Source organism: Panthera pardus, unplaced genomic scaffold (assembly GCF_024362965.1).
Source record: "Panthera pardus isolate Hobbes unplaced genomic scaffold, ASM2436296v1 HiC_scaffold_17, whole genome shotgun sequence".
NCBI lineage: Eukaryota > Metazoa > Chordata > Mammalia > Carnivora > Felidae > Panthera > Panthera pardus.
In genome coordinates, this window is record NW_026526732.1 from 98,257,567 (window position 1) to 98,498,699 (window position 241,133).

Genomic DNA, 241,133 nt, shown 5'->3' on the forward strand with positions numbered 1-241,133 from the left:
TTCTTTGATACTAGTTGAAGATCTTAGCTGGAAAATACTGATTTGTATCTGTTTTCCATCATTATCAATTGAATTAATAAATTCATACTGTTCAAAGAGCATTAAGAGTTCCTTTTCTTTGTTTAATAAATGCCCGCTATTCATAAAATGTATCACAAAATTTACTCTTTCATTTGGGCTACAATATATACACGTAAAAATAGATAATAGAGTTCTCAGCCTTCGCGCCATCTTCTTGCAAACCCCAACACTGTGAAAGCCAAAGGGAGGAAGAAGCTAATGTGTAGGCTGAAGCTAAAAAGATGGATGAGGCAGACGTCCATGTAAACCACCACATCGAAGCTTATGCTCACATGGAAGCCATAGGAGCAGAAATACGGAAAGCTGGAGGCCAGGGATGCTGTTAGGAATCGGACTGCATTCCATGGACCTAGGACATCTATCGCCATCCAATTGCAAGGACCACCTTTGAGACACCCACTTTGCTCATACCAAAATAGTTCCTTTTGGTCTTTTGCCCTGGACCTATGACTTTTGGGACTAACTCCATTTTCATTTGTGTCTGAGTGTAACGTGTACAATACACCATACTTTCTGTTGTCTTAGCTGAAAAAAAAAAAAAAAAAGATCATAGAAACCACTGCAAAAATCAAAAAGCTTCCGTTTAATAACCTCACAGCCATACCAGTAGGTGTGTTATTTCACAAGTGCAAACTTGTAACTAACTATAATCAGTTTGAATCATTGAAAGAATTGTAAACTAACAACAAGTGACTTTTATATCTGATGTAAAAAATGGTTAAGTTGCCATTTGCCTGCAAAAGAGAGTTGTATTTTAAGATACAAATACAAAGCTAGAGTTGATCTTCCATAAGATTTAGGAAAGCCTGGAGTTCAAGTACTAGTGCACTTCCATAAATGGATGTGTTTTTGATGGACTTTCAGGTGTGCTCTTGTGGGCTGTAGAAATAAGTCTGTTGTTGACTGTCTGACATTCAAATTGACTAGAGTGAGGCACTGGCTGATTGGCCATTGTCTAGATGGGTCACTGATTAAGCTGCTGACCTTCAAATGCTTGGGGCTGTTATGCATTTGCTAACTTTCTAAAATGAAACTGTTGACTGGCTGATTTCTGAGCACGTATACAGATTAGACGTTATCTCTACTTATTGGTGATTACTAGTCACAACTTAGAACTCTGGCCCAAATAGTGTTTTTCTTTCCTTTCTGTGAGTATAGGAAAATAAGTACTTTTAATTCTCAGTCCTCCCTGTTCATTTTCCCTTAGTCAAACCTGCAGGAGAAACCATAAGGGATTACTCAGATCTTTATTAGTGAAGGTATGGCCTCACCTACTGTTTAAGTACCAGTTAGTATGGCAGAAAAATAGGTCTGGTGTGTTTTTGTAGTTTTTTGACAAAAGCTAAATAAAGGACACTTAAAGTATGTTATCAAAGTTAGTAGAGGACACAGAACAAAATCATGAAATACAGGACATGTTCTGTGCATAGAGGACACTTGGAAACCATAATTTTAGTAGATAACAGACCCTGGGGTTTTGTTTTGTTTTGGGATGGTATTTGTTGTTTTTAGCCCTTTATTTGAACATATCCAGGGATGAGGACCTTACATGTCCTGAATTTGTACAGTTTAGTTGACCATGCTCTCATTGTGGGAAACCTGCCCTTCAGTACACCCCACCTTTATCTGCATCCACTGATCCAAATCCTAATCTTTGTAATCATGCAAAACCAGTCTAATCCTTCTTCCTCAATGGCTTTCCTCAGACATTTTCCTGTAGTTATCATGCCCCTTTCTGAATTGTGCCTTATGGAGGTGAAGTACCCAGACCTTAACTCCATTTCTCTGTCTTACAAGGTTAAGTCTGTTAAAAAAAGTTGTGTTTAGTTTAAAATGATTTATTTTTCTAAGTTTTACTGGCCATTATGATTAACATTTCTATTTTCTGTACTTACAGACTGTTCCATCTATAATTTTAGCTAGCATCTCACCCAGAATTAATATTTAAGCTCTTTATTTTGAAAATAATTACTTCATTTTACCATTGTCATTGGTAGTTCCTTTATGTCATTTCTCACAGATAATGGAGTAAGTGCAGGGAGGTTTTTGTTTGTTTGTTTGTTTGTTCATTTTTAATTTCCATAGACTCCAGACATGTAATTTTCTGGGCCATGAGTCCTGAGCTCTTACAACTTCTTCCTTTTACAACTTCTTAATATGTCTTATATTTCAATTCCCTCTTAACAACTTCTGTATCCTTTTCAATCGCAGCTTTGAAAATCTGGGATTAATTCGTACATAAGTACTGTTTTGTTATGGAAGAAACCATGTCTTCATAGATAGAAAGAGGCTATAAATCATATTTAAAGATTTAATATGCATTTAGTAGTCTTGTGATGAAAGGAAAAGTCTCATAGAGGCAGTGTATTTTGAACTTTATAAAATAGAAGTATGTATAATTACAATTTTTTTAGAATTTATTAAAGTATTATTAACTTTATTGACATGGTGTTTGTAATTAAAGCCAAAAGTCACAATATTTTATGTTAGGTTCCAAAGAAGATCTTACTTTATTCATAACATCTAAAAGCTGCAACTTGACCTTGAAATAAAACTCAAATGCAATGTGGAAAAAGTAAATGATACCCATATTTTCTTGCTGATCAAGAATCATTGAATTTTACACATAACATTTTACTTTTTATATATAACATGTTATTTTAATATATTTTTCATTCAGTTGATAGTATATAATTTAAATATTTTTCCATGTTTATAATCCAACAACTGGCTTTAGTTACAAGTTATATGTATTTTAGTATTTGTCATTGATTTTCAATATCTAAGTAGTAAATAGAATTGCCACAGCTGTTTTAAATGTCAAATGCTTAACTTGGCAGATAGTAATTTAAAATTCAGCACTTAGTGACAAATTCATGAACTAATGGTTAATAACTGATTTGAAAGACAAAAATTTAAGTATAGATATAATTTAAATACATAGTGAAATGTATTTGAGATTTTACAATTCAAATCTGTGAAGTTCCTAAACTTCCACTGTGTTTTTTTTCATACTTTTGATAAAGACAATTTGTGTTATATCTGAGTTTTCTGAGCTTATAACTAAATAAAAATTGCACATAAATTCTCAATATGTATTCTAGTTACTGTTGCTGTGTAACGAACCACCTCAAACTTGGAGTTATAAGTGACAACCATTTTATTACACTCACTGACTCTGTGGATCCAGAATTAGAAAACAGCACAGAGGACAAATATTTCCTGTTCCACCATGTCTGGAGCCTTAGCTGGGAAGACATGGCAATGGCTGTGGCCTTGAATAACTGGAACTGAGGAATTTGCTTCCAAGATGGTTTTTTGTTTTTTTTCTTTTCTGGCATCTGAGCTGGGTCTTTTGACTGGAACACCTACACAGGCCCTCTCCATGTGGTAAAGACTTCTCAGTGCATGGTGGCTGGGTTCTGAAAGGATGTGTCCCAAGAGAGGCCTCTAAAGAGTGATAGAAACGGATGCTGCAAGGCCATTTCTGACCTAGTCTCAAAAGTCACAACATATCACTTCCATTGGGTTCTATTGGCAAAAAAATAGTCAACTAAGGTTGGCTCTGAGTCAAGGAGAGAGGACATAAAGACCATCTCTGAGGGTAGGGGTATCAAAGAACTTATGGACATATCTTAAAACCAGTGTACTGTATGAGTCATATGTGATCACACATCAGCATGTTCATTTTTTTTTTTTACATTTTGAAATATCGAATATTATCTTTGTCACAGACAAATCCTAAGTTGACAGCCAATGATTCTTACCTCCAGGGGTTTACATCTTTGTGTAAATACCCCTTTTGTGAGTATGGGCAGAATTTGTGAACTTGCATTTAACTGATAAAATAATGTGATAGACTGTCATTCCTGCAATTATATCATATTACATAAGGTGCTATCTTAGCCGACTGGAGCTAGAGAGTCTCCTGTGGGCTCAGTGAAGGATGTAGCCATGTTGGAGAAGTGCCCACATGGCACTGAATTATGGGTGGTCACTAGGACCTGACAGCAGCCTCCAGCCTCCAGCCAGCAAATGTGAGGACTTAGAATCATATAGCCACAGAAAAATGGATTCCACTAACAACTCAAATGAACTGGGGAGGGAATTCTTCCCCTGCTGAGCTTTTTGTTGGGAATATAGTCCATTTACTTTGATTGCAGCCTTGTAAGACCCTGAGGAGAGGACCCTGTTAAGTTATGCCCAGATTTCTTCACATAGAGCTGTGAGATGATAAATGTGTGTTACCTTAAGCTGCTTGGTTACACAGTGACAAAATACCAATACAACATTTTTTTTAAGTTTATGTGTTTATTTTGAGAGAGAGAGCATGAGCAGGGGAAGGGCAGATAGAGAGGGAGACAGAGGGAATCCCAAGCAGGATCTGCACTGTCAGCATGGAGCCCTATGTGGGGCTTGAACTCATGAACTGTGAGATCATAACTTGAGCTGAAACCAGTTGAGACACCCAGGGGCACCCAATACAGTCTTATGTGCTGTGGTTTTAATCATATAGAGTGATCACATCATTTTATTGTCTAAATTGACTCTTTTGAATTTCAAAAAATGTACCAAAGTAATTGAAATTGTGTATTTTGAAATACTTATTTTTGGAAAATATATTGGTGAACCTATAAAATAGTTCTTTTAAAACAATATTTTTAATTTTCTTAAAAAATTAAAAAAAATACGCACATATAAAAAGAAAATAGATATTATTGTAGCAATTACCTGAACATTAAAAAAAAATCTTAGCACTACATTTATGAGCTTAGTCTATTTGTTAGTCATGTCTTTAATAGTTCATCACTTTTAACTATTAACTATCAGACTTAATATCAAAAATTTCCATATATCTACATTCTTTCCTAAAGTTATGTATTTTATTCAATAAAATTGAAATTTTACCACTGTATTGAACTCTTTCCTATGAAAAATAATAGTTTTTAATTGAGAAAATATTTTTATACAGTAGCTGAGTTTCCTGGTACCCTCAGAAAAAAAATCTTCTAAATAGAGGGTATCTCAATTTCTATATTTTATTCCAATATTTTAGTCCAAGTAACTATACTATTTTTTTAAGTTTATTTATTTATTTTGAGAGAGAGAGAGAGAGAGCAGAAAAAGAGAGAGAGAAAAATCCCACTGACAATGCAGAGCTCAAGATGGGGTTCAATCTCCTGAACCATGAGATTATGACCTGAGCTGAGATCAAGAGTTGGACACTTAACCAGCTGAGCAACCCAGGCATCCCTATACTGTCTTTTAAACTGCATTTATAATATTTTTGCTTTGACAAAATCATTTGTAAGATAAAATTCATCAAGCAAACTCTCCATGAATATTTGTTATTCTATTCAATTCAATATTTCTCTTTTAATGTAAATATCAATATCCTATTTAATATTTACTTTGTTGAATATTTTCCAAATAAGGTGTTGTGAAAGAATCAACCTTCTTACTTCATTTCATTACCATACAGAATATGAATCTATCCAAGAACACATAAGATTTTTATCAAAAGGTTCTTCCCCAAATTCAAGATAACACACAACTCAATTATACAATTTCAGACTTAAATCTTATATATCATTTAACTTTTACCAGTTAGCTTAAAGTAGTAAAGATAAATATTAGCAACTTCTCTTTGCAAACTGTGTTTTCTTTAAGTACAATTTCCTAAAATTTTCAAAATTTGAAGTCTTGGGCACTCTATTAATTGATCATATGTATTAAAGATCTCCAACTCGTTTTGAAAATGTCATAACAATTCAGAGGAATCTTTTACAAAAACAAAAACAAAACATTTAGTATATATTAGAAACTGAGATTGATTTGCAAAGTTGTTCACAAGGGCCCTAATAGTCTAAAATCAGATCAAAGATAAGCAGTGAAGAAGAAATCTCATGGGTTGCCTGGGTGGCTCAGTCTGTTAAACATCCAACTCTTGATTTCAGCTCAGGTCATGATCTCAGGGTCATGGAATTGAGCCTCACATTGGGCTCGACATGCTGAGTGTGAAGCCTGCCTGGGATTCTTTCTCTGTCTCTCTCTCTCTCTGCTCCCCTCACCTCTCCAAATAAGTAAGTAAACATTTAAAAAAGGAATGTTATATATGCTTTTATGCTATAGTATTTTTTTCAACATCAGTTCATCTCAAAAGATTGTGATTCAATGATATATTTCCTGATATGTGTAAATTTTGACATCCATATTTTCCGTTTGATTAGTAGAATATTTCCCTAGTTTAGCAACATTCATGAGTTATTTGTGTGTCACAACCAATCTCAGCTACATTTTTTCTTCATAGGCTTTTTAGTAGGAACACACTTTTGTTATACTGCTGCGTTACACAAAAGACCTTATTTGTAATATCGCAATAACAACAAAAATTATCTTCAATGTTAAACTTTTAACTGAACTTATAATAGCATTCACAGTCAAGTCAGATCTTTCCCTTGAATATATTTCAACAGCTTGATTTTATTCCATGAATCAGATGAGAAACCATATCAAACTTTTGTAGTAATTAACTAAGCTGCTTTTCTATTGAAATCTCTGAACAATGTAATAAAAAAGGTATTACTTACAAGTTCTCTTTCTCATGGAGCCAGTGTATTAACAGCCCTATTTTTGCTATTCACCTGTGCACATGCATGCACACACACACAAACACACAAATACACACACACAGTGTCTTAGAATATAAATAGGAATATTAAGTTAGAATAATAACTAAACCAAAGGTCATGCTTTATAGATTGATAGATATTCCACCTCTGCCTGTACATGTTGTCTTTCGGTATAGTCTTCTTAAAATGCTGGTCCTTCTGTTGTAGATTTGTCTTTTGATTTTAATGTGATCGGTACAACTCCCAGGGTGGATGGTAAATACTGAAATACATTTTGTTTAAATTACAAGTGCCTCATAACTTTCTTGAGAAATGGAAATTCAGAACTTAGTACTTTAAATGCACATTTGTTTTCTCCTGAGATTGCTATCCAAATATTTTATTCCAAAATGAAAAGTGTGAGCATAAGTAAAAATCCAATGAACAGTTGTAGATTTACATTGTATAGTAAAGTCTTCAAAAACCTCACAATATCCAGTGTCCACTACTCTCCATACTCCATCGCAAGACTGCTCAGCCTCTATTTCTTTACATGATTCATGCATGTTTAGCTTATGATTTTCAATATTTCCTTCTATTCAGAGCATTGGTATTTTGTCAGCTTCAGACATTTCACAGGACTAAGAAGGGGTCATGGAACAACTAACCAGCTAGTAAGACCAAGGGATCAGCAGGAATTGATGGATAGATTTCTTTTCTGACCATCATCACCCAAGACCACATGGAATTAGCTGTCCCTAGCTGTTTCTCACAAAGCCCATTTTATTTGATCAGCTGGCACCCTGCATGCTGTCCTTGAAAAGGAGATAGTAGTTACATGTTGCATCTGGAAAAGATCAAATAAAGAAAGAGGCTTGCTGCTGGTCCTCTTACAGATTTAACCACGTGTTAAAGTGAGAACTCCATTCTCAGAACAAATGTCTCACACTCTGCAAGATGAGATTATGGCAGAAGCTGAAGGTTGACTTAGCCCATCCTGGCTTATTTTCATATAATTATTAAATAAAATTCTTTGCTAAAAACGAGAAATTCATGAAATTCTGTATAGTATAGGATAGCGAGACAAGTAGAATCTGGGACTAACCCAAGCACATGGAAAACTTGGTCTCACTGAGATATGGAGGATTCAGATAGTCAAACTAACGAGAAGGGAAGAAAGTAAATTGTCTAAGTAACAATTTAGAATCATTGGATTCAAAACCATCTTTATCGTTATTAATTCATTTCTTCATAAGATAAAATTCTTACCCTCTCCTGCCAAGAATTTTTTATGGATGGCACAATTTGTAAGAAGCTGAGTACATTGTTCCTACTGTGTCAGTGTAAGATACACTTTCTAATTTAATTTATCTATTAAAATGATGACTAGTATAATATGTGGTGATAATTCCCCCACTGTAGGAAGGAAGTATACATAAGTGACTCCAGTATAGCTTTGGCGCCAAATGGCTTGGGTTTATAAACCAACTAACTCATTTCTTAGCAATGTGACTTTGGTCAAATTATTTAATCTCTCTATGGTTCCAATTTTTTGCTTCCAAAAGGTGGATATTAAAAATACCTATGTAAAAGAGTTGTTCTGAGGGCTAAATGAATTAATATATGAAGAACTGCTAATATAGTGTGTGGCACATAGAAATCAGTCAATCAATTCAAGCCAGCTATAGGTTGCTATCATTTCAATCAACTCTCCTAGAAGCTTGGAAGGAGATAGTACGCACCATGCATTTAATATGATATAAATTAACTGTTCTTGATCGGATAAAATGTTGATTGTTAGACTATATTCCTTTTAACATTTTATAGTCAGCGTGAAACAAAGTAGAGCAAGGTTTTAGATCAAGAGAGAAGTCATAATTTTTGAAGACACAATACTTACAAAGGCAAAATCTTTATAAATTATGCTGTATGATAGTGTGTATTTTCTGCAAAATATCACTTCTGCCACACAGAGTTAAGATAGAGTAGTGGCAACAAACGTCCATCGACTGATGAATGGATAAAGAATATGTGGTATATACAATGGAATATTACTCAGGTATCAAAAGGAATGAAATCTTGTCATTTGCAACAATGTGGATGAAACTAGAGTGCATTATGCTAAGGGAAATAAATCATTCAGAGAAAGATAAATATCATATGTCTTCACTCATATGTGGAATTTAAGATACAAAACAGAAGAACATAAGGTAAGGGAAACAAAAATAAGATAAAACAGAGAGGGAGACAAACCATAAGAGACTATTAAATACAGAGAACAAACTGAGGGTTGCTGGAGGGGTGGTAGGTGGGGGGATGGGCTAAGTGGGTGATGGGCATTAAGAAGGGCACCTGTTGGGATGAGCACTGGGTATTATATGTAAGTGATGAATCACTAAATTCTATTCCTGAAATCATTACTGTGCTATGTGTAAACTAACTTGGATGTAAATTAAAAAAAAAAAAAGTTAAACAAAAAAGAGGGGTGGCAAGAGAAATCTAAGCTTTGCTGGCTATCATTTGTAAGAAGGTAATATTTGAATGCTAAGAGTTAAAGGATTTATAAACTAATTTTAATGAGTTTGTTTTGAACTAATGATAATAAAAATATATTGATCCTCTTTATATTTGAATGATTATAAAGTGAGATAACATGTAATCAATTTTATGATATTTATGGGTCTCATACTCATAACTATGGTTTTGTCAGGATATGATCCCAGGAATATAATTTTTGAGCTGAACTTTAAATCTCTGCCTGGGAAATCTGGTCTTTGATGGGATTTCAACAACTCAATGAGCAAGACAAAGGGAATAAGGGAACTACTTACTGGAAGAGGTTTTACATTTGTAGGAAGTCTATTTTCCATAGGTTAAACATTTGAAATTATGGGAAAAGAAAAAAAAAAAGCAAATCTAAAATGATCCATATTTCTGATGGATTTCATTCTTGCTTAGTGTGATTTCAGCAAAAGTAGCTATAGCCTGATGATAAAAAAAAAAATGTAGGCTCTGTAGTCAGACCACTTGGGTTTGAACTCAGCTGTCTTGCTAACTAGCCATGTCATGTTATGCGACTTAGTTAACTTCTCTGTGCTCAAACTGTCTCAATTGTGAGGTAAGAATCAGAGAACCTTTCTCATTAATTAGATAATGTGCATAGCAGAGTACTTACCATAGTTCCTGTCACAGGTAAGGTCACTGCCATCATCATCTAGCATACCAGTCATGTTCAATCAGTGGTGGTTATTGCCTCCCAGGGGGCATTTGGTAGTGCCTGGGGATAATTTTGGTTGTCATGAGTTAGGGGAGGCTACTGGCATCTGCTGAGTTAGAGGCCAGAATTCTGCTAAAATTATTAAAATTCAAAGGACAGCCCCCACGCAAAGAATTAGCAGGCCCAAAATATCAATACTGTTGAGGTTGAGAAATACTGATTTTAAGTTATTCTGTTAAGATGATTTTGTTGGTTTCTTTTTCTTTTTTTACAGGTTTTTTTTTTTTTTTAATGCTCATTTGTTTTGAGGAAGAGAGAGAGAGCAAGAGTATGCGTGTGAGCTGGAGGAGGAAAGAAAGAGAGGAAGAGAGAGAATCTCTTCACCTTCAGGCTCAACCCTGACAGTACAGAAACTGATGAGGGGCTTGATCTCAGGAACCATGAGACCATGATCTGAGCCAAGATCAAGAGTTGGATGCTTACCTGAATGAGCTTCCAAGCTCCCTTGAAAATGAAGTTTAAAGGTCAAAAAACATTTTCACAGTGTTGCAAATAATGCTGATTAATCCTAACATTAAGTCTATACCTTTAAGCTTTTGTTAAGCAAGCTATGAGTTACCAAGAATCAGAAATCTCTATGAATAATATATAACTATGAGAAAAGGAAATGTTTCTGAGGGCATAATAAAATAAACTAACAAGTATGTTTGTACAATATAGAGTGAGAAAGTGAAATAGAAGATACTGGAAAAAAATAATGAGAGCAGGGACTGAGTGGGAAGAAGGGAATCTCCAGAACCTGTTTCCTTGCTCTCCTGCTCACCCCTACCTATCTAGTGGGTTTATAATTTTTTAGCTGATGTCAAACTTTAAATGAGTGAGTGAAAACTTATCCAAACATCGTGTATGAGTTTTGAAAGTTGTCAAAATTAATATTGCATTACACAACAGCTATAGATCATTGCCTTGAAAATTCATATGATTCCATATTGATGCATTTCCATTTGTGAATTTAGAGGAGATTTGAGGCTGGTAAAATGCAGAGCATTGAGTAATGCCACTTATTAATGCACTCTTATGACTTTCTGCCCTTACAATTTTTAACTAAAATATTCTCAGAGTGATGGCATTCCAGTTTGAAAGGGACTCCATTATCCAATCAGTTGTTTTGAATTCTTTAGAGAATTGTACTTCCAAGAGAACACTAGGAAGCTGTTGCCATGGCAACTACTTTTTCCATGATGGAAAAACTTCTGTAAGTGGTAGAGTAGAACTTCATTAGGTCAGGAAAAAAAAATGTGATATGTGGAGAAATATACTAATGAGTATCCCAGGTGACAGAGAAAGAAAAAATGAAAAGTAAAAAATCATTGGAAATTCACAACTCATAATTCCTATTAGATATTTTGATAAGCTTATAGCATGGGCGTGAACTCATGGCTCGAATTACTTACAGAAAGAGTAATATCACCACCACCACTACACATTGTTATCAAGATGACCTCCTCTCTACAAATTTTCTTTGAGGACCTAGACCTTAGTCTTAAACCCTCAGTAAGACAGAGCATATATAAATGCTGAAGTTATAAAGAGAATTCTTTAATCTTATGTTGTTCCCATGGACAGTACTTTAAATGTAATCAAGCCTGAAAAGGCTGAAAGTCTTTGTCATCAAGCCTGAAAGTCTTTGAATTTCAGACTTAGGACAAGATTTGTTCCTCCCTACATTGTGGAAATCTCACGGAATGAAGAATCAGAAGACTGAGGTCTAGAATAAACATTTTAACCTTTGCGAACAAAGGTTTCCTTTTCTAGAAAGTATTATAAGGAACAAATGGCTGTATGTGTGTGAATAATGCCTGTTTATCATTTATTCTTGAAAAACATGAGATAAAAAAAAGGTAGAGCAAAGTCTTTGAGATACACAAATTTGAACCCACTAACACTTCCTGTTGGTTTTGGTGTAGTTGTCCAAGGTCTCTGAGCCTCAGTTTCTTCAGCTATTAAATGGAGATGATAATTCAGTCACATAGTTAAAACCTCCAGTGGAGTGCTTCATAGGTCTTGTCACTTAATAAATCCAATCTTTCCTCCCCAGCTTATAAGAACAGGTATGACACACTTTAAAGAAAATCTAAGGCTGTATATAAAAGTCTGACTTGCAAAGTAAATACTTTAAAATTAGCCTCGTTTTAGCACCTCCCGTGGATTTATGTGTTTATGTTCATCTGTGGCAAAACTGAAAAGGATCATTGTACTTGTAATTTCCACCGTGAAATAATCACGAACATAAAAATATCATTAGATCAGGTACTTTTATGAACACTTTTATTTGAAATTATTTCCATGTCTTGATAGTTCTTGGTGGTAATGTAGCCTGTTATCAATTGTTCTTTCTCTTCCTTTCCCTGCTGTTCCCCTTCACGTGATGGGCTTGGTTTGTCCAATCTTCTCAAATATGCCCTCCTTCTGGTGCCTTCTCTTATGTCCCTAACTCAAAATGGAGTGTGCTCTGCCCCTGTGGTTTTCATGTTATCACTTGGCACTCATCAACATCCTGCTTTGTTGTAGATATTTGAGTGGCATGTTTCACTACTAAATTAGAAGTGTTTTTGTGTGAAAGGCTGCTTGTTCATTATTACTCCTCACAGGGTGGTATAGTGCCCTATACTTATTACGCATTTAAATATTCAATACACATTTAAGGAACATGCAAATTATGCTATAAATAATGTTTTTTAAATCTAGATTCTATATTTTAGGATTTAGTGTTTTATAGTCATCTGACTAAAATGCATCTGCTACTATATATATATATATATATATATATATATATATTAGTATTTATTTATTAGTATATATATTTAAATTTAAATTTTAGTTATCTTTGGATGTCACCACTACAATGTGAGACCTTTAAAGTCAAGAAGGTATGTCTTACATATCTGTTCATATTTATTTTCCCATTAACTATTGAACATCAAAAAAATTTCTTTAGTGAATTAAACTAATGTTCTATAGACGTCATTAAATTTGGGCTTTATAAAGTCTCTCCAACTGGGGCAATGCCATATATATATATATATATATATATATATATATATATATATATATATATATTCTTAACAGTGAACTGATTTGATTTGAAAGAGGAGAAGGGATAGAAAGCTAAGATGTATTATTGAGCGCTTGCTATGTGCAAAGCAAAATACCAAGTTCTTTGTATTTGTAATTGATATTGACTTGTTTTCTGATTTAATAGTGATTTATACAGATTCAAAGAATGATCCTGTCCATGGGTAAGAGTGACTATAGTTTACCTGTTAAGGTCACATTTACTGTAAACCATCAAAATATATTAACTTATTGATAAAACATTTGCCAAATAGAGTCTGAGTTTGTAGGTAATGGAATGGAAAGATGCTTTTAGATGTGTTGCCAAAAATTATGTGCACTGCAGCCATCTAATGAGCTAAAAATAGTTAGTGAACGGTCAATGTTTGTATCTTTTATTTTATAACACTGCTGGCAAATCTAATGTTTTCGGATCCTTCTGAATTAGTGAAAGAAGAAATGGACTCCTACATCTGGAGCAGTGTGGTTTGCAGCTTTGTTCTGATTTCTGTTTCCAGTGCCAGGTATCCATCACCTGGGTGGGGTGTTATTTTGGTAAAATAGATCTCATTACTTACTCTCAAAAGAATGCTCTATTTCAGAACAATGCTATTGTTAATGGAACTTTACTTTTAGGGACCAAATGCCAAGAATGTTTTTAAACATTCTGTTATCCTTCCCATCAATTTAGATCAGCCAGACATAACATATGTGAGAAGTTATCTAAATTTTTCAGTAATAAAACTGAGATGATGAAAGCTTTGCTTCCCCTTAGGTATCATGCAGTATTGGTAACCAAGTTGTTTTCATTCTTTCTTTTTTATTGTTTAAGGCTGGTGCACATTAGTCTTGTGATACTTGTCAAAGTTCTATAGCATCATTGTTTGAGACTCACCATATGTGTCTTTGATCCCTGCCCAGTAGGTACCTTGGCTACATGCCAGTTTGGCACTTATTACTATTACTATTTTGATTTTTTCACTTGCTTCTGATTTTATCCATTCTGTCATCATACAAACCCTTAAAAAGCCATCTTTGGGACGAAAGGGACTCACGAAATGACCTGTTTTAACTGGACCCTTCTCCCCCAAGAACTTGGCACTTGAGAGGATTGATATGGTCAGTCCACGAAGTTTTGGGTCAACTGGTCTCTGGAATACAAACCCCTCCTCATTATGTATTTGAGAGCCTTTGTTTAGGATATAGATAATGCCCAACTATGTAATTTATTGTTGTCATTTTATATGGAGAAGAAGTAGGAAGAAGGATGGGAGGGGTTATAGAGAATATGTGACTTCAGTCTAGTTTTCTTTCTTGTGGATTCATCAAAATATTAGAACTCTACTGTAAGTTTCTCAGTTTCTCCTACTTAAACTTAATATTCTTAGTTCACTTCACCATCTCTTGGATTCTTCCTTTACTTTCCTAGAGGTGATAGGAACCCCAGAATGCATTGAAAAGTATGTGCAAACACAGGAATTATATAAAAAAAATTCAAGTTAGAATTCTGATAAACATAGACAACTAAGCTGATTTAAAAAAAAATAAATGTTTATTTTTATTTTTTTGAGAGAGAGAGAGAGAGAGACAGAGACAGACAGAGTGTGAACAGGGGAGGGGCAGAGAGAGAGGGAGGCACAGAATCCAAAGCAGACTCCAGGCTCTGAGCTGTCAGCACAGAGCCCAATGCAGGACTCGAACTCATGAGCCATGAGATCATAACCTTAGCCGAAGTTGGAGGCTGAACCTACTGAGCCACCCAGGCGCCCCATGCTGATTTGAAAGATGCATTTCCTTCCCCTCAAACACTGATATCAAGGACACACCCAGGTACTAAATATTGCCAAAAAGCCCACAAGAGAGTAAAAGTCTGTATAGCCAGAGACTGGTGTTTTTATCACATGGGAATGGGATATCCAATAGCCATCTGAGAAAGGGAGCTAATTGAGCCAACATCATAAACCATTAGGTCTCCAGAGGCAGTTTCGTGTGTACAAGATGGTGAAGGTTCATCTGTGAGTGTGTGAGTGAGAGATGAAATCCCTGCAAGAAAACTGAAGCCAAATTCCATTGTGCATGGTTTTAAAGATTCATAATATCCTTATGGTACCTCAAGCTAAGATGTTAACGACAACAAAAATAAATCCTAGCGCTGTTAAACCAAACTCATTGGAAATTCCAGCCAAGCCAAAGTGAAGTCATTCTTTAGGGATGTACCAATAACCCATAGAAGATTCCCATGGGGGAGAAACAAAAACAAAAAACAAAAACAAAAACAAAAACCTTTCACCAAGGATAAAACTTATATTAGTAAATTATGAACCATATGAGAAAATACTGTATATATGAAAACAAACTTTGTTATAAATAGAAACAGAAATTGACAGAAACACAACTATCATGGAAGATGTTGTGTTTTGGAGATTAATTAGACAATAATTTATAGAAACATTCACATGATCATATTCTAGCTACCCATCTCCCGTTCAAAAATAAGTAAAAGGCTGTACTTTATTTTTTAAATTTTTTTTTAAATTTTTTTTAACGTTTATTTATTTTTGAGACAGAGAGAGACAGAGCATGAATGGGGGAGGGTCAGAGAGAGAGGGAGACACAGAATCCGAAGCAGGCTCCAGGCTCTGAGCCATCAGCCCAGAGCCCAATGCGGGGCTTGAACTCACAGAATGCAAGATCGTGACCTGAGTTGAAGTCGGACGCTTAACCGACTGAGCCACCCAGGCGCCCCAAGGCTGTACTTTAGAAATTATTGAAAAATGCTTTTGATTATAAATGTGTATATGAATATTGCATAGCCATTGTCATCATAGTTTGAAAGAATTTAATTCAATGTTAAATGAAATGGTCAGAATGAAAAGCATAGATGGAAAATATCAATTTATTTTCTAAGATATATTAAAATATTTCTAGCTTTAGAATGTTAGGTGATTTCATTGATATCTTCATGCATCTTTTGTATTTCCCAAAATGTCTACAATATGGAAAAAATATTCAAATGATATTACAGCATAGGAGAGCCCTATAACTTTGAGAATTGCACAAACTTTGATATTTCTGGAGTTAAGAATAAGTTTAGAAAATGGGCAGGAGATGAGACTGTAAAGATAATTCAGAATCTCAAGAAAAATTGAGTGAAGTTTTAATAAACTTCTTTGAGATTTCTATGAGAAATCTCTAAGAATTCTAAGCTTAGAAATACTGATCAGGTATGTACTTTCAAAAACTTCTCAGGCTGTACACTGTAGCTTTTTTAAGGTAAAATAAACCAGAAAACCAGGCTACAGTAATAGTTAAATTTTATTGGGTGCCTACTATGTGCCAGAGACCATGTGTTGATGACTTTATATAGTCTAGCCCATATCATCTTTGCAACAGCTCTCTCAGGTGAGAAACTTTATCATCACCCATCTACATGTAATGAAACAGAGGCTAAAGAACTTGCTGAAGATCACTCAGTTCCTAAGTGGTGGAATCAGTCTCCCATCTCAGATACTCTAAAACCAGTTCTTGGGCTCTCCCTCACTATGCTATAGGTGGTGCCTTTCAAAGAGAAATGTGGCAGAGAGAAGGCAACAGAACAAAAAGAGACAATGGATGGGTCCAAGATATTAATTAACATCTCTGCTTGAGAGATTGGATTTTGAGTAGGAGCTTAAGGAGGGAAGGGAGTTAAGAACAATCCAGGAAAGACAGGTAATTGAAAGTTATATACATGATTTAAAAGTTACTTATATTCTGTAGAGAAAACAGGAAATTCATTTTTTAAATTTGCAATGAATTTTTGTGTCTTCTCATTATTTGAATGTTGAAATGCAATGAAGCAGAAATAGTTTAGTTCTGATGCATAATGAGAGTAGTATAGAGTGCAGATCATGTATGCCACACACTTTGTGATTTTTTTAATGTTTATTTATTTATTTTTTTATTTTGAGAGAGAGAGAGAGAATGAATGTGTGCACAAGTGCAAGGATGCATGATCAGAGGAGGGGCAGAGAGAGAGAGAGAGGAAGAGAGAGAATCCCAAGCAGGCTCTGTGCTCTGAGGGAGAGCCCAGCTCTGGGGTCGATCCCAGGAACCATGAAATCATGACCTGAGCTGAAATCAAGAGTTGGATGCTTAACCAACTGAGCCATCCAGGTGTCCCACTTTGTGATATTGAACAAATATTTCTTTTACTGCCCTGATGGAACCCACGTTTCTTTACCTGCATATGGGGAGAAAGAGCTACATTGCCTACCACAGTGATTAGCTGTTATCTATTCTCATTTCGTCTAGAGCTTTTTAGATTTGTAATAATAGGGGTACATATTGAGAATTTCATTCTAATAGTAAAAAAGAAAGATGTACAATAAGGTAACTGTTCAAATTTATAAATTTTCCTCATTCATAATTAGCTTTAACGTCAAACTGTACCTTCCAGCAAAAGCCCATCTATTTTCACTCCCTTTCACTTGTGAGATTATACATTCTTAAGATATTTGGTCCTTATTATTGCTAATGATTTTGGTATTTATAGTTTAAATTTTTGATATAGCATTTCCCATATGAAATGCATGATGTTAATCTGTGCCAACAAATATTTTCATATTTATAAGGCTTTTCTGTAAACAAAACAAAAGCTATATTACTCTCGTGAACTCATTGGGAAATGACATTTTCTGAAGACCTATCCTATTTAGAAAACTAGTAAGCACTAAAATTTACTTCTTGGTGTTCTTAGTACCAAGGGACATACAATATTTGGCTTATCTCAGAAGTCATATTTTCCAAAAGCTTAGGCTTCACTAATAATTATCAAAACTGTTTCAAGTTTTGAAGGACTGACTCCATTATGAAGGTTACCTTGCTATATTACTATTGTTCAAATTGGTCCTTTAAAAAATTTTCAAATCTTATGTTCCCTGTTATAGTATGACAACAGTGAGAAAAAAATGGTAATAGGCATTGTTGCAACCTAAATGCATTTCAGTTGTGTGGAAAATAATTAACAGTTGAGCTCTGCTAAAAATGACATAGTATCGATTTAGCACTATGAATATATGCCTATAAAATAGTCACTATCCGGTAAATAACAATTGGAATTTTTTTGTGCTTTAGAGAATTAAAGGCATCCAATAATTGCATGAGTTCAGTTTGGCTGCTCAGAGCATGTTCTCCAAGTTAATCTCCTTGGTCAAAGCCGTGGGGTCTAAGATCCCCTCATCCTCTGCCTTTTCCAAGGCTGTTCCAGTAAGGATCTACGTGATACCTCTCCATTCTATGCCTTTTTTGGTCTTTAGTGTTTTATTTCTATTACCAATGGAAATTTTACCATTCTCACAAGTCATAATGATTATGTCCTTATTCTGGGTGTTAAATTCCTTCTAAGTGTGTTTATGCTGTTTCACAAGATAATCTTTGTATCCTTTCATCTGGTAGTGCAACATCAGCCAGCTTCTGATTTCTATTTGCTACAGCAACCAGTCCAGCTGACTGGTGTGCCTGGCCATGCACGCTTGGCTGCACAAGACTGTTCTTGATGAATGTCTAGTCACTCTCAAGCTGCTGAACCCACTCTGAAAAGATTTAGAGTGGGTCCAGGTGATGTAAGTGTGCTTGTGAAAGGAGAGGAGGTAGAGAAATGGTCTGTTCCAGGACCATCTTCCCAATCCCCTCCACACCAAAGAGTACTCCTATTCAATGTCTCAAGGTATTGTCCCAAGGTATTTGTATAGCATAGTCGGTTCGAACGAATTTAGCCTTTAGGGCTTGAATAATTTTGAGCCATGTATCTCTTACTCAATTCTATCTCAGTGCTTAACTTGTAGTGCCAATTTACTGACAGTGTGGTGACCTACCAAGTTATCTGTGATATTTCCCCCAATTTTGTACTTTGTATATTCTCTTCTTTATTACACGGTGTTTTTACTTTGCAGATGCCCTCAAAATATTTTAAAATCGAGCTTACTATCATCAAATAGAAACTCAAATGAGTTCAAGGCTGGAGAAACCCACATTAAGCACGAAAGTCTGCAGCTGGGACTGAGCAAACTCACCGGCACAAAAACGCATGCGCCCTTCCTTTTATTTACACCCTTTCTTTCTCTTAGGATCTGAACCAGGTGAGAAGCCGGTAAGTGGGGCGTGTGCAGATAGCCCCGCAAGCTGAGCGCAGTAAGGAAAACGCGCCACACTTGAGGAGCCGTGGGTACAGTTCCTTTTCTTCTCCGGTTGCGAGTGCTGGGGGCGTCCGCCGCAGGTGCCTCCCGAGCTCCCTGCCCCGGGCGCAGCCGCCGCTGCCGTCCGCTCCCCACCCTCTCGGCGCCGCCGCAGTGCGCGGAGCAGGGCTGGTGCTCTCCGCCCGTGGCTCGGAGGGGCGCGCTCGGGGCCAGCGCCGCTCGCTCCGCATCCCTCTCCTCCAGGCTCCTGGAGCACTCCCATCGCCGTCTGCAGTCCCAGGCCCCGCCATGGGGAATGTGCCATCAGCGGTGAAGCACTGCCTCAGCTACCAGCAGCTTCTCCGGGAGCATCTGTGGATCGGGGATTCAGTGGCTGGGGCACTTGACCCTGCGCAGGTACTACCTCGCGGCCCAGGGTGTCCCCACCCTTTTGCACACTGCCAGCTGGTCTCTGTCCCTGTTATGTAGCCACCGCACCCTAGGGCCCTTCCAACAGCGGTTCCGTTTTGTTAGGCCTCACCTCTTAAAAGATTCCCCTTCATCTCTGTGCTGCGAACATGTAGACCCGCCTCTATAGCTCAGATCCAGCAAGATCCCTACCTGTGGCCTTCTCCTGGTCCCCCAAAAGAAACTGTTTCTTTTCTGTTTTTTCCCTTGGAGGGGACCCATTATATAATCTTATCTGCAGGCATTCCTCCAGGGACAGTGCCTTTGTTTTCACTTCCTTTCCTGTACTGTGGAACAAAGAGGACACATTTGTCAAAATTGTGGCAGAAAAAGGAATGAAGCCAACATATAAGGCTAGGATAAAATGGTAGAATGAAATTATCTGTCGTACCAGTAATTATCCCTAATGTGGTACCAGTAGTTATCCCCCAATTTATGCTGGAACACACTTGAATAAGCTTGAAAAAAACATTGTAAATAACAGCAATTTCAAACCAAAATTTATTTCTATGTGATTCCTGAATACCCATTTTGAGACAACAGGCAACTTAATAGTATCCACATGTTTGCAGCCTAATGCATTCTCAAATGGCAGGTAAAAAAGAAATATATATTTGCTTTTCCTTTAAAAGAGTCAAAATGTAAAATTTTGCAAGCAGTGACATTGATCATTGTTTATATGAACGTTAAACCATGGACGAAGGAATAGTATAAAGGTTTAGCTCTTTTTTGTTTTGCTGAATGCAAAATGTTTATTCTTGTAAACAAAATAATAACTTGTGTTAATTATTTTAGTAGGTAAACATTTTACTATGTGGCTTTAAATCAACTATTCTAATACTGGGTATCCCTTTTCCTGTAGTTTTACATTTAGTGTATTCTCCATTTAGTGTATCCTTATGTGAAATTGTAATCTTGTTTCTACAAATCAGAATTCAGCATTTGTGGATTCCTTCAAAATCAATCAGAAGATACATTGCTTCTGATTACTTAAAAGATGGCCATGGTCATCTGGTTCAAAGCCTGTTGCTGAGAATTCACAAAAGAGAAAGTTATTCTTGTATGTTTACATGTCTATTTAATTTTTTTGCATTCTAATTCGATTTTTATTGTAACTGTTAACTTTCATATTCAGTCTGTTATATAATAAGGAATCCTTAATTTTTATTCCCTAACTCTGAGATTTTACATGACTTTTGTTGCTGTGTTAACATTGTATTTCTCTCCCTTATGTTCTAATTCTGTGGGGGCAATGATGGAGGCTAGGCTGCTACCTGCGCATGTCTACTTTGCCCTGTTAATATGTGGAAGCAGGTAATTGAAAATGACTAGCAGTATGAGAAACAGCTATATGTTCTCTAAATACTGCCCTTTTATCCCCTGACTGCTTTGCCTGGGAAACTCCTATTCATTTTTCAAACACAGCTTAAATGTCACTTCCTTTGACCAACTCTTTGCCCTGTCTACAGTTGAAGCCCCATTTCTGTGCTCTCATGGCACTTTATGTATAATTATGTTTTAGTCCCAATCTTGTTGAATTGTAATTTTTAAATCTTATTTGAACTCACAGCACCATTGACACCTGGTACCTGACACCTGACACTTCACTCATTGCAATTGATCTCCTCCCTTGGCATCTGTTTAACAACACCTGTAACTGCTTTAAGGCCTACCTCTGTGGTTCCTAAATCTGGAACCAGCCTGACTTAGTGGCCTCTACCAGTCTGGGAAATCATCAGTTCCTCATGACTTCTTACCACACTCACAGTTTCAGTTACTATTTATATTGTGTGTGTGTGTGTGTGTGTGTGTGTGTGTGTGTGTGTATACAGTGTATTTATTTATCCAGATTTATTTTCCCATCTCCCTCTTAGACTCCAGTCCTCACGTTCAACTGCTCATTTGACATCATCATTTTCAAATTGGAAAAGCAATTCAGACTCAGCATTTCCAAAACTAGATTTGTGTTCTCCCTCCATAATCTCCAGAACTTCTCCAGTATTTCCTAAGAACCCCATCACAGTTCATTCCTTTCTATAAACCACAAACCAAGAGCTCTTTATTTTCATTTCCTACATCCAAAGTATCACTAAGTCCTGCAATTTTACATCTTGACTTTCTCTCAAATCCATCTATATTTTTCCAACTTTACTGCTGCTACCAATTTTAAAATGGCATTATCTCTCGTGGACTATTAACGAGTGAGGTTTCTTCAATCCACTGTTTGTATGGCTAGTTGGGAGACTTTCTCTACTTCAAATAGAATCCTGCTGTTCCCCAATTTTACAGCCTTCTATGAATGTCCATTACTATTAGGAATGAATACCACAACTTTTAAAGTGTCTCTGAAGCTTCAAATGGTATTTTCTTTGCATCTCTCTGCAACACCATCTAGAGGTATCCTTTTGTTCTTGCCACAGTGGCCTTCTGTGAATTCTTAATAATGTTTCTTCTGGAACCACGATCTTTGATCATTCTCTCTTCTGCTGGGAAGATTCTTTTCAGCGAATTAACTTCTCTTCACCCTTCAGATCTTCACTCAAATATTGTGTTCCCATGAAATCTTGCCAAGACCCTTAAGATAGGCAACCCTTGCTATCCTATATTGCTTAGTGCACAATTCATCATATATAATATGAATTATATATTTATTTCTGTGATTATTTTATGTTTAGTTCCCTACCAGATTCAAAGCATCATAAAAGTAAGGGAAACATATACCATTCTCAGCAAGTAACAGAATGTCTGGTTAGTTTTTAATGGCCAGTAAATACTTCTTGAATGAACAAATGAATGGATGTTTTTCTTATGCTTATGCGGACCATGAAATACTTGTTAGCACTTGCCAGATCAATGATGGATACATCACAGTTCAATGATAAATATTAGTTAAATGAATGCTAATGTTAGGAGAATGAATACTTGGTGTCAATACAGTTTGGTCTTAGTGATAGAAGATGGATATTACTCTGTTTGGGTCTTACCTCTTCATCTCGTAGAGGCTACTCAGGTTTGATGGGGAGGAGATTTGAAAATGGATTCTGGGGTTTGTGCAGAGACAGCAGAATGCTTAATCATTTGTTCACCATAAAATCTGGCAGAGAGAATGATGAGCAGGTCCCCTGTGATTTGAAACAATTTGGTAACAGTTGGGACACACAGAATGTTGTATTTTGAAAGAATCCTGCGCTAGGCAATCAATAGAAGATTGGAAACCTAGATCTTTTTCTGCTACCAAGTCATTCTGTGATTTTGTGTAGGCGATATCCTGGCTAGATCTTAAAATTTCCATTTACACATGAGTGGTAATAATGTATCCCTGATAAATTATTAGGATTAAAAATAAATATTGAGTGTGTGTATGTGTAAGTATACATACATTGGAAGTTTCACAATTTATTATCAAATGCAAAATGGGTCATTGTAAATGAAAGGCTTACTGTACCACAGCTCCACTAATTAAATTCTTTGAGTTTCTAATATTTTGCTAATGGCGCTGGTTTTACAGAAGACTCTGTCAATAGACGAGGCTGTTAAAATAGATCATTCTATGGTTCAAGGTATCTCTTAAGGCCTTTTTGATTTCCTATGTGTGTCTCTTAAAATGGGTATGAAGCAACTGGCTTAATTGGTATGTTTCAAGGTTTTGATTCAATGTGATCAAATCAAATGTAACCTGGGAAAGCAATTCCTTTTTGGTTTCCAAGTGCTACATAAGCAGTATCTAAATTTCTTCTTATATTATTTTTTTTGAAAGTTTATTTATTTTGAGAGAGAGAGAGAGAGAGAGTCAGAGAGTCGGGCGTGGTGGGGCAGAGAGAGAGGGAGGGAGAGAGAATCCCAAGAAGCTCTGCAATGTCAGTGCAGAGCCCGATGCAGGGCTCGAACTCCCAAAGGGTGAGATCATGACCTGCGCTGAAGTCAGACCCTTAACACTGAGCCACCCAGGTGCCTCAGTTTCTTCATATGTTAATAACCCATGTGACAATAAAATTCTGAACAATCTAAATTCTAATTCAAATGATTTTAAATGTATTAGATGCATAAAAGCAAAATTGTAGATTATGTGACATTAACTTTATAGTTATTGTACATCATATCCTGATTCCTTTAAGTTACATTGGCTCTCTGCAAAAATTGTGATTCAAAGAAAGGATTTGGTGTTCAAATTTCTCTAGAATTTTAAACTGAATATATTTCTGCTTAAATTTAATCAGAGGATAATGTGACTGCATGCTTTTTAGTTTGCATCTATGCAGTTGGTAGCACATTTACTAAATATCTTAGGACTAGGGAGGAATTTTCAGAAGAGAAAAAAATACCATTTCAATTTTTTTTCTTTTATTTGTCTCAAGTGTTTTTTCCCTCTTTTTTCCCTTCCATTTTGACTCCTTCCCCCTTTTTCTCCTCTTATAGCTTCTTTTGAAATGACCTATTATTATTAATTTTCCCCCTCCAATAGCTTGTTAATTATATACTGTTTTTACTATACTCTTAGCTGCTATCTATAAGATACCAACACACATCCTGGGATTATTAAATTTTTTTTTATGTTTATTTTTGAGAGAGAGGGAGAGACAGAGCGTGAGCAGGGGAGGGGCAGAGAGAGAGAGGGAGACACAGAGTCCGAAGCAGGCTCCAGGCTCTGAGCTGTCAGCACAGAGCCCAATGTGGGGCTTGAACCCACAAACGGTGAGATCATGACCTGAGCTAAGGTCGTATGCTCAGCCGACTGAGCCACCCAGGTGCCCCAATACAGTATTATTAACTATAGTTGCTATGCTTACATTAGATTCACAGAACTTACTTATAGATGGATATTTGTATAGAGTAACAACTTAAAGTTCAAAAAGAAAAAAAAAAGGAATAAAAAGATGATTGGATGCTTCAGGAAAAAATCATACTTTATGGAAAAATAGACTATTCCAATGGTTTTCACTATAAATAAAAATTATGAAAGATTTTATTTTTGAAACAGAGACAGCATGAACGGGGGAGGGTCAGAGAGAGAGGGAGACACAGAATCTGAAGCAGGCTCCAGGCTCTGTGCTGTCAGCACAGAGCCTGACATGGGGCTCGAACTCACAGACCGTGAGATCATGACCTGAGCTGAAGTCGGCCACTTAACCGACTGAGCCACCCAGGCGCCCCTGAAAGATTTTAAAAGAAGAAAATTATGCTCAACTTAAGTATCTGGCTTTAGAGAAACAATATACTACTTACTTATGTGTGACATAGTTCAGTAAAATTTTTGAATAAATCAATGAATGATTATATGGATAATCCCTTTATAATATTTTGTCTCTATTGATATGTTTATCTCAAATCTTTGATTTTATGGGCGTGAGGTTTGTAAACATATTTTTGTTATGAACCTTTTCTTTTTAATCCTTTGCATTGCATTATTTCTGTTTCATTCTTTTTGTCAATTCTTAAGCCTTTCTGGAAATCCATGTATTTTATTAGTTCATTTGAAAAGTATTTTGTAGGTTTGTTGATCCTCTTGTGTACATGTATATGTTTGTATCTTTGTGCATATGTATGATGTGCCAAAAACTAATTTCTATTTCTTGAAAAAAAAGTCTACTTCTGTGTTTTTGAATTAACATTTTCATTTTCCTTATTTGAATGTTTAGCTCATGTAATGTTAGTCTTTTTCAAAACATGTGAAGTGTCTTAAGGCACTCTCATTTCTCTATCATTTTGCTTTAAATGTCTCTTATAAGCTGCATACCTGATAGTCTGTACCTTTCAGTAACTGACTTTCTGTGACTGTTGATGTGTTTATCCTGTCTGCCACGTCTGCCAGCCTCACCACTTTATAGTTTTTATCTCTGAGGCTGTTTATACTTTTTAGTATTATTACTTGATATTTAAATCAGTATGATTGTTTGGAACAAAATATGTACTTCACAGAGTGAACTCATTCATCTTTAGCAAAAGTCTGTTTCATTATTACACCATGGCTCCTTGCATAGCACGTTACCAGGTATATGGCCATTCTCAAGACTGTTTTTGTTAACATAAGATCTCTGACAGGTAGGTGAAAGTAGAGTCCAAAGACTTTACTCATGGACACAACAAAATTAGAAAGTTGAAAATACACATATTTGTGATCAGAAGCTTATAAAGTGAACAGTCACAAGCAGTGACGAGCCCTTTGTATGGCCATGCGATTTAATGGCTCAGATGAAGTTAACTGAGTAAATTTCAGTGGAAGTCGAATAGTGGATGGCAGGTTCACCAGGACCTTGAACACACTGCAGAACAATCTCAAAATGTGGGGATAAGGGAACAGTAGAAAACTAAGTTCTCCTGGCTTTGGTAGATAAGGGATACAAGTCTTCAAACAGAGATGAAGGACAGTATAGCCAAATCACATGGATCTCAAAGGAGCAGGAGTTTTTATATGAGTAAAAAAGTGCAACAATTTTCAGGAAGTAATAGAAACCAAAGATGCCATCCATACTTTTGGTCACTAGCAAGGTGTAGGAAACTAAGCAGTCTCTATGTGAGAGGGTTCTAGGTCTGATGCTTTCCACACTAGTGATCAAGTCTTCATTTGAGGCCATAAGATGATGGGAATGTTCAGTTCAGAGGTTATGATTATAGTGGAGTTTGTTATTACAGAGCTGTTTCCAGATGGAAAACTTAGGAGTCTTGAGTCTTCACATAACGAGAAAGGCAGAGAACTATGTGGGGTTCTATAGAAGAAGTAGATGGTTGTTGGGAATAATTTTTTGGGGAATGACCCAAGAAACAGTATTGTAAAATAAAGTGGGTCATCACGTGTTTGATCCTCAACAGTCTTGATGGATGTGGTTCTCTTTGGGTATCTTGGCATCCGTCAGGACCTGGATTTATTGCATTTTGAGAGAGTCCTCATCTCTTGAGCATGGAGACTGCACATCTTGGAGTCCCCTTTAGTTTGAATTGACTTACATGTGGTTTTGAAAACAAAAACAAAAACAAAAACATTTTTGTTAAGGTTGTTCACATGTTGATTCCTGAAGGGAAATGCCTGGCTGGTGAATGAATGCTGAGATCAAGAACAGAAACCCTGATGGTTGTGGCTTGGTCTCTGTACCATTGGAAAGGATGCTCCTATGGATACTTCATTCCATACATCCCACATCCGAGATGCAGCTTTTATATATATTTCTCATATTTTTTTAATTAAGATACAATATTTTGTATGAGTTCTGTATTCAGAACGCTTTTTAAGTTATATAGCTACTACTGTGGAGTATTCAATATGTACTAGGTACTAACTGCTTTGCGTACAATAACTCCTTTAATCCTTCCAACAATCCATTTTATGAACTGAATCATTAGGATGCAGAAGGGTAAAATAAGTTGTTCGTGGTCCACAACTAGTGAATAGCAGAGCTGGGAATTGAATTCAGGCAGCTGTGGTTGCATAGCCCCTGATTTTTCCTCTTATATCAGTGTTGCCTAAACTTTTCTGGTGATAGGAGTCACCTGAGGTGTTTATCAAATGTCCCAGAAATTCTGATTCCGTAGCTCTGAGGTGGAGCCACACCATCACTGTTTTTACATTCTTTTGTTGTTATTGTTGATGTTGGTTTATTTTTGCAAATACTGTGGCTGGGTGAGGCTGCCACCGCTGTATCCCTGCATCTGCTTTCAGAGGGTCTGCTGTCATATCATGTTTTCTCTGGTCTATCTTTCCAGAGCTCCTGGCTCCTGTCCATGAAAGACTCCTATGAGTTTCAACTTCCCTTCTGCCCTCTTTGAGGTTGAGACTAGAGTTCTGCCTGGAATAGAATTGCATTGGATACAAAAGGAAAAACAACTTGGTTTCCAATAAATTTCCTGTTCCCTTCAATCTCCAATACTTTCTGTCCTTGGATTTCTGTTGGCTCCTGTATTTCTTGCTTTCTCTTATTCCAGCTGGCTTTCACATCCTTCCCTCCCCCCACTCTGTGTTCTTGTTTTTTTCATTAGCTGTGAGCTCCTCCAAGTCTTCTGGCTTTCTTTATGCTTATTCACTCTGTGCTGTAACTTTCCCTGACCCTTTCTTCTCTCCTTGACCATCCCTTTCCAAGTTTAGCTTTTATTTTTGTTTCTTTTTAGTTTTCCTAATCAACTAAGGGGCTAGACTGTGCAGCACTGTAACTTTATGGGTCACTTTCATGTAGCAGATCATATTAAAGGAGATAAAGCAAAGTCATATATTTGGGGAATATTGTTTTTAACAGTAATTCTGATTTGAAAGTGATGGTCCAGCCTGCTTAAAGCCCTAATAATAAAAGCAACATGCAGAATTCTGGTTTCCTCCCGCAGGTCTCTCTATTGTTAGTCTAAGTGGGAGATGCAGATTGGCCTCTGCACAGGTGAGCAGACTTTATTCTCTGGAAGTATTTTGTTGGGTCAAGGCTACATTTAAAAGTTAAGGACATAGAAATGGCTTAAGCACGATGTGCACTCTTTATTTGTCTATGTCGCTGCCTTGGGCGTCCAGATTATCTTACTGTGCTGATGGATATAAATATGTATTTTAAATTCTTGATGGACAATTACATGGGGATGTTTTAATGAGATCACCTAGGACGTTTCTGAACATTGGCATATTTTGAACAATATAGAACCTAGTAGTAATTAGCAGTAAGAAGGAGCTGTCTTTAAATTACCAGAAATTTGCTATCTTCCCCTTTGGATGATATTTTCTGAGTAATCAGAATTCATTCCTCAGTGAACACTCAGGTGTTGTTGCATTTATTCCACATCTGCCCGTGTTGATGGGGACATTTTTGTATTTTCTTCAGAAAATAATACTGGCTGGCATATCCTGTTCCCAAAACATTCATTCTAAAATCAGACTTTATATAAAGAGACTTTTGTCTCTTTATATAAAGATAACTTAGAACATTATTCAAGTTTATAGATGTTTATATTTTTAAACCTTTTTCGTATAGTTTATAGGAAAGCCTAGTAATAATGTAATGGAAAGCCCACTAGTAGAAAGGCTCTCTGAAAAATATAAAGTATAAACAAAACTATTGTTTCTACACAGTGATGAAGGGACCAGAGCTGTGAGTTCTGAACATGATTTTGATGAGAGAAGCCGGTATTTCCTTCCCTGATTCAGAGAGAGGAAGGGCTGTGCTCTGGCTCTCTGATGCTGGCAAGGCGGTAAGGACCATGGTGGGCAGGAAGGGGAAGTAGAACCACTAGAGCTTCTGTCCCAAGGGCACTATTCAGGCCACATTTTCATTTTTCATTGCTGTCTTCTTCTGAAAGCTCATTTCTTCCTCCTGCTTTTTATTTGAATCACTCTTTTTCCTGCATTCCTTTCTTACAACTCAGTTAAAAACACAAGCCTGTAAATATGTTCTAATGCAGCACAGGGGGAGTCAGTGATGATGATAATAGTCTTTGTGTTGGAGGTAGATGGAAGGTCAAATGGGATTCGGATAGATGGAAGAACTTCCTGGTCAGAATAAGATGGTTGAAAATATACTGGCAGAATTAATATCATTAATTCATGGAGAGTTATTCATTAAGGTATGAATAGTGATGTGTGTGAATGTATACATATCAACCTGTATCTGTACCATCTATCTTATCTATTGTCTCTTATAGGAAAAAAATAATTGACAGGCCCCTAATCTTGAAAATTTACTTATTAGTTTTTTTTTTTTTCATGTTTGATTTGAAAATGGATGCTCACCTTTGCAAGTGGTGACTCTTTTGAGTGTTTGGCTTGTGTCTCTTGCCTCTCTTTCTGCCAGACCCAATTTCTGTATAGTACTTAGTGGACTCATGTTTGTTTTCCTCATTGAAGTAGAGTTCCCTACCAAATATGTTTGTAATGATTAAAATATCGAGGCATTAAACATGTAATATTTTTTTAGTGCTAGAGTGAGATCTTCTCAAGAGATGAAGCTATGTTTTATTTACCTTTCTGTTATTCAGGAGATCTAAATACTCAGATCCTTTAAAAATGTCTATAGACCAAAATAGTTTCTATATGTTAAATACAGCAAATATCCATAATACAAACTTCAGCTGCTTTCAGCCAAATTAACTGACCTTCTGATGGGCAAGAGTATGTGTTTAATTATATAAAAGATGTTATTTTTGTAGACTAGAATTAGTAGTTTTAGTTCTGTATTTTCCATATTGGACTATAATGTGTATTTTTAAATCCAGGTGCTAACTTTGGAAGTTTTGAAAAACCTGTGTTTTCTCTCCTATCACTGTGAAGGTCAGAGAAAGTAGAATCTAGCTTTTCATTTACTTTCCATATCTGTTTTTACTGAGTTAATTCACACGGTGTACAATATGAATCTTCTCAGGATTCCATTTTATGGGAAAAGGAGTAGAAACATTGAGGGGTATAATGATACCCTTAGGGTGAAGCAGCTTCTCTATTGCAGTGTCTAAGCCATGGTCTCTGGTTTTGGATTCAGTGTTTGGGCTGAATATCCCACTGATAGTAAGCGCATCAAATGTCACCTTAGGCTCGTTAACTTTCCAAGTCACGCTTCCTTGGATTTGTGAAGTACGGAAATGCAGATGGCAGGAAACTTCGACTACATAAAAACGCCTTTAATAAAAGTTTCACTCTATGAAATCAGCATTTCATAAAGTCTTTTTGGTGAACTTTATTAACAAGCAAAGGGGTCTAGGAAGCTTGGCAAAAAAGGAGGCAGGAAACCCCAAAGAGAACATGTCTGTCAGACGTCTTTCCTTCTGGGGCTTCCTTCCAAATGTTTTTGGATCTTGAAGGAAGTGGAGTGGCTCTCTGCCACCACTTTCATACATCTGTAACCCACTGAGTGTACAGAGTCTGGCATTCACTTTTTAAATTCTTTCCTCAATCTGTATTTATTTCACTGTGAAATAGAAGCTGATCACATAGGTTAATGTTGAAGTCAAAATATGAATCTTATTTTACTTAGACACAATTTCTACTTTCTGAGAATTTTGATTTAAGGACTGAGAATTCTCAGATTTTTAAAACTGCCTATGGCATAGTTCAAACCTTACATTTTATAGAAAGCTGTGGACCTGGTCAAACATAAAAGCTTAGGGCAATTTGGAGTTCTGTTTGCCTAGGTTTTAGGGCTGTGTTTAAAAGAAATTTGCAAGACCTGTGGAGAAACAGATGTAGTTATTCAGACTTTCACTCATGAATGTCTGCTATCACTTAGTCCCCGTTCCCTTATGACAAGATTTTAATATTTAATATAATTCTGCTAAATGTATGCTCTAGAAAATATTGAAAGAAAAACTTGAGCTAAAGGAAATGGAACATAAGCCTGTGTAAATATTCATCTCTAGAGAGCTAGATCTCTTAAGTATCTATTTGCTTTTTGAAGAATATATACAGATACTGACCTTTTGGGGAGAAAAAAATAGTGATAACTTGTTAAATAGAATGCCAATCATTTCCCTTAATCAAAAAGTATGATTTAGGGTCAATAGTATTTTAGCATACCTGCTCTAGATTTGCAACTAACTTATTGAATGGAACAAATGGAAGAACACATGAGCTATAAAGTGCTGCATTAACTGTTAATAGAGTATTATTGACAAGAGTTTGGGAATTTACACAACAATAATAATAGCAACCATTCCTACCACATACAGAACTTATGCCAATGACTTTGCTAAAGGCTTTACTTAACTTCTGAACTCATATTTGCACGAAGAAGATCCTGTTTTGCTTACTTTTAATGTGAGGAAAGGGAGGCTCATAGAGTTAATAAAAATCTCTGCGGGTCACATAACTCGTAGCAGTACTGGACTTGAACCTGTAACAGGTTCCAAAGCCAGAGTTTCTTATGCTACATCATGCCAGTGTATTAAGACCAGTATTAAGCATATTAAGACCAGTAGGAACTTGAATTACAAGAAAATTATTTTGTACTCATTTACTGTAACTTCTTTTTGTTTAACAGACTAGGTAATGTTCTAGATGAATTATTCACTTTAAGGAAGGAAACTGCACTTGGTTACAAATGACTTAGGATGATATAGCTTACCCTGCCTTATTCATTTTGAGACCCAATTTTGAAAATCTGAGGTAGATGAATGTGAATGAATCACTGTTATTTTAGGGAGAAGTTATTCAGACTCTTTAAAATGATGCCACTGTTCTTTGTTAAACTTTGACAACCCTCTTTCACTCTGTACCTCACAGCAGACCTTCTTTTACCTCTGTACTCGGGTAAATGGTATTATAGGATATTTCTGAGAAATAGATCCTTTCTTAGTTTCTTAATAAGTGCCTTAAACTTGGGACAGGTACAGTTGACTTAAAGTCCTACCAAAAAGGTCAGATTTATACAAAAGGCATTGTATACATACCAAATATTATGTATGCAGACCTCACACACCTATTGAAAATTTCTGAGTAAGTTCTGTTGGAAAAAAAAAAAAATCTATTTCCTTCAACCATTGGCGTCTTTATTCTTTGTTCTAAGTGGTCATCTAAACCACAGTGTGTAGAGTAAAACCACACTATAATACAATAAGTGAAATTAAAAAAAAAAAAACAAAAAACAAAACTCAATCCCCTAATATGCGCTAAAGTGCTATTGTGAGGTTAATAAAAGCTTTATTAATAAGACCTGGGTTGTTGGAAGCATGGGAAACAAGAATTTTCTATTGGACACAAACAAATACAAATGTAAAGATAATGAAACAAATTGTATATAACTGATCACAGAATAAAAAAGATAATGGGGTGATAAAAAAAAATAATGACAACGCAGTTGTAGCTCTACAATGTGTCCCTAAGAGAACTTCAGTATACTTCCATTTGAGAAATGAAGAGCTCAGGAACCAGTCATGTTGTGACTGGACATTTGAGTTGAATTTACACCGTTAAAGATTGCACTTGTTTCAAGTGGCTTTTCTGCCCTCAATTTCTGCTCAGCAATTCTAAAACCCATGCTGAAGTGCAGAACGTGGGGTGGCCTGTGTCTGTATTTCCTCATTTCTTCTTGCCACTGGGCGGACTTGGCTCCTTGGGAACATTGAGCTGTGATGCTGCGCCATCCACTTCTGAGGAAGCCATAAGCCCTATGAGTTTTGATGCCACTTGTTCTTTTACTAAAAAAGAAAAGCGAGAGAAGACCAGGAGCTTCTTTTTCACCTGTTGGAAAAAGGAAAATAAAAATGATTCTTGTCATACATTTTGTAGGAAGTCCTGGTCAGCTAGTTTTGATGAAGCCACAGGTAAACCTTGGTATCAGATGAATTAATTACTCAAGCTACATGTAATAACTTTCTTCTGTTTTCTGATTCATAATGTAGTCGGAGACCTAATCTGTTAAACCAACATGGATAGTAGAAAGTGAATGCCAAGAACTCTTTTAGAGAGTCTGGAATAATTAAAATGCTCTGGGACATGCTAGAATATAGATATGTCATTAATTCCCAGGAAGGAAACACCGTGTGCAAAATTAAATTTGTGCCTAATCTTTAATGAACTACACAATTCTCATATACTATAAAAACTACAAAAGCTGGAAATCCGAAAAACTGATCCTATTGTTAGATAGTTTTGATATTTGTATTTCAGTTGTGGCAGGGTATAATTAAATTTGGTCTATGGGGTGTGTGTTTTATTTTTCACATTTTGGCTTTAACATCCCCATCAACACATAAAATACTTTATTAGAACCCTAGTTTATAATTTGTTCATTGTAATTAGCTAAACATTTGAATGTTTTCCAAGTATCAATACACTTTAGTTGCTCTAATTTTCATGAAGACAAACATAGCTCATGAGCTTGTTCCTGTGAATAGGTTTATCAATCATGGGCTTGTATATCTACTCACTGAAAATCATCCCATCCATGTCCAAACGTGTTTGCGAGTGTATGAATGTACGTCCCCATGTATGTAGGTTTAAGGCTATGGATGTATGTAAGTTCATATTTATTAATATTGGGTAAATTGTGGTATATCAAAACTTTGATTTTTTTTTTTTTTTTTTTTTTTTTTTTTTATTTAGAACACTCTAACTAGGGAGGATGGAAATGATGAGCTGGGCAAAGAGAATTAAGGACCTGGAGCAATTAAGAATATTGTATTTGAGATTGATATAAGAAGAACTGGGAGAAGCCACTTAAAAAGTGGGCATCTGGGGCACCTGGGTGGCTTGGTCGGTTAAGCGTCCGACCGGCTCAGGTCATGATCTCACGGTCCGTGGGTTCGAGCCCCGCGTCGGGCTCTGTGCTGACAGCTCAGAGCCTGGAGCCTGTTTCAGATTCTGTGTCTCCCTCTCTCTCTGCCCCTCCCCTGTTGATGCTTTGTCTCTCTCTGTCTCAAAAGTAAATATATGTTAAAAAAAAAAAAAAAAGTGGGCATCTGGGAGAAGGCGTCAAATAGGATAGAATCTCCTATAGTGTCTGCTTGTTTACCCTGCCTACCTTGTAGTTGATTTCTTGGCTTATTCTACTGATATGTTTGAGTATCCTTGAGATTTCAGGATATTATTTGAAACTTTGAAATGACTACCATAAGTTATTGAATCTGTTGTATCACTTTGGACAGTAGGACATACTCTTGCTACATCAACCTGTGTAAATCAGGCCATTGATGTTCCAACTGTTTCCCTCCACGAGGACTAAAAAGATGCCCTAGAGGGCAGATGGCCTGGTGGTGGGGGGCAGCAAATCCTGAGGTCTTTCCTGAACAACTTTCTCCCATTCTCTCAAGCTGTTCAGCATAAAAATGACTGTGTGTGCGTGTGTGTGTTTCTTTTAGTGTGCTCTAATATACATAGATGCTATCATCATTGGTATTTTTAAATATCACTGAAAATTTTAAAGACAGGTAGAAAAATGTTTAAATATCTTGCACACTTTATAAAGAGAATTTATAGAATTGTTTGAGATTCTGGTGTTATGGTTTAAAATTTCATATATTACTCTGTCATATGCTGAAAAGACCAATTTGTAATGGTCCAGATGGGGGAAGATAAAGCATTTCCACTTAGACATTAAATAATGGTATTTGAAAGGAAGGGGTTAAGAAAGTGCTATTCAAACTATGGGATTAGAATGGATATTAGTATAAAGATTGTGATTTTAATTTTTATCATTTTTACATTGGTAGAGGGATTTTATGGATTTTGTAGTTGATGGTGATGGGCTCTTAAGCATAATCATACAGATTTTCTTTTAAGTTGTCTTAAACTAGACCCATGACTCCCAACTTGTGGTCCTTGGATCAATAGCATCACCATTATCTGTGAACTGGTTAGAAAGGCAAATTCATGGACCCAACCTGACCTAATGAATCATGATCTCTGGAGATGGTCCCAAGAAACTGTCTTTAATAAGCTCCATAGGGGATTCACATGCACGTTAAAATTTGAGAAATACTGATCTAAAGGAATTGCCCATAACTAAAGGCCGTTATGATCTATACAGGAAACAGCTGGAATGAGGAGGCTTGAAGTTTGTCTCAGTCTTCTAGGGACCTTATTTCTAAAAAAGAATCTACATTAACTAAGATTGTAAAACAAGAAAGATCAAAGTCTTAAAAATTGTTTTCTAAGAATACGGTTTAATTATATGCAAGTTTATTAATATGAGAGTTGTGATGAATAACTTTAACAAAAATTGAATGCTATCAGTTTAGAATAAGCAGTTTGCTGGGGTATTTGCTTCCTGAATAAATTGAATAAATAATGCTGCTAAAGTGAACTATTTACGTACAGAATAAAATTAAACTTTATTGAGCAACCTGATAAATTTTGTTAGAGATTAAGTTTTTAAATAGAAGCTTAGTTTGCTTAGCTAGGGGGCATAAAGACTAATTAGTCATTGCATGTAACCTGTTTGTTAATTGTTCCTCTGAGGGGAAATTGAAAATCAGCCACCATGGTTTATTTTTTAATGGAAAGTGAAAAAAAGAGAACATTGATTTATTGCCTAAAATGGCTGATAAAGTTTGCATCCAACTTTAGCAGAACTGTGCAATTTTTTTTTCTTTGTTTTGATGTTTCAGACTGCAGATGTTAGCTGTTTTTGTGAGGAAATAATGGTGTTAGCTATGAGTTTTCTTGGAAAGAAAGAGCTTAAAAGCTTTAGAGTCCTGGAATCACAGTCTGCACAGCCAGATGAACATGGATGGAATGTTAGGTGAAGCCTTTGGGGAGTCATTCCACAGCAGCATCTGGAAGGAAACAATAAGTGACTGGAGGGTTTACTTTTCAGGCAAATGATTAAGAAGTGATTAAATGAAGGTGTTAGGATGTGAGGGCGGGAAGGAAGCACTGAAGGTGTATATATAATATGGAACGGAGGGATTATGGAGAAGTCTTAACAGAATGAACCGTAGATCACAGCTGAAATTATAAAAAGCTGGAATTGGAATTTGGACAGAATAGCTTATAGGTATCACATGAAACAGAACATGAAATTCACATAATACAGAACATACTGGAACATAATTTTTTTTTGAAATAGCAAGGGACAGTGATGATGTCTAGCTATTCAGAGCCACTGGAAATCATTTCTTAGAGTTGGGAAGACATCCTGCATTACACCTTTATAGTCTTACTCTGATTATATTGGCCCTACTTTAAAGTCCTAAGAAAGCTCTGGGATTTGTAAATAGAAATCCAAGTCTTTGATCAAGTGAGCGGTTTTGCTTTAGCAGTTTGATACTACCTTGTTCATAATACAGAATGACAGTCTTACTTTACATTGCTTTCTATAGATTTTTTTTTTTTTTTACTCTTCTTGTAAATGAGCATATCTTCCTGTCCATTTCTCTTCCTTACTATTTTCCACTCCAAACTGTGGATGAATGAATGAATTGTTGAACAGAGGAAGAAAGGAATATATAAAGCTATGTTTAGGTGTGCAGGGGTTGGAAAAATCCCCCTGCCCTGGTTCTTTTGGCGGGTCTAGTAGTTAAATGAAAAAAAAAAAAAATTGTACAAAAGGGAAACCAACAAAAGCATGAGAAGCTCAAGGATAGCCAAGCAATTGAGGCTTAAGCACCATTCTTAACCAAGGAGAAGGGAAGTAGGGATCTGGGTCTTCAGAGGAAAAGGACAGTTCATAGGAAGATGGGAAGGGCAAAAGTTAAGTAAACAAGTTTGTCATGTCACACACAGACAGTGGGACACAGAGAGGAATTTGAATATACAGCCTCTGTGGAGCTCCCCCCAGCTTACCACACCTAGCCTATAATTTTTATAGTTATCTTTTCTGATAGCTCTCTTCCTGGATCAGGCTCTGAATCTAAATTTTTAGAGGCAGTTAATAGGGAGGTGAAAAGCCCTTTCTCAGTCTTTTGGGCCTTGATTGTCTTAAGCTCAAAATAATCTACGTGCCACAGTGGCACATTTTGGGAAGACTCATTCTGAACCCCTTCAGTGTCATGTGTAAAACTTCACCAAGAAGGTTCACTGTCCAGAAGTTGAATTATAGATTGCTCCATCTCACTTGAGCAGTCTCTTAGTCCTGAGAATAGATGAGTTCATTTAAGCACTTGTGTTTCCTTTCAGGAGGTGGTGATACAGGTGGACTCCCAAAGTTAATTTTATGGTGTAATCGGGTATTTAATAAGAGACATGTTTATGGAAACAAAAGAAGAAAATGGTTAATAATGGGACAGACTACGATTCCAGTTTCTGAGTTCTGAAGCCAGGTAGTTGAGAAAATTTCTAGATGACTAGTTTGAAGCATCATCAGATGGCATGAGGGCTGGCAGAGACAATCTGATGGATATTCCTGGTTTGTAGTTTGAATGTCTTTGGTGATCTAAGTGGTTACTGAGCAACCTGCGTGAAAACTGTCCATATGTAAACTGTTGTGATTTCTCTGAAGTTCATATCAAATTGTCCAACTCTAGCTTGCATGGTTTAGGGAAAAGGGAAATTTTAGTTCTCAGTGATTGCAAGTCAAAAGATAGGAGAAACTTGAAATGTAAATTTGGAGAGTTGTAGCCAAATAATGGAAAAAGTGGAAGAATTCAGAATCTAATCCAATTTATAGGTAGAAAACCAAATCTCAGAGACAATTACCAGCACCAGAATTTGATATCCACAAAGGTGTATTTTGCTCAAACATAGTTTTTGCCTCTACAATCATTCCATTTTTATTAAAATAATTTATTTAAGTACATAGGAAGACTAATTTGTTCACAGGTTAAGTCTGGTTTTAATAAATTTGGCACGATTACTTATGCAATTGGAGCAAGAATGGTGATTGATCATATAGGCTCTTTTAAATATGCTTTGCTCGAACTTTTAAAAGTTTATTTTCAGAGAGAGAGAGAGTGTGTGTGTGTGGGGGGGGGCGGGGAGGGTTAGAGACAGAGGATTCCAAGCACTAACAGTGCAGAACCTGATGTGGGGCTTGAACCCAGGGACTGTGAGATCATGACCTGAGCTGAAATCAAGAGTTGAATGCTCACCCAACTGAGCTGCCCAGGCACCCCTGGAACTTTTCATAAAAAATCTCAGATTGAACTTTTAAAAGCCTCTCAAGGCAAGGAAATCAAGGCAGTGACTTGCCATTGTCTTCACCAGCAATACCTGTAGATTCAGGTTAATTATTCTCTTCTAAGGTTTTCCAAATATATTGAGGTTTCTATACCTGCCAGGAAGTGACTGTATTCACCTGGCAAGACTGCTAGGAACCTTGTAAGCAAAGTGCCAAACTGATTTTTCTAAGAGGTTTTATTAGCTCTATAACATAAACCTTAGTTCCTTAAAGCTATCTGGTCCTATCTGAGTCTGTGCACATCTTTCTCCAAATAGGATATTTCATTCAAAGCCTTGGTAATATAACTGATGTTTCCAATTGTGTCCTGTTGTTACAAGGACAACAGATTCTTATAGAACTTGGGCAAGTAAGTATTCTGCCATGAAACTAAAAACTCCCTGAGGGTTTCCAAATTCTTGAGGGTTCAGGTAGGGAGAAAAAGATAAACATTTCATCCTTGCTTATAAGGATATATTCTGCTTAAAGTGCTCTCAGTCATAGTTTAGGAGGACAATTTTTCCGAGATCTGGAAAACTCATGAGTAAGGAACCAGTAATTTAAACAGAGTCAAAATTAAAGTCCTCTTCATCAGTTTATCAGTCCTATGTAATCAATTCTTGTTTATTTTGATCTTTTGTTAGCAATGTTACAAAGCCATCATGTTTTTTCCCCCATTGAAGTTCTATAATTGGTTACTTCAGTGGCATAATCTGCAAGTTATCAGAAAATGCATTCTAGGTTTACCTTTCAGAGGCACAGTGAAAGCATGCAAATTCTTCCCAGCAGGACTCTTATTCCCTTAAGGCCAGAATTTTTACAATACTTACACAGAATCCTTTCCATGAATTTCTTTGAAGTGGAAACACTTTTGCAGAAACACTTTTACAAAAACATCAAAGTAAAACAATAACTGTGAGTGACAAAGGCTTAAAAGTGGCAATGTTAAAGGTCAGCTGAAAATTCATTATAATGTAGCTGACAAGGAATTTGGTTATTTCTGTGACACACACAGTATTGTAATTGTAATCAGAATTACAAGTGATAACATTATTAGGACATACCAGATTTCTAGGAATGTTATACAATTTCTGGAACATTTATCATATATACCTACAAAGACAATGTAAATAATGCTTAGTATTCTTTTTTGACAATGGTTCCTAGCTTGATTAGTTTAGCATCTCTTTTTTTAAAAAGACCAAATCTTTTGATATGTTCTAGGGACCCTCTAAAAAAATCCCAAAGTTGGTTCAAGGTCAAAGATTTCATTTAGAATTCGATTTGGGGAAATTTGTCAAAAATATCAGTTTTTAAAACATGGGTGCCTGGGTGGCTCAGTCGGTTAAGTAACCAACTTCAGCTCAGTCAAATATAGAAGGGGTGCCTGAGTGGATCAGTTGGTTAAGCTTCTGACTGTGGTTCCCTGAGGTCATGATCTTGGACTTTGGCTCAGGTCATGGTCTTATGGTTCCTGAGTTCTAGCTCCATGTCAGGCTCTGTGCTGACAGCTCAGAGCCTGGAGCCTGCTTTAGATTATGTGTCTCCCTCTCTCTCTGCCCCTCCCCTACTCAAACCCTGTCTCTCTTTTTCTCTCTCTCAAAAATAAATAAACATTAAAAAAAATGTTAGAGCAAATACAAAAAATGAAATAGTTTAAAACACAAACCCATAAACCCTATTAGCTCTCTTAATAGAGAAGACTCAGTTTTCTTAAGTAATCAAAGACTTGATAAATAAATGAAACACAAAGTTATTTTTACAGGACAAATTATCAAAATTTTTGTTTTCTAGGCATATTGCTTAAAAAAATAAAGAAAACACTTTATTATCTCTTATCAAAGTCAGACCGGTAGTTCAAGAAAACTTTTAGTTTTCTCTTTAACTTTTTAACTTTTAGGAGATAAAATCAAGTTCCAGTTATACATAAGTACACTATTGATACTAAACCTTATTGTTAAAATATGTATAATAACAATTCAATTTTAGCTGCTTGATAATACAGGGCAAAATTTTAAGACAATTTTCTAATAAATTGGGCAGTACCATCCAGGGTTAGAAAATACCATACATCAACAGCACACACGTATAGACAGTCATGAACATATAAACACAGATATTAAAGTTTCCACTTTAAAATTTTAACCAGGAGATGGGTATTTGTGGAGAAGGCACATTAGGTGATTTTTTTATTCTAAGTTTCAAATAATCTTTTGTGGTTTTGTTTATCTTTTGATAAAAAAAAAATATACCTTTCTGAAGTTGGTATTTTAAAGTGATGACCTAAATAAGAATTCTAGGGAGGGCGAGGTAAAAGGTTTACCTTTCAGAGGCACAGTGAAAGAATCCAAGTTCTTCCCAGAAGAACTCTTACTCCCTTAAGGCTAGAATTTTTACAATACTTAAAAGCATTTTGAGATAAATGGAGGAGGTTTGGGGAGTGTGAAAAGGCTAAGTGGTCTTTGTGTTGTGCCTGGAGTTGCATTTCTGGTTTTGCAAAGATTTTTAAGATAAAGATCTTTGCTTTTAATATTTCTTAAAAATTTTTAATGTTTATTTATTTTTGAAAGAGAGAGAGCTCAAGTGGGTGAGGGGCAGAGGGAGGAGGAGATAGAATCTGAAACAAGCTCCAGGCTCTAAGCTGTCTGCACAGAGCCAGATGGGGGGCTGGAACTCACAAACTGCTAGATCCTGAACTGAGATGAAGTTGGGTGTTAACTGACTGAGCCACCCAGGCACCCTCAGTTGCTTTTAATTCTTAAAGAACTAGAGTGAATTCTGGATGATAAAGGACTGACCTATCCATCCAAGTACATTGGAATATTTTTCTTTTCCTCTGGGCATTTAGCTCAGAGCAGAAGGCCCCCCCCCAAAAAAAAAATCTATATATCTATATATATATATTTATATATCTATATATATAGATATATATATCTATCTCCTATGAGGCTGTGGGCATCAGATTCAAATGTAGTCAGATTTCTAACTATAGAGTTATTAAGTGTTTTCAAATATCTCCTCAGGTTTCATCTGGGACAAACTAAGTATTTCTGGCAGAATTAAACAACTCTATGGACCCAAGTGGTGCTCTCAAGGAGAGCACAGGAGATACAATCTTCACAAAATCTGGAGTCACTTCTAAAGATAACCAAAAGAAAGAGGGAATACCAAGCCACATTCTCAGGGCACGAAATGACACACAAGCTAAGAAGGCAGTACCTATCCTTGGGAGAGAAAGGATCAATAACCAATGGGTCTAGGTTTGGAAAGGAAGGGATATGAAATTTTATTTTCCTCTCTTAACGGGCCCTACAGACAAAGATGCAAGAGAGCTGAATCTGGCGTGAGTATTTGCTCTTAGCTGGCTTCTGCCAGTTTTCCTAGGGTCTCCTCTATAGACTCCAGGATTTGCCAGAATTTGGCATGATTTTTCATTTATTTTAATTTCCCTTAACTATGTAAGGGAATAATGTAGCATTTTACCAGAAAATTCCTTAGAATCTCGTCAACCGCAGGAGGTTAGGAAAGTCTGTATAAAATATTTAACGACTCTCCTTTCTGAGTGACCAATTCAACCTTACACCAGTTCACTGTAGGGTGAAAACCTCTACTATTGGTTTCATTAGCCCCTGAACATTGGCCTTTAGCTGATCCATTTCCTGATTATTTGCAGGAGGGCCTGGGAATTTGCTGAGGAGATGGGGTGGTTTTTAAGAAGGGGAATTAACATTGGGTGTGGACCTTAATTTTTGTTATAAATCTGATTTCTGTTAAGAGTCCCTAAGGCTAGTCATTATAATCCTTCGTATTCTTTTTTGTAGTTTGGTCTTTCCATAGGTACCAGTAAGACAATTATTTAGGATGAGCACTCTGGAAAATTCTTTTTCAAATATAGCTAATTCAGAGGATCCATAATCTGGCCATTGATGAGTAGGATCATAAATTCTTAATAGTGACTCAAACCAATAAGACTTTTTTTCTGTAAGAGGCATCCCAAAGGAGAGTTCAGAGAATGCAGCCCTCGCAAAGTCCAGAAAGTTGACTTCCAGTATTAGCCTAAGAAAGCAAAAAATCTTCATGGTCACAGTTGGGAAGAATGGTATAGTGCAAATGGCATCTTTAGTTACTCTTGAGAATGTGTGTTGCCTCCAGTCATAAACTGGCTAGTCGTTGACACTGGTCAGGTGCTCCTGGAATAGGACTTTGCCCGCACTAACAAGACAAATGAAAATTGAGATGATCCTTTATGGACCCGGACCCTTTCTGACAAACTCCCCTGAGAGCTGCCACAGTTGGACAAAAGGAATGCCACCTCACAAATTTAGAAAAGGAAAAAGGACTCTTGCTACTCTTGTTTCCATTGGACCCTGCAGCTAGAGCTCTGGGAGACTGACATGTTAAGAATTCTTTCCTTCTGCTGGTGTTTATCAGAGGTCCTAGGATCTCCCAGCTGCAGAAGTCCCAGAGTGAACAGTGTCCAGTTGCTGAAGGGCCCTTCATGGTCACCAATTGCAGGCATAGAAAAATTTTCCTTCTCTTTCTAGGTTTTTTTGAGGTTGTGTGGGGGGGGGGTGGTCTATTAATTAAACTCACACAAGACAGAGTAACCAAATTTAATTTCAAAGACACAAGAGGCTCAAAGACAGCAGTTAGGCTTGCAGGTTATCCTGAGCCAAAGAGAAGAGGGTAGGGGTCTGAAGTTTAAAAGGGAAGGAAGATAATTCACAGGAAGATGGGAAGAGCAAAAAGTTGTAAAACAAATATTAGTTGTGATGTACAGAGACAGTGGGACGTTGAAATGTGAACAGACATCCTGCCAAGCTCCCCTCAGCTTACCACACTTAGCTTATACTCTACAAAAGTTATCTTTGGTGATAGCTCTCTTCCTGGACCAGGCCCTCTTTGTGAAATCTTAGAGGCAGATAATGGAGAAGTAAAAAGTCCTTGATGAGTCTTTAAGGGCCTTGTTTGTTTTCAGCTCAAAATAATCAACATGCTGCATTTTGGGGACGCTTGTTCTGTACCCCTTCTGTTGGTAGGGAATGGTTTATTTTTCCACAAAAGGCTCATATTTATCATTAAAGACAAAATCAAGTTTATCTCTGAATGGAAGCTTTCCTTCTTGATGCCAGCTATTTGAGCATCTGGAACAGTTAGAGATAAGGTAGCTTTATAGAAGTTTATGACCTGCTCTCATACCAGTCATCCCTCCTAGTGGTCATTAAAGGTCCTTTATTATTTTTTAAATTATTTTTTATGTTTATTTTTGAGAGAGTGAGAGTGGGGGAAGGGCAGAGAGAGAGGGCAGAGAGAGAGAGGGAGACCAAGAATCTAAAGCAGGCTCCAGGTTTTGAGCTGTCAGCACAGAGCCCTATGTGGGGCTCAAACTCATGAGCAGTGAGATCATGACTTGAGTCGAAGTCAGATCCTCCACTGACTGAACCACGTCCTTCACTCTGAAAGTGACACGCTTTTGTTCTACTCCATTGTCCAGATCTCACTTGAATGGTCATACCATGTGAGGGTAGCAGGAGAGTATGCATAGCAGTTCCTACCATATAGACTTAACCTTTCTGCCAAATCTCTAGTCAGGCTCTTTTTATCTGGATTATAAGAGAGTATTAAATCTAACTGGGCATATTCAAAAACAAAAGAAATGGGCAAATTAAATTGAGGGCTATGTACATAGTATTTGCTCCCAAAATGAAAAGGCCCCATTTAATTCTGCTAAAATATCTCTCTGGCCTCTCCTCCCATCCTGCACAATTAGCTCTTTAGACTGATGTTCCCTTAGAATGATTATTTCATCAAGTGGCTCTGAGAAGTCACAACATAAGAGACTCCGATGCTAAAATGTGCCTTGGGGTTGATTCCGTTGCTAGGTGAAAGGTATGGGAATGTCTGCTTACCCAAATTTGGTTCTGGGCTACCTCAGGGTGAAGATAGCACTTTGATCACCAAGACCATAGTCCTGACAGATTATGGACATGGTCAGAAAATGTTTGATGAGATTTGGATGTTTGGATAGTTTGGAGGATGGTGGATCCACTGGGAGATAGAAAATTTGAGAGAACAAAAAGTCAAGAAGCATCTTGGAGGAAGTAGGGTTGAAAACACATCTCCTTTTTCACATTGCCCAGATATGTCTACACAAATGTAGGGACTGGAAAAGGCTCAATTTCTAGGGCATTCCACATATTGGGATTAAAGCGTTCTTAGAAGGATAGCTTTGCTTATTTGTGATTATCCTTGGTCATCATAATCACATGGATAGACTGTGAGAGTGGTATGCAGGGACAGAGACAGGAATCTTGCCTGTCACTATGAAAGCTCTGTATTCTGGTAGGGGTAGAAGGAATGGATGTGAAATTAAGTCTGTATTCCTTCAAAGTAAATTTATGTAGGAAATTTAAGTGCAGTGATCATAAAATTTATGGTTCCAGTGTCGGTACTTTAATTTTTTTTAATGTTTTATTTATTTTTAAGAGAGTGCAAGCAGGGAAGGAACAGAGACAGAGAGGAGGACACAGAATCCGAAGCAGGCTTCAGGCTCAGAGCTGTCAGCACAGAGCCCGACGTGGGGCTCGAACTCATAGTGAGGTGATGACCTGAGACAAACTCGGACGCTTAATGGACTGAGCCACTCAGGCTCTCCTCCAGTGTGGGTACTTTGAGGGAAACGGGCAAAATATTAATGACCTTGGACAACAGGTATAAACCAGGATGACTTCAAACAGAAAGGGATGTATGGCTACCTTATTTTTCAGACCATGTTATTACAGTCAACCATCTGTAACAACAACTCTTCAAAATATTTAATAGCCCTCACTTGAAGAAAATTTAATCCTCATACTCCACCTGCTGTTTGTATTCCTGTGTTAAATAAACATTGTCAGAAGCTCCCTTTGTAGGGTAATCCTTTACATGTTAAGTTATGTAGTTGCCTGTTCTCTATACCACAGCCTAAATAGCTCTAGTACTTTTTATCCTCTCACCTTTGCTATACCTGCAACTTTAATTCTTTTGCAGACCTTTCCTAAGTTTCTTGTCTCTTTAAATGGAGCCTGAAGCAGGACTGGATTCTCCAGATAGGTTCCAACTGAATCCTGGAAAAACAGGGCTGTTTTAGACTGACCCCACCAGGTTAAACTTTTATCAAAGTACCCTGTTGCGCACTTGTCCTACTTGAGAATAGGAGGTTGTGGAATGAATTAGGCATAGTCTGAAGTACATGGAGCATTTTTAAGTACAGTGTGGGTACCAGCTGTACTCTATTTAGGCAACATAATTTATTGAGTATTGCCCCCCTCCCCCCGCCCCGACTTCTCAGTATATGAAGAACATTTAAGCAGGGCTAGATTTTGGCTTACATGGAATGAACAAACACTCACGTGATGTGATTTAAGAAGGATCAGAAATTCAGCGGCCCCAGACCACCCCTCACCAGCCTGCTCACATTTCCAACATTAGAGACACCTCTGGGGTTTGAGGTACAGTGTCTCTAAAATGAAATCGGCCACCTGGAAAGCAAAGTGTAATAAAGCCGGTAGCAACCTCATCAGTTGGATTCAGAGCCCTAAGGAAACAAAACATAAGTTTTAATTAGAATTAGGGCCAGGAGAGGTCAGCGTGTTAGAACGCAGAGACAGGTGAGAAGTCAGAGAAGCAGTCTAGAAATTACCGAATGCAGGGCTGGGGTTGCTGTGGGGCAAGAACTGTCAGGATACAGCTGGTGTTGCCAGGCAACCTAATGTAGTTGTTTTGCTTCAGGCTGGCCTGAGGTTAGAAGCTCCAGGCAGGAAGATAGCAGTAGTCTTCTCAATGGATGGAGGTGGGAAGGAGTTTAATGGGGAAGCAGATTTTGAATAAATTTAACAATTTATTTTCCTTTTTTAAAACACTTGGGACTATTTCCCTCTTCTAAGTATTCTGACTTCTTTTGCATTTTACATCGTCAGACTTCCAGGGAACATCAGGATATAAGTTTTTCATCTGTCCTGCCTAGTCTGGAAATCAAGAGACCCTTTGTTAGGGTGAAAAGTTGTACCTTCAGGGTCTCCTTTGGCTTCCTCTACTTCTAAACCATTCTAACCAAGCCACCATTCTCTCTCATCTGCATTATTACTGTAACCTTCTGTTCATCTCCTGTTTCTACTCTGGCCTCCACCAGTCTGTTACTGATACAGCAGCCAGAGTGAGCTTAGTAAAATACACTTCCTATTGTGTCATTCTTCTGCTCTAAAGTGCTCCAGTGGCTTTCTATCAGCCTGGGAATAAGTCTTTACCTGGGTCCTCTCTATACTTCCAAATTCTTTATTTCATTGTATTACTTTAATTGACTTCTTGCTCACTCTTCTCCATTTTACACTGGCCACGTGGCCCCTCCTATAGCAGTTAACACACTGTGTTTCCCCCAATCAACTTGGAGAATGTGGCTGTTAGAAGGCCTTTCTAGACATCTGTATAACTTTCCCAAGACATCTGTATAACTTGGCACTCAATCCCATCATCCACCTCCTTCTATTCTTTTCTCAAAGTATACCTTCTTATGTAAACTTGAAACATGTCTCCTGTCCTTCGACTTCCTCTTCCCTTTCCCTCATTGATTTCTTTATGACACTTGCACATTTATTTTATTTTTTGCTGTTGTCTGTAAACTTCACGAAAAAGGGGTCCTTTGTTCACTGCAGTATGCCAGGGCTGATGAAATGAATGGATATAGAAAGCTCAGCTAACTAATAGTCACAGAACTCCAAGGAGCCCTTTGTAAGTTGACGCTAATGACAAGGATCACAACTCCTCCTCCTCTAATATAGGGAACCTCCCCCCTCCCACTCCACGCCTGTACTCTAGTAGGTATTTAGAGCTTCAGGACCAAGACTCTGGATATATTTTGATCTATCATAGCCAGTAATACCAGTGGAAGATTTCAACTGTATCCCACCCTGCTGAGGAGAACTGATAACAAAAACACGTATATTCCTTTAGACCACAGGACATTCTATTTTTTAGAAAAGCAGCGGCCCAGATGTTTGACCTAACTTCTTTTGTTTAAGCTTCTTTACCACATGCAGCTCCTTTGGAGTTTTTGAAAGCTTCCCTTAGACCATTCATGTGCAAATAATGATTCTAAGTGTCTTCCTCAGAGTATCAGGGAGCACTATGTAGAGTAAATTTTTGTTAGATTTCTAAGTCATAATGACTGTGAACATCTTCTATTATATGACTAACTTCTATGAACTCTGAATAAATCATATCCATTTATTTGTTCCATAAGTGTTCACCGAGCATGTTCCATATGCCAGACTAAGTTCAGAAAGCTGGGATATAGCAGTGAACTCAAACAAGTCCATACACTCAAGGGGCTCTTAGTCTAATGGGAAGAGACAAACAATAGATAAATAGACATACTCATAACGTGCTAGGTGGTGATGAGTACTGGAAGAATAATGAAGATTAAGGGTGATAAAATGGTAAGGAGGATTTTTGTTGTTTTGTTTCTTTTTTTCCATATTATATAGGCTCTACAGAGAGCTGAGATAGGATGAAAGGGAGGGAGTGAGACACAGAGATATAAGGGGGAAGAGCAGTCCTGAGGGAGAAGTGCAAGTGCCCAGGGGTTGAGGGCACTGTGGGGAAATCAGTGTGGCTGGAGCAGGAATGAAGGAGGAGTGGGAGAGCAGCTCTGAAAAGTAATAAGGTATAATATCTTGGAGGCCTCAAAAGCCATGGTAAAAACTTTGGATTTTTCTCCAAAAAAAGGAAGGTCATGGAGGGTATTGAACCAGAGGAATGATGCGATTGATTGTAAGTTTTGCAGTGTTAATGAGGTTGCTGCCTTGGAAAAGGGGTGGCAAGAGTAGAATCAGAGAAGCAGCTCACAAGGCTCTTGTAGTAATCTGGGTGACAGATGATTATTGAAAAGATAGAACACAGTTTGTTGATCAGGCTGAGAGAGGGCACATGAAGAAGAGGATTTGAGGATGGTTTCATGTGCAGGCTTTAGCTGTTACTTGAGTCCATTGGAGTTACTATCTAGAGTACCATAAACTAGATGGCTTATAAACAACTACTTTATTTTTCACTTCTTGAGACTGGAAAGTCCAAGATCAGGGTGCTTACTGATTCAGTGTCTGGTGAGGACTTGCTTCCTAGTTCACAGAAAGCTGTCTTTCTGTCTTGTCTCTGTGTCTTCGCATGGTGCAAGTATAGTGGGGGCTCTTCAGAGTCTCTTTTTTATTTTTTTTTTATTTTTTTTTTTATTACTATACATTGCATTTTATTTTTTTTTCTCTTTTTTTTTATTTTTTAATATATGAAATTTACTGTCAAATTGGTTTCCATACAACACCCAGTGCTCATCCCAAAAGGTGCCCTCCTCAATACCCATCACCCACCCTGCCCTCCCTCCCACCCCCCATCAACCCTCAGTTTGTTCTCAGTTTTTAACAGTCTCTTATGCTTTGGCTCTCTCCCACTCTAACCTCTTTTTTCTTCCCCTCCCCCATGGGTTTCTGTTATGTTTCTCAGGATCCACATAAGAGTGAAACCATATGGTATCTGTCTTTCTCTGTATGGCTTATTTCACTTAGCATCACACTCTCCAGTTCCATCCATGTTGCTACAAAAGGCCATATTTCATTTTTTCTCATTGCCACGTAGTATTCCATTGTGTATATAAACCACAATTTCTTTATCCATTCATCAGTTGATGGACATTTAGGCTCTTTCCATAATTTGGCTATTGTTGAGAGTGCCGCTATAAACATTGGGGTACAGGTGCCCCTATGCATCAGTACTCCTGTATCCCTTGGATAAATTCCTAGCAGTGCTATTGCTGGGTCATAGGGTAGGTCTATTTTTAATTTTCTGAGGAACCTCCACACTGCTTTCCAGAGCGGCTGCACCAATTTGCATTCCCACCAACAGTGCAAGAGGGTTCCTGTTTCTCCACATCCTCTCCAGCATCTATAGTCTCCTGATTTGTTCATTTTGGCCACTCTGACTGGCGTGAGGTGATATCTGAGTGTGGTTTTGATTTGTATTTCCCTGATAAGGAGCGACGTTGAACATCTTTTCATGTGCCTGTTGGCCATCCGGATGTCTTCTTTAGAGAAGTGTCTATTCATGTTTTCTGCCCATTTCTTCACTGGGTTATTTGTTTTTCGGGTGTGGAGTTTGATGAGCTCTTTATAGATTTTGGATACTAGCCCTTTGTCCGATGTGTCATTTGCAAATATCTTTTCCCATTCCGTTGGTTGCCTTTTAGTTTTGTTGGTTGTTTCCTTTGCTGTGCAGAAGCTTTTTATCTTCATAAGGTCCCAGTAATTCACTTTTGCTTTTAATTCCCTTGCCTTTGGGGATGTGCCGCAGAGTCTCTTTTTTAAAAATAATTTTTTTGAGTTTTTTAATTTGTTTATATTAAAAAATTATTTAATTTGAGAGAGACTAACACAGCATGAATGGGGAGGGGCAGAGAGAGAGGTAGAGAGAGAATCCCAAGCAGGCTCTGCGTTGCCAGCACAGAGCCTGGAGTGGTGCTTGAACTCATGAAACCGTGAGATCATGACCTGAGCTGAAATCAACAAGAGTCTGATGTTTAACCCTCTGGGGCCACCTAGGGGACCCCAGAGTTTCTTTTATAAGGACACTAATCCCATTCATGAGGGCTCTGCCAAAGGCTCTACCTCCAAATATTGTCACATTGGATATTAGGTTTCAACATACAAATTTGTGGGGGGCACAAATCTGCAGTCTGCAGCAGCAGCTCAAAAGTATGCAATTTACTGAAATGTGAAAGCCTGCAGAAGGATAGGCTGGAGAGGGACACACTAAAGTCTCAGTTATAGACATAATCACCTTAGGGTCCTGGTCTGGTCCTGCCTCAAGGGGCCATATGCATTGGTATAACTTTTTCAAAATTGTCTAGCCTCCCTCCACTGCTGTGAGTGTTTCAGTATTTTTTATTTCCCATATGTTTTGAATGTCCCAAATGATCAGATTTCTGAAAATTCTGATTTTGAGATCAGGAAGCTTTTCTCTTCCATTACCTGTAGGGACAATTAGAATAATCAGTGTACTTCAAGAATGAGGACACAATGAGTAATTGGGTTGTTTTAAGGCATTGTGAAGTCTTTTTTTGCTCAAGGGTGTTGGTCATCTTAAACCTTATACTGTTGTATGAATGTCAACCATTCATCTACTGGCTCTGTGTTCTACAAAAAAGATGTATATTGTCTGTTTGAATTTAGATCTTCCATACCACAATACTACTCTTTGAAGTTGAAAGGAAGCTCCCTGGGGTGAAAGAAGAGAAATTAAAATCTAGTTTGTGAAGAGTATGATGCAGGGATTTTTTAGATAGTCTTGCCTTGAGCATCGTGCCAATCAGAATTATTAATGTATTTAATTTGCCGTTAAATTCATTTTTTTTCCAGGAGAACGTTTCCAACAAGTAAAAAACTGACTCCTGTGCTCATTCATGGCATTATTCAACCAGGCTTTGAATATGAGCTCTTACGTACCCTCTTAATGAAGTGAGTGCCCCTCTGTCGCCTCTCAAAAGTTCAAACTGAGGTTGACATTGCCAAGTGGAACAGGATGGGTGGAGTTGATGGTGTCAGCACTGGAGGTGGATAAAATTGTTGGCAGCTTCCAGAATAGGATACTGTCTCCAAAGTGTTTTGAGTTCCTTGTTGAAAGACCTTGAATAATTTCCATGTATTACTTTGATTATGGCTAGAACTCTATAAGGTAATCTGGTCTGCTATCGGCAATGACTCCTTTCATTGTAAATTTTAAACAAATAGGTGTATTTTAAAGTGATAATGAAATAATTTTAAACTATCCTTCCTTTAAAATGTTAGAAAAGCTTTTCATGTCTTCATGTTAGCTTCATGTCACATGACAAACATCGATCAAGTGTTAACTCCTCACCGAGCTAAATGCTAAATGATATATATTCATATTCTATCTTCACAATATACATATAAGCCAAGGACCACTTGGCTCAGAGGAGAGTCACCTTCCCACTTCAGACACAGGAAAATGAGGAATAGTAATCAAATCATTTCCTCAACTTGGTACATCAAAGTACATGGTAGAACCAGCTTTGTGCATCGTGTATATGGTAGAGCCAGGTCGTTTGTTTTGAGAGTTTTTCATTACCACATTGAAGGGCCCTTGCATGATGGTTTTTAAAAGACGTCGAAGAGTTGCTTCAGGAGTAGTATTAGATACAAAGCTACTAGAGTTACTAATGATTTATTTTAGGAATGTTCTCACTAGGGTAACTCCTTGAAAATTGATTTCCATATCCATATGGGCTTTCTTAGAGCAATTTATAGAATAGGGTTTTGCCTATGTCAGCTGTGCAGCTAGAGTCATGTGAGTGAATGAATGAATAAATGAATGAATAAAAAATACTGTTTGGGCCTATTTGTCTAATGACCACTATATGTGCAGCAGTATGCATGGCTTTGCCAAAATTCTTCATAGCTATTTTGATCTCCATTTTATTTCATTTGGTTTTTTCTCATTGCTTTGCCAATGTTTTATTTTTTATTTGAAGTATAGTTGACACATGTTACATTAGTTTTGAGTGTACAACCTACTGATTTAACAAGTTAGCATGTTATACTGTCCTCACCACAAGCAAAGTTGCCATCTGTCATTATAAACATTATTACAGTACCATTGACTATATTCCCTGTGCTGTACTTTTCCCTATGACTTACTCATTGCACAGTTGGAAGCCTGTACCTCCCACTTGCCTTCACCCATGTTGCCAATCCTCCCACCCCCTTCCCCTCTGGCAGCCATTATTTCTCTGTATTCATAAGTCTGTTTCTGCTTTTTGTTTTTTAGATTCCACATGTAAGTGAAATCATATATTTGTCTTTGTCTGACTTATTTCACTTAGCATAATACCCTCTAGGTCCACCCATGTCTTTGCATATGGTAACATCTCATACTTGTTTATGGCTGGGTAATATTTCTCTGTGTGTGTGTGTGTGTGTGTGTGTGTATACCACATCTTCTTTATCCACATCTTCTTTGTCTGTTGAGGGATGCTTAGGTTGTTTCAGTATTGTGGCTACTGTAAATAATGCTGTAATAAACGTAGGGATACTTACATATTTTTGAATTAGTGTTTTTATTTTCTTTTTTTTTTTAATTTTTTTTTTTAACATTTATTTATTTTTGAGACAGAGAGAGAGCATGAACAGGGGAGGGCCAGAGAGAGAGGGAGACACAGAATCCGAAACAGGCTCCAGGCTCTGAGCTGTCAGCACAGAGCCCGATGCGGGGCTTGAACTCACGGACTGCGAGATCATGCCCTGAGCTGAAGTCGGCCGCTTAACCGACTGAGCCACCCAGGCGCCCCAGTGTTTTTATTTTCTTTGAGTAAATTACTGGATCATATGGTATTTCTAACTTTTTGAGGACCGCTGTATTGTTTTCCACAGTGGCTACACCAATTTATATTCCCGCCAACAGAGCATGAGTGTTCCTTCTTCTTCACTTCCTTACCATCACTTATTATTTCTTGTCTCTTTGATTCTACCCGTTCTGATATGTGTAAGGTGATTAACCTCATTATGGTTAAGATTTGCATTTTCCTGATGATAGTGATATGGAGCATCATCTCATGTATCTGGTGGCCATTTGTATGTTTTCTTTGGAATAATGTCTATTCAGGTCCTCTGCCCATTTTTAATTGGATTATTTTATTATTTTTGGTGTTGAGTTGTATAAGTTCTTTTTTTTTTTAAGTTTATTTTTGAGAGAGACAGAGAGACAGAACATGAGTGGGGGTGGGGCAGAGAGAGAGGGAGACAGAGGATCCAAAGCAGGCTCCAGGATCCGAGCTGTCAGCACAGAGCCGGAAGCGGCGCCCGAACCCATGAACCATGAGATTGTGACGTGAGTCAGTCTGATGCTTAACCAACTGAGCGACCCAGGTACCCCATACAAGTTCTTGATATATTTTGAATATTAACCCTTTATGATCTCCGTTTCATGGAAGAGTAATTAATTAAATGACTCATATAGTTGCTGTAGTAGTACAGGTTATTTCACATGGGTATCTGGTTTTCTTTCTCTTTTTTATTTTTTTTTTCTTTTTTCTTTTTCCCTGAGGTATTTGGTTTTTGGTCTGAAAATTGGCTCAGCTATGTAAATCAGGAGATGGATCTTGACTTTTTACTGGAGCAGCTAACATCATTGACGGAACAACCTTAACCTTCAATAACTTCAGTTGTATAGATCAGGATGCCTGACATTCAACACTCTTTTCATTTATGTGGGATTACATTTGGTTGTGGAGGCCTGTCTAGTGCATCATAAGATGTTTAGCAGTATACCTGATCTCGACACACTAGATGCCAGTAGTTCCCAGCACTTGTGACACCAAAAATGTCTCTAGACATTGCCAAATGTCCCCTGGGGGACAAAGATTATCCTGTTGTAGAACCAGTGAAACTTTCAACAGTGGCATTACTACAGGTTACCAGGGACCATTAATGTCTCATCGTCTTCCAAGGAGGAGGACTAACTGAAAAATAAATAATAAGTATTCTATCTCCTCAATCCCATCTTAGAGTGTACTTCCTCAGCTCACTTCTGGCTCCAATCTTCTTAGGTCTGGTTCCTCAAGAAACAGATTCTTGGAGGAGGAAATGTGTGCAGAAGGTTGGTGCCCTTGATAGTACTTGGGAGGAAGTGGAGCAGGCAGGACAAGGCAGAGGAAGAAGTGAACTGTGATGTCACACTAAAGGTCTGAGTCCCACTGGGGTCTTCGGAGTTGATAAGGTCCTGTGGCACTGCCTTGCACAGTGCCGTTGTACAGCGAAGGGGCTGGGCTATTAAATCCCTGTGTAAATCACTCCGGATGATCACAGAGAGGAGATGAGACTGTAGGTAAGGTGGCTCTCCTTAGTTGAGGGCTTTTCCTGAAAAAAGGCTAACTGAAGTGTCCTCAACTGCCAAAGGTTTGGCTTCTGGGAATGTCTCCGTACAGAAAGGGATAGCTGAGCAGCACACTCAAACATACACAATAGTCCATTAATAATGGAAAGCAAAATTTCCAAAGATAGAGATTCCACCTAATTTCACTAGCATGTGGTAGTATCTCTGTCAGTCTCTTATTCAACGATTTTTAGCACTCAACAATTCATCACTCACAAATGTCAAACTTCACATCTGATGAGATATGAGACACCACAAATTATTAATGTGTATTATTTCCAGAGAATTTTTGGTGTATATCTATGACCATGCATTTCTCAGGCATTTTGATTTTTGCCAATCAGAACATAGATATTACCTAAAGGAGCATTTTGACAAAGGGACTTCATTAACATCTAAAAATTTTATTCAAAGTTTGAATGGATTCTTCAGGTATCTAGTCTTATTGTACTTAATAAAGAGTATTACAAAACTGAAAACTCCCTGGCACGTCTCTCACGTGATTTCATCATTTGCCATTGTTAAACAGTAAACATGGCAAAACCAAAAAGTCACTTAAAGCACTTTAATTGCTTTTTGCCAATGATAATGGCAACCCAAACTTAAGCAACTATTTACAATAATGAATTGTGGCTTCTTAGCCAAATAAGCCAGATTTCCCCAGCAAAAGCACTGCCATACCACGTTGGGTGTATGAACTTTAAAGCTCTGACAAAAGTTAATGTATTCCAATAGTTTTCTTAAACTTTGTGGCTATAAAGTCATCCTGCTTGTATGGCTAGCTTAACATAATTAGTTGCATGTTCTATTATAAGCCAGTGTTTTGAGAATATTAACATCCTAAAAATATTTCTATGATGAAACTTGGTGTATTACATGACATAGCCCACATTTTTCCTGGGAGTTGGAGTTTTTCCTGTGTGTGTGTGTGTTTACGTTTTCAATCAATCTGGCTGCTTATTGTGTCTGCAAAAGACAAAAACAATTGTAGTGGTTAAAAAATATATATTGGCAAAGACACCAAGGAAAAGGTAACTTTCTATACTTTAAATATTTCAAGTTAAACTTTTTTTGGGTTTTCTAATTAACACTTTTATTACTATCTTAATCTTTAATACAGTAATAATGATAACAGTAATAAAAATCTATAGATGATGTTGGCTAATTTTTCATAAAGTTTATTTTGTTTTGTTAAATTGCCATGAATGTAGGAATAAATAATTTCATTTCTTCAAACTAAATAGCCTAAGTAACAGCAACCATTTAAGGAAGCATAACTATGTGTACAAGATCTCATGCTATCTCAATGCATAGAAGTTTTTCTTTTTGAATTCTTTGAAATTTATCTTAATGCTTTTATTGGACAGTTTATAGAATTCTTGGATTAAAAACTATTTTTCTTGATTTCTTCAGTTTTTCTCCTTACATGTGTTTCATCCCACTTTTGTTTCTTTTACCATCCATGTTTCATAAACTGTTCACACAATCTGTGTTAATCTGTATTTTCAGTCCTCATACACAATTGGATTTATAATACAGTTATGGATTTATATTGAAACAATCCATGAATGAATATTAAGTATGTATGTATACATTTATTGCTTAAGACACATTTAAAAATGGAATTTATTTAACGGGGAAATGAATTCCAGTGATGGAGATGCTAAGAGCCTCATTAAAAAAAATAATTGATAAATTTAGATCTCATATTGTTCATCATTCTATATTTCAATCTGCTGTTATGGAAGATAATCTTATATAATGTTCATATGCTTTTTTGTAACTACTTTTATTTAAGTGCTCATAACATTTACATATTTCAAGAAGGAATTCATGTTGAATTATGCTTTATATCTGCACTGATGCCCAGCATTAATTTTCCATTTAGTACCTAGGACAAATATTAGCATGCATACATCAGGAGAGTGTTTACATTTTTAGATCTTGTTCTTAATCTCTGTTAAACATTGACTGAATGCAGTTGGGAACAAAGTACTGGATATATTCCCCTTTTCCTTTTGGCTGTCAAAAATTATTAAAAGGTAAGTAGAGACCTTCTTTTACCTTTTGACTTTTTAAATTAAGATATATTGTTCATAAAGTTGGAGGTGACTTAATGGTACATTACAAACTTACTTGTACCATATTAGAAATTAAATTCTTCTTAAACTGCCAGAGATCACCTTTGAGTGAGCACTGGGGCATGGATATTCTGAAAGAAGGGTTTCAAATATCAATTTTGTTGATTCAGTCCATCCTGGAAAAGCACCCAAGAGAGAAATGTCTTTAGATTGTTCCAGAGGACCAAGGTTTCTGTTGATACCTATCCTACCAGTGAGAATGCTATATGTGTTTCTGACTATGTTAGGTTAACAGGGAAATATCTAAGAAATAACAAATAGCAGAATGTGGAGAGTTTAATGTTACCACAAAATGCACCATGTGCATATTTCAGATGGGATGAAAAAAAATAGATTCTTTGTAAAAGTGGACATCTAATTTATGCTCCCTTAAAAAGTTCAATTTAATTTCAAAAGAAAATCTTACAATTTCCTGATTCATACTTCTCATCTGTGTAGTGGGAGCATTTGATTTGGCTGGTGTAGCAGTTCTCTGTGGGAAGAATACTGACTATGAAACAGGATATGTCAATATTATAAAGACTTTATTTACACATAAAATTACTCCTCAGGAAATGAAGTGAGTGCAACATATAAAAATCTGTCAGGAAATTTCTCCTGTGGATGGTGGTGTTTTCTTAGAGGGGAAAAAAAAGCAGGATTTGTAGAGCGAATAATAAGGAATCATCTGTCACCATCAGGAGGATAGACTGTATATATAGAAGTCTCCCATATATATTTTATGTGTAAATATATAAAATAAATACATGAACACACCCCATTAAGATTTCAGAGAAACCCTCATCAAAATATGCCTTCCATTTAATTTTATGTAAGATTGAAAAATGTAAGTAAAGCAGCCCATTTATGTTCTACATAAAAGAATGGTTCATTATTGCACAACCTTAAGCTCAATAGTTTGTGGTATATTTAATCTCATCCTAAAGAAAACTAGAAAAGGAGCCAGGGAACTTAGTTGGGTAACCTTAGAATGTCATTTAATCTCTCTTTCAGTTCTGCCTACCTCACAGGGTAGCTTCACAGATGAAATGTGGATAGAAAAGTGCTTTAGAATAATAAAGCAACATATAAATGCAAGATAGTATTCCTTTTGTTGTTGTTCTATGAAAGCGAACCATTAGAAATCTGATGCCAAATGTGGGCATACATTCAGCATATAACATGGCTTTTTGAATGCCTTGTTCTGGATAATACATCTTTTGTTTTCACCAGTATCATACATGAGTCCACATTAAACAGGATACACTGAGCTCAGTAACATAGACTTTTTAATGCTATAAAAATAAATTCAAACTATAGACCTATTTAAAGACTATGTTGCTAACTTCTGCAGACTACTTAAAAAAAAAAAAAACTTATATGTTCCTTGGAACATATACGTCATTTATCAACTCTTAGATACTCACTGTAAAAAAAATTGCTGTGCCCCCACTCCCCCTGCTCTCAGAAAGTAGCATGCGGTTCCCTGTGCCACTAAAGTGTGAGCTTACTATGGGTGCAGATTTTTGTTTGGTTGGTTTATTTCCACATATCTGATAACTATAATAATGCTGCTAATAGGTATTGGATAGATGAAATTTCAAACTTTTCTGGTTAGATGTAAGCTCATTTATTCATTTAACAAGAGCGTTTGAGTGTTTAGTGTGTGTCCATTCTAATGACTCTGAAGATTTATAATCAAAATAGGCTTAGAAATAGGCAAAGTGGTACTTCTAGATATATTTTAAGATAAGTCTCTACAGAGTGGTATAGGATAATAGAAATGAAATTACTGAGTTTGGGGAGGTCAGAAGAGTCTGGAGTAGATGACAAATAGATTCTTAGATAATGACTAAGAGGTTTTGTTGAGAATAATAACTGAGTATTAATTGAAGTAATAAGAATGTTGAGACGCAATTCCTCATGGGTCTCTTGCATTTTTGTATGTATTATTAGCAAGGCATTTATTAAATTTCTTTGAAAATGTCTTTTCAAGGTGTTTGTCTGGCAAACAACCTTGGGAAACAGAGCAAAGGGCAGGCGTGCTAACTGCCCAACTGTGAAATACTCAGGTTCCCCCAAGCACCGCTCATGTCATGCTCAGGGAACCAGTGAAAGAAAATGTTGATGCTCTGATGCTCGGACTGGTATTAATGTGAATAATAAATTTTTTGTCTCAGATTCAAGAGTTGAATATCTTCTGCCAGCACCCATAAAACTGTGACAGAGTTGCTTATGAGCTAGTATGTAGGGTAAAATCTTAGTTCTTCAAAGGTTGTGACAGTTTGTTAACGAGGATGGAGTCTAGAGGAAGACATAACTTCCTGAAAGAGGAAGAATGAAAACTTTTCTGATGAATTAATGGGATTTGAGGGAAGAAAATGGAAGTTAATAATGAACAAAAGTGACCAGATTTTATACTCAATTGAGCAAAATAGGGTCTACTGTTTTATTGCTTGTTAATGATGAGAAATTGGGAAGATGGTTGCAGCCTGGTTTCCAGGAACCAGGTTCAAGGGTTGAGCGGTGCCTTGATTATGTTAACTTTCTTAGGGGCAGGAAGGAACTTCCTTCCTGGTGGACAGTCTCAGGTCCACCCATTGTAACAGCTAGCACTAAGATAAACACTGTGTGGGCTGAAGATTCTCTTCCCTCTTTCCATCAACAGTTACTAGGAGTAGAGAAGAAATAAATTGGGACAATGTTATGAAAAGAAATTGGGTGAATCATAAGAACTTCGGTTCAGTTGGGAGTTGAGGGTATGGGGTAAGCAATGATTGTGATAGAGGAATAGCAGTAACTGCACCTTTTTACAACTTAGCCTGTCCTGCAATCTGTCATGGAAAACTTAGATATAATTGGAGATGACAGCAAAAGATCTCTGAGTCTGTGAGTCCTGGCTGCTCTACAGAAACTTTGGCCCTCTTGGAGAGATTTGGCTGGGGTTCCTATAAGGAACCATAGATGAATCAGTCATTGACTAGTATGGGGGAATCCTACTGTCCCAGATTGTATTTATAGTGCTGAAAGGTAACATATTGGAGAATGAGAAGGGAGCCAAAGAATTCTAGATAAATTTTATCATTAGCCTTGCCACTTTGCAAAACTCCCTTAGCCAATATATTGTGACTAGATAAAGAGTTAGGATATGTGGATCATGTTCAAGTCAAGCCCATGCCAGGCAGTGGGAACAAACCCCTCATTATCCTGCTGGAAACCAATGCAGTTGTGGATGCTGAGTGCAGGGGTTTCCTAGGTTAAAATCCATGGTGTTAGTAATGATGATTTTTAAAAAATTTTTTAATGTTTATTTATTTTTGAGAGGGAGACAGAGCATGAGTGGGGGAGGGGCAGAGAGAGAGGGAGACACAGAATCCAAAGCAGGCTCCAGGCTCTGAGCTGTCAGCACAGAGCCCGACACAGGGCTCGAACTCACGAACCATGAGATCATGTCCTGAGCTGAAGTAGGATGCTTAAACGACTGAGCCACCCAGGTGCCCCAGTAGTGATGATTTTGATGTGTAATGTACTTCGTGTGGTTTCCAAACATTGCAAGTTCATCTGATTGAGCTGGTGAGCAGCTACTATGCTGCCCAAAATAGAAAGTAAAGGTGCCTTACTGCTATGGAACTTTCCCTCTGTGCCCCTGGATCATTTCCACTCTTCTTCCTCCATGTGCTTTAAGGAAAAAGATGATTATTAGTTCATGGAGATCATCCATCTGAGTATGCTGGGGAACTTTGGGGAGAGGGAGGACTCAAACATTTTTGGCTGTCATCTAAAGGTGTCAGCGTCCTACTCAATCCCATGGGTGGGAGTCCTGTTTTCAACTGATGAGGTTTGGGCAGTGTTCCCAATGGGAAAAGAGAATCAAAGTAACCTTTTGGGTGGGGCCGTTGAGGCCAATGCAATGTATTGTTGATTCCACATCTGAACATATAGTAAGAGTTGACATGTGATGGGATTGTAGTTGTCTGTCCCATAAGTGCCAGAGGGGATCACCTCAGTTAGGAAGAGCTGCATGTAGTGACGTGAAGATACGCTTGGGAATCCCTGAATCCTTCTGACCAAAGGCAGGCAGCATCCACTTAGAGGTGCTGCTTAGGAATTTGTACTTCTCACTGCCCTGACAGAGCTACCAGGTATCTTTTGAAAATCAGGTATTACCTTGCTATTGAATTCTTGCTGAAATTGGACACCTGAGTCATGGGGCATTGTGACTCTATGGCCTATTTTCATTTTGGAAATGACTAACAAGGTAGTACAACCTCAACAGGCCTCACTAATCAAATACAAATGGTATATTCAAGAAAGTGGTAAGCTTGTCCCCAGTGCAATCTCAGCTTTACACACAAAAAGTAGCAGTTGCCCTCTGCTGCCCACCCTGCTGCCTAAAGCAAAGCTACTGATTCAGTGGCACCCTTCTATTTACAGTGCTTTTCCAGAGGCCTTGGCCTGGTTGGATGATATTTTGGCTAAGCTGAAACCTGATGATGTGCACAGGGCTGCAGTGGTTTCACAACCTCTCTAACAGTTGTGCAGAACTAAAAATGGGTGTGATCATCCTACCCACTCAGGAGAACTTGAGGATATTCCTTTTCTTTTTTTTTTTTTTAACTGACTTTGGGGTGTGGTCAGTGCACTAGCTTATTTGCCATTTGGACATGTATAGACTGAAAAATCAAAGATCTTTAGGTGCTCTGAATTGTGTTGATTGAATCACACGAGGCCCACATTCTAATATCCCCTAGAATCACGTTGCTGATCAACTCCCATCACCTGCATTACCATCATTGCTATCTGGATGGATCATAGTAGTGGGCATGGCAACATATCCACCATCATAAAATGGACAGAAAGTAAACAACTCTTAGCTTCTGGTGCAGAGTCTCTACTGCATAGGATTTATACAGCTGGTTGGGTCCAGGACCCTTCAGAGGAGGAGGGGGCATGGCTGAAGTCAATACTGCTGGCTGGCTTTATCCTACTATATATAGTTTTGTTGAGAGTAGCCTTAATTAAATGTCTCATGAGATAAATTGAACAGGTTTGGTCCCAGGCTCTGTTCATAACTGCAGAAGCCAACAGAGTGGCTTACTTATTGGGAAAATTTGCCATAAATCAAGATGGTATAAAAATGAAGAGTGATTACTATTGGGAAGTAATTCTCCATACATGTCTTAAATTTCTTCATGTCTACAAGCAGAGTTACAATTGCCTTGATTCCAACCTCTCTTTTCAAGAATTTTTGTATTGAAGGGGGTGCTTGGGTGGCTCTGTCGGTCAAGTGCCTGACTCTTGCTTTCGGCCCAGATCATGATCTCATGGTCGTGGAATTGAGCCCCACATTGGGCTCTGCACTGGGACCCTGGGCATGGAGTCTGCCCAAGATTCTCCCTCTCCTTCTGCCCCTCCCCCACTTTCGTGCACTCTCTCTCTTTCGAAAAAAGTATTTTTATACTGGGAACACCTTTTTGTTTTTTTGGAACAGCGTTACATGCTAGAAGTCTCCTGGAGCAAAGGCTAAGTGTCCTTAAAGTCTTAGAAAATAGAGATAATGTCTTCCTGCAGAGCAAAAGGTAGGCATGCTCATAGTTAAGTATAACAAACATGTTTACCTCTATAGCCATGAAAAGATCATGCTTACCGCCCATTACTAAAGGTTCAGGTTCACTGTGCTTGGGGTTCCTTTCCTGTAGTGCAACCCATTGCTTGTGCAAGTGTCACTTCATCTTCTTTGCTTCTCCCTGTAGGATTTGGAGCTTGAGGAACCAGCACAAAGGCTAATCCTCTAGCTGTTGCTTTTGCTGTGAGTGTTGTGAGTAGTAAGCTTTTTTAAAATTTTTCCTCTGACCCAGGTGTCTTGTGCCTTCCACCAGCATCCATGCTGCCTCATTAGATAGCTTACAAGCAGGCTAAAATTTCACATCCTTAACTATCCTTCACAATCAGTAACTATAAAATATTTACCTGTAATGTAAATGGTCTAAAGAGTTGAAATTTATTTTTGTCCATATAAAGTATAAAATGATTGCTTCTTATTGGCATGGAGTCGTTATTTAAGCAGTGATTGAAAGATACAGGCTACTTCATTATTTTTGTTGATTTACTTTTGGTTTTGTTTGGTCTTGAGTTTTCAAGTTTGCCATGCTCCTCTGCATCAAGCTTGCTGAAAGGCAAGGAGCATGGAGGGATATACATTGGATATTTCATCCAATTGATTGGAATTTGTTCAGATATAACTGTTACATAGGGGAGAAATGTAGTCCATTCCTTCATCCATACAGAAGAGAAACGGATTTGGTGGAAAATGTTTTCCACAGATGGAAGGTATTTCTAAGCAGCAGAAACCTCATGTATACAGACATGAAAGGGTGGAAGACATGATTTTGCCCTGGCTAAAATCAGAGGATGCATGAAGTAGAGACAGTGATAGAAGATGAGAGGCTTGTCATAAATCATTTTACCTTAGACTGATGGATTGCTCTGAAGGTGACTGCTGGATGCTGAAAGATTTTAGTCATGGAAAAACAAGATGAGAAACACTACCTAGGAAGCTATAGCAACAGATTGGATGAGAAAAAAAAATGACAATTTTAATGAAGCCAGTGACAGAAGAGATTCACCAGCATAATCAACAAGTAATTACTGAGCACAGTCTAAGTGTTATGCGTTGTGCTGGGTGCTGGGTATATGTCAAAATAAAACAGTTAATAAATGGGCCACTTAGATATAAGTGGTAAGAAAGAAGGTGAAGAATAGCATGTGGTGGGAGAATGTCTGAAGAGAAGCATGAGGTGGGGAAAATAATGAGATCAGTCATGAATCACTTCTATGTACTTGGACAGCACTTAGGTGAGTTTGTCCAGTAGACATTGTTTATGTGTAGCCTAAGCTCCTTACAGAAATCAATACAGAGATAGTAATGACTAGAAAAGGGCTAAAGATCATTGAGAGAGGGCTCTCACATCATACATATTCAAGTGTTAATGGGTTTTATTTATTTATTTATTTATTTATTTATTTATTTAATTTATTTTGCTGTTAACAAGGAGAACACATTTTAATTTTGTTCAGATTTCTCAGATTCACTGATAGAGGGAATACATATCCATGCTTACACAAAACAATATTATATTCAAGAAGAAATCTAATATCAAGTGAGCTCATGTTCTGCTTTTGTTATGGGATAGAGAAAGTCTGCCTTGTAGGAAAGGAGGTCTCAGTCTTGGATTCCCCATGAGAAGATTTACAAGGGGATCCGTGCTCATGCTCAAATAAAGGCAGCTAGAAGGAAAGTAGCCAGCACAAAGCAGTTTTATTAAAGGAAAACACATTCCTAAGGTGGGAGAGCAGGCAGGTTCCAGGAGGTGGAACCAGCCCCCAGGTTGTTATTGGATTGGATATTATGGGGGCTCTCTGGGCTAGGGGAGTGCTGTGAGGTACAGTGGGATGGTCTCTAATGGAGGCTGTTTCTAGTCATTTGGAGGGGGTATTTTTAACCCTATGAGGTTTGTGGAATCATCATAACATTTGTTTGTCAGGCAGGGCTGTATACGTGCAGTGCAAATGCATTATAATGAGTGTAGAGGTTCTACTGGGGCAGAGCTGCATGAGGAGAGGACAAGTTTGTACCTGTGGCTCTTTGGTCTGTCACTCCTGAGGTCTTAGAAGCCATCAGATCAGGATGTGGTGCTCCCCAGCTTTAAATGTGTGGTTTATTGGTCAACATTCTTGGCTCCAGCTCCTGTCTCTATCATTCCTCTTCAAGGAATTGGGACTCTGCCTCAGGGCATTCTCTCCACTGCTCATATCTAGCTTCTACCTAACACTGAAATGTCTGTACTTGGTAGAGGTTCCTACTTCAGTTTTTTCAGATTGTTGCTTCTGTTAGCTACACAGTGTTGTAAAGGAGTGTTTTAAGTTTTTTAATTGCATTTGGCACGTTGTTACCACCTTAAAAAAGACTGTTCCTTGTGGTTGTTAAAACATTGCTGTTGAATAAAGAAGTACTCTTCATCCATGTATATATACTCCAAGCTAATTGCTGTTGAAGGTGCAGGTTCAGGAAAAAACAGGAATGAAAAAAACATGGCTTAAAATTGGTCGGTTTTGTTTGTTTTTTATTTCTGCTGTTTAAGGACTGAAGGTAACAAAAAAGAATGAGCTTCTGTTATTCCACTTTCCCATGCCATCCTTGTCATTTATTGCCTTGAAATTATGGCCACTGTAAATGAGACTTGGTTTCATGGTTGCCTTCCAAAACTGAGCTTAAAGATGAGGAGCCCCATGCTTCCCTTACAACCTGCCCAGAGGATGTAGAGAGGAGAATTCTTTTCCTTTTTAGTTAATTTTTGCTCATTAAATTGCCCAGTTTAATGGAAATGTTGAGAGTGGCATGTAAACATTGTGGCAGGGATTTTCTGGGTTCTTTTGCTGAGTTAACACACAATGCCAATAAGAGAACATATTGGCTATGGCCCTAAAAGGGCCAACGAGCAATTTTCTGTGTCAGAAAACAAACTGGGTTCTGCATCCAGACCACTTGACCAGTATACGTCGATGATTGCTACAAGGACGGAGTGAGACGATACACATTGGTTGGCCCACATCCATCATCCCTATTGAAAGGCAAGACAAAAACAACTCTGAAGTACAGGTCCTGCTGATTTTGATGGATTCTATCAGCTATCTATTGAAGAAATTGATGGTAGTTGCCCACACTTAACATAGCTTAGAGATTCTAGGGAATTATTATCATTTTAACTGTGATATGACATTGAGAAAGGCAGTTTGTATTTTTGTTTTAAACTGTCTTTTTAAAATTTATTTTTAAAGTGTATTTATTTTGAGAGAAACAGAACGTGTGAACGGGGGAGGGAGAGAGCAAGGGAGAGAGAGAATCCCAAGCAGGCTCTGCACTGCACTGTCAGCACAGAGCCCGATGTGGGGCTCCGTCTCATGAACTGTGAGATCATGGCCTGAGCAGAGATCAAGAGCCAGATACTTAATTGACTGAACCCCCCAGGTGCCCCATAAACTAGTGTCTTTTTAAATATGTGTCCATAGTACTTGGTTTGGGCCAGAGGTTCTAGAGTCTAGACCTTCTGCCATTTCAGATTTGGGCAAAAGGTGGAACAGTATTACACTGGGTTACAACTAGGTGTTCCCAGTGGAATATTGAGGGTTTAGACCCTACTGGAGTGGCTCTGTACTTCGGGAGCTATGTTTAGGTGCTGGTTGTGCTGTGTGACACAGAAAATAAATAAGCAGCATACCTTTTTGTCTAGTCTCAGCTTTCTGGGCACAGGCCAGAGAACCACAACCACATTCCTCAAGTTCAAGGTATGGAGTGTGGCATCTTTAAGACTGTGCTTGTTAGAAGTATGTTAATACAAAGAAACACTTTTGTAATGTATTCTAACAATAGTAAATTTTATCAACACACAAAGAGTCACTCAACAAATTTGCTGTATAAATCCTAAGTATATTACCTTTTCCACAGTTATATTTTAGAAATTAATCTTTGCAGTTTTCATCTAATGACTGGATATTACTGAGCTAGAAGAAAAAAATGATCTCATGTTGCTGATAATACAAACTTGATATTTGGATTATAGCACTGTGTTGAATTTAGCTTTCTGGGGTGAGAACTTTCTATAACAAAGTGTAATTGTTTGATTTTTCAAGTAAGCAGGTTTGATGATCTAACTGTTACCTATTTGTCTTGCCTTGTATTTTCCATTTCAGGAAACATCCCAGTTATCTGGACTCCCTGAGTATGTTAAAATAGTAGAAGTTGGACCTAGGGATGGATTGCAGAATGAAAAGGTAGTTTGATATTAGTTTAACATAGTTATTACAAATGCTAAATCAAAATATTTATGAAGATTCTAAAGACTTAGATGGGTTTCATATATTATATGATTGTGTTTGTCCTCAATTGCTACTTGAATTTATGCATCTTAAATATGATTTGCTTCTGTTAGGAAGTAATTTTCTATTTATGCTTCAATAGACACTATGCAAATTACTTATAAAATAATTTTTAATGCTTTCATAGGTTATAGTTCCTACAGACATAAAAATTGAATTTATCAATCAACTTTCCCAAACTGGCTTGTCTGTAATAGAAGTGACCAGCTTTGTGTCCTCCAGATGGGTACCACAGGTATGTAAATCCATAATTCCTTAATTGAATCTTTAATTCAACTTTGCCAAGAGTTAGCAAATACTGTAAATTGTAATATTAACCTGATATAATTACTAATTTACTATGTTTTTTTTTTTCCAAAATATTAGCCCATGCACTGAGACACGATTAAGGAAAAATCCCTCTGATGAAACATCTTCTATCCATTAAGTCCTAAAAAGTTACTGGGAACTCCATCCCAAGTCTACCTGAGTATAATGGTCCAATATGATGAGTAGATAAGGCTCTTAAATAGCAATTTAGGAGCCTGATGTCCATTAACTACTTACTGACTTCATAAATTATCTGAATATCTTTAGGTGCTTTCACTTTCTTATCTCTTAGAATGAAGTATTGATGAGTTGCCTGATACCTTAAAAATAAAATCTCCTATTAGAAATTACATACTCGGGCGCCTGGGTGGCTCAGTCGGTTAAGCGTCCGACTTCAGCTCAGGTCACGATCTCACGGTCTGTGAGTTCGAGCCCCGCGTCGGGCTCTGAGCTGATGGCTCAGAGCCCGGAGCCTGTTTCTGATTCTGTGTCTCCCTCTCTCTCTGCCCCTCCCCCGTTCATGCTGTCTCTCTCTGTCTCAAAAATAAAATAAACGTTAAAAAAAAAAAAAAGAAATTACATACTCGTCACTTTTTTTTTTTTTTTTTTTTTAGCACTTAAATTTGCTAGAGAAATCTATCTATCATAGCAAGACAAAGGGAGCCATCTCAATCTTCTCTTAAGATAAAGCCTACCCAGATTTGACAGTCATGTGGCAACAATCATCCCTTCTGAGATTTGGCTCTGGTCTTTGAAACATGATTAGTAGCCATTAAACCAATCCCTCTCCCTTTCCTATCTAATACCTGTGCTCATTCCTGGGATCCTTCCATCTCTCCCTGGCACTTAAGTTCACTGATTATCTTCTCATCTCATTCCCTTGGTTGTTATTCTCTGTAATCCTCATTCAGTTACTTGCCCAACTGCTCTTTTTCTGTCATCCTTGACATCATATAAGTTTAAAGTTCCCTTAACATTCTGCCTTCAGTAATTTCCTTGCCTGTGCTCTCTTCTTTGGCCTGTCCTTCCAACATTAACAGTCACTTTAAAAGGGTGACAAATCTAGGGGTGCCTGGGTGGCTCCATCATTTGAGCATCCATCTTCTGCTCAGGTCATGATTTCACCTTTCCTGTGTTAGAGCCCCGCTTCAGTCTCTGTGCTGACAGTTCAGAGCCTGAAGCCTGCTCCAGATTCTGTGTCTCCCTCTCTCCCTGCCCCTGCCCTGCTCATGCTCTGTCTCTCTCTCAAAAATAAACGAACATTAAAAAATAAATAAAAGGATAACAGATCTGTACTTTTGGTCCTGCCTTCTCTGATAAGCTTCATCTAGATGTGCAGTCATTACCTCAGACTCACTTGGGTTGAAATCAAACTCCCTACTGACCATCCTGCTTTATGTTAATAGCTCATTTCGGCAAACATTTTTTAATTATCTGCTTCCTAGACTGTAAGAGTTACAGAGGTAGTGACCTTGTCTGTCACTCTTCCCCCACTGCTTAGTGCCTAGTAAGTAGTTATTGTGAAATGAATAAAGAATCAATCAGCCTGAAATAATAATAACATGTCACTTTGAATTTTTTGGTATGGACGGCTGAGTCTTTTGTTCATGTATTTGGTTCTATGTAATGAAGACCACAGGTAATTTCCTTAGGAAGGCACAGAGAGCTTTAGGAGACTAGACCTATTTCCTTGACAATGCCATTTGTAAAATTGCTCACCATTATTTTATGAGCTGTCATTAATTTTAAGGGAATGTGAGCCCCTTGTATCATATTTAAGTCTTCATGAAATTGCCTCTGTTTGATTCAGTTAGTGTTCATTTCACAAATTTGATGACTGTTGAAGAAAAACTAGAAAGGTATAACTTCAGGGTAATGTCAGAAAAAAGGAGAGTTCTTGTGAATATTAATTGATGACCAATCACAGTAGTATTTCAGATATAATATTTTACTAAGATATTATTTTACTTCAGAAAATTTACTAAGATAATGTTTCACTTCAAGATTTTTTTATTTTCCAATGATTTTGTAAGGCTGCTTACAAAATACTCTTCTTTACTGAAGTGATGCAAATTGTCACCAATTGTCACATCCTATTATTACACAACTCTGGAAATTGTTTGATAGATTACTCTTGAAACTAATCTAAGTGACATTTAGAAAAATGAGGCTAGAACGCTTCTACAGGACCATCCTTCTTGTTTAGCCAGCTTAGAGAAAAGATGGTCAGAGCAAAAGGGAAGGCTGTCCCTCTGTATGCAGTAATGAAAAACTGCTTTTTGGTCTCATAATGTAAGTAGATGTGTGATGGGGCCATAAAATAAGATGATTTATTCTAGGCTTGGTAAATTCATGACTTAACCTATTGAGATTGAATGAACACTTCCTAGGCTCAAAGTATTTTATTATTGAATAAATGATGAAATTCCCATTGTGGCTCTTGAGGACAGCTGTGGTGAGGCCGAAGTACCTCTGGGACTGTGTTGCTGTCCGCATTCTGCCTTGAGCTTGAGTAAGTGACTTCACCTCTTTGGACCTTGGAAATCCCAGCAATGCTGCCAATAGCATGGGAGCATTTAGGGCAGTAAGGGCCATGAGTGGATTCCTGCATATGAGTGCCCAGAGTCCAGAGCACCTGGCTCTGACCAGTTCTCAGCAGACTTACCTGAGTGATTGCCTAACAGATGCATTGACTGACCCCTGGACTCCACACAGTTAACTTCCTTCTTTTTGATAAAAAGACTTTTTCTTAGAGATGAAAGTATGTGTTTAAATACTGCAGCGGACAGGTCCGATCTGAATAATTGAAGATACTTATTCAAATACTAAATATATGTTCTGCGTTTTTCACTTTTAATTCTCATGTGGGCACGTGCATGACAAAGTGTTTCAAATTGTTAAACATCTGTAAAAAAGAAGCATGTCTGAATCAAATAAACTATTGGATTGAATCTTCCAAAGTTATGCCAGTCATTTTCTAGATGACCTATCAACCTACCGAGGTCTTTTCAAAGGGCGATTGCGAGAATATCCAATTTTTTCAATTCGATTTTCCATAGTTGTGCTTGTGTTTTAGATTTCACTGAGATGGCCTGTGCAGAGCAGTTTTTATTGTTGTAGTCGGTGATTGTCTTATCATATAATTCTGCCGATTGCATTGCATTGTCATGCTAATGAAAAGCTGGAAATCAGAACGAATTCATAATGCTAATTTCTCTTTGGACATTTTATCTTGTAACCACTGACTTTTGAAGAAACTGTCATGACATTAGACTCCTCTAACTTAAAATAACATCTGAGATGTGACAGAAAAGTTTTAGTGCAACTGCTTACAGGTATTTGTGTGAAGTGATTTGTACTTCTAAAGACTGGGAGTGTGGCTCTAAATCGGTGTTCTATTAATTCTCTGCATTTTCTTTTTCTTTTCCTTAAATATAGGTCATGGGAATAGTCGTCTAGTTTATGTTTAGATTGCTGCTTGTTCACTTATTCTTTTTTTAGCGTTTTAAAGCGTTTTTACAGTTGCCGCCCACTGTTGTGTTTGGCAATGGCTTTCTAAGGCAGCTAAAAGAAAAGTTCCACAGTAGCAGGGTGCCATATAAAACAGGATCCCACACCTATCATCTAAATGGCCAGAGATGATAAAATACCTGCCATTAAAAGAAAAAAAAAAAAAAAACACAAAACACAACATGTTCTTTACAACTTATCTGGAAAAAAAGACTTCCTTAGAGTGACATATAATATAAGAACATTTGAAAAGAATCCAGATAGCCCCTCACTTCTATGGAATGAAGAAAGAAAACATGTTTATAAAAATAGATAGGCTTACTGCAACTTTGGAATGTGGCTCTTAGTAGTAAGTTATTTAAATCATGATAAAGACAATAATTTCAAAATAAACTAGTGTTTTATATTCATCTTATTTAGCTATTTGGTTTTAAATGTTTTCATTCACATGAGTGATGAAAGTGAACATCACTTACGGAAAAATAAGAATACATTGAACGTCCACAACACCGTATGTTTATGTAGATCATACGCAACGTATCAGCCAATGCTCCCTTTCAAATTCATTTTTTAACAGTTGGAAAGGGTGGGTGCCAAGTCATGACATGGACAGAGATTTTCTCTGTAAAAGTAGGAAAAAATCCTCAAAATACTGTAACAATTACTTACAAATTCATTAAACACTTATAAATATGACCTAAGCGCAATGTGAGCAACAAGGAATGCGTAAACTTTCCCCTGCCCTCCTTTTAGTGTATGATGGAATTCTTTATTAGTAATGAAGACAGTTACTGGATTGAAGTTTTAGGTTCAGATTTATGTTGGTGAGATGCAGGACGCTGTAGCTTCTGCTTCTGAGTGTTCTGCTTCTCTTCCTTGCTCTGCCCTTGTTGAAAGGATGGGTGTGTGGAGAAGAAGCTTGGAAGAGGGTATTTTAGCATAGATGAAGAGTGAGTGAGTGTGTGTGTGTGTCAGAGAGAGAGAGAGAGAGAGAGAGGGAGACACTCAGAGGTTGAGAGAGTACATGCGCACACACACTGCCCCCCCCCCCCCCAAGTATTTTGCTTATGAGGCACAGTTAACTGACAGGTTAATTTCATCATCTGGGAAGTGTTGCAGTGCAAGCAAGTCCCATCCGTTATACCTCCCATGATTTGGCCTCTGCTGTCTCCGCAGAAAATGGAGGATAAATTTACCAAGACAGCAGTTCCATTTCATGATTACAGAAGTCCCAGTACCCAGATAGGTGGGGGAGGGTGAACTAAAGGAGGAACATTTAACTCTCTTCAGTGGAGGTGGCCTGAGTGTGCTCACTCTCTTTTTAAGATACTCTTTGCCGCTACTACACGCTAAGATTAACTGACTTGTCCTTAACTGCTGTCCTTCTTGGTACTTTGAGGCTTTCCACATGTCATTTCTATAGTAGAGATGTGTCTGGTCAGTTACCACAGTCAGCATCAAGCACCTGCCAGTTTGGATCATCAGACTAGTCATTGGTGATGTCTTCATTTCCTTTCCTTAGCTCCTTTGTAGTTGTGGTACACACACTAATTTGTAGTTGTAGTTGTGGTACACACACTAATGCGACTTCCTTTTAAAAAGGTTTATATTAAGGAAGTTTAAAGGTCGTTTTTTGTTTGTTTGTTTGTTTTAACAATAGCTTCTAACTGTATTAGGCTTTCTTTCTTTTTTCTTGTTCAACTTATTTGAGCATGTTGAATTTCTTACGTGTCAAATAATAATTGGTTAATATTTGTTCAATCGTTGATCTCAGAAGAAATAGACATGCAGGTTTTCAGTAAATGAGCTCTGATAGTCATTAAAAGTAAATGGGTGCCTTTTACTCTCTCTCCAAAAATTAAAAAAAAAAAGGTTAAAAAAGGGAATCTTTGGTGGTTACCTGGGTGGTTTAGTGGGGTAAGCATCTCCCTCTTGATTTTGGCTCAGATCATGATCTCAAAGTTTGTGGGATTGAGCCCCATGTTGGGCTCCACACTGACAGCACAAAGCCTGCTTGGGATTCTCTCTCCCTCTCTCTCTGCTCCTGTCTCTTTCTGTCAAATAAACATTAAAAAGGGAGGGCACCTGGTTGGTTCAGGCAGCTGAGTGTCTGGCTCTTGATTTTGGCTCAGGTTATGATCCCAGGGCTGTGGGATCAAGCCCCGTGTCGGGCTCCATACTCAGTATGGAGCCTGCGTAAGATGCTCTCTTTTCCCTCTGTCCCTCTCCCCAGCTTGTGCTCCCTTTCTTGAAAAATTAACAAAAAAGTAGGGGTGCCTGGGTGGCTCAGTCAGTTAAGTGCCCGACTTTGGCTCAGGTCATGATCTTGCGGTCTGTGAGTCGGAGCTGTGCTTCGGGCTCTGTGCTGACAGCTCAGAGCCTGGAGCCTGCTTCAGATACTGTGTCTCCCTCTCTCTCTGCCCCTTCCCCACTCATGCCGTGTGTGTGTGTGTGTGTGTGTGTGTGTGTGTGTGTGTGTGTGTGTGTGTGTATGTGTCTCAAAAATAAACATTAAAAAATAACAAATAAGTAAATGGGCGCCTTTTAGTTTTGTCGATTGTTTCCTTTGCTGTGCAGAAGCTTTTATATTTTTATGAAGTCCCAATAGTTCACTTTTGCTTTTGTTTCCCTTGTCTCTTGGGGTGTGTCTAGTAAGAAATTGCTGCAGCCAAGGTCAAAGAGGTTGCTGCCTGTGTTCTCCTCTAGGATTTTGATGGTTTCCTGTCTCACATTTAGGTCTTTCATACATTTTGAATTTATTTTTGGTGTAAGGAAGTGGTCCACTTTCATTCTTCGGCATGTGGCTAGATGGGTGATGAGTATTAAGGAGGGCACTTGTTAGTGTGAGCACTGGATGTTGTATGTAATTGATGAATCACTGAATTCAATGCCTGAAACCAATATTGCATTGTATGTTAACTAACTAGAATTTAAAAATTTGGAAGAAAAAAGTAAATGGGGATAAGATTGTGCTATGAAAGCTGTATTCACATGGTAAAGTACCTTAGCTCTTCAAGAAAATAAAAACAAAACAAAACAAAACTAGCATATCAGATATTCTAGCTCATTTTTTCCCGGCATTTAATGGCATGAACCACAACCTCTTCAGATTGTTTCAATAAGTCTAGCGATTTTCCACTGAGTGTATAACATGTACCAGATATCCCATATGTGTATACACCTGTGTGTTCACAAGTGTATTCACAGATCCACATATCTGCTATTGCCTTAGTCCTTGAAAGCTAGTAAAATGAATTCTGGTCCTTTTGATTATCTGCATAACAAATGCTCAAATTTAGCCTCCTGAAACCTTAACAGCCTTTGTTTTTGCTTATGGTTTCTATGGATCAAGAATTTTGACATGGCTCAGTTGGGCAGCTCTGGCTAGGGGTTTTGCATAGATGGTGGTCCCAGCTGGAATAGCAGGGATTGGCTGCTGGCTCCTTTGGGGCCTGGCTGGGCACCTCTTTCTCTGTGTGTTCTTAGAACCTCTGTAGGTGGTCTCTCTGAATGTAGTTTGAATTTCCTCATGGCATGGCAGCCTAAGACATCTAAAATGGTGGCTTAGAGTTGCAAAGGGGAGTGTTGCAAGAGGCAGGCAAAAATGGTGTGCCTTTCATAACCAAGTCTTATAAGTGTTACAGCATTAATTTTCCATTAATAATTGAGACAATTAAAAAGCCATCCATTTTCAAAGATGTCACCTCTTGATTGGAGAGTGGCCTTCTAGAGGAGCACTAGAGGAGTGGGAGAAGAGATCTCATTGGAGCAGTTTTATATTTTTGACACTTAGGTTTTTAAAAATGATACAGTAATTAATCTAGCTTCACACTCTTTCTCACTAATAACTAGAGAATAAATATAGTTGATTTAAAAAAAAAAGTCTCTGCATTCTGAAGCTCCTAAATTACAAAAACAAAACAAAAACAAACAAAGATATTTTAGCATTATCAGGGCTGCTAATAATGACATCAATCTTACCCAACCCCTTTATAAATTTGTGTGCCTCAAATGGGATTCAGGTTGGCATTTGAAGGAGAGGGTTTTTGCTCAGACAGCATAAGAGATGAAGGAGAGAGACAGAAATGAAGTAGAAGCTGGTGAAACAGGAGTCCTAGGCCTTTGCCTTCAGAACCACCTCTTCCCTGGAGCGAAGCCAGCTTTTTCCTGCATCCCAATTTCTAAACATGCACCAAGATGAAAGATGAGGCCACGGGAGGGGAGAATCACATCCTGCCCAAAGATGGGGATGGAAGGAAAAAGAAAACGCCAGAAAACACAACGTAAAAGTTAGAGTTTGCAGTTTGCCTTCATACCCCCAAAATCCCCACCATCCATGTGAAGGTGGTGAGCCCACGCAAATGCAGGAATCGCTGTCTTCACTGTGGAGGATATGATTTCTGTAGACCTAGAAGCCCTGCCTTCCATGTCCAGACCTGCTCAGCAGAGTCGTAACTTCTAGACTAATACCTTTCTAGATCGTCTCTTGTAACCTAGTTGGCATGCCTGGCAGGTACACATGATTCAGTTCAATGTGTTGAACTGTTTAGGTAATGCCTGCCTCCTTTTGAGAGAGTAGAGAGTAGGAAGTCCTTTTCTTTTCTTTTTATAAAAAGCAAATGTCAATGTACTCTAGAAATGAAAAGTCGCAATTAGATTTTTGTTGCTCTTTGTTATGAGGAAACATCCTGCATTATTTTAAGTTACTGTATTAAGATGTTTCTCTAGGTTTGCAGTTAAATTTTTTTCCTTTTAAGTAAGAATAATCAAATGTGTTCTGAGTACTATACTAGGATCTCTCTACATAATGGTGGTGAATTTGATTTATATCCTCTACAAGTGTTGCTTGTATAACAGCAGGTATTACTATAGCTTTACAAATAGTGATGGTGTAAATTCGTATTTCTCCCCTTGGAGAGGGCAGGGTTTACCAACTTGTTTTGTATTGTTTTCTTTTGTTTTGCTTAATCATTTTCTATGTTTTTAAGCAGGGACTAACCTGAAGTGAAAAATTTTAAAGTGTTTTAAAAGTATTCACACTTAAATTATCACTATGGTTCTCACATAAGGCAAGACAATTGCCTAAAGCATATGCACAAAATTTTAAAACACCTTTTGTCTCAGAAACAAACATGGAAATATGAAAATGGGTGTTTTAGTTATAATAGTGGACATTACTGTTTTTTTTTTTTCTTTTTGAACTGGTTTAAGGTAATAGTTTGCAATAAAATTGGAACAAATATGAGTTGCTAACATTGTTCATATTATTTAGCATTCAATACCAACTTACTTTGCAGCTAAGATAGAGTTTTTCATTACTGTATCCAAAGCAAAAGTAAACCTGTAGTTAAGAGCAATAATGTCACCAGTTCTACTGGTCAGATTTTCTTCTTTTTTTCATGCTGAAGGTATAATTCAGTATATTTGGATGTCTTTCCTCATGAGACCAAAAACTATAATTATGCTCAAAGATTTGTTCTCAGAATTTACTGCTTTTATGATCACTTAATAGGATCAATTGCATGTTGACTAACAAATTGGGTTTTATTTTGTAGATTTATAAAAAGAACTATAACAAAATGTTAAAACACTTTATCATTTTTTATTCACTAATATTGAATGTATTGCATTTAGCGTATTTTCTTCTAAGTTTTCCTTTGAAAGAAAGGAACAGTTGTTCAAAGCTGCTTGATTATATTAAAATACTTTTTTTGTATTTGGTTAAACTAATCTTAAAATCTAGTCTTGTGGAACTGTCTATATGCATTGACAGCTGAAAGGTCTGCACATCATATAATTGCATAAAAGCTGAATATGGGTACATTTTGGCACAAGAAAGATGTGAGCCTAACTTATTAACGGTCTTTTCTGCAATACTCTGATGATCAGTTTATTGATAAACATTGTCAATCTTAAGTGTAGACTCATTCCATTGGTGTGTCTCCTGACCAAGCCACTTAAATGCAATCCACTTTAAGAGAAGCAGAGTATGTCAATGAACTAAATTTCCTTTGAAAAATTGATGATCCTTATAAAATGAGCATTGAAAATGAAAATATCACACCATTCATTTTTAAGTAGATAGATGTAAAATACATATTTTGTTAATATGTTTATGAAGAATTATGCTTTCTAGTTAATTTTTAAAAAGAAAAGCAAAGTATCTTTATCCAAATTTGTATGCACACGCGCGCGCACACACACACACACACACACACACAAATTCTGATCTAAAATGCCTGGTGGGAGCCTGGGTGGCTCAGTCGTTTGAGCATCCAACTCTTGGTTTCTGCTCAAGTCATGATCTCACAGTTGGTGGGTTCAAGCCCAGTGGTCAGGCTCTGTGCTGCCATTGTGGAGCCTGCTTAAATTCTCTCTCTCCCCCTCTCTCTCTCTGCCTTTCCCCCAAGTGCCCGTACTCTCTCTCCCTCTCTAAAAGCTAAACAAATAAATAAATAAAAAAGTAATAAAATACCTGGTTAATTTTTTTGAAAGTTTTACAGGTGTAAAAAAAATATGTAATTGAGAAATTAGATAAATATGAATGCTGAAGTTAATATTAGATTCAAAAAATCACATTAAGCAATAAATAAGTTTTATATTTGAAAACATACACATTGAGATATGTATGCTAGTGTTTCACTTCTTCCACATTTGATGAAGGACCATAAATTTATATTTTCACATACTGTATACCTGTCAATAGAAAGCATATTTTATAACAAATTTTAATTTACTTTAAACATTTTTGCCCAAATTAATTTATGTTAAATAACTTATAAAATTATACACTGATTGTAATTATAATTTAGAAGAGAATGTTTTACAATTTCTATGAATTTTAGACATTCATTATTAATATGTAAAAATTCTTTGAAGAATGCTGTTAATTGTATACATTTTATAAAGGTTTTAGACAACATCCATCTGTAATTGAAAAGGTTGATATGTTATGGTTTTAATTGTTTTAGGTATTCACATTCATGTTTCCCTATTTAACTGCATAAATCAAGTAATTTTTGAAATACTAACATGTGAAAGCTGGTTCATGCCAATAATTCGAGAAAACTAATACAACTTCCTACCTTCATGCACTGCTGGGATGTGAGACCCATTATAAATTATAACACTACTCTTAGTTAAGGCTAGTGAATTTTATATTGAATTCAGCTTACAATGTATAGTAAGAAATGTATTTCTTAGTAACCCCAAAATAGTTATTTTCCCTCAAGCCTTCAGGTTGCTGGTTTCCTGAGCTTTTAGTGACATTATTATATCTACTGCCTAGATATAGTGACATATACATTTTCTAAGGAATGATAGAAAATCTGAGACCTGACTTTTAACTCACGTATGAGTTGGCAAAGTATTTTTTAAAATGTTAATTTATTTTGAGAGAGAGAAACAGTGTGAGTGGGGAAGGAGCAGCAAAGGGGGGGAGAGAGAGCATCCCAAACAGGCTTCACACCATCAGCACAAAGCCTCATGTGAGACTCAAACCCATGAACCGTGAGATCATGATCTGAGCCAAAATCGAGAGTTGGATGCTTAACTGAGCCACTCAGGCTCCCCTGGCAAAGTATTTTTTTTTATCCCTTTTATGCCTTGTATATTTTCCAGTTGTTCATTGTCCTATTCATTACTTTTATTATGTTTATTAAAAACTTCACTGAGTTCTTTGTTGAGCTTAAAAATTGAATAATGCATATTTACTAACAGTAGTCATGATATTGACATAATAAGGCAATTGTAGAGTTAATAAGAATGTAATTACTAAAAACAATTAAAACTTAGAGGTTTTAAAATCAAGTGAATATCTGTAAATTAGTTACAATAAAATGGAACTTGGTAACCAGAACACATTAAGCAGTTGGCCATTGGTCGCTCTAACTTTTTAAAGTTCTGTGTTCTGTACTGTTGACTAAAAAATAGATCTTCTGATCCATGTGATGGCCAAATCATTGTATATGATCATACAACTTTAACAATGATGGAATTCCTTGTCAGAGTAGTAAGACCCTTTTTGCTACAGCCCTTATTGCCAGCAAGGTGATCTCCCTCAAACAACTCAGGCTTACCCTCTTCTCATCAGTGTGGCTATCCACTGTGGGCAGAGGTGCCCTCTAGAAAGAAATATAAAGAAGAAGGGAAGCTCTGTTTGTCAGTATAGAATGAGTACAATTAAATTTAGTATTTTTAAAGTGACTTCTTCCATGTATGGAAAATAACAATGTTGACAGTGTTATTATCAAACCCAGAGGCATGATCTATGAGAGGTAGCACAGTTGAATGGAAAGAAAATTATATACTGGGAGCTTTGAGACTTCTTGCCCCTACTTCAGAGTGATGTTGGGAACATGATTGTTTTGACTTGGGAAGACCAGGAGCGTGGTCACAAAGGCATTGACCTGAACAAAGAATAACTAATGTGTATTTGTTAAGTTTATCTTAGGAAACTGGGAAATGCTATTAAATAAAATTACTGGTTTCTCTGTCTGAAACATTGGTTTTCCAGTCTAAAGCCCACAAATCCATTGGGTAGATTGGATTTGTTTTGTAATTTAAAAATTAATATTTATACACATTAATGGGTTATGATTAAAATGTCCTGCCTGCATTTGTAGTAAAAGAGTAGGGGTCATATGTTACTTGATTTGGTCACTCTTAATAAGCATGTGTGTTCCATCCAATACAGGGCAGCACAAAAGTCCTTAGAACACAAAGGCAATGCCAAACAAGGAAGTACAGGAAATTATACACCAGACCAAATTAGTTTTAAGGCTTCTGGACTTAAGAAGTTTTTTAAGTGTGGTGTCAGACCATTTTAGTAGTGCAGCCAAAACAGGGTATTGGGTAGGAAAAAAAAAAAGAAAAAAAACACTAGATGTTCAATTTTCCAGAGATTTCCTGTGTTTATTATTATAAGATGGTGATTTATTAAAACTGTCTTACTTCTTCAAGCAGATCAAGATTTCCTTTGTGCTACTGAGGCTGAGATATATGGGGTTGGTGCAAAGAGTCTGTGAATGAGACAGGGTTATAGTACCCAGGCTACAATGCTGTTCATAGCTGGTTAGAGCATTTTCACCCAGAATTGTCAGGAACAGCTCTAGTCCATTTTTTCTCATTACTGAATTTACAAAAGTATTACATTTAAGAGGAGTTACTGCTCAAATTGAATTCTGAGTTTTAGTGTCTGAAACCACATTATTTACATTTTTATAGTAATAGATGGCATGTGTTGAAGAAATTGCACCTTCTGTATCTGTCTTTCCTGCTGTACTCCTGCATATAAAAAGTAATCCCATCAGTTATGTCTCATCTGTCAAGTGGAGATGGTAGGGAAATGCCTTCTGACATTTCCTTGTTTTGAACTTAAATGAATGTTGTCCTGGCCGATGGTGGTGCTGGTGGGGCAAACAAAAAGAATCCTTCAAAAATATTTTTTAAAATGATTTGGCAAATGATACTAGCAAGCACGGGAAAATGAGGGTTATAAATCCATGAGTTTAAATCTCATTCCTGAGAAACTATAAATTGGTTGATTAAGCAGAGAATGTATAAACATAGATCCAGAAATAATGATATATCAAGAATAAGACATTCCAAACTGATGTCACTATTTTCTTGAGAGTTTTCTTCTGGAGTGGTAAGGAAAAGGAATACTATAGACACCATAAATGTGTATTTCAGGAAGATCCTTAACTATCTTGATAACTGTGAAGAGCAAACTAGAAAGTTTAGTACTTTCCAAACTTTATTTTTTAATCCATGGGATTTTTCCACCCTAGACGAAACATTTTTAGAACCTCAATATGTGCTACAGAGAGGAAATTACCTTAAAATGTTTGTATAGCTGTCTCCCAAGGCCCTGGGAGGGCACTAGCAATGTACCAACTGGCCATACAGTTCAGGGAAATTTACAAAAGTTAGATATTTTTGTGTTGTTTATCTTATAGAAGCTTCCTCTCATATTGCAGTCATTTTAGGTCCACATAGCCTGCATGTACCTCTGAATAAAAATGAAATTAATGTTCTTTACTGAAGCAGGAGTGAGGTCCTGAAGTGTACAGATTTGTCTTCCTTTGAGCAGAAGCCAGCAACAGCCTTTGTGACTTAAATCCACTGTGATTCTGTCTTGTTGATGTCTAGCATCTCCTGAGAAGTTTTGAAACTATAGATTCCTTGGTCCCGCAGCAGAACAGAATCAGAATCTGTACCAAAATCTATATATTTTTTAAAGTATATCAAATCGTTCTGATAGTGAATCTAGTGTGGGAGAACCTGGTTTAGATAATTAAACCATGCTTCCCCACCCAAATTGTTTAGCTTGAGGATGGAGTCTTTCTAGGGGCTACTCCCTTGACATTGTGACACACAAAATCTTTAGCAATGGCTAAGATAAAGATGTAGAAAATAGATGCTATAGGGGATATACTTATCAAAGAGGTATTAGAGAATGGGCGTATAGGCAAGTAGACTTGGGCCCCATCTCACCTCTCCCAGTCACTAGTTGGATAATCTCCCTCATCCTTAGTATCTCTAGTCATCTTCTACAAAAATTGCCCCCTCATTGGTTTGTTAAAAATGTTTAAAGAGATGGGGCGCCTGGGTGGCTCAGTCATTTGAGCATCTGACTTTGGTTCGGGTCATGCTCTCGTGGTCTGTGAGTTCAAGCCCCACGTCGGACTCTGTGCTGACAGTTCAGAGCCTGGAGCCTCCTTCAGATTCTGTGTCTACCTCTCTCTCTGCACCCCCCCCTCCATATTCTCTCTCTCTCTCTCTCTCTAAAAAAAATAAACATTACAAAAAAATGTTTAAAGAGATAATGTGCATAAATAATTCAACACATACAGACATAACATATAGATGAGCATAAAGTAAATGTTTGTATTACCATTCTTGGTAAGAGTAAAATCTTAGAAGAATTAGTAGAGAAAAGGAATCATGGTTCAAGATGGGTCGAATTCAAAATAGAATAAAGGGCAGGAAAGAAATTTGAGTTCATTTCAACAGCCATTTATTTATTGTATTTTATTTTGTATTACGGTGAGTGGGGGAGGAGGCAGAAGGAGAGAGAGATAATCTTAAGTAAGCCCCATGTTCAATGCGGAGCCCAAAGTGGGGCTCAATTCCATGATCCTTAGATCATGACATGAGCCAAATCAAGAGCTGAATGCTCAACTGATTAGGGCACCCAGGCGCCCTTTAACAACCATTTATTAAATGCTCCTTTTATGCAAAGTTTTCAAGGAGCTAATAATTTAGTCAAGGAGAGAGATACATGAAACAAATTATACAAAATGTGATGAGAGTGATGTTACACATACACACACACCTGTTAGCAATCTGGATGTCTTCTCTGCAAAAGTGTCTATTCATGTCTTTTATCTATTTCTTCACTGGAATATTTTTTGGGTATTGAGTTTGATAAGTTCTGTATAGATTTTGGATATTAACACTTAATCTGATATGTCACTTGCAAATATCTTCTCCTATTCCATCAGTTGCCTATTAGTTTTCTTGATTGTTTCCTTTGCTGTTCAGAAACTTTTTATCTTGATGAGGTCCCAATAGTTCATTTTTGATTTTGTATCCCTTGCCTGTGGAGACACCTCAAGTAAGAAGTTGCTGTGACTGAGGTCAAAGAGGTTGTTACCTGTTTTCTACTCCAGCATTTTGATGGCTTCCTGTCTCACATTTAGGTCTTTCATCCTTTTGAGTTTATTTTTCTGATTAGTGTATGAAAGTGGTCTAGGTTCATTCTTCTGCATGTTGCTGTCCAGTTTTTCAAACACCATTTGCTGAGGAGGCTGCCTTTTTTCCATTAGATATTTTTTCATGCTTTGTTAAAGATTAGTTGGCCATATGTTTATGGGTACGTTTCTCTATTCCGTTCCGTTGATTTGTGTGTCTGTTTTTGTGCCAATACCATACTGTTGTGATGATCACAGCTTTGTAATACAGCTTGAAGTCTGGAATTGTAATACCTCCAGCTTTGGTTTTCATTTTCAACATTACTTGGGCTATTTGAGGTCTTTTCTAGTTCCGTACAAATTTTGGAATTTTTTGTTCCAGCTCTGTGAAGAATGCTGGTGTTATTTTGATGTGATTGAATTGAATATGTAGATTTCTTTGGGTAGTATAGACATTTTAACAATATTTGTTCTTCCAATCCATGAGCATGGAATGTTTTTCCATTTTTTTGTGTCGTCTTCAGGTTCTTTCATAAGCTTTCTATAGTTTTCAATGTATAGATTTTTCACCCCTTTGGTTTGGTTTATTATTCCTGGATATCTTATGGTTTTTGGTGCACTCATAAATGGGATTGATTCCTTGATTTCTCTTTCTTCATTATTGGTATATAGAAATGCAACTGATTTCTGTGCATTGATTTTGTACCCTGTGACTTTGCTGAATTCATGGATCAGTTCTAGCAGTTTTTTGGTGGAGTCTTTCGGTTTTTCCACATAGAGTATCATGTCATCTGAAAAGAATGAAAGTTTAATTACTCCTTGCTGATTTGGATGCATTTAGTTCTTTGTGTTGTCTGATTGCTCAGGCTAGGTCTTCCCACACTGTGTTGAATAACTGTTGGTGAGCATGGACAACCCTATAGTGTTGCTGACCTTAGGGGGGAAAGTTTTCAGTTTTTCCCCAATGAGGATGATATTAGTGGTGGGTCTTTATTATATATGGCCTTAATGATCTTGAGGTATGATCCTTCTGTCCCTACTTTCTTGAGGGTTTTTATGAAGAAGGTATGGTGTATTTTGTAAAAAGCCTTTTCTGCTTCTATTGAGAGGATCATGTGGTTCTTATACTTTCTTTTATAAATGTGATTTATCACATTAATTGATTTGCAGATATTGAACCAGCACTGCATCTCAGGAATAAATTACAGTTGATTGTGGTGGATAATTTTTTTAGTGTGTTGTTGGATCCAGTTTGCTAGTATCTTGTTGAGGATATTTGCATTCATGTTCATCAGGAAAATTGGTCTGTAATTCTCCTTTTCCCTGGGGTTTTTGTCTGGTTTTGGAATCCAGGTACTGCTGGCCTTGTAGAATGAGTTCAGAAGTTTTCCTTCCATTTCTATTTTTGGAGCAACTTCAAAAGAATAGGTGTTAACTCTTCTTTAAATGTTTGGCAGAACTCCCCTGGAAAGCCATCTAGTCCTTGACTCTTACTTGTTGGGAGATTTTTGATTACTGATTCAATTTCTTTACTGGTTATGGTTCTGTTCAAATTTTCTATTTCTTCCTGTTTCGGTTTTGGTGGTTGATATATTTCTAGAAATTTGTCTGTTTTTTCTAAATTGCCCAATTTGTTGCATATAATTGCTCATAATATTCGATTGTTTATTCTTATTCTTATTATTGTTATATTTCTGCAGTGTTTGTTGTGATCTCTCCTATTTTATTTGTGATTTTATTTATTTGGGTCATTTGCTTTTTCTTTGACAATAAATCTGGCTAAGGGGTTATTGATTTTTGTTAATTCTTTCAAAGAACCAGCTCCTGGTTTTGTTGATCTATTTTACTGTTTTTTGTTTGTTTTTGATATCATTGATTTCTGCTCTAATCTTAGCTATTTTCCTTCTTCTGCTGTTTTTAGGATTTATTTGCTGTTCTTTTTCCAGTTCTTTAAGGTAGAAAGTTAGGTTATGTATCTGAGACCTTTCTTCCTTATTTAGGAAGGCCTGGAATGCTACATACTTCCCTCTTAGGATCTCCTTTGCTGCATCCCAGTTTTCATGTGGTTGATTTCAAGTTTCATAGTGTTGTGATCTGAATATATGCATGGTATGATCTTGATCTTTTTGTACTTGTTGAGTGCTGATATGTGACCCAGTATGTGATCTTTTCTGGAGAATGTTCCATGTACACTTGTTAAGAATGTGTATTCCACTTTAGGATGAAATGTTCTGAATATATCTGATAAATATAACAGATAATCCTTCCCAAGATTATGAAAGTTTTCTGCTATAATTTGCTCACATAAAGTGTGTCATTCAAACCATTTTTTCCTTGTTCATTTTCTGCTTAATCTGTCTATTGCTGGAAGTGGGGTGTTGAAGTCCCCTACTGTTGTATTATTATCAATGAGTTTCTTTATGTTTGTGATTGATTGATTTATATATTTGGTTGCCTCACATTGGGGGCATAAATATTTACAATTGTTCCATCTTCTTGGTGGATAGACCCCTTAATTATGATATAATGTTCTTCTTCACGTCTTGTTACAGTCTTTGTTTTAAAATCTAGTTTTATATAAGTATGGCTACTACAGCTTTCTTTTGGTGACCATTAGCATGATAGATGGTTCTCCATCCCTTACTTTTAATCTGAAGGTGTCTTTAGGTCTAAAATGAGTCTTTTATAAACAACATATAGATGTGTCTTGTTTTCTTATCCATTCTAATGTCTCGTGTCTTTTGATTGGAATGTTTAGTCTATTTACATTTAGAGTGAATACTGAAAGATCTGAATTAAGTGCCATTGTGTTGCCTGTTGAGTTGGTGTTTCTATTGATGGTCTTTGGTACTTTCTAGTCTTTGTTGCTTTTTGTCTTTTTTGTTTTGTTTTGTCCTTTATCCTTTGAAAAAGTCTCCCTTAAAATTTCTTGCAGGGCTGGTTTTGTGGTCATGAACTCCTTTAGGTTTTTGTTTATCTGGGAAACCCTTTATCTCTTTTTCTATTTTGAATGACAACCTGCTGGATAAAGAATTCTTAGCTGCATATTTCCAATTCAGCACGTTGAATATATACTGCTACTCCTTTCTGGCCTGCCAAGTTTCTGTGGATAGGTCTGTTGCAAACCTGATCGGTCTTCCCTTATAAGCTAAGGACTTTTTTTTTTCCCTTGCTGCTTTCATAATTCATTCCTTGGTGATGGTCGTTTTTTGTTGAATCTAAAGAGAGTTCTCTGTGCTTCTTGGATTTTAATGTCTGTGTCCTTCCCATATTAGGAAAGTTTTCTGCTATAATTTGCTGATACAGACCTTATGACCCTTTTTCTTGCTCTTCATTTTCTGGTATTCCTATGATTGAAATGTTACCCTTTTTTAATAAGTCACTGAGTTCACTAAGTCTTGTATCACTATCTTTTGCCTTTGATTCCTTCTTTTTCTGTTTTATTATTTTCCGTAATTTTATCTTCTGTATTGTTGATTCATTGCTCTGCTTTGTCCACCCTTGCCATCATGGCACCATTTAAGATTGCATCTCAGTTATGGCATTTTTAATTTCAGCCTGACTAGATTTATTTCTTTTATCTCCACAGAAAGGGGTTCTCTGCTCTCTTCTAAGCTTTTTTTTTCAACTCCAGCTATTATTCTTATTATCGTGGTTCTAAATTCTAGTTCACACATCTTACTTACATCTGTGTTGATTAAGTCCCTGGCTGTCATTTCTTCCTTTTCTTTCTTTTGTGGTGAATTCCTTCATTTTGTCATTTTGGAGGAAGAAAAGAATTAATAAAATTAAAAAAAACAACACAAAAAAATAAATGAAGCTAGATCCTAGGTATGTTTTGGTCTGCTTGTTGAAAGCAGCTTTATAGAATAGAGTAAAAAGGGAAAGAAAGAAAAGAATGGAAAAAAGTTGAGAAAAATTTAAAAATTAAAAAAATGATAGAATAAAATAGAATAAATAGAATAAAATCCAGTAGAATAAAAATTTTAAAAATAAAAAGTAAATTTTTCTCTTTATATCTAAGAAAGAGAAAGAATGAAGGAATAAAACAATTTAAGCAAAAACAGGAGATTTTTTCCCTTTTTCCATATCCCTTTTTCCATAGAACTGAAACTTTGAAGCACTCTATAGTCTCTACACTAAGCAGGTGGAGTGACTTGTGCTATGTCTTCTGTCGATGTGTTTGGGAGGGGCTTCGTGTAATTGGCTCTGACCTCCATTAGGTGGCACTGCTTATATTACTGTGGTGGATAAGTGTACCTGTGCAAAATGAGTGTGCAAGGGAGAAGTGGAAATGGCTTCACCCAGGTCCTTAGTCTCTGAACAGGAACTTCACACACTCACCTGTGATCAAGCACCCTTCCTTTGTCTCAGGCCTCTGTCCATTCCCTGCCTCTATCCTGTGTTCAAGCTGTCTGCCTACAAAGCGGCACCTCCCTCCAGAATTTTATCTCAGATGGGGTTGTGTTTCAAAACCCCACATTTCAGAGACCTCCATGGCTGGATCCATGCCAACTATCTGGGGGAGGGTCTCCCTGAGCAATGGCCAGGTCCTGGCTTGCCCAAGAAAACATTCATGTGATCATGCAGCAGCAGAGGTTCAGAGAATATTGCCAGTCACACGACACAGCCAGCGCCAAGTTTCACCACACTCTGGTGTCTTTGTCCTAATACCAGCAAACATGACTCCTCTCCAGGGGATGCTGGGACCTTTGCCTACAGGGAGGTTCTATGGCCTCTACCAAATGCACTCCAAGCAGGGGAACCACTTCTCCCTGTGTGGCACACCGACCCCTCAGATCCCGCTGCCTGCTCTTTGAGATTTGCCCTGCTTCCTCACAAGAGCATCACCAGGCACCGAGGTCTGAAGCTTCAGACCCTGAGCTCCACTGTTTATAGAAACCTCGTGGTTTGCAACCCTCTCCTTTCTTCCTGTCAGTGGTTTTGGGGAAGACATTTCTTATTCAGTCCCCTGTGAGTGTTTTCACTGTTTCTCTTTCCAGTCACTTTCAGGAGGAATGCTTTTCTTGCACAATCCCTATGCACAGCCCTCTCCCCTTTATCTTTATCTCTGTGTCCTCTCCCTGTGAAAATGGCTCCCTACCCTTCACAGCTTTTCTTCCCCCAGTTCACCTTTCCACACCACGTACCTGTTGAGTTGTGTGGCTCGAGTTATGCAATTGTTGTATTAATTCTTAGATCAACTTCCTAGGTGTTCACAATGGTTTGGTGCTGATCTAGCTGTGTTTCAGGGATGAGACAAGCTCAGGGTCTCCATGCTGCTCCATCATCTTAACTGTTCCAATTGAAATCTATCGTCTTAACAAATTTTTCAAGGTGCAATGTAGTATAGGCAAAATGTCGTACAGCACATTCAGAACTTAACCATCTTGCATAACTGAAACTGTACCCATTGAATAACAACTTCCCATTTTTCCCTTATCCTCAGCCCCTCACAGTCACCATTGTATTCTCTGGGTCTATGTGTTTAATTATATTAGCTACCTCATATAAGTGGGATTATGCAGTATTTATCATTCTGTAATTGGCTTACTTCATTTAGCATAATGTACTCAAGGTTTATCTTTGTTGCATTTGGCAGAATTATTTTATGAATGCTTATGATATTTCGTGGTGGGTTTTGCCACATTTTCTTTATCCATTCATCCTTGGAGATTTAGATTATTTCATCTTGGATATTGTGGATAATGCTGCTCTGACTCAGGAATGCAGATATCTATTTGAAATTCTGATTTTAATTATTATGGATAAATACCTAGATGTAGGTTTGCTGCAACATACAGTATTTCTATTTTTAGTAGAATAACCTCCATAATGTGTTCCACAGTGGCTGTGCCATTTTACATTTCTACCAGCAGTGTACAAGAGTTCCATTTTCTCTCCATTATTGCCAATACTTGTTATCTTCTCTGTTTTTCATCCTAACAAGTATAAAATGATATCTTACTGTACTTTTGATTTGTGTTCCCTGATGATTAGTGATGTTGAATATCTTTTCATATGTCTGTTAGCCATATGAGATATGTCTGTTGCCTTAGAGATATGTCTATGGAAATCCTTTGTCCATTTTTTAATTGGTTTGTTGTTATTTTTGCTATAAGGTTGGCTGTATTCCTTACATATTTTGGATATTAACCTGTTATATATGACTTATAAATATTTTCTTACAACATGGAGGCTCCCTTTTTGCTCTATTAATTGTTCCCTTGCTGTGCAGAAGCTTTTTATTTTGGCATAGTGCCTCTTGTCTTTTTTGCTTTTTTTGTCCTTTTGGTGTCATACACAATTAATCATTGCCAAGATGAATGCTATGAAACTATTTTCTTTCTTTCTCTTTTTTTCCCCTAGGAGTTTTACAGTTCCAGATCTTATATTTCAGTCCATTTTGGGTTCATTTTTGTATATGGCATAAGATTAGGATCCAATTTCATTCTTTTACATGTTGTTATCTAGTTTTTCTAGTACCATTTGTTGAAGAGATTATCTTTTCTCCATTGTGTATTTTTGGCATCCTTGTCAAAGATCAATTGAACGTTTATGTATCAGTTTATTTCTTAGCTCTCTATTCTTCTCCATTAGTTTATATATCTGTCTTCTATGCTGTTTTAATTATTATAGCTTTGAAAATTATTTTGAAATCAGGAATTGTGATATATCCAGCTTTATTCTTCTTTCTCATGATTAATTTGGCTATTTGAATTTCTTCATAGTTCCATATAAATCTTGGGATTGTTTTTCTATTTCGGTAAAAAAAAAATGCCATTGATATTTTGGTAGGGATTGCATGTTTAATTTATAGATCACTTTGGGAAATGTGGATATTTTCACAGTACAAAATCTTAGAATCCATGAACATGGGATATCTTTCTGTTTATTTCTAGCTGCTTTAATTTTTTTCATCGATGTTTTATAGTTTTCAGTACACAGTTCTTCCACCTCCTTGGTTAACTTTGTTCATAAGTATTTTATTCTTTTTGATGCTATTGTAAATGATCTTGTTTTCTTAATTTCCTTTTTGGATGGTTTGTTGTTACTGTATATAAATGCAACTGATTTTTGTATGCTGACTTTGAATCCTGCAACTTTACTGAATTTTTTATTAGTTCTAAGAGGCTTTTGTTTTTGTTAATGTGGCCCTTAAAGTTTTTTTACATATAAGATCATGTCGTCTGTGAACATAAATACTTTTACAACTTCTTCTTCTTTGCATGCCTTTATTTTTTTTTTTCTTGCCTAATTGCTTTGGCTAGGACTTCTAATTTTATATTGAATATAAACAGAAAAAGTAGGCATACTGTTGTATCCCTGATTCAGAGGAAATGTTTTTCACTGCTGAATATGATGATAGCTGTGGGTTTCATATATGGTCCTTATTATGCTGAGGTAGTTTCACTCTGTTCCTAAAGTTTTGTCTGTTGGTGAGTTTTTAGCATAAAATAGTGTTGAATTTTGTCATCTGCTTTTTGATGAAGCATTTTTGGTCAAATATTGACATATATTGACATGGTCATCCCTAATTCTGTCATTGTAGTGTATCACATTAATTTCTTTGTGCATGTGAATCTTTCTAGCATCTCAGGGATAAATCTAAGTTGGCCATGGTGTATAATCCTTTACATGTTCTATTGAATTTGGTTTGCTAGTAGTCTTTGGAGGATTATTTATTCTGTGTTTATTAGGAATATTGGCCTATAGTTTTCTTGTAGCATCTTGTCTGGTTTTGGTATCAAGGTCTTATAAGACCAGCTCCTAATGCATGGTCTTATAAAATGAGTTTGGAAGTATTCCCTTCTCTTGAAACTTTGGAAGAGTTTGAAGGAGGATTGGCATTAAGATTTCTTTAAATGTTTGGTAGAATTCACCAGTGAAGTCTTCTGGTTCTAGGCTTTTCTTTGTTCAGAGATTTTTAAATTACTGATTCAGTCTCATTACTAGTTGTAGTTCAAAACTGATTGAAACTGATTTTCCTTTTCTTCATTTTTTGAAGCCTTTCTCATAATAGCACTTTACAATACTTTCTTTAGAGAAGCTAGAAAGATGATTCAGTCTTTTCTGGTGTTTAGGGTTTTTTGTTTTTTTGTTTTTGTTTTTGTTTTTTATTTTTGCTTTTCATTTTGTTTTTGTTTTTGTTTTTTTTTTTGTATGTGATATGTAATCTTATATACAGACACACTGCTTGAGAAGAATTACTACAGTTTTGTGCCCTTCACAATGAATAATTTTGATATATATTCTGTGATTTTTGTAAAAGATAATAATATGAATGATGTATTTAAAATTTTATATCTTGTGTTTTGAATATATTTCTGTTAAGAAAAGACTTCATTTAATTTGACATTGGTGAAAACTGGTTTATCACTTAGAATTTTACACATACAATGTTTAGAAGAATTTTCTAAACTAACTTCTGGCTCTATACATTTTGAAACTCGTTTCTCCTTAAATATTTATATACGTCTGGTCCCAGATATTGTAGGACATTGTGAATATGGACTCTTTGCTTAACCCTACAGTGACAGTTTTAATAGGAGGTGTAATTGAGTATTATATGTAATATAATATTTATGTGTTTTAAACATATGAGAACATTTACACCAATATTATTGAAGAGGCAACCATCATGAGCTCTCCCTAGTGGCAAACTTTGTGCCTGAATTCATACATAAAGAAATATAAAATAGCAATTTAAAGCGATTAAATGGTGTTCCAGTCCTAATGTGCATTATTTGGAGACCATTACAGCAGACCCATTCTATAGATTAAAGCAATATTTTGTATCATTTCCCATTTGTCTTCTCTTCTCATACTTGTTCATTGCTCCAGAGCAGTACAAGCATCTTGCCACCAAGACATACCTCTCACCCCCCATCCTGTTTTCGTCCAACTTTATTGCTATTTTGATTATTTAGACTTTCTCACTCTCTTGTCCTCTTGCTTCTAGCACTCAACAGTTGACCTCTTAAAATACTGTGAGAAGAAATCAGGTGCAGGATTCTTGTTAGAGTGAAGGGGAGGAAACAATTTGACTTCTTTAGCAGTTGAATGAAATGAAAGAAGGGACAATGGGCAATGCTCACTCCTTAATGATGCTTGACTTGGTCATATCCACTGGAGAAGGACAAAGAAAAAAAAAAGAGTGAAAGCAGAGTTCTTTATTTAGGTTACAAGATCTAGTTATAAGACGTGGTCAAATTATATAATTTTACAGATACCATTTTGTAGATAGCACTGTAAAGATGGAATCTCTTAACATCTTTTTTTTTTTTCCTCAGATGAATTTTAGATTCTATTCTACACACTTTTGCCATTTAAAAACACAATGCTAACTTAAATTCTTAATATGTCCACCCCATAACATGGTACAATTTCCTCACCTTTAGCAGAGCCAGTGAAGAATTGAATAGTTTCTATGGTGATACAAAACAACTCAAGTCATTTATTTTGTAATCTTGTTAGTGACTAAACTGTTACTGACTTAAAATAATAAATGTAGCAGTTTTATATGTCATCAATATGTATAAAAGACTTTCACATAAAATTTTATAATGCAGCTCTGGAACTGAAAAACCTGTACCACATGTTATCTTCATAATTGCATTTGTTCTGGGAAAAGAAAAAAAGATGTTAATCATTGCTAAGTGAATAGGAATCAGTTATTGTAAACAAGAATAGAACTTCTTGATTTTTCTGCAGTTTTATCTAAAATTAATTATATTTATTTCAATTGATTGAACATCTCAGACATCATATATTCATTTGGAACTGAACAAAATTTACTTAGTGAATATTCTGTTTTCTCTGTCAGCTGTTACTTGGAAGAGAGATAAAGTGTAATAGGTATTTTTACTTTCATTTCATTGGACTTGAAAAATGAAAGAATTGTGTGATTTTAAAAAAGAAATTCTGTATGATATTTCTCTCCATAATTATCTGAAGAATTTTATTAAAAAATTAAGTTCAGGCTTTTTAAACTCTTTCCTTTTACAGTACACAGAAAGTTGAATTTATCATAGGAAATATGTAAATAGATATATGTGAATTGTCTCATTCTATGAATATATTTGAATAGTTTCAAGCTGTATGAATAGTTTTGCTTCATCAAACTCTCATGAATAATTTCCTCTGTTAAAAACCAGACCCCTGAATTACTTACATTTAGCCTAGACAACACTTAACTATTTGTCATTATTTTAGTTCAGTTTACCAAGAAAAATGCTTTCTTATCTGTGCTACTTAAAACTCCAGATCACAGGACATTTGTGATTTGTTATGTACACATATACACACATTTCCTTCCCCACTGGCCTGTGTATTAAGTGTGTATGGACTGTCTGCTTCATTTATCTATGCCATGTTAAATATGTAGTAAGTGTATGAAATACTGAATCAATATAAAAATCATGAAATTTTAAAAATGATTTTTAAGGTGTTAGGATTTCTTAAAATTAACTTTGGTATGCCATCAATATAAATGTAATAGTTTGTGTACAAGATATAATTGAAACTTCTGTTTTTTTCTAAGTTTATGAGAAACTTTGTTATTGTTTATGACTATATACATGTGCAATATCTTGAAATCCCAGTAAACTCAGGGAATTTGGATGAGGGCACTGTGTATTTTGGGGAGATTATAGAATTCAGATAATGACAAAATATTAATAAGATATCTAAACATATATTATGTGGAGTGTCTAAATTTAATTAACCCATGATAGTAGCAAATGCAATCTCTAAACTATATGCCTATTACACTCTAATCTTTATGAACTTTTTCATATCTATAATGCCCTTGCAACATGTTGCAAAATATTATTTCAATTCATATATAAAAATGTGGATGCCTAAGAAATTGATTAACCATGGTATAACCTGTTTTGTTGGCCAGATAGACATAGGTGTTGCCATTTCCAGACTGTGGCCAGGTGATAGCAAAGCATGTTATCAACCAAATTATGGGATTTTTATGATCTTAAAAGTCATAGGAAAATCTTTAAAATATGTTAAATCAAACCAGATGTAGAAAGTTTTCGTTAAATTTTCAAAATAGTGCTGTAAAGGAATCGTTCCATTATTGCTTGAATAACAGTTAAATCTGAGACATTAAAATAACATCAAGATTGAAGTATAGCATAAACTTCCTAAGAGGGAAAAAAAAAGGCAAGAATTTTATACCTTCAGCTGAAAGTATATACTTTAACTGAAACCTGTTCTATTTTATTCATTGTAATAAAATTACACCCCATCAGGATTTTCTAAAGCTCTTTATATAACTGTCTTTATTGACCAAATTTAGATAGACTGCTATTACTTCTTGAATGACCTCATTATACTGTGGCTATTTCAAAGAAGGAAAAAGTACTGATTTGTTGGATTCAAATTCATGTATTATAATTTTACTAAGGTATCTTCAGTGATTATCAAAGCTTAACTTTTATCACATAGGAATTTTGATACTATCATCTCTGCTTTCTAGTTTTAGAGATTAAAACATCTGTTAAATCATTGCTTTTTCATCGTGAGTCAATATTTTGGTTAATTTACATGTAGAATGAAATACTAGCATACAGGTCAATATGATCTGTATTTCTTAAAGATTAAAATTTGTTTTGTGCTCTTTATGCTACTTTATGATGCATACGTTAACCAAATCTGTATATTGGTTACAGAAACAATTTATTCATTTCTGTTATATAATATAAATGTTTCTAATGAACATTTAAACATTCTAGACCATAAGCACTAGTAGGATTGATTAATATTACTCTCTAGTAAGAGTATTGTTTCAGATTTCATTACACTTCCCTAGAACTAGTAGTAACTTTGCTTTTCTTTGATTGAAATTAGTAGTACTCTAATTTTTTATTGTAAATTGTATGTATATGTTAGCATGTGCATTTATGTGACAGAGAAAGAGGGAGAGAGAGAGATACAGATAGAGTTCACCCTGTAGCATCAGGCCTAAAGGCTAAATTCATAGATATGTAGTGAGGACTGTGTTGAAATATGCACAAATGCTAAATAATTTAAAAAGAAGGCTATATGGGGCACCTGGGTGGCTCAGTAGGTTGAGCGTCCTACTTCAGCTCAGGTCATGATCTCACGGTCCATGAGTTCGAGCCCCGCATCGGGCTCTGTGCTGACAACTCGGAGCCTGGAGCCTGTTTCAGATTCTGTGTCTCCTTCTCTCTCTTCACCTCCTCTGCTCACACTCTCTCTCTCTCAAAAATAAATAAGCATTAAAATTTTTTTTTTAAATAAAAAGAAGGCTGTATAATAATGAGGATTACATTTTTGAGTAAAGTCCTCTTCCTTACACTAATATCCCACTGTATCCTATTAATTTTTCTTGGGACTTCTATTCCCAGTACCATTTCTCTGGAACTTGTTGCATGCTGCATTCTCACAAGTGCCCGACAATTGCGTCACTTCTTTTCCATACTGCCCTTTGCATCTCTCCCGGATGTATCTTTCCAAAAATACTGCATTTATCCCAATCTTTGGCTAATTCAACACACACTCCCCATGGCTTTCCTGTTGACCTCATGATAAATGCTGTATTTTTAGAATAATGTGAACCTAACTCAAGGACACATCCCAGTGTATAGTCCCCTATCTTCATTTATAATCCATTCCCACATTATTTACCCATAATCTTCTCTAGCCAGATTATGTATTGCTACCGCTGCCCCACCCCTCCCTCCTTTCCAACCCTATTGATTTTTCTGTGTTTCAGCTTCTATGGCTATGTAATGAATTACCTGAGAACTTACTGGTGTAAATAAGCATTTGCTTTGCTCATGAAATCTGAGGGTGGGCCCAGGAGGACACCTTGTTTGTTCCACAAGGTCTGGGGCTTCATGTGAGTGACTTGAATGCTGGAGGCTAAGGTCATCTGAATGCTTCTTCAGTAACAAATTTAGGGGTGATGCTGGTTGTTGTCTGGGGGCCTTAGTTTCTTTTCACATGTTACTTTCCACATGAGCTGCCACACATGGCCTCTCTGCATGAGCTAATTTTTTTTTTTTTTCACAGCCTGTTAGCTGATTTCCCCACAGTGGCTTCCCCCAAAGAGAAAGCCATATGGAAGCTGTGTACTTTTCTATGACCTAGGCTCTGAAGTCACATATTATCATTTCTGCTATATTCTATTGCTTGGTGTAATCACAAATCTGCCCAGGTTCAAGTGGGAAGTAAATATAGTTCACCTATTGATAGGAATTGTTGAACTTCTGGAAGAGTATGTGGAATTACAAATACTGTTGTGGCCATATCTTTTTAAATTTTAATATGCTATAGTCATGTTCTGCAGTTTGTATTCCATACCTCTTAAAATTTTTCTAGGCTATTAAAGGTCCTACTAACCTTTCCCCATTCTGAACTCTTATAACCTGTGCTCTGACTGGCAACCACTATATTCCTTTGAATGGTTATGTTTGTGTGTGCATCTGTGCTATCTCCCCAACTATAAAGCAAATTATTTAGTGCAAGGACCTTACTTTCCTGTATTTATATTTACCACAAGACCTAGCATAGGGGATTGGACACAGTAGGTGCTTAATAAACATCTGGTTTAAAGTCAAATAGTCTCAGCATGAAATTAGAGCATTGGCTTTTATGCACTGTAGATGACCATCGGGGATAGTCGTTGTAAAGAATGCAGTTATTGGTTGGCAGACAGTGGATGTGATCTCTAAGAAATAAGTAAGCAAGAATCATGTTTTAGACAGAAGTAAATGTGCTGGGATTGTATGAAACTTGGAGACTTAAATGTCAATAAGGTAGGATGGCAGTCAATGGGAGGCACTTTTTTTGCATCTTAAATATTTAATTTTCAATTTAAAATGTATTTAAAACTCATTTACTTAATTCCACTGGCATTTCACTGAGAGTAAGACTAAGGGGCTAATAGGAGTAAATATTGTAATATTTAATATATTTAAACTGTGTAGTTCTATTAAGAAAAGCATTTGTACTTTGATTAATTTTTACTGCATTTTAAAATTAAAAATACTTGTTGTAACAAGCCAAGATATATAGGTAAAAAACAAGTCTTTCATTATCCATTCCCATATTGAAGGTAAAGATTTTGGTTTGGTGTATGTTTCTATAGCTTTCCCCATGCTCATTTTTCATACTTTTCATTGTTTCTGTATTATTCCTTATATTTATTGTTTATGCCATAATTTATTCTGAATTATATAAAGTTCATGGTATGTCAGTGATAATTTGTCTATGTGCTGATTATGAGATTTGATCATCAGTTATTTGCTCTAGGAGGCTAAATAATAGACTTTGTGGCAAACTAGTAACTTTGATTCTATAAAGTTGATTTTTATAGGATCACAGAAAATATAGAAAAATAAAGTCTTGGAGAGATGGGTTAAATTTTCCTGTTTGTTACTCCATTGTATGCATTTGTTTGCATTATAAGAACAAATAGTAAATCTGATGATAATTCAGAGAGCACTATGACTCTTACTGAAACATCCATGCTAGCCAAATAACATATATACTATGATTTCAGCCTTGTTAAAGTATTCTAAAAGATATGTAATTTTTTACTAAATAATGTAAAATTTCATACACTGAAAATTATCTGGATGTGAGATTTTCACATGGAAGTTAAAAGCATGGCATATTGCTTTTAAAATTTTCCCCAGTCTCAGGAGTATTTGAAGGTTGGGCTGTGAAATAAAAGCAGGAGACCAAAGATCAGCCAAGTGAAAATAGTAGAGAGTTGCTGACTATTCATAATCACTCATTTAACCAGATCCTCTTATGTGAATAAGTTAAACCCAGATCTAGTTTTTATGTATTTATGACCTTACGAACTACTTATCATTAGCTATCTTGACAGAGCTTTATTATTTCTGACATTAATTTTAGAATATAATTGCATGAGTAATTATAACCTTCTTGAAAAATGAAACATTTGCTTGACAAAATATTTAAAGTTAAATATTTGTATATAACTATTACATATTTCAGATGGCTGATCACACTGAAGTGATGAAAGGCATTCATCAATACCCAGGAGTTCGATATCCTGTCCTTACTCCTAATCTTCAGGGTTTTCACCGTGCTGTAAGTGTGCTGCGAATTATTTTAAAATCAATGCTTCTTGCTGTTTTAAGGATCTTTACAAAGTTAAAACAGTATCCAATGTGGTTCCCTTGTTACCCTGCATAAATGCTAATGTATGCACACGAATACCTGGTGATCTGTAACTCCATGGTATTGGTATGGACTAAAGTGTTCCACATAAATGGCCCTTCCATTTTAACCATTCAGGAATCAAAACACAAAAATAGTTATCCATTTTGCTGAAGTTCTTTCGAAAGTATATTTTGTGTTTCCTTTGTAAATAAGGAATACAGAATTTAACTTAAACATTTCTCAGTACGATATTAGTGTTATTGTAGTGGATCATTTTTGCCAACTTTTTTGGATCAGCTTTTTGTTGCTTTTGTTCCCTCCCTGTAGGTGAAGCTAACCACTGTTACTTACAACTGCCTCTAACAACTTTCCCTATTCTCCCCTTCTGGCTTGTTTCTCCCAATCCTATGTGATTTAAGAATTTATATGTGAAAAAAAAATCTTTGATAATGACACATACAAGAGGAATCAAGGCAATATTAAGAAGGCTTGAGGTGTTGTGCTTAAATGCTTTGTCGTAAAAGTTTTTCACCAGCTATTTCTGGTGTTAATTATTATTTTTCACTTTTGTATTTGGGACTGTGTTGCATAAAGTTGAGGTTGTAGATGCTCATTGATATATCACCTGTTGTGTATCTTTGTTAAAACCATTCTTCTTTTGTTAATTTTGGTGTAAGTTTTTTATTCTACTCTAAAGAAAGAGGCATTTTAAGAAATTATAAATATTGCTGTCGTTGGTCCTAACAAAGTAACGAATGTCTCCACCTTGAAAAAGACAAGAACTGAGAGTACACCCTCAACAATAGCTTGGAAGGGCAAATAATGGGATGGAACACATGGCTTGGGAGTGAGGCATGCCTGTTCTCAAAGCATGACTTGATAACTTATAGTAGCTTTGGGACTTTGTGCTAGTTATTTAGCCTCTTTGAGCCACAGTTTTCTCATCTGTAAAATGGGTAAGATTGTGGGTTACAGATAGAACACACAAAAGTACTAAAATTCTGGCACACAGTAAGTATTAAAATAGAATTTTGATTTTAGAAGTTAAAAATTTATTTTTGGTGGAGGACTGGAAGCCAATTGGTGTTTTTTAAATGTTGGATTAAAAAAAAAGATTTTTTTTTTCTTAATACGTTAATAGGGTATCCGAAAGAGAGGAGAATCTAGGCACAGCGCTACAGATACATTAATAGAAAGTCTTAAAAAATCCAGCTGGAAAATGAGGAAATGTGATATTTGAAAACAGGTCACTGGAGAAGTCTGGGGAAAGGACTTAAGATGGCAAAAGGGAAAAATATTAGGTTAATATTTTGGATTTAAAGACTAGGCAAGAAGATTAAGACATTAGACATGCAAGAGTATGTTGTAGCAGTCAAGGTATGAAACAATGGAAGCTAGCTTAAGAGACAGGAAAAAAATTTGGCGCAAACTCTAAATGATGAATTGGAAAACATTTTTCTGTTAGGTTATAGGAAGAGGAGTACAGAAAGCATTTACTACTCTTTAATAATTGGTCTAAAAATAATGTTTTCCATAGATATTAAAAGGCTTTATTGGGGTGCCAGTATTTTCCATAATTACAGTTAAAATATTTTTGATACCTACACATAATTTAGGAAAGATGAAATTAAATTGGAACATCATCACTGTTTTCTGTACTTCATAGATTCATAGATTCATAGATTCATAGAGTGTTGCAGCTTGGGGAATTATTTTGTTATCACGAAATACTTTTAAGTTTGAAAAGAGCTTATGTGGCAAGATGAGAAGACTCTAATTGTGAATTCCAAGGCAAATGTTAATGAATACATGTATGCCTTTATTGAGTAATTAATATTTCTTCTATTGCTATCATTTACATATTTTAAGTTAATTGTTTTTGCCCATAATTCTCTTTTTTCAGGTTGCTGCCGGAGCCACCGAGATATCAGTTTTTGGTGCCGCATCTGAATCCTTTAGCAAGAAGAATATTAACTGTTCTATTGAAGAAAGCATGGAAAAGTTTGAGGAGGTTGTTAAGTCGGCAAGGCACATGAATATTCCAGCACGAGGGTATTTATGAAATTCCACAAATTCTAGTTAGTTACTATCTATTGTTTAAGTTCGTATATGAACTATGTAGTTATTATTTTAGCATTAATAATATATGTAGGGTGTCTTTTGTACCTTGTATGATCAGGCCATCACTGTATAGTGATCTGTCTCGTGAATACCTTAATAATTATTAGAGTTTATCTAGCCTAGAGGGTATAGTGCTCCAAGATCAGAGGCCAACTTGACTTTGCAAACCTGACATTGTTACTCATCTTATTAACACTTACCCAAATGCAACTATCTTTTCATCTCAGCCTACTGTTGGGTTGATCAATTTGTGTATACTCGTAGTACCATTTGCAAAGGAACCCTCTAATGTGGTTTCCACATCTTTAAAAAATTTTTAAGACCTATGACTTTTTGTTCCAAAATTATTTTATGTAGACCTTCAATTGAGTATTTAAAACATAAAATTGAACCTTCAAGCTGCACCAGGAAATTCGGCCCATCTTTCCCCTCATTCAACATCCCTTTCAACAGTCGATTTCCCTGTTTTCTCTGTGTGACCCAAAAGCAAAGGTAAATGGGGAAGAGGAAGAGAGAGAAGGTCTGCTTTGATTCTTACCTGCTTCCAGAACCAGCAGTTGGAGCATGTACTGCAAACAGGCTCTACTCCCAGACCCATGTTCTATGAAATGTATAATAAATGATCACTTAAGAAGGAATTTGTTTCTAAGACATTAGCTAATTTTCTATTGCTTTTTATAATTATAGTGGTATGATAGTCTTCTCATGGAAATCAATTAAGACGTATAGCATTCATAAGACAAGTCTGATAGCTATAATTAGATTTGGATACAGGTTTACTTCCTTCAGTTGAGGAGAGAAAAATCCGTAGTGGCAGGGAGAGGTTTAGTGGTTAATGAGAAAGACAAGTGGATCCAATTTTGAGTGACAACATTAGAAAAGGGTTAGAATTCAACCAAGGTCCTTTGGAGAGCAAATAGAATTAGACCACACCATGGGGAACTGTCTTATTGGTTTGCTTACTTTTGTTAGCTTATTTTTCCTCTCTCCATAGCAATAGTTTTCAGCATGAGTTTTTAAAGATACAAAATTGTTTTTGTAATTAAAATATACACATCATGGAAAGCACATGCAAGAAAAATTTATAAACCAAAAATGTGTATCCATAGACAGAAAATAAAGGATGTGTATTCTTAAGGCAAAAAAAAGGTGAATAACCACAAAACCATGTATTACAAGTTTCTAAATTCAAACATATATAAGCTGTTTTGTCTCTTTCTTTTTAAAGAATGGGAAAAATGAAGAAGCTACTGTATTTTAATGCATCTTTAAATATGGAGTATAGATTTTACAGTAAAGTCACTCATTGGAAATTTGAAAACACATAACTGTGCAAAGTAAAGTGCATGTGCAGCTTGCACTTCAAATAGGAAGTTTTTTTAATGTTAGAAGATGGATGTAAACATAAATTGTTTAATATCATACTTTATTATCTGTTTTTCTCTTATAAAGTAGAATAGGTAATATATTTAATAGAAATCTTAAATCCTCTTGAATACTGAGTTTTGAGCAACTAATATTGTCCCATCAGTAAAGAAACTTTTTTTTTTAATAAAGTGTGTGTGAGTTGGGGAGGGGGTTAGGGGGTGAGAGAGAGAGAATCTCAAGCAGGCTCCACACTCAACATGGAGCCTGACATAGGGCTCGATCTCACCACCCTGGGATCATGACCTGATCTGAAATGAGGAGTTGGATGCTAAACCTACTGAGCCACCCAGGCACCCCAATAAAGAAACTTCTAACCATGCTATAACTTAAAAAGTTTGCCAGGCCTTAATAAGAAGGGTACAAAGTGCAAGATGGACAAAAACTGACTCACAGTCCAATGCCATCAGCAGAGTACCTTAGAGACTTACTGCAGAAGTATACAATAAATAAATGTGTGTTTTCCAATGCAGATTTTGTTCCTTTGAGCACAACTCCTAGATCTTCTGAAACAGTATTCATTTTTAGAAATAGGCCTTTTAGTATGTGAGTTCCCTCTTTGTGCAGATGAGAATTATCTTCCTACTCCCCCAAATGTTAATAGAGTTTAAATTAGATTTTATTTTTGCTGGCAATCTAGAATTTAGATACGCAATATTAGAAGTCATAGGTCATTGGTACTCAGTTAAGAAAAAGAATCATGTTCAACTAGTTGAAACTGAAGCAGACACCTCAGCATCTTACTATGGCAACATGGCAACAGCTGCGTCAACATGTACTTGATCACCGTCCAGAAAATTTATGTCATCAGCTGTCAGATTTAAAGGCCATAAGGCAGTACACATTTTATAAATGCTCACTAAAACCATTTAAATTTTAATAAAAATAGTAAACCTTCATATGGCCTAAATAGCAGCTTTTATTAAAGTTATTAAGGCTGTGGTTTGATTCCCCCCCATCCTGTAACACACATATACACATGCATGTGTACACATTTTTTATATGTGCTCAGAACTTTACATAACATCTGGGACAGATTGCAAAAACATACCATGCCAGATCATTGACATAAAATGCAAAGTCAGCTAACTACCACTGAATATACATTATATATGAATGAGCAATGAAATGTCTACATTTTGGACTTCATTTTTAATGTGTAATTCATATGACATGTTTAAAATATCTAGGTTATTTTTCTAATATCAAAATTTTTAAAAAGTTAAAAAGGCAAAGAAAAATAAAAGTCTGTGATACATGTAATGATTTTCTCTATTTTTATCAATGCATTTCCTGAAATTATTATCTCTTGGTTTGTCAAGATCCTTCCAAAATTGAAACGTCTTCAAGATATGAAGTAGTGCACTAATATATGAGACATTTAGTTTTATTCCTTTTTGTCTGAGTATTGACCTACCTTAAATGAGGTCACAAGAATCACATACTCTCTTTGTGAGAATATTATTTTTAAAAAGGAAACTATCACTAAGGAGCCATTATTAACTTCACTACTAAAAGGCTTAGAAATCTACATTACAAATTCAAAAGGTCAGCAGTTGTGCATATCAAAGCAAAACTTTTTACATAATTATATCTTAGGTCTCTTCTGTAAAATGACTTCAAATGATCTGAACCATGATTACTCTGAAAGGTTGAGCCTACTAAAAGTTGAAAGAAGGTAGTTTTGTACCATTTTTCCTGGAAGCCAAACAAAATTACCATACTTTGTTTTAAAAAATTACAAAATGCAAAAATATTTAACTATGAACCGTAACTGCTGGATTCCTCAAATTCCCAGAAAAAAATGTGCAAAATAATGAGAACAAGGAATAAAAGACAAATTAGTAGTTAATATAGACAATCATATATAACTTTTAGATACAGAAAAACCAAAGATCATTTTAGGATGTGGTAATGGTTTACATTGCATATTAGTGTTTTTGTTTTCTCTGGGTAAATACCCAGTAGTGGAATGACTGGATGGTATGGAATTTCTATTTATTGAGGAACCTCCATATTGTTTTTCCAGTGACCCTCAATTTACATTCCCCCCCAACAGTGCACAAGGGGTCTTTTTTTTTCCACTTCAGCATCTACAGTTTCTATTTTTTAAATCTTTTTCATACTAGCTCTTCTGAAAGGTGTGAGGTGATACCTCCTTGTGGTTTGATTTGCATTTCCCTGATGGTAATGAGTGATGTTGAACATCTTTTCATGAGTCTCTTGGCCATCTGTATGTCTTCTTTGGATAAAGGTATTCAGGTGTTTTGCCCATTTTTAATTGGATTTTTTTTTGATGTTGAGGTGTATAAGTCCTTTATATATTTTGGATAATTAACTCCTTATCAGTTATATCATTTGCATATACCTTCTCTCATTTGGTAGTTTGCCTTTTTGTTTTGTTGATGATTTACTATACAATGAAAAAAGCTTTTTATGTTGGGATAGTCTCAATGGTCATTTTCACTTTTGTTTTTCTAAAGTGCATATTTTATGCATCTCTTGATCTATGACCGTCACCACCTGCTTTCTGCTTATCCCATAGAAATAATAATCCAGTCTGGTTTAACAGCTTCTGGATAAAATTGTATTATGTATATTAGTGGCCAATTTCTTCGATGAAATTAATGTTAATATTAGGAAATTCTTGTGCTTAATTATTTTTTGATGAGTTGCTTAGCTCTGTATAATTTCTAACCTATAAAATGGTCATGAAGTAAGTGCAGATTCCTCTCCCTCAAAGTGGCCAGTTTTCATTGGTTTTCCCGTTAAGAGATAATTTTGAACACAAACTTATTTAAGAACTTGCAACCTGTTTCTTAGCCAAACTATTTACGTTATGTTGCACATGTATTTCTTATTTTTCCTCTGCATAATACAACATGCTATTATGGATTCTGATGCTGATCTTGAAGGTAGTAGTAATATTGGTGAGTGTGATAGTGAGTTTCCTTATTTAAGTCTCAGTGTTTTAAATACACCATGTTTCTCATGACTAATGTAGCAAATACCTTCCATTGGACAGTCTACCCCAGGGGAATTCACTTGCATATATGGCACCATCTTTCAAGTGTACAGTTGATTGGCCAAGTTCCTTTCCAATATCTTAGACTGAGGCCTTTCTATTGGCCTGGAAGAAAAAATTTGAAGAGCAATTCAAAACCTCATTTACCAAAACATGGTACATAAAACTCTAAAAATGAGACATCTGTTAAAGCTATTTTCTGTCATACATATGGTTTGTTTGAAGGTATACTTTTTTTTAGCCTTACATATTAATCTGGCACTGCTGTGTATCAGAATAACACCTACCCAGCAATAGTTAATATGTGTAAGCTGTGTTGTGTAGTCATCACTAAACAGCCTTCATATAGAGCCTTTGAAGAGCATGTTTTGTCATTTCTCATGAAATTAGCATTTCAGGGCAAAAAGAGAATTAGCAGAATTGCTCCTTGAGACCCAGGGACAGTATTTATTTCTTACATTATCTGTAGTGTTAAGTGCTTAGCAGGCTCTCACAATCTGTTTTTGGTTGGCTTATTAGTAATGGAATGCTATTTTGTATTGTTTATAGGCAGACATACTGTGCATGACTGCATCAAAACAGCTCCTACATTTAAACGTCTTAATTATGTTTAATTGACATTACATGTCACCTCTTCAATCTTGGCATTGTTTTTCTCTTCTGAGGATAGAAGTCATTGATTGTTTCCATTGCAAGTATTTGTGACGTTTATTCCAGGCTCATCGTTTTTGTTTCTTTTTGCCAGAATGATTTTAAAGGACAGAGGATAATAGTGGGAAGGCCTTGGGTAAGGCCTCAATGTAGGTGCTTTTTCATGACTCAGTTTCACCAGATAAAGTTGTTAAGACTTGATTGCCTCAGTTTCTCTTTTATCATGATTTTGCACAATATTGATAAATGGCCTTCACAAGCACAAATAAAAATAACTCACCCTTCCATCCACAGAATTTCTTGTAACACCATGCCTTTAATGTTAGCACAATTAGCTTCAATATGATTGGCCATTCTTTTATTCTGTCATCCTATATAGTGTTTAAGGTTTTGTTCTAAGTCTGAACTCATATACTATCATTAGCTACAGGATTTAGAAGTAAGTGCATTAATAGCCTGGATGTAGCTACATATTTAGAGTAAAGATCAGGAATTTCATAGAAAACTAATTAAATAATGAAAATGGCACCTTAAATAACAAATTTGTGCATGAATTCATTTAAGAAATGCTGAATGTTTTATATAATGTACTGTCTAGTGATAATGTATGGAATATGAAAATGAAAAAGTAGCCAAACTTCAAAGAGTTTCTAGCAGACTGAGAAAATAGTATATATAGAAATTGTTATTTAACTGTCAAAAAAGGCAAATACATTAAGAGACATACAGACAGATCCTATTCAAGTTTAAAGTAATACTATATTAAATTTCTCAGGGGTTATGTGGAGAAACTTAATGCAGAAGGTGTCAATAAAATGAAGTCATTAAAGATAGGTAAATATAGGGAAACATAATCAGAAATAATGGTCTTTTCAGGCAGGGTAAGAAATGTACAAAGAGCAAAGGCATAGTGAAGAGAAATCTCAAAAAGCATTTAGGTAACAGGAAAGAGCTTACTTCCACTGGAAGGGGAGTTTTTCAGGGTGTATAGTGGGAGAGGGGTAGAAAGAGGTTTCACAAACTGCTGAACTTGAATACCAAGTTTACTTGGTAGACGATGGCAAGTCACTATAGATTTTCGAAGTGTAAAACTAATCAGATCTATGCTGTAGTCCTCGTATTTTGTCAATAGGTATTAGTGTACAAGTGAGTGGTGTGAGACCAGAGGCAAGGAGAGCGCTTGGCAGATGTATGCAGCTGTCCTGAAGAAAATACTCAGGGACTGTTCTGTATGTTTGGACTGGCACTAGCAGACATCACATGCAACAGAGGCTGGAAGGGAAGAACCAGGGTATCTGGGTTATTGAATATGTTCTCAAAGGTGACCTTTAAGTGATTTGGCAGGACAGACTCTGAAAATGACTGCATTTTTTTTAATGGCAAATGCAGGGGAAGCAAGAATGAGCATCATTTTTGACATGCTGAGCTTAACATGTCATGTCAATGTGTCAGGAAACCAATTTGTAATGTTCCTGAGACTTGGAGTTGTTCCTTGAGTTATCTATCTGCATAATGATGAAAGACAGAGACTATGGGGGACTGAACTGATGCAAAGACTCCCTTTTCTGTTCCCATTACAAACATATGAAAATAACCATTTTTGAAACATATAGCTAAACTCAGAAAAGAAAGTCCTCAGGATTCATCAAAGAAAGTGTGGTGAGGTTGCAGGTCGATGCCACTAGCACCTGGAGGTATCTATTTCAGATAAAATTCCTAGTGGCTCGAAAATGGGATTTTAATGTCGACATGATTTAAGATAGATGTTCTACTAAAACATGCATTTTAAAGTGATGATTCTTGGAGCCTGGAATCTCCTCTTTGCCAATGCAAAGTCAATGGAATTTGTGGAATATTATGGAAACCCCAAATAAGAAATTAAGGTAGAAATTTGTCCAAGAATTGGTAAAGTCCACTGGGCAAGGACAAAAGGCAGTCATATATTGTTTATAGAGACACTTGAATAACTCAAGAGTCTCATGAAACTCCCATAGAAACTAAAATCACCATGAAAAGATACAGTAAAAATTACAAACCACATGACGATACAAACTACCCTAGGAGAGAAAGAAGCAAAAAGAAAAAGCAGGAAAACTTTAACAGAAAAGAAGGAAATAGAACAATCTGAAGAATTTAAATTAACCCCTTAAAATACAGAGGCAAAGGAAGAACATAATAGATCTTTATGAAAATGATGAAGATTTTACAAAAAGGAACAATTCCTGAAATGACAAATACATTTATAAAGGAAATGATTGCATTCAGCTGCAGATTACATACAGTTGAAAGGGGTATTGGTGACTAGAAGTAGTATTCAAGGAAACTGCAAAAATAAAACACAGAAAAACGTAATAGAACTTTTCAAAGTGAGGTTAAGAGAGAGTGCCTCACAGAATTTTCAGAAGGAGAAAGCAGGGAAAGTAAATGTTAGATAGATTTGATGAACTAGTACCTTGAGGATTTTCTAGATTTGAGGAAAAACATCAGTGTTAATATTAAAGGAGTATAAGTCCTGACATTCTCATAGTAAAATGCAGAATATTAGATATAAACAGAGAATCCAAAAAGTAGAGAACAAATTACTTTAAAATTGCTATAACAGAATTACCATTAAATAGCAAAATTCTCGTCAGCAAAACTGAGACCAGAGCTAGTGAAATATGCTCAAAATAGCAGAATGACTGTTCACCTAGAATTTTATACCTAACCAAACTATTAAACATTAATGAAGGTGAAGTAAAATTATTTGGTGACAAAATAGTCTGCAAAACTTTACCATTACTGAAAGAACTAAACGGTGTAGTTCAGTAAAAAGGACATTAAGCCAGAAGTAAGAAATGGGATAAAATAAGAAATGGAGAGGTTGCAGTTTGGGGCTTCAGCAGAATAGAAATGATTCAAGATAGATCTGTGAGAAGTTGAACTACCAGCCAATTGAAAATAGATAAAAAGTGCTGGGGCATAGTAGTGAGATTCTTGAGACTAAAATCGGTGTATTAACACTTTTTACAAGGGAATAAATCAGGCATTCAAGGGGAGGTAGTATTGCTGATGTTTCAGTGGTTTTCAATTTTTGGCAAGTTTCTAAATGGAACTTTAGAAATTATTTTGAGTTATTGGTGATTGAATTTAGTTCCTCAGGTTTGTGATTTAATTGGCCTGGAGTGTGTCAACCATTAGAGTTTTGGCTTTTAAACTCCCCAGGTGATTCTGTGCAGGCAAGTTTGAGAACCACTCTAATAGATTGCTATAGAAATTGACTTTAGCTACTATTCAAAGCGGACAATATAGACTATTTTTATCATGGGGGAGGCCATTTCATACTCATGAAAATGTTTCACTTTTTACCAGCAGCAAGCTTTTTCTGTAAAAGACTGGATAATAATATTTTAGGTTTCGTGGGTCAGATAATCTCTGTGCTCCTATTCAACTCTTATGGTGCAGAAATAGCCATGGTTAATAGGTAAACAGATAGGCATGGCATTGTTCCAATAAAATTTGACTTGCAAAAGACTAATGAGCAGGATTTGGCCTATGGGTCTTCGTTTGCCAACCTGTGCTTATAGGATGTTAAAGTAAGCTAATGAACGTAGTAGAGAACCATCACATTTGTTTTGGGGGGGAAAGTAGCCTCATGTGTAAATAGGTGAGAGAAGTGGCTCACAAGGATGGAATAGAAAATAGGAAGATGAAATGCAGTGAAGAATGGAGACCAGGCAAACCTTAGGCCTGGGAAGGAGTCTGAGGGAAAACTTGAGTGAATGAAAATGCAGGTGATGTTACCAAAGGGTAGTTACGGCCAGATAGTAAAGAATGCAAGAAAGGTTGGTTTGCTTTATATCGTTTTGAATTTGTTGTTTTTTTTCTTACATTGTTTTTCATATTTAGAGGGATGGCATGTAAATGGATGGCTTGGATTTTGTATTGAACCACATCTAGATATTTTGGGTTCAGAATGAAGTAATTATTCATTTATTTATCTGTAATCATTATATCTGAATCGAAAATGTTCTTTTCCATCTTTAGCCACCTTTTCCAAGTGTTAGGTTTATAGAACATTTTCTTTCTACATATCTTGTTTAAATTTATACAGGTTATTCAAATAAGATAATTATAGTAATTGCAAGAGCAGAGAAATGATTTCCTGCATAACTTTCAAGTTGTACTTGAATTATCCTATTTATCCCTCTGTCTTCTTTACTGCTTACTTGACTTACTGAATTGTTTATTTAATTCCAAAACACAACTTTTATTCACATTTTAATACTTTTGAAATTAGATTATGGTTTTAGAATCAATGAGTATGTATTGAATCATTGAATATATATGTATATATTTAATATGTATATTTTTTTTACTCCAAAACCTGTTATAAAATTTATAGTGTATCTTATAATGGACAACATCTTAGAATCAAGGAAATATGGTATTATCTTTTGTCTTGTTTTTGCTTCCACCTTTCTGTTGGCAACCACTTCCAGAGTTCCCGGAGAATTAACATTTCTGGAAAACTACTCTGATCTTGTCACTACGTTACCTAATAATTTTGAGTGATCTCAAAGTTCAGACTCCTTGGCATGGCATTCCAAGGGCCTTATTATCTAAAGCCTGTTATATTCTGGCTCACAGAATTGGATCTCCAGCCTCATTTCCTACCACCCCTCTCTCACTCATGTGAATTGCTTCATCCCTGACAATCAGACACATGATGCATTATTTTAATACAAGTGTTGTAAAAATCTCTGAGGAAAGTTTAATAAAATGGGATTGGTGTTGAGCTGAAAATAGCTAAAACAGGCTTTTTCTAAAGCTTAATACTTTAAGATGGAAAAGTATCATTATCATTTCAGGAAAGGCTTGACTTTTTCTATTAGAGTAAATTGTTGAAGAAGCTTACAGAATATCTTTATATGGAGCCTTTAAAACGTAGACTAGACGCTCTTCTGTATAGGATGATTTAGGTATACCCACGAGAGATAAACAAGATGAACTTTGAGGTTGTGGCCAACTCTAGGAGTTTTGGGGTGATTAATGACTCTATCTAAATGAGGCCAAAAGATCCAGATGGGAGTGAAGAGAAATTCAGTTAGTCATCTACTCGCTATTTCTCTATGATTCCAAAGAACTAGATATTTAACAGTTGGATGTGTGTACTTACTTAAATAAAACTATGTAGTTCACTGGTATTTTCTGCTTTGAATGTTCATATGCTGCTATAGTATAAATAATTCCACAAGATAAACACCTGTTACTCCATCTGCCATCAAATAACATTTATCAAATTGTCATTCTTAGAAAAAAAATGAGTTAAGTTAAAAATGTTCCAAAATTGTTTTTCTTTGTTCTAAGAATAATAATGGACTAGGGTAAAAAATATTTTTGGTGACTTTTTAGCTATTCATTTTTATAAAATGGAAATTAGGAAATGACTTAAATCATCTATATATTTATATGGCTCTATATTTTAAATTTAGGTATGTGTCTTGCACCCTGGGCTGTCCGTATGAAGGAAACATCACACCACAAAAAGTGACAGAAGTAAGATATACCTGTGGTTTTCTGGTTCTTGGTAAAATGATGTATAATATTTTTAAAAGCAGGCTGTTCTCCTTACTGTTGATTGCATCTGCACAACCAAGTTTCAGGAGAACCATGGAAGACAAGATCGATCACTTAACCAGTAGTTTCATTTTGACACTGAAGATGTATATATTGGCTACAACTATTCAAAGTTAAATAACATTTGAGTCTGCTCATGTTGGGGTTCATAGATGAAACATTTTTACATGGGTGGAACTTAGTGGGTGACCTTTCCACATTCCATCAGAATGTCAGAAGTTTGTACATGCACACTTAAACTTTGCTTTGATTGTTCAGGTATCATCCCTGTGTTCTTGTCCTGCATACTTGGGCACTTGTATCAGAGTGTATACACTACTTTTTCTGTACACTGTTCATTCCTTTGAGATCCTCTACTTCATCCTGAGACTCCAGTTCCTTTCATTAGAGAGCAGTTTTGCAGGAATAGATAATAGTCCTTAAAGATGACATTGTTAGAAATTCAGAACTTAGGATAAACCTTTGATGTGGCTAAAGCCATTCCTCTTTTGTGCCTTCATTTGAACTTTTGAAATTTGCTGCAGATTTTTCAAATGCGTGCTATCCCAGTCTATTTAAGGAAGACCTTTGCACACAGAGGCAGATATACTGTAAAATAAAGAAGCTTAAATATTTTAGTCCTTCACCTATATGGTACCCTTCTAAAACTCCTTATAAATTTGCATTCACAATTACATATTATTTTCTTAAAAAACACTTCCAAAACGATAGAACTTCAGGCTCCACAAAAACTAGGCTCCAAATCTACCTGTCCACCAAGCCCCTTGCTTTGCTGCCTTTTGCCTCCTGGATGAGGTCTATGGATGGACCACACATACCCTCAGGCTCTCCATGTCTGAGGATGTCTGAGGAGTTGCTGAAGAGAACTGCGTAACAGGCAGATTGGAAGCATTAAGAATGCATGACCAGCAACCTTAAGTGAGTCATCTAGACTTAACCTTAGTTATCCAACATAAAGGGAATTTGCAGGTTACTTGGCAACCATTCATGAACCAGAAGTATTAAGTTAGAAATACTAAGTGACTCTACCAATCACACAACTACTTAGTGACAAAGCTGAAAGTATTTTTGATATCTCGTGACCTCAAATCTCATGCCTTGAGAAATACTACTTCCAAAGTAAATTTGTAATGCTTCTGTTTGTTTAAAGGGCTGAGAAAGTAAGCCTCCCATAATTGAAATTGTAGCTTATAATTGCATAACTGAACAGGAGATGGACAGTTATGGTTCTAAGGCCAACTTGAATATTAGAAAAAGATAATTATAGTAATGTCTTTAAAACTTTTATATAATAGTTGGGATTTAATAACCAAGGAAAAGGACCAGAAAATTAAAATATGTGTTTCCCATGAATACATAACTGATCTCAGGTATGACTTTTACTTGTAGATGATGTCTGCTAAGGAGTAACAGGGTTTGAATTTGTTCATTTCCATTATTATTATTATTTTTTTTTTTTTACTAGCTTCTCACCTTTCCCAACAGGTATCTAAAAGATTGTATGGCATGGGCTGTTATGAGATCTCTCTAGGAGACACTATTGGAGTGGGAACTCCAGGAAGCATGAAAAGAATGTTGGAGAGTGTCATGAAAGAAGTCCCACCCAGTGCACTTGCTGTTCACTGCCATGACACGTATGGACAAGCCTTAGCAAATATCCTTACGGCCCTTCAGGTATTTTGCGTTCTTTGTGTGTAAGTGTAAAATGGGTATCCTTAATGATAATATAAACATGTTAAAGGGTTTAGTGAGGTAATATTTATAAATTGCTACGAATATAATATTTAAACTACCCACCCCATGACAAGTACTCAGGAAACATCTGCAAATTGCGCATTTATTTTTAGGGCAATGATGTCTCCTTTTCCTGTTAATTTTATTTGATAAAATTTCTCTTTTTTTTTTTTTTTACTAAAGGGTAGTTCAATATTAGTTTTAGGTGCAACATAGTAATTCAGTAATTATATGCACGATCGCCACAGTCAGTGTAGTCACCCTCTGCACCATACAAACTTACTACAATATTGACTATATTCCATGAGCATTTCATGCTTATGACTTTATTTTATAACTGGAAGTTTGTACCTCTTAATACCCTTCATCTATTTCACTCATTCTCCATACCCTACTCCCTTCTGACAATCCAGAGTTTGTTCTCTGTATTTATGAGTCTATTTCTGCTTTTTTCTTTGCTTGTTTTGGTTTTTAGATGCCACATATGAGAGAAATCATGTAGTATTTATTTTTTCCTCTCTGACTTATTTCACTTAGTGGAATACCCTTTAGGTCCATCCATGTTGTTGCAAATGGCAAGGTTTCATTCTTTCTTAGGGCTGAGTAATACTGCATTGTGTATGTACCACATCTTCTTCATCCTTTCATCTATTGATGGACACATTGATTGCTTCACTATCTTGGTTGTTGTAAATAATGCTGCCACAGAATGGATAGACACATAAATCTTTTTGAATTAGTGTTTTTGTTGTCTTCAGGTAAATGCCCAAAAGTTGAAATATGGGTTGTATGGTCTTTGTATATTTAATTCTTTGAGGAAATTCTGTACCATTGCGCACAGTGGCTGCACCAGTTTGAATTTCTGCCGGCAGTGCATGAGGGCTACTTTTTCTCCACATCCTCACCAGCACTTATTTCTTGTCTGAGACCAGCTATTCTGACAGGTGTGAGCCAATATCTCATTATGGCTTTGATTTGCGTTTCCCTGATGATTAGTCATATTGAGGATCTTTTAATGTGTCTGTTGGCCATCTGGAGTCTTCTTTAAAAAATATTCAGGTCCTCTTCCTATTTTTATTGGATTTTTTTGGTGTTAAATTGTATGAATTCTTACTATATTTTGGATATTATCCCCTTATCAGATACATCATTTGCAAATGTCTTCTCCCACTTAGTAGGCTGCCTTTTTGTTTTGTTGATGATTTTCTTCACTGTGCAAAAGCCTTTCATGTTGGAATAGTTCCAATACTTTAATTTTGTTTTTGTTCCCTGTGCCTGAGGAGACATGTATAGAAAAATGTTTCTGAGGCCAGTGTCTAAGAGATTACTGCCTATGTTTTGTTTTAAGAGTTTCATGGTTTCAGGTCTCATATTTATGTTTTTGAATCTATTTTGAGTTTCTTTTTGTGTATAGCATAACAGAGTGATCCAGTTTCATTCTTCTGCATGTAGATGTCCATTTTTCCCAACATCATTATTAAACTGACTAATGTATATTCTTCACTTCTTTTGTATTTTCCAAAGTCCTTTGTCACAGATGAATTAACCATAAAACTATGGGTTTATTTCTGGGCTCTGTATCCTGTTCTCTTGATCTATGTGTCTTTTTTTTTTCTCTTTTAATTACTTTAGCTTTGCAGTATATTTTGAAATCTGGAATTGTGAGACCTCTGGTTTTGTTCTTCCTTGTCAAGATTGCTTTGGCTATTCAGGGTGTTTTTTGCTCCCTACAAATATTAGGATTATTGTTCTAGTTATGTGAAAAATGCCGTTGGTATTTTGATAAGGATTGGATTGAATCTTTAGATTACTATGGGGTTGTATGGACATTTTAATGATATTCTTTCAATCAATAAGCATGATAGAGCTTTCCATTTCTTTCTGTCATTTTCAGTTTCTTTCATTAATTACTTACAGATTTCAAATGTCAGGTCTTTCACCTGATTGGTTAAATTTATTGTTAGGTATTTTATTATTGATGCAATTGTAAATAGAATTGTTTTCTTAGTTTTTCTTTCTTCCACTTTGTTATTACTGTATATAAATGCAACAGATTTCTCTTTAGTAATGTTCTATCCTGCAACATTACTTAATTCATTTTGTAGTTCTAACAGTGCTTTTGGTGTGGACTTCAGGGACTTCTATATAGATCATGTCATTTGCAAAGAGTGACAGTTTTACTTCCTCCATAATAATTTTTTTTGTCTGATTGCTAAAGCTGAGATTTGTAGTACTATGCTGGATAAAACTGGCGACATTGGATATACTTGTCTCGTTCCTGATGTTGGTGGAGAAGCTTTCTTCTTTTCACCATAGAGTATGATGTTAGCTGTGGGTTTTTCGTATGTGGCCTTTAATATGTATAGGAATATTCCCTTTAAACTCACTTTTTTGAGAGTTATTATTAAGTGCCGTTGAATTTTGTCAAAAGCTTTATCTACATTTGTTGATATGATCATAAGATTTTTGTTCTTCATGGTATTAAGTGGTATATCATGTATGTTGATTGGTGGATATGGAACCATCCTTGCATCCCTGTAATAATTGATTATGGCGAATGATCCTTAATGTATTATTTATTTGGTTTGATAATGTTGAGGATTTTTGTGTCTATGTTCATCAGAGACATTGGCCTGTAATTTTCTTTTCTAATAGTGCCTTTATCTGATTTTTGTACCTATATTTTGTTTAACAAGTTTTTGTGATGTTGCAGGCATCCTCTTCAGAGACTCTTGGCTTTTTTTTATCAAGTACATTATTTTAGGTCGTCAAAATGAAGATATTTGGAAAGCTGGGTGATGAAAAATTACTTACTAAATTCTAATAACTTAGTTATTTTTAATGCATTTATTTAAAACACTACATATAAATAGTGTTTATGGATATATCTTATAATTAGTGGTAGCTTGTTAACCTTAGTTAAAAATAGGTTTGTGTGATGTTTATAGAACCCATGATTTTGACAAAACAAGACTGTATCAAAACTTTCTAGTGTGGCTGAAAATCCGTATTGTAAAACTGTATGTCATAGTCCTAAAGTATACAGTTGTTTGGCAGAAGTTAAAAAACTATGTTAAGATCAAGCCCGACAAAGGGCTTATTTTGACTTTGTAGCATATGTGCACAAATCCATGTTTATCCTCTGGAAGCAGGCAAGGAACACTGTATTGAATTACAACAGAAAATGATATCCCATGGACTTTTGGGTGTGGGAATTTTTACAATTTTCCCTTCCTAGGTATTCTAGCTTCTAAAACAATAGACAAGTAGGGATCACTTCAGGATTCTGTGTTCAGCTACAACTGTAACTTATTAAGTGTTCCTGACCAGCCAGCTCCTGAAGACATCTGCCTCCCCCACCCCTCTCTGACTTCTCTGTGTGGATATTCCCTTTCTCTCTCCCTCTCCCCCTCTTTCCCCTCACTTCTCTCCTTCCCTTCCCCTTCCTTTTCTCATCCCACTATATGGGTATATCTTCTAAGCATGGTGACACTTTGGGTGGTGGTTTATTTGTGTAGCACAGTTACTATATAATGAATGATAATTTAGTTCTTTGGGATTTAGGAGTATGGTGCAAAATCTGAGAATCCAAACTTCTTCTGGAAACTACCTCTTGAAAATGCCCAAATGCAAAATATTGCTGATACCCTAATGTGATTTTAATGGTTAACAAGGCCTATTTGAGAAAGTAATGTTTAAAATCAGATATAAAACATGAGAACTAACCCCTATAAGGGGTGTAAGTATCTGTGTGTGCATGCATGTGCACATGCCAGTGTGTGAAAAGAATAGTTCAAGCAGATGAAACACCACTTAGGCAAAAGGCCTTGGGAGAGGGGAAGATTTTGTCCTAGGAACTGAGAGAAGACAAATAATTTATAAGAGAAGCTAAGCTTTATGACATAGGCTGAATTAATTGAAGAGCATCTCCTTGCAAAGAGGTGAGGACTGAAATCTTGGGGCATTTTCCCATCCTGAAACAGCCATACAAAGGGTTGGGAAATAACCCTGGTCCCAAGCAAGATGGTAACATGAATGAGAATGTGTATAAGATTGAGACCCCTCCCAAATGCCATGCTCTCAAAAGGTGAACCAGCAAAAATTCCTCCTCACGAGAGAAAAAGGCAAGGGTATTCATTCTCATGGCTTTGGCTACGTATACAGGAGAAATACTAAGTCCATCTTTATACGTCATAACTTTTTGCCAATCCCTGTGTGGACTTAGGGTTCAAATTCACATCACCTGTGCAGTGAAAGACCCAGGCCGATAAATTGTTTTTAACTGGTTGTGGGTTAGTGGCACCTTGAGGTGCCAGGAATGATTTAAATTTTTTTCTGAAAGAACACGTCTTCAACTTAAGCTGAACTATTTTTGGTGTGTGTGTGTGTTGTGTTGTGTTGTGTTGTGTGTGTCAGGGGAGGAAAAGGGCAAAGGTGGTGGATGTTGTCTTCAGCAGCCCCTGTGGCACTTGGTAGGGAATGTATCTACCACTTTTTATAACTATGTGTTCTATTCTTGTACTATGTGCATAAGCACCAGGTAAGTATGGGAGGTAGGAGGGTAGAATGGAGGCAGGGCCCTGGGAAAGCAATAGTGTATTTCCAGCCTGGTCTTCCATTGCCCCAGAGCATAAGTTGTTGTCACCGTGTAAATTGGTAGAGAAGAGGGTAACAGTGGCTTGTCTAGGAAACAACATGATGTAAAACTGGAGAGGCTAGTTGAAATGAACAAGTGAGTACATGGCCAAAAAGCAGAAACCTGCTGGGGAATCTAACATTTGAAGTTGTAAAGTTTTGTCTTTTTTGCCATCCACTTTTATCCAGTTTGATGTCCCTGACAATCTACACTATTGCTCTCTTTGAAACTGAGTGTAGCTGAGACAATGTTTAAATGTTTTGGAACTTTTATGCTCATAAATCGACCTGAATGTGGTTCTGGACTGTCCTTGCAAACACACATATACTGGTCTCCAGCAACACTGAGTAAGGCTGAGTTCTCCAGGGATGTTTTCCTTTTCTCATCTCACATCCCCTCCCCAATAGCAGTAGCCACAACAAAATGACCACTTTTACCTTTAGTGGAGGAGAAAAAATGTCTTGGAAAAAAAACTGCCCGTGTTTAAATAGACAGGAAATCAGAGAAAGTTCCACTTCATTATTAACAGGACTAACCTTGGCTTCGGGAAGCAGTGGCCCTACTTCATTTTTAAAAATGGAATCTTTGAAGTGGCTTCTAGTAAAATTGGTGGTGGATGTGGAGTGGATATCATTTGCTTTAATTTGGGGCTTGAGAAACAGTTTACAGTGTTCTAAACTGGAAGTTAATATTAAGGCAAGGAGACATATAATAAGTGGAAACTTGGCCACAATTGTAGGAAACAAATGAGTTATAAATGGAACATCCCCCCTCAGTCTGGAAAGCACATACTAATCATGTAGTAGAAAGATCTTTCTTGGGTTCCCAGGTTTTATTGTGTGCTTTTATTACTTGAACATATGACTTATTCAAGTGTACATAATTGTATGCAAGTCAAGAACTCGTAATTATCAGATATTTAACATAGAGAAATAATTCTGAGACTATAGCTTTAAGTGTGGCATATTTATAACCACTCAAAATTGAAAGAGCAAGAAAATGAGGTGAGAAAACATGCAACATTTTAGTAATGGAAGAAATGTACATGGACCAATATACTTGTCTTAATTTTTTCTATAAAAAAAATTTAGTTTCACCTTTCTCATGTTCCCAAGTACCCAAGTAAAATGCCAATGAACAAATTATTTAATCTACTTAATATCAGACAATTGGAGAGCCTATTTTTTTTCATTCAAATGATTTGTCCTCATAACTGGATACAAACACAATAAAACAAATGAGATCCAGTACCACAAATAACAGTACATGTTAATTGGTAGCATGGAGACAAAACAGAATAGGCAATATTTAGCTTTCTCCTAAAGAAATACTTTGTGTCTCTTTTCCTTAAACTTAATAGACTTTTAGTTAATGTGCCTTTCTTCATAATGTTTTCCATATGTTTATTATTCTCTTTTAGAAAAACCAAATTGTTTTCCTAATGTTTATATCAAAGCATTTTTATATTAACTTTTGCTAAACCATATTTCAATGCTACCAAACAGCAAATATTTCTTTATGCAATTTGTATTGGACGTTCTCAGGGAGAATTTCTGAAAATTCTAATCACTAGCCAGAGGAGTCTCTCTGTTGTCAGTTCTGTATCTATACAATGCATACAATGATGTCTGCCTCCTGAAATTAGGCATACTTGATATGCAATGTAGAGTTTCTAGAACAATTGCCTTGGTAACACTGCATTTAATAGTTATTATAGTCATTGCAATTAAAACTAGTAACAGTAAAAATAACTTCTTACTCAGTTTATTTGTGAGCCAGGAAACAGAGTTGCATTACAAATACATGTAAATACATGTTACTCATTTTTTAACATCTATAAAGATCTAACTAGGGGCACCTGGGTAGCTCAATCGGTGAAATGTCTGACTTTGGCTCAGGTCATGATCTCAAGGTTCGTGGGTTTGAGCCCCCATTGGGCTCTGTGCTGAAGGCTCAGTGCCTGAAGTCTGCTTCGGATTCTGTGTCTCCCTCTCTCTCTGCCCCTCCCCAACTTACCCTGTGTCTCAAAAAACAAACAAACAAACAAAAACATTTACAAAATTAAAAAAAAAATAAAGAACTAAATAGAATGAGCTAGAAAGAAAATTTTAAAAAGTGAAAATTTGATGCTCTTACAGAGGTGTTAAAAAAAAAAAAAAGTATCATTAGGGGCGCCTGGGTGGCTCAGTTGGTTGGGCGACCGACTTCAGCTCAGGTCATGATCTCGCAGTCCGTGAGTTCGAGCCCTGCGTCGGGCTCTGTGCTGACAGCTCAGAGCCTGGATCCTGTTTCAGATTCTGTGTCTCCCTCTCTCTCTGACCCTCCCCCATTCATTCTCTGTCTCTCTCTGTCTCAAAAATAAATAAACGTAAAAAGAAAATTAAAAAAAATAAGTATTAATTTTTAATAGATACTCATTTTAGCAGACACTCTTGTACATGTTAGATTTAGTTGTTAAAGTCTCTGAACAGTACTGCTATAAAGAAAATTGTCTTAGCTTAAATTCGTATTTTCAAATTTTTTTATGATAATCTTTTTTTCTACACAATAAACTTGTTCCATCACAGTATTCTGCTGGAAAATATTCTTATTGGAAGGTGAGATAATAAATAAATTATCAAAAAATACATAAATAAAAGAGGACAAGAATTCCAGCAAAAGTTTAATGTCCACATTTCCAACGTGTGGAAGAAGGGCTCCTGGGCCATAAAAGTCAGTGTGCAAAAGATGAACAAAGTAGCTTCCTATATTTTTTCAGCTGGTTGGATTGCTTTTATCAGTGATGAAAATGATTAAATATTTGAAAAAAATGTAGCTTGCTTTTGTTTACCATCAACATCTTTAAAAAAATTTTTTTTTTAATGTTCATTTATTTTTGAGACAGAGACAGAGCATGAACGGGGAGTTCCAGAGAGAGAGGGAGGCACAGAATCTGAAGCAGGCTCCAGGCTCTGAGCTCGAACTCATGGACCGTGATATCATGACCTGAGCCTAAGTCGGACGCTTAACCGACTGAGCCACCCAGGCGCCCCCCACCATTTTTTTTTATTAATATAAACTTTGTTGTTTTAGCAATAGGTGATCAGTTTTTATTTTCAGAGATAATATAATTTTTATATATTTCTGGAGTTAGATGGCATTTTAAACTGGCATTCAATTAATACATAAAAATAACACATGAAATTCTGTAATATGCTAAAAATGCAAGTATTCAATCTTTATGCAATGGATTATGCTTAGATCATAAGCTTGAAGCTTACCAAGAAGGAAAATATGTCCAAAAACAGTCTGCCTCTTCTACAGCAACGCGTCCATGCTGATTAAATTGGTTATCAGTGCCTTTTTTTTTTTTTTTTTTTTTTACTTAGAAACGTTCTGTGAGACAGTAAAAAGAACACTGAATTCATCAGAATATTTTGTTTCTAATTATGGTTTAGCTTTGCCAAAAAAAAAAAAAAAATCAACGTTTCCCCAACTATATCAGAACATTTAATTTACAGTTGATTGACTCTCTGGGATAAAGGGGTATTCGTGGGGAACCACATTTATCCTTGAGAGCTCCATTCCCACAAGTCACAACTTTGATGATCCAGGAAAATCCCTAATACCTATTAGTCAGTTAGACAATCTTTCTCGGGCCCCAGAGGCTGAGTAGGTTGGAGGTGCAGCCCTGGTGGAGAGCGGGTGTAAACAGAAAGGTAGACTCAAACACCATGCACCTTGGAGTAGAAAGTGGAGAGTGGATCTGCTTGATGTCTTTTCACGGCCCATGAGCCTGAATGTTGTGCTGTTTGTTTCATTTTCTTAAAATTACCTAGAGTTCTCCCAGTGGGTACTCCTTGTTTTCACTTAAGACTTTAAAACAACATGATGCTGAGACACACATTTTTCCCATAACGATAAAATATGATATTGAGAAAGACTCCTATTTTTCCAGATTCCCAATTCTTGATACATAAAAAAAAAAAAAAGCTGTCACCCTGGAAGCTATCTCTTTATGAGGGTTTCTCTTTATGAAGGTATCTCATTCACAAAATTTTCATCAATTCGTAGCAGATATAGTTAATCAAAATATCTTGTTTGCTCTTCTTGGATATTTTGACTTTATTAGCATGATCATATTATTCCAAAAGTGAGATTAACGGAAGTCTCTTTGTCTTCGCATCTGAGTGCACCGAGTAAGACAGAAATCCTGGGCCGTAGCTGTGATTTCATTTTCTTTGCACATAATCAAGTTTTGAATCAGGAGGACAGACTCACCCTGGTAAATTTTAGCGGCTTTTAAAAAATAACCATTTTTAGTTTAAAATGAATCCTTGTTGCTGTTATCACCTTCAGGGAAAAAAATAACATCATCTGTTCATAAAATTATCTTCTTCCTGGTCTAGTCTTTGTTCTCTTTAGTACTTAACTTTGGCTTTTATATTATTATGGTGGCTGTTTGGGCCAGGATATGATATGATATTCTTTTCTTGGCATAACAGATGGAAATTTCAAAACTCACTACCTTTTCAAGCACCTCTCTTATTCATTCTGTAAATGTCTCATCTTATTGTTTTAATTTTGTTTCAATATCTTGTTTTCAACCAAGTACTCATCACTTCTCTCTCAACACATATGGTTTTAATTTGGAAATCTTGCTGTTTTGCCCTGTTTGTATAAAAACACATTCAGATTTTCATTTTCTAATTTCTTCCAAGTTTTTTTTTCTCAATTTTTGTTGTCTTATGGAAGTTCATGTTTACAAGGAAACTTTATATACATATATATTCTTGCCACTGAATGTAATGTGAATACTTGTTTTCCTTTAGAAATATTGGTTTGAAATTGATTAGTTTGGTATTAACATGAAGTATTATTCGCTTGACTGGTTTTTGGCCTACTGGAATGTAATCAGTTGATGGTTATATGCCCAGCACTAAAACCAAAACCAAAACCAAGTACACACACAAGCATACACACACACACACACAGAGAAAATTGGAACCACTGATAACACCAATAGCCAAAGTCAAGAATCCTTCCACTTTGTTGTTCAATCAACTGTCTCATATGTTACAGAGATTTCTAGTTCTGGGTTTGAACATAATGGGAGTAATATATGTTCCTAATATAGTTGTTAGATCACATTGTCTCATTTTTATAAAACAACTCACTTTAGAATACCAAACTTGTTTATGGTATTCTCTGTAAAGGTTAGATTCAAGAATAGTCAGGGTAGGAAGAGAAACTTAATAAAGTGCATGTCAAACATGGAATCCCAAACAAGAAGATAAAAGGTTTTTTTTTTCCCCCATTATTTATCAATTTCTTTAATGTAGAGCAGAATATAAAATGGAAATTATGGGTACCACTGTGACCATTTAGAATTATTTTATAATTAATTTTAAAATGCTCATTTAGCCAAAAACTTATCTACCTTGTATGTGACAATCTATTAGGTATGATAGATAATAGGAAGTAGTATAAAATACCATCAACTTACTCAATGTTTTCATCTCTCAAAATACTGAAATCATGTCAGATTGCTTAGGTAATGTTATTTTTACCTAGGTTACAAATTTAAGTTCTACAGACCTAATTTTTTAAAAATCTGTATAAATTACAATAATTAAGAATCAGGTTATGGGTACACATTTCTACTAAAGACTTCTTAAGTTTAGTAAAGATATTCTATGATTATCTTTTTATGATTTTGTTGAGATATAATTTACATACATTACTGCAAAGCTTCAGATATGTAGCATAATGATTATACTTAAATTTATTATGAAATTATTACTATGACAGGCTTAGTTAACAACTATCTCATACAGATATAATAAGAACAAGCTAAAAAGGAAAACAAAAATTTCCATTGTTATGAGATTTACTCTAAATTTTATGATTTATTACTATATTATTTTCCATGTATCATACAGAAGTGGTATATTGTATATAACATGTTGTAAATTACATTCCCTGGTGTTTATCTTACAGCTGGAAGTTGGTATCTTTTGACCACTAGGCATCCATTCCCCTTCCCTCTACACTGGCCTCTGGTAACCAAAATTAGAATCTTGTTTTTTCTTAGTTTCGTGGGGTGTTTTGTTTTTAGAGTCCACATATATGTGAGATCATACAGCATTTTGTCTTTCTCTGTCTGACTTATTTCTCTTAGCATAGTGCTCTCAAGATCCATCTATGTTGGCAGGGTTGTCAGGATTTCCTCATGTTTTATGGCTGAATATTATTCTATGACGTGTATGTATGCCACAACTTCTTTTTCCATTTATCTGTCATTGAACATTTACATTATTTCCACATCTTGGCTATTGTAAATAATGCTGCACTGAACACGGAATGCACATAACTGTTCAAGATAGTGTTTTAGGTTTCCTTTGGGTATATTCCCAGAAGTGAAATTTTTGGGCCTTACAGTAGTTTTGTTTTTAATTTTTTTGAGGATTATCCATATTGTTTTCCATAGTGGCTATACCTGTTTACAATCCCAACAGTACATAAGAGTTCCCTTTTCTCCAGTCTTGCCAGCATTTGTTATCTCTTGTCTTTTTTGACGATGGCCATTGTACAGGTGTGAGGTGATAACTCATTATGGGTTTGATTTGCAATTCCCTAATGACTAGTGGTGTTGAGCATCTTTTCTTGTACCTGTCGATTATTTGTATATTATCTTTGGAAAAATGTCTCTTCAGGTCTTTAGTCCTTTTTTTAATTGAATCATTTATTTTTAACTATTGAGTTATATGGGTTTTTATATTTTTATTAGATAATGTTTTGCTATTTTTTTCCCTGTTCCATATGTTGTCTTTTCACATTGTCAATTGTTTCTTTTGTGTGAAAACCCTTTTTAGTTTGATATAGTCCCACTTATTTATTTTTGGTTTTATTGTTTGTGTTGTAGGTGTCATTTCATCCTCCCCCCAAAAAAACGTTTGCTTTTATAGGAGCTTTTCCCTTATATTTTCTTCCAGGAGTTTCCTTGTCTCAGATCTTACATATCAAACTTTAATCTATTTTGAGTCAATTTTGTGAGAGAGTGAGGTAAGACAGAGATCTATCTTTTAGTCTTTTTTTTTTTTTAATTAAAGTTTATTTATTTTTGAGAGAAAGAGAGCATAAGTGGGAGGGGGCAGAGAGGGAGGGAGACACAGAATCTGAAGCAGGCTCCAGGCTCTGAGCTGTCAGCACAGAGCCTGACCTGGGGCTTGAACTCACAAGCTGTGAGATCATGACCTGAGCTGAAATCAGATGCTCAACTGACTGAGCTACCCAGGTGTCCCTAGCTTTTATTCTTTTACATGTAAATACTCAGTTTTCTCAGCATCATTTACAGAAAAGACTATCATTTGTTCATTGAGTATTCTTGAATCCCTTGTCAAATATTAGTTGAAGAAGATACATGCTTGGTTTATTTTTGGGCTGTCAATTCTTTTCCACTAATCTCTGTGTCTCTTTTTATACCAGGGCCATACTGTTTTGATTTCTGCAGATTTATAGTACACTTTGAAACCAGAAAGTATGATGCCTTCTGCTTTGTTCTTTCTCAGGATTGCTTTGGCTATTAAGGGACTATAAATTTTGAATTGCTTTTTTCCTACTTCTATAAAAATGTCATTGGAACCTTGATAGGGAATTCATTGAATCTATAGATGGCTTTTTGTAGTGTTGACATTTTAACAATATTCTTCCAATGTATGAACACAGGATACTTACCATTTTTTTGTGTTTTCTTCAATTTATTTTGTCAATATCTCATAGTTTATAGAGGTTTTCCCCCTTTTTGGTTACATTTATTTCTAAGTATTTTATTTTCTTTGATGCTATTGTAAATTGAATTGGTTTTTCTTCATCAGATAATTTGTTGTTAGTGTATAGAAATCCTGATTATTGAATGTTAATTTTGTATCCTACAATTTTACTGAATGCATTGGTTAGACGAATTAAACTAATTCAACTAATGACTTCAATAGGATTTCTACAGTTTATACTTCTCTTTCCCCTTACATTTTAGGATAGTGATGTTACAATTTACATTTTTTATATTGTGTAATAACAGACAATTTAAGTTATGGTTATTTTACTATATTCATTTTTTAACTTTTAAAGTAGAATTGTAGGTCCACCTAGGTGGCTCACTCAGTTAAGCATCTGACTTCAGCTCAGGTCATGGTCTCATGGTTTTTGAGTTTAATCCCTGTGTTGGGCTCTGTGCTGACAGCTTGGAGCCTGCTTCTGTCTATGTCTCTGTCTCTCTCTGCCTCCCATCCCCCCCCAAAAAAACCTAAATATTAAAAAATATTAAAGTGGAATTGTAAATGAATTATGCATTACCATTACCAAATTACAGAATTATTAACTATGTGTTTACCATTACCCATGAGTTTTACAATGCATTCTTAAAATGTTATGTTAATAAATCTTTTATTTCCAATCAAAGAACTCCCTTTTAGATTATTGTATAGCAAGTCCAGTGGTGATGAACTCCTTCTGCTTTTACCTGTTTTATCCCTCCTTCGTTTCTGAAGGACAGCTTGGCTGGTATAGAAATATTGGTTGAGTTTTTTTTTTCAATATTTTGAGTATATAATTTTATTGTCTTCTGGCCTGATGAAAAGTTTCTATAGAGAAATCCACTGATAGTCTTTTGTGGGTTCCCTTGCATGTACTTCTCTATTTTTCTTTGCTAATTTTAAACTTGTTTTTTGGTCTTTGACTTGTTTTTTTTAATATATTTGATATACAGTGTTACATAATTTCAGGAGTACAACATATACAAAGTATATACATTATGCTATGTTCATAAGTATGACTTTCAGCTGGTCCCATAAGACGCTACCATAACACCATATTCCCTGTGGTTTACTTTTTGTCCCTGTGACTTATTCATTCCACTAATGGACCTCTGTATCTCCCATTCCCTTTCACTCATTTTGCCCATCTCCCTACCTCTCTCCCCTCTGGCAACCATCACCTTGTTCTGTATGAGTCTGTTTCTACTTTTCATTTGCTTTTTATTCATTTCTTCTTTTATATTCCACATGTACATGAAATTATATTGTATTTGACCTTTTCTGACTTACTTCACTTAGCATAATATCCTCTAGTTACATCATGTTGCAAGTGGCAAGATCTTAACAATTTTTATGGCTGTGTAATATTTCATTGTGTATACATAGCACTTTTTTATCTCTTTATCTACTGATGGTCACTTCGGTGGCTTTCATATCTTGCTATTGTAGATAATACTGCAGTTAATATAGGAGTGCATAAATCTTCTTGAATTAGTGTTTTCATTTTCTTTAGGTAAATACCCACTAGTAAAATTACTAGATCATATAGTATTATTTTTTAATTTTATATACATATATAAAATTTATTGTCAAATTGGTTTCCATACAACACCCAGTGCTCATCCCAACAGGTGCCCTCCACAATGCCCATCACCCACTTTCCCCTCCTTCTCACCCCCCATCAACCCTCAGTTCTCACTATTTAAGAGTCTCTTATGGTTTGCTTCATTCCCTCTCTGTAACTTTTTTTTCCCCCTTCCACTCCCCCATGGTCTTCTGTTAAGTTTCTCAGGATCCACATACGAGAAAGAATGAAATCTGCCCATTTGTAGCAAGGTGGATGGATCATATAGTATTTCTATTTTCACCTTTTTGAGGAAACGCCCTACTGTTTCCACAGTGGCTACAGAAGTTTACATCCTCAATAACAGTGGTCTGGGGTTCCTTTTTCTCCATATCCTCACCAACGGGTTTTTTTGTTGTTGTTGTTTGTTTGTTTCTTTTTGTCTTTTTGATTCCAGCCATTCTGACTGGTATGAAGTAGTATCTCATTGTGATTTTGATTTGCTTTTCCCTAATGATTTGTAATGTTGAACATCTTGGATTTGACTATTGGCCACCTTTGTCTTCTTTGGAAAAATGCCTATTTTAGTGGGATTATTATTATTATTTGGTTTTGAGTTGTATGCGTTCCTAATTGTGTATATTAACCACTTATCAGATATATTATTGTGAATATTTTTTCCCATTCAGTAGGTTGCCTTATTGTCTTATTGATGGTTTTCTTTGCATTGTAAACGCTTTTTAAATTTGGTGTAATTTAAATAATCTATTTTTTTTTCTTTTGTTTCTTTTGCTTAAGGAGACATATCTAGAAAATGTGGCAAGGCCAATGTCAAATCACTGTTTTCTTGAGGATTTTCAGTTTCAGCTCTCAAATTTAGGTATTTATTTTTTATTTTTGTGTATGATACCAAAGTGGTCCTGTTTCATTTTTTGCATATGGATATCCAGTTTTCTCAGCACCATTTGTTAAGGAGACTATCCTTTCCCATTGTAACATTCCTGCCTCCTTTGTTATAAATTAATCATATAAAGGAGGGTTTATTTCAGGTCTCTCTCTTCAGTTTCCCTGATTTGTGTGTCTGTTTTTGTGCCAGCACCATACTGTTTTGATTACTATGGCTTTGTAGAGTATCTTGAAATTTGGGATTATGATACTTCCAACTTTGTTCTTCTTTCAAGACTGCTTTAGCTATTTGGGTACTTCTGTGGTTCTGTACAAATTTTAGTATTATTTGTTCTAGTTCTGTGAAAAATGCTATTAGTATTTTGGCAGGGATTGCATTGAATCTGTAGATTGCTTTGGGTAGTGGGGACATTTAACAGTATTAGTTTTTCCAGTCCATGAGCATAGAATATCTTGACATTTCTTTGTGGAGTCTTCAGTTTCTTTCATCAACATTTTATAGTTTTTAGAGTACTTGTCTTTCACCTCCTTGATTAAGTTTATTCCTTGTTTTTTTTTATTCTTTTTAGTGGAATTGCAAATAGAATTGTTGGCTTAATTTCTCTACTACTTTATTAGTGTATAGAAACATAAACACTTTTTGTGTATTGACTTTGTATCCTGCAACTTTACTGAATTCATATTTTGTGATAGTTTTTTGATGGAGTGTTTAGGGTTTTCTACATATAGTGTCAGCAAATAGTTTATGTCCTTGCCAATTTAGTTGCTTCTTTTTTCTTGTCTGAATAGTGTGGTTAGAACTTAAATTATTATGTTGAGAAAATTGGAGAGTGGATGTCCTTGTATTATTACTGAAAAAGTTCTCATTTTTTAACCATTGAGTGTAATATCAGCTGTGGGTTTTTCATGTATGGCCTTTGTTATGTTGAGGTGTGTCTCCTCTAAAACCAATTTGTTAAAAGGTTTATCATGAACCGATGTTAAATTTTGTCAAATGCTTTTTATGTATATATTGAGATGATAATCTCATTGTTATCCTTCCTCTTGTTGATGTTTATCACATTGGTTGATTTGCAAATATTGAAACATCCTGGAATCCCTGAAACAAATTCCACTTAATTGTGGTGAATATTATATTGTTGAATGTGATGTGCTAGTATTTTGTTGACGATTTTGCATCAGTATTCATCAGAAATATTGGCCTGTGGTTTTCTGTTTTTGTAGTCCTTATGTGGTTTTGGTGTCAGGGTAATTAGGTATTTGGAAACTTTTCTTCCTTTTTTATTTTTTGGGATAATTTGAGGAGAACAAATATGAACTCTGCTTTAAATGTTGGTAAAATTCCCCTGAGAAGCCTTCTGGCCCTGGACATTAGCTTGTTTAGAGTTTTTGACTACCAATTCAATTTTGTTGCTACTAATTGGTCTGTTGAGGTTTTGTGTTTCTTTTTCATTCAGTTTTGGAAGAATGCATATTTATAGAAATCTGACCATTTCTTCTAGGTTATCCATTTTATTGGCATATAATTTTTGATAGTATTCCCTTATCATCCTTTGTATTTTTGTGGTGTCAGTTGTTACTTCTTTATTTCTGATTTTATTTAGATTATATCTTTTTTCTTGATGGGTCTGGCTAAAGATTTATCAATTTTGTTTCTCTTTTCAGTTCTTGGTTTCATCAGTCTTTTCCATTGTTTTTTGTCTGTTTGGTTTGTTTTGTTTAACCTTTGTTTCATTTGTTTCTTCTCTAATCTTTATTGTTTCCTTCCTTGTACTAACTTTAGGCTTTTTTGTTTTTCTAGTTCCTTTAGGCATAAAGTTATTTTGTTTATTTGAAATTGTTCTTACTTCTTCAGATAGGCCTGTATCACAACTTTCCTCCTTAAAACTGCTTCTTCCAAATTCCAAAGTTTTTGGACCATTGTCTTTTCATTTGTCTCCATGTAGTTTTTGGTTTTCTCTTAATTTGTTCGTTTACCAATTGGATGTGTAGCATGTTGTTCAGCCTCCATGTGTTTGTGTTTTTTGTTTGTTTTTTCTTGTGATTGATTTCTAGTTTCATACCATTGTGGTTGGAAAAGATACTTATGATTTCAATCTCAAACTTATTGAGACTTGTTTTGTGGCCTAACATATTATCTAAATTGAAGAATGTTGCATGCGCACTTGAAAGAATACACTTGTGTGTATTCTGCTGTTTTTGTGTGGAATGTTCTGTATTATTGGTTAAGACCATCCCTGCTAATGTGTCATTGAAAGACACTGTTTCTTTATTAATTTTCTCAGGACGATGTATCCATTGATATAAGTGGGGTGTTAAAGTTGCCTACTATTAGTGTATTACTGTCAATGTCTCCCTTTATGTCTGTTAATATTTGCTTTATGTATTTACATGCTCCATTGTTGGGTTCATAGATATTTACATTGTTGTAACCATCTTGGATTTATCCCTTTTGCCAGTCTTGTTACAGTTTTTGCTTTAAAGTCTATTTTGTGTGTTGTAAGTATTGCTACCTTGGCTTTTTTCCCCTTCCTTTAGCATATATTTTTTTTAATCCCTTCACTTTCAGTCTGTATGTGTCTTTAGGTCTGAATTGATTTTCTTGTAGGAAACATATAGATGACTTTTTTTTAAAAATCCATTCTTCCACCCTGTATCTTTTAATTGGAACATTTACACTATTTACATATAAAGTAATTGTTTTATAACTTTGAGAGAGAGCATGCAAATGGGCAGAGGAAGGGGGAGAGAATCCCAATGCAGACCTTGATATCATGCACCATGAGAGATCATGGCCTAACTGGAAATCAAGAGAGGCCCAACTGACTGAGCCACCCAGGTGCTCCTCAAGTAATTATCGATAGGTATATACTTCCATTTTGTTAATTATTGTCTGGTTGTTTTTGTAGTACTTCTTTTTTTCCTTTATTCTCTTGCCTTTTCCTTTTGTGACTTTCTGTAGTGTTATTCTTGGATTTCTTTCTCCTTATTTTTTGTGTATCTTTTATAGGTTTTAGGTTTGTGGTTATCATGAAGGTCATTTATTGCACCCTAAGTACATAGCAATGTAGATTAAGTTAGTGGTAACTTAACTTTTTTTTTTTAATTTTTTTTAACATTTATTTATTTTTGAGACAGAAGGAGACAGAGCATGAACGGGGGAGGGTCAGAGAGAGGGAGACACAGAATCCAAAACAGGCTCCAGGCTCTAAGCTGTCAGCACAGAGCCTGACACGGGGCTCTAACTCACGGACCATGAGATCATGACCTGAGCCGAAGCTGGCCGCTCAACCGACTGAGCCACCCAGGCGCCCCAGTGGTAACTTAACTTTAAACATATTCTTAAAGAATTTTCTTGGGGCACCTGGGTGGCTCAGTCAGTTAAACATCCAACTTTGGCTCAGGTCATGATCCTGTGGTCCTTAGGCTCAAGCCCCGTGTTGGGCTCTGTGATGACAGCTCAGTGCCTGGAGCCTTCCTGGGATGCTGTGTCTCCGTCTCTCTCCCTGCCCCTCCATCTCTCTCTCTCTCTCTCTCAAAAATGAACATTAAAAAAATAAAAATGAGGGGCACCTGGGTGGCTCAGTCAGTTAAGCATCTGACTTTGGCTCAGGTCATGATCTCACAGCTTATGAGTTCAAGCCCCAGGTCGGGCTCTGTGCTGACAGCTCAGAGCCTGGAGCCTGCTTAGGATTCTGTGTCTCCTTCTGTCTCTGCCCCTCTCTCACTCAGGCTCTGTTGCTCTTAAAAATAAATATACATTAAAAAAAAGAAAAAATAATAAAAATAAATAATAAAAGAACTTTCTGTACTCCTTTGTCCATGTTTTATGTATATCTTGTCCTATTTTACATATTTTTTCATAATTTTCTCTTAATTATGGCCTTTTCTTTTCCACTTAGAGAAGTCCCTTGAGCATTCCTGGAAGGCTGGTTTAGTAGTGATAAATTCCTTTAACTTTTGTTAGGGAAACTATACCTACCTTTAATTCTAAATGATAACCTTACCAGGTAGATGTTTTTGGTTGTATGTTTTTTGTTTTTTTTTTCTTTTCAGCTCTTTGTAGGTCACAGGGACTGGCATGATATATTTCAAAGTTTCTGTTGGAAAATCAGCTGATAGCCTTATGAAGTTTCCCTTTTACTTCTCTCTTGATCTTTAACCTTTGACATTTTAATCATTATGTGTTGTGATTTAGACCTTCTTGGGTTCATCTTGTTTGGAAGTGTCTGTGCTTCCTAAACAGGGATGTGTATTTCCTCTGCCAGGTCAGGGAAATTTTCAACTATTATGTCTTCAGTGATGTTTTATGCCCCTTTCTCTCTCTCATCTCCCTCTGAGACCCGTTGTAATGGCAGTGTTGGTTTGCTTGACATTGACCAAACTCAATCCTTAAGGTGTCCTTTTTCTTTCTGGTCATCATAGGTGGTGTCTTCCAGCTCAACTGGTCTGTTTTTCTGTATCTGTTAATTTCCTTTAGTGTATTTTTCACTTTATTTTTTTTTTTTAATTCCGATTGTTTCTTTTCTGTCTTTTCTCTTTGTCAAAGTTCTCAGTTCTTCCACTATGCTCTCTATTCTCCTGAGTTTCTTTATGGAAGAGATAGGGGCCTGAAACCCACATGGGCACAAATTGGGAGTTCCCAGGGTTCTCCATGCCTAGGCCATGTTGGTTGGTTGGTTGGTTGAGCAGACCCTAAGCCAGCAGGTCTTGGAGAACTGTGCACCAAAAGTATCCTAGCAAGCCACCTGGAGACAAAGTGGTGTGGGCATGGAATGTGATTGATGCCAGTATTCCCTTGGTGGGAATACAAGTGAGTGCTAACCAGGGGTGTCCCAGTGTGCCATGCTGAGGCCAGTCCAGTGGGATGCCCTGGTCTGGTGTGGGCTAGGGGCTTAGGGTTCACTGAGGTAGTAGGCCAGCTAGGGTGCCTGTATGTATCCTTTTCCCATCCATTCTGTCATTGTGGAGGGGAACTTAAACCATGGTGCCCACTAACCCCTTCAATCTGGAGAGAGTTCCAGTGGCTCTATGTCATTTGGAAGGGTTCCAGTGCTCGTCCCTTTATATTCTAGTTGCTCTTTAAACCATGACTTTTTTTTCCTGTGCCCCCATGTGTCCAGGACTAGTGTTGGTTAGGGACCTAGGACTCACTGAGGTGGCTGACTAGCTATTGCACCTGGAACCTTGCTTCCTTCTATGCTATTGAAGTGTTGAGGGAACTTAAACCATGGACCTTTTCAGGACCTCAGACCGAGAGAATTTCAGCACTTCCCCTGTCATTTGGCAAGTTCTTTTTATTACAGTTGCCCTTTATAAACCCTGGCTTTTCTCTGTGCCCTAGATAAGACAAATCTGCCTTCTCTCAGTATCATCTCTCCCTACTGTAGTTGGCAGTGTAGGGGATCAAGGTGCCCTTGGTACCATGTTTGTATTTCTCTTGTTGGTTCTCTATATAATCTCTGTCTTGTGCAGAAGCTCTTGAGTCAGCATTCCATTCTTCTTCAGGATGAATTGCTTTACAAAGAGGTATAGATTTTCTGTGTCCATGGAGGAGGGGAGTTCATGGTCTTCTCGTGTCACCATCTTGGACTGGCATTCTTGTTGTTAAGTTTTGACAATTTATTGTGTATCTCTATGAAGCATTTTTGGGGCTCAAAATATTTAGGTCTCATGGGCTTCTTAGATATATATGTCTATTTTCTCCCCATATTTTGGAAGTTTTCAGCCAATATTGTGGTACATATACTTTTTGTTCTTTTGTCTTCCTCATGCCCTCTGGAATTCCCATAATGAGAACATGGTGCTTTTTCATTGTATCTCATAATTCTGTTGGCTTTCTTCACTCCTTTTCATTTTGTTCCTCTGATAATTTCAAATGTCCTATCCTACAAGTTGTGGATCCTTTCATCTGCATGGTTGAGTCTCCTTTTATAACTCTCTTTGGAATTCATTTATTTCATTTTTCAGCTTAAGAATTTTTTTGTTGTTTGGTTTGGTGGTTTCTATTTAACTTCTCATTTTCCTGATTTTGTTTAGTTGTCTTTGTGTTCTTATAATTCACTAAACTTCTTCAAGAGGATTACTCTGGATTATGTTTGTAGATATCCATTTGTTTACAGTTATTGAAGCTTTATTAATTTCCTTTGGCAGTGTTACATTTACCAGACTTTTCAAGATCTGTGAATTCTTACGTGGTTATCTGCACATTTGAGTAAACAGTCTCCTCTTCTGGACTTTGAAGGTTGGCTATATAGGAGACAGTTCTTCACCAGTCAGTTCAGTTTGAGTTTCTGAATGTGTCTGTGGTAACATCCTTGGGCAGGTGGGTCCTGCCATTAGGATTTATTTTTGGAAAAGGCAATTATTTGAGCTCAGAGGTCAGGGTTGGGGATATGCTACTGGTCGAGAATAGTTGGAAACTACTTCAGGCTTGGTTCCATTCCCAAATAACTTTGTAGAATGGGCTCTATGGTTGCCGGGATTCTTTGCTTAGACTTATTAAATGGTTGTGATTGGGTACTATATTCACTGGTAGCTGAGGGTATGAATTTGCTTCCCTGCCCTGAGATGGTAACTCAGTGGGATCCAAGGCATACATAGTTCGTTGTTTGGGTACCCCAGTAAGGCAAGAGTGTGCACTGGATATACTGGTCAGAGGCCACTAGTTTTGTTCTGCATATGGAAAAGCTAGGTGTTCTGTCTGTTCAAGTGCCACTGTAAGCAGTGCTGTTAGATGAGCCGCACAGCTTCCGAAGTACTCTCACAATTGTCAGATGGGCTGAAGCTGTATTCAATTGTAAGAGGGACTATGAATTAGTTTTCTTCATAGGGTTACTGAGATAAAGGGCTCAAAGACCACTAAGCTTCTTTGTGGTGATGCACATTCCATGTTCCCTTGGCCCAGTAGTGCCATGGGCTTTAGTTTGTGGGTGATCAGCTCTGTCTGCTGTCAGCTCAAGCATTGGTCAGTTACACAATATTTATGTATTCTTATCAGACTTTCTGGTCAAAATGGGGTTAACAAGCATGCTCTATAGTGAATAGGGCTATGACACCTTTCTTGCCTGGGGAGAAGTGGTAGGCAAGGCCAGGAGCTACACCCAGCGATGGATGATGCTATGAATTAACTCCATGCCTGGAGGTAGCAAGAAAACCAACCCACCATACTCGGTACTAGCTTTGCTCTGACGGTTATTGACTATTGCTGACTATATATATGTGTGTATGTGTGTGTGTGTGTGTGTGTGTGTGTATAAAATTTGAACAGTGAATACTCTAGTTGTGGGAAGAATGCATGCAAGAGTAAGCTCAGTTACTAATTGACCTTGTAGAGTTTGCAGTATGAGCAGAGGGAATTTCAGGTAAGTGTCACAGGAACCCACAGGAGACCATGAATGCACCAAAATGAGAGAGCTTTTTATTTTGTTACACTTTACTGGCAGTTGACAGTATTTGATATTTGCAAATCAGGACAGCTTGATTAATGCCTTGTTTCAGGAAGCTCACTCCAAATTCTATGTGGAGGATGAACTAGTGGGATTTGGGGTGATGCAGAGATGAAAAGGCAAAGTTATAGAGACACAGACACTAGGGAGAAGACTACTGCAATAGTCACTTCCTGGTGATAAATGATAGGAGGGAAAAGAGAATGAAGGATACATATGGGACATATTATTCCAATGCAGACTCAGTGGGACTAGGAATTGCTCATGAGTATTTCTAGGTGAGGGTAATAAAGAGTAAGGGTAGATTCAGGCAGTCAGAATAATGACTCCAAGACTGCAAGTTTAGAAAGTAGGTGATTAGGATATTTTATCTTTCCAAGACATTGCCAGTTTTATGAGAACAAATGCAGTCACCTGTTAATGATAGTAATCCATATTTCATGAACTCATGGTTCAACATGACCACAGCAAAATAATTCCTCAGGATTGCTTCAATCCCTAAGGCAAATAGACTTTTGGAAGGCCTCTCTGCCAAATAATTTAAAAGTGCAGTCAAAACTAAATTCTACATTTTGTTATTGTTTAAAGCAGGTTTTAAAGGGGCATATTAATTGGGGGTTTTCCATTTTTATTGAGATACAATTGAAATACATCACTTTATGAGTTTCAGGTGTAAAGCATACATATTTTGTGAAATTATTTCAGTAATAAGTTACCATCCAAATCTCATATATAGACAATAAGAACTAGAAAAAAAGGAACTTTTTTTGTAATGAGAACTCAGAATTTATGACTTAACAATTTTCATATATATCATACAACAGTATCAAAATGTATATTACAGCACGAGTACATGTTTATAACTAGCAGTGGGGGTCTTTGACCACCTTGCTCCAGTTCCCTCTCTCTCCACCACTTCTGGTAACCAAAAATCTGATCTCTCTGGGGTTTTGTGTGTGTTTTAAATGTAAATGATGTAATTCGGTGCATGTAAGTTTTTGTCTAACTTATTTCACTTAGTATAATTTCCTCAAGGTCCACCCATGTTGTTACAAGTGGCACAATTTTCCTGTGTTTTTTTTTTTTTTTTCTGCTGACTAGTATTCCATTGTGTGTATATATACCAAACCTTCTTTACCTATTCATCCATCAATGGTCACTTAACTTAGGTCTTGACTATTATAAATAATACTTCAATGAACATGAGGTGCAGTTTCCTTTGGATATATTTGTAGAAGTGGTATTGCTGAATCGCATAGTTCTATTTTTAGTATGTTTTTTTTTTAAATTATGATCCCTCATTCTGTTATCCTTAAGGGCTGTACCAATTTACAATCCCACCAGCAATGCACAAGTTTTCCCCTTTAACTACATTGTCACATTTTTTTCTTGTCCTTTCACTGATAGCCATTCTAGGGCAGGAGGTAATATCTCATTGTGGTTTTAATTTGCATTTCCCTACTGATGAGTGATGGTAAGATCTTTTCATGTTCTTCTTGACCATTTGCATATTGTCTTTGGTAAAATGCCTACTCTGATCTTTGGCGAATTTTTTAATAGGATTTTTATTTTTTGGCTATTGAGTTATATGAGTTCTATACATAGTCTGCTATCAAAGATGTTCTGCAACTTTTTTTTCTTAATCTGTAGATTATTTTTTCATGTTATTGACTGTTTTTGCTACAGAGCTTTTTAGTTTGATGTAACCACACTTCTTATTTTGTTATTTATGCATTAGATATCATATGCAAATAATCATTGCCAGACTCATGTCCGGGAGTTTTTACTATTTACTTCTGGAAGTTTCATGCTCTTACATTTAAGACATAAACTCATTTCAAATTAATTTTTGTGAGTAGTGTAAAATAGTGGTCTAGTTACATTCTTTTACAGGTGAATATCCAGTTTTCTTGCCACTGTTTATTAAAGACTATCTTTTTTCCATTGAATATTCTTGAATAACCTGTCAAATGTTAAACCTATTTCCCGAGGTTATTTCTGGGCTTTGGATTCTGTTGCATTGATTTTTTTTTTAATGTTTATTTTTGAGAGGGGGAGACAGAGGATCTGAAGCAGGCTCTGCATTGACAGCAGAGAGTCTGATGCAGTCTCAAACTCAGGAAATATGAGCTCATGGGGCACCTGAGTGGCCCAGTCAGTTAGACGGCCGACTTTGGCTCAGGTCATGATCTCATGATTCATGGGTTCAAGCCCCGGGTGGGGCTCTGTACTGACAGCTTGGAGCCTGCTTCAGAATCTGTGACTCCCCCTGTCTCAAAAAATAAATAAATAAATGTTAATTTTTTTAAAAGAATAATAAAAAAAAAAAGAAATGTGAGATCATGACCTGAGCCAAAATCAATGCTGAACCCACTGAGTCATGCAGGTGCCCCTGATCTTTTTAAGGTCAATACCATACTATTGTGATGACTGTAGCTTTGTAAAATAGTTTGAAATTAGAAGTCTGATGCCTCCCACAGTTCCATATAAAGTTAAGGATTGTTTTTCTACCTCTGTAAAAAATGCCATTGGTTCTTGGTAGGGATTGCATCAAATCCATAAGATGGCTTTTGGTACTTTTGATATTTTAACAATATTCTTCCAATATATGAACACAGGATACTTTGCATTTATCTGTGTTTCCAGGGTGTAGAGCTCTTTTATCTTCTTCGTTAAAGTATTTTTTTATTTGAAGGTATTATAAATGGGGTTGATTTCTTTTTCATATAATTCACTGATGAATAATCCTAACGGTTTAGGATTTTCAGTATATAAAATCATATTAACTACAAATATAGACTATTGTACTTCTTCCTTTTTAATTCTGGTGGCTTTGTTTCTTTCTCTTGCCTGATTTCTCTTGCAAGGATTTCTAGTACTATGCTGAATAGCAGTGGGAAAAGTGGGAACCCTTGTCTTAGTTCTGATTTTAAAGGAAAAGCTGTCATGCTCTGTCTCTCTCTGTCTCAAAAATAAATAAACGTAAAAAAAAAGGGGCGCCTGGGTGGCTCAGTCGGTTAAGCATCCGACTTCGGCTCAGGTCATGATCTCACAGCTTGTGAGTTCGAGCCTGGCATTGGACTCTGTGCTGACAGCTCAGAGCCTGGAGCCTGCTTCGGATTCTGTGTCTCCCTCTCTCTCTGACCCTCCCCCGTTCATGCTCTGTCTCTCTCTGTCTCAAAAATAAACATTAAAAACAAATTTTTTTTAAAGGAAAAGCTGTCAATTTTTTTCCACTGAGTACAATGGTAGCTGTAGGATATCACATATGGATTTTAGTATGTTGAGATTCATTCCTTCTATATGTAACTTGCTATTTTTTACAATTGTAAATGAAGCTTCATCAGATACTTTTCATTCATCTATTGAGATGATGGGATTTTTTTTCTTTCATTACAGTGTGATGTAATTGATGTTGAACCATCTTTGCCTCCCAGGTATCATACCCACTTGATCGTGGTGGATGATCCTGTTAATGGACTTCTCAATTCAATTTATTTTAGTTTTTAGTATCTAATATTTTATTGAGAATTTTGGCATCTGTATTCATCAAGATTGATACTAGTTTTCTGGTAGTGTCCTTTTCTGGCTGTGTTATCAGGGCAATACTGGCCTTGTAAAAAATGGGACTGTCTACTGTTCTTTGCAGTACTCTTATTTAATAAATTTCATCATTGAAGACTCTTGCTCCTGGGCTTTGTTTTGTTGGGAGATTTTTATTTCTTGCTAATTCAGTCTTATAGGTGGTATGTTTCTAAAAATTCTTTCACTGCTTCTACATTGCTCAGTTTGTTGGCATATAGTTGATCATGGTAGCCTCTTATCCCCTCTTGTTGCTATCAGTTGTAAGGCTTTCTTTTTCATTTTTTTCTTCCCTTGTCTAGATAAAAGTTCCTCAAATTTATCTTTTCAAAGAATCCCGAGTTTGGTCTTTTTCTGTTTCAATCTTTTTTCTTTCCTTTTGCTAACTTAGGACCTAGTTCTTTTATTTTAGTTCTTTAGGGTGTAGAATTTACTTGGGGATTGTTCTTCTTAATGTAAGCATTTGTTGCAATGAACTTCCATCTTAGAACTTATTTTGTTGCATCCAGTTTGTGGATTTTGTGTTTCCATCTTTAAGATACTTCTTCTTTGATCAAATAACTGTTTGGGAGTGTGTTGTTTAACTTATTCATAAATATTCCTGTATTGAGTTCTAGTTTCATAACGTTGTAGTCGGAGAAGACACTTGGTATGATTTCAGTCTTCTTGAATTTGCTAAGACTTGTTTTGTGGCCTAACCTATGGTATATCTTATTCTGTCATTGTATAGAAGGTTCTGTATGTATTGTTACGTCCCTATGGTTTATAGTGTTGCTCAAATCCTCTGTTTTCATCTTGATTCTCTGGAATATCTACCCATTGTTGAAGTGGAATATCGAAGTCCCTAAATATTATTTCATTACTGTTGTCGCCTTTTGTTACTTTTTGCTTAATATATCTACATGATGGGATGACTTCTTTTACATTATTTAATGACCTTTACCTAAGTTCCGGGGTTTTTTGTTTTCTTTTGTTTTGTTTTTAATTACCATTTGCTTTGCTTGAAATACCTTTTTCCATCTTTTCAATCTCAGTCAATGTGTCTTTAAGGTAATTGCGTTTTCATGTAGATAGCATATTGATGTATCTTACTTTTAATCCATTCATTTTATATCTTTTTCATCTATTTTTATTTGAATTAATTACTCATAGTAAAGATGGTCAAGTCTGCTTTTGAACCTATTGGAAGTTAATGGATTCTTCAGTTCTGAGACTTTATGGCTTCTGTTTCTTTGTTGAACTTCTCATTTTGTCTTAGGCATTGTTTTCCTAATTTTGATTACGTGTCTTCATGTTCTTGTCGTTCACTAAACTTCCTGAAAGCATTATTTGGAATCCTATGACAATTCATCAATCTCCATTTCATTGCAGTTATTGGAGCTTTATTCATTTCTTTTGGTGGTGTCATCTTTACCTTATTGTTGGGGGGTTCTTGATCCCTTATGTAAGTATCTTAATAAGAAGGTTGCTCTTCCAAACTTTGCTTTATCATAAATAGTCCTGCGCCAATCAGTTTGGGTTCTTGAAGTATCTGCTGGTAGTGTCCTTGGCCATGGGGGCCTCTTACTATTGTCTGTTTTTATGCAAGCCAGTTGTTTACTCCTACCCTTGACCTCAAGATTAAATGCAGTTGGATTAGATATTTGGCTTGGTTACCTGCCCCAGTGAGGCTGAAGGATGGTCTCACTGGTTTGGGGGGTTCTTTCATATGGTTACTGGATGGTTGTCCCTGGGTACTATAGCCAACATGTGGTGGTACACTAAGCTTATTTTCCCTGCGGTGGCCTGGGCAACAGGACAAGAGCATGACTAGTTTGAGTAGCTTCTAGGTATTTTTGTCAGCCCTTGTGGTCAGCTGGGGCAAGGTTGGGCTGCAGCAGGTTTGACCATCATCTAGCACCTTTGCATGGGCAAACCAAGCTCTAGGGCCAGTAAAATTCCTTGAGGATTTGAATCAGGCAGAAATGATTGCACTGATTTCCCTGGTCAGAGTGCACCATTAACTTGGTTCTGCAGTTAGCTGGTTGGGATACTTCCTGAATGAACTCACTCTGCCAAGAAAGGCCACTCCCCCTTCCTCAGTCATAGGCAGATTCCCCTCAATCCATATAGTGAAAGATCCCAGTCGAATGTTACCCAGCCTGATGTCACCACTAGGCTATTATATTTTTTCCTCTAGCAGGACCAGAGGCTCAGGGCAGACCTCTCAGAATGGTACTGCACTGAACTAGCAGACAGGTGATAGAGTCACCATGTAGCTGCTTCTCTTACCTTTCTAATAGAGTATCCCCTCATCTCTTTGATGCATGAGGGTACTTCAGGCCCATTCCTCTGTTCTAGGATTATCTTAGGAGTGTCTTGTCCATGAGTAGTTACTCTTGTAAGGGAGAGCAAGGTCAGGAACAACTGATGTCACCATCTGGGTGATATCATTCCTACTATTGGGTGGGTGTTAACAACCAAAAAATCGTTTATTTTTAAATATTTGAACACTCTAGCTAACAATGAATAAAAAATTGTTTTTACCTACAATCCCATCCTGCAGGGGAAATTACTAATTATTAAAATAGGGCATCCTCAATCATACATATATAATAATGTATATATGCATAATTAAAGAATGCTTTTGATAGTGTATTAAGCTAAAAAACCTGTACCTCACTATTACCACCCGTACACATACCTGTATGTTTAAGAATTGGTTTTGGGTGAGAAACAAATTTGGAATTTATTTTTAAGTCCAAGGGAAAAGAGGATAAAAGATGGAGCACCATCTGGAAAGCAGTGTGGAGGTTCCTCAGAAAATTAAAAATAGACCTACCCTATGACCCAGCAATAGCACTGCTAGGAATTTACCCAAGGGATACAGGAGTACTGATGCATCGGGGCACTTGTACCCCAATGTTTATAGCAGCACTCTCAACAATAGCCAAATTATGGAAAGAGCCTAAATGTCCATCAACTGATGAATGGATAAAGAAATTGTGGTTTATATACACAATGGAATACTATGTGGCAATGAGAAAGAATGAAATATGGCCTTTTGTAGCAACGTGGATGGAACTGGAGAGTGTGATGCTAAGTGAAATAAGCCATACAGAGAAAGACAGATACCATATGGTTTCACTCTTATGTGGATCCTGAGAAACGTAACAGAAACCCATGGGGGAGGGGAAGGAAAAAAAAAAAAAGAGGTTAGAGTGGGAGAGAGCCAAAGCATAAGAGACTGTTAAAAACTGAGAACAAACTGAGGGTTGAGGGAGGGGAGGGTGGGTGATGGGTATTGAGGAGGGCACCTTTTGGGATGGGCACTGGGTGTTGTATGGAAACCATTTTGACAATTTCATATATTGGGAAAAAAAAAGATGGAGCACCAGAATGAACTGAAAGAGTTTCTCATGGGGTAGGAGAAAAGATATTCTTGAGTCCTTGAATCTCAAGGAAGAAGTAAATCAAGAAGGAAGAGGTAATTGATTATGTTAAATGCTGGGAAAAGTAAGATGAAGATCACATATTGATCATATTGTCTTCTCTTAATTGCTTCTGCCTTTGGAATTGTGCTTAGAAGAACCTTTACTACTCTAAAATTTTATTACTTGTGTACTTATCTTTTCTTTGGCTTCATTTTTTATATTCAAATCTATAATCCAGCTGTACTCTTATGATGTAATAATTTTCATATAAGCACATTGTTATCCACTTATTGCATAATTTCTTTCCTCACCAGTAGCAAATGTTCAGCTATGACAAGTGCTATATTTTTACCTCTCACAAAAGACAACTGTGGCTTACCAGGGTTAGATCAGTTGTACAAAGCTGCCTGTTTGAAAGATTGTAGAACCAGGATAACAACTTAGGTTATCTTGGCTTTTCATGTCACTTTGACCTGTGTATTTCATACAAGTGTCATATGTTAATGGGACTTAGATTTTAAATCTAATACAAATATGTCATGACCCCTATAGTAGTCTTTTTATCAAACCATTCTTATTTTTAAATATTTAACTAAATTTATCCAAAACCTCATCCTCAAAAATTTAGAAAGGATTGACTTAAGAATATCATATTTCCATTAACAAATTGTATAAAAATGAAAGTTGCTTATTTTCTTTCTGTTATGGCTTACAAATTGAGATTTCTACCCTGGATGAGAATTATTTTTTCTTCCTGATTTTGAATTCTTCCTTGTATTTTATCAATCTTTTTCTCTCTTTATTCACAAATTGAGTTTTCCCCAAGGCTCATTTCCTCATTAATAAGTATTTAGTTGTGTTGGGGAAAAAACTTTCCTTACAGGATATGGAAAATGTTTACAACATCAATTTCCTGAGGTAAAAAGTTGAAGTTTGAAAAGGATGCTTTGAGAATTAGATTCCTTTTACTTTGATCGCATAATAACTACAGATAACTAAATAAAGCTCACATTTCTTAGTAAATGTTTTCAGTTCAGTAAACATTCTTAAAGGAAACATTTACTTCAATAACCAAAACCCACTGTTTTCATTGAAGGTCTAAATTAAAAAAATACTGTTTCTATTCTGTTAGAAAAGAAAATCCTATTTATTTTTCTACATAGACATTTTGGAACACTTCCCCTTGAAAATACACAAGACTTTATGGATAACAGACCTTCAAGTGAAATGTATTAGTATTCATATCAGCTATGAGAAGGCCAACAGTTTTCCATAGCTGAATCTACTAAAAAAATGAAATGTGACTTTATTAGTTTTATCCTACTTTATTTTTGACTCATTTGCTTAAATCTGAAGGCACTTAAGGATCTCCACTGTGTCTGAGACTATGTTTGCCAATGTGGTTATGGTGTTTGCTTATTGAAAACCATGGTATTTACTGCAGCTATGGAAACAAATAGTGTATTCCTATCTGAAATTCTAGGTGAGTGTGTTCATTTTTGGTAGGGGTAGGAAGATGTTACTAAATTAGGAAGAAGTTGAAAAGTAAAAACAACATTAGGGGAGAGGCAGATGAAGAATAGCTTCTCTTGGCCATTTGGCCTGAAAAGGAAGTTGAAAAGAGGACATTTGTAAGGAACTATCTGACAAATATGTTCATTATTGTTCCCTTCAATCTTGTTGCACAATGTTAGATGAGCAGATAAATGTGTTGATTTACTTACCTTCTTAAAAAAATCTTGCTGTGGATTTATTGAAGCTAACTTCTTCAAGTGCTAACTTTATATTCTTGCATGACAAGAATAGGCTGGAACTGAGTTCTGGAAAGAAGACATGCCCTAAAATCTGATTTGCATCTTGTATCCCACTTACTTATTTAACCCCGGGAAGAATTTGAGTTTTAGAATCCTGTTCTAAATTTTTTAAATAGATTGTAGTTGCGTGGGATAAGAAATAGTAAACTCCTTACTAATCCAGAATTCTAATGGAGTCTGTGGTCTTTAGTAGGTATGGGAATTGCAGATTAGATTAGTTGGAATTGGGGGTTAAAATGAATCAAAGCAGTGTATCTGCACATGTATATTTATAATTACCTCTCTGTATACTGTTTTAACCTGCAGGCTTTTTACACAAATCTTAACTGTCCTTATACATTGTACTGATATCCCATACCAATACAAAACTTGGGGGAAAATGAGTATGCATATACAGTGTAAGATTATATGAGGATCACTTGGGGTTCTATAAATGAAAAGGGTGAGAGAGGCAGGGGATTTGTAATTTCACATTCAATGAAAATTTTTGAGGAAATTACGTGTCCATATTTCAACACATACACAGGGCAAAATGCAAATATAATGCAAGAAAAAGAGTGCTAATTAAGAACAACAGGCTGGTAAATTGTTTTCAGCAGAGTCTCCCACGGAAAATATGGAAAGGCTGGTAAAAATGATGCATATATACAAAGCACAAGCCTGTGGAGGATGAACCCTACATTCATAAACTCAGTCTCTTGCGCTATAGTATGGGAGAGTGGCCTGGGTGATTTGTTTAAAGTTAAAGAGAAGATAAGAAAGAAATATCACAAATTAACACATAAGGACATTTGTCTTCATATTTTGAAAATTTATGGAAACATTAGTGGAGAATAACTTTCTAAAGGAAGATTTTGAATTTACCACAAAAAGAAATAGTTCTTTGTGAGAATAACCAGAACAAGAGTGGGTTTAGGGGTCATCATTGTCAAAATGGTGACATAGTTCTACTTGTGAAAGAAAGCAAAGTCAGGAATCACTTAACAACTATTCATGGGCAAGACACTACTGAGAGAATTGTAGAACAAAGGAATTAGGCTGAGGCACCACCATCCACTTGAGAGACCAAAGACAGACTATATTAGAAGGGTAAACTGAACAGCTACACAATGAGCACATTTCCCCTTTCTAGGGCTAACACAACACCATGCAATAGGTCTCCTCTCAGCCTCTCATTCCTCCAGTGGGAAGACAGATCCTATGTGTCACTTTCAGTCACCCTTCTCCCAGCATCGTGAATGCCTCTAGCCTCTACTCTGATTTCACCTTACAGAGCTCATAGTGGATGCTTCAGGGATCAATCCCTGGGAAACTGTGCTAGAAAGAAATGGCTTCCAACAAACAGTACATGGATCTTAGCAGGCCGAGTTTCTATTCATATAGTCCAAGTACTGGTCCCAATAAGTTTTCTTCATCTGCAGATCCAAGCTGGTGATATGCTTTAACCAGGGAAGTCAGTGGGGGTACAGGTCTGACTATTCTGAGCCCCCAAATGAAGAATTTTGCTTGCTCTAGACCATGGTCTGCCCATGCCGAGGCAGAAGAGCTGAGTCATAACCTCACTACCTACTGATTATGATTTCTGGCCCCTCACAATTAGGAAGAATATTCAGGAAATTGAGAATCCGAAGTGGGCCATCACAGACCACCCAGTGTGGCACAAACAACATATGACAGTAAAAATGAGAACACCTACAAACTATAAGGCAAGCAAGTGGACAGAGCTAATCGCACACCCAGCGGCTCTATTCAGCCATGGAACATGGTATAGGTCTCCTTGTGTCAAGACAACATTTCAAAGGTACAAAGATAACATAACCAAAATTTGTGTGACAGAGGAAAAGCAGTTCTAACAAAGAGGTTCATAATGATAAATATTCTAATTTTAAGCTTCAAGCAACTAGAACAAATTAAGCTCTCCTAAGTAGGGAATGAAGAAACAATAGAAAAAAAATATATGTAATTAAGAAATGAATTGATGGACCTTTAGCTAGACTGAAAGGAAAAAAAAAGACTGAAAATCAGAAATGAAAGAGGAGATACTAATCACCAATACTACAAAAAATGCAAAGGATTAGAGGGGCACCTGGGTGGCTCAGTCATTTGAGCATATGACTTCAGCTCAGGTCATGATCTCACATTTCATAGGCTTGAGCTCCTCATTGGGCTCTCTGCTGTCACTGTGGAGCCTGCTTCAGATCCTCTGTCCCACTCACATTGTCTCTTTTCCTCTCTCTCAAAAATAAACATTTTTTAAAAAAAGGATTAGAGACTACTATGAATATCAAAAAAATGAACAACCTGGAAGAAATGAATTCCTAAAGACATACATAACCTACCAAGACTTAGTTACAATGAAATAGAAAATCTGAACAGACCAATTACTATTAAGGAGAATGAACCAGTAATTAGAAGTCCAGGAGCACCTGGGTGGCTCGGTCGGTTAAGCAGCTGACTTCGGCTCGGGTCATGATCTCACGGTCTGTGAGTTCGAGCCCCACGTCGGGCTCTGTGCTGACAGCTCAGAGCCTGGAGCCTGTTTCAGATTCTGTGTGTCCCTCCCTCTCTGCCCCTCCCCTGTTCACGCTCTGTCTCTCTCTGTCTCAAAAATAAATGTTAAAAAAAAATTAAAACAAAAAGGTCCAGGACCAGATTGCTTGAGTGGTGAATTTTATCAAACAATGAAATAAAAATTCTAGCCCTTGTCTAAGTGTTCCTAAAGCTATAAAAGGAAAGAAATATTCCAGACTCATAATGTGAGGCCAGCAGTATCCTATATAAAAACCAGATTAGAGGCTACAAGCAAAGAAAATTACAAGCCATATCCCTGGTAAACTGAAATGCAAAAATCCTCAACAAAATATTAGCAAACTACATTTAACAACACATCAAAAGGATCACATACCTATTCAAGTGGGATTTATTCCAGGGATGCAAAGATGGTTCAACTTTCACAAGTCAGTCAACATGATATACAATATATACACAAAGAATGATAAAACACATCTTATCATCTCAATAGATGCAGATAAAGCATTTTACAGAACTTAACATCCATTCATAATAATCAACAAAGTAGGTGTAGAATAAAGAGAAGTCCATAAAGACCACATATGACAGCCCCACAGCTAACATTATACTAAATGGTGAAAAGTTGAAAGCTTTTACTCTAAGATTAGGTATAAGACAAAGATGCTCACTCTCTTGACTTATATTTAACATAGTACTGGATGTCCTAGCCAGTGTAGTAAGGCAGGAAAAAAGAAATAAAAGGGATCCAAAGTGTAAAAGAAGAAGGAAAAGTGTCCCTATTTGTAAATGACCTACACATATTGAAAACTGTTAGAACCAAAAAGATTAAACCAAGGACTCAACCAAAAAAAAACTTTTAGAAATAATGAATTCAATAAAGTTGCAGGATACAAAATCAATGTACTAAAAAAATATGTTGCATATCTACACATGAATAACAGAAATTAGGAAAATCTTATTTACAATTACATCAAAAAGTATAAAAATTTGCTAGGAATAAATTTAACCAAGGAAGTTAAAGGCTTATACACTGAAAACTATAAGATAGTGATTAAAGAAATTAAAGAAGATACATGTAATTGGAAAGATATCCCATGTTCATGGATTGTAAAGTTAATATTGTTAAAATGTCTGTATTACCCAAAGTGATCTACAGACTCATTTTAATCCCTATTAAAATTCTAATGGCATTTTTCATAGAACAATTTTAAAATTTGTGTGGACCCACAACTCTTGCAACCACTGTGGGAAACAATATGGAGGTAATTCAAAAGGTTAAAAAGAGAACTACCCAAAATCCAGCAATCACATTACAGTTTATTTACTAAAAGAATACAAGAACACTAATTCAAAGGGATGTAGGCACCCTTATGTTATAGTAGCATTATTTACAATAGCCAAGATAAGGAAGCCTCTCAAGCATCCAATGATTAATGAGTGGATAAAGATGTGGAATATGTATGTACGTATGTAGGTATACACACATAAAATACTATTCAGCCATATAAAAGAAAGCAATCTTACCATTTGCAATGACATGGATGGAGCTAGAGAACATAATGCTAAGTGAAGTAAGTCAGAGAAAGAAAAATAACCTATGCTTTCACTCATACGTGGGATTTAAGAAACAAAAAAAAATGAGCAAAGGGGAAAAAGAAAGACAAACCAAGACACAGATTCTTATTAATTATAGAGAACTGATGGTTACCAAAGGGGAGGTAGGTGGAGGGTTTGGTTAAATAGGTGATGGGGGTTAAGGAGCCACACTTGTCTTTATGAGCACTGAGTGATATATGCAAATGTTGAAACACTATACTGTACACCTGAAACCAATATAATACTTACATATTGGGATTAAAATAAAAACTTTTTTTAGGAAAAAGTCTGGAAAACCTCCAAAAGCATGGAGGGTAAAGAACACCCTACTAAATAATGAATGGGTCAACCAGGCAATTAGAGAAGAAATTTAAAAAAATATATGAAAACAAATGAAAATGAAAATACAACAATCCAAATGCTTTGGGGTGCAGCAAAGGCAGTCCTGAGGGGAAAATACATTGCAATCCAGGCCTATTTCAAGAAACAAGAAAAATCCCAAATACAGTATCTAACTGCACACCTAAAGGAAATAGAAGCAGAACAGCAGAGACACCCCAAACCTAGCAAAAGAGAAAGAATAAAGATCAGAGCAGAAATAAACAATTTAGAATCTAAAAAAACTGTAGAGCAGATCAATGAAACCAAGAGTTGGTTGTTTGAACAAATAAAATTGATAAACCTCTAGCCAGGCTTCTCAAAAAGAAAATGGAGATAACCCAAATAGATAAAATCATGAATGAAAATGGAATTATTACAACCAATCCCTCAGAAATACAAGCAATTATCAGGGAATACTATGAAAAATTGTATGCCAACAAAATGGACAACCTGGAAGAAATGGACAAATTCCTAAACACCCACACACTTCCAAAACTCAAACAGGAGGAAATAGAAAGCTTGAACAGACCCACAACCAGTGAAGACATTGAATCAGTTATCAAAAATCTCCCAAAATAAGAGTCCAGGACCAGATGGCTTCCCAGGGGAATTCTACCAGACATTTAAAGCAGAGATAATACCTATCCTTCTCAAGCTGTTCCAAAAAATAGAAAGGGAAGGAAAACTTCCAGACTTATTCTATGAAGCCAGCATTACTTTGATTCCTAAACCAGACAGAGACCCAGTAAAAAAAGAGAACTACAGGCCAATATCCCTGATGAATATGGATGCGAAAATTCTCAATAAGATACTAGCAAATCGAATTCAACAGCATCTAAAAAGAATTATTCACCATGATCAAGTGGGATTCATTCCTGGGCTGCAGGGCTGGTTCAACATTGGTAAATCAATCAATGTGATACATCACATTAATAAAAGAAAAGAACCACATGATCCTGTCAATCGATGCAGAAAAAACATTTGACAAAATTCAGCATCGTTTCTTAATAAAAACCCTTGAGAAAGTCTGGATAGAAGGAACATACTTAAACATCATAAAAGCCATTTATGAAAAGCCCACAGCTAACATCCTCCTCAATGGGGAAAAACTGAGAGCTTTCTCCCTGAGATCAGGAACACGACAGGGATGACCACTCTCACCGCTGTTGTTTAACATAGTGTTGGAAGTGCTAGCATCAGCAATCAGACAACAAAAGGAAATCAAAGGCATCAAAATTGGCAAAGATGAAGTTAAGCTTTCACTTTTTGCAGATGACATATTATTATATGGAAAACCCGACAGACTCCACCAAAAGTCTGCTAAAACTGATACATGAATTCAGCAAAGTTGCAGGATACAAAATCAATGTACAGAAATCATTTGCATTCTTTTACACTAATAATGAAGCAACAGAAAGGCAAATAAAGAAACTGATCCCATTGACAATTGCACGAACAAGCATAAAATACCTAGAAATAAACCTAACCAAACATGTAAAATATCTGTATGCTGAAAACTATAGAAAGTTTATGAAGGAGATTGAAGAAGATATAAAGAAATGGAAAAACATTCCGTGCTCATGGATTGAAAGAATAAATATTGTTAAAATGTCAATACTACCCAAAGCTATCTACACATTCAATGCAATCCCAATCAAAATTGCACCAGCACTCTTCTCAAAGCTAGAACAAGCAATCCTAAAATTTGTATGGAAGCACAAAAGGCCCTGAATAGCCAAAGTAATTTTGAAGAAGAAGACCAAAACAGGAGGTATCACAATCCCAGACTTTAGCCTCTTACTGCAAACCTGTAATCATCAAGACAGCATGGTATTGGCACAAAAACAGACACATAGACCAATGGAATAGAATAGAAACCCCAGAACTAGACCCACAAAAGTATGGCCAACTCATCTTTGACAAAACAGGAAAGAATATCCAATGGAAGAAAGACAGTGTCTTTAACAAATGGTGCTGGGAGAACTGGACAACATGCCGAAGGATGAAATTAGACCACTTTCTTTCACCATTCACAAAAACAAACTCAAAATTGATAAAGGACCTGAATGTGAGACAAGAAACCATCAAAACTCTAGAGGAGAAAGCAGGGAAAAACCTCTCTGACCTCAGCTGCAGCAATTTCTTACTTGACACATCCCCAAAGGCAAGGGAATTAAAAGCAAAAATGAACTATTGCGACCTCATGAAGATAAAAGCTTCTGCACACCAAAGGAAACAATCCACAAAACTAAAAGGCAACCAATGGAATGGGAAAAGATATTTGCAAATGACATATTGGACAAAGGGCTAGTATCCAGAAGCTATAAAGAGCTCACCAAACTCTACACCTGAAAAACAAATAAACAAGTTAAGAAATGGGCAGAAAACATGAATAGACACTTCTCTAAAGAAGACATCCAGATGGCCAACAGGCACATGAAAAGATGCTCAACATCACTCCTCATCAGGGAAATACAAATCAAAACCACACTCAGATATCACCTCATGCCAGTCAGAGTGGCCAAAATGAACAAATCAGGAGACTATAGATGCTGGCGAGGATGTGGAGAAACGGGAACCCTCTTGCACTGTTGGTGTGAATGCAAACTTGTGCAGCCACTCTGGAAAACAGTGTGGAGGTTCCTCAAAAAATTAAAAATAGACTTACCCTATGACCCAGCATATGACCTATGACCTAGTAGCACTGCTAGGAATTTACCCAAGGGATACAGGAGTACTGACGCATAGGGGCACTTGTACCCCGATGTTTATAGCAGCACTCTCAACAATAGCTAAATTATGGAAAGAGCCTAAATGTCCATCAACTGACAAATGGATAAAGAAATTATGGCTTATATACACAATGGAATGCTACGTGGCAATGAGAACGAATGAAATATGGCCTTTTGTAGCAACGTGGATGGAACTGGAGTGTTATGCTAAGTGAAATAAGTCATACAGAGAAGGACAGATTCCATGTTTTCACTCCTATGTGGATCCTGAGAAACTTAACAGAAGACCATGGGAGAAGGGAAGGAAAAAAAAATGGTTAGAGAGGGAGGGAGCCAAAACATAAGAGACTCCTAAAAACTAAGTACAAACTGAGGGTTGATGGGGGGTTGGAGGGACAGGGGGTGGGTGATGGGTATTGAGGAGGGCACCTGTTGGGATCAACACTGGGTGTTGTATGGAAACCAATTTGACAATAAATTTCATATTAAAAACATAAAAATAAAAACGTTTTTTAAAGCCCCAAGTAGTCCAAGTAATCTTGAGAAAGAAGAATAAAGGCAGAAGTATAATACTCCTTTATTTCAAACTGTCTTATAAGCTTATACCAATTAAAAGAGCAGTATTGGCAGAAAAACAGATGTATTGATCAATGGAACGGAAGAGAATCCAGAAATAAACCCACAAATGTAGGGTCAAATAATTTATGACACAGGAGCTGATAAATTAGTAAATTAGATATCCACAAACCACAGAATGAAACTACAATCTTATATAAAAAACAAAATTTTAAAATTGATTAAAGTCTTAATGTAAGACATGACACCGTAACATTTCTAGAAGAAAACATAGGCAATTATCTTCTTGACATGAACCTTGGTGATGATTTTTTGAATCCAACAAAAGCAAAAATGAACAAGTGAGATTTCATTACACAAAAAAGCTACTGCACAGCAAAGAAATCCATCAAATGGCAGCCTACTGAGTAGGAAAAAATATTTACAAGTTATGTATCAGGGGACTAATAAGACAAAATATGTAACATATCTCAACAACAAAAACAATCTGATTAAACAAAGGGCAAAATATCTGAATAGACATTTTTCCAAAGACTACACATAGATGATCACCAGGTAAATGAAGAGATCCTCACCATCACTAATTCGGGAAATGCTAATCAAACCAGAATGAGGTATCTACTCAGACCTGTAAGAATGGCTATTATTAAAAATACAAGAAATAAGTGTTGATGAGGATGTGTAGAAAAGGTAACCTTCATTCCTGTCGGTGGGAAAGTAATTTGGTGTATACATTATAGAAAACAGTATGGAGGTACCTCAACAAAATTAAAAATATAACTACCATGTGAACCAACAATTCCACTTTGAAGAAGTGGAAGGAAGTTATCTGAAAAAAAAATAAAATTATTAACATGAAATGATTATATATGCACCACCATGTTCACTGTATCATTATTTACAATAGCCAAGATATGGAAACAACCTGAGTGCCCACTGATGGATTAGTTGATAAAGATGTTATACATATGATAGGATATTATTTAGCCATGAAAAGTTAAAATGTGCCATTTGCGGCATGGATGGATTTCAAGGGCATTTGCCAAGTGAAGTAAGTCAGGTAGAGATAAATACCGTGGAATGTAAAAAAACAAACAAACAAGAAACCTTCATAGATACAGGAATATATGGGTGATTGTTGGAGATTACTGGAATATTTGGGTTTTGTCTTTATAAGTTTAAATAAATAGAATACTTTATATTAAAAATATGGCACCTGTAATCCTTTCAAAATAATTTTCTTAAAAAATTCACCTACATAAAGTATTAGTGGCCTTGAAGCTGCTGCTTCTACTGTACCCAGGTTGGATAATTAATTTTTAGCCCAACTTATTGCTGAGTACAGCTTCAGGCCTTCCAGCTAGGGAACCTTACCACAGCAAATGGAAAGCTGCAAGGCCCATCCAATAGCCCTGCTTACAGTGGCACTTTAACAGAGAACACAGCTTGTGGTTCTCCCCACCTGCAGAGCAAAACCGGTGGTCTCACTTGATCAGGGAATTCAGTATACACTGTTGCCTGATCAGAGCCATGAAACAACAAACAACAAGCCATACAGGCCCCAGGTCTTCTGCTGCTGCCCTGCCCATTCAGGGAAGCTTCACATAATGCTGATTATACTACCCAGACATGACCATCTAATAAATTTGACCAGATGACTAAGGCAACTGATGAACCCATTCTACAGCCTCATTTGGGCAAGGGACCAAACTAGCAGTCCTATCCAACTCTTTTCAGCCAGTGACACACTCTCTCACACTCTACCTCAAGAGTGACCATTTGAATTGCCCTAAAATAGACAGTAGTCATGGGTGCCACCTGGCCAAGGACATTACAATTAGACCTATTTAGAACCGAAACTGAACCATCTCGTAGAGAATTGTCTCTGACAAAGAGAACCTGCCAAGTCTGGAAGAGGGAGACCACTTACTCAGATGCTCAAATAACAACATAAGGGATCAAGGATATTGAAAAAAATGAGATAAATATGACACTGCCAAAGGAAATTTAAAAAGCTGTAATAACTGATACTAAAATGAAGATGTATGAAGTCTCAATTCAGAATAATCTTCTTTTAAATCTTCGGTGAACTATAAGAACACAAACTAAATTGGGAACATAATGCATGAACAAAGTTAGAAGTTTGAGATGCTATCCACACACATACATACATATAAATCTAGAGCTAGGAAATACAGTAAATGAACTAATCTATTACCTAGAGAGATTCAAAAGCTGATTTGATCATGCAGAAGAAAGAAGTGCTGACCTGAAAAAGCATTTGAAATTATCCATCATCAGAGCAGTAAAAAGAAAAACAAAACAAAAGTGAAGAAAGCTTAGGGACTTATGAACACAATGAAAAGAAACAATATTTGCATCATTGGAATTTCAGGAGGTGAAGAAAAAGATAAAAGGAAAGAAAGTATATTTTAAACAGTATTAGCTGACAACCTTCTCAAAGCTGAGGAGGGAAATAGACATCGAGTTTCATGAGGCCCAAAAAACCCAATGGAGACATGGATAAGGCTATACCAAGACATAATTAATTTAAAATTCTTTGACTTCTGACAAAACAGCAAGAGAAAAGAGGGAGGTTACTTATGAGGGAACCCTCAAAATAAGACTGTCAACAGATGTCTCAACAGAAACTTTTCAGTCCAGAGAAGATGACAATATTCAAAATACTGAAAGAAAAAAAAATAACAACCAAGAATTCTATGCATGTCAAAACTTTCTGTCTCAATTTCTGAAGGAAAGTATTCACAAAAAAAAAAAAAAAAAAAGTTGAGGGAATTCATCACTTCTAATCCTGCCTATAAAAAAAGCTATAGAATTGAATGGAAATAAAAAGGAAGCTAATTGAGTCATAAAAAAACATTAGAAGGCAATATAAAAGTTACTGGTAATGGAAATATGTAGTGAAAGTTGAATTTTGTATTATGGTAATGAGGGTATATAATTCAGTTACAACTCTATTTAAATAACATTAAATGTAGTTATGTTTATTTTTATGACAATATTATATTATTAGACAATATAAAAATATGTAAATTCTAACATCACTAACCTAAAAAAGTGAGGGAAGTAAAAGTAAACTCAAAAGTATAGAAATTCCATTGCAATTAAGTTATTAGTTTAAAATAGAAGGTTATGATGTAAGCCTCACTATAACCATAGAAACCTGTAATAATCAGACAAAAGAATATGATAAAGAAGTCAAAGCATACTGATACCACAAGATATCAAAACACAAGAAGAGTGGGATAAAAAAAATAAACAATGGACTCACAAAAAAACACAAAACAATAAACAAACTGTTCATAGTAAATCCTTTCAGTAATCGCTTTCAACCTAAATGTATTAAAATTTTTAATCAAAAGGCATAGAGGGATGCGTGGGTGGCTCAGTTGGTTGAGCCTCCAACTGCAGCTCAGGTTATGGTCTCACGTTTTATGAGTTCAAGCCCCACATTGGGCACTGTGCTAACAGCTCAGAGCCTGAAGCCTGCTTCAGATTCTGTGTCTCCCTCTCTCTCTGCCCATCCCCAGCTCACACTCTCTCTCAAAAATAATAAATAAACTTGTTTTAAAATGACATAGAATGACTAAATGGAAAACAAAAAAACAGGATCCAAGAAGGTGCGGCCAACAAGAGACTCATTTTAGTTTTAAAGACCAACATAGCGAAGTAATGGAAAAACTCATTTCAATGTTAACCACTGAAAAAGCAGATGTAGCTATACTTATATTAGACCAAATAAACTGTAAAAATAGTAAAAGATCCAATAAAAGTCATTAAATAATGCTAATGGTGTCAACCAAGATATAACAACTAAATATTTATGTGCTGAACATCAGAGCACCTAAATACATAAAGCATAAACTTAGCTAAAAGGAAAATCAAATAACAGTACAATAATAAAGACTTTAATACTCCACTGTCAATGATGAATATTACAACCAGACAGAAAATCAATTAGTAAATAGCAGATATGAACAACACTAGAGACCAAATGGACCTAACAGACATATACAGAACATACATCTGATAACAGGAGAATACAGACATATCTTGGAGATATTTGGGGTTCAGTTCCAGATCACCATAATAAAGTGAATATTGAAAAATGTGTCAAATGAATTTTTGGTTTCTCAGTGTATATGAAAGTGGTGTTTACACTATAGTGTAGTTTAATAAATGTGCAATAGCATGTTGTCTTAAAAAATGCATACCTTAGTTAAAAAATATCACTAAAATTTCTGAACTTTCAGGGAGTCATAAACACTGGTGATAGGACTCCATAGCAAGTAAAGTATTAACGTGAAAGTTGAAATATTGAGAGAATTACCAAAATATAACAGAAATACCAAGTGATGTTGCTGTTGAAAAACTGATGCCAGTAGACTGGTTTGACTCTGGGTTTATACAAACCTTCTGTAGAAAGATAGATAGATAGATAGATAGATAGATAGATAGATAGATAGATATAGATATATTACCTGTGAAGTACAATAAAGCAAACAATAAAATGAGGTATGCCTATACACATTTTCTCAAGTACACATTGAACATTAACTGGGTGTGTCCATGTTAGGCCACTAAACAAGTCTTAGCAAATTCAGGAAGACTGAAATCATACCAGGTGTCTTCTCTAACCACAGTGGTATGAAACTGGAAATAAATAAAAAGACCAAAACTAGAAAATTCTAGAATGCATGTATGTTAAGCAACTTTCTCCTAAACAACCAATGGTTAAAAAAAGATATGAAAGGACAAATAAAAAAGTATCTTGAGACAAACAAAAATGGAAACACCAAATATCAAAACATAGGATGCAACAAAGCAGTTCCAAGAGGAAAGTTCCTAACAATACCCACATTACAAAAAAAGATCCCAAGTAAACAACCTAACTCTTTCCCTTAAAAAATGGAACAAAATGAGCCCAGAATTAGGAAGAGATAAAAAAAATTAAAATAAGAACACAGGAAAACAAAAGAAAAGTTTGACCAAACCAAGAATCATTTCTTTGAAAATGTAAACCATCTTGGCAAACTTTAATTTAGACTAACCAAGGAGAAAAGACAGAACCCATACGAACAAAACTAAAAATGAGAAAGGAGACATTACAACAGCTAACATAAAAACATAAAGGATCAGTGCACGTGGGTGGCTCAGTTGATTAAGCGTCCAACTCTTAATTTTGGCTCAGGTCTGATCCCATAGTTTGTGGGGTCAAGCCCTTCAATGGGCCAGGCACTGGTAGCTCAGGTCCTGCTTGGGATTCTCTCTCTCCCTCTCTCTCTTCCCTTCCCCCACTCACATGAACACACTCTCAAAATAATAAACTTTAAATATATAATAAATGATCATAAGAGTCCACTATCATCAACATATGCAACAACCTGAACTAGCAGAAGTGAAAAATTATTAGAAACATACAGCCTACAAGAATGAATCATAAAGAATTTTTTAAATCTAATAAGAGATTGAGTCAATAGTAAGGAGATTGGATCAGTAATCAAAAACCTCCCAACAAAGGAAAACCCAAGATCAGAAAGCTGCACTGATGAATTTTATCAAACACCTATGTAAGAATTCACACCAATCCTCAACATTTAAAAAAATAAGCAGAGAACATTTCTAAACTCATTTTATAAGGCCAAAATATCCCTAATTTCAAAGCCAGAACCAGTCTCTATTGGAAAACTACAGACCAATTTTCTTGATCAATATGGATGCAAAAATTCCCAATAAAATACTAACAAATTGAATTCAGCAGGGCATTAAAGGATCACTCACCATAATCAAATGGGTACAATGCCTGGGATACAAGGATGTTTCAACCACCACAAATCAATCAATGGGATACATTAACAAAATAAATGAAGAACTATATGGCCATTACAAGAGAAATTCAAAAAGTGATAAAATTCAACATCCATTCATGATTAAAACCACTTAAATTAGGATATAAACAACAAACCTCAGTGTAAAAAGGTCTTATATGACACACTTCCAGATAACATACTCAATGCAGAAAAGTTGAGAACTTTTTCTCTAATATCAATGACAAAACAGGGGTTCCCACTTACCACTTGTATTCGACACAGTATTGGAAATCCTTGCCAGAGCAATTAGTCAAGAAAAAGAAATAAAATTAATGAGAATTGAAAAGGAAGAAGTAAAATTGTCTCTCTTTGTAGATGACATGATTTAATATGTTGAAAATCCCAAAGAACACACAAAAACAAATCCAGTAAAGTTAAAGGATACAAACTAAACAAACATCATTAGCATTTGTATATACTAACAGCAAATTATCTGAAAAAGAATATTCTCCCATTTACAATAGCATCAAAAAGGACAAAAAAATTAGGAATAAATTTAACTGAGGAAGTAAAAAGATCTCTGCTCTTAAAACCAAAATGCATTAATGAATGAAAGCAAATATGCATATGAATGGAAATGTATCATCTGTTCATAGACTAGACGAATATTGTTAAAATGTCAATACTACCAAAAGCGATCTATAGATTCAATGTGATGCCTGTCATGATCTATCAAGATCTATTGAGATCTTAATGGCATTTTTTTTTCTACAAAATCAGCAAAAACTATCCTAAAATTTATTCAGAACCACAAAAGATGTTGAATTTCCAAAACAATCCTAAAAAGAAGACCAGAATAGGAGAGTTCAGACATCCTGATTTCAAACTATACAACAATGCCATAGAAATCAAAACAATGTGGTACTAAGTAATTAGACTTAACCAAGAAGGTAAAAGACCTATACTCTGACAACTCAAACACTGATGAAAGAATTTGAAGGCAACACAAACAAATGTCAAGATATTCTGTATTCATGGACTTGAAAAATTAATATTGTAACAATATCCACACTACCCAAAGCAGTCTATGGGTTCAGTGTAATCCTTTTCAAAATGCCAACAGCATTTTTTGTAGAACTAGAATAATAGTAAAATTTCTATAAATCACAAAAGTTCCCAAACAGCCAAAGCAAACTTGAGAAAGAACAAGGCTGGAGGTATCACAATGCCAGATTTGAAAATAAACTACAAAGATGTAGTAATCAAAACAGTATGGTACTGGCACAAAAAGTGGACACATAAATATGTGGAACAAAATAGTCCAGAAAGAAAACCACATTTATATGGTCAAGTAATATACAACAAAGAAATCAAGAATATACAATAGGGAAAATACAATCTGTATAATGGTGCTGGAAAAACTGGACAAATACACACAAAGGAACAAAACTGGCCTACTTTCTCACACTATACACAAAAATAAACTCAAAATGGATTAAAGAGCTAAATGTGAGACCTGAAACCTTACAACTCTTAGAAGTAAAAAAAAAAAAAGGCAGTTATCTTTTTAACATCAGTCTTAGCAATATTTTTCTAGATTGTCTCCTCAGGCAAGGGAAATAAAACCAAAAATAAACTATTGGGACCACACCAACTTAAAAAGCTTTTTTACAGCAAAAGAAATCATAAAAATTGATAAGGAAATTATTAAATAGGAGAAGATATTCATAAATATTTGATAAAAAAGTAATATTAAAATAAAGAGCTTATAAAACTCAAAACCAAATGCTAATCATCCAGATGAAAAATGGGCAGAGGACCTGAATAGGCCTTTTCCCAAAGAAGACCTACATATGGCCAACAGACACACGAAAAATGATCAACATGACTAATCATCCGAGAATTTCAAATTGAAATCACAATGAGAGATTACCTTACACCTCTCAGAAAGGCCAGAATCAAAAAGACATGAAATAAGTGTTGGCAAGAATGTGGAGGCAAAGGAACCCTGGTGCACTGTTGGCAGGAATGCAAATTGGTGCAACCATTGTGGAAAAAATTATGGAGGTTTCCCAAAAAGTACAAAGTAGAAATGCCACATCATCCAGTAATTCCACTACTATTTACCCAAAGAAAATGAAAACACTAGTTTGAAAAGATATATGGACCCTGTGTTTATAGCATCATTATTTACAATAACCAAGATACTGAAGCAATCCAAGGGTTCTTCCATAGATGAATGGATAAATAAGATGTGGAATATTATTTAGCAATTAAAAAGAATGAGGTATATTTGCAACAAGTATGGACCTAGAGGGAATTATGTAAAGTGAAATAAGTCAGACAAAGAAATATGCCATATGACTTCACTTGTATGTGGAATCTAAAAAACAAAACAAAAAGCAGAAACAGCCTCCTAAATAGAACTGATGATGGTGAAAGGAGAGAGGGGGTGGAAGAATGGGCAAAATTGGTGAAGGGGAGTGAGAGATACAGGCTTCTAGTTATGAGATGAATAAGTCATGGGGATAAAAGGCACAGCACTGGATTTATTCAGTGGTATTGTAATGGTCTTGTATGATGACAGATGGTAGGTATACTTGTGGTGAGCATGATGTATAATGTCAAAATCACTCTGTTCTACACTTGAAACTAATGTAACATTGTTTGTCAGCCGTACTTCAAGTAAAAAAATAAATACAACAGCAAAAGGAGGAACATAGTACTGGCATTAAAAAAGACATACAGATGGAGTGCCTGGGTGGCTCAGTTGGTTAAGCATCCAACTCTTGATGTTGGCTCAGGTCTTGATCTCACAGTTTTGTGCATTTGAGTCCTGCATTGGACTCTGCTCTGAGAGATACTGCTTGGGATCCTCCTGTTCTCTCTTTGCCCCACCCCCTGCTTACTCTCTTTGTCTCTCAAAATAAATAAACTTAAAAAAAAGATATATAGATCAATGGAATATAATTGAGAGCCCAGAAGTAAACCCAAGAAATATGTTCAGCTAATAGGATCAGGATTCCAAGAATACTTACTGGAGAAAAGACAGTCTCTGAAGTAAATGGTGCAGTGACAATTGGATATGCACATGTCAAAGAACAGAACTAGACACTTGTCTTATACCATTCACAAAAATTTACTTGAAACAGATTAAAGACTGAAATATAAGATCTGAAACCATGAAATTTATGAAAGAAAACTGGAAAGAAATCTCCTTAACATGGATCTTGGCACTGACACTTTGGATATGACACCTAAAGTACAAGCAACAAAATAAAAAATAAGTTGGGCTACATTAAACTAAAAAGCTTCTGCACAGCCCAATAAACTTTCAACAAAGTAAAAGGACAACCTATGGAATGGGAAAAAATAATCGCAAAACATATCTGATAAGGAGTTAATACCAAAATATATAAAGAACTACAACTCAATAGCAAAAAACTAACAAAAATATCCTATTTTAAAAATGGGCAACATAGCTGAACAGATATTTTTCCAAAGGCAATACACAAATGGCCAACAGGTACATGAAAAGGTACTCACTGTTCATTAGGGAATACTAGTCATTAGGGAAATACAAATCTAAACCACAGTGAGAGATTACTTCATGCCTGTTAGAATGGCCATCACCAAAAAGACAAGAGATAGCCAGTGCTGGTGAGGATGTTGAGAAAAAATGAATCCTTTTGCCTTGTTGCTGGAATTGTAAAGTGATACAGCCACTATAGAAAAAAGAATGGAGTATCCTCAAAAAATTAAAAATAGAACTATTTTATAATCCAGCAGTTCCACTTCTGAGAATATAGTCAAAGAAATTAAATATGTAAACTATCATTTAATGAGTTCTATTTCTTTTTTTCCATTTCTGATCATTTATATCATTATGTGAATTTTACTTTCATCTAACTTTTTAAAAATGTTGGCATAACCTTCTCATGTGCACCCCCACATGTATAGTAACAGTATTCACCATAGTCAAGACAGGGAAAAAACAGACAGATAAGTGGATAAAGAAGCTATGGAATATATAATATGGAATATATAATGTAAATATTATATATAAAATGGAATATATAATGTGGAATATTATAATATATAATATGGAATATTACTCAGACATAAAAACAAAAAAATTCTACCATTTGTGACAACATGGATGGACTTTGAGGACATTAAGTGAAATAAGGCAGACAGACAATAGTGTATAAACTCACTTACATATGGAATCTAAAAAAAGAAAAAAGACACCCACAGGGGCATGGTGGGGGGCAGGAAGCAAGCTCATGACGAAAGTCATCAGTTTTATGGTTATCACAAGTGTGGGAAGAGGAGAAGGGAACTTGGGAAAATATCTTCAAAAAGTGCAAGCTTCAAGTTATAAGATAAATAAGTACTGGTGATGTATAGCATGAGGACTATAGTTAACAACTTTCCTATGTATCATACAGCAGAATTAAGAGTAAAACCTTAGAGTTCTCATCACAAGAAAAGTTGTATTCTTTTTTTGGCTGTTTCTTTTTAATGTGTCTCTATGATGGGGCGCCTGGGTGGCGCAGTCGGTTAAGCGTCCGACTTCAGCCAGGTCACGATCTCGCGGTCCGTGAGTTCGAGCCCCGCGTCAGGCTCCGGGCTGATGGCTCGGAGCCTGGAGGCTGTTTCCGATTCTGTGTCTCCCTCTCTCTCTGCCCCTCCCCCGTTCATGCTCTGTCTCTCTCTGTCCCAAAAATAAATAAAAAAAAAAAAAAAAAAAATAATGTGTCTCTATGAGATGATGGATGATAATTACACTTACTGTAATCATTTCCTAATAAATGTGAGTCAAGTCATTATGCTGTACACCTTAAGCTTATGCAGTGATGTATGTTAGTTATTTCTCAATAAAGCCAGAAAACATTAATTTAATGACAATTAAACAAGATGTCATTTCAAATGCAAATTTTGACTCTGCATAAGACCAGGAGACTGACCTGCAATGGTGCCTCACTAATGACTTGAGAGTTTTGCTACGTCATTAAAAAACTAAACATATATGTAAAGTGTTTAAACATCTGTGTGGTTACTAACCTAGATTCATGTCTGTTTTCATATTTTCTTTAAATAATATTTTAATCTTTAAGAACTATTTTGATTATATGTAATATTTAGGTAATCTCTTTTTAACACATATTTATTCTTTTATAATCCATTCACCCAAAGAAGTTGCTGGTCTGTAAATGTTTAAGACCTCTCTATCATTATCTGACAGATAAATTCCTACGTTCATCATATGTACTCTTTTTTCACTTCTCTATTTTAAATTCATATGGAAATTTATGTTTCTTCCTAACTTCTGTTAAGAGTTTATTAGTTTTCTGTGAAACTTTGAATGGCTTAAATTATCTCACTTTTGATATCATAAGGAGAAATGAGAAGATGGAAGGAATGTACACTATTATAGATGTAGCATAGATCAAAATGTAAGAAATTGTTACATCAACATATTTGAAAAATAATGTGAAAAGAAAATTCATGGAATGATATAAATGATCAGAAATGGAAAAAAAGAAATAGATCTGTATTGAAACAATAGTTTGGTTTTTTTTTCCCACAATGAAAACATCAGACACAAATGGTTTTATGGGTGAATTATGTTGAACATAAAGGAAGTCGTTTCTGTATTACACAAACATTTTCAGACAATACTGAAATACAGAAATGAAATCCCATTTCATTTTACAAGTAATATACTTCTGGCTCCCAAATCAATCAAGGACAGTATATAAAAGGACAATAACGGCCAGTCTCACTCATGAACATTGATGCCATATCCTAAATAATTAATAAACAAAATACAATAATGTATAAGAAGGTAACATATAAACTGAGAACTTTGTTTTATTCTATGAATTCAAGTTAGGTTCAACATTAGAAAATGTATTAGAAATCACTACTTTACAGTTTAAAAAGAAAAAGACATGGTTATTTCAGTGTATAATGTATCTATACCATACATTTGATGCTCAGTGTTTCTCACTATTCAATTTTTTTTCTCTTGCCTTAAATTTAAAAGCAAGTCTGAAACTGGGAAAAGTGTGATCTTTTCAATAAATGGTGCTTATTCAACTAGATATCCACATGGGGGAAAAAATCCTAATCCTTATCTTACATTGTACATAGTATCAAGTCCTGATGCCTCCTAACTCTAAGCATGGAAGCAAATAACATGAGAGAAAATGATTTTCATAGACAGTGGTATATTATTTAATAAAGAGCTAACAAGATAGAAAAAGATCAGTAAGTAGATTACATTAAAATTAGAATTTTCTGTCTGTAAAAAAGATATAAAACTCTGTTATCAGTGTCCGGTGTAAAGAGCTTGGAAATCATCACCCTTATTCTTAAAACAAGAAAAAAAATCTAACTGAAAATAAATTACTTTTCTTGAAACCATCAGAGAACTGAGATTGCAGGGCAAATCTCTATCCTGAAATCTGGAGATAGATAGACAAATCCAGAGTTGCACAGCTGAGGTCCCCTTATCCGGTAGAAACATGTAAATGGTATTTTGACCAGCTGCTGGAGGGGAAGCATGGATAAGAAGGAGAGGGAGAAACTCTAGCTCCAAACTTGAAGGAGTCATCACAATTTCATGAGTTTTACTTCAAGGAACTTCACCAAGTTCCAATAGTGAGGAGCTGAGAAAGATCTTGTGGTTTAGGCAAGGAGAGAGGAAGAATATTCACTGTGCAATATTACCAAAACATTCTCCCTACAAAAGCCTATTCTCTAGGGAAAAAGACATTACCAGAGACTTATCCCAGCTGGGGAAGGACATCCATCCCACTGCACTCCCTGTTAGACTTCATGCCTTACTAAGAGAGTAGAAAAAATTGATAATGCTGGAGAAACACTTGTGAAGGTCATCTCAGATACAGGCCCACTAAAAGTCTAAGAGTCTTAAGATTATAAAGTCTTTCACTTCCCCTACACCTTATCATCACACCATCAAGTAAACTCTCTCTGAGAAGGAATACTTAGGGAATTCTACATAAAGAGGTAAGACCAAATCAAGGAAACTAAAGCCTCTGGCTGTTACAGCTACAACATTCAAAATAGCCAAACTCCTAGCTAAACTCACAAATTCTCACATGTGTTCAGCTTATTTACCTCAGTTTCTGTCATCAGATACAAAATGTCTGGCTTTCAACAACAACAAAAAATCACAAAACCAGCCAAGAGCCATGCAGAAAACAGAAAAAAAAAAAAAAAAAAAAAAAGCCTAAAGAGACAAAACATCAGAACTAGACTCAGATATGATACAGATGTTAGAATATTCAGAGAGGGAATGTAAAGTAACTATGAATATGATATTAAGGGCTTTAACAGCAAAAGTAGAAACATGCAAAAAAGAGATGTGAATATAGCATAGAGATGGAAAATCTAAGAAGATATTAAAAGGAATTGCAGGAGGGAAAAAGAAACAGAAATGAAGAATGGACTCATCAGTGGACTGCACATGGCCAAAGAGATAATCAGTGAGCTTAAAAATATGTCAATAGAGGGGTGCCTGGGTGGCTCAGTTGCTTAAGCATTGTACTCAATTTTGGCTCAGGTTATGATCTCACAGTTTGTGAGTTTAAGCCCCTTTTTGGGCTCTGTGCTGACAATGTGGAGCCTGCTTGAGATTCTCTCGTTCACTCTCTGCCCCCTCACAATCTCTTGATCTCTCAAAAAATAACCATTAAAAAATATGTCAATAGAAACTTCATAAAACTGAAATGCAAAGAGAAAAAAACTATACAACGACTGTGGGATGATTTTGAAAGGTACACCATATGTGTTCTTAGAGTAAGAGAAGAGAAGAAAAGGAGAGTAGAAGAAATATTTACAGCAATATCAGAGGGCATTTTGAAATTAATGGCAGACACCAAATCACAGCTCCAGGAAACTCAGGGAACACCAATCAGGATAAATATAAAAATATCTACACCTAGGCACATCATATTCAAGTTATAGAAAACTAGAGACAGAGAAAACCTTAAAAGAAGCCAAAGGAAAATAAACTTCTTACCTATATAGGAACATAGATAAGAATCACATTGGATTTCTCATTAGAAATCGTGCCACCAATAGGAATGTAGGGTGAAATATTAAAAATAAAGGAAAGGGGCACTTGGATGGCTCAGTTGGTTAAGCTTTTAACTCTTGATTTTGGCTCAGGTCATCATCTCATAGCCATGGGATCGAGCACCATGTTGGACTCTGCACTCACCATGTGGATCCTGCTTGGAATTGTCTCTCCCTGTCTCCCAGCCTGGCCTCATGCACAGGGACTTTCTCTCGCTCTCTCTCAAAAAATAACATTTAAAATGTTGAAGGAAAAAACCCAAGAATCCTAGAATTATGTATTCAACAGAATTATTCCTCAAAGGAATTGGAGAAACAAATGCTTTTTTAAAAAATATTAATTTTCATTTTGATCTTTCATATTATATAACTAAATGTGTGAACACTGCCAAGATCTATACGTATCTGTGAACCAACATTTACCAAGTGACTAATGCATGACGTTCCAAAATTCCACATGGGTAAAAATATCCATTCAATGTGAAAAATATTCCAACATATTTAAAGGTAACAGACTAAAAAAACTTATTGACATGATTTTGGACTCAACATTGAAATAAACTTTAGGTTATTAGGAGTCTTACTTTTCCAACTACATATTTAAATAAGGCTAGCTTTTCTTCATGTGCTCCTATAAAATGTCACATCAAAAAAGACTGGATACAGAAGAAGATATGAGAATCTAGCTGTATTTTATTTATTATTTATTTAATTGAATGATTACATCCAAGTTAGTTAGTATATAGTACAATAATGGTTTAAGGAGTAGAATCAGTGATTCATCCCCTACATATAACACCCAGTGCTCATCCCAGCAAGTATCTTCCTTAATGCCACTTGTCCATTTAGCCAATCCCCCCACCCAAAACCCCCTCAGGAACCCTCAGTTTGGTTTCTGTGTTTAAGGGTCTCTTATGTTTTATCCCCCTCCCTGTTTTCATATTATTTTTGCTTCCCTTCCTTTATGTTCATATATTTTGTATCTTAAGTTCCACAGATGAGTGAAGTCATATGACAATTGTCTTTCTCTAATTTTGCTTAGCATAATACCCTTTAATTCTATACATGTTATTGCTAATGCCAAGATTTCATTCTTTTTGATTGCCAAGTAATATTCATTGTGTATGTGTGTGCACACCATGTATACATACAATATATATACCACATCTTCTTTATCCATTTATCAGTTTATGGACATTCAGATTCTTTCCATACTTCAGCAATTATGGTAACGCTGCTATAAACATTGGGGTTCATGTGCTATGAATCAGCACTCCTAGATACTTTGGATAAATTCCTAGTAGTGCAATTCCTGGGTCATAGGGTAATTCTATTTTTAAGTTTTTGAGGCACCTCCATACTGTTTTCCAGACTGGCTTCACCAGTTTACATTCCCACCAGTAGTACAAAAGTGTTCCTCTTTCTCCACATCCTTGCCAACATTGTTGTTGCCTGAGTTGTTAATTTTAGCCACTCTGACTGGTGTGAGGTGGTATCTCAATTTGGTGTTTATTTGTATTTCCTTGATGATGAGTGATGTTAAGCATCTTTTCATAGGTCTGTTGGCCATCTGGATGTCTTATTTGGCAAAGTGTCTATTCATGTCTTCTACCCAATTCTTCACTGGATTATTTGTTTTTTGGGTGTTGAGTTTGATAAATTCTTTATAGATTTTGGATACTAACCTGATATGTCATTTGCAAATATCTTCTCCTATTCCACTGGTTGCCTTTTAGATTCACTGATTGTTTCCTTCTTTGTGCAGAAGCTTTTTATCTTGATGAGGTCCCAATAGTTCATTTTTGCTTTTGTTTACCTTGCCTCTGGTGACATAGTGAGTGAGAAGTTGCTATGGTCGAGGTCAAAGAGGTTTTTGCCTGCTTTCTCCTCAAGGATTTTGATGGCTTCCTGTCTTAACAGGTCTTTCATCCATTTTGAGTTTATTATTGTGTATGGTGTAAGAAAGTGGCCCAGTTTCATTCTTCTGTATGATGCTGTCCAGTTTTTCCAGCACTGTTTGCTGAAGGGACTGTCTTTATTCCACTGGATATTCCTTCCTGCTTCATCAAAGATTAGTTGGCCATACGTTTGTGGGTTCATTTATGGGTTCTCTATTCTGTTCCATTGATCTATGTGTCTGTTTTTGTGCCAGTACCATATGTGTTGATGATTACAGCTTTGTAAGCCTGGAATTGTGATGCCTCTAACCTTGGCTTTTTGTTTCTTTGTTTTTCCAGGATTTCTTTGGTTATTCGAGGTCTCTTCTGGTTCACTACAAATTATTTTTTAATTTATATTTATTATAGGATTTTTTCCTGAAATAATAAACAAGCTTGAATTTGAAAAACAAAACCAAACAACACAGTACTTGCACTCTAACATTTCCCAAAGCCAGGAAAGAAGAGAGAGTCTTTGAAATTCTTTCATGGGTTTTCTTTTTTTAATATATGAAATTTATTGTCAAATTGGTTTCCATACAACACCCAGTGCTCATCCCAAAAGATGCCCTCTTCAATACCCATCACCCACCCTCCCCTCCCTCCCACCCCCCATCAACCCTCAGTTTGTTCTCAGTTTTTAAGAGTCTCTTATGCTTTGGCTCTCTCCCACTCTAACCTCTTTTTTTTTTTTCTTCCCCTCCCCCATGGGTTCCTGTTAAGTTTCTCAGGATCCACATAAGAGTGAAAACATATGGTGTCTGTCTTTCTCTGTATGACTTATTTCACTTAGCATCACACTCTCCAGTTCCATCCACGTTGCTACAAAAGGCCATATTTCATTCTTTCTCATTGCCACGTAGTATTCCATTGTGTATATAAACCACAATTTCTTGGGGCGCCTGGGTGGCTCAGTCGGTTGAGCGGCCGACTTTGGCTCAGGTCATGATCTCACGGTCCGTGGGTTCGAGCCCCGCGTCGGGCCCTGTGCTGACAGCTCAGAGCCTGGAGCCTGTTTCGGATTCTGTGTCTCCCTCTCTCTGACCCTCCCCCATTCATGCTCTGTCTCTGTCTCAAAAATAAATAAATGTTAAAAAAAATTAAAAAAAAAAAAACCACAATTTCTTTATCCATTCATCAGTTGATGGACATTTAGGCTCTTTCCATAATTTGGCTATTGTTGAGAGTGCTGCTATAAACATTGGGGTACAAGTGCCCCTATGCATCAGTACTCCTGTATCCCTGGGGTAAATTCCTAGCAGTGCTATTGCTGGGTCATAGGGTAAGTCTATTTTTAATTTTTTGAGGAACCTCCACACTGTTTTCCAGAGTGGCTGCACCAGTTTGCATTCCCACCAACAGTGCAAGAGGGTTCCCGTTTCTCCACATCCTCGCCAGCATCTATGGTCTCCTGATTTGTTCATTTTGGCCACTCTGACTGGCATGAGGTGATATCTGAGTGTGGTTTTGATTTGTATTTCCCTGATAAAGAGCGATGTTGAGCATCTTTTCATGTGCCTGTTGGCCATCTGGATGTCTTCTTTAGAGAAGTGTCTATTCATGTTTTCTGCCCATTTCTTCATTGGATTATTTGTTTTTCGGGTGTGGAGTTTGGTGAGCTCTTCATAGATTTTGGATGCTAGCCCTTTGTCCAGTATGTCATTTGCAAATATCTTTTCCCATTCCGTTGGTTGCCTTTTAGTTTTGTGGATTGTTTCCTTTGGTGTGCAGAAGCTTTTTATCTTCATGAGGTCGCAATAGTTCATTTTTGCTTTTAATTCCCTTGCCTTTGGGGATGTGTCAAGTAAGAAATTGCTGCAGCTGAGGTCAGAGAGATCTTTCCCTGCTTTCTCCTCTAGGGTTTTGATGGTCTCCTGTCTCACATTCAGGTCCTTTGTCCATTTTGAGTTTTTGTGAATGGTGTAAGAAAGTGGTCTAGTTTCATTCTTCTGCATGTTGCTCTCCAGTTCTCCCAGCACTATTTGTTAAAGAGACTGTCTTTTTTCCATTGGATATTCTTTCCTGCTTTGTCAAAGATGAGTTGGCCATACTTTTGTGGGTCTAGTTCTGGGGTTTCTATTCTATTCCATTGGTCTATGTGTCTGTTTTTGTGCCAATACCATGCTGTCTTGATGATTACAGCTTTGTAATAGAGGCTAAAGTCTGGGATTGGTTCAGTACAAATTTTAGGATTGTTTGTTCTAGCTCTGTGAAGAATGCTATTATTATGATAGGGATTGCATTGAATATGTAGAATGCTTTGGGTAGTATAGGCATTTTAACAATATTTGTTTTTCTAATCCACGAACTTGGAATATTTTTCCATTTTTTGTGTCTTCTTCAATTTCTTTCATAAGCTTTCTATAGTTTTCAGTGTATACATTTTTCACCTCTTTGGTTAGGCTTATTCCTAGGTATTTTATTGGTTTTGGTGCAGTTGTAAATGGGATCCCTTGATTTTTCTTTTTTCTGCTTCATTATTTATTTATTTATTTTTTAATATATGAAATTTATTGTCAAATTGGTTTCCATACAACACCCAGTGCTCATCCCAAAAGGTGTCCTCCTCAATACCCATCACCCACCCTCCCCTCCCTCCCACCCCCCATCAACCCTCAGTTTGTTCTCAGTTTTTAACAGTCTCTTATGCTTTGGCTCTCTCCCACTCTAACCTCTTTTTTTTTTTTTTTTCCTTCCCCTCCCCCATGGGTTTCTGGTGTTTCTCAGGATCCACTTAAGAGTGAAACCATTGGTGCAGCCGCTCTGGAAAGCAGTGTGGAGGTTCCTCAGAAAATTAAAAATAGACCTACCCTATGACCCAGCAATAGCACTGCTAGGAATTTATCCAAGGGATACAGGAGTACTGATGCATAGGGGCACTTGTACCCCAATGTTTATAGCAGCACTCTTCTGCTTCATTATTGATGTATAGAAATGCAACCAATTTCCATGCATTGATTTTATATCCTGCGACTTTGCTGAATTCATGGATCAGTTCTAGCAGTTTTTGGCAGAATCTTTTGGGTTTTCCACAGAGTATCATGTCATCTGCAAAGACTTTAAGATTGACTTCCTCCTTGTGTATTTGGATGCCTTTTATTTTTTTGTGTTGTCTGATTGCTGAGACTAAAACTTCCAATACTATTTTGAATTAACAGTGGTGAGAGTGGACAACCCTATTGTGTTCCTGACCTTAGGGGGAAAAACTCTTAGTTTTTCCCCATTGAGGATGATATTAGCTGTGGGTCTTTCATATATGACTTTTATGATCTTGAGGTATGATCCTTCTATCCCTACTTTCTTAAGGTTTTTATTAACAAAGGATGCTGTATTTTGTCAAGTACTTTCTGTGCGCCAACTGAGAGGATCACTTGGTTGTTATTCTTTCTTTTATAAATGTGGTGTATCACATTGATTGATATGTGGATATGAACCAGCCCTGAATCCCAGTTATAAATCTCACTTGATCATGGTAAATAATTTTTAATGTATTATTATATCCACTTAGCTAGTATCTTGTTGAGAATTTTTGCATCCATGTTCATCAGGGAAATTCTTTATAGTTCCCCTGTTTAGCGGGATCTTTCATTTTGGAATCAAGGTAATGCTGGCCTCATAGAATGAGTTTGAAGCTTTCCTTCCATTTCTATTTTTGGAACAGCTTCAAAAGAATAGGTGTTAACTCTCCTTTAAATGTTTGGTAGAATTCCTTTGGAATGCCATCCACCCTGGACTTTTATTTGTTGGGAGATTTTTGATTAATGATTCAATTTCTTCACTGGTTGTGAGTTTCTCACTGACCCACAACCAAACATCTCTCTTTTGTCTCAGGCTTTTGTCCATTCCTCACTTCTACACTGTATCCACACTTCCCCACAATATCCAAGCCATCAGCCTGCCAAGTGGCACCTCCCTCCCGAATTTTATCTCAGATGGGCAATGCTTCCAAACCCCTCACTTCTGACAACACTGCAGCTTGGACCCACTCCATCCCTCTGGGGGAGGATCTCACAGAGCAATGGCTGGGGGCCACATTGCCCCAGAGAACATTTTTGTGATCATGCTGTGGCAGAGGTTCAGAGATTGTGGTTGGTGCTGGCTTACCCAGAAAAAAGTGTGTGCAATTGCATAGCAGCAGTGGTTCAGAGATTATGTCAAATCACAACACACAGCTGGCACCAGGTTTCACCACACTCTGGTGCCTTTGCTCCAATACCAGCAAACATGGCTGCTCTCTGGGGTCTGCTGGGACTTTTGCCTGTGAGGAGGCTATGTGGCCTCTACCAAATACCCTCCAAAAAGGGAAACCGCTTCTCCCTGTGTGGCCCATGGATCCCTCAGACCTCACACTGCCTGTTCCCAAGGATTCGCCCTTCCTACCAGAGCACCCCCAGGTATTGAGCTCCAGATTTTCCAACTCTGCGCTCCCCAGTTTATAGGGTCCTAATGGTATTGCAACCCTCTCCTTTCTCCCCATCAGTGGTGTTGGGGAACAGATTTCTTGTTCATTCCCTTGTGAGCGTTTCCACTCTTTCTCTCCAGCTACTTTTGGGAGGAGTCCTTTTCCTGTACTCTCCGATGTGCCACATTCTCTCCCTCTTCTTTGTCCTCTCTCCACAAAAACATCTCCCTTTTCTCTGAGGCCTCTCTCTTCCACCTCACCTCTCCATACTACATACCTGCTGAGTTCTATGTCTTGCATTATGCAGATTTTTGTGTTATTCCAAAGATCAATTTCCTAGGTGTGCAAAATGGTTTGGTACTTATCTAGCTGCATTTCAGGGATGAAAAAAGCCAAGAACTTCCATGCTGCTACACCATCTTGGCCCCCATTCGAAACAGATGCTTTTTCAGACAAACCCTGAGGGAGTTCATCATCAGTAAGTTGCCCTGTAGAAATGTTCAAGACATTCTTCATAGATAAGGAAAATTATATATGACAGAAAAAATCAGATCTACATAAGAAAGGAAGAGCAGAGATGCAATAAATGAATGTAAAATACAATCTTTTATTTAAAAATATTCTTAATTCCTCTAATAGACAGCTGTTGGTTCAAAGTAGAAATAGTTACAAAGGATAGAGTAATATTAGCCTAATGATAAATTAAGTGAATGACAGCAATGTTAGAAGGGATGGGAGGAGAAATTGGGAATACTCTGTTATAAAGTATCAACACTACACATGAAATGGTATCGTATTACTTGAAGGTGAATTTAGACTAGTTAAAAAGGTATGTTGGAAAGTCTAGATAAATGACTAAAAACTCTTGAAAGAACTACGATTGATTTACTAAGAGATACAATAGAATCATAAAATGCTCAGTTAAAACCAGAGAAGCCTGAAAAAAAAGGGAGTAGGAAAAGAAAAAAGGTAATGAAAAACACATTTACAAACATGGTGGATATAATCTACGTATAATCTCTAATCATTTCAAATGTGAATAGTATTACTACACTGCTTTGAAGACAGAGATTGTCAGAGTGGATAAAAATAAGACCCAACTACTTTTTGTCTACCAGAAATCTGCTTTATACATGAAGGCTCCCATACTAATCAAATGACAGCTGGGGTAGCAATATTAATTTCCAACAAAGCAGACTTCAAAACAAGGAAAAGTACTAGGGATAAATTTCCATATTACATAATGACAAAAGGATAATTAAGAAGAAATAACAATTGTAAATATGTATGCGTCTAACAACACAGCATCAAAATTTATGAGGCAAAACTGGCAGTAGTCAAACAAGAAATAGACCAATTGCCTATTACATTTGAAGACTTTGACATACCTCTTTCAGTAATTGATATTACAAGCAAGCAGAAAATCAGTAAAATTAGAATTGATATGAATAGCTGTATCAACCCATTTATTCTAAGTGATATTTGTAGAATTTTCCACCCAAAGAGAGTAGGATACATATTAATAAAATATATCAATAATAGGATTAACTGGTTATGGTAATTGGGTACAGTTAATATAGTAATTCTCGGTACTATCTTCACATTTTTCAGAAAATCTAAAGCTGCCCTAAAATACTAAGTTTATTAAAACAAAAAAGAGATACATTATGAAACTAAACAACAACAGCAACAAAGAAAACAAGCCACGACATGGGGAAAGATATTTGCACTTTATATATTTGACAAAGGTATACTATACCGACGACATGTAGAACTCCTATTAATCTATGAAAAAAAAATAAAGATTAAAAGCCCAATAGAATAATGAACAAGTGAGTTGAAGAGACATTTTACAACAGAAGGTATACTAATGTTGATAAGCTATGAAGAGGTACTCACTCCATTAATCGTCAGATAAATGTAAATTAAAGCCACAGTGAGATACCACTGTATAACTGCAAGAATTGCTAAAATTATAGAGTCTGGTAAGTATTGGCAAGAATTTTGAACAGATGACATTCTTAAGCAGTGCTGGTGGGAGTTTAAATTGATACCACCACTTTTTAACATATGCATACCTTAAAACTCAGCAACTGCATTCCTAAATATATACTAACAAAATGTACACACGTTCACCAAAAAATATGTTCAAGAATGTTCACACTAGTATTCTTTGTAATAGCCCCAAATTGGAAGCAATTCAAATCCATGTCAGCAATTGAATGTATATAGATGGTGGTATCTGCATTTATCATTTATGATCATTAACAAAACCCTACTACATATAACATGTTTGAATATCAAGAATAGTTGTTGAGCAAGAGAAGACAGACATGATGAAGTGTATATTATATTATGTAACGTTTGAAAACATATAAAACTCATCCATTAGTGATAGATGCTAAGATGGGAATAGCATAATGGGGGGGGTGATGTGAGAAGGGCATCTTAGACTGGTGATATTCTGTTTTCTGATGTGGGTGGTCTTATGCACACTCGTTGATCTGTACAGTTATGATTTGTGCTCTTTTCTCTATGTATATTTGAAAGAAAGAAACCAGTAGGAAAATGGCCAAAGGACTCCATTGGGTATTACACACAAAAGGGAACACAAATGCCGTGTTATTAATCAGAAAAATGCAGATGAAAATAAGCAATTCCATTTTATTCCTTGTATATTGCCAAGCAGCTAAAAGTCAGACATATCCAGGGTTGGATATCCAGAATATCCAGTGCTGGTAATAATGTTGATTTACAGAAAATCTCACATCCTGCTAATGAGACTATGTAGTGATACAACCACTTTTGAATAAGGTTGGTTCTTTATAGTAATTTTGAACATGTACCTGCCCTATGATCCAGAAATTCATTGAGATATATACTTAGAAAATCTCTTGTACATGTACAGCAGGAGATACAGTGAGTTTATAGCAAAAATGTTAATAATAAAAACTGAATCAGCTCCAATTTCCATCTCAAATGAATTGGGTAAAGTATTGCATATTCACATAATGAAATATGCTATGGTAAGGAATATCTAAGAGCTACGTGTAATCATAGGATTCGTCTCCAAAAATTAATAATGGGTGAAAAAAGCAAATTATTGAAGAATACCTAAAGTAATGTTATGTAAAAATGTGAGATTTGAAAATAGACAAAATTAGCTATCATTTTAACACTATAAAGAAAAACAAAAGCATGATTTGCAGAGGGCACATGTCATCAAGTAGAGCTTGCAGGGGAATTCAAAAATATTAGTGATGATCTCACAGCTTGTGGGTTCAAGCCCCACATAAGGCTCTGTGCTGACAGCTTGGAGCCTGGAGCCTGCTTCAGAATCTTTGTCTCCCTCTTTCCCTGCCCCTCCCCCTCTCACGCTCTGTCTCTCTCTGTCTCTCTCAAAAAAATTAAAAAAAAATATTAGTGATGCTTTATCTTAAACTGTAAGGTAAGCAGGATGTTCATTTTATTATTTTTTTTTTATGTTTGTGTATTTTTGACAGAGACAGAGAGCGAGAGGGAGCTACAGACTCCAAAGCAGGCACTCCAAAGCAGGCTGGGTTGTCATCACAGAGCCCGATGGGGCTCAGACACACAAACCACGGGATCATGACCTGGGCAAGGTCAGATGCCCAACTGACTGAGCCACCCAGGCGCCCCTCATATTATTATGTTTTAAACTACATGTCTACTTTATGCTTTTTAAATTAACAGTGACAAATTACAAATTAAAGAAAGAAAAGAATGAAATATATCCATATAACTGCATTTGGACTTCTGGTCATGAAATCCTGAACCAAAGCTAGCAATGAAAATAAAATACCTTTTTTTGTATTGCGTTACCTCCTACAGTTATCTTACAAAGTGTCTATCCACTGTCTTTCAGCCCATGGTCATTTGCGAACACAATGGAGGAGCCTATAGTGTAAATCCCTAGGACTTATTTACATAACAAAAAATGTGGCTGGTAAAATATTCTCTACTGATGTTTCTGAAACCAGAGACCAGAAACTCACAGTGGAAATAAGACCCTTTACTTTTCTTGTGCCAACACAAACAACAATTATAGCATCATGTGAGAAAAGTTACAAGAAATATTGCTTAGTTTCAGTGGTTCAAACAAATCAGCGGATTTCAGTAATTGTGGCAGACTGGACCCAAAAACTTTACAGTCTTCAGCAAGGAATGGATCTTAGACATAAAACCGATCCCTGATAAAACAACACCGGGGTCATGAGAAGGCTACTCTGCCAATTTTATTTCACTGTGGGATCCACTGACATCTGGTTCAGCTGCGGAAGCTGGAAAACTTCTTTAAAATTCTCTTGACAGTAAAAATGGACATGTGGAAAACATTCTAATCTGTTAATCTTTGGTGCTCCTGAAAAAGGGACATTTGGCTTTATACTTCATGATAATAAATGTGAAGCCTCCAGATCTAGTTGTAAATAACCTCATGGTATTTGAATAAAGAGTCGAACTTTCATTTCCCAAATGTGCCGAAAGATGAATATGCACCTGTGTCAATCCCGTGATATAAGAAGTCCCCTGGATTCTTTGTTTATACTTGGGTTTAGTAATTTGCCCCCTTTACACTGGTGCCATTTGGCCAGTGAAAATTAAAAACAGTAGCAAGTTTTTGCTCCTCTTCCTCTCCTTCCTTTCTGTCTGTCCCTCCCTCTCTGCTAACTAGCTGTCAAGCACCCCTCCTGCTCTTACTTTAAATATTTCAAATAATCAATGGAATAAAACAACACAACTACTTTCAAATATATATTTGCATGTTATCGGTCACCTTTAGGGTCACTGCATGAATGTCTGGCTTCAAGATCACTAGGCGATAGCTGCATCTATATCTTGCAGTATCTATAGGGCATACAGAAAAGTAGTAAAACATAGCCAGGATTTGGACTTCTTATTCCCCACTTCAGCTTCAGTGTGGGTTCAGTCTGCTTACTGCTCCTGACGTCATGTACCCTTGCTTCAAATTGCTATTTCGTGGCTTGGGCTTTTGTCATTTTACATCTTTGTGTGTGTGTGTGTGTGTGTGTGTGTGTGTGTGTGTGTTTTACTTCCACTAAGTTCCTCTTTTCAGCATTAATATATTTGTCCCAATTTCAAAATACTATCCTAAAAGCCCTCGATTGAAACTCATAACATGAATTAGAAAATAAAAGAAATATACATGACTAAATATAGGTCTATAAATCCATGCTACACAAGAGGTTAGCTTTCTCTATCCTCAAACATCCTATGTGGTCCCTAATCAAAATAAATATGCAAATACACAAATACCTAATGTAAAAATATAGCATAGCTATTGCTTCTGATAAGCCAACTCATTGTTTTTCCTGATTTAATCTATAGCATCTTAGCTCCTGAGTGGGAGAATATAGAACACTAGTTCCAAGCAGGGCTTCTGGAATCTAAATGTTTAGGTTCCAAGTTTGACCCTGTGGCCTAGGGGAAATTACTTAACTTCCATATGCCCCATGTTTCCTCACCTGTAAACAACAGTAACACATCAACTTACACCTGTCAGAATGGCTAAAAGAAAAAAGTCAAAAAATAACAAGTGTTGGTGATGTTGTAGCATAAAAAGAACCTTTATACACTGTTGGTATGAATGTAAATTGGTGCAGTCATGTTTTCTCAGAAAAATAAAAATAGAAATATCAAATGGTCCAGTAATCCCACTACTGGGTATTTACCCAAAGAAAACAAAAACACTAATTTGAAATGATATATGCGTCCCCATGTTCATTATAGCATTATTTATAATAGTCAAGATATGGAAGCAACCCAAGTGTCTATGAGTAGATGAACAGATAAAGAAGATGTTGTGTACACACACACACACACACACACACACACACACACACAGGAATATTATTCAGCCATAAGAAAGAATGGAATCTTTCCATTTGCAAAAACATGGATGAGACCTGTAGGGTATTATGCCAAGTGAAATAAGTCAGAGGAAGACAAATAATCATGATCTCACTTACATGTGAAACCTAAAAATACAAAGTAACCGAAAACAACAATCTCTGAAATACAGAGAACTGGTGGTTACCAGAGGTGAGGGGAGTGGGAGGATGGATAAAAGAGATAAAGGAGATTAAGAAGTACAGACTTCTAGTTACAAAGTTAGTAAGTCATGGAGATGAAAAGTACAATATAGGGAATATAGTCAATAATGTTTTAATAATGTTGTGTGGTGATAGAGGGTGACTGTACTTATTGTGGTGAGCACTGAGTAGTGTACAGAGTTGTTGAATCAATAGGTTATACACCTGAAACTAACATAACATTGTACGTTAATTATACTGCAATGAAAAAAGATATTGTACTTTACTAAGTGGTGAAATTGGTTGCTATCGAACTTAATTGTGTAATTGTGAGAGGATAATTGATCATTAATTTTCCAATAATTTCAAAATCATTCAACTTGAATCTATTGCTACCTTATGGAGTATATTATTAGACCTAAGATCTCACATTCTTCTTCAAGTCTTTAGTGACTCCACTGTAGCCTTAAGTTCTCAAAATAGATCTCCAACCCCTTGTTAGGCTGCCCTAGGCCTGCCACCACAACCATACTGCTTGTCATGCTCCCCCTCACTCAAATCCCCTGGGCTGGAGGCCTCACATAGGCAGGCTGGTCTTTACGGTACACTTCTGCCTCCTTCTCTGGACAATCTCTAGTTGTCTCCTAAGTATCAATTTACACAGACTTCATTAACAGGTGTTTCTGGACTATGTTCCTGTACCACACACGTGGCATATCCCCAGTTCTGCTGCTCACACAGTATTTCCACTGCTTATTTCTTTTTAATTTAAATTTGAGATATAAATAACAAAAATATATGTTTAAAGTGTACATCATTGTGTTTTGATATATGCATACATTGTGAAAGGATTCCCCACACACCCACCACTTCACATAACTTTGTGTGTGTGTGTGTGTGTATGTGTGTGTGTGTGTGAGACAGAGAGAACGTAAGTTCTACTGTCTTAGCACATTTTTTTAAAGTTTATTTATTTATTGTGAGAGTGAGAGCATGAGTGCAGAAAGGGCAGTAAGAGAATCCCAAGCAGGCTCCATGCTGTCAGAGTGGAGCCCAATTTGAAGCTCAAATGCACTAACTGTGAGATGATGAACTGAGGAAAAATCAGTAGTTGGATGCTTAACTGACTGAGCCACCCAGGTGCCCGTAACACATTTTAATTATACAATAGAATATTATCAACTATAGTTACCATGTTTTACATCAGATCCTCAGAACTCACTCATAGCTAGAAGTTGGTACTCTTTTTCCAACTTCTCCCTATTTCCCTCACTCCCACCCTATCTCTGTTAACCATTTTCTATTCTTTTTTTAATTTTTTAAAATTCTTCTACATTTTTTTTGAGAGACATATTGAGATAGTGCTCGAGTGGGGGAGGGGCAGAAAGAGAAGACACAGAATCCAAAGCAGGCTCCAGGCTCTGAACAAGCTGTCGGCACAGAGCCCGATGCTGGACTCGAACCCACAAACTGTGAGATCATGACCTGAGTTGAAGTCGGATGCTCCACCAACTGAGCCACCCAGGAGCCCCATATTCTTTTTTTTTCTTTAAGATTCTACATACAAGTGATACCATGCAGTATTTGTCTTTCTCTGTTTGACTTTTTTTTTTAATTTTTTTTAATGTTTATTTTTTTTTAAATTTTTTTAACATTTATTTATTGTTGAGACAGAGAGAGAGAGAGAGCATGAACAGGGGAGGGTCAGAGAGACAGGGAGACACAGAATCTGAAGCAAGTTCCAGGCTCTGAGCTGTCAGCACAGAGCCCGACGCGGGGCTTGAACTCATAAGCTGTGAGATCATGACCTGAGCTGAAGTCAGACGCTCAATTGACTGAGCCACCCAGGTGCCCCTCTCTGTTTGACTTATTTCACTTAGCATAATGACCTCAAGGTCCATCCATGTTGTTGGCAGTGAGAGATTTCTTTCTCATAGTTGAAGAATATTTCATTGCATATTTATTCCATATTTTGTTTATGCATTAATCTGTTCATGGACATTCAGGTGTTTATATATTAACTATTATGCATAATGAGTGTTCAATGTCATTATTATCAGGAAAATGCAAGTCAAAACCACAATGAGATATAATGGCTACCATCAAAAAAACAAGAGATAATAAATGCTGGTGAGGATGTGGAACAAATGGAAATCTACTGCACTGTTGGTGGAAATGTAAATTGGTTTAGCCTCTGTGGAAAATAGTATGGAGGTACTTCAAAAAATTGAAAATAGAACTACCATATGATCCAGTAATCCTCCTTTTGGGTATATATACAAAGGAACTGAAAACAGGGTATTGAAGAAATATCTGCACCCCCATGTTTATTGCAGCATTATCCACAGCTGATTTACATGTCAGTGTTCCACTTTTTAGGAGAAAGACTGTGTGTGTCATAGAGACTAAATATTGCTAAACATATACAGTTTCAATAGAAACTCTCTATCTCTTATATAAAAAGGAATTTTTTTCTTGATTTCTTTGTGGAAAACAGAACTACCTGATACTATAGTACCTAAGGGTACAAAAAGAACAAAACACCTGTATTCAGTGAGGATACTTGGGGAGTCTGTGAATCAGTGAACAATTCAGAAACTGAGGTTTGTTTGTTTGTTTGTTTAAGTCTGCTAATTTTCCTTAAGTGAGCTCTGGTTGAATTATTTAATTCAATTTTAATTGGTGTTAGATCTAAGGTGGAACAGGAATTAGGTAATATCCATTCAGGTAACATGACAACTTAATTATAGATGCCTATACAAAAGAAATCTGATATGACTCTTGTTGAAACATTTGCAAAGAAAATATGAAAAAAATACAAAGAGGAAATATATTCTATATTGAATATAGGCTGTACAGTTTAAACTACAGGCATGGAAATCCATGAAATAAATGTTTTCACATGTGTCTAAGAACTCCTTAAAATGATATCTTTATTAGTTGAAGTCATAATTTTATTCCAAAAACATAGTTTCTTAGAATAAGTAATATTTCAGATGAGGAAGAGTTAGTTCATATACAGGCAAATTTCCAGGCAGAAAAGATATTGTGGTAAGAACAAGGAAGTTACAGATATTGTGAGGGAATCTACCAGAAGTTTTAAGTTGTTGAAATATGAACTTCAAGATAATGGTAACAAAGAAAATGGTCATGTAAACATAATGTAAGACAATGATAAAAGATGGGGCAGTACAACATATCCTGATGCCAAAACATGAAGGGCCTCCCTAGCAATGGTAACAATCTTGGATTTCATCCAGTAGGTGATGGAAAGCCACAAAGGATTTTAAACAAGGAAATGATATTTGAACTTTAAGTTTGTACTTTAGAAAAAATTTTCTGGCTGATCTGTAAAGGGTTGATTCCAGGAACATAGGACCGAGCAGATCAGGTGATAGTCTCTTTTACTGAATCAAGCAAGAGATATTGATGGGTTTGTGTCTAGGGCATATACAATGCAGAGTAGGAGAAGGGGGTTATTGGAAATTTATTTAGGAGCCAATATTAATAGGACCTCATGATTGGCTAAATTAGGAAGGCAAGAAAGAGAGAAAAAGGGAGAGGAGGCTGATTGATCCCCATGTTTTTTGCAGGAGTGATGGGATGGTCAATGATCAAACCGTATGTATTGTCATGTAGATACATTTAAACTGCTATTGCTCTCCTTCAGAGCAGAGAACTATTGTGCCTGAACTGTGGAAGAGGCAGTGGAAAGAGACAAGTTAAAGCACAGGAATCATTTCAGGTTGTCATATTAGCTCACAAAGTGAAATCTCACCCCTTGTTTATTGAGGCACTTACTGACAAAGCTCTTGTTCTTAACTTGGCACTTCATTCCTTTCAGCTACCAGTATTCTAAAGGTTCATCCCTTATCAGCTTCCTACAAAACTATGTTTTCTTCCTGCTTGGCTGGTGATACTGCCTCTTGATTAGTGAAAATAATTTGGCTCATCTGGCATAATTTTGCTCAAATGTCTGGCCCACTAACCACAGAGGTTTACGGAGTAGGGTTCTGGGGCTCAATACTGAGCCTCAGAGGGTCTACAAATAGATTCTGCCCTTAAGAATCTTATAGTCTGTTAAAAAGGAAACCACAGGCCCAAAATGGCATCACTTAGTTTAAAGCCCCAAGTCAGTAAATCAAGATTTAATTCTTAACTTAACTGCAGTTTCAACCCCCGAGGAATAAAACCTTTAACCAGTCAACATGGGAAATTTACTGATAGACCCCTTCTATTCTCCTTAGGAGGCTAACCTTGCCCAAAACAGTGGATTCTTTGCTAATAATATTTCATTTTTTCTGCTCCCTCTCTACCTTTAAAAACTTTCTTTCCCCCTGTAACTCTTTGGAGCTCCCATCTACTTGCTAGATGGGATGCTGCCTGATTCATTAATCGTTAATAAAGCAAACTGGATCTTTAAAGTTTACTCTGTTGAATTTTTGCTATTTAACAACTTCCATTACTCATGATAGTGCAGCATAGAGATTAAGTGCAGTGTTTTGGAGCCAGACCAACCTGAAAACATACATGGGTATAGATGCCAATACAAAATAAGAAAAAAATCTCATGAAGACTTTTAACACCACAGATTTTAAACTGTTACAAAATTAAGCAGTAAGAATAAATAGAACATGACCAATTTTTATGAACTCAATGTTTGTGTCCCACTCCCAGCCAAGTCATATGTTGAAATCACAAAGCCCATGTTATATTTTTAGAAGATAGGAACTTTTGGTAAGTACTTAGGTCACAAGAGTAGAATTCTCATGAAAAAGACTAGGCTCTTAGGAGAAGAAATGAGGTGATTTCTGTCTTGGTCATGTAAAAATACAAAATGAAGACAGCCATTTGAAAATCAGCAAGAGATACCTCACCAGACATCAGATCTGTTGGCACCTTTATTTTGGATATCCCAGAGTCCAAAATTGTGAGAAACAAATGGTTGTTTTATGAGCCACATGGTTGATAGTGTTGTAACAGCCCAAACTAAGACACCAACGTTTATACCAAAAATGAATGAAAGATTATTTCAATAACAGGAAAGTGAACATAACATATATAACATATATAGATTAGAAAACAATTTCTTAAGAAATGCAGACAAAAATTGATAAATACTTGCTCGTGATAAACCCTCTTTAAACTAAGAGTAGATGGATACCTTCCTAGATGGAGTTCATGAATATTATCTACCAAAACCTTACAATGAATATTATACAAAATGATTATTTTTTGATTGATCCTGTTTCTAATATAGATGTCTCTTGCTGTTTTAGCACTGTATAGATTTTAGCCAATACAATAAGAAATAAAAAGTAATTAGGACTTTAAAAATCATATGTATTTTCAAATGGTTATTTATAGTGATGGAATATATATTCTCTTGGATTTTCATGTAGACAGTCCTATCATATGTAGTAACCGTTGTGTGGCTGTAGGAATGGGAATATATATAGTATTAACAGTATTCAGCAAAGTTTCAGGCTAAAAAATATTCAAAATAGTAGTGTTCCTACACAGAGTAATTATCAATCAAGATATAACAGACTAAATAAAATATTCATGTTAGAAATTTAAAAAAATCTATAGAATACTAGAAGAAACCAAATATGTGTTCAAAACAAATATATACTGAACTTTTGATGAAAACCTGCACAAATTAAAAATTATATTTAAGAAATACAAAGAAATCAGAATAAGCAGCTAGATATATAATGTTCATGGGGGAGAGAATTCACTGTCTTAAAGATGACAAGTATCCCAATATTGATTTATTAAGTTTATATTCTTTGAAATGATTCTAACAGCTTTGTTCATGAAACTTAAAAACAAAATCTATAAATGTCATTTATGACATACCCGAACAACATCATGCTCAAAGGTGAAAAGTTCAAAGTTTTTCCTCTAAGATTAGGAACAAGACAGGAGTGCCCCCTTACCACCCCAACATAATTCTAGATGTCCTAGCCAGAGCAATCAAATAAGAAATAAAGAAAGGAGGAAAACTGTCTTTGTTTACAGATGCTATTGTCTTACATACAGAAAATCCTAGACTCCATCAAAACATGACTAGAATTATTAAATTCAACAAAGTTGCAGTATACAAAATCAAAAGATAACAATTGTGTTTCTATACACTAACAACAAAACATCCAAAAAATAAAGAAAATAAACCCATTCATATGAACAAAAACAATAAAATACTTGAGAATAAATTCAATAATGGAGGTAATAGGCCTCTACTCTGACTCTAAGACTTTGATAAGCAAAATTGAACAAACTCAACAAATGGAAAGATATCCTGTATTTGTGGATTTTAAGAATTAATGGGGAAAGTGGGTGATGGGCATTAAGGAGGGCACCTGTTGGGTTGAGCACTGGGTGTTGTATGGAAGCCAATTTGACAACAAATTATATTTAATATAAAAGTAAATAAACAGTAAAAAAATCTTTAAATCAAAAAAAAGAATTAATATGGTTATGATGTCCACACTGTGCATACTGAATCCGTCTACAGATTTGATGTAACCCCTATCAGAGTTCCAGTGGCCTTTTTCACAGGAAAAAAAAAAAAACCTGAAAAGGTCCCAAATAGCCAAAGCAGTTTCGAGAAGCAAGAACAAAGCTGGAGGCATCATGCTGCCTGATTTCAAATTCTACTATACAGCTATACTACAAAGCTAAACAGTATGTTTCTGGCATAAAAATAGACACATAGACCAATGGAACAGAATTCATAGCACAGAAATAAATTCTCACATATGTGTTCAACTAATATTTGCAAGGGAGCCAAGAATACTCAATGGGGAAAGGATGGTCTCTTCAACAAATGGTGTTGGGAACTGGATAACCACACGCAGAAGAATGAAATTGGACTCCTATCGTACACCACTGACAAAAATTAACTTGAAATGGATGAAACTTTAGAAGACCTGAAACCCTAAAACTGCTAGAGGAAAACAGGGAAAAACTCCTTTACATTGGTCATGGAAGCATTTTTCTGGATATGACATCAAAAGCACAAGCTACAAAAACAGAAAATAAACTATAAGGCTATTTGGGACTTCATCAAACTTAAAAGCTTCTGCACACCAAAAGAAACAGGAAAATAAAAAGGCAACCTATGGAATAGGAGAAAATATCTTCAAGTCATATATCTGATAAAGGATTGATAAGAAAAATACATGAAGAACTCATGCAACTCAACAGCAAACAACCCAAATAAACGTGGGCAAAAGAACTGAACACGTATTTTTCCAAAGAAGACACACAGATGGCCAGCAGATACAAAGAGAGAGGTGCTCAACATCGCTAATCTTCAGGGAAATGCAAATCAAAACTATGAGATATTACCTCATACCTGTTAAAATGGCTGTCATCAATGTCCAGCCAGCTGGTGAGCCAGGTGGGCAAGGAACTACTGCACATGGCCTAAAACAAACCCAGTGATTGGTGAGGAGCACTGCTGGATGTCTGCGTCAAATAGGGGAAGAGCTGCCACAGCATTGGTCAGATGGCCCTCAACCCCATCCTGGTACCCACCTTCCAGCTGACCCTCGTGCTGCATGTGGACTAATGCCTCTGGCCTAAGATCCAGGGGCTGTTCAGCTCTGCCAACTCTCCCTTCATCTCTGGCTTCAGCCAGTCCCAGACCGTGGGCATGGGCTTCTGAATCATCAAGAAAAATCTGTACAGCTCCCAACAGCTGCTCATTGAGGAGAGTTGAACATGGTTCTGGGGACCGACCTTACCCCCATGACACACATAACTGAACTTTTGGGGTGGACATGGACAGACAGGACCTGAAGAATTGATGCCTGTGTGTTAGAAAACGGACAACAGCCACCTGAGGGAAGGACGATGGGGGAGGGGGTAACACTGTGTTTCCTAGGAAGCTTACTGCAATGTTCAGGTGGCTACCATTTGGGGGCACATGCTCCCCAGTACTGTAACATGAAACAAAGGCTTAGGGGCCAACCAGACTTCTGGGTGGATGTGTATGTTGTACATGCTTATTTTTATTGTTACAGACAATTAAGACGACAGCGGTGTGACAGAGCCAGGAAAGCAGCTGGGTGGCATTGGCCTCTCCAAGACATCTATGCTCCTAGGAGTGGCCCTGGAGAGATGGGGAGGTCATCGAGGTGGTTTGTCTTAAGGGGCCAAATATGTTTCTTCTTTGTTTTTGTATATTATGTATTTTTGATCAGAGCTTCACTACTGACCTGTGCTAAGCAGCTATCTTGCAGACAAGCGAATGTAAAAACAGGAAGGGGTGGATGTTGAGATCACTTGGGGATCTTTGACACCTGAAGAAAAAATATTCCTGGGAGCTACCTTTGGTTTGCACCCCAAAGTGTACTGCAGAGTTGAGCTGTGAGGGGATGGGGCTTATTGGGGTAGGGGCTAAAACTCTTACCTTAAGGGGTACCATCTGGGTCTCATACCTAAAACTGTTTACGAGAAGATACTCACTATTCATGAATATACTTGATGTTCAGGTATTAAGGCCTATGCAGTATTTTTTTTTTCTGATAAAAGATTTAAAAAAAAAAAAAGACCTACCTATACCTCATCCTCATTACAGCATTATTTACAATAGCCAGGATACGGAACAACCTCAGTGTCCTTTGATGGATGAAGATGTGGTGTAGATACACACACTCAGTGATGGCAAAGACAATTTTGACAACTTAGGTGGACCTTGAGGGCATCATAGTACGTTAGTTAGGTTAGTCAGAGAAAGACAAATTCTGTATGATGGCACTTATATGTGAATGCTAAAAAAGCTGTACTCAGAGAAACTGAGTAGAGCAATGGTTACCAGACACTGGCAGGTGGAGGAAATGGGCAGGTCAAATGGTACAAACTTCTAGTTGTAAGATTAACAAGTTCTGGGGATCTAATGTACAGTATGGTGACCATAGCTGATAATACTATATTATATACTTGAAAGTTGTTACTTGAGTAGATCTTAAATATTGTCACCCCAAAAAAGAAATGGTAATTGACTGGATAGAGGTATTAGGTGATGCTATGGTGGTAATAATTTTGCAATACATAAATGTATGAAATTGGCACGTTGTATACCTTAAACTTACATAATGTTACATGTCAATTATCTTTCAATAAAGCTAATGTAATAAGAAAAACAAAACAAAAGGCAGAGTAAACAAGAAAAGTTTTAGAACAAGATAGGAGAAATTGCCTTATCAAATTCCAGTCAGGAAAGATTTCTTTATGACACAGAAGCCTTCAGGACTGATTTTATCTGGAGCTTAGATAGGATCAGAATGCTTGAGACAATGATCAACAGTTAATTAATTCTAAAAGGCTACAAAGTAGGAGAGGCTGTTGGTTTTACCTATGGTAATCCACACAGAGGAAACTTTATCTTTAATCCTCACTAGGTTATTAATCTGAATGAATTTGAGTCACAGAACCAAATGTCAGGCTCAGCTACTGCCATATTATTTATATTTGGAGAACTTTGTTTTAGCTTATATCTATTAAAAATACCCTATAGATGTATATCCAGGTGGGTATATAGAGGCCTGACAGTAGAGGGCTTTCTTAAAACATTAAATCACTACGTCACATTATCACTGTTATGGCTGCAGAATAAGACTTTTACATCTCTTACTTTGTCTTTTTAAAATTTGATTTCTGCAGCTCGGAGTCTAATATTTTTTCCTATATAATCTCAATTTTTTTTTTAAATCAGCAAATCATCCTCATGAAACTGTAATGATACAGACGTTTTTTCAGTTGCTATCACATATTAACAATTGAGAATTAATTTCTCTTGGAATTTAGTGTTAATATTGTTCACAGTCATTGTTTCTAGAAATGTGTGTCTTGACAGAAATTTTAATCCTAGGCAACTATATAAGAGTCTCATTACCAATATTTAAAGTAAATAAAAATTAAGGAATAAAACAAGCTACAATAAAAATAAAATGAGACATTTTATCTAATAAGTTTTATGTGGTTCCTGATTCCCATGTTTTGGATACTCATTTTTTTTTTTTTTTAATGAGCCTGTACATACACAGTATGGCCCTAAAGGTGAGACTCAAGGCATTCAAAAGAGATTGGAAATATTTTATACTGAAAGCATGTCCCATGTGTTCTGTCAGGAACACAAGAGTATGTGGAGTAGAAAGATGAACAGCTCAATCAGAAACAGAACAAAAGACAAAGCTCCCTTTCTTTCAGCGATGATTCCATCTGGAGAAGTGCCAGGGGGTTACTACATTTAGGTAACAGAAGTAGATACTTTGAGATATTAGAAAATCTGCTGTTGACCTACAGTTTTATACCAAAAATTTGTATCTATTATTATATTTTGAAATGCCTGTATCAAAATATATTTTATTGTCTCATAGGAGCACTTTGGAAAGTTCTATGTTCTAGTGTAACTTTTCTAGAAATTTTTAATAGTTCTTTTTTTTAAATTTTTAATGTTTTCATTTATTTTTGAGAGAGAGAGAGAGAGAGAGAGAGAGAGAGAGAGAGAGAGAGAGAGAGAGAATGAGCTGGGAAGGAGCAGAGAGAGTGAAAGAGAGAAGTACAGAATCTGAAGCAGGCTCCCGGCTCTGAGCTGTCAGCACAGAGCCTGATGCGGGGCTTGAATTTGTGAACCGTGAGATCATGACCTGGGCCAAAGTCAGTGGCTCCCAACTGACTAAGCCACCCAGACACCTCTCTAACTATTAAAGAGAAACAATGAAACAATGAAAACAAAGGCCTAACAGTAAGTAATTTAAATTAGGAATTATAACATTTCTTTTCATTTGCTTTAAAAGAGTTACAGAATTGTTTACATTGCAAAGGCCATTTTTTCCCACATATCTTTATCTCTTTTCTCAGATAAAGACTGTATGGACTCAACACCCCAACCCAACCCGAACATAATCTCTTTGTGACTTTTGACAACATGTATTGTTCCATGTGGGAAGAGACTCTTTGTACCATCCATGCACAATTTTCCTTCACGAGCCATGTTTTAATTGTGATAGTCGTGTTAGGTGTACCCATTTTTCACGTTACTTCTGAGAAGTCTACCAGATGAAATATATAGCAGCAATATGAGATAAGCATCTGAGGCATGCTTATAATAAGGGAACTTTGCATAATCAGTTTTGGTCTTAGGTGATATTCAAAATAATCCTTAGACCATTTTACAATAGTTTATCCAAGTACAGCTAAAGAAGACTAGCATTTTCATTGATCATTTGCATGCTCTACTTTAAATTGATCTAAACTGATCAAAAGAATTTATAAGATTCTATATTGGCATATTATGGATTACATTTTGAAACTTAAATCTCTAGATGAAATTAAAATCATATAGTTGTTATTCCAGCTTGAAGAGGATGAAGGCAGATGTGTGGAGAGAGGAGAGTTTTGGAAGTCATGGGGGGAGAGTGGGCAGGGAGGAGAAAGCTAGGATGCCGTATAAATGAAGAAGAGAACAAAACAAAGTTTAAGAGGAGAGCATACATGTTTAGCACAGGAAGAATGGAAATGATTCTGTATACAGTTCCAATATATAAAGGTGAAGGTTTTGAGGAAGGCAAGGTCCCAAGAGAGCAAATTGCCTCTTTTGAGAAAGGAAGTAATTCTCTTAGAAAAGTAAGCATAGAGAAACAAAACACCCTACCTATTATGTCTTTTTTAAAGTTTCTAAAGTATTGACTCTAATTATGGCAGAGATTTGTATTAGTTATGCCCCAAAGGCCCCATAATCACATGCGTATATTGCATATCTGATGGGACTGAATGTCTTGATTTGATGTATTTGTCATTCATATGGATCACAATGAATCATACAAACTTTCTAACCTTGTAGTTTTTTTTTTTTAATGTTTATTTATTTTTGAGAGAGAGAGATACAGAGTGTGAATGGGGAAGAGACAGAAAAAGACGGAGACACAGAATCCGAAGCAGTCTCCAGGCTCTGAGCTGTCAGCACAGAGCCCAATACCGGGCTTGAACTCATGAACCATGAGATCATGCATGACCTGAGCTGAAGTCAGACACTTAAGACTAAGCCACCCAGGTGCCCCTCTTATACCCTACTAGTAAAGAGCCATATATATGCACACACATATATATATGTATACACACACACACACACACACACACACACACACACACACACATATATATATATATATATATATATATTTAATGTTTGTTTTTGAGAGAAAAGAGAGGAGTGGGGAGTGAGGGAGGGGCAGAGGGAGAGGGAGAGGAAGAGAGAGAATTCCAAGCAGGCTCCATGTTGTCAGCACAGAGCCCAACATGAGCCTCAGTCTCACGAACCCTGAGATCACGACCTGAGCTGAAATCAAGAGTCAGACACTTAACCAACTGAGCCATCCAGGCTCCCCACAGCCATTTATATTCTTATTAAATTTTGCTACTATTTAATGTCTCTAAGTTATAAATAGGATGACTTCATTATTCACGTATTTAGGGTAGTTTTGCAGCTGCCAGAGTGGCATTATTGACTGTCTTGAGTACTTCTTCAGTTTAAGTTCAGAGTCCAAGTACATTTAAAATATAAAATATTAATTTGCAAAATGATGGTCTAATTTGATGGTTTTTTGAAATTCTGATAAAGTGATGGTTGGTTTCTCTTATTCAAAGGATGGTTTTAAGGGAAATACCAAAATACATTAATTTTCATTAAGTAAATTTACTAGTTAAAGTAACATGAAGGAAGAAATTAGTTATGTTCTTGTTCTTACTATGTGCCAAGTATTCTACTCAAAGGGTGTTTCAAATTTAGCAAATCTCTGCCTATTTGGTTTTAGTCCTTCCCACTACCTTACTGATTATGAGGCATTGAAACACTAGCTAAACCTTTGCAAAACCAGTACTGCTTGGTAAACACAGTGTTATTTGGAGAATTATAATATGATTTTCCTTTCTTGTTTCTTTTCTTTTTTTGCAAATTTTAAAATACTGTACATGTGTCACTCACAGTTGGAGGTTTTGGAAAGCCAAGGAATGTGTTCCACATGTTTCTTTTTTTTGACTCTCCAAAAAAACAATTTACTCTCAAAATAAAAAAAAAAAAATCTTTACTACCTTAAAGAATGTCTAGATGACTAAAAAATACAACAGATCATTATTCTTTAGGATGTTTATACTGCTTGCCAACAAAGCACAACAGAATAATTTTACAAATTAGATTTTTGTGTTTCTTTTTCTTTTCCTCCATATTCAGGGCACAGAGTTAAATGATTTTGGTTCCAAGTCCTGTAGCAGCACCCTAAGGGCAAAAGTCTTAATAAAACACATTAAGTTGTTTCTCATGAGCAGATATTACATCTTATATTTTATGTCTCATAGAGATTTCCTACTTAATGTTACTTGGTCAGATAAATGTTTAAATGTTGCTAGTGTTTTAGTAATAAATAAGAAACGTTGATATTAAAACCTATCTTCATACCAAATTTCAGACATTTCTGGGTTAAACAGTGACACACAAAAATGTGCAGATACATGGGCTATACAGCTCACTAGTAACAATGGAGTATTTTTTCTCCCTTGGATAAAAGTGACAAGTGAGTTCAATATATTTGTTTTAGAAAAGTGTTCAGCCCATGGATTGGATCAGTATATTCAGTTTTGAATGTGTGTCTTTGAGTTTTGGTAGCAAAAGGTTATAATGTTTTCTTCAGATTCCTCAGATTCCTTAAGGAATCTATGACTTGTAAAACATTTGGAACTGTGACTTAGAAGAAGAGTTTTTTTATATATTGAGAAGCATGATGATTTATAGTGCAATAAACATGTTATTCCCTTAATGTTAAATATGCATTTTAACTGTAACATATTTTATCAGTAGAATAATATATTAGAAGCACAAAATATGCTCACCCAATCACCTAACACATATAGACTGTCTGCCTACCATGTACAAACCTTTGCTATAAATGTATGATATTTGGCAGGTATAATATCAGTACCTTGATTGCCATTTTATTAAAACTTTATAGGGAGCTCTTAAGCATCTCTCATTTCCTTTATAATTAGGAAAGTAACCATGAACTCTATCCTTCCTCTTTTTTTAGAGAATATTTTTATATACTCTAAAAGTAAGACCTCAAGAGGGAACTATTTTACCAACTCACTTTTCAAATATGGAAAGTGAGACCCAAAGAAGTAAAGTAACTCTTCCAAAGTCAAATATCTAGTAACTGAAGAACTGAAAGCAAAGCCAAAGCCCCTGTCTATTGTGTTCCCCCAAACCTTGTCTGGTAGCAAATGACGTTTATAAATATGTGGTTGGTGAAAGGGACAAAAACTTGGGTAAAATTAAACCTCAGTGCTATGACTCTCAATTGTCATTCATCTTCAGTTAAGAAAAAAATGAGTTATTTGTTTACGTAACTGGTTCAGTTTTGTTTTTTAAATTTTTTTTTAACGTTTTACTTATTTTTGAGACAGGGAGAGACAGAGCATGAAGGGGGGAGGGTCAGAGAGAGGGAGACACAGAATCCGAAACAGGCTCCAGGCTCTGAGCTGTCAGCACAGAGCCCGACGCGGGGCTTGAACTCACGGACCGCGAGATCATGACCCGAGCCGAAGTGGGCTGCTTAACCGACTGAGCCACCCAGGCACCCCTGGTTCAGTTTTGAGTTAAATACCAACTTGACATGATATTTTTAGTTTTACATATATCGCAATAAATAACTAGCACATTTTCCATAGACAACTATATGATGTACTTTATTTTGTGTAAAGTTTTGGATTTCTTTTATCCTTAGTGAGATATGATGCTTGGAAGAGTTCCTCCTCTGTAAAATTTCAAATACAGCTATACTTTAGAGAAGCATTCATGCATTTGTTAGATGGCTTACAAACTTTGATATAGGTTCCTTCTGGACATGTGAGATGATGTGAGTAATTGATACAAGATTAGGCACTGGCCTGAAATACTGAGAAAGAACAGATGTAATTCTATTAAGAAATGCAATAGTATTTACAGATATCTCATGGACATTAGCTGTAAAGAAGATGCTGAGGTTCTAAATTAAATAGTAACTATGTAATATGGTTGAAATACACACACACACACACACACACTGATAGCTATATATGGATATGTATATCTCCTATATTTATATATAAGCTATCTTAAACATATTCAATAACATAGCATTTGACTGAAATTTAAAAAGTATGTGTATGTACGTATCACAATCCTTTAAGAACCCATTCCATTAAGCATCTAGACTTATAATATTGCATATAACCTTTATTTTTGTCCCCTTTAGTGAGTTGTACATAGAAACCACTTAAATGTTTTCATAGTAAATAATATTTTGGATACTTCTACAAAATTGGGCTACATCGTGGGAAGAATCGAGCTCATGTTAAATATCAATAAACAGGAAACTGTTATTAACAAGTTCAGTCATTGGTGTTGTTTTCAGTTCTTTTTGAAGGACTACTCCCAAGTGCCATACTCTGTAAAATCATCCTACTCTTCAAGGCCAGATTCAGATGTCATTTCCTCCATGCAACCTGCCCTGATTAACATGGCCTGAAATAATTTCCTTCCTCCTTGAACTCTTATATTTTCCTAATTGACTTGAATTAGTACTTCTCACAGTCGTCCTTCTGTGTATTCATATGTACATCATATCTTCTCTACTAGGTTATAAGGTTTTGTTTTTTTTTTCTATAAAGAACTGTATCTTAAATATACTGGTATGCTGAGCCTTTGTAAGTGTGTATTTGGTAAGTATTGGTTGATTGACAATACTGAATATGTTCATAAGAGCTATCATTTCATAGTAATTTTGATCAAAGAGGTCTCCTTGTGAAATCAGAACTATTTCAACTAATGGATATTCATGAAATTCATATTGTATCATCCAAGTAAGAAACTACATAGCCTGTAGTCAATTACAGGAGACTTTTATTCAAGTAAACATGTTTTATTTGACAGGAAAGCACAAACATGTCTTCAATTAATTTGTTAATAGCTTCATCAGCTTTGGCCAGTAACATTCTCCCTAGTCCACTGTAGTTTATTAATCCAAAACATCATAACCTATCATACAGTAAAATGTTTTGTGATATGGAAAAAAAGTATAATGCCCCAAGATGTTTTCCATTCTATTCCTATCATTGAAAAAATGCTGAGACTCCCATCTGCTATCCTAATGATACACACCTTATTAAAATATACTTGTCTACAATATCTGGCCCTGGTAAGTGTCTGGTGTTATTTTCTAACACTGTCTCCCTGTTTCCTACTACTCTGTCATTGTGGTCTGCTCACTGCTCTGAACACATGGAGCATCATCCCTTTTCAAGGCTTTTGTTCTGACTTTGTTCATTTTGCCTTATAGGCAATTATTTCATATAAGTTCTTTAGTTCATTTTCCTACTTCACCCAGGTCTCAGCTCAAATACTCCTTTCTCAAGCAGTGTTCTGTAGAAGAATAATGGTGTACATTGGCATCTCTCCCCTGTAAATTGTTTCCTGCATCGTTCTTATCTTGTGGTTTAACCATGTTAAGTGTTTTCTCCTCCATCAGAAAGATGGCTCCATAAAAGCATATATTTGTACATGTTATGTACATGTTATTTTCCACTACTCTAGAGCTGACACCCAGAACAATGTAGGAACTCAATAAATGTTTGTTAAATGACGTGATGAACACTTGCCACTACTGAGCATTAAATGATGTTGCAAGTTTTCTAAAAACAAAGACCTAAAGAGTTACACAAATCTTGTTATGGTATTGACACTTAAATGGAATATAATGAGTGGCTTCCACAAAAGCAATTTACTGAAGAGTTCTTGTTTGATCTGTGAAAATAACACCTTCCTTCTTCTAAGAAACCATTTCCCTACCAGGCTGACCATGTACTTCTTGTGAGGGCAGAGAAATTACAGCACCTTCTCCATCCTCTCACACACACACACACATACATACACACACACACACCACCCCTCCTAAGTATAGGAAATGGTACACTCATGACCCTCCTACAAGAAATCTTTGTACTCTAGTGCACTTTGCTTCAATAACTAGTTACAAACGGACATATGATTCAAGGGGGCTCAATGAATATCCTTTTCCCAGTAGTTTCCTGGTTGGAGCTCACGAAAAAGTGCTCACTTTTCTTACATAAAATTCTGTGACCTTTGGTATAGAATATATGAAAAAAAAATAAAGCCAACACAGAAAATAAATGATGGGGGGGTGGGTGAAGACAAAGGGAGGAAGTGAGGGAAAGAGACAGAGAGAAAGAAACAGAAAGGGTCCAGTCTTTCCCAAGATTAGCTCCAAACTCTCCGCAGTCCACTTAAGTGAACCAACACATTTCCCCTATTTTTATTCCCTTAAGGAATTCAACCTGATCATCCTGATTAAGACAGGATACAATATAGTAAAATTAATGAATGGTATATTCATCAGGAGGTTTTAAGATATATGTGGGGGAAAATTGTCCATCACGAGACTTATTTTTTATGTTTTATAAGGACTATCAGTAAATGAAAGAAAATAACCTTAAAATAGGATTCAGGGAAGCTATCTCTGCAGGAGTCTGAGCTGATGAGATCCTGGTATAGAACTTTCTGATAAATTAAATTCATTTAAGACTAGAATTCAAATACTTAGAAGAGGGGGGACTGTATATTTCTTAAAAGGTCTTCCTTTAATATTTTCTCAATCTGCCTTTGACAACAGCTAAGTGGAAACAAATTCAGATTGAACTCTATGAAAAGGATGTTTGAGTCTCTCAGGGTGCAGCCAGAAAGCAGGAGCCATATAAGCAACTGAATCCAGGAAATTGTGTACAGGTGAAAGGAGAACCATAAAACTAAACATTCGGCAGCAAAGCAACCAAAGATGAGTGAGATCTGGGTTAGGGCAGGGTAACCCAGTGCCCAGGGTGCACTCATTTTCAGGTGTTAACTGTACTTGCTCCACCCTGAGAGTGGATATCTCCTTATATCTTGCACCCTGGTGCTCTCACTTTTAAGGTGGCACTCCTGAGATTAGCAACAACAGGAAATCACACTGCAACATCGGTGAGGCCATAAGGCTGGACAAAGAAGACATTGTTATAGGAGCCCACCATCCAGAGTCACCAGGACGGAAGTGGAACCATGATGGGCCTGTCCATGGTCAACATTTAGAGACAATGAGGAAACAGGCTGTGCTAAAAATACCACCTGAAACAGAGGGGGAAATGTTCTAGCTTCTTCCTCCATCAGAGCCTTCTGTTGGCTGAACCAGTTGGAATCTAGCTGACATGGAAGTTGGGGGAATGCAGGCTACACAGCTCAGTCCCCTGTGTTAAGGAACCAAAAAGGGTGGGGTGCCTGGGTGGCTCAGTTGGTTGAGCCTCTGACTCCTGATTTCGGCTCAGGTCATGATCTCATGGTTCATGAGGTCAAGCCCCACAACAGGCTCTGTGCTGACAGCATGGAGCCTGCTTGGGATTCTCATTCTCTCATTCTTTCTCCCTCTCTCACTCTCTCCCCCCTCCACTCCCCTGCCAATGTGCATGTTCTCTCTCGCTCTCTCAAAATAAAACAAAACAAAACAAAACAAAACCAGGAACCAAAAAGGGGCAGACAAGCAGACACTTGAGTATCACTGGGCTACACACTTTGGAATCAGAGATGCAGGTGGAAGGTTTCTTGTTCTGTTGTAAAAGTTGAGGAGTCTAACTTTATTCTCACCCAAACAGGATATATGGCCATATCAATCCATTTTTCCCATGGTTAATGTTGTATTTTCCTACTTATTTCATAAGTGATTTCTTTTTCTCTGAATGTTATCTAGCCAAGAGAGGGAATAGTACTTGGACTCATATCTAAAAATTCCTGTCTGCTTCTCTATTTTAACTCTTAACTAAGCATTGAATCTTAGGTGCTTGTAAGTATTAAAGTTAAAACAAATCCTAAGCTTTTGTAACTGTAGTGGTATTTGGCAGGCTCGCCATATACACCAAGTATGTATGGTTTTGACACATTTTAGGAGACTCTTCAAGTTTTTTTCTTAAACTGTGTGTTAAAAGTCTTTTTTCTTGGCTATTAGCACTGGACACACAGTTGTATGCCATCTAGAAGATTATTGAATGTTACCATCCCAAGAAGTCACTGTGTCTTTGCTTAGAATTTGCCTGTCATGTACAGATGCCAAGGAATGGACCTACCACAGGAATGTGTTACCTCAAATCACAATAGCAGAAACACTTAATATTTTAATGTGATCTACGTTTATAACTTTATGACAAAATTAGATGGTATTGAGCAAGCTAAGTTAAATGTGCATTTATAGAAAGCCTTAGGATTGGATAAAATCCTAGAGAGCCTCAAAGCCAATAGCTTCACTCACTGGAGAAGGGATTCTTTCTACAATCTTTAGACCGTCTTTTAATAGTTTCAGTGGCATGGAGATCATTATTTTGAGTGTTAACCATTTAATTTGGGGCAGCCTTAAATGGCTACCGAGTTCTCTCTCATAATCAAGCAAAATGTACTTCTGTCCATTTTCCTGGGGAGTCATACAAAATATGTCTACTTTCTTGACCACATAATGATCTTGAACTATGTAACTACAACTATTATCTACCTCTGAGCCTTATCAAAAATGGTCACAATTGCCTCAACCATTGATCCTATCATGTTTTCCAGATATGTTGGTTTGCTCCAAACCCACTTCACTTGCTATATATTTAAGTGTATACTTTTGTTTTCCTACCTTCTCTGAATAATTGGCTTCAACTGGAGGAAAATCCATTTTGATTTCATGTATATTCAGCTTTCTCTCTTTTCAAGTTATACTCACTGCTTAGAAAACTTAACACCATTATAACCATAGATATCTTGTGAGATATTCTGATCAATGGTGTCTCTAGAGTAAGCAAGTTTTTTGGTAAGTCATTTGGGAATCAGAATGAACTTGAACTATTTGAAATGAACAATAAGGATGTGAGTGGTAATCATACAGTGATATAACATTGTGAAATGTTTTAAACTTTCTATGTAAATAAGTGACAATGTTCAGTTTAATAATCCCTCCAGTTTAAATGCTCCAAATATCTCCTAATAAATGGCTGAAGTCAAATCAGCTGAATCATTTCCATTTAAAACTCAGTGCCTCAAGTTTCCCCTGCTCTTCTTTGCCTTTTGTTCCTATGAGCTTGTCCACTTGAAGGGAGTTTGAGTACCCATCCACCATTAGTCAGGGGTTACCTGGTTTTATGGCATTCTCAGTCCTCACTCATCTCCTCTGATGCATCTCTCCATCCTGTGCAGCCTTGCCCCTTGTGATAGGCAATCATGGTGTATAGATGTTGGCTCATACTTGGCTCCTTCCTGGTCATTATCCTAGTTCTCTCACATTTGCTTGTGCTCTCTTACCTCTGGTGAGGGATATACAAAACTGTTGTATGCTTTCTGTGGCCGGATTGAGTGCTCTATTGTCCTTGAGGCTCCCTTGGGTCCCACTTGCCAGGTTCCTCACTTCACCTTTGCTGAGCTGGCATTCCAGCCAGTTGGATGGGAGCTTTTGAGTCTTATACACTCCCAGAATACACCTTTATAAGCAGGACCACTCTCATGCATTCTAGGGTTTCCCTTAACCTATCTGAAATTTCTATCACCCATTACCCCAACTACACCCCTAGTACTCAACAGAGAGACGAAATCTTCAAACCAGGAAGCACGATGCCATATCTTTTTTAATTGTTTCACTGCCCAAGAGAGGTCAATTCTTTGGGTTATAAGAATGCTTAACCATTAATTTGAACATTACCAAAGCCATTGATCACCCCAGATATAAGTGAGCAAGAAGAAATAGGTATACAATTAAAGATTAAGAAGAATTAATGCTAGTTTTGAACAAGCATGAATGCTTTAAGAAATGACATGTTAAATATCCAGTTTTGTTTTAAATATCTATAATGATTTTCTACTTTTTACTGGAGTTGATTCTGTATCCCATTCCAGCTAATGGATCATCCTTCTATTAGCTGTTAAGCTAGAAGTCTGCTTTTGTCAATGACAAAAGCTTCATTTTAAATACTCATCACCACTGACTTCATGCATTGCCCTAATTTTTCTAACAAGTACTTCTGCTTACATATTTCTTAACCTCTATCCATCTCCATTATTGCTCCCCTGATAACAAACTTTGAGTGAAACAAATGCTTATGATGCCATGATTATTCATGGACCTTAAGTAGTTCTTTATTTTGTAAGAAATAAAGCTCATACCCCAGAGAAAGGCATTCAGGGCCTATCATGATCTGGAACCGCACTCCTTCCACACCTCAACAGCCCCTACAGTACAGGACTCATTAAAATATTCTCAGTACATCCTTGGCCTGTTCATCATATGTGCCTTTTCTCAAGCTGTTCTTTCTCTGTAGAATATATTTTCCCTCACCATCCCCCACTTGTCAACATCCTTCAAGGCCCAAAGCTGAGCCAAACTATTCATCAACCTTTTCACCCTGCCCCTCCTTCCTTGCTCCCTTACAAAATATAGAAACCGTCTCACTGGTGTTTCTGAATAGCTCTGTTTGTAATTCTCATAATAACTACCACACTATACTTTGTATTATAGTTCTTTGTTTTTATGAATATCTTCTCTGCCAGGTCATTAACTTAACGATGTGTTAGTTACTACTCTTTGTTTCCAAGCCACAGTAGCCAACTCAAACTACCTTAAGCAAAAAGGACCCTTTGTTATGAGGATACAGGGATGTCTCATGAAAACCTCCTAAAGAAGTACACACACAAGAGCAGACATTTGGAGACTTTTTCACCTAATCCTGCATCTCAGCTTAATCACTTATCAAATACGTAACACTATGCATGGTCATATTAAACATTCTGTGACTCAGTTTTCTCATTTATAAAATGATGATAGTACCTACTTCCTAGGAATATTATATGGTTGAAGACACTTGACAAAGCTCTGATTAAAAGTTATTTCAAAAACAGAGGTAAAGAGGAAGTGAAACTGGACCTCAGAAAGACTGAGAAGCTGTCTGAAATTCAGGTGACATTTCTGATTCAGTGATGCTTCCTGTTCCCTCTTACTGCAGACTGAATTTCTCTGCTTTTCCATTGCTCATATAAAAAGTTGTTTCTCCATAGTTTATATGCTGTACATCTGACCTTTTAGAAAGGTGAATTCTATCTTTGTGTCTGTTATGAGTTCTGGGAGAGGAGACTGTGATTGACTCAGTTGAGGTCCATCAACTGCACTGAATAAGGAGTCACTGAACACACAAACAGGTTCCAGGAACCCATCTTTATGAGAAGACGGTTCTAAGAAAAGGAGGTTTAGGGAACAAACAACATAGGTAGTGAACCACTGAATCATTTCATTTATTTTAGTGTCCTCCTTATGTAGTTCTGTGTTTCCAATTGAATTTATCAAGTTCATTTATTATCATGTGTAGTTATACTTACACCGGGTCTTGGTATTGCATGTATTGTTGTTTTAGATACATTACTTGTCCAATTCTTTCAAAAATATTTGAGTAATAACTTATTATGTTCTAAGAGCTATGCCATATACTGAGCCTATGATGAAGTGAGATAGAGGAACGTTCTTGCCCTCATACACTTAATATATATATCTTGCTGTTTTGACTCTCCACTGCCCCCCAAATTTGGTCCTCCTATTATCCCAAGCCCTTCTTGGTTTATGAGTATTGATAACATTGACACTTAATTCTTGTCAGCATCACTGTGCTTTCATTCTTTTAACTTTTTTAAAACTTAATATTTAGTTACATATTTATACCATTAGATAGTCTTCCCACTAACATTCATTTGGAACTAGAATTTATTTACCTCCTACTAGTGAAATTCCAGAGACAAGATCCACCTCTAGAATCCAGATCCACCTCAAGAACTAATGACCTCTGTGACTTTTGGTAACCCCACAAGGAACTCAGGTGCTTAGTTCCCTTTAAATCAATTAATCACAAGGGAAATAGACTAAATTGTATTGTTGTAAAACTCTTGAATTTATAGATCCTTATGAAAAATAGTTTACAGATTCTTATGAAAAATGTATAGGTACAATTTTTATTGTTTCCAGTGTTATTTATTGATCTGTCCACTTTTCTTCCTCCCCATTATCTATCTACCTATTTGTGCACACATCAAAGAGTGTGGGAAGAGCAGGGTAGGGCTGGGTCTAAGAGAAGCTAGTATCAGGGAGCCAGAAATGACATAACTCGTTTCTGAAATCTCAGCAGATAAACTCAGTCACTGTGTTTCTGAGATTATTGATCATTTGTTTTCCTGAAAACTTCAGGGTCCATGTTGCTTTAATACATCTCTGTACCTCTGTCCATCCTCTCCTCACTCTACTTCAAAGGACAGTTTTCTCCACTAATTTCTAGCTCAACTCCATGTTTCTGCCTTAATCCCAAATTCATCCACATCCCCTAAGGGTTTTGCTCTGTGAATTTTCTCTTCTATGTATGGCATCATTCTTTTTTTTTTTAAGTTTATTTATTTATTTTGAGAGAGAGTGCAAGTGGCAGAGGGACAGAGAGAGAAGGGGGTGGGGTTGGGGGTGGAAGAGAGGATCCCAGTGCAGAGCCCAACACTGGGCTCAAACCCACGAACTGTGAGATCATGACCTAAGCCTAAGTCGGACACTCAACCCACTGAGCCACCCAGGCACCCCTGGTATCATTCTTTACTTCATTTAATTTGTCCCTTAAGGCTTCCAAGTTATAGGTCTCAGATATTCCCCTTATCTCTCCATTCACATACCCCCAATTATGCCCTAATTTTCTTTAAGACCACATGCCCTCTGTCTCTATATTCTTGACCTATCCTTGTTAAAGCCAACATTTGCAGAGTGTTATGTGCCAAACTATGTGGTAAGCACTTCCCATGGAAGATCTCACAAAATAGTAAACAAGCCATCATTTAGTACTATTATATTCATTCTACAGTTGGTGGGACAGAGAAGTAAAGTAAAATTATCAACATCATGCAGTTAACAAGTGGCAGAACAGGTTCAAATACAGGTCTCCCTAAACTGGTTTTTTAAGAACTAGGCTGTATGCTCTCCATTTGTTTTTCAAGTAATTGCTAGCTCTCCCTGTCCTGTCTATGCTGCAACAATCCATTTCAAAATTTGTCAGTTTCATATCCAGTAGTTTTTCTAGGCTCTTATTTTCCTTAAATAGAAAGACTTCTCCTTCTGTGAAGCCTTCATTACTGTGGTGTAAGTATTTAGAGAAAATTTTCCCACTCTGGCTTGTGACATTGGACCTCCTCCTGAACTCCTTGTCTCTTTTAGTAACTCATCTTCCTTCATCCACCTCCAAAAAGTGTTAACTGAATACTGTGATCTGAATCTCTGATGTTCTTGTCAAGTTTCTTCAGAGAACTCAAAGTGGAGTAAATCAAAGTGAATTCTTTTCCTTATTTTAATTGCTCTAAAAGATAATTGCCTAAAGCAAAAAGAGTAGCAACATGTTATGGGTATGTAAATGTATTAGGGGATTATAAAAGTAAACGTAAGGAAACTACAGCACAAAGGGTGGTTGGATGGAATGGACAATCTACTGTCTTAAGGTCTTTCATTATATGTGGCATGGATATTTGAAGGTACTTATTAAATATTTCTATTGTAAACCATAGGGTAACTACTAAACAATTTAAAGAGGTAGATTACTGATCATTTATTTTCCTGAAAATCGAGGTCTGTGTTGCTTTAACACATCTCTGTACCTCTGTCCATCCTCTCCTCACTCTACTTCAAAGGACATTTTTCTGTCCTTTTCTACAGGTTACTGGAGAAGTGCGGTATAGTAGCACCGTCCACTCAAGAACAGGCCAAAGTAGATGATGCCAAGAGAAATCATCTCAAGAGATAAAATAAAATCATTAAGAAATGCTCCATTAACAAAAGAAAAGATAGAATAGAAACTAGCTGCAAAATGGTAGATTTTAACCTATCTCATCAGCTGGTATATCAGCTCTAATTGGCTGTGCCAATATTACTGCACACCTCAAAATGAATAGTGCCTCAAACATATGGAGGTTTGTTCCTCACTGAATGTGTTTTTTCAGTGGGTATCTAATGATTTCATAATAAATAGTCCATCTTATCTAATGTGTTAACTACTTCCCTATTATCAGACATTTAACTTATGGCCTTCTTTCTCCTGTTACAAATCATGCTACAAAGAATATCTACTCGAACATAAATCTATATTAACATTTCTGGCTATTTTCTTGGGCTAGCTTCATAGGGGAAAAAAAACCTTTGGACAGCATTTAATTTCTCAAATCTCTCGTTACTAAATTGTGTACAGACTTTTTAGAAAGTTGAAGAAAGCGTCATAAGAAACGGGAAGGCTTTTGATTTGTCAGTGTTTTCTTCCTAATTCACACTTCACCTCCTGAAGTTATTACAAGGATTACATGGAAAGTGTTTAGTCATCTGCCCTGCATATAGTCAGGGCTCATTAAACGTTAACAATTAGTATTTGGCAGTAGCACACAGCTACTGCAAAAAGCAAGAAATAGTGTTTGACTTCTTGGAGGCTCAGTTCCCTCATCAATAAAATGGGCCTGGGTTACCACCCATTTCACACTAACTTTGTGTGACTTTATCATATGTAAAGCATATGACACAATATCTGTGACGAAATAAACATTCAATAAATTTTCACTAATAGTATTTATTATTTTGTCTTACCGCAATTGATAATTTCCTTGTTATCTCTTTTTCCATTTCCTTACCCCCTCCTATGTACACAGTCCCATTTCTATCTCCATTTGAAATATACTAAATGAAGGTAAGAATATAATCTATCTCATTATGTATAGTAAGGCAAAAAAAATGATGTCAGAAAATCTGTTCAAAGATAAAGGATATTATATGAAAGTATTAATAACCAATCACCAATGGCTTAGTTATCCCCCAACAGCAATTTATATGCCTATTATCATTTACATACCAGTTTTGGTATATATGTCACTTAATTAAAACACTGGACTTTATTCATGTATGCTAAGTGTTCATTATCTGTGATTTATGTAATATGTTATATTCACAGTGCACATGAATGGCATAGAGTGCTATTTCTCAGGTGGTATCATAACTCAATATATACTAATTGTTTACAGTACTGGTTGAGAAGTATCTCAAGGCAAGATCTGGGCTTATTTGAAAGAATGTCATGGTCCATAAGTGCTATCTGGTCTGACCCCTGGAAGACAAGTAGCCCCTCATGCATGGAAAATTGCAATCCTATGTTAGAGGGGATACTAGCTATGAGGAATGGCTAAGGAGACAAATATTAGAAAAATGAGTATATTTTTAATAGGTATCCTACATGAATATTTGCCTTTTCCCTGAGTAACTTAAATCCAAAATGTGTAGCTTACACCATCGGAAATTACCTTATTTTTAAATTAAATCTAACATAACGGTTGTTTTTAAAGAGAAAGTTGATCTCAGGGGGTAAAGAAATTAAATGCTATTTCAAACCTTAAGGAATATACAGAATTTTGGTATGTTAAGATTTGAGTATCCTCAATACCTAAAATTTTAGATTCCATTAGATATTTTGAAATCATGAACATATAGGATATTGTAAATTTTGCAAAATGATTTGACACCTCTTAAGGTATTCTTCAGTTTTGTTTGGGAAGTAAGTTCTTACAGCAAGCACGAAGAAAGTCAAGATGTACTTTTTGTTAGAATATCAGCATGGTTTGGGCATCTAAGCAGTACACAAGATTACTACTCCATAGAGCTTACCTAAGATTGTAGCACAGAGTGATGTGCTCATGGTAGATAATTTACCATTTTCCAGAAAAAGTGGGTACTAATATTTCATTCATTTTTCTCAGCCCTTAAGTCCAAGCGTGTAACTGCAGAGCTCAAGCAGACAGAGCACATGTAACTGAACTCAACAAGTTTATCATTTCCTGGTCACTGGATTAATAGCTTTAAGCATAGGCTTGGAGAAATGTGGGAGCCAAGCACACCTCCACCCTTTGAGTTCTGAGTTTTATTTTTGGGAGAATTAGTTCTCTTACCCTAGAGAAAATGGCCTCTAGTTTGATAACTTCTCAGTGACAAAATATATAATAATTTTAATTTCTAACGCTAAACCCCATGAGCTACAGGATTTTGTATGTATTCCAAGTTCCTGGCACATAGAATGCACTTCATAAATATGTTCTATTCAAAGGAAGACTAATAAAACATACACTGAATATATTGAACCACAGTTTGTAAGTTTCCTCTCTTAAAGAGAAAATATTTATTTGTATAATATAAAGTGATTTATTTACATGTTTGCCATTTTGGGGGGCTGGAACCCAGTAGGGTTGTAAATGCTTAACTTTAACTTGGTGGATTTTGAAGCTGCATTGCCACCTTGTGGCTATTCATCTAAAGATAACCTTTTCTCCAAAACAAAAAACAAATGCTTTGTTTTGTGATCTATGGTGCAAGAAAACCTCTTGTGCACACACCCCGGGAACGCACATGTGTATACACACACACACACACACACACACACACCTCAAAGAACCAGAAAGTAGTGGTTTCTGTTTGGAGACCTGGGAAGGGGGTTTCTAAGAATGATCTTTTAATGCAAAGAATCTCTTTATGATAAACTCATCTAAGAGCCTATCTATTATTTTCAAATACATGATAGTAATATAGTAAAAGTAGTGACATTTACTATAATATCATGATTTCAATAATTAAGTACAAAAACATCCTTCTATTTACCATCAAGAATCAAATATTTTTCTTCCTACTGGGTCAAGAACTTGTTTACATGATAGTATGTATCATTTCTAATGGAATAGGGAAGTAAAGAAAACATACATAGTAAAACCAAATTTTCTTAGTTAACTAAGACTAGAAGTTTCCAAAGCAGCTTGTTTAAAAATCTTAGTATATGGTCAACATTTTTCATTAAGAGTTATTTCTAGGGAACAGAACTGCACATTTAATAGAGATCAGAATGTAGGAGATACTGCGTAAAAAAATACTTTTAAAATAGTACTGTGATTTTTTTTATTTTGGAGAGACAATTTAAAAGGCACTAATATCTTAATGTTCTCCTTCGCAGGTAATGTATACTTTAATAATTTCTTCAACTTTGTTTTAAAGTCACATATTGCGTAGGATTGATTCAATTAATTTGGGAATAGAGCTTACTAACAGAAAATCCATGTCTACAGCTATTCTGATGCTAGGAAAGAGGTAAAGGCAATTTTCCAGGTAACCTTTCACTCAGATCATGTCTGTATTCAATGATTTTGTATGCAGATTAACCCTGCAGTCTCACATGCTAGGAAGATCAGTTAATTGCAAAATAATGATGTTAATCAAGAAAACGAATCTTAGATTCATTTATGTTCATTCTCATTCTACTACAGACTACAGTTTACAGAGCCTTTTTTTTTCTTTATATATAATTAACATTCATTGTGGAGAAACTGGAAAACAAAGACAAACAGAATTAATTTACCTGTAATCACACCACCCAGTGATGACCACTGTTAAACGTTTTGGTCTATCATCCAATTTTTTTTTAAACTTGTAGGCCTTGGTAGATATCCTCTTAACTCTTAAGAGGATATCTAGAAGAGTGATTCAAAAAGCACAGTCCCCTCCCCTTGGTATGACAAAGGGACCCGGGAGCTAAAAACCAAATCTCAAGCAACTTGAGCCACAAATATAGAAAGTAATATTGTACACCAAACTGAAAAAAATACCATGAGTCCCTACTGACAAAAAATAATGTTTGAATAGATAGAGGAGAATATACAAATCCCCCAAATGGGAGAATTCCAAATAATTTCTGTAGATACTCTCTACCTCTTAAGTGCGAGCTGCACATAATGACTTTCCTCCAAAAAGCATAATCTGGAAAGTGGGGAGTGGGGACTTCCTGGTGCAGAAGAACCCTGACAAACACAACCTCAGCCAGGTGATCAAGGTGCATATGAGTCATAAAACATGTTGATCATATGTACCCTTGATACAATGTATTGAGAAGGGCATTTTACTTCTGTTGTCTTTCTTGAAATATTTCAGAATTTTAGTCTAACCATTAAAAAAAAAAAAAACATCAGACAAACCCAAATGAAAGTACAGAAAAGGCCATTAAGTTCAAAACTAAGGAAATCTAAGAACGAATGGACTTTAATAACATACCAATATTTGTTCATCAGCTGTGACAAATTTACCCTAATAGTGTAAGATAATGTAATAACACAGGAAATTAGGTGCATAATATATGGGAATGCTCTGTCCTTCACAAGTTTTCTGAAGATCTAAAACCATTCTAAAACAAAAAGTTTATCAGAAAAGATAAAGAAAAGCAAAAGGAAGTGTGATCCCCAGAGTAGCAGCAAGGGCAGCATCAGGGATCTTGTGAAACATTCAGATTATCAAGCCAGCTGGCCACCCAAGAGCTCTGATTTCAGGTGCTTCGCATTTTAGCTAAGACCATGTTACTTTTTCTTCAATTCCCAGGTGATGAAGAATCAGATTAGGCCTCTTGGTAGCATGTGATTATCCACTTGTCACATTTTATAGAAGCATACATGCCTCCCTGTCTTCTCAGTCTTCTCCGATCCCGATCTCCAACACCCCTTTCAGACCCCACTGTGATCATGTCTTCCAAACCACCTCCAGCACACACACCTTCTAACTTTCCTGTCCCTACATGCATAACCTGTACCAATTTGCATGTTTCCAGAGACCATAATCCCAGTGTCGAATTCTCTGGAGACAGAGGTGACCTTGGGCAAATTCTGTTGTCCTGCTGTACTTGAGTTTCTTCATCTGTGATTCGAGGATAGAAGAATATCTTCCTTATGAGGTTTTTTTTTGTGAGGGTTAGCAGTTAATACTCCTAAGATGTTAGGAGTAACATCTAGCACTTAATGAGGACCCAATAACTGTGAGATGGAGCTAGCATTGGCGGTGGATGGCTTGCCTTACAAGTGTCTCTTCAGTTCTCCCAAAGCAGCAGGTTTGGGTATGCAAAATAGTGGCTCAATAAAGATCGAGTGAATTGAATAGGTGAATTGAGTCCATTAAAATACTACTTCAAATACAGTGACCCTACCACTAAGACCAGTCTTCCAAGGCACACTGACTTTGAGCTGGGATGTTGGAAATACTTTGTGTTTATATAATACTACTAGGATAGAGCTAGAGAATTGGTTGGAGAATATATCTGACCTGAGAGTGAATTCATCTTACTTCAAGCTTCACCCCCTCTGAATAACACCATTTTAATTTTTATCTAAGATTATTCTCCTTCCTGAGATCCTTAGAATTTCCATTAGCCTAACAGACAAGATTAGATAGAAAAGAAATCAGCACCCCAGGGACTGTTCTAGCAGCAGGTGAGTAAGTGAGTATGTTTGCATAATGGGTTTAGATTTCGCTTATTTGCTCTTTGGAACAGGTTAAATAGAAATTCAACAATTTGCGTGCCATAAATAGACAAGCCCTGAGTGTTCTGGTTTGTTTTCCAGATGGGAATTAATGTGGTGGACTCCGCAGTATCAGGATTAGGTGGTTGTCCGTATGCAAAAGGTGCCTCTGGGAATGTAGCCACTGAGGATTTGATATATATGCTTAATGGCTTGGGGCTCAACACAGTAAGTAATTTAACATATTTTAATATTCATGCATGCCTTGCAGATACAAAGGGGAATGTGTCTCAGATTTGGGAAGCAATTTTGAGGTCAAAGTTTTACTACACTTTTGCTATCTGCTAAAATGCACAGTGGGAAAACACAATAAAAACTCTTTAGGGGGCTTTATAAAGTAACTTATTGCTATAGCCCCATCACCAATAATGCTACCATGTCACATTTTTATGGTGCTTCATGACCTCCAAAGTACTTTTTCATGTATCATCTGATTTGATTTCACACACTGTGAGTCAGAGCCTGTGTCTTTGCTGTTAGGATTGTTATTTTTGCCGTTTTGTTTTGGATGGATGTTTTCCTAGGAGGAAATGGAGATCTTGATTTTCTTGCACTGACAACTAGGGCTTCTGGAAAAGGGCCCAGGGCACTATTGAAATGGTCAGGAAAAAGGAGAGCTTAACAGTACTTAGGGCATGAGACACTGGACAACAAGAATAGTCTCTTTAAAAAAAAGTACCTGGAAAGTCACATCCTCTACAATATTCACCTAAATTACTGATTAGTTTTGCTGCATGCTTTTTTTTTTTTTAACTTTATTTATTTTTGAAAGACAGAGAGACGGAGACACAGAATCTGAAGCAGGCTCTAGGCTCTGAGCTGTCAGCACAGAACCCAACGCGGGGCTAGAACTCACAAGTGGTGAGACCATGACCCGAGCTGAAGTAGGACACTTAACTGACTGAGCCACCCACCCAGGCATCCCACCACATGCTTGTTAACATTACTTGAAAGCATCATCTGGATTACAAAATGGAATGTTGCTCCTCTCTCTCATCTTTTCTCTCTCCTCACACTACTTACGTTAAAGGTCCTGCAGCACCATTTGCCACCACCACTTGGTTGGCCTTACTCCCCATACTCAATTTCACCTGAAGAGTGAAGTGCTACCATCTTCAAAAACTCTTCTAGTGTCTCCCTGCTTGATCCCCAGGTCCATACTGTTGGGTTCCTCACATTTGGGTTTCCATGCCAACCTGTGTGCTACTACCTCTGAACCTACCCTGAGGTTGTATAATGTATAATGTGTCTAGCTCTCCCTGCAGCCAGTGAATGATTATTACAACTGTTCCTTTTACACAGAGATGCTCCAGTGACATTTACTGGGTGATAGGTAATATCACCTGGGACTTAACCTGTCTTCCCTGGTTAGGGGTAACTCTCATTTACAAAATTCCCTAATCATTTCCAGTAAAAATGTATGGCCATGACTTAGATGACCAAACTGAACTTAGCTGATGCTTTCATGCTTATTATGTACCAGGTCATGTTCTAGACCTTGGGAGCTGAAATGCAAATAAGCCACAGCTTCATTCAGAAGAATTCACAATTTAAGGAGAGGATTGTTACACTGGGTAGGAGTTGCAATTCAACCAGCTACCCAGCTAATAAGCCAAGCTTCTCTGTAGAATTCCCGTGTCACCATGGCTCCCATGTCCAGTCAATGACCAAGAGCCACTTGTAAGTTACTTTGATTGTTTGTTCCTTAATACCCTTACTATGTCAGCACAATCCCTTATCTCTTTTCTGGGTATTCATCCTCTACACTGGTGTGCAGGCTTCTGACTTGCCTTTAAATCCATCTTCATGCTGCCATCAGAGGATTTCATCCAAAATACAAATGTGAATATGCCTGGTTTCTTCTCGAGCACCCAGAAGTGGGTTCTCATTTACTGAAAAGCAAAGCTGTGTTCTGTCACCTTATAGCGCCTAGTCATAACTTTTCAAGTCATCTCTGCCTATCATCCTACATATATAGTATCCATTTTTCAGGTACTTTGTACTGTTCTTCTGCCTGCAGTGCCCCATTGGTCCTCCTTCTCAAAGACTTATACTCCCCAGGTAACACTCAAGTCAGGATTTACCCTTCCTGACACACTTTCCTGACACATTCCTCACTACTTTCTTATCCTCAGTGGGTTGACTAACTCACCCTCTGCCCTCGTAATCAGCTGGGCATTACTCTGTCAGTGTCTTTAATTATAATACAGGGTCCCCCCCTCCCCTCAACAGGACTCCATATTGCCTGCTTTACTGTAAACAACCTGAGGACAGAAACTTTATTCTCCATGAGGTTCTTGAAACCCCAGAACATATCATAGTACATGAGACCTATTTAAGCATCTGACAAATGACTCAATATTTAACATGCAATGTTATTTCATAATGGTCTCTGTTAAGTAAAATGAGAGAGAAAGGTCAAAATGAAATTTTTGGGTAAAATGTCAGCAAATTCCAGTACATACTTGTTATCAATGGAATTCTTGGGGAGCAAAGAAGACTGGTTATCTTTCTATTATTCCTTCCTGGGTGTAATTCAAAAATGAAAGACACATGTAGCTAATTATTCACAAAACTTAAATAGCACTGGATTTAGGATATCAACTAAGATGTGCCTAACATGTTCCACCTAAAGCCATTCTCAGGACGCAACCAATAAACTCAGACCAAAGCAAATGTTGGTACCCTAGAACAACTTTATAGCAAAATTAAAATTAAAATCATTTATAAGTGTCACTTTACAAAATATTTCTCTTGATCATTCCCCAAAAACAAACAAGTAAACTACAAAGGAAACATTGCTCTACAAGTTTCTAGAGAGGAATCGGTTGTATTAAAATGATGATCTCCTTATGAGTCTTGTTATGAGAAGGCCCTGTGAGTATTTATATTTGTCTATTTTAAGAAAATGAGGGACTTGTACATAAATATTAAGAATTACTTAATAGTGGGGTGCATGGGTGGCTCAGTCAGTTGAGCGTCCGACTTTGGCTCGAGTCATGATCTCACAGTCCATGAGTTCGAGCCCCGTGTCAGGCTGTGTGCTTGAGCCTCCTTCGGATTCTGTGTCTCCCTCTCTCTCTGCCCCTCCCCTGCTCATGCTCTGTCTCTGTCTCAAAAATAAATAAAAACAATTTAAAAAATTAAAAAAAAAAAAAAAGAATTACTTAATAGCACGAAAGCCTGAGTCTATTCGATTTTAAGTCCATACAGTTTCTAGTCCATGTTAAGGGAGGACTTGAGAGTTTATGAAATGCTACCTGAGGGCAACCTCTGGGTAATCTACCTAATTCTCTGTCTCCCCTAGTGGCAGCAGAAGTGCTGGGTGGATACCTTGATAGGGACCTTTTGTTACACCAAGCCCAAGAGATGAGGGGTATGCCCCGAACTTGGCCTTCATACCCAACTGCCTATCTGTCATTCGTGGATTTATCTAAGCCTTTGTTGATCCTGTTTATGCTTTCAGCCAGTACAACCTCACAAACAAGTTCCAGATGTGTACTAAATACTACTTCATTTTATTTGACCTACAACTACTTCCTTCAATATCACACTGATAGTGTTTCTGAATATGGTTAAAATCATGCATTCACTTTTCTTCTATCTCCTATAGGTTGATCAAGTTTGTTTCTTTACATCGTAAAAAGATTTTCTGTCTTAAGTCCTTATCTATGAACTCCTCCAAACCATTCTAATTTTAATTGCCCTTCACTGGTATTTTGTACATTGTTTCTAGTTTTGTTACTGTCCTTCCTAGAGTTTAGGTACAACCTTGAATTACACTGAGGTCTTTCAGGTATGGCTAGCCTATGATTTTATAGAAAGGGCAGATTCAAGATATGCTTTATTAAAACATAAGAAACTAAAATGCTGACTGCAGGATTCATGGAGACAAATGTTGTCTTCAGATCAACAATGAACAACATTTTGTTTAATAATTTTCAAATTGTGAATTAACTACTAATAAACGGAAATCTGTTTTGTCTTCTTTCTCCCTAATCCAACTGGTCTCCCTTCTTTTCCTTATCAGGGTGTCAATATTTACAAAGTGATGGAAGCTGGTGACTTTATTTGCAAAGCTGTGAATAAAACCACAAACTCTAAAGTAGCACAAGCCTCCTTCAATGCTTGACTTGAATAAATTTGTGACTTAAGGCTGAGAAGATCCATTTCATCTACAGATACTCATCTGAAAATCATTACTATCAAGTTGTTCTGAAATGTGAAGTAATAGACAAGAGTGGGGGAAAAAAAGATGTAATTTTAAAGTATATTACTGGACAAATTATGAAATCAGTGGAAAGCAATATGCAGTCATCGGTAAATTGGAAGCTGAAGTAAAACACTACAATTTGTAGATATGCTTTTGAACTTGGAGAAAAGTCTACTCTTTTGCTCCAATAGAAATAACTTTTTAATTTAGTAGATGTGAAAATTAACTTCAGGTTTCCCTAAGTATCAAATACTGTGTTAATACTTAATCAAGCTGGCTTAGCACAGTATACATATTGTCAGTGGTTTATGAGCTTCTGCATAGTGTGCAAAGTGTGTGGCCTCAGTCCTATGCGTTATGCCTCTGGATCTCAACTTTCCATTTGCCAAGTCAGTTAAATTATGAACCAAGCGCCAAATCTCCATCTGACCGTACATAATTTTTAGCAATAGAACTTTTATATTTCAAGTATGGCTAACATCTGTTAACTATTTCAACGACTTTATCTTGTTCCAAGAGGCTGTGGTCAATGGCAAGATGCCATATGCTGGAAACATTACGACCTCCCATGTTTGTGATATGCATCCAGTTTACCATACGTTCTCTTTCATCAAGTTTAGTAAAAACAAGCATGGTGTTACTCAACTATTGAAAAATATAAGGTTCGACTGTCATCTCAGTGTCTCAGCTGCAGTGATAAGAACAGATTGATACATAGAGTATAATCCACTTTGGTAATTTTCAAATCACATTCAAATTGCCTGAGGAAATGTCACTAAGATCCTAAGAATAGTAAGGCAGTTTTTAATTCATGAAACAAAATAAAACAAAACTGTTTTCATTGATTCCAGGTACTTTGATTAAATGTGATCACTTTTGGTTGACTTTATGGTTATTTTTAATGTTGAAATGGCTGAAATTTTATCTTTTGCAATAGAAAACATTGCCAGGAAGAGCAAAAGTTAATATGTCAAAGTGGAGAGGAGGAGCAGAAAGACTATGTTAAGAAAAAGCATTTCTGTAACCTATGCAAATCATATGGGGACAGAATTATTAAATGCGGGTCTGAATCATCAGTTCTATTTATGTAGTCTTCTCCAATAATACTTGGTGATCTTATCTTTGAATAAATTTTAATATAACTTTAAATATGAAAGTGAGCACTGTGGACTTTCTATAAATATTAATCACAACTATTGAAATAAAAAATTTTAAAAAATATGAGAACTATTGATTACAACTAACTTAACTTTAAAGATATTCATAATAAAAGTCTCAAGGGAAACATATTGGTAATTGACAAAACCAAACTAAATTCCCAAGAAGAAGCCAGCTTATCAGGTTGAGATGGGTATTAGAGCAGGGGCCTGTCATCTAGAGTGCTAACTCTTTGCATTTGGGTTAGTGTTGGCAAGGAGGTAATGCAGGGGCAAACAGAATCACAGAACTTCATGGATCTGCCTGCTACGTCTCCCTTATGTCTCTCTCTTCACAGAGAAAACAGCCCTGTGCAGTGGGGCAGTAATGGGACACCTGCCCTAGTGTGCGCAGCTGGCAATGTACCCCATGTTCTAAAGACTGAATTTTCCTCTCTTCTAGAACTGTGGAGTTCTTAGTTATAAGATATCCGGAAACCGATCTTTTGGTACAAACTGCTTATAGAAACAGCCAGGATCAAAACTTTGCTGTTTTGAAACACAAACCATACAGTCTTCAAGTAATCGGAAAGTAAGCAGAGCAAGTAATCGGAAACCCCAGGTGCAGCTTAGCACACACTTAAACAGCGCAAATATCAATCTACAGATTCAGTTCCGAGAATCCTTCAATGTTTCCTATTCACACTCACAAGAAGGTCCATGTTTTAGTTATTTGTTATCCTTTCCCCACCCAAACCGTATAAACCTTTCTGCTGAATTAGAGTTTTATTTCTGATTTGTGGTGAAAAACTCAATTAAGCACATAAAGCTACCTGAATTCCATAGGCAGAATCCCACCAAAGCCATATTTCAACTAACCAGGAAACCCTGGAATCATTGTAGGACCCACCCAAACAACCTGCACAGAAACCCATGTCAGAGTTAGCCATGGGGAAAGTCTTTAGAATGGCAAAGAAATTATGACCTTTATTGAAATACTTATCAAAATAATCTTGTGGAATCTGCCCTTAAGGAAAATATCCTGTGTTCTAGAATATGTAACATATTTTATCACATGTATATGTTGATGACCTATTATAGATGAAAACTAAGATGAAGTCCTCTGAAAGCTACAAATTTTCTAAGTTCCAGATTCATGAAATTCACAAAGCAAATAAACAGGAAACTGACTCTGACTTTCTGAAAAAATTCAACTTGCCCTTTTATGTTATTTATTCTGATTAACATTTAGCTGGACTTACATGGCTATTCATTTCTATATATGTGCATCTTATGTCTCCGAAATGATCAACTCCAGGTATGAGAGTGACAAGTTGCACAACATTGAATAAGTTAGCCACAAATATCATCCCTATCAGAACTGTCAAGAAGAGATAAAAGTAAGGCCTGGGCACCAGCCAGAAATCTAAATTGAAGTAACAGCCAAGTGAAGAATTGCTGTGAATACCAATAATCATTTACAAATTGCTTTTGTAGACTAGAAGTTTTGTAGATGTGGGGTAGATCGAGAAATTAAAATAATAGTTTTGGAGACAGAAAAAGGGAGGAAGAGATTGGGCAAGAGAGGGAGGAAAGGAGGAGAGGTTCAGAAATGGAGGGAATAAAGGTGGAAGAAAAGGGAAGGAGAGGGGGTTAAGAAACTATTGTCTGTCTTGAACAGCTCTAATAGAAAGCACATTCTGCTATGGTGGAGTCCATCAGCGAGGCTGCTATAAATTGCACATAATAAAAAGCCTTTACTCAGTAGGCTTATGCAACAAAACTTCTCTCCAATATTTTAGAAATATTGCTTTTTCACCATCATTTAGTTCAGTAGCTCAATTATGTTATAAGCAAAAGTTTGTCTCCACTTTCCTCTTTTCTTGTCTCAAGGTATTGGTTCACGTTCAGGCTACTGCTCCTCAGGGTCACAAGATGGTCAGTATACTTCCCAGCCTCACATCCCACACAGTGCTCAGCCACTGTGGAGGGTTTTGTTCTGAATGTGGTTTTGTTTGTCTTGTTGTTTTGTTGTTTTTTTTAATCAATGAAGAATATTTTCCCACCCCTATCCCAAACTTCTCATGTTTCACTGGGAGTAACTTCATTACATGTTCCTTCCTTAAAGGTAAGGTGAGAGGGGAATAAGCCATTAGAATAGACCAACTATGGTCACTGATCACCTTTAACGGATCATTGAAATAGTGGGGGAAAAAAACCTGATGCAGAGCACATTTTATGGTGAAATGATAGGGGAGTTGAGGCTAATGAGTTAACAACCATAAGGAAGGACCATATTTACCTCCTCTCAGAAGCAAAGGATGGAAACAAAAGGTTTTAAAGTTGAAGGGTATGGGTTTTAAAGGGGAAAGTAGCTGATCCTGCTAATTTTTTTTTAATGAATACAGGAAGTGAACTCTTCAGACATTAGTTGGGGGTGAAGTGAAGGCTAGAGAAGAATGGTAAAGCTTGAAACTCACCTAGAGCAGTAGTACAATTTAACTTAGTCTATCCAAGGGGCTGTTATATGCTCAATGCAAGTATGTGTACTCATGCTATGTTTACCACTTCATTTGACACTCCCACCTGCTGGAAGCCCATCCTGGCTTCTGGGGACCACTCTATGCACCTCCCACTATCTCTCTGGTCCCATGTCCTCCACCTCAAAATTTATGGTCTCTTCCTTGTCTCCTATTTGAGTCACATACAAATTTGCCTACATCCCCACCAGTCAAAATGTGTTCCACTGCCAGCAGGGTTATCATTGCTTGGGACTTTTTGAGAAATGCACGATCTCAGGCTCTATCCCAGGCCAAAATCCTCACGGGACTCATATGCTCACTGAAGAGAAGCACTTGCCTGTTTGATACCTCCTCTTGGGTGTCTAATGGACATCGGAAGCTTTTGTTTTAATTTTTTAATTTATTTTGAGAGAGACAGAGATAGCATGAGCAGGGGAAGGATAGAAAGAGAGGGAGAGAGAGAATAGCCCAAGCAGGCTCCACACGGTCAGCACAGAGCCTGATGTGGGGCTCCAACTCAGAAAACTTTGAGATCACGACCTAACCCAAAACTGACAGCTGGATGCTTAACCAACTGAGCCACTCAGACACCCCTGAAGCTTTGTGTATTCAAAATACCTGTGCCACTTACCCCTCCTGCATTGTGCTATGGCCCAATGTCTTTGCTCCTTGAAAAGGCAAGATTCAGACCCACCTCAGATGCTTTATTTTAGTTATTCTTTCTGCCCGTAATGCTCTTTTCCTGGCTCTTAGCCTGGCTCCTTCTTGTCATTCAGATTCAGCATCAATATCACCTCCGTAGTAAGTCTTTGTGGGAAACCCAATTTAAGCAAAGGCCTCGATTACTTTCTCTCACATTAACTTGTTGAACTTTTATTATAAAATTTTTATTTAGTTGTTTATGATCTTTCTTTCCCCAATAAAATATATGCTCCATGAGAACAAGGGCTTTGTTACCCTCTTTAATTTTACTTCCTTAGTGCCCAGAACACACTGCTCAGGCCTGCCACAATCGATGTCTAGTAAATGTTAGTTAGAAGGAAAAATAAAAATAGTAACTTAAATCAAATATTTAATAATTTAATCAAAGGAACCATTCTATGTGAAGTCTGCCTGTTAAATATATTTAGTCATTCTTTAGGATTTGTCTCCTAGTAGTTTGACAGCAATTCTTATTCAATACTTAAAATCTATGTTGAATGATCGCACTAAGGAATGGAAACATATATACATCAAGAAGGTTATGAAATTGTAGAGTAATTTTTTAAGCAGGAACAAACCATAAAATTGGTCCAAAAGTGGTAATATTGAAAACCTTCCTGAGATGGAAGAAAGATATTAGCTATCATAAGAAGCACTTGTAATTCCTTGTTATCTCTACATCTCTCTTACACAAACACACCACACACACAGTCTCATGAAAGCATAAATGACTATTCCAGTTGGACCAGTAAGGCTCAGTTTTATCATCTAAACTTTCTAGAACCATTCAAGGAACCAGAACTGCATTGCCTATTTATAAGTCCACTGTAACAGGTCATCAAGGAGAGAAAGTGTGTTAAGTCAGCTGTCATCTGTGTAATCATGAGATATAAGAGTTCCACAATGATTTGATATCAAGGCCTCATTGATTCAGTGTTCCTACAGTAGTTCTTATTTACAGGTATTTCAGAATCAAGTCTCAACATAAATATCACCCTCAATTCTCTACGGCTGACACACAAACTTACTGTCTATGGTCTCACTTCAGGCTGCACCTTTGATCCATCAGTGGAAGATAAGAGTGGGGAGGGTGTGGACAACAATAGTGATACCTGGACTTTGCCTCCAAAGATTCTGATTTAGTTGGTCTGGAGTAAGACTTCAAGCATGAATTTTTTTGGTTTTATGTTTTTGTTTGGTTTTAATGTATAGAAGGTAGTCTCCTGTGAAGCAAGAGTTTAAGTCTCCACTCCAAGACAGTGTTTTTTAAAAATGTGTTTCCAGGACAAGCAGCATCAGCAACACGGCTTACTTTTTTTCCTAGAAGTTTTACCCAGATAAACCCAGATCATTTAGGAGTCAGCTGACAAAATCTGTACCATTAATGTGTTTATACTCTAGAAATGAGGGAAAGCAATGTAATACAAATTCATTAGAATGTGATTAGAATTTAATAGAAATGCAAATTCTTGGGCCCCAAGTCAAATCTACTAAATCAGAAGCTAGAGTGAACTTCTTTCCAAAACAGTGACTTACCACCCTTGTAGTTGGGGGTGGGGGGTGGGGAATAGACCAGAGTCAGTTTATTACATGTTTCACATTCACACAGCAAAGCATCCTTTCAAACTAACACTCATAAAATCCAAACAGCCATTTCCAATGTGAAAAAATCTTACAGGGGATCAACAGAATATGCAAAACAAATGTCAACATCTCCTATCACATTCCTCCCCTTGACAGTTTGCCAGCTCCATAAGATGCAAGCACTAGGTGAACAGGCTAATCATAAGAATTTCTCCAGGAGACTTGGGTCAGAGCTAAATTCCACCAGTTTTCTATCTATGGTATTCTTCAAACCCTTAAGTATAAAAGTAAATTAAAATGAGTAATAGGAGCATTTGGAATAGTTATAAAGAAAAACTAGAAATAATGCCTCAATTTAGGGAAGAAGATTCTGTCATGGAAACTACTTTGCCCAAGGAGAGAGAAGGTGTAACGGACCTACTGCATATCCATCAGTCTTGAGTCTTCTTGGTACCATCTGATACATTACTTAATGGCTATACAAACCTTGGTCATTTTACCTAGTAACTTTAAACTTCAAACCTCAGTTCCCTCACCTATAAAACTTAAATAGTACCCCTTGTTTACAGAGCTGTTGTATTTCCTGAAATACAAGCATTTGACAAAGTACTTGACATGTAGTAAAAATGATAATAGTTAGCATTTATTGACCACTTACTATCCCTAGCTATGGAACTGCCCTTAGAGTGTAACTCCTCCTCCATTATGAGTTGTTTAGTGCTCAGGCTCTTATTAAAGATCATCCTTCATCCTGTTCCATGTAAAGGGAGCATGGTCTTGAAGAGCTTGCCATGATTCCAAAAGAGATGGATCACCATCAAATCCCAGAAACATGTAATCTTAAGTTGACAAAGTCCCATGCTTATGATGCTCCATCATTGAGCTATGAATTCTGCATGTCTGTCTCTTTCTTACAGCAGTCTCAGTACCCTGAGGTACCTTTAACATTTGTGTAAAGAAAAAAAAAAAAATCTGTGTTTTAAACAAAAAACAGTATGTCTTGGGTTTGTCATCTCTCAAGGTCTTCACAGATGTTGAGGATCAGAGGATTTCAGGGTAGAATTATGGACAATAAGAAGGGAGAATTACGTGATGACAAATGTTAGAAGCATGCATAGGGATAGATGTGTTTTTCTCCAGGGGTTTATGCACGCATGTGAAGGATGATGGCCAACACAGACATTGCCATGCTCTTAGTCTGTTTCTTCCTCCTGGCCTTTTACCACTTAGGTGAGTAGAGGCTATTACTTAGACCCACTGGACTCAGTAATAGTGCAGCACCATCATTAAGTATTTTGTGTGTACAGGAAAGGTTGTCCTTCAAAACTGTCATTTGGGAAAGTCATGCATCCAGGTCAATGATAGTATCTTTTATTTAAGAAATTTTTAATTTATTTTAAGAAATTTTTCATGTTTATTTTGGGGGGAGGCGGGACACAGAAAGAGGAGACCTAGAATCTGAAGCAGGCTCCAGGCTCTGAGCTGTCAGCACAGAGCCTGACACAGAGCTCCAACTCATGAACCTTGTGATCATGAACCGACTGAGCCACCCAAGTACCCCAGTGATACTATCTTTTACAATTAGAATTATATTGTGTTTTTCCAAATAAAAAATTAAATTTCACAAATGTATAGTCACATTCAGTTTCCATATTATGTTGCTATTGTTAACAAAGATAGTATCAACTGTATTTTGTTTTTGTTTCATCAATATTGTTAATATAATACATTAACCAATTCAAGCACCCACATTATTCACTAAGTTTCTATCCAAATGATTTTCAATTGTCTCTAAAACTCCAATGCAGACTGACGCAAGAGGTATTTTTCCACTTTTCAGATAATTCAAAAGAATGTAAAAAATTTCCAAAACAATTTGAGTGAGCCAAAAAACCATTAGCTTCATTGGCAAAATGAATAGGCATCCAGAGTTGCAAGTCAGTAGTTTTGAAGGGGTATCATTTATTTCAATCTAAATTAAAAAAAATAATAATAAAAAATAAATAAATAAATAAAAATTTTAAAAAAATATTTTTTGTTTTGTTTTTTATCCCGTAACTCAAATATAGTACCATTTATCTAGATGAATAGGGATAGGCTGTTAAAGATCCAGGATTTTCTAAAGTGAGTGAAATTTTCTACTTTACATGCAATTTTCTCAATTATAAACATTTCTGTAGGCAATATTGTCATGGTCAGGATTTATTTGTTCTATTTTAAAAACTTTCACAACACAGAAGACCATTCCCAATATGGACTTCATCTACCATTCTAGTTTAACTTTGTTATCTTTTACTACCCTACCCTCTAAGACCTCTAATGAAATAACCCTCAAAATAAATCACTACTTCTCAATGTCCTGCTTCTCCTCATGCTCATATCTTGGCCTTTCATAACCTTCTCCTGCTTGCATGCAGCATGTTCCCACTGTAATTTGTTCATACCTCATCACTCTTCTGTGTGATTGTTTGTTACATACCCATGTATCTGACTGGACTGTGATCTTCTGAAATTCAAAGCCTCTATCATATGGACCTGTATATCCCCATTGCCTCTCCTAGTATCTAACATATATTAGATAGGGCCTCATGAGTCAATGTTTCATGAATTAAAATAATTGACATAAATGTATCTTGATAATATGGGATTTATTATCAACTTCACTTATTTGATTTCATTAGTTAACAGTCTCAGTTGTTAGTGAGATGTATAGGGCAAAATATATGCCCTGCCCTCAGTGGTTTAAGACTTTGTTGTTGTGGCAAACTGTGCCTTTAGTTTCCTAATTTGGAAGAGCTCTCACTATTAAGTCACCTCTTCGCAGCTTCTATTTCACCTACTATTTAAAAATCCCTGAAGATGGGGGGGGGGGGGGGGAGGGATCTCAGCAGAATCTTAGTTAACAGCAAAGATATATTTGATGTTTGAGTCACTTTTTCTCCAAGTGCCTCATGTACAAGTTAGTAAGCTGTTAATAAAACTTATGGACTCTCTTGTGAGTTAAAAAAGCACAAGTGCAAATCAGGGTTCTTGCCTACATGTATCAGAGGGGTACATTTTATTAATTCATTTAACAAGTATTTTTTGAGCACATATATTAAATAAACAATTTAGTAAGTTCTGAGGTTTTAATAGTAAACAAAACAGATGAAGTCCTTGTCTGTATCAATGTTACCTTCTAGTTCTGGGAAGGTACCTCAGCCCAAGTTACAGAGCATAGTATATATTGAAAAATATAAAATTTGAAACTCTGGAAGTCTAAGCCTTTGGATACCTTATAAACTTGATTTTTTTCACCATTTATCAAGTATATATTAATGAAATATAGAATATTAAGACAAAAAACAACAACGGAACCAACAAAGGGTTGTTTGACAAGATAAAACAACTGACATGCCATTAGCTAGACTCACCTGAAAAAAGAAGGCTTAAATAAAAAAAAAATCAGAAACAAAGACATATTCTGATACCAAAGCAACACAAAGCATTGTAAGAGACTACTGTGAATTATACACCAACAAATTGAACAATGTAGGAGACATAGTTAAATCCCTGGACATACAATTTAACAAGACTGAATCATGAGTAAATAGGAAATCTGAATAGATAACTAACAGGGAAATTGAACAGTGATTAAAATCTTCCCAACAAACAGAAGTCCGGGACCAGACAGCTTCACTGATCAATTCTACTAAACATTTAAGCAAGAGTTAATACTAATGCATCTCAAAAACTTCTAAAAACATAGAAAAGGCAATACTTTCAAAATCATTTTACAAGGCCAGAATTACTCTGATATCAAAACCAGACAAGCACACCACAAAAAAAAAAAAAAAATGTTCCAAGATTCCTAAGAAACACAGATGCAAGGATCCTTAATAGATATTAGAGAAGTAAATTTATTAATACATGAAAAGGATGATACCATGATCAATGGAATTTCAGGAATGCAAGGATGGTAGTTCATCTGAAAGTCAGTCAACACAACACATTTACAAAATGAAGGATGAAAATCCTATAAGCATCTCAAAATATGACACAATTCCATATACATTTGCAGTTTAAAAATTTCTCAATGAAGTGGGTATATAAGGAAAATATTCCAACTTAATAAAAGGCATATTTTTTTTCAATTCTTTCAATGTTTGTTTTTGTGAGAGAGACAGAGTGTGAGCAGGGAGCAGGAAGAGAGATAGAGAGGTAGACACAGAATCTGAAGCAGGCTTCAGGCTCTGCGTTGTCAGCACAGAGCCCGACGTGGGGCTTGAGTTCACAAATCAGGAGATTATGACCTGAGCTGAAGTCGGTCGCTTAACTAACTAAGCCACCCAAGCACTCCAATAAAAGCCGTATTTTAGAAGGCCACAACTAACATCATACTCCAACAGTGAACAACTGAATGCTTTTCCTCTAAGAGCAAGAACACAACAAGGATTTTCACTCTTACCTTTTAAACAACATAATAGAAGAAATCCTAGCAAGAGCAATTAGGCAAGAGAAAGAAAAAAAAAATCTACATTGGAAAGGAAGAAGTAAAACTATTACTATTTGCATATGACATATATAGAAAATACTAAAGCCCCCACTAAAAAGCTTTTGGAACTGGTAAAAATTTCAGTAAAGTTGCAGAATACAAAATCAGTGTATAAAAATCTTTTGTACTTTTCTACACTAATAACAAGGTATCAGAAAATATTAAAATAATTTCACTTAGTACATCAAAAATACTTAGACATAGGGCGCCTGGGTGGCACAGTCGGTTAAGCGTCCGACTTCAGCCAGGTCACGATCTCGCGGTCCGTGAGTTCGAGCCCCGCATCAGGCTCTGGGCTGATGGCTCGGAGCCTGGAGCCTGTTTCCGATTCTGTGTCTCCCTCTCTCTCTGCCCCTCCCCCGTTCATGCTCTGTCTCTCTCTGTCCCAAAAATAAAATAAAAAACGTTGAAAAAAAAAATTAAAAAAAAAAATACTTAGACATAAATTTAACCAATGAGGTAAAAGACTTGTATACCCAAAACTTTAGGACATTGATGAGAAATTGAAGACACTAATAAATAAGATATTTGTTACCATGGATTGAAAGAATAACGTTAAAGTGTCCATACCCAAATAACATGAAAATTTAATGCAATCCCCACCAGTTCCAATGGTATTTTTCACAGAAAGAGAATAAATTATTTTATAATTGGTATGGAACCACAGAAGACCTCTATGAGTCAAAGCCATCTTAAAAGAACAAAGCTCGAAGTATCACAATCCTAGATTTCAAAATATACTGCAGAGCTTTAATAATGAAAACAGTGTAATACTAGCACAGACACATAAATCAATACAACAGAATAGACTTCCCCAAAATAAACCCAAGTTTATATGGTCAAGTAATATACAACAATGGAGGCCAGAATATATACTGGGGTAAACAGTCTGTTCAATAAATGGTGTTGGAGAAGTTGGACAATTATAGGCAAAAAAATAAAACTGGACCACTTTCTTATACCATATACAAAAAATCAAAATGGGTTAAAAACCTGAATGGTCCAGAAACTGTAAAATTCCTAGAAAAAAAAGAGCCAGTAAATTCTTTGACATTGATCTTGGTGATGATTTTTTGGATTTTATCACAAAGCAAAGGCGACGGCAGCAGCAGCAACAACAACAACAACAACTGGGCTACATGAAAGTAGAAAGCTTCTGCATCATCAAAAAAATGAAAAAGTAAGTTAATGAATCTGAGAAAGTATTCTCAAATCATGTATCTGTGAGGGTTAGTATCCAAAAATGTATCAAGAACTCCTGCAACTCAATAGTGAAAAACACACAATCCAATTTTAAAAGATGAGGGCATCTGAATAGTTATTTTTGCAAAGAAGACATACAAATGGCAAACAAGTACATGTAAAGATAGTCAACATCACTAAGCATAAGGGAAATGTGAATCAAAACTATGAGGTATCCTCCCACCTGTTAGAATGGTGATCATCACAAAGACAAATGTTGGCAAGAATGTGGAGAAAAGGGAATCATTATGCACTGTTGGTGGGAACATTAACTGGTGCAACCACTATGGTTAACAGTATGGAGTTTCCACCAAAAGTCAGAAAACTACCATATAGTTGAAAAATTATACTTCTGAGTGTTTATCTGAAGGAAACAAAAACTCGGTCTTGAAAAGATATATGCAGCTTTATGTTCATTGCATAGCCAAGAAAGGGAAAAAACCTAAGTGTCCATTGAGTCATGAATGAATAATGTGGATATATGGATAGGATGCACATATGTGCATGCATATATGTATGTGTGTATCTATGTATATATGATGGAATATCATTTATCTATGAAACAGAAGGAAATCTTGCCATTTACAAGGATGGTCCTTGAGGACATTATGCTAAATGAAGTGAGACAAAGACCTAGGTCTTACGATATCACTTATATGTGGAATCTTGAAAAAATTGACAAAAACTAGGTCTTAGATACAGAGAAGATATTGGTGGGCATTAGAGGTGGTGGTGGTGGTGGGGTTGTGGAACAATAGGGAACACAGGTACAGAGGATTAAAAAGGTACAAATTTTTGGTTATAAAATAAGTCACAGGGATGCAGTACAGTTTTGTGACTGTAGTTAGTACTCTACTGCATCTGCAAAAGTTGCCAGTGGAATGAATCTTAAAAATCCTCATCACAAGGAAATTTTATTTGTAATTGTGTATGATGACAAATGTTAGACATTTTGTGATCGTTTATTGTACACAAATATTGAATCATTATGTTATATACTTGAAATATGCTATAGTTCAATTATACCTCAAGAACAAATAGCATGTATTTTTTCAGCACCTATTCAACAGTTAGGATTGTGATTGCCTGCTATTATCAATATGGAGGCACATGGGTGCAGTTACTAATGTAGTGTCATAGATAAGAAAATGTCTGACTCCCTTTTTGGTGTATAACTACTGGCAGTTTTTAAATCTCCCTTCCCTATCCTTCTGTACCACATCTGGTCAAGCTAAAAAGAAAGCCCACTTGCTTTCCATTGGGGCTAGTGAAGTTCAAACCATGCAATCACCAGCAACTAAGTTCCAACTGTGCAGGAACCTCCACCTTGACTCTACCTCCTAGCCACAAAATCCAGGGCCAATCATCCCCTGCGTCTGCACAAGCCATTTTTATACCTGCTTGGATATTTTCCTTAATCTTATCAGAAAGATTCAATATATGAGGAATATATCTCTTCGTATCTTCTTGGTGTATGTAGTAGCATCAGTCTCAATATTTGAACCAATTTGGGTAAAAGCCCTCCCATCTGTATAAGTGATCACGATACTGTAATGGTATCTTTCTGCCTCACCATGCTGAAAATATGTTATTTTTCATCTTTATGCTGGTTTCCTCTGGTCTCAAAATAACTTCTATAGCTCCAATCTTTACATTCATGTTCAAGGTCAGCAAAGGGGGCATTAGCGTTCTTGCTACATCTGCCTCTTTATCTGGAAAATTATAGCTTTCCCATTGTCATTGGCCAGAAATGTGTCATCACTATACTTAGTTGTTGAAGAGTCAGGGAATTCAAGCATTTCATTTGGACATACTGCTACCCTAAACAAAATCGTAATTCTATGTACAGAAGTGAGACTGGATCCTGGGAAAGCAACTGTCAACCAGGCCAAATAGGGGCCATGTTGTACAATGTGCTAGAGATGTAACTATGAGTCAAATCATCCATGGTTCCTTATAGAACTGCCTAATGGGGGAAATCAAAGTCACATCAAATGACAATTATACTTGTAATAAGTGCTATTAGGAAGAAACTTATCTTTTTCCAACCTCATATAGTAGAAGGTATGACCTTGTCAAATGTGTCCATCTACATGGCATGGTTCGTGAGATGAAGTCTAAAAAATATTAAGATAGGAAAGACCATTGCATGTGAAAGGGGCATTATGTGTTAAAACCCTTTGCAAGGAAGGGGTAGGGTGCATATGGGAAACTCAAAGGTGTCTAGTGCAGCTAAAGCACAGGGAAAAATGGGGGAATATGGATGTGTGGACATGAGCTGGTTAATAAAGAGCTCATAAAAAACACAAGGAATTCAGTTGGGCAGATGCTTGGGAATTATGTTTACAGCCTCAAAGCTCTTCTAAAACCATGTGCTCAGTGCTTAACACAGTAATCACCCTGCACCTATCTAGTGGTTCAGTAAAAGGAGAAATTTTAAGATTACTAATTTTTTTTAAATGTTTATTTTTGAGACAGAGAAACAGAGCACGAACAGGGGGAAGGGCAGAGAGAGAGGGAGACAATCTAAAGCAGGCTCCAGGCTCTGAGCTGTCAGAGCAGAGCCCGACATGTGACTGGAACCCACAAGCCATGAGACAAGTCTGAGCCGAAGTCAGACACTTAACCGACTGAGCCACCCAGGCACCCCAAGATTGCTGAATTACTTAAGAATTTTGTCATGTCATATCATTTCAATAAATGTTTCTCAACCACCACCCAATTCCTTATGACTAAGCAAGTATGAAGAAGATAGATCTTTCCTCCTATTGACTGGCTGTTAAGGAACATTAAGAATGAGAACCAGATCTTTTATAAAATCATCTTGAGATTCTTGTAAGGGGGAAAAAAGAATGAATGTTTCCAAATTACTGACCATAAATTTGATTTTCTACTGAAGGTGAGGAGCTGTAGTATCTACATTAAGAGAAATTTTTTTTCTTTGGATCTGGATACTCATATCTGAATGAGATGATAAAATAGTAGAATATGTTCCACAAAAATCAATGGGGGTATAGCAACAGACTAGAGATGCATAATGAAGTCTAACTGGAGAATCAACATGATTTTGTGTTTTCCTGTTTTGAACTGGATAATCAACTAAATATGGAACAACATGAAAGCGTGGAGAACAGTAAGGAAAAATAAAATAATTAAGTTTTATTTGACTCTGCAGAATGTGTAATAGGTTTAGCATTATGCATGGGGCAACCTAGGAGATCATTCATAAATGGTTGGATCATTTTCAACAAAAAGTTAATTCATGTACTTGAGAGGAATTTCTATAAACCCTAATCTACATAGCCTTAAAGTTCTGGGTCTTGTTTTCTAGAAGTATCAATTAAGGAATTAATTATGTCTTTCAACTTCTTTGTAACCCTCAAAGCACTTAAAACAGTGACCACAAACTGCTGATATGTAGGTATTTACTTGATGCTGTTTTTGTCAGTATGTAGGCTTTTTCAGGAATATTGGCATTGTTCTCCACAATAACCTGTATTAGAGGTTTTCAAATCTACAGTTCTTTGTAGAATCATGTCCATGTGAACCAATAGCAAGTACTTAGAATGGAATTAATAAGACTTTTATTGATTCAAGGTGCTTTGCACCAGCTGTCAGACACAGACCAGACTCCTTAGCTATTCTTCACCCTGAATTCATAAAGAATAGCATCCCCATAGGACAATTTTAATTGGAAGCATATTTCCCCCATAATGCAAACTCAGGGTCACAACAGGTAACCTCAAAGATTGTTCCACCATATGTTATCCCCAGAAAATATATTCCCCAAATATCATGATACACAAGGGGCAGAGATTACATAAGTCTTAAGATAAACTTCCCATCAAGACAGTTTACCATAACCAAATGGTTGGGTTTCAAATGAAGGCAAGATGCAATTTAGATTCTGTTATACATTAGGAAAACGAAAATTATGTTACCCACCTGTTTGAGGGCCTGTTACTTTTACGCTAAGCTTCAAGGGTGCTTCAAGATATTCAAGGATGAGAATATATGGTCATATATTCTAGAAACCAGAAAACGTAAGGCTTTTTATTACAGTAAGATTAAATGTATGGTACCATTTTCACAGACAACAAAAGAAGTCTATTAGTAACGTAATTCAGTTAACAAATTTTAATTAACACAAGATACTTTGCAACATTTGTGTTTACCTACAATTATAGTTGAAATTTTAGGTCAACATTCAAAATTTAAGTATTAAATATAATTTTAACTTCATGACAAAATTTTAAGCCTTCAAAAATGCTAAGATTAAATGCATAAATTTTCAAATCTGATGTATCTATTTCCAAATCTTTGCTATATAACTGTCTAGGCATAAATAATAATTAAGTCTAACAAATACCTGTCTTTTAAGTAGTGTAAGTTAAATCATAGTAGGTCTTAATTAGTTTGGGTAACTATAACAAAGTACCATGGACTGGATAGCTTATATCTGAATTCATTTCTCATGGTTTTGGGGGCTGAAAGTGAGATCAGAGTTCCAGGATGGTTAGGTTTGGTGAGATCCCCTCTCCCAGGTTTGTAAACTGCCAACTTCTTATCATCCTCACACGGAGAAAGGAAAACTAGAGAGCTCTCTGGGTCTTTCTTATGAGGACACCAATCCCATTCCTGAGAGCTCCAACCTGATGACATCAAGTCCTTCTTAAGGCCCACCTCCCAATGCCATCACATGGAGGTGTGGGTAGGATTTTAAAATACCAATTTCGGAAGAAATCTAATTATTCAGTCCACAACTTAATACTAAAGTTGAAGTGAACGAATTTTCTTGTTACTTTCTTATTTAATTCAGGACAGCAGGTAAAGAGTGCAAATGCAATGTGTTGTCAAAATGCTTTAATGCTGCTGTGATTGGTATTAAATTAATTACACCAACACCTTTCTTTGCACATTAAGTCATCCTACTTGACTTCAGGCTCCAAGGGGGAAGGGTTTTTTTTTTTTCACATCCAGGTTCACCACAAGCATGGGTATGTAATTGGATCTCAATAAGTATTCACTATGTTGGCTTCATATACTTTCAGGGGTGCCTTAAGAAATTACATTGGAGTAGGACAATGGGAACCAAGAGAAATTTTGTATGTGAAAGAAAATGGCATCTAGAAAACTATAAAGCTACCTATTCTAACAACCCAAAAATGTTTTTAAGCACTGTGGTCAGTGATTGGTTAGACCGGGAAACCCATGGCTCACTACCATTCTGTTTTCATACATAAAATGAGGGATCTTAAAAAATATAAAGACAATTTATTGATTTGAATTTAATACTACCTTTGGTTGTCACATATACATTATCATGTACACTATGTTTATATTTCAGAAATCCGGTTTGACCTTTTCCAGCTACCCTAGTTGACCTCTCATTTTATTGTTTTTTCTGAACACCTACTGACAAGTGCCCCCAAGCTGCAGGTTAATTAGTTACTAATGAGAGAAAATCATTGGCTCATTTGAAGGTACTTTGGCCTATTGGCAGTTGATTCCTCACACAGGTGTAGAGGAAAACTAATTACCATCAAACTGGATTTTCTTAACACTGGAGTGGTAATATGGACCATTCAGCCTCTCATCAGCTGAGGTTTAAATTTCAACCCCTTTCTTCCCAGAAGAATTTCTGAAAACATATTCAGTAAAATAAAAAAAAAAAAAAAATAGAGACTGGGTTTGGAGACAGAAACAAATCCAGTTCCAATCCCAATTCAGTCCACTATAAATTTTGTAAACCTGAAGACATTTCGTACTCTCCAAACTCAATATTCTCATCTAGTATGTACCCAACAGAACTCTGATGAGTATTAAATATGTTAGTCTTAGAAAAATTCTGGGTGCTGAATACTTACTTAAATGCCACTTATTTTGATGAACTTACTATCCCCAAATATGTCCTGGGCTTCTCTGTATCAACACTGTACCTCCTTGCCTCACTGATTCACAGAGCCTTATTTGCTTTGGCCAATGAAACATGAGCAGAGAGGACAGGTGTTATTTCAGATCAAAGTTTTAGGACCCCAGATGTACTTTGTCATGATTTCTCATTTCCCTCTGGTAGTGTTCTGGGGAGAAGCTGCTTTATCAGCCTGGATCTCCCAGTGAAAGCAACAGAGCACAGTTAGAACTTAATTGTACTCAATTTGTAGTGTGAGGAACAAATAAACCTTTGTTATTGTGATTCACTGACATTTTGTGGCTGCTTGATCCTATAGAATAACCTAACCTATTCTGTTTGGTGTACTTATTACTATTACAACTAATAATAATGAAGGTGTGAAATTATCAAAGTCTGTATAATCAGGGATACTTTGTCAATGTAACACACAAATTAAACTCAACTTTCCATCAGCCACATTAGACAAGCAAACATTTAAATATTAGATTTGGTGTCCTTTAAATAAAAATAAACCAGTCACTAAGGGCAATCAAACTACTAGTTCGGAAATATGAACCATGTCACATGGATTTTCACACTTAAAAAAACTATGTATATGTACGTATGTATGTGACTAGCAAATTAAATCCAGTGAGAGGAAATTAGGTGATTTTTGGTCTTCTTCTCTGACCTGTGGCTATGATGATTATAGTTACCTGCAAAACATTGAGGCAACTACAACCACCAAAGTCCTAGGGGTGCTCCCTACTAGAACAGGCACTCTTGTTTACTACCTGAAGTAGAGGTAAGATTGTCTGTGAAATGGAAGGAGATGGTGGCAGGGCCTAGTCCCCCACTGCCTGCACCCCACCTTTTCTCTCTCCTCACTTGCTCTCATCTACTCTTTTATTTTCCCTTGTCCTTATTTCTCTTTCCTATATTAACTCTAGCTTTTAGATGAACCACTGCGTGTAATAGGAACATAATGGAAAAATCTTAAACCATCAATTTTTTTTTCCTTCATCTCCCTTGAAAATCTGATTCTCTACAACTCTACAATGAATGAACCAAAAATATTCATAGCTCCTAAGACTAGGGGTACAGTCTTAGACTAAAGAAGTCCTTGTTCAATTTGTGCTCAAAATCTAATCTTTTCAAACACATGAAGTAACAATAGCATGGAAAGCCAGGCTTTGTTGAGAGAGCAGTGTTTTTTCAATTTTATTAACTTACATTTGAGTAGTAGGGCTGTACTAACAGTCATAGCATAAAACATAGGGAGAATATGGTGCAAGAAAAGTTAGCATTAAATAGAGATTTTCATGAGGAGAAGAGAAAGGCAGAAGCAGGAGGTTCCACTTGGGTATCCTTTCCTGACTCCTTCTTAACCACTACCTCCCCCTCTCTCAATGACTACCCCACTTCATCCACGGTGGAACTTACCATGGGCTTGGTACCAGGGAAGAAATGAGGAACAATTTTTAAAAATTTTTTTTACTGTTTATTTATTTTTGAGACAGAGACAGAGCATGAGCAGGGGAGGGGCAGAGAGAAAGGGAGACACAGAATCCGAAGCAGGCTCCAGGCTCTGAGCTGTCAGCACAGAGCCCGACACGGATCTAGAACTCATGAACTGTAAGATCATAACCTGAGCTGAAGTCGGATGCTTAACCAACTGAGCCACCCAGGCGACCCAGAAATGAGGAACAATGTTAACACCCGTGTACGTTTGTGGAAAATGCCCGTTTAAGAGATCTTACTGTTTTTCCCTCAGGAAAGGTATACATTAATTATACTGCCAAATCAACATGTCACTGAAACTCCAGCAGGAAGTAAGCCATGACTCAAGGAAGGATTGAAGTTAATTCCAATAAAATACTGCATAATATAACAACAGGCAGAGAGAATAGAGAACCATTTTGCCCCTCCGGAGAATGCAGGGAGGCTGAGACTCTCTAGGGAATGAAAACTGGCCCAGCTTTCAAATAAGCAAACTGCCTGTCTGAATGTGTCTCACATTAAGCAGTCAGATTAATGATTATACCTTATTTCTTAGGCCCTATGTTTGGAGGAGCCATACCAAAAACTAGTTATCTTCACCACTTCTCTTCATATTTATACAGAAAAGTTATTTAGTAGTTATCTCTTTCTTTTTTACTAAATAATTCAGACTTAAACACATAGAATCTATTTGTGGATGTGATTAAAATCAACATTTTCCCCCCAGCTTTACCAAGATATAATTGACTTAATATTGTGTAAGTTTAAGGTCTACATTGTGATGATAGCATATACTACTTTATTGAGAAATGACTGCTACCATTAGGGCTAGTTAACACCTCCATCACCTTGCATAATTACCACCTTTTGTGTGTGAGTGTGTGTGTGTGGGTGTGAGTGAGTGTGTGAGTGTGTGTGTGAGTGAGTGAGTGTGTGAGTGAGTGTGTGAGTGAGTGTGTGAGTGAGTGTGTGAGTGTGTGAGTGAGTGTGTGAGTGAGTGTGTGAGTGAGTGTGTGAGTGAGTGTGTGAGTGAGTGTGTGAGTGAGTGTGTGAGTGTGTGTGTGATTGAGTGTGTGAGTGAGTGTGAGTGTGAGTGTGAGTGTGAGTGTGTGTGTGAGAAATTGTCTTATTGTTATGATGTTTGGATAGAGAAAGCAAGGTGGTGGAGAAAGAGAATCCTGAGCTCATCTCTCATGGACACACTGGAAAAAAAAGAAAAATTATATGTAACCTAAGTGTTTGTAAAAATGACCTAAGACTGGCAGAGCACATTTTCAATAGCTAAAAGGGAATACAGAAAAGGCCACAAAGTCACATCAAGATGGGTACAAGGATAAGAGGTACAATTAAGAACCAAACCCCTACTTGTGGATTACTGACACACCAGGGTATCACAGGCATGGAGGCACTCCATGAGAAACAAGGCAGTTGAGCCCTCAATCAGGCAACAGCTGCCTTGAGGACCTTCATTGGGAAAACCCTCAACTTATGGCTTTGAAAAAAGTCAGTGGGACTTAGCTCTAGGAGAGCCAGAGGGCCGCAGGAAAACAAGTCTCTATTAAAGGGCACTATGCTAGATCACTTGGCCTGAGACCCAGCATGGAAACAGCAGTTTGAGCAGTGCGTGGGGGTATCCATGAAGAATCACTGACAATTTTAAGATGTGTACTGGAGGGTCAGGGATCTGCAGGAGCCTTCTCTGATAACAGAGGTGCTGTCAGGTACTTTTTTTTCTTACCCTCTTTTAGCCTAGCTAACTTGACACTTAAGACAGCCAGTTCTGACACCATCCATGTTGGTAGCAATGCCTGCCTAGCCCAGGTATTCCTCTGAGGTTCCACTCTGTCCAACCCACCTTCACCAGAAAGTGATCCTCTAAAGCAGTTCCTTCTCTGCCATACTCAGCAGGTAGCCTCAGTTGGGGCCAGCATGCCCTAGAGCTAGTACTGCCCCACCACACTTGACCAGCAGCAATCACTAGGACCAGCACCACCCTCCCCCTGAACCATTTGGAATATTCCTGCCTAGTGGAGGAGAGGTGGGGACCTACCCCCACCTACCAGCACACCCACAAAGGCTGCAGCCAGACAAGCTCTGCTCAACAGTGCACCAATGGCAGTCACAGCTGGTTTTTACAGTCAACCAGGCTGATGGCCATGGCAGTCACAGCCTTACCACAAGAGGTCACACGCAGGCCACACAGGGACTACATACGGAGCACCTGGTTTGGGTGACTAGGGGGGGATTGCATTACTGGACCTCACATGATGCCTTCTACCTAAGGCCAGGAGATACAGCCATCTAATATATAGTAAAAAACACAGGGTCAAACAACATGAGGCAACAAAGAATTGCGATCCAAACAAAACAAAACCCCAGAAAAAAGAGCTAAATAAAGGAGATAAGCACTTCACTTGATCAAGAGTTTCAAGTAATAGTCCTAAAGATGCTCACCTATCTTGAGGGAAGAGTAGATGAATTCATTGAGAAATTCAACATAGAAAGTATGAAAAAGAAGCAAAGCTAAAGAATACAGGAACTGAAATGTAAACTATACTAGAGGCAAACAACATATTAGAAACTGAAGAATGCATCAATGATATGGAAGACATAGTAGAAAGCACCCAAGCTCAACAACAACAGCAAGAAAAAGAAAAAAAGATAGTTTCAGAGACTTCTGTGACAACCTCAAGCATACTAACATTTGTGTTACAGAAGTCCCAGAAGAAGAGACAAAAAGGTACAGAAAACTTGTTTAAGAAATAGCTGAGGGGTGCCTAGTTGACTCAGTAGGTTAAGCCTTTGACTTGTCATTTCTGCTCCTCATCTCACAGTCGTGGGTTTGAGCCCCACATCAGGTTCTGCACAGGCAAAACAGAGCTTGCTTGGAATTCTCTCTCTCTAGCTCTATCTCTCTGCCCTTCCCTATTTGCACTGTCTCGGTCTCTCCCAAAAAAATAAAATTAAAAAAAAAAAAAAGGCTAAAAGATTCCCTACCCTGGGGAAAGAAACAGACATCATGTCCAGAAAGCACCCAAAACTCAACAGGTAGGACCCAATCAATTCACACACACACACACACACACACACACACACACACACACACCAGCAAAAGAAAAGCAAGCAGGGGCAGCTGACCTTTGATTTGGGCTCAGGTCACCATCTCATGGTTCATGAGATCAAGCACTACATGGGGCTCTGTGTTGACAGCATGGAGCCTGCTTGGGATTCTCTCATTCTCTCTGCCCCTCCCCTGCTTGTGCTCTTCTGCAAGCACTCTAGCTCTCTCTCTCTAGCCCAGTAAATAAATAAACATTAAAAAAAAAAAGAAAAGCAAAGAAGAAAGAGAAAAGAGAGAGAGAGGAAAAGAGAGAGAGAGAGGAAAAGAGAGAGAGAGAGGAAAAGAGAGAGAGAGAGGAAAAGAGAGAGAGAGAGGAAAAGAGAGAGAGAGAGGAAAAGAGAGAGAGAGAGGAAAAGAGAGAGAGAGAGGAAAAGAGAGAGAGAGAGGAAAAGAGAGAGAGAGAGGAAAAGAGAGAGAGAGAGGAAAAGAGAGAGAGAGAGGAAAAGAGAGAGAGAGAGGAAAAGAGAGAGAGAGAGGAAAAGAGAGAGAGAGAGGAAAAGAGAGAGAGAGAGGAAAAGAGAGAGAGAGAGGAAAAGAGAGAGAGAGAGGAAAAGAGAGAGAGAGAGGAAAAGAGAGAGAGAGAGGAAAAGAGAGAGAGAGAGGAAAAGAGAGAGAGAGAGGAAAAGAGAGAGAGAGAGGAAAAGAGAGAGAGAGAGGAAAAGAGAGAGAGAGAGGAAAAGAGAGAGAGAGAGGAAAAGAGAGAGAGAGAGGAAAGAGAGAGAGAGAGGAAAGAGAGAGAGAGAGGAAAGAGAGAGAGAGAGGAAAGAGAGAGAGAGAGGAAAGAGAGAGAGAGGAAAGAGAGAGAGAGGAAAGAGAGAGAGGAAAGAGAGAGAGGAAAGAGAGAGAGGAAAGAAGAAAGAGGAAAGAGGAAAGAGAAAGAGGAAAGAGAAAGAGGAAAGAGAAAGAGGAAAGAGAAAGAGGAAAGAGAGGAAAGGGAAGAAAAGAAAGAAGAGAGAGAGAAGAAAAGAAGAAAAAGAGAGAGAAGAAAAAGAGAGAGAAGAAAAAGAGAGAGAAGAAAAAGAGAAGAAAGAGAGAAGAAAGAGAGAAGAAAGAGAGAAGAAAGAGAGAAGAAAGAGAGAAGAAAGAGAGAAGAAAGAGAGAAGAAAGAGAGAAGAAAGAGAGAAGAAAGAGAGAAGAAAGAGAGAAGAAAGAGAGAAGAAAGAGTAGAAAAGAAAGTAGAAAAGAAAGTAGAAAAGAAAGTGTAGAAAAGAAAGTGTAGAAAAGAAAGTGTAGAAAAGAAAGTGTAGAAAAGAAAGTGTAGAAAAGAAAGTGTAGAAAAGAAAGTGTAGAAAAGAAAGTGTAGAAAAGAAAGAGTAGAAAAGAAAGAGTAGAAAAGAAAGAGTAGAAAAGAAAGAGTAGAAAAGAAAGAGTAGAAAAGAAAGAGTAGAAAAGAAAGAGTAGAAAAGAAAGAGTAGAAAAGAAAGAGTAGAAAAGAAAGAGTAGAAAAGAAAGAGTAGAAAAGAAATAGAGTAGAAAAGAAATAGAGTAGAAAAGAAATAGAGTAGAAAAGAAATAGAGTAGAAAAGAAATAGAGTAGAAAAACAACCAGTTAGATACAAGGCAACCCCATAAGACTATCAGGTAGTTTTTCATCCGAAACTATTCAGGACAGAAGGGAGTGGCATGATATATTCAAAGAGTTAAAAAGGAAAAAAAAAAGGAATAAATCCCATAACCAGAGTACTCTACTTGGCAAGGATATCCTTCAGAATAGAAGGGATGATGAAGAGTTGCCCAAATGAAAGTTAAGAGTTCATAACCACTAAACTGGTCTGAAGTATTAAGAGAACTTAAGTGAAAAGGGCCATAGCTTAAATTAAGAAAATTTGGAAAAGAAAAAAATTCCACTGGTAAAAGCAAGCATGCCATACAGGTAGTAGATCAACCATTTATAAATTGGGTATGAAGGTTAAAAGTAATAAAATCAATTCTATCTACAAAAATTAGTGAAAAGTGTCAAAATAAAAAGATGTAAAATATGACATCATGTACATAAACTGCAGAGTAGGGTAAAAACGTAGAGCTTTTACAATGTGTTAAAATTTACACAACCATCAAGTTAATATAGACTAGTATACATAGGGTATTACATATGAACCTTATGGTAACCAAAACCCAAAAGCCTATAATCCACAAACACTAGAGACAGGAATCCAAGCACAACACTAAAGAGTGTGGCACAACTCTAAACAACACTAAAGGGGAGTGTGGTCTAAATGGGTGATGGGCATTAAGGAGGGCACTTGTTGGGATGAATACTGGGTATTATATGTAAGTGATGAATCACTGAGGGGTCTACTCCTGAAACCAGTGTTACACTGTATGTTAACTAACTGGAATTCAAATGAATTGATTAAAAAACAAAAACAAAAAGACTGTTGCAAGAGCCAAAGAAGGGCATTAAATAATGATGAAAGGATCCATCAAAAAAAAAAAAAAAAAAAAAAAGATAAAACAATTTTAAGTATCTGTTCACCCAATATAAAAGCACCTATTACATAGGGCAAACATTGACATCAAGGGAGATGTTGACAATAATACAATATGACGGGGATTTAATACTACCACTCACATCAACGGATGTATCAAAGAAGTTAGGGTATAGCAGCTCTGAATGACACATCAGAAGGACTTAATAGATACAGAACATTCCATACCACAACAAAACGCACACTCTTCAAGTACACATGGAACATTCTCCAAAACACATTACATGGTAAGTCACAAAATGAGTCTCAATGGGATGGTTAAACTTATCGTATTAAACATCTTTTCTGACAACAATGGCATGAAACTAGCAGTCAGTTTAAAAAGAAAACTAGAAAAAAAAAAAAACCCACGAACAAGTGGAGGCTAAACCGTAGGCTACTAAATAACCAATAGGTCAATGAAGAAACCAAGAAGGAAAAGTAAAAACTAAAAATACCTGGAGGCAAAGATGGAAAAAAGTAGTTCAGAAATCTTTATACAGCAAAAACAGTTCTAAGAGTTAGTGTAGAGGGATACTTACTTACCTCAAGAAATAAAAGTATCAAACAACCTAATCTTACACACAAGGGAGCTAGAGGAACAAAAACAGCCAAAAGTTAGAAGGAAGGAAATAGAGATTATAGCAGCAACAAATGAGAAAGAGACAAAAACGATTAGAAAAGATCATGAGACTAAGATATGATTCTTTGAAAAGCTTAGGTTGAGAAGATTGATGACACAATAAAACTTTAGCCAGAATTAAAGAAAAAGATTATTCAAAATTAGAAAAGAAATCACAACTGACACCAAATAAATACAAAGGATTTTAAGATTTTTACACACACACACACACACACACACACACACACACACACACACACGCGCCAAGAATTTGGACAGTGTACAAGACTAGAAACATACAATCTTCCAAGACTGAATCAGAATAAATAAAATCTGAGCAGACCAATTAGTAGTCACAAAATTGAATCACTAATACCAAAACTCCCTATAGAAATAAAGGTCCAGGACCAGACAGCTTCACGGATAAAATTTTCCACACATGTAAAGAAGAGTTAGTATCTATCCTTCTCAAACTATTCCAAAAAATTAGAGGCAGCAAAGTTCCCAAATTCATTTTACAAGACCAGCATTAACCTGATACCAAAACCAGATAAAGACAGTACCAAAAAACAAACAACCAAAAAAACAAAACAAAAAATACAGGCCAATATCACTGATCAACAGATAAAAATCTTCAACCTCATTAAACAATACTTTAAAAATACAATTCATCACAGTCCAGTGGGATTTGAGCTGGGGATGCAAGATAGATCAGTATCTGCACATCAATCAACATGATATGCCACACTAACAAAATCATAGTTAAAAACCTTATGATGATCTCAACAGATGCAGAAAAAGCGTTTGACAAAATTTGATAACTATTCATGATAAAAACTCTCAAGGTGGGTATAAGAGAACATACCTCAACATAATAAAGGCCACATAGGACAAACTTACATCTAATATACTCAATGGTCAAAGGTTGAAATCTTTCCAAGATCAGAAAAAAACACAAGGATGCCTCTCTTACCACTTTTATTCAGCACAGTACTAGAAATCCTAGTCGTAGCAATTGGACACAGAAACAAAATGCATACAAATTGGTAAAGTAATAAAACTATCACTATTTGCAGATGACAACATATGGAGAGAAATCTCTAAAGACTGTAGCAAAAGCTGTTAAAAACCAATAAATGAATTCAGTCAAATTATAGGATACAGCAACCAAAAAAATAGAAATCTGTTGCATTTCTAAACACTACTAACAAACTACTAGACAGAGAAATTTAAAAAAACTTATTTATAATTCCATCAAAAAGAATAAAATACCAAGGAATAAATTTAACCTAAAGGTGAAAGATCTATAATCTGGAAACTATAAGATCATAATGAAAGAAACTTAAGAGGACAACAATAAATGGAAAGATAGATCACGCTCATGTGTTGCAACAGAAGTGTTAAAATGTCTGTATTCACAATTTATAGAGTCAATACAATCCCTCTCAAAATACCAATAGTATTTTTACATGACTAAATAATCCTAAAATTTATATGGAACCACCAAAGATGTTGAATAGTCAAAGCAATGTTAAGAACAAACCTGGAGATATCACAGTCAATTTCAGGCTACACTACAAAGTTATGGTAATCAAAATAGTATGGTGCTGGCAGAAAAATGGACACCTAGATCAGTGGAACAGAATAGACAGCCCAGAAATTAACCCATGCTTATATGATTAATATGTAATTGTTGAATCACTATGTTGTACATCTGAAATTATAGGTCAACTATAATTATAAATACTAATACAGTATTGGTAATGATAATCACCATGCTGTACATCTCAAGAAATCATTTGTCTTATAAATGGAGGTTTTTACTCTTTGACCAACCTCTCTTCATTTCCTCTAGACTTTAGTCTCTGGAAGCCACCATTATACTGTTTCTAGGAGTTTAGCTCTTTTAGATTCCACATGTAATACTATGCAGAGTTTGTCATTGACTTATTTCACTTAGCATCATGCCCTCAAGTTCCATCTATGCTGTTGCAAATGGCAGGATTTCCTTCCTTCTCATGGCTGAATATTGCATTGCACATGTGTATATATGTATGTGTATCTTCTTTATCCAATCATCCATAGATGAACACTTTACACCGTTTCCATGTATTGGCTAATGTACTGCAATCAACATACAAGTGCAGATACATCTTCAAGATTCTGATTTTATTTCCTTTGGATATATACCCCGAAGTGTGATTTCTGCATTATATGGTAGATAGTATTCCATTTCTTGAGGAAACTCCATACTGTTTTCAATAGTGGCTATACCAATGCATAGTCCCAGTACACAAGTGTTCCCTTTTCTCTACTTTCTTGACGTGACTTAGCTCTTGCTATTTTTGCTAACAGCGATTAACAGGTATGAGGTGATATCCCATTGTAGTTTTGATCTGCATTTCCCTGATGATTAGGAATATTGAACATCTTTTCATGTATCTTTGGTCATTTTTATAAAGATTAAAAAAATGTCTATTCACTTTTCCTGTTTTTTAAAACTGGAATTTGGTGTTATTGAGTTGTTGGAGTTCCTTATACATTTTGGATACTAACCCCTTATCAAATAAGATTTGCAAATAGTTTCTCTCATTTTGTTTATTACCTTTCAATTTTGTTTATTGTTTAATTTTGCTTTGTATTAGTTTTTTTTTTTAATTTTATAGTCTACTTGTTTATTCTTGCTTTTGTTAGGATATCAAGATTCTTAGTAAAAGTCTCTGTTACACAAAGATTTTAACTCAAGTTCAGTCAGTTGTAGGAATTGTACATGTCTAAATGTCCTCCTTTCTTATTCATTCAAAAACCACACATTTACCTAACTAGCAGGAGCTGCACAAGGAGAAAACTGATCAAATTATCCCACAAATATGTGACCACAAATGTAGTGATGGTTACACATGAGAGGTATACAGTACTATCAAAGGGTCTGCTGAGCTAGTCAGAGAGGCCAGTGATAGCTTCCCCAAGGAAGCAGCTATTCAAATCCCCATGTTGCATGGCAGTTACCTTGGTGGAGAGGGAAGGAAGATGAATGGTAGAGCTAAATGGTAGAAGTGGTAAGAACAAAGAGCTTCTCAATTTTAAGGGATGAAAACAAAAGCTTTGTGGCTGGAACACAAAGTGTGAATGAGCCGGAAGCCTCATAGAACATTAGCCTAGGGGAGGTAGGCAGGGGTCTTCACATCGGGATTGCCAGTAAAAAATAATAGCTAACATTTATTGAGCTCCTGTTACCTGCCAACACTGTATTATGTAATTTATATGTATAAAGTTATTCAATCTTAACTTTATGAAAGATATCCTTAATGATTCCTTAATATAATCAATGGAGGCATGGAGAGTCTAAGTAATTTTCCTAACTCACTGAGTTAATTGGAATAGAATGATGAGCTTCCACACCAGAAAGTCTTGCTCTGGCGAGTGTGCTTTCCACCACTAAGTTCTGTTAATTATTGCTTTAGGGCTATGTTAAGAAATTTACTCTACAGCCTAAAAGCTAGGAGAATCCATTTAGACATTTTAAGTAATAGATGGAGAAGCAGGGAATAACATTGACAGATTGGAGGGACAAGCACGTATATGAGTAAAAAAGGGGCTAAGACATTAGTCTCAACAAGAGATCATGGAAATAGGACTTAGGTTTCTACTTTAACTAAAACTTTAACATTTCCTATGTTTATTACTTATCAGTGGATCAGAAGAACAAGTTTTCTCCTGTAGTCACAGATTTTATAAATGCTTGGTGAAGTAAGCATACAAATACTTTGTTGTTTTTTCAGGTGAACAACTTCATTGTATCCTACTATAGGGCAGCAGGGAATCAGATCATTGTTTATCCCTTTCTCTTTTCTGGATTGCCTTTTAGTGCTAGGAATAATAAAACACAGCAGTAATTGCTCAACACATACAAGATCACAGTGTTCAGAGGCTTGGGACACTGCCTGTTTCTCCTATTCCCTTGATAACTTTTCTTCTCAACACTGGGAAAGAATATTTTATATATAATAATCTCTCCAGCTAGGGCCAAGAGCAGTCCCCTTGAGTTCTGCCAATGGCCACATTTCAGGCTTCAAGAGGTCACTACACCATCTTCATTCTCTTTGTGCTTCGTAATTTCCAGGAGTTTCACATGCTATTCAAGACCTAGCTGCCTAGATCATTGTTTTGTGCTTCCTTATTCCTTCACTCTGATCCTTTCCTATTAAGATCCCACCTTTCATTCCTTCCTGGTCTTCCATATCCTTCTACTGGGTTTCAGGAATCAGAGTCAGTCCTCAACAAACTCATCTTGTATCTTTCGTTTCCACCTGTTACTTCCTCC

The 241,133-nt window shown here is 36.4% G+C and overlaps 1 protein-coding gene across 5 annotated transcripts; it reads left to right on the forward strand.

Annotated features, from left to right (window-relative positions):
- Positions 1-19,486: 19,486 nt before the first annotated feature.
- On the forward strand, positions 19,487-212,634 carry HMGCLL1 (3-hydroxymethyl-3-methylglutaryl-CoA lyase like 1). 5 transcript variants are annotated; one of them, XM_019457457.2, is made up of 9 exons: positions 19,488-19,595; positions 65,971-66,051; positions 66,284-66,391; positions 96,681-96,776; positions 98,752-98,900; positions 109,545-109,608; positions 111,175-111,363; positions 207,315-207,440; positions 211,303-212,634. In XM_019457457.2, exons 1-9 carry the CDS (start codon positions 19,488-19,490, stop codon positions 211,402-211,404), a joined length of 1,023 nt encoding a protein of 340 aa, XP_019313002.1. In that variant the 3' UTR covers positions 211,405-212,634. The 5 variants fall into 5 exon arrangements, with proteins under 5 accessions (XP_053760769.1, XP_019313002.1, XP_019313004.1 ...); XM_019457459.2 differs by lacking the exons at positions 207,315-207,440; positions 211,303-212,634 and adding an exon at positions 187,622-187,838; XM_019457458.2 differs by lacking the exons at positions 207,315-207,440; positions 211,303-212,634 and adding an exon at positions 174,562-175,161.
- Positions 212,635-241,133: the final 28,499 nt, after the last annotated feature.

What these genes read in the sequence shown, in the direction of transcription:
- HMGCLL1 (XM_053904793.1), top strand. Translation starts at nt 19,488, where the DNA reads ATGGGGAATGTGCCATCAGCGGTGAAGCACTGCCTCAGCTACCAGCAG. An exon ending in CACCACAAAAAGTGACAGAA is followed by an intron (nt 109,609 to 111,174) that starts GTAAGATATACC and finishes CTTTCCCAACAG; the next exon opens with GTATCTAAAAGATTGTATGG. An exon ending in ATATCCTTACGGCCCTTCAG is followed by an intron (nt 111,364 to 140,091) that starts GTATTTTGCGTT and finishes TTTATTTTTAAG; the next exon opens with TCCAAGGGAAAAGAGGATAA.